This window comes from Nyctereutes procyonoides, unplaced genomic scaffold (assembly GCF_905146905.1).
Source record: "Nyctereutes procyonoides isolate TBG_1078 unplaced genomic scaffold, NYPRO_anot_genome, whole genome shotgun sequence".
In the NCBI taxonomy this organism is placed as follows: Eukaryota; Metazoa; Chordata; class Mammalia; order Carnivora; family Canidae; genus Nyctereutes; species Nyctereutes procyonoides.
In genome coordinates, this window is record NW_026575043.1 from 45,298,832 (window position 1) to 45,512,196 (window position 213,365).

Sequence of the window (213,365 nt, forward strand, 5' to 3'; positions counted from 1 at the left end):
CAAAACAGGATAACCCCCAAAGGTCCAAGGGAAGCTTGACTTGAAGCCCTGGGAAGGAAGACGCGGCTGCATCTGGCGCCATTCACAGACGCTTCCATCAAGAGCTGCATCTCTGCCCCAGAATTCGAGGTCAGCTCCAGTGGCCTCCGGAAAAGGAACTCCTCCCCACCAAATTCCTGAAAGGTGGAACTGTAGGCAGCTAGGCCACAGCTGTCTGCCAGCGAGGGTTTCTGCAGAGCCCAAAGGAAAAGGGTTGGGTCGTGCTGGAATTGCTGGGAGAACCGCCTGGTGGCTGATGCCCACCTCTCAGGACCCCAGCAAACTGGGGTGCCGCACAGGCAGCGGAGACAGAAGGCAGGACGACAGCATTTAACCCAGCCCCGCTCTAAAGGTTACACTGAGGGTGCTCCAGGCCACCCCCGTTCTCTCCTCCCCCCAGCACAGCCTCCAATTTAAAAAACAAAATTATGCTGAGTGAAGTAAGTCAATCGGAGAAGGACAAACAGTGTATGTTCTCATTCATTTGGGGATATGAATAATAGTGAAGGGGAATATAAGGGAAGGGAGAAGAAATGTGTGGGAGATATCAGAAAGGGAGACAGAACATAAAGACTTCTAACTCTGGGAAATGAACTAGGGGTGGTGGAAGGGGAGGAGGGCGGGGGGGGTGGGGGTGAATGGGTGACGGGCACGGAGGGGGACACTTGACAGGATGAGCACTGGGTGTTATTCTGTATGTTGGTAAATTGAACACCAATAAAAATTAATTTATTAAAAAAATAAAATAAAATAAAAAAAGGAAAAAAAATAAAAATAAAATAAAAAATAAAAAACAAAACACAAAAACACGGTGCTTTGTAAAGGGAGTTGAAAATACTGCGGCCACCATCTAGATTGTCCACCCTGGAGAGGAGACCTGTAGCTGTGATGTTGGCCGCTGCGTCACCAGCACCTGACACACAGGAAAATCCTTGATTATAATTTGCGAATGGTTGGTGATGCAGAATGGTCACTATGGCTGAGCAGAGCACAGCTTCTAGAGTAAAGAGCCAAGGAGGGAGCCCAGAGCCTTCACTTTTAGTAAGGATATGACCAGAATAGAGGGAGTTCCAAAATGGAACAGAGAACCACACAGACTATCTTTTCTGATGAGATAAAAAATACTGGCTTCCCCCGGAAGGAAACCAGAATCATTTTTAGTTCCCACAGAATTCTTTCTCGGAGGCTCAGCCAAGAAACATACTGTGTAACGCAGTTTTCCAAGAGGAAGAAGCTCTTGCCTTCTTGAGTGTAGCTCACAGTGGTCCACAGGCCAAAGGACAGACGCTGGGCCCTGCCCCATGTGGAGTACAAGTTGACCGGGCAGGTTTTGGAGTCAGACTGCTTGGGATTGAATCCTGGCTCTGACATTAGCTGGCTGTGTGATCCTGGACCATGTGACTTAACCTTTATGATCCTCCATTTCCCCCAGCTGTGAGGTGGGGATTATAATCATAACTACATTGTAGACATATTTTGAAGAATAGATGAGATAAGCCATGGGAGACCTCTAGCCCACTGCCTAGCCCTTGTAAGGCCTCAATAGTTGGTAGTGATAAATTCCCACTTCTTCTGGGCCTGCCTGAATTTCTGGATTCGATTGACTCATTCTTCTAAGGGTGGAGAGGTGATATACTGTAACTTTGTATTGCAAGATGGCTGGGTTACATGGGGGAGAGGGTTGGATGTGGAGCAGTGGAGAGGTAGGAAAGGATGTTTTATCCTGGCTTGATCCTAGGCCTGGCCCAATGCAAGTGATGCTGGTGAAAATGGGCCATAATCGAAACTCAGTGTTGGGTAAACAGAACTGAATATATCATCCTTGTCCTCCAGGAGCACACAGGCTTCTAGAAGCTGAGATACATGTATGTAACCAAAATGGCAGCCTTGCCTGGTTCCAACAGCCTGGGCTACCTTATAATTCGAGGTTAGAGTGTTGTTGCAATGTGTCCACCCCTATCAAAAGGTATTAGAATCAGCCTTCTGGCTAATCCTTGGGTGGAGAGTGACTTTCCAGGAGGAATGAAAATATCATTTCTCCTTTTCAGGAAGGGACTTATTTTTGTGTTCTAATCATGTGGCCTTTCCTGGGATGTCACAGCTTGCTAAAGGCATGGGTTCCTTTTCAATTCTTTCTTTATGGTATGCCATGAAAGTTTGCCACATAAAAGATATTTGAGGATGAACTGAAAGACGAATGAGCCAGGATCCAGGGCCAGGGCAGGGGGAGGAGCTGGAGGCTGGAGACTTGCAAGATTGTGTTCCATTCCCAAGATTGTCACTCTAGTGGTCTGAAGGTGGGTTAGTGCCTGGGAGGGACAGCATTTGAGCCCTAGGGGGACAAGCCTTTTGGCCCAGGGATGGCTCACCCAGCCTGGATTTCCATCATGGCCAGGGAACCAGTGCCTGCCTGGACCTCCAGAACTTTCCTGCTGACAGTCCTGCCAACAGGTAAGTGCCATCAAGGCCCTTCCTATGCTTTGTGCCCTGTTTATCTGCCCTAAAGATACTCACTATGCCTCAGAAGACCCCTAGAAACTCCAGAAATATGTGGGTACACTTGGAGGAGATCCCAAACCAGCCATTTGGGACTCAACTGAGCACTCAGGCCATCTCAAAGTGTGAACAATGGCTGTCACCCCTGTTGCATATGAAAATGTACTTCAGAAAAACCAAAGAAGGGACACCTGGGTGACTCAGCGGTTGAGCGTCTGCCTTCAGCTCACAGTGTGATCCCGGGGTCCTGGGATCGAGTACCACATCGGGCTCCCCACAGGGAGCTTGCTTCTCCCTCTGCTTATGTCTCTGCCTCTCTCTTTGTGTCTCTCATGAACGAATAAATGAATAAAAATCTTTAAAAAAGAAAAATCAAAGAAATACATGGGTTACTATAACCAAAAAGTCAGAAGGCAGACTGTGGACCAGGTAAAGCTGAATCTAGTAGCTCTACCTTGTCGCCAGCAATCTGATCCCCTGGTTTCTCCTTTCTCTGATTTCCATGTGTTGGCTTAATCTGAACACTGCCTTTCCCTTGAGTTCAAAAGAGGTCTGTTGGAGCCTTTCCTGGGGACCTGGGTTTCCTTATTCATACAGAAGGCAGCTGGAGCTTAATCCCAGGGAAAGGTGCTGGGAAATGGAGTAAAACACCCACCAAAGAACGATTCCGCAAAAAGACCAGAGAGCTGGAGTATCTTCTATATATCTGCTTGGCTCAGTTGGTCCAGGGCTGCTCCTCCAAGGTGTTAATTCCCCAGCACTTCCTGCCGCAGGCAGAACAGCCTTCTGGAATCAGGAAGGCCCCTAGGCTCTCCAGCTGTCTGCAGCACGCTGGCTTGGAAGGGCGTGGGGGACACTGGTCAGTGCAGGACTGCCCGGGCCTGTGACAGGGGCAACCTGAAGGCATCAGTAGAGTCCCTCTTCTGACCTTGGTTCAGCTGGAAGTACATAAAGTTCCTCCTGGTGGCAGTCAGTGGGGGACAGTGAGGATGTTTTGGGAGGGTGGATGGCAGAGTCAGGTGCGCCTTTCAAGACAATTACACTAGAGGCCAGCTCAAATCTCGGTGTCCGACCCCTGAGATTCCGTGTGGGAATCCTGCCTGGGTCTTGCTGTGTGTGATACTGTCATAGAGAGAGTGTGAGTCACGAGCCGGAAGACAAGGATTTGGCAGGCAGGCAGGACAAGGGTTTGCTGTGGCTTGAGCCTCTCCGTGCCCGCTGGAGCCACAGCTAACTGCAAAAAGTCTTTGGGATGCAGTCAAGTTCCCCATCTGCCTCAGACACCCCGAGCCTAAAGAGAAGGCTGCTGTCTCTGGGACCACACCTGCTGGAGGCAAACGAAACCCCCTTCCACACAGCAGGTATGTAGGCAGCCCCCGGAGTCTCTGGGAGCCTCCAGGAGAAGGCAGTCAAGGCTTCATGGGTCCAGCTTTCTTGGGTTCCATCAGGCATTGGATTGGGGGGAAGAATGGCTCTTTTTCTGTTAGGTCTAAATTCATTTCTCCCTTCCCCCACCTCCCTGTGCAAGTGCGTCTGAAAGGAAGACAAAAGGTTTCCAGCCAGCTGTCCTTCCTCTAAGGAACAAAGGGCATAGGAGCTGGGGAGGGGCGAACTAACATGAGGTCTTTATCTCCTGCCCAAAGTGACATGACTTAGGCCAGTGTCTTTGCCTCTCTGGCCTCTTCTGATCTCAAAAGCAGTGCTGTCCAGGAGAGATATTTCATGAGCCACACATGCAGGCCACATGTGTAATTTTCAATTTTCTCATAGCCACATTTAAAAAGAGGGAGAGGAGTGCCTGGCTGGCTCAGTCAGTGGAGCCTGCGACCCTTGATCTCAGGGTTGTGAGTTCAAATCCCGTGTTGGGTATAGAGATTACTTCAACATAAAATCTTTAAAGAGAGAGAGAAAAAAGCAAGTGCGATCAATTCTGATATTATAGTTTATGTAACTCAATATATAGAAAATATTATAATTTTAATATATAACCAATATAAAATATGAATAGTGTGATTTTTTACATTCTTCTTTTTCTACTGAGTCTTCAAAATCAGGCATGCATTTTACATTTACAGCACATCTCAATTTGGATTGGCCACATGTCAAGTGTCATTAGCCACTTCTGGCCAGTGGCCTCTGAATTGGGCAGCAAACATCAGGGTTGCTCAGATCTTGAATTTAGATTGTGGGATCCTTTTTTAAAAATTTTTATTTATGGGATCCCTGGGTGGCACAGTGGTTTGGCGCCTGCCTTTGGCCCAGGGCGCGATCCTGGAGACCCGAGATCGAATCCACGTCAGGATCCCGGTGCATGGAGCCTGCTTCTCCCTCTGCTTATGTCTCTGCCTCTCTCTCTCTCTCTCTCTTCTGTGTGTGACTATCATAAATCAATTAAAAAATATTACTTATGAAAAAATTTTATTTATTTTTTCATGAAAGACAGAGAGAGAGGCAGAGACATAGGCAGAGGGAGAAGCAGGACTCGATCCCAGGACCCCGGGATCATCTCAGCTAAAGGCAGATTCTCAACCACTAAGCCACCCAGGTGCCCAGATTGTGGGATTCTAAGATGGATTGTGCTTTTATTGCAGCAAGAGGGATGGAGGTTAAAAATAGGAGAGAGCTTCGTGTGTGGGTGTATGTGTGCATGTATATGCACGCGTGTATATATGTGTATGTGCATATGTATATTCTGTGCGCTTGTGAGTGTATGGGTATGCATGTGTGTATGTGTACATGTGTATATATATGCGCGTTTAAGTGTGTGCATGTCCATATGTGTGTGCGTGCACGTACGTGAGTGTATGTGAGTTGGGGTGGGACTAAAATGCAGATGCTGGATGCTGAGAAAAGCTGTAGAGTCTTTATTCCACAGAACTGGGTTCAAATCTTGGTTCTGCCACTTACTGGCTGAGAGTCTTTGGACAAGTCGGTTAACTTTCTAAGCTTGAATTTCTTTATGTGTCAGACAGTAATGACAGAATTGTAGGGTAATAATGGTGAGAAAATAAGATAATATATGTAAAGCACAGAGCCTTGTGTCTGGCACACTTTAAGTAATTATGGCAGAAATTATTATTCCATTGAGACAAAATTAAAACCAAAATTTCATGCACTGGAGAAAAAAATGTTCCCCTTTTTCTTTCTGTGTGACAAGATACTTTACAACATGGATGGAAAATTTGTGGTACTAGATAGACTCTTATTCTCCCATCATATATCTTGGCAGACATCACCAATCAATCACAGCTTCTCTCCATCTGAGCCTGGGTGGAACCTTAGAAGTCTTCTCAACACAGGCAGCCACTACCCATTGATCTGAATTGGCAAGACATGAAACATAGATGCCATCCCTGCCTTAGATCATTCACATCATCTGGTGGAAGGTGAATGTCAGATCTGGGTGTACCTTTAGTCCCAAAGTCAGGGTGACCCAACCTGTATCCGGTCTCCTGAATCTTGCATTGACTGGACCTTGGGAACCAGCCATCTCTCTGGAATGTCTTCCAGGGCCACACATCTGGGCTAGGGTGGAACCCTGGCTATTTGATCCAGGGAGGCAGGTTCATTTAGCATTCCAAGGGCCCAATTTCTCTTGTGCCAAGTTGCCGGTGGGTAACAAATGACCAGTCATTTCACCAACCGCTCTGCTTCCCCATCATCATTCTCGCTCTGGCCCCAGTCACGGTCACAGAGAGTCTCACCCAGGAGTGTTGCGGAGCCATCCATCCATCGCTGGCTGACAGAGGGAAAATCTCCCTGCACCAGCCCAGGGGCTTCTCTCACAAAGATGAGAGAACGAGAGCCAAGTTGACACTCTCTCCCCTAGGAGACAAGACAAAAGAACCAAGAGGAGGTTTGAGACAAATGAAGAAAACAGGCCCCATCCGTCTTTGTTTCTTTCTTCATTCTACAAATATTTGCAGGGACCCAGGGCGTTTTGTGGGACCTGAAAGGAGTGGTTGTAAAGATGGATGGAGCTTGACTTCTGCCCTCAGAGTCTACAGGACACGGGGGAGGCTACAGCAAGTTGATTGATAACTGGAATACCTGATAAATGTGATGAAACCTAAGGGAGGTTACGTCATATCACCCTTGCTGGAAATCCTACATAGGCTTTGGAGGCCTTTGAATAAAATCCGATGCCCTGACCTTGGCCTGGGAAACCTGATATTTGAGGTCCCACCTACTTCTTGGACCTCTTGACCCACTGCCCTGTACCCATTCTGCTGCAGGTAACAATGGCCAACCGGTCCCCAGCCACTCCCCCTGCCTGTAATGTCTTCCCCCAACTCCTCTTTGTCAGCTTCTTTTTTTTATTCAAGTCATTCTTCCAGAATTTCCAGAGCAGCCCCCTCTGATCACACTGACAGTTGCCACTCCTCAGCTTCTGTGACATTATCTTCTATCAATTGTGCTCAGGCCGCTTCTGTCCAGGGGCTAGTTCTTGTTGATTAGTGCCTGTCTCTCCTCCAAAATGGGAACCCCAGGAGAGCAAGGACTTTTCTTTTATGTTCTCAACTACGTCATGTGCATCTGGAGCCCTGCCTGGTAGACAGTCAGTAAAGAGTAGACACGTAGTAGATGGTCAGTAATTGGTAGACACCTAATGGTCAGTAAATATTTGTTTATATAATGTGTGACTAAGCTTGTAGCTGATGTTTTTGAGTACTTACCAGGCATTGTGAAGAACACTCAACATGAATTATCTCATTGTCCTCAATACTGCAGTAAAAGATAGGTGGTATTATTATTTCCATTTTCATGGTAAGGTAAGTCTTCATTTGTGAGAGATTGGCCTACTCCTCCAAGCTCTCAGCTGGTGAGTGGTAGAACTGGGATTCGAACTCAGGTTGGGTGACCTGAGAACCCAAGCTCTTAAGTGTCTTCCCAGCACTCCTCTTCATGTAGGCATTCCTCTGGCTTAGTTCTTTTTCTTTGGCATGTCATGTCCCACTTTGAGGTGGCCTGAAGTGCTCAGTTGAGTCCCAAATGGCAGGTTTGGGATCTACCCCCAGGGTACTAAAACATATCTGGAGTTTCCAGGGGCCTTGTGATGATTAGGGAATGTCTTTAGGGCAGCATTCTTACAAAGTAAATGAATAGGGCACAAAACATAGGGGGTTTCTACAGACCCATCGCCTCAGTATCTGGAGGCTCATGTTTGAGTCCTAAATCGTGGCTGTGGGATAAGAGGAGCCACATCATATCCCAAAGCCTCCCTTTTGAGATATGTAAGATGAAGGGAGTTGGATGAGGTTGGATTGTGCCACCAAGGCCATCTAGGCCTAGACAATCCTGGCCATTCAGCTCCCACACAAGAAAAGGCTCTGCTGCCAACTTACAGTAGAAACTCCTGGATAGGACAGCCCCTGGGGTTCCTTTCACATCTCACCTGCCAGCATCTGCTTGATTCCATTTTGCATTGAAACATACACGTGGAATTGCAATAACACCAATCTATAGTTTAAAGTTTAAAACAAATGTTGCTGACTTTTTGTCTCAGTTAATCCTCAAAAGAGGAGAGGCAATAGTTAAAAAATTATTTTCATGTCATTAAGGTTCCATCAAAACAAAATATTTTTCCAACACTTATAGAGTGGATCAAGATGAAGGACTTAACATGTGTATCTCCTTCCCTCTTGACCAAAATTCAATGAAAAAAAAAAAAAGCCTACAATCAGTCTACGACTTTGTGGGGGAAAAACAGGTATTGTTCATGGACCAGAAATTTAAAGTAACTTCAGACATATTTAAATTAGACTGATTAAAGTTAGGTCATAAATCTGATCTATGGAGAAGGAAGTCTGGAGAAAGCCATAATCTCTAACCCAGCTCCAAGTTCAGAATGAACACACAGGAGTAAGGGAGACTCTGTGGAGTGATGGGGGATTATTTGTGGGCCATGCTCTGCCCAGTGAGCCTGACTGAGTCCTTCACCCCCTTTACTTTGGGGGCAGTGGAAGTGTGGATACTCTAGTGCATGCTGGTCCCCAGGGAGCTACCGACCCCAAGAGGGACACCAGAGGACTAGTTGCTGACACGCCCCTCCCTGCAGCACGTGTCACCCCCATCCTCCTCAAAGGCAGGCAGCAGGAAATAGAAATATCACTCACAGGCAAGCAAACTGCATCCCAGATACAAACATGATCAGGAGCCAAGAATCTCTAAGTATTTGAAAAAAAAAAAAGAAACCACTCCTGAAAGAGAAAAATTCTATCCAAGTAAGCAGAGATAACAGAGCCAATAGAAGATGGCAAACCAGATGTGATTGATCAATTTAGAAGGGCAGGATAGGATATTGTATTCCTCAAACAAGAGTGAGGGATTCTGTGATCAATTAGAGTATGTCGATATGAAAAATAATGATAATAGTCACATGGGTTTTTTTCCCCTCATTACAAAAGAATCTCTGCAAATAGTGGAAAATATGGGGGAAAATACAGAACAACAAAGAATCCAAGTCATTCCTATCAGAGCATAGAGAGAAAACTCTTATTTTAGTGTCTTTCTTGTCAGTTTAAATATATATGTATAGACGTGAATATATACAAATCCACACATATACTATTTTTCAAATAATTTTTATACAAAAGGCACTATGCTGTTGGTAACATGTTTTATAAGAACTCCCACACCTAACAATATATTCTGAATATCTTCCCATCATTAACCACTTATCTACATATGAGTTTTAACACATGCTATAACAGTGTATAGATCCCCCCCATGATTGATTACCGCAACCCCTTATCTTTGTACAACTAGATTGGTTCCAACTTGTCACACCTGGGAATAAATGATGCTGGGAGAAGCAACCTTGAACGTGAATCTTGGCCCACCTCTGCATGTTTGAGGTGGTAGTCTTCTGAAACCCTTTTAGAGTATGAGGATCATCCTGATGAGAGTAATAGCTAACAGTCACAGAGCATGTTATGTATAGCAAGTGCCACCAAGCTAGTTGGTCTGTTTCCAGGCTCCATGTTGGTGCTTGTTCTTGGAACCCACCATTTGGAACCTGGATGGCTGGGTTTAACCACTAGTTAGCCGTGTGACCTTAAACAAATCCTCACAACTCTCTGAGCCTTAGTTATATCATCTGTAAGATGGGGCTAATAATACTACCCAATTTACAGACTAATTCTAAGGATCGAGTGAGATAGGACAGGCAAAGAGCACAATGCTTGGGACATGGGAAGAATTCCAGATAGATCCATCTGTCCACGGAGCTAATCAGGAAAGAACATTACTTCTTCCTTCGCACAGTGGGGAGTGCTCAACCAGCCAACTTGATAATCTCTTTGTCAACCACTGTGCAAGTAGGATTTTTCACTTTTGCTCTTCAAATGTATCTAGTCTGAGGGGAGAGGGGAGGGGGAATAAGAAACTCCCCAGGATTCCCTCCAGCTTCCTGCTGGCTGCAAGAATCCAACAGGAACCTGCTTCTAGAGGGGCTGGCTTCCCATCTGGCTGTAATCACCCGCCTGCCACCCAAAGTGCGAGCACCTCACAAATTAGGGAAATTAGAGGCAACCACTTCAGACAGAGCGCAGGCAGCAGGATGCCGAGTGGCAGCAGAACCACTTGCCGAAGCTAAAATTAACAAGCTTCTTGGGTTGAAGGTTTTAATTAAAAAATGCTAGAGAATTATTTCCCTAATTCAGATACTTCTTCTTAGTAATCACTTTCCTCTGTGCCGCCATGAGATTCTATCTGCTGCTCGTTTAATGGATGTTCTTGGCAGCCTGAGCTGCACAGGACCAGTCCCTGGAGTTTGGGGATGTGCTGTCAGATGTTGTGGGTGTCCTTTGGGGCTCCATCCTGGGGTCCCAGACCTCTTCATGCTGTGCATTCCCTCTGGCCCATCAGCGTCCTCTCCATCAGTGCTGGCCACATACTGTTGATCCTCCATTGGTTTCATAGCCTGGATGGTCCATGATCTCCAGAGCCACATCCCAGCTGTCTACTGGGGGCCACTATAGGTAGCAATGCATCTAAAATAATCTCCCCCTTCTCCTCCTCCTCTTCCATTTCTCAATTCAGTGCATACCAAAGTCATCTAGGTTCCTGGGACAGACACTGTGCCCCAACCATCTCTCTCATCCTGACTGTTCAGGGTACACCAAACAGATTTTATCTGTTGGCGCCTGCAATTTGTGGCCCGAAGGCTACTCTGCCACATAAACTGGGGCCCAGATGTGATGAGGAATGAGCCTACCCTCCAGAAGCAACTCTCAGCTGATACTGGCAGGAGCTGGTATATAAATACCCCAGCTCCCTTGCAGACTGAGTAGGATTCTTCTGCAGTCATGGTCTATACTATCACTAGAGCTCCCCAGCAGGATTGGGTGACTTTTGTCTTCAGTGATAGCTGACTAGATCCTTTTACTGGCTACTTTCTCTTCCGCTCTCACCTCCTGACTCTGCTACCTTCACTTCCTAAATGAGATTCTCGCTCTTGAATCCTTGAATCCTTGCCTCAGGGTTTCTTGTCATCCTGGGGACCAAACTAAGAATTCTTCTCTCTCCCTTGATTCTTCATGTCCATCCATCTTTAATGGCCTGTCTCCAATATTCTCTCTAATCTGACCTCTTCACTTCCTTCCCTTCACTTCCGCTTTAGTCCAAGCCACCAGCATCTCTGATATGGACCACTGCCCAGCCTCTCAACCTGTCATCCAGCCCCCTGTCTTGCCCCTGAAATCCATCATATGGATGCATTCAAAGGTGATCTTTGTAGAATGAAATCTGACTGTGCCATGATCCTGCTTAATCTCATCAACTAGACCAGTGTGGCAAATATATCCAGCAATGCCTGCCAACCCCATTGCTGTGACTCACCAGGCTCTTTCTGACCATAACCATCCTAGACAGATCAATATGGGTCCTTTTCACAGTGGTTGCAAAGAAAGCAACAGTAAATTCTGTCCAGGGTGGGTCACCATGCTTTAAAGGTTTGGGTAGAGGCACAGACATCTATATTGTTTCATATCCAATGTTGGCAAATCAAGTGATATTTTTGTAATGACTCTGTGTGAAAACTTCAGAGATGACTTCTTTTTTTTTATTGATCTTCTTGCCAGCTGTCATCACCCTTTAATTGTGTCCCCTCTTCCCTCCTCCCTCCTAGCCTCTCTGACAGACAGATAATAATGATCTGTAAATAAACATGAACGTGCACCAGGGGAGCAACTCTTGAAAAGCACTCTGCATGGCAGGAGGCAGACAGACAAGCAAAGCATTGGAGTCATTTACCCCAGTTAGAATCACAGCTCCGGACTTTCTACACCAGGACTATCCAAGAGAACATTCTGTGTCAATGCAATGTTCTACATCTGTGCTGTCCAGTGTAGCCACCAGCCACCCATGGCTATTGAGGACTTAAAGTGTGCTTAGCGCCACTGAGGAATTGGATCTTTAATTTATTTTAACTTTAATTAATTTAAATCTAATAGCAACACGTGGCTAGTGGCTACTGTCCTAGACAGTGCAATTTTAGAGGTCCAGTCATGTCACCCCTCTGAGCCTCTACTTCTTTCACTGTCAAATGGAAATAATTTCTTTGCCATCAGGTCAACACCATCTGCTGTAACAAACAGGTTCTGGGGCGTAGTGGCTCCAAGTTAGAAGTTTCTTTCTTGCCTGTGTAACAATCCAGGGCCATGTCTCTGCCAAGGGATATTCAGGAATTCAAGATTATGGGCTTTGCTTCCTCCAACACAGGATCACAGTTATCGCCACTCCAGCCAGCAGGAAGGGAAAAAGAGAGGACTCCAGGCTAGGGATTTTATCTTAAGCAATTGAGGTAGCAATTACACCATCATTTCTACTCTTCCAATCCTTGGCAAGAACTCACTCACATTACAACTCATACCTGCTACAGGAGCTGAAGAGTTAGTCTCCAGCTGGCCAGCTCCATTCTAGCTAAAACTTTTGCTTTGGGATAAGGAAAGAACACATTTTGGAAGACAGATTGCTATATCCATTGCACCTACTCTGGAGGGTTATTGTAAGGGTTAGATAATATTCTGTGCATAACACAGTACTTGTGTATCATTCAGCTTTTGCTGTGGGGAAAAAAAAACTTTAACACTTAGGGTCTTAGAAAACAACACTTAGATCCTAGAACAAGAACCAAGTTAGCTCACAGTTTGGGCTGGCTTCACTTGAGTGGATCTAATCTCAGATGATCTTGGCTTACTCATGCCATTCCAGTAGGTTGCTGGGTTGGGTTGTGCTGGCAGGGGAGCTGGCTGGTCTAGGATGGTCCCAGCTGGACCATCTTGTGTCTGCTCTACTTAATTTCTTATCCTCCAGCTGGTTAGTGACAGGGTTCCAAAAAAGTGAGGGAACATGCAAAGGCCTTTGGGGCTTAGGATCAGGACTGCCCCCCAATCACTTCTGACATCCTGTTGACCAAAACATGTCACAAGGCCAATCAAGATTCTTGATGGGAACAGACGCAGAGTCCCATTGCCAAGAGGTATAGATACAGGGAGGGGAATAATGAGCACCATTTTCACAAACAATCTACCCTAATTTGGTACACAATTCATTCAGTAAATGATGCCTAATAGTATATTATTAATCCATGAAGGCAAATGGATTTTTCTATATTGTCTACTCATTGGTTCATTCAGAAATTTATTGAGTATACACTATGATTCAGGCTGTATGCTAAAGATAGCAGCTGGGTTTGCTGTGTTGGGCACTGAACTGCCACCATTCTTGGTGACAAGTTAATTTTTATATCATAAAAAGGGAAAAAAATAAACTTCAGAATAAAAGCTGGTTCTCTACCGCTTGGCTCTTGACTGATGCCCAGCTTCCTCTTGTCATTTCCTGGGTACCTCTGATGAAAAGGTAGCTTGTTAATGCTGACCCCCGTTGTTTTGACTATGGTGTGGTCATCTCTCTGGGTCTGGGTGCATTACCAGTGAAGTTTGTCACCGCTTGTGGCTTTGTCTGCTGGAGGGAGGCACTAGAATAAACCTGGATAGATCCAGCATGAACTGACAGTAGCCTTTGGAAAAAGAGAATAAATAGCCCACTGATTCAGAAGGCTATATGAAAGGAATCCTTCTTGCCTCACCGTAAAACGACTTGTCTTGCCTGCAAGATGAATCAGAGGCATAAAGGGTGACGAATAGGAGTGGTTTCCAAAGCGCTGGGAAATATCATGGGCCCCACAGTGAAGTTACATCTGGTGACTGCGAGATACATCTTGTGCCTGGCGACATCCATCTCTTCTCTCAGGTAACTGTAGCCCCAGTCCCACTATCTTGCTAACAAACCCAGCATTCTTCTGCAGCTAAGCAACTGTTGGGGACATATTCTTTCAAAAACTCCCAAACAAAAAGAAAATGCAAAGACTGAATTAAATGCCCAAGGAGGGGACCCTGCAAAAGTAAGCAAGTACTCCAGACCTTTGCCTTACCTCTCTCTCTTGCTTTGGGCAACACAGTGCCTTATAAAAGAAGCACACAGGGACCTTTTGCATCAGAAAAGAATCACTCCTTGGGAAATCTTCTTCCCAATATTTTATTATGAAAAGTTTCAAACCTATGGTAGAGTTGAGAAGAAAGATGCTACCACTTAATATTTTATTTTTCTTACTTTATCACTTATCTCTCAATCAACCCAGTCTTCGTTTTTCTGATACATTGCAACCATCAGCACACTTTGGCAGAGGCTTATTAAGACCACAGATGTCAGGAACCCATATCCTGTTCCCTGAATCACTAGCTGGGGCATCTGCGTTTTTCATAAGTATTAACTCCACTTTACAAATGAGGAAATAAGGGATCCCTGGGTGGCGCACTTGTTTAGCGCCTGCCTTTGGCCCAGGGCGCGATCCTGGAGACCTGGGGTCAAATCCCACGTCGGGCTCCCGGTGCATGGAGCCTGCTTCTCCCTCTGCCTGTGTCTCTGCCTCTCTGTGTGTGTTGTGTGTGTGTGACTATCATACAAACAAACAAAAAAAAAATGAGAAAATAGGAATTCAGAAATGGGTCACGGGACTTGCTCAAGGCCTTGTGACCTTAGCAAGTAGGTTTTAATGCCGGGATTTAAACCCACTCAGGGCTGGTATGCTCTGAACCTGTGCTCTGCCCATTCCACTACAAAGTCTGTCTATGAGGTCTGCTCCTATCACTTCTCCTGGCCTAGAACTGCCCGTTGTAGCAGGAGCTCAGGGCCCCTGGCTTAGTGACTATGTCTGAATTTCCTCAGTGCTTCTGCTCAGAGCATGAGACTGGAGCCAGACCCAGGTATGGAGTCTGTGGTTGGGGCAGGGTTCCAACTTTGCTTGTAGCCCTTGAACCAAGAGTTTCTGCCTCTTGAAATCTGCAAAATGGCACAACAGTGGTTTCCAACTCTCAGATTTAGTGAAATGGTTCATGGAAATGTGTGAGTGCTAAAAAGAAATAACCTTTACGACGATATTCATGAACAAGTATAGTCTTATAAATCTCAATTTATAAACTCTGGCAGGCACAAAAACAGACTTAATGTTTTTCCTCTGTAACCAAACTTGGTTTTAATTTGGGCTCTTGTTTTACATTAGATTCCTCAAAAACATACCTTAAGGAGAGGATTCAGGTACAAGTGAAGTCATTTTGGTGGAAGTGGTCTCAGGAAAATATGATGAAGGTATAGGCAAGTGATACTCCCAAGACAGGGGAGGTCAAGCCAAGCCCCTTGGAGGACAAGCCCTGCTCAGACCTGCAAGGTGCTGGGGACAGTGATGATCACACCTTAGAATGTTCCAGACTAGAGGCACATAAGCTGAAGATTTTTTAAAAAAGATTTTATTTATATATTTGAGAGAGAGGAGAGAGAGAGCACATGTGAGTGGGGGGAGGAGTAGAGGGGTTGGGGACAGAGGGAGAAAGAATCAAGCAGACTCCTTGCTGAGCACAGATCCCAATGCAGGACTTGATCTCATGACTCTGAGATCATGACCTGAGTTGAAATCAAGAGTGGGACGCTTAACTAATTGAACCACCCATGTGCTCAAGCTGAATATTTTTATCTCCTTTTCTCTGCCTCTGTCAAGTATTAGTTAAAGACTTTCCTGGGGGATTTGAATGCAAAGGCCCTTTGGGTTATCTGGGTGGACAGGGCCTAGGGGGTTCTGGAAGCCTGAGGACAGTCCTGCCCCAAAGAGATGTAGGTGCTGGCCATAGAGAATCAAACACCTGGGGAGTGTGTGTGCATCAAAATGGTAACAGATCTGAGGGATGTAATAGGGGCACGCATAGCATGTGCTATAGACCCCATGCTGCCTCAGACAGAAATCTAGACTAGGTCTCACTGGAGTTACCTTGTGGAGAGGGGGGTGGCATACAATGTACCAAAGTGTGGCAGTGAGATAGGGATCATATCCTTCTGTTCTAGTCTGTTCCCTCTGGCAACAGCTGCAACATTCTGATCTGTGTACTCTTGGGGTATCCGCCCTTCCGAGTCATTGCTGAATTGTTGAGTCTGTGTTTCTGACCCCAGCTTAGCCCATAGGAGCTCTTCTGCTGCCTTCACATCACTCTGGGATTTAGGAAACTGTCTCCAGGACCTGCTTTAGCATCTGGGTTCTTCTTCGCTGGCACTATGCTTTAGCACAGGAACCTCAGAAGGGGGAAGGAGGTGTCAGGTTCACATGTCAGACCTATTCCATGCTGTGCACCAAGAGTTCAGTCTTACCCCTCCTGTCTGCAGGTGACACCCAAGGGAGGGGCTGATGAAGATGCCTGCTGCTCTCAGGTACCCCAACCTACATGGGGATCCTTCCTTGGTTTGGGGTTGGAGAGGGGGGTGAGGAGTAGAATCTCCTTCTCAGGGTCCTAACACTATCTGAGCTCCTTGGTTCTCCTTTACTCTCTTCTTTTTTTAATTTTTTTATTTATTTATGATAGTCACACAGAGAGAGAGAGAGGCAAAGACGCAGGCAGAGGGAGAAGCAGGCTCCATGCACTGGGAGCCTGACGTGGGATTCGATCCCGGGTCTCCAGGATCACGCCCTGGGCCAAAGGCAGGCGCCAAACCGCTGGGCCACCCAGGGATCCCTCCTTTACTCTCTTCTTTCTTGACCCCCGTGGAGCTTCTCAAAAACTAGGACATCTTGTCCTTACTAAACATTCTTCCAAATGGTTCATCGGCAGCCTAAGAGTGCTTCTCAACTTTAGCATACATTATAATCACCTGGGAAACTTAATAAAAACTGCTGCTTTGTGCAGGTCACAACTCCAGAGATTCTGAGTCAGGAGAAAGGCTTCAAAGCTCTCAAGCCAGGAGCCTGACTGCTTTATTATGTCTGTTCTTCTGTGTCAACTCTTTCTCAGGCAGAGACACCTTGCCAGCCACGTGCCGCCTGAATGTGGGGCAGGAGGTGCTGTTAAGAAATGCAGTCTGGAAAAAAACTCCAGTGAATACTCCAGGGCATGATGCTACTTCATAAGACTTTATCCCAAATCATGAAAGACTTTTAAAAAAATATTATAGGGATCCCTGGGTGGCGCAGCGGTTTAGCGCCTGCCTTTGGCCCCAGGGCGCGATCCTGGAGACCTAGGATCGAATCCCACGTCGGGCTCCCAGTGCATGGAGCCTGCTTCTCCCTCTGCCTGTGTCTCTGCCTCTCTCTCTCTCACTGTGTGCCTATCATAAATAAATAAAAATTTAAAAAAATTATTATAAACTGTTTAATCTTCCACATTGTCCTTGTACAGACATCCCATTGTGATTTTTGTAATTTGGGGTGGTCTTTTCTTTCCCTCCTGTAGTGGCTTCTTTGCCAATTCCTTCCTGCTGTTCTTTACAATAGATATGGCGTTAAAAATCCATTTGGCTGTGGGTTCTTCCAAAAACCCGTGCTCATATACAAAATAGATCGTTTGCTCCAAGGAAAGGAGGCAGCAGAGCATAGTGGTCAAGAATGTGGATTCTGGGGCTGATATCCTGTCTCTGCCACTTTTTAGCTGTGTGATTTCAGGCAAGTTCATGTCTCTGAGTCAGCTTCTTCAACTGGAAAATGAGGGTAATAATATCAACCACCACAGAGAGGGGCTGTGAGGACTTAAATGAGCACATGTAGGGAAAGTGCTTAGCGCAGGAAATGTGTGGCTGTTGCTATATCCATTATAGCAGGTGTTTCTCAATGCCTGAGGTTTGTCCTAGAAGTTCTCCATTTGGATATCCTTCATTCCCACTTGGGGGATGCAGATGGATTGGGTTTGAGAAGTCTTGGGCATTGGAGAATGCTAGTCAAAGACAGAGGGACAGAGGGACAGTGAAAGGGAGGGTTCTAAGCTATTCTAGAGAATGTCCACTTTAGATATTAGACCAGAAGTATCTTGTGGGGTCCCATTGGTTCATACTTGGATTGGTTGGAAATGACATTTGCAAAGTCCAGTATAGGCAAATGGCGAGGGTGGGCTTAAGTGGTTTTTAATTTTACATTTTTAGAGAAGTCCCCATTTGAAGTCAGGAGAAGGGGAGGGAGGTGTGGAGACCCACTTTATAGCAGCTACTATTCATTGAGGGCCAACTCTGTGCTAAGCTTCCAAGAACTTTACACACATCATCTTGTTTCATCCTGTCTCAGTCAGCTCAGGCTGTTATAACAAAGACCACAGACTGGGCAGTTTAAGCAGCAAGCATTTATGTCTCACAGTTCTGGAGGCTGGGAAGTCCAAGATCAAGGTGGCAGCAGATTTAATGCCTGTTGAGGACCTGCTCCCTATTTTAGGGACAACTGCCTTCTTGCTGTGTCCTCACATGATGGAGAGAGAAAAGGGAAACAAGCTTTCTCCTCTCTGTTCTTATAGGGGCACTAATACCTCATGAAGACGCTACTCTCATGACCTACTTACCTTCCAAAGGCCCCCATCTCCAAATACCATTTTATTGAGGATTAGGATTTCAACATATGAGTCTGGAGGTGGGGGAACACATCCAGTCTTTCACACATCATTTTATAGCACATCCCTACAACAACAACCCTATTAACGAGGTGCCATTCTGACCCCCATCTGAGAGATGAGGAGGCTTGGCTTAGGAATGGTAACTAACTTGCCCAAGTTCATGTGGCTATTTGGTGTCAGTATAGGATTTGAACCCAGGTCTGGCTTCAGATCCTGCAACCTCTTCACTGCTTTATTCTGTGCTTTCCATTGACAGGTGAACCCCTCTTCTTCCTCCAAACAACCCTCTAAAGCATATTTTTTGAGAATCCAATAAAACTCATGGATCCTCATGGATCCTAAAATGTTGTACCTCCCAAACCTGTGTCAGTTGGGAGGGCCCAGCTCAATGTCAGTTTCTTCCCATTCAGATGTCTCTCTTAGGGTGTCAGCCTTACCTTACAGTCTTGGGGTGGATAGCACAGGGATCAGAAACAAGCCAAATATACAGGTAAACATCACAGCAGGATCCTCCATCCATTCACTGGGGTTACATTGTCATGACCTTGGCCAAACCATCTGACCTCTTCAAGCCTCAATTTCCCCCTCTGTAAAATAAAATGGTAATAGTACCTATTTCTAGGTTTCATAGAGTTTTAGTGAGATATGGTATGTGAAGCTCTCACGACAGAGGCTGGGGCATCATAAGCTTTCCGATAAGTATTTGCTGTGATACTATTATTGTTGGCCCAGACACAGTAATCCCTGTTGCTTTCTCCTTTCTGTTACTCATCACGTTTTTTTGAGTATGTATCTTGCGTCAAGGCAGTGAGCTCTTGAGGGCAGCCAGACCGCTTGGGATTAGAATTCAAATGTATCCCCCTCCAGCTATGTGATCTTGGGTAAGTCTCTTCACCTTCCTGAGTCTCCGTTTCCTTTCCAGTAACAAGGGAATAATGAAAGCACCTGCCCTGCAATATTATGTGTCTTTGTGCAACATGCTAGAACAGTACCTGGAACATAGTAAGGGCTAAGTAAGTGTTAACTATTACTGTCGTTCTAGCAACTGGCATTATTGTCAGTAATACTGTCCCACTGAGAGCTGAGCTCACAGATTCTGCTCAGTAAATGCTGGTGGGATGACAGGTGCCCCTTCCAGGTCAGACAATCGAGATACTCCAGTCAGTGGGTTTCCTCTTCCTGGGAAGGAGCACAGGTATGTAATACATAAAGCAGCAGACCCAACATCCACCCTGGATGATCTAGGAACAAGAATCCTGGGCGGAAACAGACATTGAAATATGATGCTCCCGGCCCAATAAAATTGTCAGATGGGCTGCTCTGAGCAAGTGCCTGATTAAGCGAATCTAACTGCTGCCGTAGGTTACTCCTCGGCACCATTGACTAGGGGGGAATCGATCGATTGTCTGGGCTGGAAGCAGAGGCGGTGCGGGGAGGTGAGGGTGTCCAGGAAGGCCTCCACTGTCAGAAACAAATTACTTATGTCTCCAGGACTGCCTGGCAGGAGGGTCATAAATCATCATGGTAATCAATAGCTTGGGGGTAGACAATCGTGAGGCAGGCATGGGGGCTCCAGAGAAGGCGGAAAGATCCAGGTCCCAAAGGGGTTGTATCTGAACAGGTCACATAGCCCCAAACCCAGCGCTGCTCTTTCTGACTGTGTGAGCTTGAGCAAGTCACTTAACCTCATGCACCATTTCCTCATCTACAAGATGGTTCTAGTAATACCCCACTGGGCTCCTGGGAAGCTTCAGTGAATGAAGTGCAGACAGTCTACCACTGCCCTGTCCACTGTGACAGCCACCTGTGGCCGGCTGAGACCTTGGCATGCAGCAGGTCCAAATTGAGACACACCGCACATGTAAAAGAACATGCCAGATTTCGGGGCGCCTGGGTGGCTCACTGGTTGATCATCTGTCTTTGGCTCAGGGCATGTTCCTGGGGTTCTGGGATCGAGTCCCACACTGGGCTCCCTCCATGGAGTCTGTTTCTCCTCTGCTTATGTCTCTGCCTCTCTCTCTCTATCTCTCTCAAGAGTAAAAAAATTATATATATATATAATATTTATATATTATTATATTATATAATATAATCTTTATATATGTAATATATAAACACAGATTTCGAGGACTTTCCTATGATAATAGGAATGAACAATACCTCTTTAATGCTTTTTCATATCCATTGCATGCATGTTGACATAATAACATTTTAGACATATTGAGCTAAATGAAATATACCATGAAAACTAATGGCAAATGCTTCTTTTTAGTTTTTTTTTTAATGTGGCTACCAGAAAAGAACAAGTGGAAAATATCTCAATAACTTTTTATATGGGTTTTATATGGGTCTCATATAATCTGCAATATGCTGCCTTAAAATATATGATTTAAATGAATTCCACTTGTTTCTTTTTGTTTTTTTAAATGTAGTCTATAAGAAAATCTAGAGTTACATGCATGACTCTCATTATATGTCTGTTGAATGACACTGATCTAGTGCTTTCTTTCTCTTATATGTTTTTGTTTCATGAAATCTGATGAGCTCCGTGCTCCCCTGGACAAATTACCTCACTCTCTGAGTCTCAGTTTACCAGGCAGAAAGAGAGAAAAGTCAGAGTTAACATTTACTGAGCCTTTACCAGGAACTATTCTGAGTATGTTACATGCATTAGCTCAGTTACTCATCAGAATGACGCTAGGACATAGGCATCAACCCATTTCACAGTTGAGGAAATTGAGGTTCCAGCCCTCACCGAAGTAGTGTAACTGGCAAGAAGAGCCAGGACTTGAACCTAGTTCTATCGTACTCCAACACCCGTATTCTTTACTACTACACTGTACGTATTCTTACCCACTTGCTTAATTTAGGGCCAGAAGTATGTCAGGACAGAGGGGCCAGGAGGAATTTGCAAACCCAGGCAAAATTCCTTGCTCAGCCAGCTCTAAGTGCCCTGTATAGTGTCTTCTAAGAGCTGGACAAAGTCCCATTGGGTGGTATTTTGTCCCCTCTCAAGATATAAGCACTCTTAGAGCCAAATACTGAAGAGCAAGTGGCCCACCTAAGTGGCCTGAGGACCACCACCTTCCCTAGAGCTGCAGTCTCCCTATTGGCTGAGGAGAGGCTGGGTACTTCTAATCTAAGAGCCAGCCCCAAGTCTTCTCCCACTTACCTCCTACCTGAACATTTTCACAGCTTCCTGAAATTGTTACTCTTATTCCTGAAAGTGACCTTTTCAATAAATAAGCTGCTTTATTTGCCCTCTTGTCGTTGAGTAGGAGGTGCATGTGTTTGTAGTTCTATTTGGAATAATTGCATTAGGTGAGGAAAGTGACTTTTAAGATTTGTATGTATGGGGAGGATGATGGACTCTGGGCAGCCAAGGGGTGGAATGTAGTAGGCATCTCCGTGTGTGAGTGCGTGTGCACATACTTGAGCCCCATACTCCTCTCTCCTTATTCTGTAAACAGCACCATCCCCTTTCTTTAGGGAAATGTCTGTCCCTCCCTCCCCATATCTTGCCACTGAGCCCTCTCCCTCAGATGCCAGGGTAACTGGGTAACTTGGGCTAGGCCAATTAGTCTCTTTCTTGGGGATTTAAATCTTGAACACATACTCCAGAAACAGAAAGAATGAATTTATTTGTCCTTTGAGGCAGCCCACCATTCCAGCTGCTAAGATTGCTGAGACTGCCCTGGTGACTGGCCTTTCTGTGGCCTGTTGTTTATCTCATATTTCAGTTCTGTGAGCTTCCATTAAATTCCCAGTTTACCTTCCCCTTGCTTTTAAGCTGGACTCTGTATGCTTTTTTGTTTTAGAGCTGGTCATCAACAGAGAGGAAGGACCCCAACTCTCTGGACGATCTGCTTCGCTAGGAGGATTGGGGAGGATGGCATTTTGCTGGGGGAGGGTCCCAACATAATGCTAGCTCAGCAGCAGCCTGAAAAATTCAGAGCCCCCCTCAAGATTTTTGCCAATTTACAGAAGGATTAAGATTTCCACTATTCTTGCTTCCACATTTTGTGGTCCCACATCCCTCCTGACATGAAACTCAGCCTCCTGCTTGAGTTCCATTACAAAAAGAAAGAAGAAAGAAAGAAAGAAGAAAGAAAGAAAGAAAGAAAGAAAGAAAGAAAGAAAGAAAGAAGAAAGAAAGAAAGAAAGAAAGAAAGAAAGAAAGAAAGAAAGAAAGAGAAATCCAACTGCACAAATTACTTGTGAGGATAGTAGAATTTTCCACAGATTTCAGGCATGGGGTGGAAGACAGGAAAGGTCAACACTGCTTTAAGGAGAACAGCTTCCAAATGGAACATTAGGTACCAAGATTTTTCTAACGTCCCTGGATCAACACTTTTTAGGGTTGGCAGTGATGATCAGTGTGATTCAAGCCCCCTTTCCCTTGCTCAGCTCCAGCCTCTCACCATCTGCCTGGGTCTTCTCTGCCTCTCATCTCTTCAGGCTTTCCTAATCTCACTTTCCTCCCCCCTGCCCTGGAAAAAAAAAAAGCATCAGTTAGTTTTATTGCCTAGTACAGAGTCACTTCAGACTTTTCTCCAAAAGCTTTTGGAGATCCGACCCAGGCCTTTGAATCTTACCTTCTGTTCCCGACCCTATGACTTCGGTAGCCAGCTGTTAGTATAATAATATTTTCCCATTTAATTGCGATGATTATTTTTAGCTATGACCACAGGCCAGCACAGGAGCCTTTATCTTAGCGTGTCCCCCTCCTCTGCTCACTGCCTTCCCAGGGCATCACGCCTGGAAACAGGGATCTGTCTATAGTGCCAGGTGCCTGCTGAGAGCATGAGAATAGGTGATGGACATTAGACGTCACCATGGGGTGGGGAGAAGGAGCAAAGAGAGAGAGAGAGAGAGAGAGAGAGAGAGAGAGAACGGATCTGGGGTGCCCAGGTGACTCAGTCAGTTAAGTGTCAGACTCTTATTTCAGCTCAGATCATGATCTCAGGATCGTGAGATGGAGCCCCATGTCAGGCTCTGGGCTGAGCTAGGAGCCTGCTTGGGATTCTTTCCCTCTGCCCCTCCCCCCTCTCATAAAAGAATGAGAGAGAGAGAGAGAGAGAGAGAGAGAGAGAGAGAGAGAGAATGGCTTCATTTCTTTAAGGCTTACTTTGTGCCAGGCCCTGAGCTTTGCCCGCATTGCCTTTCTCAGTCTTCATGAGGACCTAGGAGGTGAGGTACCCTCTTCCCAGATGTGGAAACTGAGATTCGGAGGGGCCGGGTATATTTGGGCCTCCCCTCCCCACTACCTCACCTGTTCCCTGGCTGCAGGTAGAATAGGATGCAAGCCCCCACCTCCACCCCCATGTGGGCTGGCCTGCATTTGCCAAAGCGGCTTTTGGATCATGTTTGCCCTGCAACCGGCATGGTAATGGCGAGAGCCTAGAGTCCTGCTCTTCACGCTGCAAATTGAATTACATCCATCAGCCTGGCGCCAGCACAATTGTTCCCAGGGCCTTCCCAGCTTTAATTAGAATATTTTTATTTTCCCTGGGAGAGAGAGGACAGCAGATCTCAGCTTCAATAACCTTGCCAGGGGCCAGAATCTGGAACTGCTGGGCTGGTGGGCCATCAGATGGAGCGGCCAGCAGGAGTGGGAGCGGAGGGTGCAGAGTCTGTGTTTCCATGGGGTGGGGGTGCTCTGCCCCCCCAGCCTCGGTGAGCTGCTGTGATGCTAACAGTGGTGAGAAGGAACCCAGCAGGAAGTGACTTTGAAAAGGACACACACGCTTGCATGCATCTGAGTGCACATGTGCATACACACACACACACACACGCACACTTGCTAAGGCGTGAGGGACAAGAGAGTCCGCTCATTGGCTCACAGACTGAAGTCCAAGTGCAGCAACATCAGAAGGACCTCGTGGAGAGGCTGGTGTGGGGGGTAGGCAACCCTCATGGTTCACCCCAGGCTCCAGGAACCATGTAGCACAGTAGTTGAGGCAGCACTGCCCTGAGAAAACAACACACACTTCACAGGTAATTTAAAATTTTCTAGTAGCCCCATTTAAAAAAAGGTAAAAAGAAACAGTTGAAATTAATTTTAATAATCTCTTGTATTTAACCCAGTACATCTAAAGAGTATCATGGAATCAATACAAAACATTATTTATGAACTATTTCAAAAAAAAGTCTTCAGTATGCCGTGTGTGTTTGACAGGCCTAGCACACCTCCACTCAGACTTGACTGTTTCTGTGCTCACCAGTCATATGTGGCTGCCGTACTGTGGGGCCTGATGCTCTGGGCTCAACCCTGCCCTGGTGTTTGTTTAGGGCATTGCCTAAGTTACAAACCTCTCTTCCTCACCTCCTTTGTCTGTGGGATGTGTGATGATAATGACCTGTAACTCGGAGGTTTCTGTGAGCATTAAATGTAGTAATTCATGCAAACCTTTTAGCAGAGTCCCTGCACATGGTAGGTCCTGGTGTGTTAGCTAGTCAATAGTTCTTCCCAGAAACTAATGACAGCCACCATACGGGATGGTGTTAACCAAGCAAGGCCCTTTGCTCGTTCTCTACACTCTGCATTCTCTACACTCTGCATTCACTGTAAGCCCATCACAATGCTTTGAGGCAGAAATCATTAATATCTATATCTTACAGATGCAGAAACTGAAGCTCAGAGAAGGGCTAGCTTCTGTTGACTGCACGATGAATCCTTAAATCGGCTGATGAGGGACTTTGTGATCTGTCCCTCTCCACCTCCATGACTGGGCAGTAGAGTAAAAGCGAGAATGGAGGCTGGACCCAGCTGATCTGGGTTCAAATTCTGTTTCTACCACTTACTATCTGTGTGACACTAGGCAGGTTATTTCCCCACGCCGAGCCTCATTTTCATGATCTCTGAAGTGGAGGCAATGGACTGCATAAGGTCCTTGTGAAGATTTAATGAGTTAATATATGAAGAGTGCTTGCCACAGAGTAAGTAGCATATAAGTATAGGCACTTTTATGATTTTTTATTGATAGCATTTTTCATTATCACCTGTCCCTTCCCTAAGGAGGAGTGTTACTAAGGAGTTCTAGCCCCAGATGGACCACATTCTCTCTTTCCACACCGTGGGTTCATTGCCCAGCCTGTTCCTTACATCTGCATTGTGTCACTCCTTTCCCTTATTCCCTTCTAGCTTGTTCCCCTTTTGTCTAGAAAATCGGGACTCAGTCCCTTCCTGGGGCATCCACTCCCCCACCCCCCACGGAATGGCTGCACCTCTTCCCAGGGCAAAGGCTTCAACAGGACAGGAACTGTGACTGTCACATTGCTCTCTTTTGCCACATGCAACACTCTTGTACAACCTTGATCAATTTACACAAAAATCCCCAGCACCGGCCTGGCTCGGGGAAAAGGCTCAGAGCACCTCCGCCCTGAACAAACATCTTCCCAGTCCCTGGAAAAAAGGCAGTGGCCAACCTTTCAGTATTTGGTTCTGCCTGGCTCTTGGTTTATGGCACGACTTGGTCCCTTTTCTCCCTGTGTAACTGGACAAATCACTTTACCTCTTTATTCTTTTCCCTGGACTCTATCAAGGCATGATTTACATACAGTAAAATACACAAATCTTAAGTCTACGGCTCGCTTAATTTTGCCAAATGCAACACTCTTGTATCAACTTGATCAATTTATACAAAAATCCTTCCAGAAGCTTCTCTATGCCCCTTCCTACTCCATATTCTTCCCACAGAGGAGAGCACTCCTCTGATTCCTATCACCATCGGGAAACTCTGTCTGCCCTGGAACTTCAGGTGCACCAACTTCTACATACATACTCCACGATTTCTGTGGGATTTATCCACGCTGTTGAATGTCTGTGGTTCATTCCTTTTTATTGCTGAGTAGTATTCCGCTGTATAGACCCATAATCACCCACCTCCCCATTCTCCTATTTGGGAACATTAGGGTTGTTTCCTGTGCAAGTCTTTTTGTTTTCAATTCTCTTGAGTAAATACCTTGGAGTAGAATTGGTCCTATGATAAGAATGAGAAAACTAGGGGCACCTAGGTGGCACTTGGCACTTGGGCGTCCGCCTTTGGCTTGGGTTGTGATCCTGGAGTTCTGGGGTCGAGCCCAGCATCAGGCTCTTTGCTCAGTGGGGAGCCCACTTTTCCCTCTCTTCCCTGCTTGTGCTCTCTTGCTATCTCTGTCTATCTTTCTCAAATGAATAAATAAAATCTTAAAAAAAAAAAAAAGAATGAGGGATGCCTGGATGGCTTAGCAGTTGAGCCTCTGCCTTCAGCCCAGAGCGTGATCCCGGAGTCCCAGGATCGAGTCCCACATCAGACTCCCTGCATGGAGCCTGCTTCTCCCTCTGCCTGTGTCTTTGTCTCTCTCTCTCTCTGTCTCTCATGAATAAATGAATAAAATCTTAAAAAAAAAAGCATGAGAAGACTCTGCATGTTTTTATTGGAAACTCACGAACAGATTTCCAAAGTGGTTGTACTCCTTCATCTTCACAACTCCATTTTTTTTCCATTTGCAGTGATGTGGATGGAACTAGAGGGTATTATGCTAAGTGAAATAAGTCAATCAGAGAAAGACAAATACCATATGATCTCACTCAAAATAGATGAACACAGAGGAAGGGAAGGAAAAATAAAATAAGATGAAATCAGAGAGAGAGACAAACGATAGAGACTCTAACTCTAGGAAACAAGCCAAGGATTGCTGGAGGGGAGGTGGGTGGAGAGCTGGGGTAACTGGGTGATGGGCATTAAGGAGGGCACATGACGCAGTGAGCACTGGGTGCTACATGCAATTGATGAATCAAACTCTACCTCTGAAACTAATACACTATATGTTAACTGAATTGCATTTAAATAAAACAATTTAAAAAAAAACAGATTCCTTCCTTTCTGCTGTACCCCTCAGACATGAAGGCTTTCTAAGGAGGAAGTCAGGAACTTGCAGGCCAAGTGGTTTAGCTCCGGTCATCGTTACTCCCATTTGCTCCCCTGCGGGGTGATTTGCACCCACGGTTGGCAAGTCCCGCGGTCAGGAGGCTGCAGGCCTTGAACGTGGGCACGAAACAGGAGACGGCTTACCTCGCAGGCGCCCTTCCTCAGCGACTCCTCAGCAGGGTTTCATTATCTCCCTGCCCCGAGGCCCTCCAGATAACCGTGATTCTTTGCACATCCTCTGAACCAAGAGGACAGGAGGCAAATGGCCCTTGCAGAACAGCCTGCCACCGCCTTGGAGAGGGACCTCCGGGTGCGATCTCGCGGCTGGCGTCAACCTCCTTCCTTCCTGGTTTAACTCGGCCAGGAAGGGACATTCTTTTTTTTTTTTTTTTTTTTTGGTGGCTTGAAACAACAGAAATTTATTATTTTATAATTCTGGACGTCAGAAGTCCAAAATGGATCTTTTTTTTTCTTTTTCTCCTTATTTTTATTAACTGACATATCACATAGTATAAATTTTAGGTGTACAACACATTTGATGTATGGATATATTGCAAAATGATTACCATGGTAAGATGAATTAACATCCATCATCTCACATAGTTACGATTTTTTTCTCTATGATTAGAACTTTTAAGATATACTCTTAATAACTTTCAAGTATTCAATATGGTATTGTTAACTATAGTCATGATGCTGTACATTACATCCCCAGAGCTTATTTATCTTACCCTTGGAAGTTTGTGCCTTTTTGTTTTCATTTTTCATCATTGTTCTATTCAAATTCACGTTAGTTAACATATAGTGTATTATTAATTTCAGGGTAGAATTTAGTGATTCATCGGTTGTATATAACTCCCAGGGCTCATTACATCACATGCCCTCCTTAATGCCCATCACTCAATTACCCATCCCTCCATCCCCCTCTCCTCCAAAATGGATTATATATACATATATATGCATATATATATATTTAAGATTTTATTTATTTATTCATAAAAGACACACAGAGAGAGGCAGAGACACAGGCAGAGGGAGAAGCAGGCTCCCCGCAGGGAGCCCAATGCAGGACTCAATCACGACCTGAGCTGAAGGCAGACACTCAACTGCTGAGCCCCCAGGCATCCCCCAAAATGGATCTTAAAGGGCAAAAATCAGAGGCTGTATTCCTTCTGGAGGCTCATTCTTGACAGAATTCGCAGCTTGTTTCCTGGGCCCTGGGGAGGTGGCATTCTTTGGGCTGCTGTAATCCCGGCTCTGTCACAGTCTCAGCCAGAAACAACCATTTCCTGGGGATTTGGATTCAGTTGTCAAAGTGACTCTGGTTTGAAACTCAGCATATAAAACCCAAGCCCTGAAGCCTGTGATTTTGAAGGTGTGTCTCTGTGGGTTTCTGCTGTTTGCAGAACTTCCCATCTACATCTTTTTATATAGGTTTCAGAGGGTCCAGTGGCTCAATTAGATGGGCATTGGTTCAGCCCTGGCTCTGCCACAGACGATCTGGTGACCTCTGGCAAGCCAATGCCTCTCTCTGAGCCTCCACTTGCCCTGAATTTCAGTTCCTGGAAAGCAAAAGTACTATCAGCTCTGTGGCCAAGATCTCAAATGTCCTGTCCCCACCAGGTAGCCATTCTCCCATTTCCTTCCCTGGCGTGGAGTTGGACTCCTGGTCACCTGGAGTGAAAACTTCATTTCCCATCACTCCCCATTGTGTCACTAGAGTAATTCCAGCTGGGAAGATATAAAAACAAACGTCACACTCAACTGCCTGGAAGGACCCTAAGAGAGAGAAGTGAGCCTTTCTTTGTTCCTGTCTCCTGCCTGCTGACTGGAATGTGGTTGTGATGCAAGATCATGCAGCCATTGTGGACCAGGAGGATAAAGCCACATGCTGAGGAAGACAGAGCCTCAAGAAAGAAGGACCCATAGTCATTATTGTCCATTCTGGACCCACTGTTTCTGAACTCATTTAACATGCAGGAAAATAAGCTTTCTCCCTTAAGCCATGGTTATTTTATTTCTTGTCCTTGCAGCACATCAGAATCCTAATTGCTACCTGATGTTGAGAGGACTAAGTGAGCTCATTTCTGTGAAGATGTCAGCACAGTGCCTGGCTCATAGAAATCATCACTCCGTATGGTAGAATATTTGCATTCTTTTAAAGGCAAGAACGAGGGATCCCTGGGTGGCTCAGTGGTTTAGCGCCTGCCTTCAGCCCAGGGCGTGATCCTGGAGACCCGGGATCGAGTCCCACATCTCCCTGCATGGAGCCTGCTTCTCCCTCTGCCCACCCCCCTCTCTCTGTCTATCATGAATATATAAAATTTAAAAATCTTTAAAAAAATAAAGGCAAGAACAAAAGGGATTGGTGAATTGTGGTTGGAGAATCTGGTGTATCACTTCTGATTTGACTGAGGTGGGAAAAAATTTTTTTAAAGATTTTATTTATTTATTCATGAGAGACAAAGAGAGAGAGAGAGAGAGAGGCAGAGACACAGGCAGAGAGAGAAGCAGGCTCCAGGCGGGGAGCCCAACGTGGGACTCAATCCTGGGTTTCCAGGATCACACCCCAGGCTGCAGGTGGCACTAAACCACTGCGCCACCAGGGCTTCCCGAAAAAAGCAGTTCTAAAGAGTTCCCTGAGCTGGTGTGTGTGTGTGTGTGTGTGTGTGTGTGTGTGTCCTCAGGGACTCTCGCCAGAACCTCATAGATGTGTGTAGGGTCTACTTTGGTCTGGGTAGAGCTGACTCATATCCTCAGGCAACTCCTACTCTGTCTGCTTCTAGACTCTGGTCTCTTCATTTCTAATCACCTGGTCCAGGGCCCCAGCCTGGTAGCTGTGGGCTGTGCTATAATTCCTTAGGTTTTCCCCAAAGCACGGAATGCTCCGCTGATGAAATTGGCCCAAATGATCCTTCACTGCCTTTTTTATCCAGGAATTAAGGCTCCTGGCATAGCTCCAGAGGAGGCTGGGGAAGGACAAGAAACAAGCCACCCCAGCTCTGATGCCTTTAAAGTAAAAATCTGAAAGCAAAAGCCCTACAGTACCGGGCACAGACATACTAAGTACCTTTGTCTCCCCTGTTCCTGCCAGCTGAGGTGTTTGCTTGGCCCCCAGCCGCAATAACAAGGTTCTTACACATCCAGGAAGTGCCTGGCTTGCTCAGTCAGAAGAGCATGCAACTCTTGATCTTGGGGTCATTAGTTCATCCCACATTGGGTGTAGAGATTACTTTAAGATCTTTTTAAAAAAGGTTGTTATGTGTTGAACCCTGCTTTGTGCTAAACCCCTTCCATACACCTTCTCATTTAACCTTGATGTCATACCTGGCATCATGCCCATTTTGCAGGTGTAGAACAGAGGTTTAGTGGTCAAAGAATATGCCCAGCATCACACACTAGTCTAGAGTTAGGCTCCAAGGCGTGGGCTAACCATGACCCCTCCTTCCTAAATTTGCCTTTTCCCTCTGGATCCCTCTGTCTGGAACTGTGTTCCCTGTGGGTACTAAAGATGGTCAGACTACTTGTAAAGAGACAGGCAATCATTGCCCTGGGAGACAAGAATCTCAGACAGGGCTGGCCACAGAATCCCTCTGTTCTTTCACACTAAGCAAACATTTTCCTTCCAAACAGAAAATGCTTTATCATTCTTTTTTTATTACAACTATGTATGCTCTTTTAAGACATGCAGATGAAACATTAAGGTATAGAGAAAAGCATGTACTTCCCATCTAAAGAACCATGTACGTGAATGTGTATTAAGCCCTCCTGGGTGGGTGTGCTAAAGACAGGGGTGACCAGCAGAGACTTCACGCCTGCTCCCAGGAACTTGCTGCTAGCACCTGGACACAGATCCTTCCAGCTAGCTTTCTATGCAAAGTCACATGACACATTTTTTTTAAAAGAACGGGGCCATCCTATAGACTTGTCACAATCTTTCTTTTAATATCATCTAACAATGTCTTTTCCACTCACTTCCTGGAAAGTAGATCATGCAGAGTGTGGATTGTCCAGGGCCATCTGGAAGCAAATGGCTTTGGGTTTGGACAACCCAGGTGAAAATAAAGTTTTCACTCTAGATGATTATGAGTCCAACTCCAGTGAATACACAAGTTGTTTCCCCTCTTTCTTCCACCTTCCCTATCTATAAAACAAACAGTACTTCCCTTGCATATTCTGTTGAAGAGCGAATGGGATAACACACCCATAGCATAGCACCTGGTACATAGTAAATGTTTCAAAAATGTTGGACTCCTTCTGCTGTAATTTTATTTTGCTCATAAGCCTAATAGGGTGATTATATTTTTATTTTTTTGAAATTTTTTAAAAAGATTTATTTATTTATTCAGAGAGAGAGAGAGAGAGAGAGAGAGAGAAAGGCAGAGACACAGGCAGAGGGAAAAGCAGGCTCCATGCAGGAAGCCCGATGTGGGACTCAATCCCGGGTCTCCAGGATCACACCCCAGGCTGCAGGAGGCGCCAAACCGCTGCGCCACCGGGGCTGCCCTATTTTTTTGATTTTTTTTTAATTTTTTATTTATCTATAATAGTCACACACACACAGAGAGAGAGGCAGAGACACAGGCAGAGGGAGAAGCAGGCTCCATGCATCGGGAGCCCGACGTGGGATTCGATCCCGGGTCTCCAGGATCGCGCCCTGGGCCAAAGGCAGGCGCCAAACCGCTGCGCCACCCAGGGATCCCTATTTTTTTGAATTTTATGTGCGAGGTGGAGGCATTCATATTTCTTGGCTTATGACACATTCACATTATTGTCTGCAAGCATTTCCCATGTGTCATTCATTCATTCATTCATTCATTCATTTCCATTGATCCTCATGCCCTGTTTTCATCCACTCCTCGCATACACTCCGCATAGGCAGCCAATCTGATCCGTTTGAAGTCCTTTTATTTGTATTTTTCTAGGAAATATGTTTTGTGTGCATGTGTTTTTTATTTACCTAAATGGTACGGCGCTATGGGTTGCATCCTGTTTATTGTTTTCTTTGTGACACTGTGATTTTAAGATCTGCCCATGCTGTCATGCCTACATCTAGGACTGCCACATGGTACTCCCTGGTGTGTGTCCATCATAGTTTACTCATCCATTTATTTAGAGGCAGATACTTGGAGGGACTCAGCATGCTGCCACCACAGCACCTTGATCGGCTATCCCCACCAGCCACTCTTAGTGCTATTGATGTGAATATTGATGGTGGTTACAATAACTACAGCAGCAACAACAAAAGAGCACAACTTCATGTTCTGATCATCACTGAGTCTGTGATCATTGCAGTAGCACGACTAATGGCTTGACTGACTACATTTCATTTCTTCCCCTGCATTTCACTGTGCCACCTGGAGAAGGCAGTAGTGAGTCACAAGCCTGTGGCCTGAGGAAGAAACATTCAGAAGTTTCATTTTTTAAAAAAAAAAATCCTCTGCTGAACCTCTTTTTATGGGTTTCACACCACGAGTCCTGTATTGGATTTCTTTACTGTGTTCACCCTCACCCCTGGCCCTGTCAACATTTTAAAAAGGCTAATAAGTTAGGGACACCTGCATGGCTTAACTGCATGGTTAGGTGTACAACTCTTGATTTCAGCTCAGGTAATGATCCCAGGGTTGTGAGACTGAGCCTGCCTTGGGCTCTGTGCCCAGCAGGGAGTCTGCTTGGGATTATCTCTCTCCCTCTCTGCTCTTCCCCCACCTTCCTTTCTCTAGCTATAAATAAATAAATAAATAAATAAATAAATAAATAAATAAATAAATATTTTTTTAAAAAAAAGCCTGATAAGTTGAACAACATGTTTTCCTCCAGTGCCAGTCTTTTATTTAACCTGCTAGGTTTAGCTGGCCTGCCATTTAAATTTTAATGTAGGTGCTCAGTTTTCATTGCTGTTCATGTGGATCCTACTCTACCAGGACAGTATATCTCACTTTTATGGAGTAGATGTAAATACCTGGCTGCAAACTGGCTTTCTCTATATCATTCTCTCACTGGATTCCACTTTTTAGTATACACTTGTATTGATACAGTCAACAGATGTTTGTTGAGCACCTAGTATGGTCCTGCCACTGTATTCTCCACAAGGGAAGGCAGATATTGAACCTTTAGTCCATAGGAGAAGGCAGATATCAAACAACAAATTGCACAGATAATAAGCCAAATTAAAATGTCACAAATTTATTATATTAACTTACACTATGCTATGCTCTATTATGCAAACATATACAAACATAGACATATAGAGAAGTAAGTACCGGAAGAGATAGAGCAAAATGTGAATGTTGGTTTTCTTGGATGATGGGTATGTTGGACAGGATCCTTTCAGCCGAATGAATCCCTGAGAATAAAGCCATCTCCACAGAAGAAGGGAAAGCTAAGTCATACAGCAAGGGAGATTTCTGACATTGAGCACCTGGATTCAACTACACCTGAAACCGATATTTTAATAGAGTTTTCAGTTACTCAGGTAAGCTCTCCACAGACTAAGGCAAGGCTGGCCACTCTTGGCTTCCAGTCCTTTTGCAGCTTAAGACAAGTTAAAAAAAAAAAAAGCCACCCTCTCACTGATCGCAGGGAAATTTCTGGGCAGAACTTTAATTGGCTCCTGGTTGGGTTTGGTTAGGCTCCCTTTCATGAGCCAATCACTGTGGCCAGAGCTGGGATGCTCTGATTGGTCATTTCTGGGTCATATGCTCCTCCCTCCCACCAGCCTGGGGATGGCGTCAGCCCCTAACTACCTGCATGGAGAGTGAGGTATGTATAGTTTTAAATTTGAGCACTGATATTAGATAAAATGGGAAGAAAATGGCTGCCTCAGTGAGATTTCGATCTTTTCTTTTCTTTTCTTTTTTTTTTTTTTTTGCCTCTCTACTTTTCCTAAATTTCTACGCTGAACATGAATTAGTTGAAAAAAAATTCAAGTTATTAGAAAGAAACCCAAAGGTATTGAAAATGGAATTTGGACACAAATGTGGCCTGGCTTTATTCCAGGCCAATAATGGCTTTCTGTGTTATCCCTCCAGGTACGATTTGCATTTTAACCAGAATCAACACACCATGACTCCGAGGAGAGTGTAATGAAGGAATTTAGGGCACTGAACGAGCCCATGAGACCCCCGAGCCCATTGTCTGCCTTCGCTGGGGCCATATTGCCATGAAATCCGGTTGACCTTGAAAAGCTTTCCTAAGGATTTAATCAATGACCTCAGAGGTGAGGTTCAGCTCTAAAACTCAGTTTCCTCACCTACCAGATGGGGAGACTGACAGTCCCTTCCTTACAGGATTGCTGTGAGATTAATGAGCCAGCACCGGTAAGCACAGTCCAGAAACAATGGTCACCCCAATTCCTGCCATTCCAGAAATCTCTCTTCCCAGGTAGGCCTTGTGGGACTGAGCAAAGCTGAATTCAAAGCCAGCTAAGCCATTTACCAGCCATGTGGCCTCCCACAGGATGTGAAACCTCATGACATCTGGGTTCCCTCACCTGAAAAACTGGCATAAAATTACTCTCAGTGCAGAATTGAGAGAATCTGGCAGGGTAGCATTTTAATAAAAGAACTTGACCCATAGTGGACATTGAGTAAATGTTTGCTTTCATTCCTTTTCTGGTGTCTTTTGACCTCTTTCCCAGAGGCATCGACAGAAATCACATCCATGTACTTAGAGACTGTGTTTTATAAATGTATTTACATGTGTGATTGTGATCATTACATAAGGCAGTGAGAAGAGAGCAAATTCATGCAGAGTCAGCAAGTTCCTAGACTATGATTTTAAAGATGTTGATTTACTTTTTCTATTTTTTTTAAAAGATACATACCTAGCTATTCTAAAATGCTAAATTACCAAAGGTGTTCACTTACAAAAATTTATTAAGCATGACTTGGGCTGATATTTCACACCTTGAGTTGCCTGTCCCATCCATTCACCTTTCTTTTCCTCTTAGCTTCCTTCCCTCCTTCCTTCTCTTTCCTGACATCCTCGCCATCCTTCCACCCATCTGTCCATTCTTTAATTCATATACTCATCCAATCATTCATCCATATTTCCACTTATAAATTCATCTGTCCATCCATCCATACATCCATACATCCATACATCCACCTACCCAATCACCCACTCATTCATCCCTTTAACACATAATGGATATTGGGTGCCAAGACCTTGTTCAGGACACTGACCACACAGTGATAAATAAGACAAACATGGTTCTTGACCTTACAGAACTTACTCCAGGTTCTTGGCAAGTGGAATAGGACTAAAAAGGCTGAGACTGAGCGCTGCAATTTGGGAAGCTCAGCTTCATCTCTGGGGTCAGGGCGGTCCCTCTGTGACACCAGGCAAGCCACTCTCTGGTGTGGAATCCCCTCACTGTGGATTCAAGCCCTGCGATCCATGAAGCACCCAAGAAGGGTCCATTGTGGATGAAGACATGGATAGGGCATTTAAGAGGAAGACTTTGGATGTACCACATGCTTGGATCTTGGCCGATCAACTGGCTCCCTGATCAGTGGGGAGTCTGCTTCTCCCTCTGCTCATCACCCCACTTGTGCTCTCTCTCTTTCTCTCACTCTCTCTCTCTCTCTCTCACCCTCTCTCAAATAAATAAATAAATAAAATCTTTGAAATTAAGTATTTATTTATTTTAGAGAGAGAGAATGCACAAGTGGGGGGACAGATGGAGAGAGGGAGAGAATGCACAAGTGGGGGGACAGACAGGGAGGGAGAGAGAGAGAAAGAGAGAGAGAAAGAGAGAGAGAGAAAGAGAGAGAGAGAGAGAGAGAGAGAGAAGTAGACTCCCTGCTGAGCATAGAGCCCATCAAAAGGCTCTATCCCAGGACCCATGAGATTATAACCTGAGCTGAAATCAAGAGTTGGAGGCTTAACCACTGAGCCAGCCAGGTGCCCCCTAAGCTGGTTTTGAAGGCAAAAGTAAGGGAAGGCATTCCTGGCAGCATATACGATGTGCAGGAGCACTGAGAGAAGGACAAGGGCATTGCCTGCAGTTCTACTCAAGGATGAGATGTAGGACAAGAACGAGGTACATGTATCTGATTCCCACTCTCCCTAGGCACATCAGGCCTTTGTTAGCTGGAGAACGCAGACCAGGCCTAGCAAAATTACTCTACACAGACCCATCATGAGCTCTCCCTACCCTGGCTGTAGCTCCATGTGGTGACAGCTCTCGTGACAGCCTGGACAGGGGCCTTTTTCTGCAAACAGATTACATCATTACATCAAGAGATGCTGCATTGTGAGCATGACAGTTTTATGGCCTGTAGATCCCCACAACTGGAACCATCTGGACTTTTAAAAGCTTGGTAATGCAACATCATAAAGAAGCCACTGTATGAGTCTCACTGCATGCTGAGATTTAGAGCCAAGCGTTTGCTGTAGGGGAAGGAGCCAGGTCTGATGAGGACTCAGTCTCAGAAGGCTTTAGGCAGAGTGATTTGCTGGGTGGCCCCAGGCAGATGTCTCCCCCTCTCTGGGCTTCACTTTTCCTACTTTTTTTTTTTAATTTATTCATGAGAGACACAGAGAGAGAGAGAGGCAGGGGCATAGGCAGAGGGATAAGCAGGCTCCCTGCAAGGAGCCCAATGTGCGACTTGATCCCAGACCCCAGGATGACGTTCTGAGCCAAAGGCAGATGCTCCACTGCTGAGCCACTCAGACAACCCTTCACTTTTCCTCCTTAATAAACCTGCTTTGGGGATCCCTGGGTGGCTCAGCGGTTTAGCGCCTGCCTTCGGTCTGGGATGTGGTCCTGGAGTCCCGGGATCGAGTCCCACATTGGGCTCCCTGCATGGAGCCTGCTTATCCCTCTGCCTGTGTCTCTGCCTCTCTCTCTCTCTCATTAATAAATAAAAAATCTTAAAAAAATAAATAAACCTGCTTTACTCCATGCAAAAGGAGATTTGGAACTAGAAATGATGCACTTGGTCTTTGTTAAACCCTACTCCAAGCCGGTTCTCAAGATCCCAGGGCTTCCCAACATCATGCCACCCCCAGGTATGGACACTTTGGTTCCAAGGGGCTGGGACGTGATGTGTGTGTCCAGAGTGACAGGGCTGCTCATTGCAGAGTGATCTGCCGGAAGGGAACATAGAAGCATAGCTTCAGAAACGCTGGTACACCTTAGGCTCGTGGATGAAATATTCTCCTTAAAGGCCAAGTCTTCCCTCCATCACAGCACAGTCCTCCTTGCCTCTGGTCCAGGTTTTCAGTACCCAACCTGAAAGAGACAATGAATATACTGCTTTCAGGCTGAGCTGCTAAGTTGTCACCAGGAAAGACAGAAAGAGTCTGGAGACATTTCCAGGTATGACATGTCGGGGATTTTGGAAGTTTTCCTCTGAGCCCCAGAGCTCAGTGTAGGGGAGGAAGTCAAAGGTGAATGATGACAGGCAAGTTGATATCATGTGGCCCATGAGGTCCTGTGGCATCGTCCCACAGAGCCAGCAGATTAAAAAGAATGATAATACAAAATTATTGTCAATAATACAATTGTGGACACATGGTCACTCTCATGCCTGACTGTATAAACTGGTCCATGTAAGGAAATTTTGCAGTGTATATTGAAAACTTAGAATGTACATAGTCTTTGATTCAACTACTTCACTACTAGAGATTTATCCCAAGGCAAAAACTGGACAAGTACAAATATATATCTTTATTATAGGGTCAGTTATAACAGTGAAAGCTTGAAAATAAACCAGTGTCTGGCCAGTGAGATTGATTGAGTAAATTATACTTTTGCCCCACAGTGAAATGTATACAGCTAGTTTTTATTTGTTTGTTCGTTTTTCTATGTGTCTTATGTCCTGACATCCTTTTCTAGGCATAGAAATGATAAAACTATTTCTATTTTGAAAGGTTGGAATATTTGGAACAAAATGATGAAATGAAATGAAATCAAATCTAACCTCCATTCACAGGATTGCTCACTTTTCTCCATACCCATGTTTTTACCCTCAGAGGAGGTTCTTCCCATTCAGTTTCTTGGACATCCCCTTGCACAATGTTTCCAGATCTTCCTGGGGCTTCCAATCCCTTTTGGAACTGAAGGCTTAGTTTTCTGAACTGCTCTCCCATGTTGTGTTTCATTGTCTGCCTGGTATTAAGGTGAGCTATGCCCATGCCTTACATGCCTTCCTGAACTTGGCTAGACCTATATGTGATACACCTTTGATCCCCAGGGCATGGGTGATTGTGGGGAAGGAATAAATGATGCCTAGGGGCTCCTGGGTGGCTCGGTTAAGTGTCTTTTCTTGATTTCGGCTCAGGTCATGATCTTAAGGTTGTGAGACTGAGGCCCTGCGTGAGATTCTCTCTCTCCCTCTCCCCCTTCCCTGCTCTCTCTCTCAAAAAAATAAAATAACAATACATATAAATAAGTGATGCCTAGTAAATTCTCTAACATGAGTGTGGAGTTTATGTGAGGCACTGCAGTCCATTTCTATACCAAATGCATTAATCTCACTTGACATTCTGGATGGTGTTGCCTTGTACTAGCTCTGTGTCATCATGGTCAGCACCAGCTCCTGTTTGCTGTGATGACTGTGGGGAAGAATCTAACTGTATTGTAAATGTATGAAACAGGGACACCTGGGTGGCTCAGCAGTTGAGCATCTTCCTTCGGCTTGGGGCATGATCCTGGGGTCTCTGGATTGAGTCCAATATTGGGCTCCCTGCATGGAGCCTGCTTCTCCCTCTGCCTATGTCTCTGCCATTCTCCCTCTCTCTTATGAGAGTGTCTCTTATGTGTGACACTTATGAATAAATACAATCTCTTATGTATAAATAAGAGTCTGTGTGTGTCTCTTATAAATAAATACAATCTTTAAAAAAAAAACCCAAATATATGAAACAACCACACTAAAGGGAAAAGGTGCTGATCCAAGTAACTTTGGAAATGTGCAGTCTGTAAGACCAAAGGCAAAAGGAACAGCACATAAGCACTGTACTCTAGTTGATAAAGTTGATCTCCATGGGGGTGCAGGCTAACAATTCTTAGATCACTCTACATGTATCATGGAATTGAAGAATTATGTAATGGGTGGTACATGGTGGGAGCCAATCTTCTCATTGTTTGAGATGAGCAAGGGTAGAAGGCTGGATGATTTGTATGGTAATGGATTAGACCTGGAGAGATCAATATGACCTCATATATAGCTTAATATATGTACATATGATTACATGTAGAAATATTTATATCCATGTGTATATACATAGGTTAGTATACTAGCATACATTTCCTTGCTTTGTCCACTGAGAAGGCATAGAAGCAATGACACCCCAGTGGCAACAAGAACATCTAATGCCCAGATTTGGTTTATAACACCATTCTCCTATACAAGGAACCAGGGATCATTGGAAAAATAGTTGACTCAATGACCAGGACTGTAAACACACAAGGTGAGCCTGGAGTATCTTCTGCCAAATTGTAAGAATGTGCTCCAAACTAAAAAAAGAAAAAAGAAGGAAACTAAGAAGTTGATTGGAGTATGTCAAAGAACACAGGAACCAACTGAAAAGCTCCCAATGGCCCAAGCTGGAACAATTTGAACAAGATAAATAAAGAATTATTGGATTATAACTCAAAGTATGAAACAAATAGCCATGAGTCCATACTGATATAACTAAATGATTGAATAACTTAATAAAGGGAAGAAAAGACAAATATCCCCTGCAGAAGAATTACAAATAATTTATGTAGATACTCTGTCCTCAAGGAACTCTGCTCCTATGCATGTAACTTGCCTTTAAAGTGTACATTCTGGGGATCCCTGGGTGGCTCAGCAGTTTAGCACCTGCCTTTGGCCCAGGGCATGATCCTGGGATCCTGGGATCGAGTCCCGCATCGGGCTCCCTGCCTGGAGCCTGCTTCTCTCTCTGCCTGTGTTGTGTCTCTGCCTCTCTCTCTCTCTCTTTCTCTCTACCTGTGTTTCTGATGAATAAATAAATAAATAATCTTAAGAAAAATGAGTGTGCCTATTTATAAATAAATAAATGAATGAATGAATAAATAAATAAATAAATAAATAAATAAATAAATAAATAAATAAAGTGGACATTCTGGAAAGGGGCAAAAGAGTACCCTGACAGTGGAGAAACCTGACAGACGTTACCCCACCCAGATAGATGATCAAGACCCACATCAGGGTCATATAGCATGTTAATATTATGTATGCTTGATATCATGTGATGAAAATTGCATATTACCTCTGCAGTCTTCATCCCAGAAACCTACAACTCCTGTCAAATCATTAAAAAAAAATCAGGGGGACTTTTCAGTCAGAAAAGCATGCAACTCTCGACCGTGGGGTTGTGAGTACAAGCCCCATGTTGAGAGTAGAGATTACATCAATCAATCAATTAATCAATCAATACTTTAAAATTTTTCTGATACTAATAGAGACACTCTACAAAATACATAACCAGTACTCCTCAAAGCTGTCAAGGTCATCAAAAATGAGGAAAGTCTGTGAAACCTAAGGACACATGACAACTACACATAATGTGCTATCTTGGGTGGGATTCTGAATTCAAAAAGGAAAGTTGGGCAGCCCCGGTGGCTCAGCAGTTTAGTGCCGCCTCCAGTCCAGGGCGTGATCTTGGAGACCTGGGATCGAGTCCCACGTTGGGCTCCCTGCGTGGAGCCTGCTTCTCCCTCTGCCCGTGTCTCTGCCTCTGTGTGTGTGTGTGTGTCTCTCATGAATAAATAAATAAAATCTAAAAAAAAAAGGGGAAAGTTAGGTGAAAAGTAAGGAAATTTGAATAAAATATGAACTCTAGTTAATGATTATGTATCAGCAGTGGCTCGAATGTACCATATTAAGGTAAGATGATACTAATAGGCAAACTGACTGGGGATATATGGGAACTCTCCATACTCTCTTCTCAAATTTTCTGTCAATTTAAAACTGTTCTATGGGATGCCTAGGTGGCTCAATGGTTGAGCATTTGCCTTTGGCTCTGGTCGTAGTCCCAGAGTTCTGGGGTCAAATCCCACATCAGGCTTTCCCTGCAGGGAGCCTGCTTCTCTCTCTGCCTGTGTGTGTCTCTGCCTCTCTCTCTCTCTGTGTCTGTCATGAATAAATAAAATCTTTTAAAGAAATAAAACTGATCTAAAAAGTTAAGTCTATCTTTTAAAAAATTACCAATTAGGCATAGATAAAGAATGGTATCGGGATCCCTGGGTGGCACAGCGGTTTGGCGCCTGCCTTTGGCCCAGGGCGCAATCCTGGAGACCCGGGATCGAATCCCACGTCGGGCTCCAGGTGCATGGAGCCTGCTTCTCCCTCTGCCTCCCTCTCTCTCTCTGTGTATGACTATCATAAATAAATAAAAATTAAAAAAAAAGAATGGTATCTTGGATTTTCTTTTTTTTTAAGATTTTATTTATGTATTTATGTATTTATATTTATTTATTTATTTGACAGTGAGAGAAAGAGAGGGAGGGGGAGAGAGAGAGAGAGAGAGCACATATGGGAGAGAGAGGCAAAGGGAGAGAGAGAAACCCAAGCAGATTCCGTGCTGAGAACAGAGCTCAACGTACTCAACTGCATGAACCTGAGATCATGACCTGAGGTGAAATCAAGAATCAGGTGCTCAACTGACTGAGCCACCCAGGCACCCCTTGGGTTTTCTTTAGTTTAACCTTCTTTGTTTACTATTGCACCAAAGCTTTTTCATGTATGTGTTGGCTACTTCTATTTCTTCTTCTGTGGATTGCTGATTGTCACAGCCACCAGGGTTTTAGGGGTATTTGTTATGCAGCATTATTGTAGTGATAGCTAACAATCTCACTGAATTACTACAATCTCACTGAATTACTACAGCCCTATGAAGTATTATTTGTCAGCTTTCCATTATCCAAATATCCATTTACAGATGAAGAAATGGAGACTCAGAGAGGCTAAATAATTACCCAAATTCAGACTCAGTAAGTGTCACAGTTAAGCTTTGAACCCATATCTGTCTGACTCCAGAATTTACTAACCACTGCCCTATACTGTGAAGTAGTACCAAGTGTGATGATGACAGGGGGAGGAGAGGGAATCCTGACAACTAGCTAGGTGTCCAGTGATGATCTTTGAATTCTGTGCTTTACTATAGGGATGACAGTACTCCAAAGAGGGGCACCATGCAGCCAAACTAGAAATGACATAGGAAATCCTTGGAGCACCTGGCTGGCTCAGTCGATGGAGCATGTGACTCTTGATTTTGGGTTGTGGGTTTGAGCCCCACGTTAGGTATAAAGATTACTTAAAAATAAATTTTTTAAAAAGGAAATTCTTGAAAGGCTGCCACGGGAAATGGCTCATAAGGGCACTAAACTTCCTCTCCCAAGCAGAGAGACTAGAGTACGTCACTCTAGACTCTGATGAGAACAGCCAAATGTGCTCTCTGGAGGTATGCCTGGAAGAAATATAATTGTCAGACGCTAGCAGGCAGTACAATCTCATGTCCTACATTATCATAATTTTGTGTTGGAGCTCTGAAAACTGAAGACTGGAAGGAGGACCTCCTCTCCTCAGAATGCTTAACCAGCAGCTAAGCCATGGGGACCCCACTCCTTAGACCTGCCTTTTCAGAGCTTGACTTCAAGGAGCTGGGCTGAAATCTGAAGGCTCTGGGCTCAAGGGGCCAAGTTTGACTTCTCGCTTGGCTGATTATCCTGTGCAGCCATAGGCAAGTCAACTCACCACTCTGGTCCTTGGGTTGTTCGTCAGAAAAGTAGAACCACAGCCCTTGCCCTACTGACCTCACAGAATTTTCCAGCGGATAAATCATAGTACTGATGGCTAACAGTTACTGCACACTCTCCACACACTAGAATTTTGCTTGCATCAACTCACTGAATACTCACAGCAATCTTAATGGGCATGTGCTTATACTATCCTCATTTTTTAGATGGAAAAATGGGTCCAGAGGCAAAAAACAGATGTGTTGCTTGTCTAAGGTCACCCAGCCTGCAAAGAGTAAGTCAGAATTTAGAGCCCATCTTGTTTACCAGAGTATGTCACTCACCATAGTCCCATATGATGCTAGAGGGAAAAAATGCTTGAGGGATTTGGGACCCTTGGGGGCAGGCTGGAGAAGCTGGACAGGGTGGGCATGGCTACCAGCTGGCTGGCTTGGTCCTCATCACTGGGCGTGCACACAGCGGGTTTAGAGAAGTGGGCTTCAGAGAGAAACCAGCCTTCTCTGACAAAGCTGGCAGAGAGGGCAAGGCTGAGTTGTAGCAGCTGCCAAAAGTACCACAAATCTGGTGAAGACAGACACTGGAAGGGGAATTTTAGGAAGCTTTGCTCACAGATGAACTCTGTAATCTCCATCCTCTGCCCCTGGCTAAACCTGCAATAAAATCCCTAAGTTTTGTCAATGCCTTCAGAGGTAGATTCAGGTTCTCTTTGGATTTTGACAGCCTGAGACTGGCCATAGAAGGGCCAAGGAGACGGCCCCATCCTGAGCTCCTTGGCATGAGCCCGCTTCAGGCCCAAGACAGTCCCAGGTAGTCCACAGGCTGCAGCTTCCAGGAACTCCAGCTCTGGCTCCATCAAGAAAAACAGCATTGGGAATCCCTGGGTGGCTCAGCGGTTTAGCGCCTGCCTTTGGCCCAGGGTGCGATCCTGGAGTCCCGGGATCGAGTCCCACGTTGGGCTCCCGGCATGGAGCCTGCTTCTCCCTCCTCCTGCATCTCTGCCTCTCTCTCTCTATGTCTATTGTAAATAAATATTAAAAAAAAAAGAACAACAGCCTTTTGAGGGAGTGAGTTAGCTGTGCAGGTGTTGCATCCTAGCTGGGTCCTGGCCCAGGTGTCTTCTCTAATAGATGGGAGTCAGAGGCAGCGTCATCCTTCTCTTCCCTTTCCTTTCTACCCTTTTCTGTGTCTTTCCTTCTTCCTCTTGCTTTCCTTTTCTTCCTTTCTTTCCTCTCCCTTCCTGTCTTCTCTTCTTGCTCATCCAGCCATCCCTCCATCTTCCAATATTGATCTTTTGGCCACTGTATGCAAGACACTACGCACTGCCCAGCATGCAGGAGGAGTGGCATAGTCATCTTTTCCTCTGCCTTACATTTCTCACATCGCCTCCACCAGGCAGTGGGGTTAGGACCCAGTCGCAAATATATAGATGGATATAGTGATATCAATATATAGAGACAGAGATATATATGCATACACATCAGGCCCTGAACCAAAACCAAGAATCGGATGCTTAGCTGACTGTGCCACCCAGGTGCCCCTCCTGGGGTTATTTTCGAAGCATTTCTTCCATGTTGCTTACGCAACCTTCTTCCTTACTACTCTTCTGGCTGCATTAATGTGCCCTTAAGTACTCATTTCCATAACCGGCTCCCTATGGTTGAACATTAGGTAGTTTCTTGGTTTTGCATCCTTATAGGTGAGAGTTTTAGCTTTGCCCAGTCTGCCCTGTCTGGGGTTCGTGGGTCCAATTTAAGTCGGGGCATGGGAGGCACGAAGTAGATGGTTTGCATGGTATAGTAGTTTGCCTGGGGGTTGCTTCTTGCCCTGCCCTCACCCCCAGGGCAGCTGTGAGTATACAGCAGGTGCTTCATGCATGCTGTTTAAGGATGCCTCCCTGCCTCTCTCTATTGCCATCCCTGGCACACTGCCTCAAAGGACTCTCCCTTAAAGCGTCCTGATCCTGCCTGACCGTGACCTTCCATAGCTTTTCTATCCCTATGTCCCCAGTGCCTGGCACCAGGAAGCCACTTTGAAATGGCAGGGAAAGAAACAAAGAAAGGAGGAGGAAGTGAGAGAAAGCTTCCTTACTCTGGCCACCCCTCATTAATAGGGCCTGGGATTGCCGTGGGACATTAGTGACTGAACATGTTGACACTGTGTAATTTATTAGCCTGAACTATATAAATTATACCTTCCCCCCGGATGCCCACGACAAGAAGCTGCTTTTCATGAGTTTATCCTGGGGACTCGAATAAATAAGCAGAGAAACAAAAACCTCATGAATTTTTTAAAGACCTTATTGGAATCAAGAGAAAACCTGGTGTTCTGAGGACACAAGTACCCGATAGACCGGCGTTCGGAGTTTCTCTTTACCCTCTGAAGTCTGTTTTAATCCTCCTGCTTGCTGGTGTTAATCCATGTTTTTCCCCCCTGAAATTTCCCTCCACTTTGGATCCTCAGGAGGACAATACCCGCCCATGGAGCTTCCACCTACTTCTCCCACCACCCTGGAGGGGTCAGGGTGCCCGGCATCCGGTGAAGTTGGGCCCTGGAGCCCCAGAGATGCAGGACCCCATCCTCCGCCTGCACCTGCTGGGGTGAGATTACAGGTGTGGGATTGCCACACTGAGACCTTTGCTGTCCTCTTGATAAAAGCTTCTTGGCTATGAGTAACACCTAAGTTTATCATCCCCCAAATGTCAGCCTTGCCGAAAGTTAAGCGGTTTACAAGGTCTTGCTGAGAAATTCCATGTACTAGAAGCTAATAGAAGGTCAGCATTTTCTATTTCGATTTTTTTTTCTTTCTGCTGCCCAGGGTTTAGGTAATGCTCCCTCCGGCATTTTGAAGATGTTCCTACAAATTCTGGCAAGGTAGCTAAGCGCTTGATGGGATTTATCCTCCCCAAAGCCTGTGAAATGAAGGTTGTTACTATTTCCATTTCTAAAATAAGGAAATTGGGTGCCTGAGTGGCTCAGTAGTTGAGCGTCTGCCTTTGGGTCAGGTCGTAATCCTGGGGTCCTGGGATCGAGTCCTGCATCGGGCTCCCTGGGGGGAGCCTCTTCTAAGAGCTCTCTCTGTCTCTGCCTCTGTGTGTGTGTGTGTCACAAATAAATAAATAAAATATTTTTTAAAAATAAAGAAATTGAGGCTTGAACCAAGAGGGGTCCCTTGCCTGAAGTCACACACAGCAGATGATGAGGCTGGGTTCTGGACAAGTGTCTGTCTGAATCCAAAGCCTGTGCTTTGATGCACTGTGATTTCTTTCTCCACTTGGCAAGTCAAGAATGCCCCCTCCCCTGCCCCTCTGCAGAGTCTTCCTAGGCCATGACTCTGCAATTGATGCTAACAGCCTGGGATAGGAGTTAAAGAACTACAGCCTTAAGTACGTACAGGGGACATTCCATCTCTGACTTCCTCTAATTTCCTGTGGCCAAGGTCAGCCCTTGGTCCAAATCTGACCCACTGCCAGTTTGTGTAAATAAAGTTTTACTGGCACACACCCACGTACATTCATTTACTTATGGTCTGTGGCTGTTTTCATGCTACCAAAGCACAGATGAGTAGTGGGACAGACATTATATGGTCCACAAAACCTACTATATTTACTTTGGGGCCCTTAGAGAAAAAGTTTTCTGATTCCTAGAAGGTGCAAAAATCAACATCTGTTACCCCAAAATCTAGGGTAATAGGTGATCACATCAGTCATGTGATTAGATTGCATTTTTGGAGGGCTAACTAGGAGTCAGGCATTCTGCTAGTCTTCGGTGGATGATCTCCTGGAATCCTCCAGCAATACCATCAGGCAGGTGCTCAGAGAGGTGAGCAACTGCCCATCCTCACAGGCAAGGAGTCTGAGACCCGACCCTAGAGCTGACTGGCAGTTTGCAAATGAAAAAGTGTTCTATGGTAATAAAGGTGTTGTTTCCAAATAGACTGCCTACCCAGTGCCCAGCATCATGCTGCATCTTGGGATGGCAAGTGATAGATAATAAGCAAGGGACAGACTCCATTCTTGGAAAACCTGTGAGCTTTTGGGAAAGACAGACCTCCACCTAGATCTGCTGGTGAGATGAGCAGTTATGAAAGACACAGAGCTCCCAGGAGGAAGAAGCATCCAAGAAGGTGACCTTTGATTTACATCTTTTATAATGAACAGAAATGTGATCACTGAAATGGGTGAGAGTGTAGAGGATCCAAGGAGCAGGTGAAGCAAAGGCTTGGTTTGAAACAACCGCCAGGTGCCCGAGTCTAGGGTGAGCGAGGGGCAGAAGGAAGCAGAGGGTGGTCACAAATGACAGCAGGTCTTGTTCGAAACCAGAGGAGGAGAGGTTGGGATGAGATGCTTTGGACTTTGAAAATGTATTTCCTTCCCTTCTCTAGAAAGAGCCTTAGGTTTTACCACCCCATTTCCATATGCTAGGTAGTAGGTGCTCAATAAATGCTTCCAAGAATCAAATGTTACCCTAGCAGTAGGGAGCAAGCCCGCTCTCATCTGTTCTAGCCGGATACTCACATAAAGGCAGGCAGCAGCACCTGCCCAGGTGACAATGACTCGTGTTCCTGGGACTTCCAGGCTTCCAGAGTCTCAAGTTTGGGGTTGACTCCATTGTCTCTGGAGAGTGGCATTCAAGAAAAGAAAACGCTCCTACTTTCCCACTTATGCTCTGATGACAGAACAATGGTCTTGTGCCCTGGGGGACCTACATTTGCATCGTTGATCAAGTGCTTGGGTAGGCGGAGAGGATAGGGAGAGCCTAGCCTTTGGGGCCATCAGACTCCAGCTCTGCAGGTTTCTAGTTAAGTGACCTGGGGCCAGTTCTCTAATTTCTCAGGACTTCAGTTTCTCATCTATAAAATGGAGATAATTCCTGTGTCTTGTGGTTGCTATGATAGCAAGTAGAGCCTGTCGTGTAGTAAATGCCCAGTATTTATTATTGGCTATTATTTTTATTACGATTAATGATCAGATTTCTGAATTAGTCTTTGCTGCAATCATGCAATAACAACCTGGGATTTAGAAGAGCGTTTATCCGAACAAGGGGTGGTAGAATGGGAGGTGGGTGGGGGGTGGGGGTGACTAGGTGATGGGCACTGAGAGGGGCACTTGATGGGATGAGCACTGGGTTGTATTCTATATGTTGGCAAATTGAACACCAATAAAAAATAAAAATAAATAAATAAGAAAACTACTACATAACAAACTCATGAACAGAAAACCAAAAAGTTGCCAATAAACATTATAGGCTGGAAAAAAAAATAGAAGAGCGTTTATCTCTTTTTCGTCTCACAGTTTCATGGATCAGCTGGGGACAGCTCTGCAGGTTGGGTTTCATTTTGGGGACCAGTACCCACGTAAGACGTGGTCTTCTAAAGGCGGGAACAGAAATTTCAAGAGGCCTGAGTGAAAACTCAGGTGCCACTAAGGCTTGAACCCAGAACTGACCTGCAGTTGCTTCAAAATATCCCGTCAACCGGAGCCAGTCACTTGGTCCAGGCCAATAGCAATGGAGCAACTCTGCCCACAATGAACTACAGTAAGGGGGGAGAGGGGAAGAAGAATTGTGTCAAGACCACAACTGCCAAAACTCATAGCATAGCTGTGGGCAATATGATTCCATGACCTCCCCAACACTCCCCTCTATGTTTCTCAAGGATTAACAGGCTCCTTCCCATGGTTGTCTTCAACCACAGAAGATTCTTAGGCATTGGGAAGTGTCCATAGGGACACTGTACCTTGTATTTCAGTGGGTTTCTGATAGGTAGTTCTAGGCTGAATTTCCAGGCAAAGCCTAATTTACTGATGGAATGTGAAGGCAGCCTCCTGCCCCCTGCCCCCGAGTCAAGCATGAGGAAAAATAACAAGACAGCCCCCATGTTGGCTAATGACCACTGACATTCCAATACTCAGCGCCCAACACTGCCCATTCAATTTCCTCTGGCCGCTGAAACCGGGGGGGGGGGGTGCTGTTTATTCTGGATGCCAATGGCTGTTGTTAGCCACATTGATAAACAAGGCTTCCAAAATCCTCTCAATACCAGGGACAGTTCATTTAAAACAACAGCAGCAACAACACTGATGACAAAATGGACAAGTTGGTCGTGTGGTATCCACCCTCGCCCAGGGGAGGCTGGGGCTGAGTTGATGAGTAATTTTGGACATAGACAACAGTGGGCCTGGCCCAGATCCACTCATTTCTTCAGTAGCGCTTCCCAGAGAGTTCAAACTATTTCCTAATTTCCTCCAGATACGCCATCTTTTGTGGCTTCATTTGGGCATTGAGGGCATCAGGAGATGATTGACTTGGGCAGAAAGTAGGGGGAGGAAAGAAATTCTTCCTTTATTCCCTCCTTCACTCACTAGTTGACTGAGTGTCTGCAGGGTCCTGGGTTGGGGATTCAGAGCTGAAAGAAAGAGAAGTTCCACATGCTGGCCATTTAGCAGGGCAGATCCTCATTCAATGGATCTTTTCAGCGTAGGTATTTGGCTTCCCATCCACCACTGCACTGCAGATGATTGGCTTAAGCTAATCAATCACAGCGATAGGATTCTCTTGCTGGTAATTAGTCTAGGGGTTAGCATGTGACCCAGTTCTGCCCAATGAGAAGTGAGAGTAAGTCTGTTAGTGGCCTTTGAGAAACTTTCTCCCAGGACTGAGAAGGAGCTAGGGGAAGGGATGGAGCTCTTCTCCATCACTTATAGTATGTGTAGATGTGACACCTGCAGGTTTTTTGGTTTTTTTGTTTTGTTTTGTTTTGTTTTTGAGAGAGAGAGGTGGGGGGTACGCAGAGGGAGAGGAAGAGAAGCTCAAGAAGACTCCATACCCAGCCTGGAGCTGATTCAGGGCTCAATCTCACAACCCTGAAATCCTAACCTGAACCAAAATCAACAGTCCCACACTTAACCAACTGAGTCACCCAGGTGCCCCCACAGCTGCAGTTTTGACAGCCATCTTGCCACGTACTAGAAGGTAAGAGATGAAACAAATTCTGACAGTGGCAGAGTGGAAAGATGAGAAGAACTATATCCTCACTGATATCATTGAGCTAAGTTTTTTTTTTTTTAGCTAAGTTTTTAACTGCAAAGGCCCCCTTGAGCTTCCTGCTCTGTAGGATAATAGATTTCCTTAGTGCTTTAGCCAGGATAGGTGGGGGTTTCTGTTATTTGCATCCCAAAGCATTCTACTCAATGCAGCAGTATTTTTGTAGAACTCTGATTTATTATCTATAAAGGAGCAGGCCCGGAGAAGCCGGTTAACTTGTCAGCTGGGAGACATCTGAATTAGATCGTGAACCCAGGAGCCTCTGCCGCCAGCTGCCTGTCCACATAGGTGACCTCTAGCTGGCCTCTGAGAATAAGCAGTTGGTAAACGATAGACGTTTGACATCCACTGTGGGCAGTGCTGGATGCTAAGCAGGTAGGGAGCTTATACCCAAAGAAAGAGAAAATGGTGACGATCCTGTAAGAAGAGCACAACAGGATGGGTGGCGGTGAAGCCACTTTTCTGGTGCTGGGCTCCAGCCCCCCTCCCAACCCCTTCACTCTCCACAGCCAGCAGCTGCTTTTCCTGGAGCCATGTGGTACAGTGGAAAGCACTCCCATTTTAAATTCAGACTAGACCTGGGTTCGAATCCTATCTCTGCTACTTCCTTAGCTATGTGACATTGGGTGTGTCCTATCACCTCTGAGTCTGTTACCTTGTGCTTGTTCTGAGGGGTGGACAGATGGATGCACGTTGCTGGACACTTACAAGATGCTCAGTGAATGAGAGCTATGAGGACGATTATGGCAGGATTGTTAAGAACTTTGAAGTCACATAGCAGAACGAATGCTATTCTGATGGCAAGAAGACCCAAGTCCTAGTGCCAGCTCTGCTATGATGAGCTGTGTGACCTTGAGCCATTCCTGCCCTCTCTGGTCTGTTTAGTTGCTCCGATCTGTACAATGTTGGGGTTTAGCCTCACCAATTGTTTTCAAACTCTGCTCCATGGAGTTCGAGAGATTCACTGGCTCTGTAATGAGGAAGGGGCCCAGGAGCAGGAATGGGAACCTCCCCACCCCCAGCAAGGCTTCAAGCACAGCAGTTCTCTTGTTATTTCTTTCATGGGACTGGGTTTTCTGTAAGATGCTCTTTGAAGAGAGGCTTCTGCTGCTATAATTCAAAACAAAACAAAAACCCTCCCAAACTCTAGATTAGATCACTAAGTTTCTTCCATTTATTCAGTGGTTGACAGCATGAGCTTTGAAGTGCAACCCACCAGATTTGAATGATGACTCTGACATTAACTACCTACTACCTTCGTCAACTTGGGGAAGCAGATTATTTCCTGAGCCAGTTTCTAATCCTCTACCAGCGGTTCATGAGAGTTTCTTTTCCCCTCATCTCTGCCAGCAGGAGGTGTTATAGCTCTTTAAAATTTTTGCCAGTTCGATGGCTACAAAGTGGTATTTATTTCTTTGTTACTTAAATTTGCATTTCCCTATGCTCTAGATAATTTTTTTCAAAGATTTATTTATTTTAGAGAGAGAACATGTGCAAGAGTCAGGGGAGGGGCAGAAGGAGAGAATCTCAATCTGACTCCACTGAGTGTGGAGCTCAAACCCACCTCAGCACTTGGCTAGATGTGGGGATCCCACAACCCATGAGATCATGACCTGATTCAAAATCACGAGTCACATGCTTAACTAACTGAGCCACTCAGGTGCCCCTAACCTCCAGAGAATTTAAGCATCTTCTCCTATATTTATTTGTTGGCCACTCAGATTTTTTTCTGTGAATTCTTACCCTTTGTTCGTTTTTCTATCAGATCATTTGTCACTTGTTAATTTGTGAGAGCTCTTTACTATAGTATGGACATTACCCTAATACGGTATGGACTTTACCTCTTACCTGCATTACGGCTTTTTTCTAGAATTATCTTTTGTTCTTTTTTTTTTATCCTATAATAATGATCCCACTGCACTGTCTTGTGAGGATTAAAGCATGAGCAGAATTCCTGATATGTACTTCAATAAATTATTTCTGTTATTTACAAGCTTTGGTGTGAGCACAGAATTCTGGAGTTATCAGAATCTGTGTGTGCTAAAAGCCCACTGGTGAGAGCAAGTCACATGTTGAGGCGAGTGACAGAGGGGAAGCACTACAGTCACATGGTTAAGGACATGGGCACAGGGAAGGATAAAGAATTGGGCCACCCTTGTAATCTGCCTCAATGGTCTGGCACAGAGGTCAAGATTACAGGTTGTGCAGACAGAAAGACCTGGATTTTGGCGCCTCTCACTGTAGGGGCTTTCATACCCCCCGGGCGCCGCCTTAGGTGCCTAAACCAAAGCTGTTTTCCCACAAGCCTTTGTTCTCAGCTAGCTACCACGGCCAGAAATCTTTTTTTCAATGTTGCCTTCCAGCTGCTAATACCCTCTCTGTCTTTCAAGGATATTGCATTAAAAGATCCTTGTTGCCTTTTCTGATTACAAGGGAACACATGCTCAGTGCACAATGATCAAGCAAGACAAATAAGCGGGATCCAGCTCTATAATTCCACTCCAAGGGGAGACTTTCCACTGTTAACATATTCTTCCAGAATTCTGAGCCCATCTGAGATTTTTTTGTCAAATGTAGGCTCACACTTTACACAATGTACCTTTGCACTTAACAACAACGTGAGTGCTCTTCTGTAAAGAATGTAGTCAGCGGCTAGGGCTTCAGAATCCTCTGGAAAGGAGAATTATCAAATGCAGACTCCCACACCTCATTCCGAGGCTTTGAAGGGAAGTCCAGGAATCTATGTTTGTAACTAATGGTAGATCCATCCACAGTACAGGGGACCCTTCAGCAATGCAAGGGTTGGGGCACCCCACACAGTCAAAAATCCACATATTCAGTTTGGACTCTGCCCAGATAGAAATACTAATAGCCTGGGATCCCTGGGTGGCGCAGCGGTTTGGCGCCTGCCTTTGGCCCAGGGCGCGATCCTGGAGACCCGGGATCGAATCCCACATCGGGCTCCCGGTGCATGGAGCCTGCTTTCTCCCTCTGCCTGTGTCTCTGCCTCTCTCTCTCTCTCTCTCTCTCTCTGTGTGTGTGTGTGTGTGACTATCATAAAAAAAAAAGAAATACTAATAGCCTAACTGTTGACTGGAAGCCTTACTGATAACACAGTCAATCAACACATATTTTGTGTGTTATATACATATTATGTATTGTATTCTTATAACATAAGTTAGAAGAAAGAAAATGGTATTAAGAAAATCATAAGGAAAATACATTTACGTACTGTATTTATTGAAAAAAAATCATTGTATAAGTGGACCCACATGGTTCAAGACACCTGGTGTGCCTGCTGCTCCCCTCGGACTCTCTGGCTTTCCCCCAAGCCATCCAGTGGAGCCTGGCTCTGCTCTCAAGGGGTGGGGATGGGGGTGGAGAGGGAGGCTCTGTTTCTGGAAGACCTACTGTAATCCTAACCTGTGGTTCAAGGTCAGCTGTATTTGTATTTTAATAGGGTCTCCTTGGCTGGTGCTAATTTTGGGTGAGGGGGGAGCTGGGGTGGGGAAATACTCCATGAAAGGTAGGATTAATGGAGGTGTCCCAGGCATTGTGACAAAGAGTAGGGAAGACAACGTGGTAGTCAATGCACACACATCACCCCTACACCCTGCCGGCTCAGGAGCCCTGCCTTTCCCAGAGAGAGGATCCTACACTGGCTTTAAGCACAATTTCTTTGGCATCTGCCCAGGTATGGCTCCCTGAGTAACCATTAACCATTGCCGGAGTTCTGATACTTCTCAGCTGTGTGTCCTTGGCCAAGGGACCACCTCCCTGAGCCTTAGTCAGCTCATCTATAACATGGGAATCAGAGTGTCCAAGTGGCAGGGCTGTTGAGGGAAGAAGTGACTTCACATACATACACCCACTCCAGGGTTGGGATCACAGTAGGTCTTCCAGAAAAAGAGCCTCCCTCTCCACCCCCACCCCCACCCCATGAGAGCAGAGCGGGGCTCCATTGGACGGCTTGGGGGAAAGCCAGAGAGTCCCCAAGGGGAGCAGCAGGCACACCAGGTGTCCAGATGAGTTAATTATGGGAAATTAGGGCAAGTCAGGTTTTCCGCCTCCAGGAATCCTGACGATAGTGCAGGGTTTTACTCATTCTCCAGGGGCTGGAGACAAGAAAGGCTCTTCCTGCTGGGACAGATGATAAGTAGGGGAACCAATCAAAATATGCAAATACAGCTGAGAAAGAAGCTGGGGACACCTCCAGAGAGGGCCAAGGCCTTTTCTGGATGTTTGCTGGCTGGGGACTCTTACCCAGGTACAAACCTGATAGGGGCCTTCATAACTCATGACCTTAATTCTCTACCCTTCCCTGTATCCTCTCATTTTCCAGTGCGACTTTGCAGCTGCTGCCATGAAGGAGTGGACTCTGTTTCCCTGAAAGCCCCTGAACCTGGGCTGGCCCTCTCACTTCTTTTGGCCTACAGAATATTCTGGAAGTGACTGCAGTGGTCCCCAGCATGGGGATCAAGAGGACTAGAACACTTGGGCTCTCTGTTTTGGAATCTTGCCCAGCCATCCTGAGCACTAGCTCAAGCTAGTCTGCTAGAGGAGGAGAGACCCCCACACACACCAAAGGGGGGCCCCCAAATATGTGAGAAGGCTCAACCCAGCCCAGACAGCAGAGCCACCTACTTGACTCCAGCTGTACTCAGAGCCATCAGTGAACCCAGCCAAGGCCAGAAGAACCTCCAGCTGACCTGTAGACCATGAGCAAAATAATTGCTTATTGTTCTAGGCTAGGAGCTTTGGGGTGGTTTGTTAGGTGGCAATAGCTAACTGATACAGTGCATGTATGATGATAATTTTTTTTAATTTTTTTTTATTATTTATGATAGTCACAGAGAGAGAGAGGCAGAGACACAGGCAGAGGGAGAAGCAGGCTCCATGCACCGGAAGCCCGATGTGGGATTCGATCCCGGGTCTCCAGGATCGCGCCCTGGGCCAAAGGCAGGCGCCAAACCACTGCGCCACCCAGGGATCCCTGTGTGATGATAATTATATAAGAACAATGAGGGCAGCCCCAGTGGTGCAGCGGTTTAGCACCGCCTGCAGCTCAGGGCGTGATCCTGGAGACCCAGGATCGAGTCCCACATCGGGCTCCCTGCATGGAGCCTGCTTCTCCCTCTGCCTGTGTCTCTGCCTCTCTCTCTCTCTAGCTGTGTCTCTATGAATAAATAAATAAAATCTTAGAAAAAAAAGAACAATGAGACTGTAGTAAAAGCTATCATGTACCACTTTTTAAGGACTGTAAGTGATTAGATCTGTCTGTCTCTGTATCTGTATTTAATTGTCACAATGGCCCTTCTCATTTTATAGGGGAGGAAGCTGAGGCTTGGTAAGGTGTATTTTAATTGTCTAGCATCATTTGCTTTCATTGGAGAAGTTAGGATTGGAACTCAGCTCTATCTGACTCCAGAGTTTGCTTTGTACTGTCTCCGAAGAACACTGACCAATCTATAGAGAAGTTGCTCTCAGAGTAAGGCCAGTTCCCCAGCTGGCATGGCAGGCCCTCCATGACCTAGCCTCTGATTTCCCTTTTTGATCCTTCTCCAAAAACATCCATGCCTTTGCTCAAGCCATTCCCTCTCCCCAGGGTGACCTTTCCGTCTTTTTCACCTAGAAAGCTCTTATGCAACCTTCAAGACCCACCTCTGTATCACCCCTTAGCAGCTCTTATTGGTTCTTAGCAGCAAGTAATAAAAAGTCCCTTTATCAAAGAGGTAAGAAAATTTAATACCCTACATGAATGGAACTCTAGACATGAGGGAGGAAGGAGAGGCCTGGTTTGGTTGAGGCCACAGTACAGGGATATCCTCAAGAACCCCCATCCCTTCCATTTCTTTGCTCTGTAAGCTTCACTCATGGCAGGTTGCAAGGTAGCTGTAGGTGTAGACCTGGCATTGCATCCGGACCCTGCCACATTCAAAGAAATCAGAGGGTTTTTTTTTTTTTTAAAAAAAAACTTGTATCTCATTTTGAGAGTCAAGGAAACCCCTCTCTGCAGTCTTCAGGCAGATATCCCTAAGTCTCCTTGTCCAGGACTGAGTCACATCTCCTTCTCCGAGCCAGTCCCTGGCAGGAAGAGGACTATATCACTATCATTGGCTTTGACACATCCAATCATCTCTGATGGAGTGGGTATGGGTGGGTCAACCACTATGGCCATGATCCATGTCCCCTAGGAAGCTGCCTCTGACTTTTAAGTCTGGAGCAGGTTCTCCGAGCTTGTCAACCTTGCACATTGTAACCCAGCATGGCCACTGTGACATGGCCTCCTTCCAGCACAGCTCTGATCGCCAGGTTTTATAGTGGCTGCTTCATTGGTAAGGCTTCCCCTCCCACCTTGCTCTGTCATCCTCATCCACTGTCCCCTGAAGCACCCCAATACGCCCCATATTTAGAATGACTTACCTGGCTTCCTCCACAGAACTTAAACTTCATGATAGCAGGTACAACCACCTCACATACTGCTATATTCCCAGCTCCTCACAGAGTACCTGGTCCACTGAAGTGCCCGGTAAATATTCATTTTGCCTATGTCTGTTCTGCTAAGACTGGAACTCTGGATCAATGCAGGAGAAGGAACTGCAAGAGAAATATTGCAACGTTGCCTGCAAGGGTGCCTTTATGCAGATTTCCACTGGGAACAGCTCGAGGCTCAGCTGGATGCCCAGTAAGCTTCACCAGCTGCTCAGCACCACCATATTAATGGCTCTGAATAATGGCCAACAACTCTGGGTGTTCATGGTCCACAAAGGGTCTGCCCACGCATTAGTCCTCTGACCCTTGCAACAACTCCCAGGGTCACGTGGGAAGCTCATTTTGTAGATGACTCCTGGAGGGGTAAAAGGACACACAACTTGGTTGTCCATTGATAGGGCTGAGATTTGCATACTGAGCCTGTGTGAATTTCAAACTGATGCTTTCTTTGATTCATAAAAAACACCAGGGTCCAACTTCTTCTTCTTTTTTTTTAAGATTTTATTTACTATTCATGAGAGAAACAGAGAGAGGCAGAGACATAGGCAGAGGGAGAAGCAGGCTCCCTATGGGGAACCCGATGTGGGACTTGATCCCAGGACCCAGGATCATGCCCTGAGCCAAAGACAGATGCTCAGCTATTGAGCCACACCCCTCCAACTTCAAACTCTGTCATTATCTAGGTAGCTATCCTGGGGTCATATGTCACTGTTGGCACTGCCCATCCTGGATTTTGTGGAAGAAACGTTTTCTCTTCTTACTTATAATATTAAAGACTATTTATTTATTTAGATTTTATTTATTTATTTATGAGAGAGAGAGAGAGAGGCAGAGACACAGGCAGAGGGAGAAACAGGTTCCCTGCAAGGAGCCCAATGTGGGACTCGATCCCCGACCCCAGGATCATGCCCTGAGCCAAACGCTCAACCGCTGAGCCACCCAGGTGTCCCTTAAAGACCTCTTATTAAACATAGGGTATTCTGTACTATTATACAGCAAGTATTCACTCTCCCCTCTCTGGTCAGTGAAGAGAGTACATTTCCTCATCCCCTGGATGTGGGGCTTGGCCATGTGGATTGACTTGGCCAACAGAATGTGCACAGAAGCAATGATATCCCATTTCTAGGCAGTGGTTTCAGGCATGGCAAGTTTCTGCCAGTTCTTGCTCTTCACCTAAGAGAACAGCATTTCCAGAGAGAAGCTGATCCTTTACCCTGGGGCCCAACATGAGAAGACACTCGGAGCAGACCCAGTTCAGACCCACCTACCCTTCAGACATAGAAGTAACTTAGAACATAGAAATAACTTTGTTGGAGCCCACTGAGATTTTTGGGCAGTGTTTGTCATACAGCTTTATCATAGCAAAAGCTGACTAATACAAACATTCCGTTCCTGGATTTCTGGATTATGCAAAGCATTTTCCAAGCAGTAGCCTATGAGGGAGGCTTACGACAACCTCTCAGGGAGGTACTATTAAATCCCTGCTGATCTAGGAGCCCCTTTGCCCAGCCCCTACATCAGCAGAGCCTAAGACACTGCCTGGCACGTTGATACAGCCACAATATATATTCTTAGATGAGTTAATAAGGTGAAAGTTGGAACCATCTGGCACTTCCCTGCTTTGTGACCAACATCTGAGTAATCATAATGAATTACTATATGCCAGACATTGTTGCTTTTTATTTAATTAAGAAATTATTTCAATTGGGATGTCTGGCTGGCTCAGTCAGAGGAGTATACAACTCTTGATCTTGGGTTGTGGGTTCAAGCCCCATGTTGGGTGTAGAGATTACTAAAAATAAATAAATAAGCTTAGAAATTATCTCAACAAATACATATCAAGTATCTACTTCATCCTGGGCATTGTTCTAGGTGCTAGCAGGAAATAAAATAGACAGAACCTCTGCCCTCTTAGAGCTGAAATTCTACTCGGGTGAGATAGACAACAAACAAGATATGTAATATATATATATATATATATATATATATATATATATATATATATCTCCAAAATCAGAAGCAGGGAAGGAAGGGAAAAAGCAGGGAAGGAGATGAAGAGTGGCAAGAGTGGAGTTGTGGTTTCCAACAGGGTGGGGAGGGAGGGTCTCTTGGTGAAGGTGGTATCTGAACAAAGACTCAGAAAAGGTGACTGTGTGAGTCATCAATGTCTGAGGGAAGATCACCCAGTGGGAATAACAATTATTACTCCATTTTATGGATGACAAAATGGGCTTGGAAGGATTAAATTGCTTGCCCACTGTTAGATGGCAAGTGACAGAGCTGGGACTTGGGCCAGTTTTCTGACCCCAGGTAACCTGACCCCAGTGCCTGTGCCCTTAACTATTTTGTAGAGGGTCTTAAGGGCTCTCAGACCAGGATTGCTCTGACTTAGCTGTGGGTTGGGGAAATCTCTGCAGGATCCCAGGGCCTCCACCCTGTGCCCTGAGCTGTATCTTCATCTGAATTTCAGCCGATGACAGCGGGGAAACCACTTTGGTCCCTAATGAATTCAGCACTCTCTGAATGCTCTGTCCTATTAGCCTTGGAAATGGGCTTTGTCTGGTCCAGGAGTCATCACTTGATGACACTGAGCAGGCACTCAACCTCCCTAAGCCAAAGGTGATTTAAAAACATTGCAAGATGTTTGGGTGGTTCAGTGGTTGAGTGTCTGCCTTTGGCTCAGGACATGATCCTGGAATCCCAAGTTTGAGCCCCGTATCGGGCTCCCCGAGAGGCGCCTGCTTCTCCCTCTGCCTATGTCTCTGCCTCTCTCTGTGTCTCTCATGAATAATAAAACCCAAAACCCAAAAAGCACTGCAAGAGCCAGCCTTAGAGGAGGCTTACATAAACAATCTGTTTAATTTGTTGGTGGGGGGTGGATCTTGTGGCTCTCCCCATGGCCCTGGGTCCCTGCTGTGAGCGGCTGGTAGGTCAGCATCCACCCAGCCTCCTCTGCTGCTGGTTCATGGGACCAAAGTTAACCTGGAGAGAGGAGACAGGGTCCAGATGCCGTTACCTCTCTGCCAGGGGACAGAGGCAGAGAACAGGGCTCCAGACCTTTTTTGGAGATGTGAGTCCTGCTTCCTGCTTGTACATTTTCCAAGATTCCCTTCCTATCTTCCTTTTTCTCCTCACCTCTAAAAAGAGGCCTGACCTGATCATCACCAAGCATCTGTGAGTGGGAAGGCTTTAGTCAAATGCTGTGCTGTCCCGGAGTCAAGAGCCGTATGTATATCTATGTGGCACTTGAAACGTGACAAGTCCACATTACACATTCCAGGTTACAGTCCATGATGTGTAAGGGTAACATGCGTGCTGGATTTTGAAGACTTAGTGCAGGAAAAAAAAGTATAAAGTATCTTATTATTTTATATGATTTCCTGTAAAAATGCTAATATCTTTGATAGGGTGGTTAAGTAAAATATTTTAAAAAGTACAATATTTCGGGGCGCCTGGGTGGCTCAGTCGGGTAAGTGTCTGCCTTCAACTCAGGTCATGATCTCAGGGTCCTGGGATCAAGCCCCGCATCATACCCCCTGCTCAGCAGGGGAGTCTGCTTTTCTCTCTCTCCCTCTGCCCCTCCTCCCTGCTCATTCTCTCTCTCTCAAATAAATAAATAGAATATTTTTAAAAATTACAATATTTCACGTCACATGTATGACTTACATTTGTGGATGTTACCATATTTCTGTTGGAGAGTGCTGGCCTAGCATTTCTGTCTCATTACTCTGTATTAGTTTTTTTTTCTCCCAAGGTGCCACCCAGGATCACCATACCAGGTCGACATTTTGGCAATCAAGTAAAATGGAAAAGAGCTGATGTTCTGGGGGCATTTACTCTGTGTCTAACTCATGGCTTTGCCAACAGTGGCTCTATTGACATTCTGTTCCAAAGAATCCTCTGCTGCTGGGGGGGTGAGGATGTATAGAGGGAAGAGGTCCCCGTGCATTGTAGGATGTTAAGCAGCACCTACATGATGCCAGTATCACCCCCCACACACACACTTCCGACAACAAAAATGTCTCTAGACATTGTCAAATGTCCCAATTGGCCCCAGTTACCCCTTGAATAACTTCTCTGTGAGGTGGTATTATTATTCTACAGAGTGGTGAGGTCTCCTGCACAAAGTCACACAGCTAGTAAATGATGCAGCTGGTGCTAGGACCCATGTCTTTCTGACTCCGGAGACTATGTAATCACATGCAGGGGCTCATGCTGTACGTGTACGCGTGTACAAATACAAATTCTGGTTCAGAGCTGGGCTCTACTTCAGAGCATGGTTGGTGTGGACTGATTGGTTATCTGGGGTATACACTCCTGAAAATTAATAAAGGGAAAAACCTCACTAAAGTAGAGTGGGAGCCTGGAAGGGGGAGATGTACCACTCCATGTTAATTACAGGAAGAATCGTCAATTACAGACTCCGCAGAAGTGTCAATTACAGACCCAACAGAAGAATGGTCAAGAGGTACCATCAATTAGAGGCCCCAACAGGGGAGAGATGTGCTTGTATCTCAAAGGAGAGATCAACGATTCCTGCAACTCAGCCCATGAAAACCGTCATCGCTCTGAACTTTTTTTTTTTTTTTTGAACTCTTGATTTTCTCAGGGAACTTTATTCAAAATAACCCCTTTGGTAGTTGAACTTGCCTATGGTTTTGCTATAGCATGTCCCAAACTGTAATTCTCTGCTGTTCCTGAATAAAACGTCATTTTGTTGGTAAAATGACGGACTTTTATTTTTAAGGTTAACATACTTGAGGACTACCAGGAAACCTGACTCCACACCTTCCTCTACCCCCATGGCCCAGGGTGGGTAAGACAACAGAGAACTAGGGACACTGCCCCCTAGAAGTCCCTGCCCACATTCTCACCTCCCACCAGCTCACCACCGGACCCTTAAAGCAACAACTAGAACTACCTGCACAGCTTTTAAACATGCCAATACCCAGGCCACACCTGGATCTATCCAATCAGGATCTGGGGATGGGGTCCAGGTGCTTGCATTTTCTCTGGGAAGGCTCCCTACTGGACTTGTGGTGGGCTGACTTCCTCTGCTATGTGCTCCCCTCTGCTAAAAGTTCCCTGCAGCCTCACCCTTTGAATTGCCAGAGCCCAGCATGGTGCCTAGCACATGGTCAACACTCAGTATAGATTTCAGGGCAAACAAACTTCTGCTCAGCACAGGCTCCCAGAAGGCAAAGCAGTTGCAGCCAAAAGAAACCCAAGTGATGGATTGATTGCAAAGCCATGGACTAAAGATGTAGGAGCCAGTCACAGGTCTGCTTGCCTGCCCCATCCTACCACCTTTGTAAGTCTGGACAATTCAAACGCCTAGCCCCATAAAGAAATAGACTCCTAGGGATCCCTGGGTGGCGCAGCGGTTTGGCGCCTGCCTTTGGCCCAGGGCGCGATCCTGGAGACCCGGGATCGCATCCCACGTTGGGCTCCCGGTGCATGGAGCCTGCTTCTCCATCTGCCTGTGTCTCTGCCTCTCTCTCCTTCTCTCTCTGTGACTGTCATAAATAAATTTAAAAAAAAATTAAAAAAAAAAAAGAAATAGACTCCTAAAAAAATAAATAAATAAATAAATTAAATAAATAAATTGATAAATTAATAAATAAAAATAAAAAGAAGAGACTCCTTAGCCTACTCCTCCTTCTGGAATCTCAGATGGCTTCTAGGTTGGGTGTCCCCAGAAGAGACCCTTAGAGATGCAGCAGATCCTTGGGAACAGCAGGAGGTGAGGGGAGAGAGATGCCAGGAAGGGAAGAAAACCAGCACAACATGTGTTAATGAGCAAGTGAGTGCTGTGGGCAGCCCCACTGCGGGACCTGGGGGCAGACAGGGTATTAATGTGCACAGAGTTGTCCCACCCCAGGAACAAGCACCTAGGACATTCACCCACTTACTCTCATTTGCTAATTCCCTAGCACTCCAGCTGAGAGATCCAGGCTTGCCCAGGAAACTACTGCCCTACAAAAGGATGATGAGCGCAGGGGAATATGGGCAGGACAGCTGCAGCCACAGCAGAGGCCGAGGGTCTGCTCCCTGTGCCATGAATGCAATCTGAGTGAAAAACCGCTCTGATCTCCAGAAAAGCCCTGCCCTTAGGTTGTTCCTGGGTTCAAATCCCAGCTCTCAGGGGCTCACTGTCCACTTTCTCTGCTGCCAAAGACGCTCAAAACCCAGCAAAGGGAGATCTCAGAAAAAGGCTGAGCCTGACTGGAGGGTGTGGAGGTGGCCTGGTTATTCTTAGCAATGAGTTAGGAGAGGAAAAAGATGCTTTGGGCTGCCAGGGCTGCATAGCACCTTTCAAAAGGAGCAGTCAGACCACAATCCTTCCTGGCTTGCCAAGTTTGGTTGGAAATTCTTTCCACCCCAGGCAGTGGGGAATGTGGGGAATTCGGGGTGGGCCTGCCAGGGCCTTCAGAGCCCCTTAAATAAAATTTCTCCGCTCTGGTGTCAGAGCAGTGGTCAGACATGAAGAGGGGCCGTTCAAACAGCTGGGCTTGGCAAGCAGGACCCCTGAGGCCGGACTCTTGGCTGTCTGCAGTTTTCCTTCCTCTGTCTGAAAGCTTTGATTCACGCAGGGGCTGCCCCAAGGAGGGCGAGGGGAACTGAAAAGGTACATGTCCTCAGAACCAAGGCAGGAGGAAGGACACTGCCGCAGCCTTGCTGATGCTCCAGCTTTCGAACGTTCAGGAAGAGCTGAAAGCTACTGAGATCTGGCTTTTGGGTTCAAACCATTGTTGCCCTCCGGGAGGGGGACAGAGGCCCTTTTGTGGGGCAGCAGGATGGGTGAAAGCACGGACTCTGGACTCTGCAGAGTTCTGGGTTCCCATCCCGTGTCCATCACTGTGCAGCAGTGGACAGGTCATTTAACGTAAAAATTGATCAAAGGAAATCTCCCTAAACGAGAGTCTAGCTGGGGCCAGAGTATCACTCAAGTATCAATTATAAGATGAATTATCAATTACAGACTCCCAACAGAAGATTCAGGAAATAATCATCAATTACAAGCTCCAACAGGGAAAAGACGTATGGTGCATCCCCTACCAGGAATCAACGATCCTAGCAATCCAGCAAGTGGAAAAAAGAACCCCAAACTCTTGCTTTGTTTAAGGGACTTTCATTCAAAACAACCCCAACTTCCTCTTTCTCCATAAAATGATTCTCCCCTTTGTGTTTTTTGTGGTTGTTGTTTGTTTTTTTTATGATAGAGAGAGGCAGAGGGAGAAGCAGGCTCCATGCCGGGAACCCGACGTGGGACTCGATCCTGGGACTCGATCCTGGGACTCGATCCTGGGACTCCAGGATGGCGCCCTGGGCCAAAGGCAGATACTAAACCGCTGAGCCACCCAGGGATCCCCAACTCTCCCCTTTGTTGTACTTGCCTATGGTTTTGCTGCATTGCAATTCTCTGTTATTCCCGAATAAACCTGTATTGCTGGTGAAAGAACAGTTCTATTTTTCAGGCTGACAGATGTTAGTGTGCCTCAGTTTCCTTAAAGAATGATCCCTACATTATGGGGGGGTCGCAATATGGGTTAAGTGAACATAGGGATCTTAAGAGCAGAGCCTGGTTTACAGAAAGTACTTGATAAATAGTAACGGGTGAGCCTGGCATATGGAAAGTATTCCATAAATAGTAACCATGACAGGGACTGGCCGCTTTCCTTCCATCCATCCAGTCTGTTGTGGAGCGTTTAAGAACAACAGATGTGGGGACCCCTGGGTGGCGCAGCGGTTTGGCGCCTGCCTTTGGCCCAGAGCGCGATCCTGAAGACACAGGATTGAGTCCCACGTCAGGCTCCCGGGGCATGGAGCCTGCTTCTCCCTCTGCCTGTGTCTCTGTCTCTGCCTCTCTCTCTCTGTGTGTGACTATCATAAATAAATAAAAATTAAAAAAAAAAAGAACTACAGATGTGAAGAAGGACAGTTCTGGCCTGGAATCTCTTGATTTGCTCCTTATTAGCCATGTGGCAGGTGGTTCCGGTTCCTCACCTGTAAGATAGGAATAATCGCAGGAGCCACCGCACAGAGTTATGAGGAGGATGAAGCGAGTAACTGAATTGAAACTGCTTAGCACACCACGTGGCACACAGCGCACCATCCTTTTTGTTATTATTCGTTATTTTTGCTAGAATTACCCAACAGTCCGCATTCAGTCATTGAACCCTTCTGTTGCAGGTGTTAGCTCTGGGAGGAGAAGAATCAAAGTGCTATGATCTCAGGATCCACAGGTCCCCTCCGCAAAGGGGCTTGTTTCCAGAAGGGGAAAGAGAACAGGAAGCCAGAAGTTACAGTGCCCGCGCTGGCTCCTAGATGATCGGGTACCTTGTGAGGATGAGCTGGTACTTAAAATGGACATATTTGCGATGCCAGGAAGCAGGGCTCCTATCCCCCTTTTCCGACTGAGTCGCTAACTGTGCTGTCTGGGCAGACAGGGGCTGCAGGGTAGTCCGTGGAAGCAGTTGCATGTTCTACGGAGGGCGGAGCCTATTTCCCATCCTGTGGGCTGGGTCCCTGGCAACCTTGCAGCTGTGCTATCCAACAAGCAGCTTCTCCCCAAGCAGGCCCCGGACCACTTTCTATTGGACCATCCAGGAAAACAGGTGCACTCTGATTAAATACGCCTGGGAAACCGGTCTCCTCATTTGACACCAAAAGGGAGTTAGTGTTCGAAGGTCCTGAGAAATCCCCCATTAAGGAAGGCGCTCTTTTAATTTAACCCATAGCTCCCTTGTAACACCTACTAACCTATGTCCCTGTAACTTAATAACTTACTAATGCCAGCACAGGCCAATGCATTCGAGATCTTTGGGCCGCAGAGGAGTTTCACAGCTTGGAGAAAAAGCTCTTGTTTCCACCCCCAGCCTTTTGGAAACCCCCCTGCCTCTGTGTCTGCGTGGGCAGGGCCAAGCCTTGCAAAGCAGCTCTTGCAGCTGGTTCGGCTGAGCGGAATAAAGTGGCAACATTCAAGAAAAGTCCTGCTGCAGGCCTTTTCAAATTACCTAGACTCTCAGGAGAAACCAACCAGTGGGGTGCGTGGAAGGCGGCGGCGGGGGGGGGGGGCAGGGGGGAGAGGCCCAGAAATTGGGGGAATGTAAGCATAATAATAACCACTGGGAAAAAAAAAAACAACCGAGGAAAATAATTTGGAGAATTATTGAGTGCCAGAACCCCAAAGCTATAAACAGGATGTTTGAAAAGATTTCAAGCATAAAGGTCACAATCTGCAATTTAAATGGATAGTTTGTTGCCTTTTTTTCTTGGTTATGGTTGGGTGCCACCAATTAGTTGAAGTGTGTGTGTGTGTGTGTGTGTGTGTGTGTGTGTGTGTGTGTTAGAGGTTTTTCAAAGAGCGCTTCTCAATCAGGCTGGGTTGGTTGACAGCCTCTAAGCCCACACAGGGGTGGGCACATCCTTTATAGCATGAGAACAAGCAGAACTCATGCCACACAGCAAAGGCCTTCTTCCTCTTTCTGGAAAAAAAACCCAACAAACATAGCATAAGCCCTTGATCATTCTCCCACTCTGCAGTGGTTTTATGCTGAAGAAATGAGTCACTAATAAATCATCCCTGGGGTGGCATTGCCCCCAGGGGCCAACCTAGTCCAGCGGTCATTATTAATGTGAAACTGATTTACCACCTTGGTGAGTGCAAGGGGCACAGTTTGTTCAGCTGAAGGTGGGTGGTGGTCCTTCAAGCCTTTGCTTCGTGGACAGAAAACCCAGGAAGGTTGTTATTTTGTGGTTTGGAGAGAGGTCAGCGAGCTGACGGGCAGGCGAACCTGCATGTCCTTCTCATGATTAGAACCCTCTCTGCTGCTCATGGGAGGGTGTTTGTGACAGTGTTAGGCAGAGGAGCTAGACTCAGAGTGGCCGTCAGAACAGGGTTTCTTCAAATAATATGCCCGTGAATCCCTGGGCATCTTGGATGAGCACTTCGCTACACTACTTCAGTTTCTCTGCCTCGGCCTCTACTCTGTGTGGCCCAGTGGCCTGCAGAGGCCTTGGATTGATAGGAGCCTCTTCTATGGCCACATGCCCTAAATTAACAATCAGCCATCATAAGTAAATGTAAGTTCCCCATATGAACCCTCCGAAGGCCCTTGTGATGAACGTTGTCTCTTGCCTCCCAGGTCCATGAAGTTTACAAAAATGCCACTCTTTTTGTTTTGAACTGACCAAGCTAGCCCTAGACTGGGAACCCCAAAGCACTCTCCCCGTTGACTCTAATAAAAGCATTTGATCCTTGTACTCTGCATGGACCTGCCCTCTTGGGCCCTCAAGGTGGCTGACTGCCTCCTCCCTGACAGGTGGGTACTGAATGAACTCTGTTACAAACCTTGTTGTCTTTCTTGTTTAACTGTGGCTTAACACCCAACCCCCCCGCCCCGCCCTCTTCCCCCCCCAACAAATATTAATTTAGCAAAGTCTCAACAATCTCCTTGAAATGCAGATTCTGATTCAGTAAATCTATGATGGAATTTGAGATTCTCCATTTCGAGCAAGAATCCAAATAACTGAACTCTAAATTTAATTTTAATGATTTTAAATTTTAAATTTTAATAGCTTTAATAGATTTTAATTTTTAAATTTTAAATTTCAATAGCTTAAGAGAGGCTAGTGGCTACCGCATTGAAAGCACAAGTGAGCTCTGTATGGGCAGCGACCCTGCTTTTCTCTCCTCTTGGGTGCCCATTAGCAGAGTGCCTGGTCTACACTGGGTCTTTAATAAATATTTATTGACTACATTATTATATAATGTTGAAGAATGAGTTTTATAATTTTTTAGAAAATATTTTATTTATTTATTTATGAGAGACACACAGAGAGGCGGAGACATAGGCAGAGGGAGAAGCAGGCTCCCTGTGATGAGCCTGATGCCGGACTCTTTCCCAGGACCCCGGGATCATGACCTGAGCCAAACGCAAATGCTCAACCACTGAGCCACCCAGGTGCCCTGAAGAACAAGGGGTTTTGTTGTTGTTTTTTACATTTGTTTTTATTATTTAAGTTCTATTTGCCAACATATAACACCCAGTGCTCATCCCATCAACTGCTCCCCTCAGTGCCTGTCACCCAGTTACCCCATCCCCCCACCCACTTCCCCTTCCAGAACCCTTTGTTTTCCAGAGTTAGGAGTCTTTCATGGTTTGTCCTCCTCTCTAATTTTTCCCATTCAGTTCCCCTCCTTTCCCTTATCATATATATAAGAAATATATTTCTTATATTCCCTGTATGAGTGAAACCATATGATGATTGCCCTTCTCCGATTGACTTATTTCACTCAGCATAATACCCTCCAGTTCCATCCATGTCAAAGCAAATGGTGGGTATCTGTCCTTTCTGATGGCTGAGTAGTATTCCATCGTATATATACATAGACCACTTCTTCTTCTTCTTCTTCTTCTTTAAAGATTTATTTATTTATTTATTTATTTATTTATTTATTTATTCATTCATTCATTCATTCATTCATTCATTCATTCAGAGAGAGCAAGGAGAGAGGCAGAGACACAGGCAGAGGGAGAAGCAGGCTCCATGCAGGAAGCCCGATGTGGGACTCGATCCTGGATCTCCAGGATCACACCCCGGGCTGCAGGCGGCGTTAAACCGCTGCACCACCGGGGCTGCCCCACATCTTCTTTATCTGTTCATCTTTCGATGGACCCCGAGGCTCCTTCCACAGTTTGGCTATTGTGGACATTGCTGCCATAAACATCGGGGTACAGGTGTCCCGGCGTTTCACTGCATCTGTATCTTTGGGGTAAATCCCCAGCAGTGCAATTGCTGGGTCCTAGGGCAGATCTATTTTTAACTCTTTGAGGAACCTCCACAAACTTTTCCAGAGTGGCTGCACCAGTTCACATTCCCACCGACAGTGCAAGAGGGTTCCCTTTCTCCGCATCCTCTCCAACATTTGTGGTTTCCTGTCTTGTAATTTTCCCCATTCTCACTGGTGTGAGGTGGTATCTCATGGTGGTTTTGATTTGAATTTCCCTGATGGCAAGTGATGCAGAGCATGTTCTCATGTGCTTTTTGGCTGTGTGTGTCTTCTTTGGTGAAATTTCTGTTCATGTCTTTTGCCCGTTTCATGATCGGATTATTTATTTCTTTGCTCTTGAGTTGAATGCGTCCTTTATGGATCTTGGACACTGGCCCTTTATCTGAGAGGTCGTTTGCAAGTATCTTCTCCCAGTCTGTAGGTTGTCTTTCAGTTTTGTTGACTGTTTCTTTACCAACCTGAACATGCCCAATCTCATCTGAAGAATGAGTTTTAAACTTTGTTTGTTAGAACACTTTCATTGTTAAGTGACCAAAATCTAGCCCATGGTTTAAGACCAAAACCCATCTTGAACTTCCAAGGACTTCATGGGCTCTTATGACCCAACTGCAGAAAGATCAGGGGTGTAGCCAATCTTGGGGAGGGTTCCAGCCAGGAGCTAAGTCAGCAGCATGTTTTCTCTCTAGTCTTTTGTCGGTGTGCTGGTTCATTCCGTTCAAGCTGGTCATTGTCACTGGACTCAAACCAATATAACCGGGAGCTCTGGACAGCTAAACATAGAACCTGCTGACCACATGAAATAGGATTGTCTCCCACCAACTAGTCAGAAAACTCCCAGGGAAGTTTTCTAACTGACTGAGCTTGGGTCCTGTACCAATCTCTGGACCAGTCACTGAGGTTGGGGCCTCAGGATCCTAAGATTAGCCAAGCAAGACTCAAAGGTGTCCCTTTCTCAGTCAGGGATGGCTTCCTCCAGACACACAAGATTGGAGTGGGAAGAAGCAGTTATCACAAAGTTGGGGTGTGCTTTTCTGGGCAAATAGAACAGTGTGGGGACAAAGGTGGAGGGAAGGTTCACAGCTTCTGCAAATGGTTGTTGAGAGGCATTTCTTTGAGCTGGATCGAAGATATGGTATTGCCTTCTCTGATATGTCAAAAGGCATAAGGAAAACAAGATTCCATTGGTCCAACTGGTTTCACTTTACTCTTCTGTCCCTGTTATGTTAGTGGAGCCATGGCATTCTAGAAAGCAAGGCATCTCAAGGAAAGGCACCATTTGAAATTGAAAGATGAGCAGGACTTGGTTGGATAGAGAAGTGGAAGGAGGGAAAGAACATTCCAGGGAGGAGAAATAGCATATTCAAAGGCAAGGTGGTGAAGGAACATGCTATGTGGGGGAGGAATGAAGAGTCTGCAACAGAGGGTAGACTGGAACTGCGAGAAGGGAAGCAGGAAGTGGATTGGAGGCCTGATGGCAGAAGGCCTTGGGTGCCAAGTGAAGGAGTCTGGTCTTTCAGCTGTGGGAGCCATGAAGCCATTTGGAGGTCTTAAGCAGGGGGTGGTGTAGTCAGAGCTGTGGATGTTCTAAGAGATTGCTGTGGCTGAATTTGGAGGGTGGACAAGCTGGTGTTAGGAGGCAGGGTGCCAAGGATGAGGCTGTCCCAATATGTCTTTAAGGAACTGCTGCCTCCAGGGTGGATGGCGGCACACCAAGTTTCCAGTTCAGGCTGCTGGTGCCCTTTCTCCCCCTCTTTTGCTCAGACCTTGACCTGGCTGGATCCGGGTCTCCGTTGTGCCACCTTCCAGCACTGGGCAGGTTACCTTATTTCCTTGAGCCTGTTTGCTCATCTGGAAAACGGGGGGAGGCATACCCTCAGTGCGCAGTGGCCGGGAGTCTGGCAAGCTAAAATGGATGGGATAGGCCTCAGACCAGCAGACCCCAGACCCACACATCATGGGAGATCAGCAACTGTTGCTGTTGTTATTCATGGGTGTGACTCCTGAGTTTATTTGCATGGAAAAAGCTTGAACATGCAAGACATGGGAAAGAAAGGACATTCAAAACACTGAAGCTTCAATGGGGCACCTCTGTAACCAGGGCAGGCTGACTTCTCCTGAACTCCAAGGTCAAAATCCTTCAGCCCACAAGCTCCTGGCTCTCTCTCCTCCCAGGACACTCATGTGTCTAAGCTGGAACATCCCAGAAGAGATTGGTTTTCAAGAGCATTTCCTTGGAGGCCAGGCAGGAGTCTCTGGGGAGAATGAGGGCATTGGGCTACATTTTAGACTGCATCTTGGACTCATTTGTTTTGCCGGGCCTGACAGACACGTCCCAGTGGAAAAATCCCAGTGTAGAGCCAGGACAACCGAGGCCTGAAACCTCCAGGTTCTGCAAGTTCAGGAAAGTTGCCTCACCGTGGTGGGCCTCAGTTTCTCCATTTGGAGGGTGGGAACAGTACTGCCCACATGGGCCGTTGTGGGGGGTTAAATCTACTAGTGCATGTGGCACATGGTCACACGGATTTGCCTCCAGTTTGGGATCAGACATGTGCATTTATTGAGTCCTTATGATGTGTCAGCTCCTGGCCCAGGGCTAGCAACTTACAAATAAGATACGGATCCTGGCCCCATGGAGGTAGGCTTGGAGCACAGATAACCCAATACCCAGGCAATGATGTTATAAGATAGGTTTTGCCTCGTGCTACCCTTCTCTGTGAGACATGTGTCTATGAATGTTGAATATGATTCTTTCCATGGACGTAAAGGTCCACTCAAGATGATATTCGTGTCTCGGAGCTAAGCCATGGCCCGAGGATCTCCCTCCACAGACCTCCTTCCTTCCTCTGGACTTTCCCAGGTAGCAGACCTGCATCTAGCCCTAAGGCTCTTCCTGTCCAATCTTGCTTCCTCTCTTCCGCCTCTGCATTGATTTCCACCATCAAACCCATGCGCTCCTAATGCCATCTGCGTGTCTCCCTGGCAGAGGACCTGAACTCATCGAGCATCCCATGGTGCTGAGGCTCACAGTGATGCCCACAGGTGAGTCACTGGGGTAAGAAATGGGAAATAGCACCCCTGGTGTTCAGACCTGGGAGGCTCATTAAACCCCCTCTGCCTGTTTCCTTGGCCGAAAATGGGAGTCATGATATTCCTTCCTAGGGCTGCTAGATTAAATGAGATAAGCTTCATCCGATGGCTCAGAGCTGAGTCCGTGAGAGAGCCTAAGCACAGGACCAGAAGGGGACCTGCCTGGAGCCCCGCAGGGGCCAGATCAGCTTTACCTTGCTGGGGCCTCTGCAGACTCTCAGAGGGCTCTTACCATTCCTCTTGCAGAAATGAGACCCTGGGGTGGCACAGGCCTCTCTCCACTCTACCCACACATATGGCTCCAGGAGAAGGGTCCACCTCGTGGGTATTTGGGCTGGGATGTGTGGGTCTCCGTGGCGGTTTGACCATTATCTGGGTCATCTGATCCCAGGAAACTGCCAAATCAGATAATTTGCCTGTCTCTCTGGATCAGATGTCGTGAGTAATGGCCCTTGTCTCCACCTGGCTGGGTCCTCGGTGGACAATCCCCCTTTCAGTGAGCCTGAAATGAAAGCTGGTTTCAGCTGGTACGTTCAAGGTCGAGGCTTAGGAGAGGTTGATAATTTAGAGGCCCACAGTCGCCCTCTATATTATATGACTGCGTCCGTGATGAGCATAAGTATCAGTAACTAATAAAGGTTAAAATACTGCATTTGGCAAATTTTTTTACATTAAACAACATTTTACTTGAAATGTAATATATGACTATAAGTGTGTAAACAATACATGTATAGCTTATACATTTTCACAAAGAACACACCCTTGAAACCAAGACCCAGATCAACAGAAGGGACACCACCAGTCCCCGGAAGCCCCCCTCAGCCCGCTTCCAACCTTCACTGAAGCATAACCACTATTCTGACATCTAGCATCCTGGTTAGTTTTGTGATTGTTGAACTTTATATAAATAGCAGCAGACAGCAACTTTGGGTCTGGCTCACACTGTTTGTGACATTCATCTGTGTGGTCGTGGTGACAATAGCATGTTCACTCTCTTTACTGGATACTATCTTGTTGAATGAACGCCATGCTCTCCATTCTTCCACTGATGGACATTTGAGTTGTCTCCAGATTGGGGCTATTACAAATAGTACATTCAGGTTTGTGTATTTTTGTGAAGATCTATGCCTATGTGTGTCAGGCATCAGATTTTTTTACTATCTAAAAAATGTAAAATAGAAAGTGATGCCCTTAGAACATTATTCTTCTTGATCTCTTTCATGGTGACAAAAATAGGTCTTGGGGTCAGGAAGGGAAAGGGTAAAGCCACATTAGGTTCCATCTCGCTGCCTCTGGGTTCTGTGTCCCTGGTTTAGCAGGTGACCCATATGACTATCGCTGTTTCCCTGGAAGGAAATGAGGGTTTCTGCAGGTTTTGTGGGAAGTGCTTTGGAGCGGAAGCCCCACACAGGGCCTTACCCAGAGTGGGCCCTCCACACACCTCCCATCCTTGGTGCTACCTTCTACACACCCCACAGCCTCAGACAACGTACCCAACCTCTCTGGTCTTGGGGGTTTCATCTGTGAAGACAGGTTAGAAATGGCTGATCTTGGGGGTCCCTGGCAGGCTCAGTCAGTTATCATTTGTTGAGTGCTTCCATTGCTTTAAACAACTTATACCCATGATGTCATTTAATCTTCCAAGATTTATTATCCCTATTGTAATGTTGAGTAAATTGAAGCTCAGAGAGATTAAATCCCTTACTCGAGACACAGAGCAAATACCCAAACAGGGGTAGGAATTAGGCCTTCTGTCTCAGCTGCTACCTCAGGTTTTTTTTCTTTAATAAAATATTTCAGGCGTACAAAAAAAAAAGTTCAGAAAACCATAAAACTTATATGTATCTACCAAACTGCATCAGAAATAGATTATTAAAAACACAATTAAAGCTCTCAGGAATCTTCGAAACCACCCGCCCCCCGCCCCCCAGCAATAACCTCTCTCCTGAACTTGGTGTTCACCATTTCTATGCTTTTACTCTACATGTATGTGCTCACGAAAACATGCTGAACTGTTTTTCGTATGGTTTTAAACTTTATTAATTAGTATTATCATGTATATGTCCTTTTGCAACTAGCATATTTATTTCACAGCTAGCTTTTTAAAAAAATTTTAGGGATCCCTGGGTGGCGCAGCGGTTTGGCGCCTGCCTTTGGCCCAGGGCGCGATCCTGGAGACCCGGGATCGAATCCCACGTCGGGCTCCCGGTGCATGGAGCCTGCTTCTCCCTCTGCCTGTGTCTCTGCCTCTCTCTCTCTCTCTCTCTCTCTCTCTCTGTGACTATCATAAATAAATAAAAAAAAATTTTATGTTTTTACTCAATGCTATAATTTTTGAGATTTATCTAAGCTAATTTATAGAGTTCTAGTTCATTAATTTTCACTGCTGTGTGGTACCTTCCCTTTAAGAATACACTAGAATTGATCTCTCCGTTCTCCTGTTGTTGGGCATTCAGATTCTTTCCAGCGTCCTGCCATTAAAAATGACTGCAGTATACATTCTTCTACTTTTATGGACCTTTGCCTCTTTCACTACATTTTTAATGGGTGAATTCTCCTGGTCATACCAGGTTTTCTTTTAATCTGGACATATCTGCGGTAGTACTGGACAGTTTTATTAATTCATCAATTTTTTTTCAGAGCACCTACGCTGTAGGCCGAACGTGTCCCTCCAAAATTCATACACTGAAACCTAATCTCAAATGTGCTACTATGAGCAGGTGAGGCCTGTGGGGGGGGGTGAGTAGGTTATCCGGGTGGAGCCCTTATGAATGAGATACTTGTCCTTACAAAAGAGACCCGCAGAGGAATCCTTCGGCCCCTTCTGCATGAAGAGGACACAGCAAGAAACTGGCTGTCTGCGAACCAAGAAGTGGGCTCTCCCCAAACCCTGAGTCTCTGCTGGTGCCTTCATCTTGGATTTCCCAGCCCCCAGAACTGTGAGAAATAAACTTCTGTTGCTCATAAGACACCCAGTCTTTGGTAAGATTTTACTTATTTATTCATGAGAGACACAGAGAGAGGCAGAGACACAGGCAGGGGGAGAAGCAGGCTCCCTGTTGGGAGTGTGATGCAGGACTCAGACCTGAGCCAAAGCAGATGCTCAACCACTGAGCCACCCAGGTGCCCCCAGTCTTTGGTATTTTTGTTGTTGTTGTTTTTAAAGATTTTATTTATTTATTCACAACACAGACATAGGCAGAGGGAGAGGCAGGCTCCCCACGGGGAGCCCAATGTGGAACTCGATCCCAGGACCCCACGATCACACCCTGAGCAAAAGGCAGATGCTCAACCACTGAGCTACCCAGGTGCCCCCAGATTTGGTATTTTTGTTATGGAAGGCCAAGTGGACTAAGACAGCCTACAAGGTGCCCAGCACTGTGTTGAGTGCCAGAGATAGAGGAATCGCTGAAAGACACAGCTCTTGGACTCTGCGAGTCTGTATGGCAGGCCAGCCACCATCAGACAGGATGGAGGAATGAGGGGAACTCACAAAAGGGCTCTGAATGGAGGGGCCAGGGAGCAGAGAGAGATTCCACGCAGAAAACAGAAATGCAGGATGGTGGAGGGAGTGACCAGCCCATCCTGGGCAGCATGCCCAAACTCCTTGCAATGAAAGGACCTCCCCCACTGTGTATTAGCACCTCGTACAAAGTCACAGTGACCTTTGCGGTCCCCTTTTCTCAATCTTACTCTTTCTTCCACACATTAACAGCAATGTGTGAGTCAGTTATTCAGTGGCTTAAAAAAAAAATCAGATTCTGGGAAACCCACACAGGCTTGAATTCTGAAATTCTGTCTGGAGCCCTGAATGAGTGGCATCCATACTTTGCTGTGGATTTGTCCTCTCCATCTAGAACCCTTATAATAAGAGGTCATGGCTCATGGGAGTAATACATGTGCAGGTGGCACTGTGGTACACAGTCTTTATATGACTATCATTTAATACATGCAGATCCTCCTTAGGTTGGAACTACTGTTCTCCAGCTTTTAGAAGATGGAGGCCCAGAGAGGTTACTTAATTTACCCAAGGCCACCAAGGAGGGTGGTAGCAGGGCTGGGGCTTCATCCCAGATCTGGCCGACTCCAGCATCTTTCATTTAACCCTCTGAGCTCTGTTAGGAATTGCCTGACATTTCTGGAGGCAAGTCCCTTCCTTTCTACATTAGAAAAATAGCATGAAGGGGAAGTTACTTACCACCTGACACAGCCCGCTCACTACTCTAACACTCTCCATCTACACCTGCTACTCAGGAAATTAGAGCAAATCCTATTTTTAGACACTGTGGTTCAAGGGACAGTGATGTATTGGTTAGTGACTTGTTCTACGAACGCAGCTTGGAGGTGTTACCTGATGTTGTGCACTGAAATTCCCTTACATTACTGTTTTGGTCTTTGTAATTCATTTCAAAGATTACTTTGTCTCTTCGCTTTCCTCCATGAGTCCTGCCACAGACTTGGGCCCAAAATGGTTAGATTCTAGCTGAAATAGAAGGTGCAGAGAAAAGAAGAGGCTTTTTTCAGGAACCCGATACACAAATGATGGCCAGGCTAAAGGGTGAGCAGAGAAAGTCCTCGGCAGAAATTAGAGTTTGTCCAATGGTTGGGTCTAGAGGAAGGGGACTTGTCCCTTCCTGCCAAAATTGACTCTGTGTGTGTGTGTGTGTGTTAGACAAAAATCCTACATTTTTACTACTTACCTTTTATAGCTAATCATAATCCCTTGGTTTCAAAGGCCAGCAATGGGGCTAAAACAATGTTGGGAACGAGCCCTGACAACCCCAGGAATTAGGCAGAGGAAAAAGCAGAACCAGCTCCCCTCTACCCACATGGTGGCCCCAGGGAACAGTGAGGGGAAAGGTGCTTCTTTCAAGAAATGGTTTGTGTCAACTGGACATCATACGGGGGAGAACAAACCTGTCTCCAGAGGCCCCAGTTTTCACTGCTACAAAATGCCACGATGCTGTGTTCTCACGTGCTTGTATGATGATGCCTGCAACGATTCTGATGTTACGGTTGTGTGTTTACAGATTGTGCCACTCTCAAGGTGTTTTTCCAATCCATATTTTCCCCCAACAACCCTAGGAGTAATCAGGGAGGATGTTATTAGTCCTTTCATGGATGATGAGGTTGACTCTGAAGGGTGAGTGACCCACCCACAGCACTTGACAAGTGCTTGAATTTTAGTTGCCTGATTCCAAGCCTGGGGCTCTTCCCACTTGTCCACAAGCTCACTGCCTATTCCTGACCAGGTTTAGGGATGGGCGGGGAGAAGTGGGCTGCGGTGGAAGGGATGGGGGTAGATGGAAACCACTGGCACTGTCCTCAGACCCCCACCACCTTGCAGTGGGCTCCTTGGCCAAGTTAAGTATCAGCCCCTACATCTCTCCCAGGAGGACATTTGTCCCCCAGACAGAGCAAGAGGGTTCTGAGCTGGAGAGGGATGAGGAGGACTTAGGAAAGGTGCCAAGTCTACCATTTGCAATTGTGCTGGCAACTGGGTGGGCAGGGGCAAGACGAGCTGAGATCTAATCCAAGCTCACTCTGCCATGAGCTTGCCATGTACCCTTGGACAAAGGATTTCATCTCTCTGAGCCTCAGTTTCCTTGTCTCTAAATTCCTAATACCTACCACCCAAAGTTGTTAAGAATTCATGCACACCATGCCTGGCACTTAGCAAGAACTCAACTCAATTATTGGCAACCAGTATTAGGGTCATTCAGATCACTTCTCCTCACTGATAAAAAGCAACAGCTGCCATTAATTCAGCATTTACTTGTCTTTATCTCATGTAATCCTCACAACGACTGCAGAGGGTTGGTGTTCTTTATGCCGCATGTTATAGACGTGAAACAGAGGCTCAGAGAGGTGACAGCTGCTTGGGGCAGAGCCCAGATTTGAACCTAGATTGCCTGCACCTTTAAGATCTGGTACTGCCTTTGTCCCTCTGGGGCTGGCATGCTGGGAATGCCTTGTTCCTGATGGGTTTGGGCAGGCTGGAAAGTATGTGTGTGATATCAGTGGTCTCTGTATCCCAAGCAAAGGAATGATTTGGTTTTCTAAGAGGGAGACACAAAAACAGTGGGAGAAGGGAAAGCATCAGAGCAGGGTTTGTCCAATGATAACTGGGTGAGATGCACAGATGTGCAGCCTGGTTGGCTCTCCATTGGACCAGTGTGGTGACTGATCTGGGGTTGTTGGGGGTCTGGGGAGCTGGGGGTCCAGCCTTAGCAAGGGTGCCAGACCCTCCAAATCTCCTGATACAGAATGGTGTCCAGGAATGATTCCGTTTGTGCCAACTGCCTTTACATGTAGGTATAGAAAAAAGATTGGGGAAATTACATCAATTAATCATCATTACTTCTGGGTGATGGAAATAGAGTTGATTTGCTTTCCTTCATATGTTTCAGTATTTTCTGAAATACCTACGTTCGACAAGAGTTTTTTTTTTTTTAAGATTTTGTTTATTCAGGAGACACAGAGAAAGAGGCAGAGACATAGGCAAAGGGAGAGGCAGGCTCCCTGTGGGGAGCCCAATGTGGGACTCAATCCCAGGACCCCAGGATCAGGGGTGAACCAAAGGCAGACTCTCAACCACTGAGCCACTCGGTAAGGTGTCCCTTGGTAAGTCTTTTATAATTGGGAAAATAACGTGCTCTAAGTAAAGAAATGCAGATGTGAATTCATGTTGTTCATCCTAAAAAAAAGATCAGGCCACATTAGGGTTTCTTCTTCAGCCCCAAGCTTAACAGATACAGGTTTTGGAATCAGGTGGCCCAGGGTCTAGCTCCCATACTTTTTAGCTGTGCTAACACAGGTGAACTTCACCTCCTGGGGCCCTAAATCTCTCATCTGAAAAATTGAATTGGAACTAGCTGCCTTCTAGAGTTGTTTCCATGACTTAACGAGATGGTGTATTTGAAACTACACTGGAGGGATCCCTGGGTGTCGCAGCGGTTTGGCGCCTGCCTTTGGCCCAGGGCACCATCCTGGAGACCCGGGATCGAGTCCCACGTCGGGCTCCCGGTGCATGGAGCCTGCTTCTCCCTCTCCCTCTGCCTGTGTCTCTGCCTCTCTCTCTCTCTCTGATGACTATCATAAATAAATAAAAATCAAAAAAAAAAAAAAAAAGAAACTACACTGGATAGGTGCCTGGCATTTAGGAGACACCCTCTCTCAATGGGGGCTCTCATGAGAGCAGCTCCCTTCCCCGACGTTTGCTGGAGATCCTCTCAAGGTGGGCAATATCTATCGTCCCCACTTTACAGATGAGGATGCAGAAGTTCAAAGGGATGCTGAGATCCAAGGTCACCGAGCTCAGAAGGAATCTTCTGCAACAGGCTGCGAGAGCGGGTAAGTGACAAGCCCGAGGCTACACAGCTTAAACCTACTTCCTGTTAAAACGACAAACTCAACACCAACAAACCAAATTGCCCCCCAAAGGGGTTTGCTCTTTGCAAGGTAACGTGTGCTCAGTGTCTTGAACTCGGCAGCGGCAGCAGCGGCAGCAAATGCTCTGCCGTTTACTGGGTGCTTCCTCAGTGCCTGCGGCGTGGCACTTTGCAGAATCAGTTGGCTCCGTCAATTGTGCAAGCCACCCCCCTCCCCCGGACGCGGGTCTGCGAGCCCATTGTAGAGACGAGCAAAGCGAGGCCCGGGCGGCTGGCTGCGCGGGCGGCTGCGGGAGGGCCGGGTGGCACGCAAGGAGTTAAGCGGCGGCCGCGCTGTGGCTCCGCGCGAGGAGCGCGCCCGGTCGAGGCGCGCTGCTGGCGGCGGCGGCGGCGGCGGCGGCGGCGGCGGCGGCGGCGGCGGCGGCGGCGGCGGCGGCGGCGGCGGCGCGGGGAGCTCGGCCGGAGAGGGAGGTCGGGCGCGGAGCGAGGCGGCGCGCGGGAGGCGAGCGGGAGCGAGGCGCGGAGCCCGGCGCCCAGCGGCCGCCCGCGCCCGCGCCCCCGGGCCTCGACCTCCCCGGGCCGGGTGGCCGCGCGGGGCCTCGTCGCGGCGGCGGGGCCCCCGCAGTGCCGCCCGCCCGGGCGCCGGGCTCGCGGGAGCCGGGCTCCCCCTTGGCGCCGCCGCCCGCTCCCCGGCTCGCCGGCTGGCGTCGCCACCGCCTCCTCGGCCCGGCCGCCGCCGCGCGCTGCAGCCCGGGGCGCACACTCACTCTTGCACTTTGCCGCTGGCGGCGCGCGGGGCGCCCCCTGCACCAGCCCGGAGAGCGCGCCCCCCGGCCCGGCGGAGGCGGCTGGCGGCCAGAAGGGAAGCCCGGGCTCCGCGTCGCTGGGTGCCGCTGCAGCCCCGGCGGCCGGGGAGGCGCCCCCGGAGCCCCCGGAGCCCCCGGCGCCTGCTGGGCTCGGCGGGCGGAGTTGGCAAGTGGCCGCGGACCGCAGGTGAGCGCGGAGGCGCGGGGCCGGGCGAGGGCCGCCGGGGGGGGGGGGGGGCGCGGAGCCGCTGCCCGGCGATCGCTGCCCGACCCGGGCTCCCAGGTCCCGCCGCCTCCCCGCAGGCTGGGGGCTCGGCGCGCAGAGCCCGGTGAGGACGGAGCCCGGAGTGGGGACAGCCCAGCGCCGGGTGAATGACAAACTTTCTCTCCTCTGGCGCAGGATGGGATGTTGCGGCTCATCCAAGCGTCCTTCCTGCGGGCATCCCACTGGGTGCCCCCAGGCCGCCACTCAAGGCTCCTGAGGCTGAGCTGGGCCGGGGGCAAGGCGCTGGGCCCCTGTAATTCACGATTTCCCCTTGTTCCGCCAGGGCAGAGTTCCGGAGGAGAAGGGGCCGGTCATATTTTCGAGTTGGCTTTAGGAGGTGCTTGTTGCGGTGATCCTCGGGTGCATGCGTTGTCTGGAGGCAGCTCCCAGGGCTGCCCAGGGGACGGGCTTTGTGGGGAGCGCTTTGCAGGCTTGCTTCAGCCCATTCCCGCGTGTGTCTCTGCGTGTGTCAGGACGAGGAGAGATGACCGGAGCCGGGCCCCCACTCAGACTGCCTCTGGCCAAGCCCTTCCCACAGCCCCAAGTGTCATCACAGGAGCCGACTCACTTCTTTGGCGGAGACGGCAGCAGAGGTGGGGATCACCTCCCATCACCTGCAGCTCCTGAGATGAGCAAAAGATTTGGGGGAAGTTACCTGGGCCACTCGAGGAGATCATTCACTGGGGAGGCACAAACTTTGTGCAGAAAGAGGGGCTGGAGTGGACAGTTGGATAGAGGCTCTGGGCGTCTTGGTCTGTGGCTCAGGGTGTGGATAGTCCTCACCCATTCCAGGTCCCTAGAGGCTCTGCAGAGCCCAGCACATAGCGCATGAGTTTGACTGAATTCTTCTTCTTCCTAATGAAAAGCAGGCTCCAAAGAGCCACCTGGTCTCTGAGGAGCATTTTGGAGTCACCCCTGTGGCCACAGCCTCCTAGATAGCATCGTGCTGCCCCGGGGGGGGGGGGTTACAGCCTAGGGTTGGGGTCATCTGGATGGACTGCTTGGTCAGTAAGGCAGGCGGTGAAAGTGCTTCTGACTGTGACTTGAAGTTTGAAAATAGTGTGCTGGTCCTGCTGGGGCTGAGCATCTGCCCCTGGGGACTAGCATTGCTGTGTGGTCCTGGGCCAGTTCTTGGGGTGTGAGGGTAGGGCCATGCTAGGAGCTGCTTCCCTAGGCTGCCGAGACCTGAGGTCAGAGGCTGGTGATGTCCTGGGGAAACATCATCTCTGGGGCAGAAGACTGAGCTTTGAGACTGCTGGCAATGTGCTGTGTGAATCACTAGACCTCTCTGGGCTCTGGTGGCTGCTTCTGCAAAATGAAGAGATTTCACATGTCTTCAGAGGTCCCAGTTCAGGCACTTCTCAGACACAGTGCGATCATCACTGACGAGATCTTCAAAATCCTGTAATGTGGTGTAGTGCTTGAGAGGCGTGGGACTCAGATGTGTCTGAGGTTGACCAGTCACTTCACCCTCCAGACCTCGGTGGGCCTCCGTAAGATGGGGAACTCACAGTTCCTGGGAGGAAGAGTGTTGGGGGGTGGGTACCGACTGGGATGGTGCATGGGAAGTGCTTACCATAGAGTCCGGTGAAGACTGGGTCTCCACCGGCTTGGGCATGCAGCAGCAGGGCTGTGTTTTTGGGTGTTGTGTGTGAGCAGGTGGTGCTGTTTCCCCAGGGAAGCTCTCCCGGTCCCACCTGAGCACCAGGTGATCCTTGGGGGGGGGGCGCGGGGGCCCTTGTTCTCTCCAATCAGCTGACACCTGCAGTCCCCACCCCCTTGCTGCTTCCTCATAAAAGCTCTGCTGGGCCAGCAGCTCCTAGAGAGGAGCTCAGGGCAGTCAGGGAGGGCCTGATGCGCCCAGCTGCTGCGTCGCCATGACAACAGAAGGTGGAGGTAAGCTGTCTCCATGGCTTCAACTTTGCAGCTGTGCAGGGACCCAGGGCCCAGAAGTTCAGTATGTCTGGGCGTCAGGCGCCCAGGCTGCTGAGGCTGTTGGAACGGGCGAAGCTGTTGTTCCCTAGAGGAACAGCTGCGCTAGGGAAAGTGCCGTGTGTGTGCACACACGCGCGCCTGTGCGTGCATGCGTGCCTGGGTATATGTGTGCACGCATGAGCGTGCGTGTTTGGGGTAAGGGAGTATGGTTGCTGAGATTATGGGGAAAGGCAGCAGTTTTGGTCGGTCTTGTTTATTTCCTAGTGGTTCTGAGGCTTGGGACCTCTGTGTCCTTCCCCAAACTAGGGGTCCCCTGGGTCCATGCGGAACCCACCGGTGGGGAGGGCAGACCTCATCTTGGCTGCCACAGAGTGAGTACCTGGGCTTGCGGTAGGGACTGGGGCAGAAGCAGTAGGCCAGGTGCTGGCTCGGCCTGTGGGCTTGACTTTTAGGACTCTGAGAACATGAACAGTTTGCTTTCTTGGTGGCGTACGATGTGGACGTGTGTAGGTGCCTGTGTGTAAATGAGTGCCATCTCACGCAGGTCTGTGCCCACGTGTTCATATGTCTGACAGAACATAGAAACCTTATGTGCGTGTGTGTGTACACATGTGAAGAGTGTCGATCTGGGTGTGTACTTGTGGCATTGCTTCTCTGTGGATTTCTGAGTGTGTGTGTGTGTGCATGTCTGCAAGGGAATGTGTGCCTGTGTGAGTCACAGCAAGTGTGGGTACACATACACGCTTGCAAGTATTGAACAGTCGGATGAATATGAGTTGGATGTGTGTCTGTGACCAGGTAGGTGCATGGCTGCACTATGGCACACATGTGTCTGGTGGGGGAGGCGGTCTGGGTGGCAAAACCTGTTTGAGAGGCTGGGCAAGCCTGTCTGGGTGCCTGCATGAGCAGCCGTGTGTGCTGTCTGCATGTGTCTGGGTGTGTGTGAGTGCCTGCATGCGTGTGCAATGCTGTGAGCATGAACCTATGGTATGTGCTTACAGCCTCCACGTTTTTCAGTGTACCTTTGTGCCCACATATGTATAGCATTGCACACCTCCTTATCTCTGTGTATGTGTGTGTACATGTTTGTAACCCCTGTGAGTACCTCCACATATATGTGTGCTTCTATGGGTGTATCCCTGTGTGTATGGCAGGGTAAACTTCCTGTGCATCTCTGTATACATGCCTGTGTCTCTGAGTGTGCATTCCTGTGTGTAGCACTGCATGCTTGCTTGTGTCTCATTGTGCGTGTTTCTGAGTATGGGTATCTGGTGTGTTGGTTGCTGTGCGCGTTGGAGGGTGACTCCATGTACGTGTGTCTCTGAATGTGTGTTTGTGGGAGTTGCAGTATAACTTTTGTGCATGTCTCCTGCGCATGAGTGTGTTTCTGAGTGTGTATGTGCCTGCAGCATGTTTGCCTGTCAGTGGGGCAGTGCAACCTCTGTGCGTGTCTCGTGTGTGTGTGTGTGTGCATGTGCATTTCCACAGGTGTGTCTGTGTATCCTTAGCAGAGGTGTAAGAGCATGTGGGGTGGATGTAAGCTGAGAGCTTCCCAACAGAAAACCTCTCGGAACCTTTGAAGCCACTCTTCACCCCGCTGCTCGGGTCAGGACCGTGTTTGTGCTGTGCACACGCCAAGTGTTGCCTCGGTGATCTGTGCCAGCTCCGAATAGGTGGTGGGGATGTTGTGTGTGCATTTTTCCAAGTGCCTTTGCTCTGAAGCCCGTGTCCCCCATGGCCCGGCCCCCTGGGCTCCCACAGCACCTCCAGCCTCTCTCACCGAAAGCCTGCACGCAGGACAGTTGCTGAACAAGCTCACAGATGTTAAGAGCACAGGTATAATTTTAGGCAGAAGGTCTGAAAATAGACAGCCCAGGACGCACTGAACATCTCGACAGCAGTGCTTCTAATTAGGAGCAACTTGTTTTCCTTAAATAAACAAATCAAGTGAGGAAAGAAATTGCCCGAGATTAATGGCTCCCCGGAGCAGGTCCAGATGTTGGGAAGATGGGGATGGGGTCCCCAAGGAGTGCCATTGCTAGCACTCAGGGTCTTTTGTAGATTTGAACCACACGCTGATGAGGCAGAGGGGCTGAAGAGGAACCTGGTGAGGGGGGCAGGTCCAGTGGGGCCCCCTTTCCAAGGGTTGGCTGGTGTTTGGTGATTGTCGTGGAGACGCCACTGACCCCAGTTCCTCCCTCCTGCATGCCCCCCTGCGCTTAGCTGGGAGACTTTGCCATTTCCCTCACTCAAGGGGTGGCTGGGTTTATGCCCCTGCTCCTTCATGTTGGGTTTGGCCATGTTGACTGGCTTTGGTCTTTAGTGTGAGGTAGAAGTGATGGTGGGTTCGTTCCCAGCTTAGGTCTCGAGGGCGCCCTGTTTCTGCCATGAGTTGGGGAAGGGCTTCCCCACGGCAGCTGCCACCCACTCAGCATGGCCCCAGAATGAACATATGTCCAACTACCCTGAGCCCAAACCTCAATAAACAGCCTAGCTCAGTCAGGCTCCTGCTGGCCACAAACAGCTTAGTGAGAGAAATGCTCCTTCTTGTACGTTCCTGGGGTTTTATGGGTGTTTGTTATGCACCATTGCTGTGGTTCTAGCTAGCTGATGCAGTTACCAGCATGCGTATGTATCTCCTGCTTGGCCCAGGTGCTTGTTCAGAGCTGCATAATGAACACTTAAACTTCTCAGCCCGGATATCCCCTGTCGCTACCTTGTTTCTGCTCATCCCAACATCAGCAGGGGTGATGATAACGTATACATGTTTTTGGAGGCCTTAGCTGACTCCGTGCCCCATGCCCTCAGAGGTGGGCACCGTCTTCTGTTGTAAGCTGTAAGGCTCAGATAGGTGAGTTGGCCGGTCTCATCACACGCCCCAGAAGAGGCATACCTGGGGTTTGCACCCGGATCACCCGACTTCAGAGACCACATTTTAAATATGTTGTCATACTGCCTCCCCAGTGCCAGCAGGTGTATTTTGACAGAAATGATGGCATAACCTATATTTGACATTTTCTGCTTACCTCACCTGGAGTTTGGATAGGCAGGAAATAATCATGTCATAGAAATGGGAAGTATTTGTCCAGATTGAGGGATGGTTCACTCATTCATTCATTCATGGGCATGCTCATTCATTCAACATGAGCGATGGCTGATGATCAGTATTTGCTCAGAACCTTCTAATTATCATACCGTGTGCTGGACACTAAGGCTATTCAGGTGAGAGACCCCAATTCTGTCCTCAGGAGCTTACAGTTTGGAGAGAAAGAAGGAGGCAGATTAGACTGGGATCTAGTCCAATCTTGACCCCTTCCTGAGAGCGGCTTCACCCCTACCATCCTGGACTGTTGGAGGATCAAAGGGGGTCATGTTGACCAAGCCCTTCACACAGTGCCTGGCACATGGGAAGTCACATAGGAGCCCTTCTGCCTCCTATTTTTTTTCTTTCTCCTCTTCCTTATGGAGGAGACAGTTGAATGTCATAGCTAGACTAACACTGAGACGGGAGAAACTAGGGGTCACGGGATCCCAGATAGGGTGATAACCATTTTGTTTTGTCCGAAACTGTGAGGTTTTTCAAGATGCAGGAATTTTTACAAAAATATTTTTATTTATTCATGGGAGACACACAGAGGCAGAGACATAGGCAGACAGAGAAGCAGGTTCCCTGCGGGGAGCCCGATGTGGGACTCAATTCCAAGACCCCAGGATCACGACCTGAGCCAAATGCAGGTGCTCAACCACTGAGCCACCCAGGCGCCCCAGGTTGTAGGATTTAGTGCTAAAACCAGGAGAGTCCCATGCAAACCAGGAAAAGTTAGTTACCTTTTTCCTAGAGGAGGTGCTGGACCCCGCTGGGAATGATTTAGAACAGGGCTTGGTAAACTATGGCCCACAGACCAAGTCTAGTCCCCTGTCTGCTCTTATAAATAAAGTTTTACTGGGACATGGGGTTAGCCATTCATTCATGTATTGTCTATGACTGCTTTCCAGTTACAACTGCAGAGTTGAGTAGTTGTGACAGAGTCCATACGGCCTGCACAACCTACAATATTTGCTATCATATCCTTCACAGAAAAAAAAATTGCTGACCTCTGAGCTTAGAAAGCCCAGCCAGGGTCCTGGGCATTGGCCAAGAGTGATGAAGCGAAAAGTTAGTGCGCTTGGCTGAATCACTGGGTCAGGTGGTGCGTGAGGCTTGGATCCAGGGGGTTAGGAAGAGGGTAGCACCTCCAGAGACTCTCTGACTTGGTGAACCAGGAGAATTCTGAGATGGGGAGATGGAGACCCAGAGAAGGGAAGAGAAGAGAAGAGCCTCTGGATGGGAAGTGAGGCATCTGGGTCTCCACTCTGCCACCCATTGACTTTGTGGCCATGAGCAAGTGCCTTTCCTTCCCCACTCAGGATGGCCAGTGTGGGTCTGTGGGCGAGCCCACAGTCTGGGTGGGCATGAATGACTGCAGATAGCCAGAGAATCCCCTTCTAGGCCTGTGAACAGCAGGCAGCTCACATGGGTCTGGGGCACAAGGGCAGTGTGCACTGGGCTCTGACTTTGTGGATTCAGTCCCGGAACCTCCAGGAAGCTGGGGCCACACGACATTTGCCATGATGACCTATGGAGAAGTTTCTGGGGATGGCAGATCACTCGTGTTTCTCCTTCCCTTAGACTGTCCCCAAGGTGAGCCCCATTGGGCCAAGATGGCCCCAGTGTCTCCCTGATAAGGTGTCAGTCAACAAGCCACTGGCCTGGATTCTTTGTAGTTTGAATGCCTACCTCTTGGACAGGGAGAAAATCCAGAATTTCTGGATCAATCTGACTTGCTTTCATTTCTGTAAAGCTTTAAGCATATCACCATCGTGATTGCAGGCCTTTTGTCCTAGAACCTCAACTATACATAAAACGGAACAAAAAAGTCATCCCATGTAATTGCCACAGTGTCCATATCAGGAAAGAGTCAATATTTCTCACTCAGAGCCTATTTACTCTTAGTTTGCACACTATTCTGATAAGCTCAGGAACCTGACTTACAGCCTGGGCTTTTATAACCTACAGAATGAACAAATCAGACCTATATGGGATGGTAGAGAAAGCATGGTGACTACAGCCAGGAGCGACAGCTCACAGCCTGAGAACAAGGGTACAGATGAAGAGGTTATCAAAATAAGCACGAGGGGCACCCGGCTGGCTCACTTGGTAGAACGTGGCAACTCTTGATCTTGGGGTCATAGGTTCAAGCCCCACATTGGGGGTAGAGTTTACTTAAAAAAATAAAAGGAAAAATCTTGATAATAAGCATGAAAACAAAAGAGTCACAGCCTAGGGGGGATTTAGCACAGGGATCAAGTGCCCCCCTCATCCCATTAGCTTCTGCTCCTCTCAATATTACAGAACCATGCAACCAATTCTAGAACAGTGTGATGCAGGGTGCGGTATTAGAGGACGGCAACATTGTGGGCTCTGTGATGGTGCTAAGAACCGGTGAACCCCATTCAGTAGGCAGGGCGAAGGGTCAAGAATAATTCATTGTATAAAATATTTCCATCCCCGTGGTTAAGCTGGTCAGCGTTTCTGTGTCTGATGCCTCAGGTGTCTGAAAATTCACTTACGTAGAACTCTTGTTTCTTATGGTGTCGGGTAAATGATACCCTGCTGTACCTAGAAAAGTATCTGGCGCATGGTAGGCACTCAAGAAATAAACCTTCTTTGCAGGCAGGCAAATCTGGGTTCAGATGCCAACCACTTACCAACAGCGAGTGGTCCCCTCTCTCGCCTCGGTATTCTCATCTGTAAAATGGGGACACCCACGGAGGAGCTAAAGCGGCCGCTGAACACCAGAGCACTCTGTCCGCGCTTGGTGTCTGGGATGTTTGCTTCCCATCTTGTGGATCTCATCTGGGAGCCAGCCACCTGCAGAAACCAGGCTGGCACGAGCACTAGGACGCGGGGTCTGGCTATCGGGTGGCTAGTGCACAGGAAGGCCCGCCAGCACCGGGCGCTGGGATGGACTTGAGTGGCGAGCCAGCTTCGAAGGTGCCACAGCCTCCAAGAAGTACAGCGACATCTTCATACGTGCCCAGTGGCCTACCTGACTCCAGTCTGACTCACGAGTGGGGACCTTGGCTTGCACAGTTGAATAGGCTTGTGTTCGCACTGCAGCTCTCTCACTCACAAGCTGAGTGAGCCTCAGGAAGTTGTTTGAACTCACTGTGCCTCCATTTCCCCACCTATAAAACAGGAACAATGATGTTTGCCGTGGCAGGTTACAGGGACTCAGTGAGGAAATGCCCTGCGTATATTAAGTACACAGTGATGATCATCCAAGCCAGAAGACGTTTTCTCGAATGGGCATAACTTAGATTCCTTCCAGCATCATCAAAGTATCCATAGGCCTCTGGTCGGGACCAGGGATGAATTTGCCAATTTCTTCATCGTCCTCAAACCAGCCAGGGCATCTCTGGGCAGTTTTCTCTTTGAACTTGAGCTTTCTCTTCCATTCAGAAGTATACTTGGGTATCCATTCATTTATGCCAGCACTCCTTTATTGGGTGCCTACCTTCTACCAGAGCTTCCAGGTTCTGTGCTTGGCCCTGGAAGGAGACTCCCAACTGACAAGCCATCTAACCAGAAGAAAGAACGAGAAAGGAAAGGAAAGGAAAGGAAAAAGGAAAGGGGAAAGGAAAGGAAAGAAAAAGAAAAAAAGAAAAAAGCACATCTAGAGAGGCACAGTCTAAAGTAGCAGAGCTGGGATTTGAACATGGGTCCCACCCTAGAGCCCATACTCCGTTCTCTGCACAGCATGGTCTATTGCCTAGGGTGTCATGCACACCCAAAGGTGAATGTGCAAACAGATTTTTACACAAGCTGTGAGAGAATGGGTTGGGGCTTAGGGTGCAGTAAAGGAAGTCCAGGTGTTGAGAGAAGCCATGGCATGCTGATATTAGGCCCTCACATCCATCAAGGTTCACCCATTTGTTTGGTTAAAAAATTCTTACGAGCGCTTACTGCGTGCAAGCCCTGTGAAGACAATGGAGAAAAAAACCAAGATGCTCTCCTGCATATAATTGCAACTCAGGGTAACTGTCAGGAAGGGAAGTGTCTGACACTGGGAGGGTACAAGTTAGGGCATTTGAAAGGAAGGCTACCTTGAGACAGAGAAAAATTCAGCTGGTATTTGAAGGATAAGCAGGATTACCCAGGTGAAGAATGGGAAGACAGCAGAAGCAGCATGTGCAAAGGCCCTGGGGTGGGAAGGAGAATGGCATGAACCAAGGACATGGACACTAGGGCTTTTGGGTGGGTGGGAGGAAACTGGTATACAATGAAGATGGACGATTCCCAGGGCCTCGTGGGCCTCATATGTGTTCTGGCCTTTATCCTTCTGGCAGTAGAAAACCTTGTAAAGATTTTAAGCAAGAGAGTGAAATGATTCCATTAAACCCTGGTTGGAGCAACAAGAAAAATACCTAGCACCCCCACGTGAGATGGGAGCCCATTGAAATCCCAACAAAGAGGGAGCTGAGCAGACAGCAGTGATTTCAGGAATTCAGGCTCATTATGCAAAACACATGGTCTTCCAAGGGAGAGGTGAGCTTTGGAAAAAAGAGTCAACAAATTAGTTTTTTAATCTGCTTTAAGTTGCTGAAGTGCCCCGTCTTCCTTCCATTGTCACCTGATGGCCTGTGGGCTATTTTAACTTTTATTAGAGAATTTTTTTTAAATTAAAGGAGTTCTTTCTTTTTGAAAAACAAATCCCAGCCGTGTTTTGATAAGATAGAATTAAAAATGGCACTGGGGAAATGCCACGGAAAGCTTTGATTTTTCTCCTTATGGCATCTGAACTGATTTAAATAATAATTATATATTTCATCTCAGTGCAGCCTCCTTTCCTCCTTTCTGGCCTCCCCAGCATACTACCAGCAGCTCTGAACATGTGCTGTTCCGAAAACCCCCAACTTTTAGCTCCTACAGGCACAGGGACAGCCCATTAAGAGACCTATAAGATTTCTGACTTAACTGCTTTAGGTTTAGGGTGAATCTCAATTCATGTGCTACCGATTCACAGCTGTGTGACTTTGGGTAATTTATTTCAGTCCCCTTAGCCTCCAGTTACGTATATAAAATGGAAATTAATGACAGTATTTATATTCAACAGGATTCTTTGGATTGTAAGACACACAAAATCCACCTTAAATATCATTACACTCTTATTGTCAATGTATTGCCTCATGTAACTAGCAGTCTGGCTTCAGGAGTAGCTGGATCCAGGAGCTCGACAGTGTTCCTGCTCTCTCTTCCTTCCTCATAGCTTTTTGACTCTCCTTTTCTCTGTGTGGGCTTCCTACTCAGACTGGCTCTGGCTGTTTTCTTTCTGGGCACAGATGCCCATCAGTAGCTCCATGTCTCCATCATGCCAACTGCAAGCCCAGTTCCAGCAAGTGCTGGAATTGAGCCTTCAGGCCTCTTGGAACCAGTCATTATGGACCCAATCTAAGTCACATAATCCCTGGGGCCTTGTGACAGGTGAATACTCTCTGCAGCTTCCTGAGCCACAAGACCCACAGTGGGAGAGGGATTGGTCCTCAAAGGAAAATCAGGACCCAGTTAACTGAAGAAGGGGAAGCAAATACTGGTCAGACTAAAATGACCTCTTGGCAGGCTGTCCAGTTGGCACCAGTGCTGCGGGGCTGAAATGAGACCAGGTGTGCCAGGTGCTCAGGATGTGCTGACTCCTCAGCACTGCCATGCTGGTGATTGTTACCGGCTAATAGAAGCCAGGCTGGGGCTCTGCAAGTAGTTGGGGCGACGGGAGACACCTCTGACCAGAATGCTTAGCCTGGACATCCTGTTGCCTGCTGTGAGCCTTGGACCTATCACTTACCTTCCAGCTTTGGTTGTTGAAAGCCACTGTCCCCAAACAAGCCCCACCTCATGTGTCACCACACCAGCTTTAAAAGCTGTAATGCCTCAAAGGAGGCAGGGAGAGGTGGTATATCTGGACCCTTCCAGGGTAGTAGGTCCAATGGGAGGGAAACTGAGCAGAGGGACCTCAGTGAACCAGAGACCAGGTGCCTCGCCTATAAGGGCTCTTGCTTCTAATTCCTGGCCCCTGTCACCAGGGAGTGCTGAGTCCTGGGTACCCACATCTTTTTCGATTATTGTTTCCAATAGGATTCCAGGGTTTTATGCAAAATTCACCCCCTTATAAATGTTGGCCACCAATTCAGGTGATCTTTTTTTTTTTAAGATTTTATTTATTTATTTATTTATTTATTTATTTATTTATTTATTTATGAGAGAGAGAGAGAGAGAGAGAGAGAGAGAGAGAGAGACAGAGACACAGGAGGAGGGAGAAGCAGGCTCCATGCCGGGAGCCCGATGCGGCACTCGATCCCGGGTCTTCAGGATTGTGCCCTGAGCCAAAGGCAGGCACCAAACCGCTGAGCCACCCAGGGATTCCCTAATTCAGATGATCTTAAAACACAGGACAGACCAAGCAGGCTTGTCTGTGGGTTCGTTCAGGCCAATGTTGTAACATCAGGTGTCGCCAGGGAGGGGGATGTGGAGCTGGTTCTGGCCTCACCGAACAGAGCTCATGTTGTGGATAACCTCAGAAGACATACCAGCCCATTATTCTAGAAACCTGGGTCATGGGCAGTGTGCTTTTGGCATCGCTGTGGTTGGCCATGGAGGAACCTTTTCACTCTGAGCTGCACCATTTGTAACAGGCTCTGTGGATTGGATGGAATTTGGTGAGAGTGACAGGTTAGAAGGAATTCATTTTGCTGCCTGAGATTATTAATGTTCTCTCTGATTTCCTGCTTCACACTATTGATTTCCTGATATAAAACTTTATATGCAGAGGCTAAGAAGATAATTCAGTGGCCATTCCTCCAGGTGAGGGAGAATTCAATCCTGGCTCCCACCCTCTGCTGTGTGACTAAGGGCAGGTCACTGTACCTCTCTGAGTCTCCGTGTTCTCACTGGCAACATGGGTGTCCTCGTAGCTCCTGCCTCCTAAGGAGGTGTCGGGCACATAGTAGGTACTCAGCCAAGCTTAGCTTCTCCTGCAAAACTATAGCCCTAGCAACCTGGGGAGATGGTCATGCTCCTTATACGTACTTACTGAGTATCCACTCTGTGCCAGGGCCCCTTGGCAACATGGAGTCTAGATCTAACTCTCTTGGCCTTTTTTCCCTAGCTCTCTCTTTTTCTTTTTTTTCTTTCTTTCAAGACAGAGAATCTTTTTAAAAAAATTTTTTGTATATTTTTAAAGATTTTATTTATTTTAGAATGTGTGAGTGGGGAGAGGGATAGAGGGAAAGCAAGAGGATCTCAAGCTGACTCTGTGCTGAGCACAGAGCCTGATGCAGGGCTTGTTCTCATGACCCTGGGATTATAACCTGAGCTGAAACCACAAGAGCTGGATGCTTAACCAACTGAGCCACCCAAATGCCACAGAGAGGGAGAACCATAAGCAGACTCCACACGCATGGGGCCCTATGCGGGGCTTGATCTCATGACCCTGAGATCATGACCTGAGCCAAAAATCAAAAGTCAGATGCTTAACTGACTGAGCCATCCAGGCACCTCTTCCTAGCTCCTTGAACTCACCTTATTGCCTCTACCTCTGGGCCTTTGCACATGCTGTGCCACTTGGCCAGCATGTATTTCTCTCTCCATCTCTACCCTTCCTTCACCGGATTATTTGCAACTCCTCCTTTGTATTTTGGCTGAAGTGCCGCTTCTGAGAATTCCTCTGGAGCTCCCTTAGACCAGGTCACATCTCTCTTGCCATGAGCGCTCCAAACTCCGGATCATTTCTTCAGAGTTCATGATTTTAACTACCCTGTATTGTCCCTACCAGGCTGCCTGCTGGGGGTGGGGGTGGGGTGGGGTGGGGTCAGGGAGCTATTGAGCTCCCTTCCCGTGCTCACACTCCAAACCTGCCACATGGTGCAGCAAAAGGTTGTGATTAATAACTGAAATGTAAAAGGAGGTCTGAGGACCCTCAAGCACTGCCAGCGGGAGCATGAATTAGCACAACTGCTTTGGAAAACCATCTGGTAGTATTTACTGAAGTGGCTTAAGACCACCTCTAATCTGCTCTTCCACTCTGAGATACAGACTCAACAATAACCAAGATCTGTGTAGGTATTCTCTCTTTCTTCAACCGGTAGGACTACTATATGACTGTATGTACGTAATAATATGTGTCTACTTATATAATAACACACTAGTGAGAAAACCAAAAACTACCTGGATGTCCTTTATGATAGAATAGACAAGTAAATGGAAGTTCCAACACACCGTGGAGTAGCAGACAGCAGTAAAAAGGAACAAGCTGCAGCTACATGCTGGAGAAGGATGGATCATGCACAAAATAATGCCAAGCAAACAAAGCAGACATACAAAATCATACACTATCTAATTCTCATTAGAAAAAGCTTGAAATAGAAGCTAAACGTGAGTGTTTAGGAATGCCTACTTGCTTTAGGTCAACATGTAAAGTGAAGCAAGAGAAAAATGGTTGCAGTAGTCAGGGGGCAGCTACTTGGGGGGGGGGGCGGGAAGGGGCCTGGAAGGGGCTTGTTCTATATCCTGCCCTGAAGGTGAGCATGTGTTCATTGTAACAGTTCACCAAACTGTTCATCTTTGTTTTGTTTTCATGGGTCCCACGAGAAGATCCCCTGTGCTCTCCCTGATAATTATATCTGGGGGGGTCCCCACCTGAAATATACCCCTTTGCCCTTAATCTACAGAGGACCCCCTCTGCTATCTTCTTTTAAGCCTCCCCTTCCAGTGCAACAGATCACTTCTGGTGTGGAGTGTGCCCCCTGTGTGCTCCAGAAGCCTCTTAGAGCTCCAAATTTACAGGTGCAGGAACAGCCCAAACAACTTTTGTCTTGACACAGAGGCCACCTGGCTAGAGGACACGATTAGCCCCTTTTTTCAGAATGTGATAAGGATGGAGGGTTGATTGCCCCAGAAAAAAGTTAAAAAAAGAAAGAAAGAAAGAAAGAACGAAAGAAAGAAAATACGAAAGAAAGAGAAAAATAACACCCGAGAAGCATTTTTAAGTTTCTAGTTTTGCAGGCTACCCAAAGACAGGGAGATAAGCTGTCCTAGATGGAGGGTCAGATAACAGGGCTGGGGCAGTGTAAGAATAAGGAGCTGGGGCCCTGAGGTGGGGCAGCTGAGTGCTGCCCAGGGTGGGCTGGCCTTTCGGTCCAGAAGAATTAGGTCTTTGGACTTGCCATCCTGGCTGTTTGCCCATGGCCTTGACCTCCCTTTCTTTACAGACAGGAGGGTGGGCCTGGATCCTGATCTTGAATCTGGGCCCTTGCTAGAGAGCAGAAACACTATGAATTTTATAGGACCTTGGAGCTTGGAGCAGAATGCAATGGGGTTGAGGTCTTTCAGGGCCTTCCAGAAGTCTGGCTGATGGTTTTGGATTATTAACTCCTTGATGATGAACTTCATCCATCCATTTAGGAAACATATGTAAATCTCTTAGTCCCCATTCTATCAACAAATGAGAATTGGGCTTACTTTGGACTAGACTCTGTAAAGCCTCAAGAATACAGTTTGAGCGATCAGCTGGGTTTGGTTTGTCTGGATTTTCCAGTCTGAGCATCCTGGGGACCCCTCAGTCCCAGGCAAACCTAGATGGTTGGCCCATGGTAAGAGAGATGCTTCTCAGGCCCACTCTCACAGAGTTCATGGCCTGGTAGAGGAGGCAGGAGTTACAAACCAGGAGATCAGTGTTTCAGTGGAGGAAGTAGAGGGTGGTGTGAAAGCCCAGAGGAGGCCCCTTACCCAGCAGAGGGTGTCTAGGAAGGCTTCCTGGAGGAGGTAACATCTAAACCGAAGCCTTCAAGAGGAACAGGGTCAGGCAGGAGTGAAAGGTGGGTGGGTGGGGGAGTGAAAGATGGGATTCTTGACAGGCGAGAGAGGTGAGAGCCTGGTGTGTTGAAGAGGTAAATCAGGTGCGCTGTGGCTGGAGGGTGGAGGTGAGTAGGATTAGGGGTGAGGCAAGGGGATCTAGAGAGCTCATGACATGGTATACCTTTGGGGTCAAGGTTGGCATCCACTGGGCATCTGGGAAGTCTGGTGGGGGGAGAATAGAGAAGCGAACTGGGTGCACCAAGTTTCTATTTAAGGATTGTCCTGGGGGTGCCTGGCTGGCTCAATCAGTTAAGCATCCGACTCTTGATTTTGGCTCAGGTCCTGATTTTAGGGTCGTGAGACCTAGCCCCACGTGGGCCTCTATGCTGAGTGTGGAGCCTGCTTGGGATTCTCTCCCTCTCCCTCTGCTCTTCCTCGCTCCACCTGGCTCTTTTGCTCTCCCTCTTAGAAAGATTGTCCTGGGGCAGCCCCGGTGGCTCAGCGGTTTAGTGCTGCCTTCAGCCTAGGGCATGATCCTGGAGACCTGGGATGGAGTCCCATGTCGGGCTCCCTGCATGGAGCCTGTTTCTCCCTCTGCCTGTGTCTCTGCCTCTCTGTGTGTGTGTCTCTCATGAATGAATAAATAAATAAAATTTATTTAAAAAAAAAAGAAAGATTGTCCTGGCTGCTGTGCTGAGAAGGGAGGAGATTGGTTTGGTTGGAGAGAAGAGTTAAAAATGGGTATTAAGAGACCACCAGGTAGGACTGCTTATTAATACTTCCAGATGCTCAGGCTCAAAGCCTCATCTCTGACTCCTCACTTCCTCTCCTCACCAGCAAAAGATCTTCAGTAAATCCAGCTGCTCTCACCTCCTCCATCCCCATCCTGATCTCCCCAGCCCAGTTGAGCTCTTCCTCCATAGCCCTTCCCACCCTCCGGTCAGCCCTGTGGTTGACTTCTTTATTTTGCTTACTCTCTACTGCTTCCTTTGAGAACAGCGTTTCTCAACCTTAAGGCTATTGACCTTTCGGACCAGGTAATTCTTCATTGAAGGGAGCCGTCCTGTATGTTGTTGGATGCCAGTAGTACCCCTCCCCAGGTGCTGACAGTTGAAGACACATTTCCAGATATAGGCAGATGTCCCCAGGAGGGGAAGGGGCCGAATTTGCCCCATGGAGAACTGAGGCACTGGAATGCCAGTTCCACGTTGGGGTCCTTCACTGTTGTCTCTGCGGGGGCTGGAATGCCGAGCCTGGCATTGACAGGCGGGATAGGTGAGAGCCTGGTGTGTTGAAGAGGTAAATCAGGTGTGCTGTGGATCACTGAACAGCTATTGGATGAGTGAATGAGTGGGAGGTGGTGGCCTGAGCGAGTAGGGAAAGCAAGGATTGGGAAACAGTTAAGTAGTAGACTTGATCGATAAATAGAGCTGCCATTGTGCTTGTTACAGTGATGATCCTGGTCCTCTTCATAATCCTCTCCAGGGCTTGTACTCCTTCCATCATATAACAGAGGAGGGTCAGAGAGGTTAAGTGATGTGAGTAAAAATCTCATGGTAATGGTGATGGAATCAGGCTCAAACTTGGGTCTTAGAAACCATATTCAGAGTTTTTTTCAAGCATCAGATACCCTCATAGGGCATTAACTGCCATTATTGAGCATTTGCTATGGGCCAGCCACTATGTTTTGGATGGATCACCTTATTAATGCCTCTGACAACATCATGGATTACTGTCATCATCCTGCTCATACTGATCTGAGGATCAGAGAGGTGGAGTGAGTTGCCTGGAGTCACACAGCCAGGGTGGAGTGGACCCATGTGATTCTGGAGTCTGAGGCTGACTCTAAGCAGGGGACAAGGAGGCACAAGCCCTCCCCACCCCACTTCAGATAATAGCCTCACCCCTGAGAGTCTTTCCTTTGCCTTTTGTCTGCTGAGGACAAATGATCAAAGGGCTCCCACTGACACATTAATTATCAAGACTGCAGTTCCAAGCCTCCTGCTGGAGACCCTGTAAAATTCACCAGGCCCCCTAGCCGTGAGAAACCTCTCCCTCCTTAGCCTTGATCTCAATAAGCCCAGTGGTAGGGGTGGGGACTGGGCTGAATGGGGCTAGGGTCGCGCTACAGACCTGCAGGCGAGGTCAGGTCAGCAAACCCCTGAGCAAATAGAGGGTCTTTTATTTCTTTTTTTGGCCAAAGACAGTAGGACCCAATATTGGCTTAATTCAGTACTGGGATGGAAGAAGATGATAACAATGGCTTTGCAGGTTTTGTTTTGTTTTGTTTTTTTAATTCCCCCAGATTTTAATCTCCTTCTCTCTCCCTCTCTGTGGAAGCTTTCCCAGGGTCCTGGAGTGGAAGCATGTAAGAGGCACCCACATTGCCTGAGCTTTTGCCAGCTAGCCCCCAAGCCATGTTCACAGCCCATTTTACAGATGGGGAAGCTGAGGTCCAGCCTTCCTGAGAGACAGATGGGTGCCCAAGTATGTTGCATATCTCTTTGTATAGCCCCAGCTAGACGGTGTTTCCATTTATGTATCCTCCCCATTAGGCTGTACACTCCTTATGTGGAAATTCAGTGAACAAGTACTTATTAGTCACCTACTGTGTGCCAGGGACTGTCCTCAGTACTTACGTGGATGGTGACCTGTCCTGAGTGTGGCCAGGCCAGGCATATACTCTGAGCAGGCCTCCCTGAGCTCTGAAAGAAAAGCCCCTTTGTCGGAGCCACAAACCAGCCTTCCAGTGTAGCCGCTAGAAGTTTGCAGCGTGGCCCTCTGTCCTCGCCTTTCAAGCCCTCCTTTGACCTGTGTTCAAGGGATAGCTGTACACATAACCTAACGTTTGCCATCTGAGCCATTTTTAAGCATTTTTTAAGCCATTTTTAAGTTCAGTGGTATTAAAACAGATGACCTTGAACAATTCTGAGGTTAGGGGTACTGACCCCCTTGCAATAATTTTTTTATTTTTTTAATTTAAATTTAATTTTTTTAAGATTTTGTTTATTCATGAGAGACACACAGAGAGAAGCAGAGACATAGGCAGAGGGAGAAGCAGGCTACTTGCAGGGAGCTTGACGTGGGACTCAATCCCTGGATCCTGGGATCACGCCCTGAGCCAAAGGCAGACCCTCAACCGCTGAACCACCCAGATGTCCCTGCAATAAATTCCTTTAAAATTTTATTTATTTTAGAGAGAAAGTGTGGGGGGAGGAACAGAGGGAGAGAGACAAGCAGACTCCACACTGAGTTCAGAGCCTGATGTGGGGCTCCATCCCAAACCACCAAGACCATGACTTGAGCCAAAATTAAGAGTTGGATGCTCAGCCGACTGAGCCACCCAGGTGCCACCCAGGTGCCCTCTTACCGATTAAAAAGTCAACAGCTGGTTAGCACATACTTTGTGTGTTATGTACATCATATACGGTAATCTTCCAATAAAGTGAGCTAGAGGAAAAAATTGTTATTAATGAAATCATTGGGAAAAGAAAGTACGTGTATATATACCGTATTGTATATCGTATTGAAAAAAATTCTGTGGATTTACGAAACTGTGTTGTTCACGGGTCAACTGTACATTCGTAATGTACCATCACTGCCATCCAGCTCCAGAACTCTTTTGTGAGAGGTTCTTGCTCAAAGGTGGATGAGCCAGGATCATCTCTGTTGGGAGGGACTTGCCCAGGTATGCAGCCAGTTAGAACCAAATTCCGGGGTCACATCCAGGCCTCCCTGTGCCTGGCGGGCCCTCCTGGGTGTCTCTCCCAGACACCTCCCACAATGCCTTGCACCCCTGGGCACCATGTGCATCCCGAGTGACTGTGTGGCCTCTGGGGACTCCCCAGGACTCATCCAGTTCCCTTCTTAATCTCAGAGTTTTGGAGAGGAAAACCTACTCCATAGACTAATGGCCAGTTAACTGCTCTCTTTGGCCAGATAACACTTCTCTTTTTCTTTTTTCCTTTTTTCTTTTATAGAAATTTTGTCTGTCTCCCCTGAGGTCTGACCAGCACTTTCTGATAGTTCCCATCCCTCTGTCGCCGCCCTCCCCCTGCCCACACTGGGGCCCAACTGGGAGAGCTGCTCAGTGATAAGAGGGCCGCAGATCCCCTTTCCCGGGTGGCGCTGGCCTCCTGGACCCATCTCAAGGCGTCTGGGAGCTTTGGTTTTCCCTGACAATGAGGGCATTGAGCTGGACTCGCCCATCCTGGGATGCTCAGAGGCAGAAACCAGAGGAATAGCTGGGAGGAGAAAGAGAGGAAACAGAACCCGGCAAAACTGCCCATTCCAAAGGCCGTGTGCTGGGAGAAGGAGGCCTTGCCAGGTCAGATTTCAGAGATTTTTTTTTTTTTTTTTTAGGAAGTGCCTCTGCATGGCTTGTTTTCTCCACTGCTGGGCTGATAGGGCACAGTGCCCAAGGAGGAGCAGAGTCAGAGGCCCCATTCAGACCAGCCGAGGCAAGGGTCCAGCCCGTGCAGGGCGGCATGGGGGCCGGGGAACAAGGGCTCTGTGTTTCTGGGCACAGGGCTGGGGAGCACATGCTTCCCGGCTCCAGCCCGCACTGGATGCAATTAGAAATCCGTGGTGTGGCTGGAGGAACATGGGTTTGGGCGGCACCAGGGCTGTGTGATCTAGGTGCGCGCGAGTTTCCTCGGTGAGCTGTGTTTGGGATGAAGAGTTCTGGATGGCCAGGCCTGCCCTGGGGTAAAAATGATTCCATCTCAGGAACCTGGAGGGGGAGGAGGGGGCTTGGGCTTTCTTCCCCTGGAGACAACGAAAAGCCCAGGGAAGGGGTGGCAACTCTAATGCCCTTAGGCGCCAGGCAGGTGAGGTGAAGGCCAGTTTGTGGCAGACCTGGCAGTGCGGGGATCCTGTGCCACGTCCGATGGCTCCGTTTCCTACGGCCGATCAGAGAGCTAGGTTCAGATGCCAGCTCTTCCACCTGCTGGCTAGGCAGCCTCAGGCAAGCAGTTTAATCTTGTGCCTCAGTTTCCCTACCTCGAACTTTGGGTCAGTGCCAGCACTTGGGAGGGTTAAACCATTTAACACACAAAAGCACTTAGCACAGTGCTGGTTAATTTTCTCAAATTTTAAGATAAGCGGGGGCAAGGTCCCTGGGTGGTTCAGTCAGTTAAGCATCTGCCTTTGGCTCAGGTCATGATTCCGGGGTCCTGGGATCGAGCCCCACATTGGGCTCCCTGCTCAGTGGGAAGCCTGCTTTCCTTTCTCCCTCTGCTGCTCCCTCTGCTTGTGCGCTCTCTCTCTCTCTTTCTCTCTCTCTCTCAAATAAAGAAATAAAATCTTAAAAAACAAACAGGAATTTGGGTTTGTATTCAAGAGCTCCAGATCATTAACTGTTAGTAATGAATTCAAATAGAAAAATAGGTAGAAAAAAAGAAAGAAAGAAAGAAAAATAAGTAGATACAGTTTATTCTCTGGCTGTCTGCAGCTGACGGCCTGCGGGCCACCCTGGCAAACTGTGGCCAGGGGTTTTGGACAGACCCAGGCTCCAGCACTGGCTCTTCCCTTGCCTGGTTCTGGAGCCTGGACAAGTGACTTAATTTGTCTCTGCCATGTTTGCATTGTTTGGGGCATCAGTCACGAGCTTAGCAGAAGTGATCACTCACTCATGTTGGGCAGTGGGTGAGAGTTTAATGGGGGAGGGGGATGTGGGGAAATCACAAGGGGTGGGGCAGCACTCCAGAGTTAGTAGCAGAGGGAGCTATTCTGAGTAGTGACGGGAAGTCAGCTGTTTAGAAAGGATCACCTACGGGAGCTGGAGTCTTCAGTAGAGGGGCTCAGCCCGTCCTCGTGGCCCCACAGACAGAGAGAGAGAGATGCTGGAGGAAGGAGTGCCCTGGTCATTCGCACCCCGCCGTCTCCCCTCCTGCTCTCCTACTAATCGTAGTCGAGGGGAAGCCAAAGAACCGGAGGGCCTGTGGTTGTGGTCCATGCAGACCATGCAGATCTGCATGATCCTGGCAGAGAAGGGAGAAGACAGGTGATGTCCCTGGCAGCCTCAGTTCTGGAAGGCTTTCCTTGGCCTAGGGGAAGTGCGATGCCCAACACACGGTGGTAGCAAGAGCTTGAAGGTACTCCTGTTGTCATGAAGGAGGGAAGGCTGGTGCACTTCAGGAGGGAGCAGATGGCCCCCCCGCCCCCGGTGTTGGAAGGTATTTCCTATTGTGGCCATAACAAATTACCACCAACTCGATGCCTTAGAGCAGCATACGTTTATTCCCTTACAGTTCTGAAGGTCAGAAGGCCAAAATGGGTCTCACTAGGTTAAAATCAAGATGTTGGCAGGGCAGGTGCCTTTGGGGGGCTCTCGGGGGAGGTCATTTCCTCACCCCTTCCTGCTTCTAGAAGCTGCCCACATTCCTTAGTGCATGATCCCCTTCCATCTTGAAAACCAGTAATTGATCATGATGCTCTGTGTCTGCTTCTGTTGTCGTATCTGCATCCCTGACTCTGACTTTCATGCTTCCCTCTTCTGAGGACCTTTATGATGACATCTGCCTGCTGGATGATCTAAGATAACCTCCCTAACCTCAAGACCCTTAATTTAATCCATTGGCAATGTGCCTTTAGCCCTTGAGGTGACAGGGTCACAGGTTCTGGGGATTAAGACATCTTTGAGGGCCACTGTTCTGCCCATGACTAAAGGGTTCTAGAAGCTTCTCAAATGGAAAATATATTCCCACTGCCATGCTCAGAAATCCCAAATCCCCTCCATTAGTGTCTCTTTTTTGGACTAATGATGTCCTCAAACTCCAATACTTCTTAATCTGCCCTCAAGAATTTTCCCAGAGCTGCACATTTGTCTTTAAATGGATCTTATATCCACTCACTATTTTGCTCCGTGTCATCCTTAAGTGACAGTACATGTAAAGTCGAAGTCTGATACTCAATTCTAATTTTTCCAACAATTCCCATTAAAACAATTACATAATTCTCAGCACTTTAAGGACAGTTGATATGTGAGCCACCTAAAAGTGCCTCGTGGAGTACTATGAGTATATGTATACCGCACAGTGGGGAACTCTGGATGACCATATTAAAAGCAAATGTGTTGCCCGAATGGCAAATATACCCTGAATCCCAGCCTGCTGGCTGCACTGTGATTGCATTAGGCAGGGTTCTTCTTAGAGAGACAGAATGTGTGTGTGTGTGTGTGTGTGTGTGTGTGTATGTGTGTATATATATATCCACATATATATGTATATATATGTGTGTGTGTGTGTGTGTGTGTGTGTGTGACAGAGGTAGAAACACTGAGAAATTTATTGTAAGAAATTGGCTCACGCCATTATGGAAGCCGAGAAGTCCCCCAATTTGCGATGGGCAAGCTGGAGACCTAGGAGAGCCCACGGTGTAAGTTCCAGTCTGAGTCCGACTCTGAAGGCAGAAGGAACCAGGGGGCGAGTAAATGCACCTGTCCTCCACCTTTGTGTTCTACTGTTGCCTTCAGAGGATGGGCTGAGGCTCACCCACCCTGGGGAGGGCAATCTGTTTTCCTCCATCTACCAATTCAAGTGTTTATCTCATCCCCATAGACACCCCCAGGGTAACGTTTGACCAAATGTCTGGGCACCCTATGGCCGGGTCAAGTTGACCCGTGAAATTAGCCATCACAGGGACATTGTGAAAAGAACTCCGAGTGGGGAGTGAAGGGACCTGGGTTTGGGTTCTGGGTCTACTCTGAATCATTGGGCAAGTCTCATTCCATTCCAGGGAGTGTCCGTTTCCTCATCTGTGTGATGGGGATCATTCCTTAGGTGCTCTCTAGTTCAGACATGTAAAGCTTCTGCTGTTAGCTGCTTGGTATCTTAATTTTGAGAGAGCAGAGTGTGGGGCAGGCCAGCTTTGACCTGGACAGCTAGTGTAGAGGTTATTCAGAGGCACCGTAGGGAGCCACCCCATTCCAGGGCCAGCATGTTGTTCCTGGCCCTCAGCTCGCACCATAGGCACACATCCATCATGGCTCGTAGCAGGGAGACCCAGCTTTATTCAGCCTTGTGACCATCACACCAGCCCTGGAATAGGCAGGCAACATATTTACAACTTGTTGAAAGACCAGTTGACTGGCACGACAGTTCCAAGAGGTCAACACTGACTGGAAGCCCCCAGAAAACTCAGTGGTGAGCATGTAGCCTCTGTGAATCCGACGGACCTGGGTTCACATCCCAGAGCCACCACCGAGGAGCTGCCTGGCCTTGGGCAAGTTACTTCACCTGAGCCTCGGTGTTCTGATGTACAGTAAGGATGCCAATAGAAGCGAGTTCCTAAGTGTGTGCTGAAATTTTTTAAAAATCTATTTTATTGATTTATTTGACAGCAAGAGAGTACAAGCCAGGGGGAGGAGTGGAGGGAGAGGGAGAAGCAGGCTTCCTGTGATGCAGGGGCTCAATCCCAGGACCCCAGTATCCTGACCCGAGCTGAAGGCAGCTGCTTAACTAACTGAGCCACCCAGGCGTTCCCGTGTGCTGAGATTTACATGAGATAATCTACACAGAGCACCCAGCCCAGCACCTGGCACATAGTTCGTGCTGTAGAAATAACAACTAAAACTGCTATTATTACCCTTGCCACCCACGTTGTCTGGGGAAGATGTTGATGATCCGATGAGAGCCCGCGCCTCTCTGGGCCACACGGGGTAAGTGGGGAACTTCTGTGGAGACTCTGTATGTAAGGAGGCACGTTGGGGTCTCCGAAATGTGTGCCGACCCCCCCATCATTCTATACCAACAGCTTCTCGCTGCAGCTCAAATAGTGTTCGGATGTAATATTCTGAAACTGTATTTAAGACGGTTCTTAAATGCCTGCCAAAACTAAAAATCCCCCATGAACAAAAAATATCATTGTTAATTGGCTCTATGTTGCACGAATAGATTGGGGATGGAGAGGGAACGGAGGCAGTAGATTCAGATCGTCCCAAAGAGGAGGAAGGTGGTGTGCTGGGTACATACCTCGCTCTGCTGCTTATGACGCGGTGACTCAGGACAGCCACTTAGTGTCTCTGAACTGTTGGCCCCTCTGTGCAACGGGTCACTCCCACATTGCCCAGTTGGGCTAGCTTGGTACCTAGTAAACGCAACCAACAGTAGCTATTAGAGTGTTCAAACAATACTGGTGAAGCAGTTGGCACACAGTAGGGAGCTCCTAAGTGGGTGGCTCTGGGATTTGAACCCAGGTCTGTCTGATTCACAGAACCCATATGCTCACCGCCGAGTTTTCTCGGGGCTTCTGATCCCACGAAGGGCTTTTCTGGAAGCGTTGACCTCTTGGGACTGTCATGTCTTTTGTTCCATCAGTCAATTGGTTTTTCAATAACTGGCTGACTATTGGTTAGTTTCCCTGTAAACCGGACCCAGTAGCAGAGGGATCAGTGGATGAATTTTAGTTGGATTTGAGCAATGCCTCTCCAAGAATGGGTTGAAATCCACCCCATCTGTATATTTCAAGAACCAGCACATTTAAGAGTCAGGTTTGACAAAGCGCTGCGTTCCAATGAGGCGGACAGGTGTGGGTGGCGGGTATCAAGGAATCGGTTGAAGCCAACAAATTCAGGTTTACCAGAAATACCAACTTTCTTAAATCTCTGTTAAGCGAATTCAAGTTAGATGTGGAGTCTCTACTGACTTGCAAGGAACCTAACTTTCATCCCTGCTGGGGCTCACCCACCGAAGGTGGGTAGATATCCCCCAGGGACTTACCCTGTCCACCTGTCACCACCAAAGCATGCACTCGTCTTGCAGGTTTTCTCCAAATCTGGAAACTTGGCCAATTTCTGAGCCAGCCCTGGAGACGGGAGGGGACCTGTGCCCAGATTGGTATTTCTGGTATAGGGGTCTTCCCACTTTCCTGTGGCACTGCTGTGACTTTGCAGATGGGCAGTTGTTAAGATTGGATGAGAGCCCCCATCCCCGAGATATTTCACTTTTGCTTGCTCGGTTTGTGTGCTTATTTGCTTAATTAATAGAGTTTATGTAGGAGTAGGGATTTTTAGGCTTATAGAAAAATTGACCAGGCAGTACAGAGTTCCCGTATACCCTTTCAACCCTGCTCCCCCCACACCCCTGCCCTGGGCTTCCTCTGATAAATATCTTACATTAGTGTGCTTATTTGTTACAGCTGATGAGCCAATACTGCTACGTTGCTATTATCTAAAGTCCATAGTTTTTTTTTTAACGTCCATAGTTTATGTTAGAGTTCACTGTGTGTTGTACATCCCGTGGGTTTTGACAAGTGTGTAATGACCTGTATCCACCATTACTGTCTCATACAGAATAGCTTCATGCCCTAAAAATCCGCTGTGTTCCCTCCCTCCCCCCATCCCCTAGCAACCACCGATCTTTTTACTATCTCCATAGGCTTGCCGTTTCTGTGTTGTTTAAATTAATTAGTTTAGCTTCCAAGATGAAAAAAAAAGCGGAATAGGTTACATAAAAACCCAGATGTCCAATAGCTCGTGAAGAATTGGGGTATCCTCAGTAACTTCAGGCTGGAGCTGAATACAAGTAGCTGCCCTCTCAGAAGGGAGTGAGTGGCCCTCCCGTTCTTTCCTCTGTGTCCTCGTATGTGTGGTCCCCTCTCCTTTTGGTGGCCCATCTCGGCATTTGAGTTTGCCACCCTGCCCCCTGTGGAAGACCAGAACAGCCTCTGGTTTGTGGGTGGCTTCTGTTCTCCTGCCCTGCAAATGCATCCCTGAGGCCAGGTCTCGCAACAGCCTGGACACCTGCTTGAAATTGGGAAGAGAAGAACTAGGGAAGTAAAACACAAATTTATTCCCCTGGAAATTATCTTGTAACCTATGGGAGGCTCATCTGAAGCCATGCAAATACCCAGCTGAGGCCAGAACCAAATTGGCCAACATCCTACACTCAGCAGATTGCTGTGTTGGTTTTTTTTCTGTGTTCTGTGTACAACCTGAAACAGCTGGTTGTCTGAGGCTGTGGACTCTGGGGTGGGCTTTGCACAAAGTCCTTTAGTGGTGGCCACCACACTGGGTCAATTATTTATGCTAATGCTGCAATTCAACCTACTGACCTGCTTTCCTGGAGTGTGTCGGGGAACTGGACACCCAGAGATTAAGTTGCCCCGGGGAGTGGCAGGTGGGAGAGTGGAGGTGGTGGGTGCCTGGGGAGACTCTGGAAGCATCAAGGCCAGAGCGTCTCTGAGACACAGAGATGAAGACAGCCTTTTAACCCAGTTTTACTTTGGAGGAAAACCTGCATTTCTGAGCAGTGAAACGTGGGTTGGCATGATGGGAGTGTGTTCCCTTCTCTCCCCACAGCAAGGCCCTCTGTGATCCTTATGCTCTGAGCCTCCAGGACGGGTCGAGGAGTGGTCAGAAGAGCACTTGATGTAGAGTCCGGTGTCTGCTCCCTTTGCACTCTGTCATCTTAGCTAAATTGCTTTGTCTCTTTGAGTCTTCATATCTGTCTCTGGATGGAAAAAAAGAAGGTGGCAATACTGTGTCAGGGGAGCGTAAATGGGGTTGTCATATCTCAGGGGTTCTTCCGTCTCCTGCCGCAGGCCTGCATCCCTCCCCACAGCAGTGACATTCTGCTCCTCTCCCTCCATGTTCATTCAATCCACAGATATTTACTGAGCATGTACTGTATGCCAGGCACTGTCCTAGGCTCCAAGGACACAGTGGTGAACAAGATAGACCCTGTCCCTGGCCTTGGAGAACCAGTGTCTCATCAGTGACCTTCTCAGTGTCTTTATCCTCACTTCGAAGTACCCTGACCCGGGCCACCCCTGTTTCTTGCTTGGATTCCTGGAACATTCTCCACACTGCAGCCAGAGTTTTTCCTGAATTGCAGATCTGATGAATCCAGGGCTCCCTGCTGCCCCTAGAATAAAATGGAAACTTACAGTTTTCTTAGTCTCCTTTCTGTCCCTGAAACTGATGGATTCCCCCCCAACACCTCTGAATGTTTGCCCTTGCTGTCTCCCTCCACTTGGTTTCCTTTTTTTTTAAAAATTTATTTATGATAGTCACACACACACACACACACACACACAGAGAGAGAGAGAGAGAGAGGCAGAGACATAGGCAGAGGGAGAAGCAGGCTCCATGCACCGGGAGCCCGACGTGGGATTCGATCCCGGTCTCCAGGATTGCGCCCTGGGCCAAAGGCAGGCGCCAAACCGCTGCGCCACCCAGGGATCCCTGGTTTCCTGTTCTTAATATGATATTGTCTTCTTTTCGGGTGTCGCTCTTGGCACCTTATTGTCCAGCCAGCCCTCCTTAGCCCTCTCTGTTTACCCATCACAGCCCTGATGAGAATAATAGCCAACACACACACTGTGCTTTCTGTGTATCAGACTCTGTGTCCATTTTACAGATGAGAGAAGCAAGGTACAGAGAGGAAAATGTCTTTGCTGGGCTCCCACAATATTACAGTCACCTCTGGCCACTCTATCACGAGTCCCTTGGAGCAGAGACTCTGTCTTGCTTGTCTTTGCATCTGCAGCACACAGTAGGTGCTCAATAAACTCTTCTTATAGGATGAATGACTGTATTGATAAACAAATGAGCTCATCATGGTCAAAGCCCTACTTGAATTGCTTGGGACTGCCTGCTCTAAGGGGTTCTTATAATTCCACTTGGACTGTGAGTTGGTTCAGCCAAGGGGAGGAATCCCGTCTCCTTGCTCCAGAGAGGCCCTGGCGGCCACTGAAGCATCTCTCGCCAGGGAATGTGGGTGTGGGAGGAAGGTCCTTGCCATCATTTGTTTTCCTCAGACTATTTTGCAATATAGACTGCCTCTGGCAGGCAGTGGAGTTCAGAGATATGATATCGTTGGGGAGATCTCTGCCTACAGGGACTCCTAAGGTTTCCCCTTTGCACTGAGACACAGGGAGTTTGCTTGGCGGTGGCTCTGCTGGGGCCTAATGGGGGTATCGGACGCGGGCATGGCAGCGTAAGAGCCGCAGCTCATTACAACCTCATCGTTAATTTAGGAGCTTGCTGGACCAGGCGTGAGGGTTACTGGGTCTTTGGAGGCTGCTGAGCGTTAGGCTGTTTTCAGGACCCCTAGTGAAGATGAACCACTGCGAGTTCTGCAGGAGGATGGCTGGTAGGGCAGGCAGGGGAGAGAGGGATGTTGGAAGGACGCTCTTCAGAGCCTGAGGTCTGGCGTGCACACAATTGCTTTAAATCCTTTCCTGGTTATGCTGTAGCTAGAGATGATGTGATATGATGTGTAATACAATATTCTCCACTTTATTATTAATACTATGCTCTCTGTGCTATGCTGTCTACACTACACTGCACTATTTATGCTAAACTTTAGTATGCTGTATGCTGTCCCATCAGTGCTATCCTATCTGTGCTATACCACGTTACACTATCCTATTATATTATAATGTACTAAACTATTTATATTATACTATATACTATACTACCTGTACTGTACTATCCTATCCATACCATATACTGAACCATCTGTACTATGCAGTACGCTACCTTTACTGTACTCTCTGTGCTGTGCTCTCTATTCTATAGTGTACCGCCTATACTGTTCTGTACGACCTGTACTGTTCTTTTTATTTATTTATTTATTTATTTATTTATTTATTTATTTATTTATTTATTTATGATAGAGAGAGAGAGGCAGAGACACAGCAGGAGGGAGAAGCAGGCTCCATGCCGGAGCCCGATGCGGGACTCGATCCCGGGACTCCAGGATCGTGCCCTGGTCCAAAGGCAGGCGCTAAACTGCTGAGCCGACCTGTCCTGTTCTATGCCATCTGTGCCACACTATTGATACTAAACTCTCCATGCTATACTATATATTATACTATCTATACTCTACTGTATTATCTATTCTATACTATGCTATACTGTACTATACTGTGTGTACTATGCCATGTAATAAACCCAGGATTTTTCAAAAACAGAATGGTAAAGTGATCACACAAACTTGGGAGGTAGATGTCCGGTTTCAAATCCCAGGTCTGCCCCCTGATGAGCTGTGCGATCCTCAGCTTTGTCCCATTGCCTCTCTGAGCCTCAGTCTCCCCATCTGTAGAGTGGAAATATTATTTCCAATCTACCTTGGTAGAGCTGTTGTAGGAAAATATCGGAATGCATTTTGGGGCTGTGACAGGCTGTGTTGTGTTCTGCCCCGCCCCCCGAATTCATAAATTGAAATCCTAACCCCTCAGTAACCTCAGAATGTGACTTTATTTGGAAAAGGTTCATTGTAGATATAATCCATTAAATGAGGACGAGGTCATACTGGGGTAGGGTGGGTCCTAATCCACTATGAGTAGTGTTCATAAAAAGAGGACATTTGGACACGGACACACATACAGGCAGGACGCCATGTGGACGTGAAGGCAGAGGTTGGGGTGGTGCTTCTATACTCCAAGGAATGCTAAAGATTGCCAGCAGTCCACCAGAAGCTGGGCTTGGAACTGGCGAGAGGCATGGAAAAGATTTTCGCTCACAGCCTCAGAAGGAACTGGCCCTGATCTTGGATTTCTAGCCTCAGAACTGTGAGAGAATAAGTCCATGTTGTGGAAGCCACCCAGTCCGTGGTAATTTGTCAGCAGCCCTAGCAAATGAATCCAGGGCCCTTAGCACAGAGCCTGGCTCAGAGTGAGAGCCCACTGCAATAACGGTGCCTGCCGTTGCTACTATTACTAGTATGTTCTGCAGTGCAGTTCCTATGCAGCTCACTGCAGATCAAGGACTGGTCAGAGCTAGGAGATGGCCCCTACCAGTGAGGCTGTGTGACTTAGGTAAGTCACTTTCCCTCTCTGGGCCTCTCAGTTCCCTAACGTGTAAAGTGGATGCTCTACGTGATTAGAATAATGGGACTGCTTGCATGCAGAGTGCACTCCGGCTCTCCCTGGGCCCTGTCTTCCCAGACTCTCCAGTGACCCCTATCATTGCTGCCTTCCACATTTGATAGATGAGGACACTGATGCTTACAGAGGGAAGAAGTTACCTGCCCAAGGTCATGCTGAGGCCAAGTGGGGTCAGACACAGACTGTCCATGCTATGTCCTTTGGCCACGGAGCTCTGGTGAGGGCAGTAAAGAGAGAGGATGATCTCCGATTCCCTCCAGGGGTGAAGATGGGATTGGCCCTGTTTCTGTCATTTCCTCCTTTGGGCTTATCCCGTGTCTCCCTCGCAGCCCCCATTACTCCCCAAGCTCTTGGAGTCCTGTCCTTTCACTGGGGAAGATAAGGTGGTGGGTAGGGTGCAGGGGGAGTCACAGATCCCTCTTCAGATTCGCACATGAAATAATCACCTGGATTCACCTTGCAAAGGGAATGGGGGGAACTTCAGCCCTTCTAACCCGCTTCGCACACAGATAAGAGCCACATCCTTGGTCCCCAGGCTCACAAAGCTTTCTCATTCCAACTTTATGAACGTGCCCTGCACGTGTATGAACCAAGTTCTGCTTTTTTGGGGAAAGAAAAAGAAAAGCTATTTTGTTCTGCGCCTGGGCATCTGTGTCCCCCAAAGTACCAAGGAAATTCCACTTCTGATAAACAATAGGCACCCACCAGAAAAGCTAAGATGTGTATTCCCTGCTAGGGGAGGAATTCGGCTCAGACCCTCCCCCCAGCATTCTGAAGAACACATTCCATCCATTTTCTGGAAGGGCTGGGAGCTAGTCCTTCCCTTCCCTATCCCCAGATAAGCTCTGCCCAGACTCAGGGACTTTAGTAACATTTCTGAAGAATTCTAGAGTCAGACAGGCTGGAGAGATAAGTGCCCAGACCTTAGTAGGTGGCTTTTTTTTCATCAATACCATTCATTCATTACACAGCAAAAACCATCAACAAAATGAAAAGGCAACCTACTGAATGGGAGAATATATTTGCAAATGACCTCTCTAATAAAGGGTTAATACCTAAGATATATAAAGAACGCATCCAACTCAACACCAAAAAAACCCAAATAATCGGATTTAAAAATGGGCAGAGGAACTAAAAAGACATTCTTACAAAGAAGACAACCAGGCAGCCAACAGACATATAAAAAGATGCTCAACATCACTCATCATCAGGGAAATGCAAATCAAAACCACAATGAGATCACCTTACATCAGAATGGCTCATATCAAGAAAACAAGACATACCCAGTGTTGGCGAGGATGCAGAGAAAGAGAGACCCTTGTGCACGTTGGTGGCAATGTAAATTGGTGTAGCCACTGTGGAAAACAGTATGGAGGTTCCTTAAATAAATTGCAGCTGGAGATACCATAGAATCCAGGAATTCCACTACTGGGCATCTACCCAAAGAAAACGGAAACACCCATTTGAAAAAATATATGCACCCCTGTGTTTATTGCAGCATATTTAAAATCGCCAAGATATGAAGCAACGTAAGTGTCCATCAATAGGTGAACGGATAAAGAAAATGTGGCATGCGTGCGTGCACACACATGTGTACACACATACACGCACGCACACACCACAGTGGAATATTTTTCAGCCATTAAAAAAGACTGAGATCGTCCCATATGCAACACGGATGGACCTACAGGGTATTAGGCTAAGTGAAGTCAGTGGGAGAAAGACAAATACTATGTGATTCACTTCCATGTGAAATTTAAACTCTTTTAAAAAAAGATTTTATTTATTCATGACAGATACAGAGAGAGAGGCAGAAATATAGAGAAGCAGGCTCCCTGTGGAGAGCCTGATGTGGAACTCGACCTCAGGACCCTGGGATCATGCCCTGAGTCGAAGGCAGATGTTCAACCACTGAGCCACCCGGGCATCCCTACATGCGGAATTTAAACAACAAAACAAAATGAAAAACAGAGACACACTCATAAATATGGAGATAAGACTGGAAGTTGCCAGAGGGGGGTGGGCGGGGGGTTGAGGGAAATAGGTAAAGGGTACTAAGGCACACAAACTTGAATTATAAACGGAGTCACAGAGATGAAGAGTTACAGCACAGGAAATACAGCCTGTGAAACCATAATACCGTTGTATGGTGACAGATGGTGACTACATTTACCGCGGTTGAGTATTGAGAAAAAAAAATTCATTCATTGAACATCACTGAAGATGCACAGGCTACTTACCAGGCGCTTCCGGTGAACCGGACTCCATGCCAACTGCTTCCCTCATCACCTGTCCTCCCGGCAACCCAAGGGAAGTGTAGTCACATCCAATTGTATAGGCAGGCAGATGCCCCAAAGAACATGAAGATAGTAAGTGGTAGGACAGGCAACTGAACCCAGATGGGTCTGACCCTATTCCAAAATCTATGCTCTTAAAAAGTCTATGCTGTTCTAAGTGAAGTCAACTGAATAAGGCATGCCCCCACCCCCACCCCCACCTGCCAACCAGTCCATGTTCTGGTCTCTTGAGCCCATGAATATGCTACGTGACATGGTAAAAGGGATTTTGCAGAGGTGATTAGGTTAAGGATCTCGAGATGGGGACATTATCCCGGATTATCTGGAAGGGCCCAGTGTCCTCTTAAGGGTCCTTAGAAGAGGGGGGTGGATTGGGGGGCGGTCAAAGTCAGGGAAGGAGATGCAGTGACATTTGCCAGAGGCCAGACAGATGGCAGGAAGGGACCATGAGCCAAGGACTGCAGGTGCCCCTCTGGGGGCTGGGAAGCAAGGAAGCAAATGCTCCCCTAGAGCCTCCAGAGGAACCAGCCCTGCCGACCGATGCCTTGATTTTAGATTTCTGATCACCAGAACGCTAATAGAATAAATGTGTATTGTTTGAAGCTGCTGTTTGTTACTGCGGTCATAGGAAATGAATTCACTAAGCAGAGAGAGAGAAAAAAATAAAAGGTACTAACTACAGCATAAAGGATGTCTTGAGAGCTCGTGAATGTAGGCGCGCGGTTTCCCAGCTGTATTAGATGATTGAATGATACATGGTGACATTAATGCTGGCCTGTGGGACACCCCAGTGGGCTCACGGTCTTCTCCCAGCCCCCTGGGCCCAGTGAGGGAGCAGTTGGCATTCCCATTGTGATCTAAGTCTTTCATTTTTTTTTTTATTTATTTATTCACAAGAGACACAGAGAGAGGCAGAGGGAGAACCAGGCTCCCCAAGGGGAGCCTGAGGCAGGACTCGATCCCAGGACCCTGGGATCAAGACCTGACCTGAAGACAGACGCTCAACCACTGAGTCACCCAGGCGCCCCTCTTTCATTCTTTTAGTGTTTAACCCTTGACTTTCGGTGGGGGACAGAGGGGGGAGATTGGGAACTTCGTATGGAGGTACAACCTGCATACAGTAAAAGTAAAATGTTGTTACATGTTACAAATCTTATAGAACTGTATCACCATCACCAAGGTCAGGATGAAGAATATTCTCATCACCCAGGAAGTTCTTTGGCACCCCTTCCTAACTGATACCCTTCAGGGGTGACCCGTCTCTCTGATTTCTGTCACCAGAGATTACTTTGCCTGTCCTTGAACTTCATATAAATAGCATCACGTGGTGTCTGTTCTCTTGCACACGCTCCCTTAGCTCCACATTATGTCTGTGAGATTTACCCACGTTGTTCCATGTTATCAGCAGTTCAAGTTCGTCTGCTTTCCTGTTGAAGGACAGGTGGGGTGTTTCTCCAGCTTGGGGCCATAATGAACAGGTCCGCTAGGAATGTTCTTGCACAAGTCCTGTGGTCGATAGAAGCACTTATTTCTCTTAGGTGTGTGCCTGGCAGTGGCACTGTGGATCATAGGGCAGGTGGGTGTTTAGCTTTAGTAGATACCCTGGTTCTCAGGGGCACCTGGGTGGCTCAGTGGTTGAGCATCTGCCTTTGGCTCAGGTCATGATCCTGGAGTCCTGGGATTGAGTCCTGCATCAGGCTCCCCACAGGGAGCCTGCTTCTCCCTCTGCCTGTGCCTCTGCCTCTCTGTGTCTCTTATGAATAAGGAAATAAAATCTTAAAAAAAAATTCTCTGTCCTGGAGGGAGCCTCAGGAATGCCTTCTCTGCTCGCATCATCTTTGTTTTGAGAATATCCATTTTCTATCTCTGGAAACTGGTATTATGCTGGTAATAGGGATTATGAGACCAGGAACTAGAATTATGAGACAAGGAGGTGCAAGGGTCCCTCTCTTCCTGGCCAGAAAAGCATCATCTGACCTGGTGGTTTAGGGTAGGTAGGACATGGGTGCAAGTGGAGAGAAAGGGGGTTGGGACCACTCTCCTTTTCACTCAGGGTGATTCTTTCTTTTTTTTTTTTTTAAATTTTTTTTAATTTATTTATGATAGTCACAGAGAGAGAGAGAGGCAGAGACACAGGCAGAGGGAGAAGCAGGCTCCATGCACCGGGAGCCCGATGTGGGATTCGATCCTGGGTCTCCAGGATCGCGCCCTGGGCCAAAGGCAGGCGCCAAACCGCTGCGCCACCCAGGGATCCCAGGGTGATTCTTTCTATGTTGAAGACCTCTCTACCCCGTTTGGTGAGTTGGTAAGGCGGAAGTTTGGGGTCAGCTGAATGTGTGGTGATTCCTCCTAAAGTTACCAGCACACCACCTTTGAGATTTTTGCCACATCTGCATGCTTTTCTTTGGATTGATTTATCTTTCTTTTTCTTTCTTTTTTTTTTAAAAACTACTTATTGAAGGAGTTAACTTACCTGCAAATATGAAATCAATAGGACTTTCCCTAAGCAGAGGTTAACCACTACAAACGCTATCAAAGCAAAACAAAGTTGATCAATTCTGGGCAGATACTGTTGCCAGCCTGGGGCCACACCCCTGAGGCTTCCCTGTGTCTTCACTGCAGATTGGTGAATATCAGGGAGGCAAAGCATTAAAGAATTATTAGCATGGAAGTGAGGCTCTGTTTTTGATGTAATCAGATACATTGAAAGAAAAAAAGGAATAACTTTCTCACTTTGTGATTCAATGTTACATAGTGCTGGAATCTTCTCTCACGCCCAGGCTGAGGTCCACACTGGGCCTGGTGAACACTGGAGAAACACTGGAGTCCCGGAAAGTGGTCTCTATTTGGATCCTACACCAGCTCTGTAATATTGAATCAGTGGCTTCACCTCTCAGCTGCCTCATTTGTGCAACGGGAGCATCACGACTTCTGACTCGGAGGCCTGTGGAGTTCCCATTGAGTGACCCTGGTCTTGGTGTTATCACGATGTTGGACATCTCATGAATCTTGTGGCTGGCAGCGGGAATGAGCACCCAGGACAGCCCAGCATTACAATTCTCTTAGGGCCCTTGTGCTGAAGCAAAGTCACCTGTTCGCTTCAGCAAAGTCCTCTGCCATTCTGGGGGAGTGTTTACTGCCCTTGGGATCCTGCCAAGGTTAAGTGGAGAATACGGTCCTGGTGAAATTCACATTTGTCATTTGTTCACAGGCACAGGCATTAAATCCCATCCACTGGAGGGTAAACAGGACCTCCGCATGCACCTGCTATCAGGGAGGTTGTGATGTTGGGAGGGGGGTTCCCTATCAGACCCATCTAGGGTTCCAAGCCCAGTTCCACTGTCTACTCACTCTCTGCCTTGGGTAGCCACTTCTCTCTGGGTCTCAGTTTGCTCTTCTGCAAATGGAAATATTCACCCCTACCTCATCAAGAGATAAGAATTACCAGATTAGGGGTACCTGGGTGGCTCCGGGGTTGAGTACCTGCCTTTGGCTCATAATCCCAGGGCCCTGGGATAGAGTCCTACATCAGGCTCCCCGCAAGGAGCCTGCTTCTCTCTCTGCCTATGTCTCTGCCTCTGTCTCTCATGAATAAATAAATTAAAAAAAAAAGAATGACCAGATAAGATAATGTACAAAATATAACAGCCAGATATTTAAGAGACAAACTGCTATTATAATTATTCCTTCTCAAGGAAACCATGGGTTGCATTTAAATTCTCTGCAGAGCCTCTTCTGCCTCTTGGACTCCTGATCATCCCAAATCTTTGTTTTAGAAAGCTCTCCCTTTCTATTGTAATTCTATCCTATATTTCTGCTTCCCACAGCCTAGACCACAGATTTTCACAAACCTGGGTGGAAATTCTGCAAACAGCTCTGACTCAGGTAAGACTTTTTAATGTAGGAGTGGCAAAAACACAACTCAGATGACTTACTAAGAAAAGAGTAATTTATTTTGGCTCATAGACACCAAAATCCACAAGTATGTTTCTATGCTTCAGGTGTGGCTTGATCCAGGCTCAAAGATGATCAGATCTTAGTTTCTTTGTTTCTCTACCTTTCCCTAGTCTTTGGCTTTCCGATAGTAACAAGATGTCCTTGGGAGCCCAAGATCACTTCTCCTAGATGGCCTGAATCCACTGGAAACAGGACCTCTGCCACCCAGTCTTGTTGGTTCTAATTAGATTACTTGCCTGTTTCTGAACCAGCCAGTGGTAAAAAAAAAAAAAAAAGTGGGAGATGGGCCATGGTGATTGGCTTTAGCCAGTACAGGACCCATTTTTGGAGCTGAATCTAGAGTTAGCCCTACTCAAATGACACCGGTTGGAGGACATGTGGATTCTGTCCTCAGAAGTTGATGCTGGAAAAAGAGAGTGTGGGGTAGAAAAAGATGCTGGGATGGGTTGCAATCAGCCAGTGTCTTGACACTTTTCTGAAACAAAGCAATGAGAGATTTTCTGTTAGGGATCTAGCAATGCAGTAGGATTGAAGGAACATCTCTCTCTTCTCTCTCTGTCTCTGTCTCTCTCTCTCTCTCTCATTCCCAGTGCTGTGTGGCCTGAAAATAACAAGGTTGGAGCCAGAGTGATGAATGGGGCAAGATTGACTCGGCACTAATTTTGACTCGAAGCTGTAGCTATTTTGGGTCCCTGCTGAGCCCTGGTTTAGCTTAGCTGGTTAGAGCAGGGCTCATGAGGTCAAGGGTATAAAAAGGGAGCAAAAACATGGGACTGAAGCAGAAGTCTTGGGGCCTAATCATACTCTGGTACTTTTGACTCAGAGCCTTCAGGTCAGTGATCTACCCTCCCTGGGCTAGCATCTCCCCATCTCTTCTAGCTCTCCTTTCCTTCTGACCCCACCTCCTTCACATCTTGGGTCACTGCCAGATTTATCCCAGGACTGGGTTGGTTGCCCCTCCGTGTGCTTCCAGAACCTTAGGCTTTTGGGTGGAAGTCCCATTTCTCCCAGTTTCTCAATGAATGAGTTGGGGTAAGTCTGTCAACCGCATAGTACCTCAGTTTTCTCATCTGTCAAGTGGGGATAATGGGAGTGGTACCCATCTTGGGGTTGGTGCCGTAATGAATTTGTGTAATTTATGTAAACATATAGGAACTGGTCTCAGTAAACGCTAGTTTAAAATAGTAATGATTCTAGGGCACTTGGGTAGCTCAGTTGGTTAAGCATCCGACTCTTGATTTCAGCTCAGGTCATGATCTCAGGGTCGTGAGATTGAACCCCATGTTTGGCTCCCTGTTCAGTGGGGAGTCTGCTTAAGATTCTCCCTCTAACTCTCCCTCTGCCCCTCCCCTTGCTCACACTCACACATTCTCTCTCTCAAATAAATAAAATCTTTAAAAAATAATTTAAAAATAGAGATGATTTTGACATCCAGGGGAAATATTAAGTAAGGAAATCAAGCTTCTAGTCTCCTATTATGTAAGATACATGAAACTGGGGTTTTATATCATTCTCTCTTCTCCCTTATTACCTAGCATCCTTTCTGGCATATAGTATGTGCTCAATAAAACTTGTGGACTATAAATGCTCCAGGTTCCATATTCTAGGGAATTCCCCTAGCTTCGCTGAGAGCCCAAAATCATGCAGTTGGGTTTGTCCACAGGTCTTACCAGAAATGTCAAGCTCGAAAGGCTGGTATAAACTGAGAGCAGGAGGCTTCCCTAGAACGGTCAGAGTGGTGCTAAAATTGTTTCCCTTCTCTTACATTCCAGCCTCTGTTCTTTCCAGGCCCCACCCACCCAAAGCCTTGACTTTTAGGAAGGCTCTGCTAACACCCAAACACCTGGACATAAATCCACAGTCATCAGGGTGTCACTGACTTGAAAGAGTTAATGAGAAGAGCAGTGTGTGGTGGAGGTAGGACACTCAGCTGGTAAATTTTGCAGGGTCAGGGATGGAGGAATATGAGGGAGTCACCGAGAGGCTACCTCCCTGGCCGAGTGGAAGGTCAGCCAGAGAGGGCATCTCTGGTTCTGCCCAGAGCTTGACCTGCAGTGACTCTATATAAAGTGGGCTGGCAGCAGTGCTGATGGTAAATAAATAGAGTGCCCCAAACAAGGCCCCTTCTGTTGCACAGACCATTAAGGGCCCGAGGGAGGTTATTTCACTTGGCAGCTTACCCCCTGGTTGGCCAAGAAGCTGAAGATGGAGGCTGTGCTCCTTGAGACTTCTTGTACTGGGAAGGAAAAAAACTGCACAGGACCTGTGGTGGCTGGCTTCTTTTTCTCTCCCCCAAGGCAAGCACAGAGCTGTGTGCTGGCAGTGTTCTTTGGCCAAAGAAAATGTCCTGGGTGTGTGTGTGTGTGTGTGTGTGTGTGTGTCCGTCTGTCCGTCCATCCTAAACAGGAATCATCTTTCAGCTTTATCTTTATCTTGTGTTATTGATTGGATTCAGGTCTATTTATTACTTAGGTTAAGAAGCTTGCTCAATGTGGGCCCTGCACCTCTGTGCCCAGTGCTGCTTTGTGCTCACAGCACATATGGGGAGGCAGAGGATGAGGATTTCAGTAATAACATCAGTGGTGATGATTAGAGTGACGGTGATGATGTGAACGTCAGATGATGATGGTTCTGGGGACAATGATAATGACAATGATGGTGATGCTGACAATGGTGACGATGTTGACAGTGATGACATGACGATGGTGATGACGATGATGGTGATGACTGATGATGACGGTGACGATGACTGGTTGTGATGACAGTGATGACAATGATGGTGACAGTGATGGTGATGGCTGACAATAGTGATGTTGACATGATGACAGTGATGGTGATAATGATGATGACAATGACAATGATGACTGTGATGGTGATGGTGAGGACAATGATGTAAATGGTGATATGATGTCAATGATGATGATGGTGGTGATGGTGACAGTGATGATGGCAGGAGCAAAACCTTATTGAGCTCACTAGGTGCCAAGTTCTCTTTGAAGTGCTTTAATTTAGTATACTAATAGATTTAACCCTCACAGCCACAATATGAGCAATCCATCATCTGCTAGCTGTGTAATGCTGGGCAAGTGATTTCATCTCTCAGAGCCTCAGTTTCCCTATCCATAAAATGGCATATCTTTGGAACATGCTCAGTATTTGACATAAGTGTTGAAGAGATAAAATGATTCTTTTTTTTTTTTTAGGTTTGTCTATTTGAGACCAAGCAAGCTGGAGAAGGGGAGGGGCAGAGAGAGAGGGAGAGAGAATCTCAAGCAGATTCAGAGGCTGAAGGTGGAGCCCCATGTGGGGCTCAATCTCATGACCCTGAGATCATTACCTGAGCAGAAATCAAGACCCAGATGCTTAACCGGCTGAGCCACTCAGGCGCCCCAGATACAGGCAATTCTTAGAGTTCTTCATTGGGCCCTCCTATCAACCCTGTGAAGGAGGAGGTGTCATATGACCCCAATTTTACAGAATGGCGCAACTCTCCTAGGCAGGAGTGACTGAGCTGGGGTCTGAAGCCAGGCATGGACTGCCAGTCCCGTTGGCCTATGGAAGCAGTTTCGGTTGTCCTTGCAGGGTGCTTTCGGATCCACGGGGTGCCCACGCTAGGTGCACGTGAGCCCAGATCAGCCCCAGGGCACACTGGGCTCAGCACCCCGCAGGCCCTCAGCTGAGAGGCCTGGGGCTGCCCACAGGGTCAGAGCGGGTAACGCAGGGGAGGCTGGAGCTCTGGGGCACATGGAGTGAGTCACCTGGTACCTGGATAGTCTGGATGCCAGAGACATAGTTTCCCAGTTCCCTTGCTTCCCGCCTAAGGAGGCCATGGACTGGCAGCAGGGATGTGTCTTGATTTGGAGTCAGTCTAGATGCACATAATTTTCCCAGCTCTGCAAATCTGCAGACAGATCTCCAGATCTGCTGAGCTACACCAGCCGGTGGCCCCTCGTGCCTGTTGAGCAGTTGAGATGGGGCCAGTCTGATCCTAGGTGTGCCATAAGTGTAAAATACACACCAGATTTTGAGGTCTTCATGTGAAGAAAATGTAAAATATGTTGTTAATAATAATATTTGAATTAATTTCATCCTGGAACGGCAATATTCTAGATTTGGGGGTTACATTAAAGTATACGATTAAAGCTAATTTCTTCTGTTTTTCCTTTTTCATGTGGCGGCTTGAACATTTTAGGTTATGCATACCGCTGACGTTGTGTTTCTCTGCTCTAGAGCTTACAGTTAGCTGAGACAGTTAACAGTTTCCAAGCTGAACAGCTTACTTAAGAGAGTTTCAGACCTGAATTCAGATTTCCACCTAGCTCCTATCCTAACCAGCTGTGTGACCTTGGGTGATTCACTGCCCCTCTCAGACTTAGTTTCTTCAACTGTAAAATAAAGGTAAGAATACCTACCTCACAGGGTTGTCTTGTGGGTAAATGAGAGACAAAGTGGGCGGTAGTGAAAATAAAATCTGGCATCCAGTGAGCGATCCATAACTGGCAGCTGATGTTGTCATTTATTATGAGCTGATATGTGCTAATCCTGTTGAGCCCCTACCTCTTCAGCCCTAAGAATGTTATTATCTGTCTCTTCTGTGACCAGAAATATTTTTGTTTCTTAAACAAATTGCATGATTTTAAGTAAGAATTTTTTTCAGTAAATTAAAACCTATCAGAGATACTGCTAATTTTTTTTTAAGATTTATTTATCTTACAGAGCGAGAGAAAGAGAGCAGGGGAGGGTCAGAGGGAGAGAGGAAAGAGTTATAAGCAGACTCCATAACTGAGCATGGAGCCCATCTTGGGGTTTGATCTCATGACCCTGAGATCACGACCTGAGCTGAGACCAAGAGTCAGACTTTTGACCAACTGTGCCACCGAGGCGCCCCTACACTGATAACTCTTGGTGAGGAATTCTGCTTGTCTTGAGAAAAGATGGAGTGTAGTGCTAAGTCAATCCAATTCCAGCTCCCAAACAGAGTTGTATTATTGTTGATGGTTAATATGTAGTTTCTAGGGTCTTGGAAATCCTAAGAGGCCCCATGGGCCTCTGTGGTACCTTTAGGGATCTTTAAGAATTTGAGACTATGGGAGGGGGAGGAGGACCATGATGTCTTTTAATCTCATCAATTTAAAGACAGGGGGGCAGATGACCAGAGAGGTTAGGCAACCTATCCAAGGTCACACAGCAAGTTGGTGGCACGTCATCCGGCTTCACGGTCTTTGCTCGTGACCACTTACTGTACTGTGTCATGGCACCTAATCATCATGGCAGTCTTAAAATTCTTCCTATTTAAAGATGAGGAAACAGGATCAGAGAGGTTGAGTCACTTGCCTACCATCACCACAGCAGCAATTGGCCGAAGTGGAATTCAGTACAGCATATACTGGGTTAAACAGTGTCTCCCGAACATAAAGACTTCTAACTGGGAAATGACCTAGGGGTGGTGGAAGGGGAGGAGGGCGGGGGGTGGGGGTGAATGGTGACGGGCACAGAGGGGGACACTTGACGGGATGAGCACTGGGTGTTATTCTGTATGTTGGTAAATTGAACACCAATAAAAATTAATTTATTAAAAAAAAGAAAACAAAACAAAAAAAACAGTGTCTCCCCAAAATTCATGTCCATCAGGAACCTCAGAATTGGACCTTATGTGGAAACAGGTATAATGAGTTAAGATGAAGCCCTATTGGAATTGAGTGGGCCCCAACCCAATGACTGGTGTTCTTATAAGAAGAGGAAACAGAGACAGACACCCAGAGGGAACACACATGAAGATGGAGACAGAGGTTGGATTGATGCATCTACAAGCCAGCAAATGCCAGAGATTGCCAGAAGCCCCCAGAGGTTAGGAGGCAGGCACAGAATGGATGTTCCCTCAGAACCTCCAGAAGGAACCAGCCCTGGCCGACACCTTGATTTTGGACTTTGACCTCCAGATCTGGGAGAGGATGCATTTCTGTTGTCTTAAGCCCTCCAGTTTGGTCGTTTGTTATGGCAGCTCTAGGAAACCATTACTTGGGGGGAGGGTGGGCTTGCTGGGCCTCACGGTAAAAACCCCAGCTTGTTCTAGGGAGCTGTTGACATGGGCTCTCGTCCTGCGTCCCAGGACCCTCCCACCAGCCTGGGGCAGCTGCCCAGCCTCTGAGTGGCTCCACAGACCCCGGGCTGGGAGAAAGCCTGGCTGCGGCTACCGTTCAACTGTGCATCTCGTCTGCTGCTTGCATTGTGAGCTCTTGCAAATTACTGTTTTCAGTTGAAAAGAGGTTCCAGAGAGCTCTTCAGCTGCTCAGCGGGAGCCGTGGATGCTCTTGAATTAACGAGGAGAAGCAGAACCTTCCATGACCGATGGCCTGGAGCACCCTCCCCCCATGCCCCCACCCCTGTACACCTTTGTCCTGTCCTGTGGTCAGGCCTGGGAGGGACTGTGGCACCTCTCCATGCTCCCCAGAAGAGCTGAGAGCAGGTCCATGTCTCTGATGTTTAGTATGTCTGTTTAGGAGGGGTCAAAGGGTGCTGAATTAGGCTCCATAGTTTTCAAAGGGTCATCACCTTTCTGATGCCCATGCAGAGGGGCTGGTGTAGGCCTCTGACCCAGCTTGGCAGCCTGTCCTTGGTCAGCACACACAGTGGACCTTCATTTGGTCCAATCAAATGAGCAGGAGGCCATTGAGGAGTGGCTGGCTTCTGGCTCCCTCTGTGTGTGTGTGTGTGTGTGTGTGTGTGTGTGTGTGTGTGTGTAGGGGACTCTCTGGGATTTGAACACCCTCACCCTGCTGATTGATGTGATACACTCACTTCTACCTCTGGTACCTCTGGTTTCCACCTCAGCTAGGGCCATTCTCTTCTACGCCTATCTGCACATCCATCCAACCAGTATTCTCGTGTACAGGCTGTTTTCTGGACCCTAGGAGAGCCCTTTGTAGCATCATCTCATTTAATCATTGCAGAAACCTGAGTTGTATTATTGTCACTGCCCCCATTTTACAGATGACAGAATCAAGACTCGGTCCCTGGCCCAAGTTTATAGAGCTGGTAAATGGCTGAGTGGAGTTTGGGTGCTGGTCTGTCTTGCACCAAAGTTCACACTTCCTGACTGCAGTAATCCTGGGAGGATCTCTGCCTTTTTGACCACATTCTCTTCCCAGAGCTGGACAGTAGTTGAACAGATAAACACAGATTTTATTCAGGACTGTAGCAAGAAAGGAGAAAGAGATGCATGGATAGAACCAGCTTAACTCTGAATCCTGCAGAGGTAAATGGGAACTTAGAGCTAAAACCAGGGTGGGGGGCGGTCAGCAGGTGAAAGATAGGAAACTTCAGGCTTCTGGGTAAACCAACCCAACAGGACTTGTGCTGCACGTGGGCCGGGTGATCAGACATTACCTGAGGGCTGGCGGGAGAGAAGGAGCCCTGGGGAGGCATTGAAGGTGATCAGATATGGAGGGTGGGGCTTCTGCTAAGCTGACATGACAGGATTCTTGCTAAAATTGGACAATGCAGAGATGCCTACTTGAAGACAAGTTCAAGGAAGGCTGAGTGGAACGTCGCTAAGCAGACAGTCACTATTTATTCCCCATCTTGCCCTTAAATATTGAAGGCTTCAGTTGCCTTGAGTGGAGTTTGATGATCTGAAGAGATTGGGCTCTGGTGTCACATGTTTCTAGGCCCAAGCCCCAGCTCTGTCGCCCACTAGCCACGTGCCTCGGGTTCCTGACTTGTCACATGGGGACAGTCATGGACCTCAGTCCTGGGGCTAGGTGCGGTCATGTGGGAACCACCTGGCACATGGTTCTGATCCACACCCGGCAGCCAGAATCTGACCACTGGGTGATGACGTCCTCCAAACCAAGGCACAGCTGGTAGTGACCAAGGATGTCACTCCTGCTGTGATGGTTAGCCCGTCCCACAGATGGCTTCAAGCCTCTAAAATACGAATGTGTCACACGCTGTGGAAGGAGTTGGGGATACAGACGTGAAAAAGAAAGAGACAGTTCTCTCTCTAGGTGGGCCTTGGAAGGTAGAGGGATGCTGAGCTGAGCTTGTGTGTGAGTCTTTGTGTGTGCACAGGTGACTCTTAACTGGGGGGCGATTTTGCCGCTCCCCCTCCCAGGATACATTTGGCAACATCTAGAGACCTTTTTGATTGTCACAATTAGCAGAGGGGCGCGGGTAGGCAGAAGCCAGGATGCTGTAAACATCCTGCAATGCCTGGGACAGCCCCCCCCCCCGCCCCCCAACAGCGAAGCATCCAGCCCCAGATCTCGGTAAGAACACCAAGATTGAGAAATGCTGGTGTGTGCAGGAGGGAGCGTGGCGAGCACTTTGTCACCTCTGCGCAGAGGCCCCAAGGTGCTGTGGGACTGGGAGGAAGCTCGAGCCTGAACCACCTGCCTTCAGCCTGTGCCCTCTCCCATCAGTCAGCTGCCTGCAGCCTGATAATCAGGCCTCCCCACATTGCGTAGAATCCAGGCCGCTAAGGCAAATGTAAAAACAAAACCCTGGGCAAATGTGTTTTTATGTAAACACAGCAGGGGGTGGCTGCTGCCTGTGGAGAAAGTACCCTATGGCTGGTACTTCTCAGAGCAAAAATAACCCTGCCTGTTCCTGCTCTTGGAGCAGAGCAGGCATGAGACTAGGGTCACGTGGGCAGCCAGGTGCTCATGGGAGCTGTCCCTGCCCCTGCTGAGCCATCCCTTCCCTCCAGGTGAGCATCTCAGGGGCCTGGGATGGGAAGAGAGCAGGTGTTGATTCTCTTGGAAGCCTCCCTTCCTTCGGAGCTCAGCCAGCACAGGAAAAAGCACAGTTTTTGAGTATAATTTACCTACAGTAAAACCCACCCATGGTAGCTTATAGTTCTGCAAGTTTTCACAAATGCAATTGGCCCCGTACCCACCTCCAGAATAAAGATAGAGAGGTGTTCATCACCCTCAAAATTCCTCTGTGCCCCTTTGTAGTCAATCCATCCCCCCCATCCTAGCCCCTGGCAACCACCAATCTCTTTGCCTTTGGCCTATTCTAGAATGTCCTATAAATGGAATCATACAGCTTTTTGAGCCTGGGTTCTTCCACTCAGCATAATGCCTTGAGATTCATCAATGCCATTGTGTGTATCAGTAGTTTATCCCTTTTAATGGCCAAATAGTACTCCTGTTTGTGTAAAAGCCACAGAGTTTGTCCCTTTATCCTTGGAGGACATTTGGGTGGTTTTTATTTTCAGCAGTGACAAGCTGCTGTTGACACTGGCGTACAGGTTTCTGTGTGAGGCTGGGTTCTCCTTTCTCTTGGGTCAGTACCCAGGGGTGGGATTGCTGGGTCGTATGGTAAATGGACATTTAATTTTATAAGAAACCCGTCAGACTGCCTACCAGAGGGTCCACATTCCCTTTTGCATTGCCCTGCAGATGCATGAGCCTTCCGGTTGCTCTGTAGCCTTTCCAGCACTTGGATTGTTGGGTTGCACGCTTGAGCCCTTCTAGTGGATGTGCTGTGGTAGCTCATTGCGGTTTTAATGAAAGTGCAGTTTGTTGGGTGCCGTAGTCCTGGCGCTACCACTTAGGGGAAGCTTGCACCCCTGCCAGCTGGTGAAGTCCATGGTGAGGAGCACAAAGTTTGCAAACAGGTGTACTCCATCCTTGCTGTGCCACTGATTAGCCCTGTGACCTTGGACATGCGTTCTCAGCTGCTCTGAGTCTCTATTTTCCCTCTGTAAAAGGGGACATTGCTAATATTTACTTACTCCTGGCTGTGTTATATAGTGTATATGTGTGTATGTACGTGTATCCTATAATATAGCGTACCTGGCTTGATGGAAGTCATTGGGGTTATATTTGCTGGGCACTCACTGTGTATTATAACAGCAGTAAATACAGGAAGTGGAGCCAGACTACCTGGGTTCCCATCCTGGCTCTGCTGCTGTGTGATCTTGAGCAAGTTACAGGACCTCTCTGGGCCTCTGATTCTTCCTCTGTACCATGGAGATCATCATACCACCTTTTGCGGGGGTGTGGATTTGTATGAGGGTCAAGTGGGTTTAAATGTGAAGGGCTGGTTTCCTCCGTTCAACATTGTTCAGCTTTTATGAGGCTCAAGAACATGCCAAACTGATGTCTAGTGACAGAGCAGGCAACTGCTGCTAGAGAGATGGCACCAGGATCCTCTATGCAGTACGGGGAATGTTCTAGGTCTTGATATGGGTAGGGTCACGTGAATGCGGACATATGTGGACAAATGATTCTGGAGATTCCTGTGCAATTAAGATGTGTGGTTTCTACTGTACTGTTCGCAGATTCTCATTTGAAAAAAAGTCTGAGGTGTTCTAGTGGCTCAAACTACGGAAACGTATTGTCTCCTAGTTCTGGAGGCTGGAAATCCACAGTCAAGGTGTCAGAAGGGTTGGTTCCTTGTGAGGGCCGTGAGAGGGGAGGTTCTGTCCCAGACCTGTCTCCTTGGCTCCTGCAAAGGCTCCTTCTGCCGGTGGCTTCGCCCCGGCTTCCCTCCGTACCTGTCTGTGTGCAATGTCTTCTTTCAGGAACATGGGTCATCCTGGGTTAGGGCCTACCCTACTGACTTCATTTTAACTTGTTTACCTCTGTAAAGACCCTGTTTGCAGATAAGGTCACATTCTGAGGTGTGGGGGTTAGGACTTCAACACCCACATTTGGGGCAGGGCTGGTGGTGGTGGACGTAGTTCAACCCATCACTGTATGTAGAAAGCACTCTCTGAGGACTGTTACAGATGTCCACTCAGACATGAAGAAACTGAGGCTCAGAACAGCTTCTTGATATACCCTGTGACTCCTGGGTCCCCATGTGGGGGGTGCGATGTGAATCCAGGTCTGCTTGTCCCCAGAGTCTGTGCTCCCTGCCAGAGGATCAAATCCTGATTTGTCCCAGCCTCTTGTAATTACAAAGTACTTAGACAGGAAGTTTGTAAAGTCTGGTCTCTGGATCAGCAGCAGCAACCGCTGCCTCCCTGGGAGCTTGTTAGGAATGCACATGTGGGGGTGAATGGGTGACGAGCACTGAGGGGGACACTCGACGGGATGAGCACTGGGTGTTATTCTGTATGTTGGTAAATTGAACACCAATAAAAATTAATTTATTAAAAAAAAAAGGAATGCACATGTCGGGCACCTGGGTGGCCCAGTTGTTGAGCGTCTGACTCTTGATTTCGGCTTGGGTCATGATCTCAGGGTCCTAGAATCGAGTCCCCAAGTTGGGCCCCCTGCTCAGTGCAGAGCCTACTTGTCCCTCTCCCTCTTGCCGCCCCCCCCATTTGCTCGTTCTCTCCCTTTCTCTCAAATAAGTGAATAATAAAAACAAAATCTTTAAAAAAAGAAAAGAAAAGAAAAAGAAAGAAGGAAGGAAGGAAACGCATGTTGTCAGGCTCTCTGCCCAGGACCTGCTGAATCAGGAACTCTGGGAGCAGAGCCCAGTGCCCTCCAGAGGATTCCTGTGCTCGTTCCAGTTTGAGAACCCCTGCTTTGTACCCTGAGGATCACCTGGAAGCACTGAGTTGCCTAAGTGAATCAGATCAAAAGGCCACATCAGATCCCAGACGGAACCTAAAGCTTCAGTCCCAGGTGGCTTACAGCCTGTGGCTCTCTGGCCTTGAATGTCATCCTCTCTCTGATTCGGAAAACTTCAGGAACCAGCGTGCTGTTTGAGCAGTAGCAGAAAAGCTTTGGCTGATGGGGCTGGCTTTAGTGTTTGGGATTCCTTCAGAAGTGGTGTGTTCCAGACACTCAACCAGAACTTGCTGGAAGATTCCATGCCTCAAACTACAAATTAGCCATGGAGATGAAAAGACTCTAAGTCAGAGTCCCCAGCCCTGAGGAGTGCATGTTCCCTTTGGTGAGATAAACTTCAATCCAAGAGGCAGTAGTATCATCAAAAGCCCTTGGGAGCCACAGAGCCGTGGGCTGAAATCCTGGCTTTGCTTCTTGTGAGCTGGGTGACCCTGAGTGAATCCCTTGACCTATTCAAGCCTCAGTTTCTCATCTGTATAATGGAGAGAATAATACCTACCTTACAAAGTTATGAGCATTTGAATTTACACATTACAAGGTCTGGAAGCTAACAAAGTGTCATTGTTAGTGCTTGAAACCAACCCAGATCCCAAGATTTTATTTTATTTTTAAAAATTTTAATTCCAGTAGAGTTAACGTACAGCGTTAGTTTCAGGTGTACAATACAGTGATTTGATAATTCTATACATTACTCTGCACTCACTGGTGGTAAGTGTACTCTTCAATCCTCATCACCTATTTCACGCCTCCCCCCTACCCTGGACCCCAAGATTTTAAAAGCTGAAAAATCAAGTTGTACTCTCCCTATTGGCAGGGGCCCCATCTTCTTTGTGGGGTGGAGGGCACCACAGCACTTGGCATGTTACAGGTGTGTAATAAATGCTTGTTGAATGAAGAAATAAAATCATGTTGTGATTTTTAGGGGAGAATTTAGGGAGGTTTAGGGGAGAATATTGGGCTCCCGTGGATCAGAGCAGAGGTATTTTGAGGTGAGGAAGAAGAACCTTTCCCCAGAGATGATGCACTTGTGAAGTTCCTGCAGGAGAAGGTCTCACCATAGATAGATCCCCTGGTTTGGGTCAGGCCTGTGGGGCAAACCTTGGTTTGGCAGGTGGCTGGGGCTCAGTGAGCATTAGGTAAATCAATGAGTGAATTGTAGTTTGAATGGGAGGAGGGCAGGAAGTAGGAGCCAGAAGACATTTTAGGTGGTTTTTGTGTCTTCCAAAGGAGAAATTGAAGGCCCAGAGAGGATAATCCACTTGCCTGGAACACATAAGCATAGAAGGGGCTTGAAAAGTTGGGGAGAAGGAGGAGGATGGGGAGTGAGAGACCAGACTTGAATCTGAATCTTCACCTGGTGCCTGCACTGGGCTAGGAGCTTCAGTGCTGAGCCTCCTTCCATTTTCACAGCCACCCAGGACCAGTACACAATTGGCAGGGCCTCGTGCAAAATGCAGATGCTTCCCTGTTGGATAATTGTTAAGAATTTCAAGACGGCAGCAGCAGAGCAATAAACCAAGTACAAGGTCCCAGGGGACCGCACACCCAGGGAAAGCGCCCTGCAACCACTTGGTTTGCAGGCAAGGAAACCCCAGCTCAGACAGGCTGCAGATTTCACCCAGGACACCCCACTTGTCCTCCGGTGTCCGGATTTGAACCCCTGGACCTTAGTGGTCATCTAGTCCAGTCCTTCATTGTGCTAACCTGCCCCTGAGCTGCCCCCACCCCCTGCTGAGGCTGAGCATCTGAGTGCCCTACTTGCTTCCCAGGACTCTGGGCAGGGAGGAGAGGAGCTTCCCTGCCCCCAGGGGCCCTATTGCTGCAGGTTGAGCACCCAGCCCGCCCCCTGCCTCCCTTTTCCTCTCAGGATGTAAGGAGACAGACCTCCCTCCTTCCTTCCCGGGGCAGATTTATTCCTGGGGGTGTGTGGGCGGATGCGTGTTTGTGTGGGGGATGTTTGTCTAAATTTAAAGACATCATGACAGCAACAGCCTATTAATGTTGAGACTGGGGAGTCTCTCCTTTAGAAGAATCACGAACAAGCTGACAGAGCAGGTGCCGCCCTGGTTCTAACTTCTGCCCCAGGCCCGCCCAGCTCCAGCTCTGTGACTGCTGGGCCCCCTGGCAGCAGGGGGTAGTAATAGGCGACGGGGGGGGGGGGGGCGGGTGATGGGGAGATCACGGGTTATGGTGAGCCCTTGGTGATGTATGCAAGTGTTGAATCACCTTATCATACACCTGAAAAGTGGCCTGTTTGTGCCCCTTTTATAGGTCTTGAGTTACGAATTGACAGCTGACGTAGGGTTTCAGGGAGTCCCTTACATTCCAGAACCCCAGTACCCTCAGCCAAGCCTTGGCTGCCTGTGTTGGTTGAAACAAAGTTAGCAATAGTTTTGATTGTGCTGAGACCCAGCAATGTGCCCAGCCCTGTGCTAATAAGCATTTTATGTGTGTTACTTGGGCAAACCCTGTATTTCTTTTATTTATTTGCTTTATACAGTAGGCTCCACGCTGGGTGGAGGGCCTGAACTCACAACCCTGAGACCAAGACCTGAGCTGAGATCAAGAGTCGGATGCTTGGATTGAGCCACCCAGGTGCCCCTTGAGCAAAACCTTTAAAACAACCCATGCAAGGGTGCCTGGGTGGTTCAGTCAGGCGTCCGACTCTTGGTTTCAGCTCTGGTCATGATCTCAGGGTTGTGAGATGGAGTCCTACATCCACCTCTACACTTAGCATGGAGTCTACTTCAGATTCTCTCTCCCTCTCCCTCCTGCTCACACACACTCTCTCTTTCTTTCTCTCAAAAAAAAAAAATCTTTAAAACAACCCATGCAGCAGGGACCACCATTCATCCTGTTTTATGGATGAGGAGCCTGCAGCTTGGGGAGATAAGAGGCTTGCTTATCTTTTCAGTGCTAGTGATGAAGCCAAGATCCCAGGTCAAGTCTCACTAACCCAAAAGTCATGGGTTCTCCATCTTTCTTTCTTTCCTTTTTTTTTTTTAAAAAGATTTTATTTATTTATTCATGAGAGACACCCAGAGAGGCAGAGACATAGACAGAGGGAGAAGTGGGCTCCCTGCAGGGAACCTGATGTGGGACTCAATCCCAGGACCTCAGGATCATGCCCTGAACCAAAGGCAGACGCTCAACCATTGAGTCACTCAGAGGGTGCCCCTCCATCTCTTTCTTTAAAATTTTTTTTAAGATTTGTATTTATTTATTCATGAGAGACACAGAGAGGCAGAGACACAGGCAGAGGGAGAAGCAGGCTCCCTGCGAGGAGCCTCGATGAGGGACTCGATCCCAGATCCCGGGATCACACCCTGAGCCAAAGGCAGACACTCAACTGCTGAGCCACCCAGGCATCCCCTCCATCTCTTTCTTTAGACCACAGCCAGTCAGAGGGAAAAAAGGAAAGACAGGCAAAAATGACCAAAAAAAAAAAAATCACCTCTACACCTACCCTGCAAGAGGTCTTTATGTACATTGGTGAGTTTCCATCCAGCTGTTTTTCTCTGCCGAAGGGGACAGTCTTGCTCCAGGCAGCTGACCTTTGGCGTTCTGTAATTGCTGAGCAATTTAGAGATGCCTGGAAATATATAATTTATGTGCACATCTTTCATCCTGGTCACTGGAAGGCAGTGAGGCATGGCTGTCTCCCAGGGAGAATTTCAACCTTGACACGGGAGGAGATGGGATCTTAGGGGCTCAGAACAGAATTTCGTAATCTGAGAACCTGCCAACATTGAAGCTGACCCCAGTACCCCAGCACAGAATGCTGGGTGTCAGGGATCCTGGCGTGGAACCTTATAATCAATCTCACGACATGTGCTCGCTTCGGCAGCACATATACTAAAATCTCACGACAGACAATTTTGGGGTAAAATCCTAGAAGTAAGCTCTAGAAACAGAGACTAAACTCTATAAATCTGGAATCAGAGGGTTCAAGGGTGGTCTTCGGGTCCATATCTCTGTTCTTTTGGCAATTCCAGGGGGTAAGAAGCCATGCTTGGTCCGAATGAGAAGCTCTGGTTTCTGGCTTTAGGTGCGACCCTAAACATGTCTGGACTAATCATTACATGATGTCTGCTCTTTGTCATTTGTGAGTCAGGATGAAGGTTTCCTGCCATGTACTCTGAACGGGGGATGGAGAAACAGAGGTGGGTGCACATGTACAGGTGCTGTGAGGGGAGGCGACAGGCATGGGGATGTATGAGTTCATGCATGCGTGCGTCTCTGGTGATATGTATGCTCACATGCTACCTTCTGGATGGTGTTCAGATGGCGAACCAGGAAGCTGAGGTACTGGGCAGTTTCCAGCAGTGGTTACCCTCATGGATTGGATGTCTCTGTGTTGGGTGCCAGCAGATCTCCTTGGGCCACTAAAGACCATGGTGAAGATACCACAGGGGTCTGAGGACCCCCGTACCTTCTGTAAGCCCTCATTCCCAGCTGAGGAGCCTCAGGGGTGGCACCAGCTTGATGAGCAGACCCTCCGGAGAAAGGCCTTCTGGGCCTTCAGAATCAGCCCACTCGCCCTGCAGAGGTTGAAGCACACTGCTGTAGCCAGAGGCAATGTCACGGGGACGTTGTGATTAAGGTTCTGGAGTCAGACAGGCCCAGGGTCGAGTCTTGCTCTGCCACTCACCAGCTCTGCCTTCTGGCCAGTTGACTGGCCTCCCCAACCTTGATTGCTTCATCTGTAAAGTGAGGTTAAAGCCAACCTGCCGATAGAGCCGCTGCGGAGAATCAGTGACACGGTGTAAGCAGAAGGCCCCAGCACCTAGTAGGTGTGCAGTCAGCAGTTTATACATTGTCCTTTTTCCCTAGGAAGGGCGTCAAGGCTTTCCCCTGGGGTCCAGGAGGCCTGGGTAAGAGTCACCGGCTGACTCCACCTTCCCCTTTGGGTCAATGGGGAAAGTGGCCTGGGGATTGTGAAGGGTCTTCCCTCCAGTTCTGTTGGGCTGAGAGCCCACTTCTAGGTTCTGCCCTAAGACCGGGGTGGGTGGGGTGCTCTGGAAGGGGAGAGAGCTTGAGCATGCACAGCTGGGCTGGGGGCTCAGAGACCCTTTCCTACAACAGACACAGACGCACACCTCCATATACATTTGCACATGCATACTAGACCTCCACACCTACACACAGATACATACATACATACAAACATGCATACACCTACATAATACACACCCATGTCCCCACACAGATACAGACCTACAAACATACACGCACCTACACAGACATACACACGTACACATAGATACAGAGGTACAGTCAGACATCTATATAGATACACACACACATGTACATACACCCAGGCTACACAGACACACATGCACGCCTTCATAGACACAAGCACACACATATTCTCACACACATACACACTAGCTTGGGCAGAAGGACTGGGCTGGAGGTTTGAGGGTGGGAGCGAGGGTTCTTGCTGGGGAAACCGCTGGTGAAAACCTTTCTGTGGTCCAGCTGCTAATAGGACCTGTCACTGGTCCTAAATTAGATTTTAATCTGCCTTGGCCAGCGGGGGGGCCAGCAAGTGTCGAAGGGGTAGGATTGACTTGTGGTGAGGACGGGTCAGGGGAGGTGGCGCGGAGGTCAGGGGGCCGGCAGGGAGAGAGGCACGAGCAGGAGGAGGAAAGTTGTAGGGCAGCGGGCTTGGTTTGGGAACTGGCGCCCCACTGGCCTGGCTGTGGAACCCCGGAAAACCCTTGAACCTCTCTGAGCCTCAGCTTCCTCATCTGTCAACCCTCAGACTTGCTCTAACAGGCTTCAAAGGAGCTTTTTACTTCTACGATTCTATGGTAGCATAATAACAATAGTAATAATGATGGGAACAGCGGAAACGTACTGAACCCTTACTGGGGTCCAGGTCCACGGGAGGCGTTGCACACGGATGGGGTAGATTTCATCTGACTGTCCCTGGGCTTCAGTTTCCCCTTCTGTAAAAGGAGAGTGTTTCCCCGAGGCCAGTGATCTCTAGACTTCTTCCAGCTGTTTGTCATCTGTGCTAAGGAACTTGCTTAAAGACCAGAGTGGGGGGTCTTTGAGCTCTGAGGACTGACAGCCCTATCTATGCCTTTCCCCCTGTGATCTCCACCTCCAGCCTCCATTGCTGATAAAGGGCCAGATAGGAAATAATTTAGGCTTTGGGGGTCACATGCTGTCTGCTGCTGCTTATCCTCCTCCTCCTCCTCCTCCTCCTCCTCCTCCTCCTCCTCCTTCTTCTTCTTCTTCTTCATTTGTTTTTATTTAAGTTCAATTTGCCAACATACAGTATAACACCCAGTGCTCATCTCATCTTTGCAACCCTTTAAAAACAAAAGCCAGGGATGCCTGGGTGGCTCAGTGGTTGAGCATCTGCTTTTGGCTCTGGTCGTGATCCTGGGGTCCTGGGATCCAGTCCCACATTGGGCTCCCTGCAGGGAGCCTGCTTCTCCCTCTCCCTATGTCTCTGCCTCTTTCTCTCTCTCTGACTCCCATGAATAAATAAATAAAATCTTTTAAAAATATATATTTATGTGCCATTCTTAGCTCTAGGGCTGACAAAAGCCAAGAGACAGTTTGGCTGAGGTCACAGTTTGCTGACCCCTAATAGCGACAAATGTTCTCACTTCATCTAAGTGCTTGACGTCCCGTATGGTCAGGTCAAGACCAGAGCCTGCCCTTCTGGCCAGAGTTTTCCCCTGAGCCCCACCTAGAAAGAAGTTCTAGAGCCACCACCGATCCAATAAAGGGCCAGGACCTCAGCCTGCCCTCAGCCCTGCCAGGCAACCAACATTTCTTGACCCCAGCTCAGCCTTTGAGAGCCAGAGTCCTGGGACAGGAGGGGCTCCTTGGAGGCCTCCTCCGCACCTCCTCACTGTACATGGTAGGAAACAGGTGTGCAGTTCTGACCTGGTGGAATGGGGTGCACGCTCTCCCCAAGCAGTCCTCTGCACTCTGACCCTGCCTACCTGCTTTTGGGATGTGCTGCGGCTCTTTCCCACTTCCCACTCCACACTGTGTCCTCTCTGCCTGTGACAGATCTTCCCAGGGTCTCACCTTTCTCATTGATCGGGTTTCCACTCAAATGCCTTCTCAGTGGGTTCTCCTGCAACTGCTCTACCTGGAGTGGCTCTCCCCTGCTATTCTCCATCACTAGGGCTTTCAGATCATTTTAATGGACGTACAGCGAGAACAGCACTGTAGGTTAGGATCCAGAATGTACACGCATGCACACACACACACACACACACACACACACACACACACAGCAAAAGGTTCACAAAATAATACATCTCCTTTGCTGAACGTGAGGCAGTAACAGTTCACTGTTCCCTCCTCTCCCATCCTCTCCCCTCCCTCCCTTCCTTCCCCCTTCCTCTCTGTTCTCTGATACCCCCTGTAGGTCTGCCCCTGTGGGTAAACATTCTGCCCAGAACCACCAGAGCCATCCATTATCTCCCCCAGACAATTAGCAACCTATTAAGGAACTCTATGCAAATGCACACTAATTGACCCACGACAGAGCAGCTCCTGGAGAAGGATGACTCCAGATGGCTTAATGATAGGAATTTAGGGCCTTTCTTTAGAAGTCCCACTTGGGGAGGAAAGTGATCTGGGCTCTGAGGAGGGCTGCCAGCTGCCAGTCTGACAGGGGATGCCAGGGGATGGAGTGAGCTGCACCTTTGGGTCCCTTTCATTGAACCATTGGACGAGGGGAGCGGTCCCTTCACCTCTTAACCCTCCTCCCTGCTCTATCCCTTCTTGCCGCTACTCTAGTGGGTCTCACCTTTTTCAGGTGTAAGATTGCATTCCCTCTTTTTAATAGACTTTTTTAGAGATTTTATTTAGTTATTTGACAGAGAGAGTGCGCACAAGCAAGGGGAGTGGCAGGCAGAGGGAGGGGGAGAAAGAGACCCTCCACTGAGCAGGGAGCCCAATGTAGGGCTCAATCCCTGGACTCTGAGATCATGACCTGAGCTGAAGGCAGATGTTTGCTTCACCAGCTGAGCCACCCAGGCACCCCAGATTTTTACTTTGTAAGGCAATTTTAGGTTTACAGCAAAATTGACCAGAAAGTTACAGGATGCCTCCTGCCCTACATCTGCACGGCCTCCCTCACCATCGACATCCCACACCCACGGTAGAACATGTGTTACGATTGGTGGACCTACACCAGCATGGTCCTGTCACTTGGAGCCCATAGTTTACATTGGGGTTCACTCATGGTGGTTGGTGTACCTTCTATGAGTTTGGACAAACCCATAATGACCTGCATCCACCAAGCGGTATTACACAGAATACTTCCCTGCCCTCAGAATCCTCTGTGCTCCCCTCCATTCTTCCTTTCCCCCAACCCTTGGCAACCACTGGTCTTTTTACTGTCTCTCTGGTTTTGCCTTTTCTAGAATGTCCTGTAGTTGGAATCATACAGAACGTAGCCTCTTCAGATTGGCTTCTTCCACTTACTAAGATGCATTTAAGTAGGTTCCTCCGTGTCTTTTAATGGCTTGAGAGCACATTTCTTTTTAGCACCGAGTAATATTCCATTGTCCAGATGGACTGCAGCTTATTTACCTGTTCACGCACTGAAGGACATCTTGGCTGACTCCATATTATTACAGTGATGAACAAAGCTGCTGTAAGCATCTGTATGTAGGTTTTTGTGTGGACCTCAGGGTTCAACTCCTTTGGATGGATGCGAAGGAGCACAATTTCTTACAATGGTAAGATATGTTTAGTTTTGTATGGCTGCCCTTTGAACACTACCTCCAGCTAACTCTTACTGAGTCCCTGCTATATACCTAGCTCCATAGTTAAGAAAAGTACCCACATTTTCTCATCCGGCGCTGTCTCCAGGCCTGGGAGGCTGGCACTTAGCCCTCCGTGAGTCAGGGACCCAAAACTTTCTTGGCTCCTCTGTCTCAGTCTGTTTTCTTCTTCCTCTCTCTGCAGACTAACTTTAGCTCTTTCTTTGGCCATGTGATGACAGCTTCTAGTCCAAGTGACAGGCAGAGATTGTTCCCGTCTCAAATCCCAGCTCCACATTCTGGGGGAGAGGGGGCAAGAATTGATGGGCCAGTTTTATATCTGAGTCTACTTATGGTCACCTGCAATGCCAGTGGGCATGTTTTATGGTATAATCATGGCCGCTGGAGCCTGCCCCCATGAGCAGGGGGTTGGAAATCACTCACTAGACAGACTCACCCCCCAAATGTGTCCTCCACACCTACCTTGGGTGGTCAAGATTGATCAAAACAACTCACTGAATCTTCATCTTTTTCTGTGAAGTCTGGGCAAATGGTGTTGATCATGAGAAGTGGGGAGATGCTTTGTTGAGTTGGCCAAAGTTGGGGCAGAGTATGACCATGTACTGAGAAATTGTTATGTAACGCTCAGTGGAATGCAGGATTTGGAGCCAGGCTGCTGGAGTGTGAACTCTGCTCCACCACTTCCTAGCCGTGTAATGTTACACAGATGCCTTAGCCTCTCTAAAACCTCAGTTTTCTCATCTGTAAAATGGGGCTGACCAATTAGACCTTTCTTTTAGGATGGTTAAAAGTGCCCAACACACACAGTATAGGTGCTCAGTAAATGTAAGTACATCCTATTATACGGTGCTATGTATTTTACACACATTAGCTTGTACTTTTATACCCTTCCAGTGAGGCAGTGGAGATTGGCCATATTTTGGTAGGTGAGGAAACTGAGTCTCAAAGAGGCAGACTGCTTGCTGAAGATCACACAACCACTGTATGGCTGAAGCAGGTTCAAACCAGAAATGTCTGCCTCTCGATCGGTTCTCCCCTGCTCGTTTCTATTCACTGTGGCCCAGTAAGTTCTCCACAACAAGTGAAGATGGCCATAAAGTTTGCCCGCAGAGCAAGAGGCACTGGAGTCATTACCCAGGGAAACTAAATTTTAATATTTATTTTTAATGGGGACCATATGCTCCTTTTGATTTTTTTATTTAATTACATCATGGCAGATGGCTGGGTGTTAAAGGCCATTAAGCTAATGGCACTTTGCCTTCTCATTTATTTTCCTGAGTTTTGGGAAAGATGAATGATAATGGACGCGGATGGTGAGCTGTGGATGCTGGGTGGTGGTGGGTGAGTCTCGTCCTAGGAACAGAAGGAAGGAAGTATGGGGGCTCTGAGACTCTTCTTGGTGCCTGTGTGAGCCTGGAGCAAGGTTTTGCCCGTGGGCACAGACACAAATGTGCAGAATCTTGGACACTATAATCCCACTTCTAGGGCCCCCAAAGCAAGTCTGTATGTACCAAAGCACTCATTGCCCTTTGCACAGAGTGGCCAAAAACAGGGGAGCCAACCCAGCAGGTCCACTGTGGACACAGTGGCATCATTACACTGTGGACACCCATGAAGGAAGGATATATCCCGGGGGTGGGGGGGAAGTCCATGGACCATATAGGGGTGTGAAGTTCTTCCCCAGGGTTAGTTGGGTTAAGAGAATTCTATATTCCTAAAGACCATGAGTGGAAATCATGAGACTGGCAAATCATTTATAATGGTATATTTGGGGCTATTTCATTACTTTTTACACTTGCCAAAAGAACTTTGATTAGACTACCAGAGAATTGTTTGAGGGATGGTTTCCCGTGTCTCCAAGCTCAGGAAGGATCCTTCCATGAGGCTGAGATTCCACTGAGAGGGAATGGGTAAGGGGGGAGTTAATTGTTCTGGTGCTCTACTTGGTGTGTGCCAGTGTATCACGACACAGAGGTTTAGACAGTTGTGCACTTGAATTCATGCTCCGTGTCTTGCGAGCTGTGTGCTTGGGCCAATCACTTCATCTCTGTGAGCCTTGGCTTCCCCATCTATAAAATGGGTATAATCATAACTATGTCTACAGCATCCTGACTCTTTTCCTTCCCTGAGTGGGAAGGAAAGACAGGGAAGGGAAGAAACCAACAGGGTGTGCTGTCAAGTCAGCTATCACGGAGGGAAACTGAGGCAGAGTCCCTCCAGGGAGAGTGAGGGAGTCTCTTTAACTCAGCCTGACAGTTACCCTATCACAGGGATGAGGGAACTGGGGCATTTACACCGCAGCTCCCATCATTGCTTCCAAATGGCATTTGGGAGTTAACTCTCTGGGTCGGGCACATACGAAATCTGTTAAAGATCTCTCAGATTGGGGATCCCCGGGTGGCGCCACGGTTTGGCGCCTGCCTTTGGCCCAGGGCGCGATCCTGGAGACCCGGGATCGAATCCCACGTCGGGGTCCTGGTGCATGGAGCCTGCTTCTCCCTCTGCCTGTGTCTCTGCCTCTCTCTCTCTCACTGTGTGCCTATCATAAAAAATAAAAATAAAAAAAAAAGATCTCTCAGATTGGTGGGACTCCCTGTCTTTCCTTCCCCACTCAGTGGTTGAGCGTCTGCCTTCGTCTCAGGTCGTGATACCTCGGTCCTGCGATCGAGTCCTGCATCAGTCTCCTCACAGGGAACCTGCTTCTCCCTCTGCCTGTGTCTGCCTATGTCTGTCTCTCTCATGAATAAATAAGTAAGATCTTAAAGAAGAAAAGATCTCTGAGATTGGCAAAACTGCAAAAGGCTGACAACGTTAACTGTTGATGCCAGTTTGGAGCAACAGGAAGACCCGTACACCAACTGGGGGCGGGGGGGAATTGTCGGTATAGCCTTTTGGAAAACCAGTCAGCATTTCTTTGGGTTGTCTTGAGATGCTCACACAGTAGGCTCTAGGAATTCCACTCCTGGGTATACGTACATCCTTCATTCTTGTAGCCGGGTATTAGGAGACCACAGGTTCCAGTGTTTGCAGCAGCTGGTGAGGGGAATTTATTCTACCCCAGCCATACAAGTTAAGAATTGACAGAGAAGCTCTCTGCAGGAAAATAGGGTCCTTCTACCAGAAAAAAAAGGGCGCTGGGCAGGCAAAACCACATGTATTACCTACAAATTATTCTGATAAGCAGTAGCGGGTAGGTGACACTTGCCCACATGAACTCATTTGGTCCTCACACAAATCCTGTGAGAAAAGTACTATGATTTCTCCCATTCTACAGATGGAGAAACTGAGGTACAAAGAGGTTAATAATCACCTCAAAGGTTCTCAAAGGGATTAAATGGCCCAATGGGGATATGATGCTCAGCACAGTGCCTGGCACATAGTAAATGCTCAACAAATACTGGTGATTTCTGTCTGATGATATTCTTATCATTAGGCCAATACTAAAATTTCATCTCTGGTCTGGGCTCCCGGTTTTCTGGAGAGCCCCGAGTGTGTCTCCTACCCAGAGTGCAAAGATATCAAAACTTCACAAACCTGATTTATTGGGAGCTCTCTCTTGGCTCCCATCCAAGCTCGGATGTCAAAGGGGTCAGCTGGTTCCTGGGGCTGGTGCCCTCAAGTCAAGTTCTAAGGGCCAGAGACGGGGGGGGGGGGCACCCCTGCCCAGACTCACGGGCTTTCAGCCAGACCTACCTGCCCCCACAATCTGGAAGGACAGCTCCATGGCCCCCCCAGGGGAGAGAGCCATGGGGCAGGCTGTACCTCCTATTTTCCCTCCCTGCAGGGCAGCTCTGCCCCGCCAGTCATTTTCTTGGCAGCTCAGCACCAGCGGTTCATTCGGTGCTAAAAATAGGCTGTGTTTAGACACTCTGAGGCTCCAGCTGGAAACACGAACTGCAGTAAGTAACCAAATGCTACCATTCTTGCAAAGGGGGCCTCTAGCCCTCACCCTTGTGGAGAGACTCACGCCAGCCCTGGGAGGGAGGCAGGCTAGGGATCAGTTCATCTGCCACATTCAGTGGGGAAACTGAGCTCAGAGGATTCTTATGCAGAATGGAGAGGGATGGAGCCTGAGAGCGCATCGTGAGCACCAACTCCAGCCCCGTGGGCTGCCACTTCCGACCCTCCCAAGATCCCAAGAAGAAGACTCTCTGGTTGGCCCATTTCATAGAAATCTGCAACTCACGGAGGGGAGGGCACCTGCTGGGGTCTCACACCGGTTAGTGACAGGTGAGAATGTTGCCGGGGTTGTGGTTTCCAACACGTAATGGGCACACGGAGACGGAGAGGTGAAGGCCAGCATGTGCCCCCAGCTCAGGGATGTAGATGCGCTGTCTGTGGGCTGGGGAGAACCATCACCTGCCTCGGGGGTTGCTGGGAGGGAGGGGTTTGTGAGAATGTTCGCAAAGTCTTTGAATGCAGTGTCCAGCATGTAGTAGGTGTTCAACAAATGGCACTTGGTTTTGTTGCCCCATTCCCTTTGAGGTTAGAATTTCCGTCTGGAGAGAGAGACAGAGGGAAAGAGACAGAGTAGTCTTTGAGGGCTCCCTTGGGGAGGTGGGGCTGCAGCTGAGTGGGGAACCCTGAACCCCAGGACCACCCAGAGCTGAGAAATGGAAGCCACCATCTCCACAGAGCCCTGAACATTGTCCTCTGAGGCTGTCACCCGTGTCCTGATGTCAGGGTTTCGGTTTAAGCCCCCAGGGGAGGTCAGAGCCCTGACTCTTTTTCAAGAATTTCCGGTACCTCTTGGGGACCTACTGTACTTCAGATGCTGGGGCTCAGATGAGGAGAGAACAGACAGTGCCCCCCCCACCTCTGTGGATCCCAGGTTCCCGGGGGCTCTCCCTCTGGGCCCCTCCCTCCCGGCCCTGGCAGGGGGCCATGCATGGCTCAAGTCAGCCCTGCCCCCGGTTCCCTGGAGGACCCCCTCCTCATCGCAGCCCCTTCCCGGGTGGGGCCCCTTCACTCCCCACATCACCCATGCCTTCGTCTCTTCCTGTTCCCTGCCAGCTTCTAATGAGCTCATTATCCTCTTAAAACCCATTTGGCACCCACTTAGAGAAAAGATGTGTTGAAATAGAAAAGAACGAGAAGGGAACAACAAAAAAGGACTAGACCCAGAAATATCCTCAGAGAGACAAAAAGCCACAGGGAACGTAACAGCCAGAATCTCTGCCGTCTCCACGGCAGCAAATGTGCTGCTGAGGCAAATGCCTTTGAAGGCTGCTCACATGTGCCCTTGAGAGGAGTGGGGCGGGGGAGGGGTGTGTGTGCTTTCCTGGAGCACCTACTGTGTGCCAGGCAGTGCCTTCCTACCTTTTAAAATACAGTCCTCCCAGAAGTCATATCTTTTGGGAGGTGTCAGATTCTTATGCCCACTCTCCAGGCGAGGCACTTCGGTGGGCAAGAACAGGTGTTGACCCAGTCACATACCTGGTGGGTGGAAGAGGTAGGATCTGAACCCAGAACTGTCCACCTCCGGAGCCCATGCTCTCGGCTGTCTGCTTCTGAAAGGGCTAGTGTCCCCCTGTCTCCATCCCCATGATGGCTGCTGGTTCTTTCTCAGCCTGGCCCAGCTGCAGAAACATCTGGCAGGTGTGTAATCTGCATGGAATACGATGGGTCACCACCCACTGCCTAGCAGTTTTCAAAGCTGATAAGAAATTGAGCTTTCTAAAGTGTTGGTGTGACCATGAAACTTAAGTGGATCCACACGCATACAGTAAGAACATAGTCCAGACTCCTGAGCTTGGTGTTCAAGGCCCCCACAGCTGTGTGGCCCTGGATAGATTACCTAATCTCTCTGAGCCTCATTTCTGTCTTCTGTAAAGTGGCTAAAGATCTCCCTCATATAATTGTTTTAAGGATTAAGTCAGAGTACGTTACGTGTTCAGAGAAGTGTCTGGCACATAATAAGTGCTCAGGAAACATTAGCTATTAATATTAATTGCTGCTCTATGTCTACTACAGGATTTATCACTATCTAGTATAGTGATTCAGTATGGTGGTTGATTAAATTGCTGTCTCCCTCAGTAGACTGAATTCTCTGGAAGTAGGACCCTGGATTCTTTATTCCTGCATCCCAAGCACACACAGTAGGCAAGCATCACACAGTTTTGAATACATGGAAGAACGGGTAGAGGGATGGGTGAGGGGAGAGCTGTATGGATGAATGGGTGGGTATAGTTCAGATGGATGGAGAGGTGAATGGATGGGTTAATGAACAGATGAATGGTGGGTGGTTGGATGGATGGGTAGGCGGATTGATGGATAGATGGATTAAGGAATGGACGATGGATGGATGGATAGATTGTGACTTAATGGATGGATGAGTAGGAGGACTGATGGATGGATGAAGGAATGGACAATGGATGGATAGATTGTGGCTTAATGGATAGATGAGTAGGTGGATTGATGGATGGATTAAAGGATGATGGATGGATAGATTGTGACTTAATGGATGGATGAGTAAGAGGACTGATGGATGGATTAAAGGATGATGGATAGATAGATGGCTTGATGGATGAACAGGTGGTTTGATTCTACAAAAGCATGGATATGGGGCTATTGGATCTGTTTCAAGTGCCTAGAACAATAACTGGTGCATAGTAGGAGCTTAGTACTTCGTCCCAGAATGAACAGAGTGGCATATGGAGGACTGATGAATTCTACCTTGAACCACAGTTAAAACTCCCATGCTGCTCTGGTTGGGAGGGGCTGTTACCATTCAGGACCTCCATTGGCTGCCAGTTAATCCTGTGCCAAGATTGTCACAAGGCCCCCTGCTGGTGATAATATGAAATCACATTGGCCTGAAGGTGTATTCTGTTTCCTAATTTACATTCTGTTTTCCTCCTGGCTAATGATCCTTAATGTTTACTCATAAAGCAGTGCCCTTGGGCCTCTGAGCCCATCACCATTACCTGAGGGCACCTTGTTACACCTGTAGGTTTTCCCTTCTACCAGAAACTCTGGTTTGAGAGGTTCAGATCTCCATATGTTACCAGGCTCTCAGGTGATTTTTTTTTCCTCAGGTGATTTTGGATCAGAGGCTCCTTGGACCACACTCTGAGGGGCCCCCTGTTAAAGAGTGAGCCACTGGGTGACTGGGAGACAGTGGAGATGGGCTGCTGCTTCAGGGCCTCTCTCTGAATCCCCAGGTGATACCCAGTCCATGTGGGACAAAAGCCGAGTCACAAAGGCAGTGGTTGAGAACTGTGGTTTTTGGATTTGGACTGTCCTGGGTTGAAATCCCAACTCCACCACTCACTGGCTATGTGGCCTCAATTTCCTAATCTATGAAGTGGGGAAATTGTTACCTCCCATGGGAACACTGGGAAGAATGAATGGGTGACACGTGTAGAGGGCTTGGCACAAAGCCGGACATACTGTAGATGCTGAGTAAATGCAGAGGGAATGACCATGTTGCTAAATAATCCTGATTTCTTTTCCTTTTCTTCCTTGGATAGAAGAAAGAGGCTACAAATTTGATCTCCCCCCTTTAGAATGTGAGCCCTGTGCGGGGAGAGAACTTGATGTCTCTGGTTCACGGCTTTATCTCCAGAACTTAGCACAGCACCTGCTACATAGTAGGTACTTGCTATGTATTTGCTGTGGGGGAGAAAATGAATTTGATCTGGTTTAGAATCAGCAAGCTCCAGCAGGCAACTCTAGGAAGTACTTTTTGGACTTAAAATAATTCGCGAATTAGTGTATATTTGACACATGTGTAGGAAGTGCGGGGCATAAGAACTTGCGTTTGTCCAAGATAAAGCTTGTCTCCAAACATGGGCCCAGTAGGAGTCAAGGCCCCAAATTCCCAGTTTGGTTTAAAGAAAAAGGTGGTATGCTGGAAGACCTGGCATTGCTGGATGCTTCAGGACATTGGTTGCCTCCCTTCTCTTGGGCCTCTGCTTCCCCCTTGGGAAGGTTCAGAAACCCTTTGAGCTCTGGCCTCTGTGAGGGGGCTTCTTAAGCCTATGTCTGTGCTGTTTTGCAGGTGGCAGCTGTGAGGCTTAGGGCTTGAGCTGATGGAAGGTGGCCAGCTTCTGTTTTCATGAGGTGGACACTGAGCTTGGCCCCCAGCTTCAGAAGGAGCCAGAAAACTGCTTTGGGCGAACTCATCCAGCCCTCACGGTCCCGAGGAGCTGAGAAAAAAAGGCGAGAAGTGAGCTGCAGTCCTGGTGGCCGACCGAGTTCTCCTATGATTGCTGTGGTCAGAATTCTTCAGGAACTCTCTGATACAAAGAACAAGATGTAGGAAAATAAGACCAACTCCTGGGCGTTGGGCCCCTTTTGTGGCCCAGGGAATCTCACCTTGACCCGAGGAGGGCTTCATTCACTTGGCCTCAACCAAGTGCTAGACTTGGCCTCCTGTTCTGGTTTTGGGACGTCACCTTCACAGAGGGAAGAAGACTGCAGACCCCCAGGGGTTCCATCTCTAAAGGAAGCTTGGGAAACGCAGCCCCCTCGCTCCCCTTGTGGAACACTCCCCTCCCACTCCACCCCAACCCCGCCAGCCGAGCCCCAGTGAGCCAGTCCGGAATGATCCTGCTATGGCCAAGCTCTGGCTCAGATTCCAGCGGTACTTCCGCAGAAAGCCCGTGCGATTCTTTACCTTCCTGGTGCTCTACCTGACGGCCGGGAGCCTGGTCTTCCTGCACTCGGGCTTTGTGGGCCAGCCTGCCGTCTCCCAGGGCCAGGCCAGCCCCGCCGTGGGGGTGCCGGCCGAGGGCGCCGAGCTGCCCTTTTTGGGTGACCTGCATCTGGGCAGAGGCTTCCGGGACGCGGGCGACACCTCAAGCATCGCTCGCAGGTACGGACCCTGGTTCAAGGGCAAGGACGGGAGTGAGAGGGCCAAGCTGGGCGACTACGGTGGAGCCTGGAGCCGAGCCCTCAAGGGGAGGATCGTCCGGGAGAAGGAGGAGGAGCGAGGTAAGAGTGGTAGAAGGGACGGTGGCCAAGGAGAGTGGGGGGGCTGAGAAAAATACAGTAACAGCTCCCAGGTCTCAGTGTTTAATAGGAACCAGCTGCCATACAGCTAGAGCTACCAGCATGCCAGGGGGTTCACTGTCGCCCCCGTTGCAGAGGAGAAATTCGAAGCTCAGATTAAGTAACTTACCCAACCAAGGTCATGCAGCTTGTAAACAGCCAAGCATGGATTTGAACCCTACCTCTGTCAAGAGTTCAAAGCCTGACACTTCCTCGCAGCCTTTTTAGTCTCGTTAGATAAATACACATGAGGATGAAAGCAGCACCTTCTGAGCACTTACTATGTGCCAGGCACTTTTTTAAGCACTCTGCGTGCATTGAATTGTTACCACAATTCCGTGTGGAAGGTGCTGTGGTACCCATTTTAGGGATGAGGAAACCGAGGTACCAGGATCCCAAGGCTGCATAACTAGTAAGGGGCAGAGCTTGTGTTCTACTATGCCGCCTTTCGGTCCGGCTTGCTGGATGGCTTAGGGGATGGCACTTGGAGGGTGTCACTGCCGTGGTCACATTTCCATGCATTTTCTTACCCTTTCAGTCACAAAGCTCTTTGTGAGTGTGGTACCTTCTCTGATTTCCACTGTGCCCCATGGACTTGAGCAAGGAGTGTGATCCTATGCCCAGGTCACACCTCTGGAGACTGAGGCTTGGTGAAGGGAGACCCTTGCCCCCTGATGGTCTCCCAGAGTCCGCTGAGGTCTGGCCATCGTCTACCAGCATGTGGGGGAGGAGCCCACAACCCTGCAGTTCTTGAGATGAACACAAATGCATGTTTTGGGAATCCGGGCCAGATGGTTTGGGAAGATCCACCACGAATCAGGACAAGAGAAAAACCTCCCCAGCCTCTGTGTTCCCTGCCACATGTCACACTTCCGTGGTGATTCAACTCCTAGAAAACCCCTTCTCTTGCCTTGGAGGGAAGCAGGATTGGTGGCAGGGACTCACTCCAGGGGAGCACATTCCCCTGCTTCGGTCCCACCCTATACCTGACTCCGAGGCCATCCAGGAGATCCCACCTTTCCACCCTCGGGGATTTCCTAGAATCTGCCTCTTCAAGACCCCAGCATTCACAGGGAGGTGGAGGAGAAGGTGGGGGTAGTGCCAGAAGAGACTGGGGAACTTGGATTTATAGTCCAGTTCCATCCCTGCCAGCTGTGTGGCTAGGCAAACGGCTTTACCTTCCCATGCTTTTGTCATGGTTTTGTTTTTTGTTTTGTTTTTTTTAGATTTTATGTATTTGTGTGGGGGGGGCAGAGACACAGGCAGGGGGAGAAGCAGGCTCCCTGTGAAGAGCCCGATGCAGGACTTAATCCCAGGACCCCCAGGATCACGACCTGAGCTGAAGGTAGATGCTCAACCACTGAGTCACCCAGGTGCCTGTAGTTTTGTCATTTGTAAACTAAGGACAGCGGCCCCTCCTGTCTAGGGCTTTTCCTGAAAGCTCACTGAGACAGTGGTTATAAAAGCACTGGGCACATACTAGGTTCTTAAAGGTGATCAGGAAATTCCTGTGGATCTACCTGCAGAAGGGACCCCACTTTGTAGGCATGGATGAGGTGTGAGGTGCTGCATTGACGGAGAAGTCATGAAGTGGCTTCTCTTTCCTTCTCCACACTCCTGACTTTCCCCCACCACTCTGAACTCCTTTCAGTAATTTGCAAGCTCCAAAGTTTGTTAGAAGCCCACATCTTAGGATATACTGTAATCCCACTTAGGATAGATTCCAGAGTCTCCTATCGCGGTCACTTCTTCAACCTTATCTTGGAACACTCTCCACTGTCCCTCACCACCCCACCCTGCCCCACTGTCCTTCCTCTTCTTCACTGAATGCACCAAGCCCATTCCTAATGCAGGGTCTTTGGCCAGTTCTTTTTGTGTGGGATGCTCTTCCTCTGTATCTTTCCATGGAGCCCTTCTTCCCTTCCTTTGGATCCCCAGTCTAACCTTGCTTTTCCATAGAGGCCTTCCTAAGTAAAATGGCCCCACTTTGTATCTGGTCACAACCATATCCCCTGGTTTTATTTTTGTGACAGCACTTACCACCATCCAGAGCATCCTGTTGATATGTTTGCTTCCTTGTTTGTAGTCTGCCTCCCCCACTTTAGTCCACTACCAGCTCCATGGGGGCAGAGCCCTATTCCCCACCCCCACCCCAGGCTGTTTGTTCAGCACCTGGGACAGAGCCCGACACTGACATGGTGCTCATACTTCTTGAATGAATGGAAGATTGGATGGACCCATGAATGAATGAGCATCCCTCAGTCTGGAGTGCCTCCAAAGGTCAACTCCACTCTTTCTCCAGCTCTCATCTTTGCTCACTTCCAGGAAATTGTTCCTGATCTCCCACCAGGCTTGATCAAATGATCCAGTCCTCTCTGGTCCTTGTCAGGGTCCTTAGGTGAATCTAATTACCTGTGCTTGTCAAGGTTCTGAATAGAATATGAATTCCTTCTGGTGTAGTTGATTCAAACAACACTCACAACACCTCCCAGTTGTTGTGAGAATGAGCTCTCACTGCTACCACTACTAGCAATTACTACCATTTCTTAAATACCAGTGTCACACCAGCCCCTGTCCTGTTTGTTTTTGATGTATTAAAGATTTTAAAATTTTTTATTTATTTGAGAGAGAGAGAGTAAGTACATGAGCAGGGGGGGAGGGGGAGCGAGAGAGGGAGAAGCAGACTCCCTGTGGAGCAGGGAGCCTGACACAGGGCTCAATCCCAGGACCCTGAGATCATGACCTGAGCCAAAGACAGATGCTTAACCAACTGAGCCACCCAGGTGCCCTGTTTTTCACATGTTATTTGAGTGAAATGATATACGTGAAATGCTAATCACATCTCCTGTTTCATGATAATAGGTCACTTAATAGTTGTTGTTCCTCTCAGTAGTAGTAATAATAGCTGTCTATTGAGTGATCATTGTGGGCTAGACCATGTTGTAAATTGCCTTATTTAATTTCACCAATTTAATTTCAGCAATTCAGAATGTTAGAGACCACTGTTATTCTGTTTCACAAATGGGGAACATTTTAAACTCAGAAACCCAGGTTACACGGGGAAGTGAGAAACTAAGATTTGAAACAAGGTTCATTGAATTCCAAAGCTGGCGAGTCTTTTCCTATACCACACTAACCCCTGTGCCCCCTGGAAATCGTATATATTTTACAAAATGTAAAGAGAGAAGGAAGAGAAAATAAGAAAGAAGCCTGGAGCCTAGAGCTCACAGCAGGCAGCCTTTGGAATCAGGCAGCGTTATTAAGAAAACACAAATCCGGCCTGTCCTTGATTAACTTATTCGGAGTTCAGCGAGGAAAGACAACGTATTAGATTAACTCTAATAAAAACAAGACGCTTCTCTGACCTGACGCTGAACACATTTGGTTTTTCTCTGAAGCTGGCAAGGGCTCTGCTTGATGCAGTGATGCGGGACTTCAGCTGTAAAGGATTCAGAACCCATCACGGGGTGGGAGGGGAGGGAGGCCCTGCTCCCTGGCTGGCCTGGGGCTGGGTGAGAAGGAGAAGTCTGACTTCGTGAGTGGAGCTGGGGCCTACAGTATGCCATGTACCTTGCCGGGTCCTTTACGTAACTGCCCACCCCACCCCCCCACCCGGGAGAGCCTGAGCAGCCAAATTAGGGCCCAGCTTCCAGTTCTGCAGCTTGCTGACTGCAGCTTTGGGCAGGTCACTTCACCTCTCTGAGCCTCTGTTTTTCTTTTGGGGATGAGAAGTGCATAACAGTAGACGGCTATCAGATGATTCTAAAAGATAAATTGATTGTGTGCTAAGTGCTGGGCACTCTTCCAAGCACTTTGTACCTATTACATCACATAATCTTCACAGCAACCCAGTGAGGTGGACACTGTTACTAACTTCATCTTAGGGGGGAGGAAACTAAGGCGCAGAGAGGTTGAGTAATTTGCCCAAGGTTGTCCAGTAGGAAAAGGGAGTAAACTAGCAATTTGAACCTTGCTGGTCTGAGTCTTAACACCTGAACCTTAACCATCATAGCAGCTCACTTCTCGGTGTACAGGAAGTGCTCAGCACAGAGGCTGGCATTCAGTAAGCACTTAATACATGCCAGTTATTACTATCAATCCTGTAATTCTGCAGAAGAAAACAAAGAAGCAGAGGTGACTTGCCTCAGGTGACACAGCTAGCCATGTGCAGAGCCCATATAGAAGCCAAATCCAATTTGATTTTGAAGCCCGGGCATGGGGAGAATTGGGAGGAACAGCAGAGCACCCATTCCTCGTCGTCTTCAGCTGAAGATACAATCTCTGCAGCCTGTCGAGGGTCTAGTCTACATCAGAAACTGCATCAGAACCCTCAGCTTTATACCAGGCAGCAATTGAAGCCCCATCACAGATAAAAAAACAGAAGCTCAGAAAGGTTAAGTGACTTACTCAGTGTCACACAGCTGCTAAGAGGCAGAGGTGACTCCCAATCCAAGTCTGTCTATAGCTCTTATTCTTAACCGCTGAGCTATACATTCCCATCTCCCTCCCTCCCTCCCTCCCTCCCTCCCTCCCTCCCTCCCTCCACCCATCTACCCCTCCACCTATCCATCCCTCCATCCCGTATTTATCACATACCTCCTCAAGTAAAATGATACATTTGTATGTTTAAAAAATAGCTTTGCCCTGACTCTCAAAATCACATGTGGTTATTGTAGAAAAATCAAAATGCACAGAGAGATGAAAATAAAAATGGCCCAGAGCTTCATCTACCTGCAGCCACAGCCAACACTTGGTGTTGTATCCTACTGTCTCTTTCCTTCATGTGCAAATTTCCCAGGCACATGTTGTATTTATATAGCATTGTATCTTGCTTTTCCCCGTGCTAGCACCTTTTCCTGGTGTTAAAAATCCTTCTACGTTGCACCTCAATTACTTCTAATTTGAAAAAGTAGTGGACAGTACCTGGAGAATTGCTTAGAAAAGTGGTACGGTGGGGTGGGCCAGGGGATGTGGCATCCGAAGGGAAGGATCCTGTTCAGCCATGGGGTGTATCATGGCTGCCTTCTTGGAGGAAGAAATTGTTGAGCTGAGTCTGTAGGACTTGTAGGCTTTGACGGGAGTGAAGGATGCCTCCCTTCTACCCCATGGAAGCCTGGGTGTGAGCAGAAAATTTCATTCTCTGCACTGGGAAACCCAGACAGTGCTGGAGAAGGATGGAGAATCCAGGGTGGCAGAGAAAATGACTCTTGAGTCTCTGTTCTGTGCCAAGGCTCAGTGTACAGGTTAATCCTACTGACAATCGGTTTGAACAGTACCCGTTGTATTACTGCTCTGGGTCTATTGTAACAAAGGAGCAGGAACTGGGTGGCTTAAAGCAACAGAAATGTATTCTCTTGCAGTTCTGGAGGCCAGAACAAAATCAAGATGTCAGCAGGGGTGTGCACTCTTAAAGACACCAGCAGGGGAACCTGCCTTTCTCCTAGCTTCTGTCATCACCAGCAACCCTTAACATTCCTTGGCTTGCGTCTGCACAACTCCAGCCTCTGCCTCTCTTCACATGCCTTCTCCTTGTAGCTGTCTTCAGATGGCCATCTTTTTATAAGGACACCGGTCCTATTGGTTGCCCTGCCCCCACTCTGATAAGGCCCTCATACCTTCGAGAATCACATCGACAATGACCCTGTTTCCTTTTTTATTTTTTTATTTTTTTTAAATTTATGATAGTCACAGAGAGAGAGAGAGAGAGAGGCAGAGACACAGGCAGAGGGAGAAGCAGGCTCCATGCACCGGGAGCCCGACATGGGATTCGATCCTGGGTCTCCAGGATCGCGCCCTGGGCCAAAGGCAGGCGCAAACCGCTGCGCCACCCAGGGATCCCATGACCCTGTTTCCAAATAAGATCATGCCCTTAGGTTCTGAGCTCAGGGGCTCAGCCTTTCTTTTGGTTGGGGGTGGGACACAGTTCAGTCCATCTCACTTCTTCCTTCCCAATTTCCATGCAGGAGAACAATACCTCCAACAGCTTAAGTCCCATTGCAAGGCTACTGCGAGGTCAGGTCCAGACCCCAGATTTGGTTGACTCCAGACCTGGGCTTCTTCTAGCACATCGTAAGGCCTCCTGTTTGTGAATCGACTCATGGACAGTAAATCAGAGGAATACAGATCAGTTCATATTTAGTTATCCTTTTAACAAATTACCTTTATTGAAGAGAGCAAAATTTCTTGAAGATTAATTGAAGCCAAAGAAAAAAGGAAAGAGGGGGGAAAAATGCCAAACCACAGTCAGGAGGACTCTTTTCCAGATGCCTGCGCTCTCCCGGGTTTACCCCTCACTGGGTCCTGTGCTGGAGATGAATAGTACAGCTGGGGCAGCTCTGCCATTTCAGCAATATTTGGATAGCTACCGAGATGAGCTGATAGATTGTGTGAACTCGGCCATTTATCCCCCCTCAAGTGGCCCATGATTTTTTTAAAGATTTTATTTATTTATTCATGAGAGACACACAGAGGCAGAGGCAGAAGGAGAGGAGAAGCAGGCTCCCTGCAGGGAGCCCGATGCGGGACTCGATCCTAGGACCCGGGAATCACGCCCTGAACCAAAGGCAGACCTCAACCACCGAGCCTCCCAGGTACCCTTGGCCCGTGATTTTGTCCATTTCACATACGTCACATCCCCCTCATCTTGGAGACGTCGTGCCACCACAGCAAGATATGAAGGCAGGGCGCTGGGGAAAACACTGAAGCGGGTTGGCAGGAACCACACTGACAAGGTCAGCAGGTGGCAGGCGCTGGGTGGGTGGCTGGGGCGGGGGATGATGGTCGTGCTGGCTACAGCCTGCACGGAAGGGTCAGTGGGGAGGGATACACCAGCACTTGCCCGGGATAGGAAGGTAACTGATTCAGTGTTTGTTTCCTGACCCACAGAGCTCAGCCCGTCCATCAGGTCAGTGTAGCACGCCCATGTTTCTCCAGGGCATTTTTTAAAAAAAGATTTATTTATTCATTCATTCATTCATGATAGACGGGGCGGGGCGAAGCAGGCTCCATGCTAGGAGCCCGGCGCGGGACTCGATCTGGGGACTCCAGGGTTGCGCCCTGGGCCAAAGGCAGGTGCTAAACCACTGAGCCACCCAGGGATCCCCTCTCCAGGGCATTAATGAGGGACCATTTATCTTCTCTCCGTCCCGCTGATGAGGAAACAGAGCAACTTCTGTTCCTCTAACAAATCTCTCTGAGCATGTGCTGCAGGAGACATCGCAGCCTGATGTCTGGCCTGGTGGGAGGGACAGAGAGGAGGTGGCACAGCATTTAAAAGCCCAGGCTTTGAGGCAGATGGACCTAAGGTCAATTCCCAGCTCTCTTCTAGGGGACCCTCTTTCCCCTGCCCTTCCCTGGGTGGTCTCACTAGCAGGGACAGAGATGTCCTCCCAAGCCAAGACTCGCTGTGGTACACAGGAAGGGACAGCTTTGGGAACAGACAGGCCTGGGTATGGATTTGGTCTAGACCCTCACAGCTGGGTGGATTCATCAGCTTAGCTGGAGGACTGACATGTGACTCAGTGCTACTCTGGTGGCAGGAGACAAAAGCCCATCTCAAGCCAGCTTAAGCCAAAGAGAAAATGCATTGTGTCTTGTCACCCAACTGCGGAAGGGACTGGCATTTCAGAGGAGTGATTTGTGTCCTCTGTTTCTCTGTGACTGTCCTCTCTGGTTGCCTCTGTGTTGGCTTCATTCTCCCAAACGGGCTGACTCTGGTGCCAGGGATCCTGGCTCTTGGTGGCTCTGGGCTTACAGACTGCCAGCGCCATCACCTAAGGAAAACAGATTTCTTTGTCCTAGCTTTGATCTGTAGGAGTGGGCCATGTGCCCTTCCCTGGAGTGGTCAAGCCGTCACTGGCTGGTGGGAGGGACGATGTAATTGGCCCTGCCAAGGTTAGGGTGAGTAAGGTCGGTTAATAATAATAATTTTTTTAAAAGGTGGTGCTTTGAAGGTGCAAACAGTATCATGACAGCCCATCACTTCACTCCAAAGAGGACACGTGTACGTACATATGCATGTACACTCTCACCGTTGTTTAATTTTGTCTAGCACGATCCACTATCTCAGATATAGCCAAATGCCCCTGCCCTCACCCTTAGGTGAGACCATCCAGAGCCACAGCACATGAAACTTCAAGCCCAGCATATCGGAGCATTAGCGTTTCTCCCCATCACGTCTCAATGTGGCTCTTAATGATCCTGGGCCAAGAGGAAGAGGTCCCTCCCCACAAATAAAACGAGTGAGGACAGACCTGGGTTTAAAATTTACGAGAGAAACTTACAGGATGTAGGAACTTGGGCAGATTTCAAAGCTTCTGATTCTACTTAGAAAAGATGAAAAACAGAAGTGGTGACCAGTCAGAACATATACCAGATGCCAAAATGCACTCCCTTCTAGGGCAGGCAGGTGTAATTTTCATTAGGATCAGTTTCCTCACCTATAAAATGGGTTAATGAGAAGCATCTGAGGGTGTGAATTTAAAAAATGCTAAGCAAAGTTAGCCAGAGAAAGACCTATACATATGATTTCACTCCTACATAGAATTTCAGAAACAAAACAAAGGAAAAAAGGTGAGAAAAACCAAGAAACCAACCCTTAGCTATAGAGAACAAACTGATGGTGACCAGAGGGGATTGGGGGGGGGTGGATGGGGGAAATTGGTGATGGGGATTAAGAGTACACTCATGATGAGCACTGAGTAATGTACAGAATTGCTGAATCACTGTATTGTATACCAGAAACTAATATAACACTGTACGTTAACTATACTGGAAAATATATTTTTTAAGATTATTTATTCATGAGAGACACACAGAGAGGCAGAGACATAGGCAGAGGGAGAAGCAGGCTCCATGCAGGGAGCCCGATGTGGGACTTGATCCTGGGACTCCAGGATCACAACCTGAGCGGAAGGCAGACGCTCAACCACTGAGCCACCCAGGTGCCTCTGGACTTAAAAGTTTAAAAAGTTTTAAAAATTTAAAGAAATGGCCCATCATAGATAGCATATAGTAGGTGCTCAGTACATGCCGCCCTATGCAATCTTTTGATCTGACAACAAAGACTTCCTGCTGCCAAAATAACCTTTTCCCCCTTCCTCTCTCCCTCCTCCCACCCCCCTTTTTTTCCCCTCCTGCCCTGCTCCCTGTACAATACATCCCAGGACACTGTCCCTCAGGGAACTATCGAGGCCGAGTTGGTGTGATGCCCTTGCCAGAGGGTCTGCCTCTCCCGGCTCGGGTGCGAACTGCACCGATGCCCCTGTCATGAGGCCAGGACTCCCTCTGTGACAGGAAGGACCCGCGTTGTAGAACAAGCAGTGACAGGATGTGGGCTTCTCCAGGGCGGTCACCATGTGATGCACCTGCTCCAGGGAAGCAATCTTTCTTTTAAAGGACAGCTCTTAGTCTTATAAAAGAAACTCAGAGTGATCAGGACAAGGCCTATCTCCTGATAGGGGCTGACAGATTCTGCACTTAGTGGGCTGGCATTGGGGGGCACGATGCTTGGGAAGGAGCCTACGCTCACTTTTAGACCCTGTTCACCGCAGGCGAGGGGGGCCCAAGCCCACGGCTGAAACAGACGGCGGGTCCGCCAGGGAACGTGACCAGGTGGCCTATAGTATCTTCCTCAATTATTCTCTGCAACGGCTGGCTACACCCTCCAGATACTTCCAAGGGGAGAAATGGAAAGGGCGCTGGTTTGGGTGATCCCCTAGACCTGGGTTTAAATCTTTCTCTGCCCCCAGTGAGCCCCTGGTTTTAGGCCAGCCACTTGACCTCTGTGGGCCTGTTCGGTTATCCGAGAGCATGAACTTGCCGATGCTCCCCACTTCACTTGGTCCTTGCAAGGATCTCTGGAATCCAGAAGAAGTAAGTGGTGGTTCAGAACATTGGCTCTGCAGCCACATCACCTGGGGTCCACCCTGGCTCCCCGTGGACCAGCTGTGTTTCCTTGGGCAAGTGACTTGACGCCTCTGGGCCTCGGCTTCCTTTTCTTTATAGAGTGGGAATATTAGTACTTGTAAGGTCATTGTAAGGATTCAGTGAGACAGTATGTGCAAACTGCTTAGCAAAGCACATGTCCCAATTATAAGAACATACAGGGGGAAAAACACTTGCATAAACTGTAAAACATGGTCATCACGTGTGAGAAGTACTATTTACCATGAAGTACAGGAACATGTTTACTACTTTAAGAAAACTTTGTGTATGGTTTACAATTGTTTTTTTTTTAAAGATTTTATTTATTTATTCATGAGGGACATAGAGAGGCAGAGACACAGGCAGAGGGCGAAGCAAGCTCCATGCAGGAAGCCTGATGTGGGACTCGATCCTGGGACTCTGGGGTCATGCCCTGAGCCAAAGGCAGACGCTCAACCACTCAGCCACCCAGGCGTCCCTACAATTGTTTTTTTTTTCCTACAATTGGTTTTTATAAATAATTCAAAAATTTTTGGATGAAAGCACTCACCCTGGCCCATATATGTAGGCAAACTGTAAAGTACCTGCAGGTGCTGTGAATGGCCGGATTCAGGTTGCACTCATTTTACGTTTGTGCCAATCATGTGCAAGACGCTATGGTAGAAACATTTACACCGATCATTCCATTCTGATCTCACTGGGTTAGTGTTTTCATGCCCACTGTGAAGGACACTAAACCCTAGAGAGATAACACCGGCCCAAACTCACTAGGCCAGTGCCTAGAAGTAACCAAAGTAGGAAGAGAATCTAGCCTTTGGGGTATCCAAGACCACATGTCCAAGGAAAGGTAAGTATCTTAAGGCAGCTTGTAGAAATAACACGCTATTAGCTGTGTAAGCTCTTCAGAGCCGTCTTCATATGGGTTGCATCTGCATGGTGCTTCCTGAGTGCTCCATTGTCCCCATAGAGCCCAGGGGCTTGGCCTTAGCCTTGGCCACAGAAGGGTTCCTTCCTCCCCTGTTGGCCTCTGCTGCCCTTACGGGTCTGGGGTCTGCTAGCCCACATGACCTTCAGTCTCTCGTTTCTGCTTTGCTGTTAGAGCTGGTACCAAAAGGTCAAGGCCACACAGCCAGAGGGACACTGGTTGCCACTGGTTTGCAAACCCTTCTCTGCTTTGTCCTCAGCCAGATCTGACTTTTCTCCTCTTCCCAAAGCCAAGTACATCGGCTGCTACCTGGATGACACCCAGAGCCGAGCCCTGCGAGGCGTGTCCTTTTTCGACTACAAAAAGATGACCATCTTCCGTTGCCAGGACAACTGTGCGGAACGGTAGGGCCCTGACGTCCCACGCTCCATTCATTTCAGCCTCCTTCCTTCTGTGGTGTTCTTCCCTTTTCCACGGAAGGGCGTAGTGGAGAATGAGCACGTGGCCACAAGGAGAGGGTGAGGTAGCTGTGTGTGCGTGTGCACATGCGAGTGCAGGATGGTTCTCGAGTTGGCCTGCTGGAGTTTGTGATCGTGTCCTCATGTGACCCCTGGGCCTAGGTGTGAGTGTGTTTGTACCATGTGCAGCGTCGGCAGGTCACGTCTGTAAGCTTAATGTTCATACGTCGTAATCTTTAAATAGTGGTTGTGTGTACAGGAGACTCTGAATCTGTGTGCAAGGGTCCACACTTGGGCTCATGTGTGGGAAAGGCCTTTAGGTGTGACTCTGTGTGAGGGAGGCTTGTATGACATCCATGGGACGTCTCCCAGGGAGAAACTATCACCTGAATCTACAGTGTTTTCCAGTTGAAGGAGACAGTGATGTTCTTGATTAGAACACACGCTGGGGGAGGGAGCTGACTTTCCAATGGTGGGCGAGGCCCCAGAGGACTGGCACATGGAGACGGGACCCTCAGTTCAGGCTTGGGCCCCAGCATTGCCGCCTTGACCTGGGGTGGCTTGTGAAGGTGGCCTGCCAACATGCCCACCTTCAGGACTCTAGCTGCCTGGCTCCGAGGTCACAAACTCTGAAGACCTCAGCTGCATGGCTGTAATGGAAATGACCACGTGTGTGCCCGAGGGACTCCTCCCTCTGTCTTTAATTAGGAGAAACACCGTCCTCTTTATAAGTCTCTCCCCAAGCCCAGGGCCCTCTCCAACTTGAGAAAGACTTTGAGTCCTTGATGATATCGATTCATTAATGTACCAAACTGTGGAGAGACATAGGTGAGGTCCACAGAGTTCATGGCCCCGTGGAGTCACAGCGTTGACGAGGAGACAGACCTGTAAGCAGAAGAGGGCCTTGTAGTGGGATGAGAGTCCAGACGTAATGAATCGCAGACTGTGGAAATGCAGAAGAGGCCCCCGACCTGCCTGGGGTGTCAGGAAAGACTCAGAAGAGGGGGATAGGCAAGGTGAGCTTCAGAGGATGAGTCAGACGGACTCACGTAATCCACTTCAGCAAATATTTATTGCTGCCCACAGGGTGTCTGGGTGCTGGCGATGCAGAGATGAGTCACCCACAGCCCTGCCTTCCGGGGGCTCCCCCGCCAGCTAGGAAGACTGAGGCAGCAACAGGCTTGAGCAGTAGAAGAGCAGGAGCTTACACATGGTGGCCTTTTGCTCCCTGCCAGGCACTGTTCTCAGCACTTTGCAAATATGAACTCTTATCCCCCACAAGACCCCCAAGGGGCAGAAACGTTATGATCCACATTCCACAGATGAGGAAACCAGAGTGTAGAGACCTCAAGGATGACGGGTGCTGGGCAGAGTGTGCTGTCTAGAGTACAGGGGGCTTGTGGAGGTTGATGGAATGGAGGGCTCCAGAAGAGTTACAAAGGTGAGATCTTGAGTTGAGTTTTGAAGGGTGAATAGGAGTTTTCTGGGTAGTCAAAGGACAGAAAGAACAGCGTGTATGAAGACCAGAACTCCTGAAACATCCTCAACGCCCAGCATCTCAGGTGGGCAGGGTAGGGATGCACAGAAAGTCCAATGGGAGTTGTCGGGAGGGAGGGGAAGCTGCGGGGCTGGCTCATGCCTGCGGACACAGAGTCTTGAATGCCATCTAAAGCATCTGGACTGGCCACGGACAAGGGGGAACTGCTGGAGGGCGTTAATCAGGGGATTGGTGGACATTCATTCAACAAATACTCATTAAACACTTTTTGCCAGGTGTTGAAAGGATGAGGTAGGTTGCGGGGACCAGATAATCTAGGACAGAGGTCTTCAGCCTAGGGTGAATATCTGCGTTACCTGGAATCTTATAGATTGCTGGATTCCATTCCCCCCTTTTTTTTTCCATTCCCATTTTCTGATTGAGCAGGTTGGGGCTGTGAGAATTTGCATTTTTTGTGAGTTCCGAAACAGAGACCATACGGACTCTGTGGGTTCTGGGTGCATGGTTGGAGCGCTGCTGCTCTGATTTTCACATGCAGCTACACATTAGAATCACAGGGCCGATTAAATTAGACTCTCTGGAAGTGGGAACCAGGTGTGGCATTTAAAAAATGTTCCCCAGGTGATCCTCATAGCTGTCCATGTTCAAGAACCACTGATAGGAGGGTTTGTAGGTTGAACCAAGCCATCTGGAAGCTTCTCTGTGTGCAGTGGAAGCCCCTGGGGGCAGGGGTGGTTTAGAGAGTGGAGAGGTGTGATCTGTTTTAATTCTGGAAAGATTCTTCTGGCAAAGGCCACAGCAGGGACATCAGGATTAACAGCCCGAAGCCCTCCCAGAGACCACTGGAGACCCTAACGACAGCAAGGCTGACTCCATTTCCTATTCTGTTAAGTCATCCATCGCTGGGCAATAAATTATCCCCAAATATAGCGTCTTACACCAGCAGACATTTATCATCTCACAGTGTTTGAGTGCCAGAAACTGTGATCCGGGAGTAAGATTAGCCAGGTGATTCTGCCTCAGTGTCCCCAGGAGCTCGTGGCCAAAATACGGCAGGGACTGTAGCCATCTGAGGGTATGGACATGTCTGGAGGATCCCCTTCTGAGACAGGCACTCCCAGCTGGCACCCGTGGGTCCTCACTGAATGGACGAGTCCTTACCCCACGGATGTGTCCTCACCGCATGGACGTGTCCTCACTGCATGGATGTGTCCACAAGGCCTGCTTGTGTGTCCTCCCATGGCAGCTGTTCTCTGCCCTCCCTGCTGTGCACCATCCAAGGGAGGGAGCAAGGAGGAGGCTACCACTTTCTCTGGAACCAGAACACCCACTGGAAGGGTTTTTTTTTTTTTCTTTTCTCCTTGGGAAATGTTCCTTGTATCATGAGAGGGCCCAGGGCACCCCAGAACCCAGAATTCAGAGAGACAGGAAAACTGAGACAAGGTAGACGGAGGACAGGCTGGCCCAGCTCCAGGGTTTCAGTGGGGTTCAGGCACCCAAGATGCCCATTTAGTTTAAGCTGGTCATGCTGCATCTGCCTGGGTGAGCTTGAGCAGAGGATGGCAGGTGGCACCTGGGCTGCGGAAGTGTGTGGAGGCATGACTCTGCGCTGGTCCGTTGGTCCATCTCTCCCGTGTCCCTTGGGTGTCCAGAGTGAAGACTTGAGCTGACTGCTCCCCCTTGGGCCTGCCCTACATGGCCAGGGTTCTGCAGGCTGCTGTCCCACGGCCTTCCTGGTTCTGGAGAATGCCTCAGAGGCAAGAGGGCTGAGCCAGGCTTGTCCTAACCCCCTCCTTCTGTCCCCAGCCCCTGTAGCCAGAGCAGGCAATGTCTCATTTGTTTATAGAATAGGTGTCTACCGAGAATCCTCTTTAGGAAACAGTCCCATGGTTATGGAAAAAAAAAAGTTGAAAACCTTGCAGTGCCTGGATTTTTGTTTGTTTGTTTTGTTTTAGGGGAAGGAATTTTTTCCTTAGCTGGATGTGACCTTGGTTTTGCCATCTTCCAAGGGGATCTGAGAGTTCCTGCCTCCTCCCTTTGTTCCAGCTCTTCTCAAGGGGCATGGAGGCATCATCCCTATGGGATGTTTCCTGGAATAAAGGGGCTGGACTCTACAGATAGAGTTAGTGCGGCTCTACACTGATGGAGCAAGAGAATGGGTTAGAACAGAGGGACCCCAGGCTCCGAGGTGTGTGTGTTGTCAAGTGTGCCATGTGTTGAAGTGTATAAGGTGGGTGTCCGTAGGACACGGTGTGGCCACGTGGGTAGGTGTACGGGGATGAAGGCCGGGGGTGGTCCCTGGGGGGTCCTGAACCCCAGAGTCCTCCCACCTCCTTTGAATCTCCCAGTCCCGGGGTCTGCATGGTGGCAGCTGCCCCCGCCTGATCGCAGCCTTCCCCAGGGGTTACCTGTACGCCGGGCTGGAGTTCGGTGCCGAGTGCTACTGTGGCCACAAGATCCAGGCAACAAATGTGAGCGAGGCCGAGTGTGACATGGGGTGCAAAGGCGAGCGCGGCAGCGTGTGCGGCGGCGCCAACCGCCTCTCCGTCTACCGGCTGCAACTGGCCCAGGAGTCTGCGCGCAGGTGTACGTGAGTCTGCCCCTGCCCCCGCCCCTGCCACCCCCCTCGCGCTCCGCCGCGCCCTCTCCGCGCCCTCTCCGGTGTGCTGCTCCCTGCCCTGCACCTTCCGTGGCTCCCCAGAACCCCTGCAGCCCAGCCCCACCCCAACTTCCACCACAGCCCTTGGAGTCTTCTGCTCCAGCTACTTTGAGTGTTTCCCCCCACCCCCGCCGGTGTCCTCTCCCTCCCACTCCGAGCTGCCTCCTGTGCCAGCTACGTCCCTCCTCCTCCCGTCTTCCTCCCTGACACAGTGAGCTACAGCCTGAGCCCGAGGGCCTTCGTGATGTTCTGAAAGCATATTGCTGTAACGGTGATGCAGACAAGGATGATGACCATACTGATGGCTAGAGCAGGCACTTGGTCTTTTTTTTTTTAAGATTTTATTTATTTATTCATGAGAGACAGAGAGAGAGGCAGAGACAAAAGCAGAGGGAGAAGCAGGCTCCCCGTGGGAGGCCATGTGGGACTCCATCCCAGGACCATGGGATCAGGACCTGAGCCAAAGGTAGACACTCAACCACTGAGCCACCTAGACATCCCCACTTGGTCCTTTTTCTAAGTGCCTTATGCGGAGTAGTGCATCCTCACAGTGACCCTAGAAGTAGGCACTGTTATTCTCTTGCTCCCATTTTATAGACTGAGAAACTGAAGGTCTGTGTCACATTAGCCACAGAGGATTTAAACCAACTCCTGAGCCTACGTCTTTAATGCTCCCAGGGATGGAATTTCTTTCTTGCTTGTCAATGCTTCCGTTTTGTTGCAAAAACTCTCCAGTTTTCACATGGAGGGAGGGAGATGAGCAGGAGAGCATGAGCGCTGGCCCATCTTCTGCAGACATTGTCACACTGTCCCCCCTCCGGGTGCTTAGTAACAGTTAATGTCTGTTGAGCAAGAATCTGCCATGTGCCAGGCACTGTGCCAAGCCTGCTAGGGCCCAATTCCATATCCCTTCTCTACAGCCTCTTCAGGCGGTTATCAGTGTTAATTTTGCACTGGGGAAACTGAGGCATACCGAGTTTAAGTAAACCTGCCCAAGGTCACCTAGTCTATTGAAAGGTGACCACAAACCTATGAAAATTGCTAATGGCCTTGACAAAAGATGGAGAGCAGGGTTTCTCCCAGTTACCCTTCTCATGCAGTGCCAGGGCAGGGACAGGAACCCACAACCACATCTCTGACCCTTGGGCTAGTGCTTCCCAAATTTGAATGTGCCCCTGAACCCAGTGGAGATGTTGTTACTATGCAGATTCTGTTTCCGGGGGTCAGGGTGAGATTTTGCATTTCTGAGGAGCTCCCAGGTGATGCTAGGTGGCTGGGACCAGGGACCACGCTTTGAATAATAAGGCCTCAGACCTCAGTGGAGCTGACACGGTCTGCCCAGAATGTTCATCCACCCACACAGGCAGGGTTTGCCTGTCTGCCATGGGAGTGCCATTGTTTATAAAAATTCATTATTGGTTTGCTTGGTAATGTGTTCTGGTTTCCAAATCTTGTGCTTCGGAAGCCCTGTTCAAGGTTTGCTCTGCAGTGGGGTTGAGCGTGCTGCCAATTTGCAAAAGTGCTGATTTGCTGCAAGTGGCTGCACCGTCTACCACCCCAGAGTCATCTCAGTTTACCCGGGGCCAAAGTCCTGGCTGGCAGCAGGCACAGGTGGTGTGTGAAATCCAGGCTGGAGAATGTCCACACAGTGAGTCTCTGGTTTAGCCGTTAGCGTAATGAGGTTTTAATTTGATGGCAGATTTACCATGCTCACACAGATCCCTTTATGCCAATATTTATGTTATTTGATGGTGACTTTGACTATCTGAAGAGATGGCCTTAGAGTCATGGGTATTTAGTGAGAAAGCTGTTGCCACTACAACATCCTCATGGATGAGGATGAGCTGGATAACAAGAATTAGGCCATGTAGGTCATTAGCCAGATATTAGCCAGACCTCCTTTTGGTTAATGTTCAGATTGCCTGGATAATCTGGACATATTCCTCCCCCCAACACTGGCGCTTATGGTCTCTCTCCCTCTTTCACATACACACACACTATTGTGCTCACCTGTTATGAATGACACTGTCACAGACCATCAAAGATTTTTCTTTTTTAAACAATTTATTTATTTATTCATGATAGACATCGAGAGAGAAAGAGACAGACAGACACACACACACACAGAGAGAGAGAGAGAGAGAGAGAGAGAGGCAGAGACACAGGCAAAGGGAGAAGCAGGCTCCATACTGGGAGCCCGACACGGGACTAGATCCCGGGACTCCAGGTTCACGCCCAGGGCCAAAGGCAGGCACCAAACCGCTGAGCCACCCAGGGATCCCCAAGATTTTTCAATCAGCTGAAATATACAAGCCTCAGCACAAAAAGACCTTAGATTCTGTAAAATAGGATGTGTCTTGCCCCTGTAGCTATAGTAGGGTTGGGTGGATTGTGAGAGACAGCCCCTGAGGCTAGCACAGATGCTGCTGTACCCCTTAGCTTACCCACTTCTGCAGTAGCAAAATTACCTGGATGGTGTTTTGTTCCATGTGAGAAAGGAGTCTTTTGTATTGCTGTCCAGGAGGGGAACATAGTCCTGTCTACTGAAGGTGGAGTCGCGGATTCTCTAAGGCCACACGTTGCCCTTCTACCAGGTTTGAAGCTTGGGCACTCTCAGCTGGAGCCTCCAGAAGAAAATTGAAGCCTTATTAATCTCAAGACTGAGTCAAGAATGGAAGTGGCTTGGATAAGGAGATGGATGGTTGATGATGTGTCAGATTGACACTCCTAGTGGGCTCCCAGTTGGCAACATGGTATCTGGAGAGAGCATGGGGACCATTGTTGAACTAGAAACTTGATGAGCACCCATATGAATTAGGCATGGCGAGGCTGAGTGGAGAATGAAACACAGTCCCTGTCCTCTGGGTGTCACCATCCAGTAGAGAAACAGATCCAACACCAGTGGGATCTGTTCTAGCCTGGGGGTATGTGTTAGGGGGTTGCAGGGACTCTGTCAGCAGGAACCAGTGGAGCACCATTTGAGCTGAATCTCATTCTAAGGAGATTTCCGGGTGAAAGGGAGAGCCCTATGAACAAAAAGTACAGGGTCAGCAAAGATCATATGTTGAGTACCCTGTTGGAAGCACCTTCCTTCCTGATGTCCCATCTTACAGCTTTAGAGACTGAAGCCCAGAGAACACAAAGGCCTGAGTTGAACAGCTGTGGGGGAGGCTTCACAGATGAGAGCTGTTTGATTAGGGCCTTGAAAGATGCATAGGATTTTGCCTGGAGTAGGAGAGGATATCCAGACTCACGTTGCCAAGGGGTGGGAGAGAAATCTAGGCAGAGGGAATGAGTATGCCAAAGCCTAAATGTGAATTTGGGAAATGATCAACAAGCATGATTTTTCCGAGGCCACAATGCTTCTTAGGGACTGGGCATGGGCTGGAACCCAGCCCCTGACTCCTAGTTTGGGTGCCGTGGACACCTTGACCTCTCATATTGGATTCTGGACCTCATCTTCTCTCTTTTGGGAGAACTCTTTGTATCTAGCTTACCTCCTCCTTTCCCTGACCTCTGACCTCTCCTCCTGCTCTGTATGCTGAATCCAAGCAAAACAGAATCGCCAGCATCTTTGCTCTGACCCTGTGGCACCTTTGGCTTCCCATTTCTAGATCTGATTTATACACAAATAAATCAGAAAGGGAGGCCTTCCAAGTCACTGGCACACAACACTAGGCAGGGAAATGGGCAAACACCAGGAAACAGGTATGGTGGAAACCAGACTTAATTTGTAAAGTTATTAGTTGGTATTAACACTGTGTCCTAATTGTGTTTCCCTGAGCAGTGGCACAGAATTCTTAACAATTGGAAAGATCTAAAGGAGGCTTATCTCCAAGCACCACTCTGGTTGGGCGTATGCCTTGCGTAGGGAGGCAGCCCACGTGTTCCTCCGGTGATGGTATGCTCCTACAGTAGTGAGAGCATTAAAAGGTTGGCAGAGCAAATGTCTGCAGGCACCCCGCTATTCTTCCTTGACACAGACTCTCAGGCACATGGACTCTTTGCTCTTATTACAAAAGAACCAAGAAATGGACTTCCTTCTTGGTTGGATTACATTTTTCACAGAAGTTTGCTAAATCTGTCAGCAAGTGTAGCTCTCCTCCCAGGGGCAGAGACCTGCCAGTGATTTGAGGATATTAAGGCTTTGCAGGATGTTGCAGGAGATTTCATTTGCCTGGAAGATTCTTGCAAGATTTTGTGTTAAAGGTTTTCTTAGAACTACATTGAACCCCTGTTGGGTGGCTGTCCGTGGTGCTGACCATCCTTTATTGCTTCCTAAAACCTCCAGGACTGCAGACAGAGCAGCTTTTCCTCCTGTGTTTTGTTTTCTATCTTGGTAGAAGTATTGTGAAGTATTACAAAGTATTATTATGGTGGGTGTATTGTGTGATCATGGAAAAAATAGATCCTTGACTTACAGTTCACAATTCACATGGCATATTTTGTGTACTGTGAATTTTGGCAATTTGCTGCCTTTGAAAGTTAGAAGGGGAGTTTTGTGTAGGGCTCATGTCATGCTCTTTGATCACTCCATTCCAGCCACTTCTCTCAAGGGCAGCCACAGATGATAGTGGAAAGTCACACTGGATGGGCAGAACATCCCTCGCTCCTCCTTTGCCAGTTCTAGAGGTCTCTCCTTCCCCCTTGTTATGTGTCTTGGACTCCTGAATTTTATAATTTATATTGGTCTTCATAGTTCTGTGTAGAGTCAAGGAGATGATAGCTAGAAAAATTTTCTTTCGCATCGTGATGGAGGAGAATTGGTTTGCTCTCACCCCCTCAGCAAAGTCCACAGAGGCCATGGAGACAATGTGGGTTTTTTTTAAATTTTATTTATTTATTCATAGAGATGCAGAGAGAGAGAGAGGCAGAGTCACAGGCAGAGGGAGAATCAGGCTCCATGCAGAGAGCCTGACGTGGGACTCGATCCAGGGTCTCCAGGATCACACCCTGGGCTGCAGGCAGCGCTAAACCACTGCGCCACCGGGGCTGCCCACAATGTGGGTTTTGAAATCAGGCAGACACTGTTTCTATCCCAGCTTTGTCACTTACTTGCCGTGTTGACGTTGGCCAGGCTGCTGGCTCTCTGAGCCTCAAGTAAGCCCCATCAGTAAAATGGGGACAATTCCAACCTTTAAAGATGGCTGTGACCACCAAGTGAGAGAAAATAGAGAAAGCACCTAGCACAGTGTTGTTGAGCAGTTGTGATGCCCTTTTCTTCCTGAAATGAATACTCCTCAATGCACTCCAAGCAGCACCCAATTCATCCTATCTGAATTTGCAACAGCCCGCAGGAGCCTTTGGTGATGCCTAAAAATAGCTGGTTTGAATTCTTGGACAGTTAGGCTCTTTGTGTAATTCAATCTCTCTCTGATTATAGGTAGCCGTTAACAGCTCCCAGCTCACTGCCTTTCCTCCTTGCTGGCATCTTTAATGCAGTAGAGCCTGGCCTAATTACCCAGGGGGTGGTGGCCTCTTTCAAACCAAGGGGAACTCTTCCACGCCTGCCTTTAAGCTGACGCCTGGTGACATTTACCTCGTTTTTGTGAAGCCCCAGAACAAAGAGATGATAGGACTTCAGAGATACTTGCAGCGGTTCCGGGCTGTTCTTCATCTGCCCCCAGCAAAGAGAGTTGCTGAACAGTTGCTCTGCTCACCTCTTGCTAGTAAAAGCTTCAAGCTGCCGAGGTCACGCACCATCCCAGCTGGCCTGGCAATGAAGAGCTGACATTATCAGAATGTGGGGCATGGGGTCTTGTGATGCCTGGACCCCTACTATGGGGCATGAGAGGGTTTCTGGGAAATTCAGGGGGCTGGCGTGGGATCCCTGGAGCCCCCAGCCATGTGAGAATTGGGCAGGCCTCCTGCAGAATGGCAGAGGGGTGGGAAACCAAGATGAGAGGTCAAGCAGGATTGGGGTCACATCCCAGCTCTGCTCCTCACTAGCTGTGTGCCCTGGAAAAGCAACTGGATCTCAGGGTCCCCATCTACAAAACAGGGTAAGAGTATGGTCCACCTCACAGGTGGCTGTGAGGATTAATTGGGAGGCAACATGTGTAACACAACACTAGTGACGTAGAGCAAACAGCTGATGTCCTTACCATCATCATGTTGGTCATGAGGAAGACCCTACCTGGGGTCACTGCCATTGTCAAGGGGCTGGATATTCACAACACTTAGACCCCCATTCTCACAGACTGTAAGCTGGGAAGAGCAACAGCCCTCAACTCCATATGGGATTTCCCTTGTGGATTAAAAATGCTCCAAGATCCAAAGATATTTTAAGTTGGGTTTCCCGAGAGGCAAGGATGTGAACCTTGGTTTGTTTGGGAAGCCAGCCCAGGATGTGCCGGGAGAGGAATGAAGAAGTGAGATGAGAAACAGAGGAAGCCCTTACAAAGTCCTTTACAAAGCAAGACACCACTGAGGACAGCTAAAGCTTAATCCCAGGGGGAGCTCTGGGAGATGGTGGCAAATGTGTTTCAGAGGTATCCCAGCAGAAGAGCAGGAAGCCACCGTATTGACCCCCCCACACTTCCCCACAGGTTGAGGGTGGCTCCATGGGGAGATGGCAGGTCCAGCCCGTTCCTTCTAGGCCCTAAGACAGAATCCTGAGTGTTTATTTTAAGTCATCGTCTGTCTGTACCGGGATGGGGAGTACCAAAGGCTCGTTAATGGGGCACTGACAGTGTCTGCTACATGGGGTCTAGCCACCCTTCACATATCATGGTCAGGCGAAGGAGAAAGGAGCAGGGAAGGACACTGAGTCCTGGTTGGATCTCAGGCACTGTAAATACCATTGCATGGACTTCCACTCTCATGGTGCAGTGCAGATACGATCCCTGCTTACAGATAGGGAAAAACTGAGGCTCAGGAGGTGAAGACCCCTGCCCAAAGACACACAGCTTAGTCAGTATGTAACCCAGGTCTATCTGAACTTAAAACTGGTTCCCTTTCTGCTGGAGACCAGAGCTTTTTTGTTTTAAGATTATTTATTTAAATGCAACCGAGTGAGACAGCATGAGCAGGCAGAGGGTGCAGAGGCAGGCGGAGAAGCAGACTCTGTGCTGAGCAGGGAGCCCAATGCAGGCTCCATCCCAGGACCGGGATCATGACCTGAGCTGAAGACAGACACTTAACTGACTGAGCCACCCAGGCGCCCTGCACCAGAGCTTTTTGCAAACAGGAAGACATCTACCCACTGCTGTGGAAGTGAAAAATTCTTTCCATCACAGCAGAGTGAGGACCTTCCCTTAAAATGTCAAGGGGAAAAAAAAAGAAGAAGAAGAAGGTCAAGGGACCCAGGCTGGTGGCTTCTCCTTCATTTGCAGACATATGAGTAGTGGGAGGGCCTCTTATCACTGATGGGGAGAACCAGGTGGCCCATTTTATAGATGGAGGAAATGAGAGTAGCAGGAAAGTTAAATGTCTTGGCCACCATGCATATTCTCCATGTTCCAATCACTAAGCCACTATGGAGAGCAACCTGCAGAGAGAAGTGGCCTCCAAAGCATTTCCCAGATCCCTGGGAGCCCCACCTTTCTGCCGGACATCACGAAACCCTCCGTGACCATGTGGTTTTCCCAGAAAGCAGAATGGGCAGGACTGTTGGAAGACCCCTCATCCAACAGATCAGCTGCTCCTGGAAGCGCCTTCCCACCCCTAGTCCCCTCCTCACCCCACCCCTAGCACACACTTTGCCCAAAGAGAGACTCACAGCAGTGCCTCCTGATCTCATGCTGGCTCCATGCCTCCTCTGAAAACCTCACCTTATTTGCTATTCAGGGCATTCAGCTCAGCCCTCCTCTCTAAACTGGGCGGGTCAGGGACTCATTAGCAGATGCTTAAATGTCAAAGGGCGACAACCTCAGTGGAGCTGGGCTGACAGTCTTCCTTACCCTTCCCACCCTCAGGGTCTGGCTGCTTGAAGAAGACCTGGCATCTCAGCATCCAGGCCAGCGGGAGGAAGTCACACGGAGAGGTGGCAGGGAAGAGATTCAACTACTCCCCCTGCCTTTCCATTTAAGTCTAAGGGCAAACTACAAAGAGACAGGTCCACAGAGTTTTGCTGCCCCTCCTGCCCTACTTCCAGCTCCCCAGACTCCTGCATCTCTGTCTCTATGCAAAATCCACCCTGTATCCGTGCCTCCACTTTAATTGTTTTTTTTTTTTAATTTTTATTTACTTATGATAGTCACAGAGAGAGAGAGAGAGAGAGAGAGAGGCAGAGACACAGGCAGAGGGAGAAGCAGGCTCCATGCACTGGGAGCCCGATGTGGGATTCGATCCGGGGTCTCCAGGATCGCACCCTGGGCCAAAGGCAGGCGCCAAACCGCCGCGCCACCCAGGGATCCCCGTGCCTCCACTTTAGAGATGAAAACATCGAGGCTCCAGAAGGAGGGGAAACTTGCCCGAGGACAAACATCAAGGAAGGGCAGAGCTGCCTGTATGATAGGTGAAGACTCTGAGGTCCAGGGAAGAGAAGCAAAATGAGCACTAGAGCTCATGTCTGGGCACCGAGCTGACCGCTAGGTTTCCGCTCCTTGGCCAGGCAGATCATCCCGAACCTTTCACTCCCAGGGAAGTACTGTGGCTTTCGACTGTGGTGCTAGCCTGGACAACCTATTCTGGAGCCCCTGGGTCAGGGCCAAGCCCCTCAAGGCCACCTGTAGATGCATGCTGATGATGTGGACTCATTAGCAGTTGGAGCCCCAGACACAGGCACCAGGCCGGAGGTGGTGGAGGGCAGGGCATTCGGCCAGCTAGGTCCAGATGCTGTGCAGGCTCAAGGACCCTGAGTGATGCCCTGGCAACCTCAATTACTCAAGGTCATGTTTGCAAGAGGATGCAGGGGTGACTCCTAGCAGTGGTGACCCCAAAGACCACCTTGGGTGGACTCCAGCTCTCACATGTCCACGGGCAAACACACACTGCTGTCCAGAGACTGGCATGTCAGGTCCAGTGATACACAGGACCCCAGACAGATAACCAGCAGTGCCCCCTCTCTGTGAGCTCCAGGCTTGCGGGTCCCTCTGCTCTCAGCATCCTAGAGAGAGACTAGTCTGGGCTTGGCTCCAGTAGAGGGACCGGCCCCCTCCTATTCCTCTCTCTTGCATGGTGCAAGCAGTGGCCTTCCACTGGGGGCACAAACATCTCTGCTGGAACCTAGGTGCTGACTGTTCTGGGGATTTTTGAGAAATGTCCAACCCCTGGTGGCACTGAGCCTGTCTGGTGGGAGGTTGGCTGAGGCTCAGCTGGGCCCTCTGCTAGGAGAGAGGGAGCCTTCCTCTCAGCTATGTGGTTGCCAGGCAACCCAGAGAGATCACATAGGGTTATTTCTCCGCCCCATGGTAGAGGTCCCACGCACAGCCACATGGTCACATACAGGTGCCCACTGTCAAGAGACAGCCTGCACACACACGGCCCTACATTCCCACAAACACAGACCCACGTGCCCGCAGTGCCCATGTTCGCAGCCTCGGCACTGAGCATCCAAATGCCCGAACAGGAAGATCTGCACTCACATTGCCACAGTCACACATACACACACACTGTCTCCTTGTCACACGCATTATGCACACCTGTTCCACCTCTCAGACACACCTTCACTGCAACTAGGCCCATGGCTAACCTTCTCTTGCCCCACTGATGTTCAGACAGGTGCCACTCACCCCACAGGTGCCCTGACACCCTTGACCCCATCTAACAACTCTGTCTTCCTGTTCATGGTCTCAAGGGAGGGGTAGAGGCATTCAGGAAGGAAGCACCTGGAGGGGAAGAGGTGGTGGGCTTCAGATCTCTCCAGTATCCCCAGGCCTGCCCCAGTCCCAAAGGGACCTCAGCCCCCAGATCATTTCCCATAGCAGCCCTCCCAGCCTCAGCCATGACCCAGGGGGATTATAGGATGATCTTTTGTCTAGGATCCTGCTTGGAAAGAGGAAGGTTAACAATTTGAATATGGTTTTGGAAACTCAGGGTCAAGATCTGGGCGTTCTTTGGTACTTAAAGAAAATCTGACTCTAGCGTCGAGATATCCTAGAGTGACAGCCTTGACTTTGTGAATGACAAGAGGTCAAAGTAGAGTGAGTGCGAAGGGCAGGAGAGGCAAAATGAGTGTCACAGTGTTTTTTGAAAATGTTAATATGAGGCCCCATGGTGGCTTCTTAAAGAGGCACGGCCCAGAAAGCGTGAGACCTCTGAGCTCAGACATTCCTGGATCTGAATCCAGAAGCTGCTACTTGTCAGCTGGGTGGCCTTGGGCGAGTCACGCTCTCCCTCTGAGCCTCAGTGTCCCCATCTGTATAATGGGAAGAGTGAGGCCTTCCTGGTAGGGAACAGGGGGTAAGGTATGTCAGGTGTTTACACAGTGGCCGGCATCCAGAGAGCAGCCGATCATACCATCCAGAGGGGAGGAGGTGTCTCACTTAGATTGCAGACTCAGCTCTCCGTCTCTGCGCTGGCTGACTTGGTCAGGTGGTTTCAGCCCTCTGAACCTTGTGTCTGTATCCGTAAAAACGCGGCTGCTCCTACCACCAAGGTGATGCGCCTGTTCCACAAGGCCACGTGTGGGAGCGGCTCAGCCTCGTTCCTGGCAGATAGCACGTGACTGGGATGCGGGAGCCACAGTGATACCAGCCATACCCCGATACCCCTCTAAGCACCTAATTCATAACAGCATCATTCTAATGGACCTGGAAAAAGCATGGACTTGGGAGACAGAGCAACGTGGTGTCATCTCACTGTCATTGGACTGCTTCGTGGCACTGGAAGGCAGAGAGACCCCTTAAGTCTTTGACTCTCTGTCTGTAGAATGGGAGGAGCCATCTACTGTGATGGCTGGTGGCTGCTGTGAAGAGGAAGGGGATGGCCAGGCACCCAGCATGGAGCCTGGCATTGGCAGGGGCTCAATCACCGGTAGCAAGAGTTGAAGAGGGAAGGCGAGCTCCCTTCTTTCTGGAAGCAAGGCAGACCTGAGCGGGCTGCCAGCTAACAGTTTTCTGGTTAAGTGGGGGTCTGCACACCTGCTTTGGGCCTCCCACCTCGTTGCTGAGTCTTTAGGTCAAATGCCTGACTCCCCTCCCTGGCCTCACTGTGGATGGCACATCCTCTGAGCATCATTGCATCTTCCTCGGGGTGACTGATCAGTTCGTGGGGCTTCCCTCTGAGGATTCTGGGTCACGGGTTGGGACTCGAGTGGCGTTTGGGGTGTGACAGTTCCTCACTCGGGGGGTGGAGTGCCATCCTTTACGGGAGAGAATTTGTGTGGTCTGTGGCCTGGAGGACCACAGAGTGGGTCTGCAGCACCCTGAGCACCCCCAGCTACTACAGCCACCGCCAACTCCCTCACCAGCCTGGAGCAGTGGCCGAGGAAAGCAGGGAAGACAGGATGGGATGGTGCAAGCCTGCGGCGTGCTCTGGAAATGAGCTGTTTACCCAGATTCCAGATGTCTTCTCAGTTTGCTGGATTGCCTCCGCCAGGAACGACTCTGGGCTACTGGGTGCCAGGTGGTAGAAATAATCACTAGGGTGACAGCTGACATTTAGAGCGATCGCTCCCCAACTCCGTCCCACCCACCCTCCCTCGCTCTCCTCCACCACCCTCCCACTCGGGGAGCAGTTCTGTGTCTTCTCCCCTGCACATAAGCATCAACATATGTGGCTATGCCACCAGGGTGGTTTGACACTCCAGACAGACATGGAGACAGACCTAGATGGAGGTATATGGTTTTTGCGACTTGCTTCCCTTTTTGCCAAGGGCTGACATTCTGTTTCAGAGATGATCCACAGTAACATTTTGCCAGTGATGGGCACTTAACCTAAGTCCCGCTACTCTCAGCTGCAGAGCGAGAGTTTACTCCAGACCTTGGAGAGCTTTCCAGAAGGTGCAATGAGATGATGTTAGTAAAGTTCCCAGCAGAGTAGATCACACGTGGTGGGCTCTCAGTAAATGACACCTATTTCTGTGCTCCGGGTTTTGATCTGCACCATATGAACGGTGTCCTTGGTTTTCCGTGACAGCTGTGTTCTGGAAAGGTTCATGCAACTCAAATTTGAGAACAGCTGACCTCAATTTTAAATGGGCATCATGAGCCTTTTGATAAGTTTGACAGGGGCATTTAAAAAAAATTTTTTTAAAGATTTATTTATTTCAGAGAGAGAGAGCAAGAGAGAGCAAGCAGCATGTGTGCGGAGGGGGAGGGCTAGAGGGGAAGGGATAGAGAGAAGCCCAAGCGGACTCCGTCCTGCGTGCGGAGCCCCGTGCCAGGTTTGCTCTCACGACCCTGAGATCACGACCTGCGTGGAAATCAAGAGTCCAACACTCAACTGACTGAGCCACCCAGGTGCCCCTAAGATTTTTTTTACATTTGTTTTAACTGTATTAAAAATATATATTCACTGTAGAAAAAGCTAGGAAAGGTTTTAAAAAGATGGAAAGAAAAATTGCCTAGAATGCTGCTCCATTAGTCAGCGTTCTCCAGAGAAACAGAATTTGTAGGAGATATATATATATATATGTTAGGGGATTTATTTAAGGAATTGGCTCATGGAGTTGTGGAAGCTGGCAGGCCTGAAATTTGTAGGGCAGACCAGCAGGCTGGGAACTCAGATAGCAGTTAATGCTGCAGCCTTGAGGCAGAATGCGGCCTTCTCTGGGAAACCTCACGTGTTGCTCTGGAGGCCTTCAACTGATTGGATCAGGCCCACCCACGTCCCCGAGGGTCATCTCCCGTAAGTCTCCCTAAAGTCCACTACTTAATAAATCGTCGTCACATCTACAAAATACCTTCACAGCCACACCTAGAGATATGTTTGACCAAACAGCGGGCGCCGTAGCCTAGGCACGTTGACGTATGATGGCCATTATGCTTGCTCTTCAGAGATGACAGTGGGTATCGACGTGTCAGTACAGGTCCTTCTAGAGATGAATACTGAGAGAGAATTTTTATATAAAACTGCTATTTTATCATATGTGGAGTTTCGTCGTCTCAGTTTATATTTAACCTCTTGAACACATGTTCATCTGTCTAAAGTAACCCTGAATACCACTTACGATTGCTGGGGGCACAGAAGCCCGTTGTCTTGTCGTTGTGTACTTTGTCTAGTGCTTTATCGTTGGACTCCTAGGCTGTTCCCAGACTTTCATGTGTTACTTTAAATAAATGCTATGGCGAACATCCTTATTCCTAAATCTTTGTGTACACCCATGGTGGGTGCCACAGGCTCCCACCCCAACCCCATTTACCTGCTGTGACGTTAGCAGCCGCGGTTCTCACCTGTCCCTTTTTGTGAAAATGCCCCCTGGCCTGAGAGGAGCAGGCTCCTGACAAAGAATGGGGAATGATGTGGCCCCAGAAGAACGTCTCTGTGACCTGGGCTGTTGACAGTGATCCCGGGGTTCAGGAGGACACTCTGAATTATTTAGCTGATTAGTTTCCACTTTGGTTCACTCTGTGATCTTGGGCAAGACTCTTGCCTTCTCTGGGCTTTAATTTGAAAGTGCTTTCTCCAGAAGGTGGCTCTCCGGCCGAGATCTGACCACTGCTTTTTCCTCTGTCCCTGCAGATGGAAGTGCCGTGTTCCGAGGCTGCTTCCGCAGGCCCGACAACCTCTCCTTGGCCCTGCCCGTGACAGCTGCCATGCCGAACATGTCCGTGGACAAGTGCGTGGACCTCTGCACCGAGAAGGTGAGCGCAGGGTCCTGTTCACAGGACTCTGAGGAGGGGCAGTGTGGAGCAACTGCAGGAACGGGTCTTGGCTGGAGAGGCAGTGGCCCAGCCTGGAGAAGGAGGGGGTCACTTTTGTGATCTGTGACACGGGAGAGGGACATGATGGTTTCATGTACATCTAAGGGGTAGAAGTGACATGGGGTCGATTTCTTGAGGAGGTGGGTTTGTTCTAATCATCAGGAATGCTCAGGAATGAGAGTGATGTTCTTAAATGGGCCCATAAGCATGAGTTGCAGATTGTCAGGGAAAGGCAAGGGCAGCCCCACTTTGTGACAGAGTGAGCTCCCCATCACTGGAGACGTGCAAGTAGAGTCAGGGTAGGCATGGCATCCAGAACTTTGGGCGTTGGATTGAAGTTGGACTAGATGACCTGTGGGTTCTTTCTCAGCCTGAGATCCTGAGATCCTTCCTCCCTAACCAGGCAGTGAATGCCACAATAATAGGGACTGTGCCTTGAACATTGGTGCCTTCTCAATACCCAGAGCAAGACTAGGTATATCATTGGCACTCAGTGATGTCGGAGGAGCTCCATCCTTTTTTTTTTTTTTTAAAGATTGTATTTGTTTATTCGTGAGAGACACACCAAGAGAGGCACAGACATAGGCAGAGGGAGAAGCAGGCTCCCTGCAGGCAACCTGTTGTGGGACTTGATCCCAGGACCCCAGGATCACGCCTGAGCCGAAGGCAGACACTCACCACTGAGCCACCCAGGCACCCCTCCATCCTTCTTTTAAGGTGAACTCTTTACATGAGGGGCCAAAGAACCACCGCTTCCCCACCACACAAAGGTGGTTGCCCATTTTATTCATTTGCTTGGCTGATAGCTGCCGAGAAGCTTCTTTGTGCCAGGCCTCTGTGCTCAGTGCTGGGAATGCAGAATCCACAGATGTGGTGTCTCTCCTCAAAGATGCTGGCATTTGCTAAGGGCCTGCTTGTGGCTCCTGCTGGGTGCTCAACCCTGCACCCCAACTCCCGAATGCCCTGCCCGCTCTGAATTGTCCTGCTTGACTCAACCCTCAGTGAGCCTTCTGATCTATGGAGCACCTCGCAGGTCCTCCATGCAGCCCTCTGCACCACGGGCCTCAGTTTACCTCTCACACGGAGGCTTGGGGTTGAGGAATTTCACCCTCATCTCCCAGATGACAAAACCAAGACCCAGACAGGTGAAGTCATTTGCTCACGGTACAAGAGAATAGGGCTGACACCTGGGCCTGACTCCACATCTGTGCTCTGAATTTCTGAGCCGCCCCAGAGAAGATTCCAGAGCCATTCATGGGCAGCCAGGCAACCTCAAGTCACCGAGCATCTCCTGAGTGCTTGCTCTGCTCCGAAGGGGCATCCTGGAAGGTCAAGGGTGACATTTGTAAGATGAGGAGGTTTGACCAGCTTTCTCTCTTGGGCAGGAGTGCCCCTCCCCCATGGTGTCTCCTCTAGGTGGACACTCCTCAGTCCCTGAGGGCGCCGGAAGCTGCAGGTCAGCTGCAGGTGGCACACAAACATGTGAGATGACCAGGTCACGGGCAAAGCAGCGTAACAAAGGGGCAGACTGTATGCAGGACCGGAGAGAAACAAGGATGTGTGGGTGGACAGGAAGGCCCCTCTGCAAGCCTCCTTCCAGTTTTCTCTCCTCTCCTTAGGGGGTCACAGGAGAAAAATTGAAGGGAATATGTGGGCGGGGTGTAGCGCTGCCTGTGCCTCGGGGTGGAGGGTGTAAGAGACTCAGGAGCTCAGCGGAGGCTCGATATGTATCACCTGTTAGAAATGCCATCAGTCAGGGCCCACGCAGACCCACCTGCGTACCGGCATCTCTCCTCCCTCCCTCCCTTTCTGTCTCTGCTCTTCGGCTAAGAGGTGAAGTTCCTATTTAATGCATGTTAGGAAGAAACCAAACCTATTGTGGAAAGTTCGCTGGATTGGCCACAGACGCGTGATTTTGCTTTATTACTAGAGTATTCCTCTCAGGGAGGATTCCGGAGCAGAGGTGAATGGGACAAAGGACAGCCCCCTGCACCCCTGAACCCGAGTCCCCCCTGGCTCCGGCTTAGCTGCTCCGCAGAACAGTTAAGGCAACCGGGGGCAGCTGTCCCCACGAAGATCAAAGATCGTAGCTACACCTGGGGACCCGCAGCCTCCTTGGCTTGAAGGAACCGGCTCAGACAGCTTTTCCCAAAGTACGGCTTCGTGTCGCTCTGAGGCCTGGGGGTTTCCAGTGCCAGGGCGCGGGACAGTGAGAAAAGCATTTTCTTCTCCGTTTTCTTTCCAGTCCTCCGGGGGAAAGCTCCTTCTCCACTTCTGTGTGCTCAGGTGTCTGTGACACCTCTCAACCCTCCACTAATCTCCCCTCTGCAGGAAAAGCTAGAGCCCACTGGGGCTCTGAGTCTTGGCAGGCGCAGCGCCTCCTGAGAAAGTAATTACATTGTTTTCTTTCTGTGCTACTTGCCTCTGCGGCCGAAATGTAGCGGCGCGAAATGTACGAAGGGCCACTTTTTGTCAATTACACCTTAATTACGCAGGAAAGAAACGAGAGGGTGAGAGGGTACGAGGTCCGAGGTCCGCAAGTGGGGCCAAACTCGGAAAAGCGAAGTTTGAGGAGTGTCAGGTCGGGGAGGGTGGTGGAGCTGGACGTTTGGAAGTCCAGCCCTGCTCTCCCCGGGGAGTCTGGGCAGCCCTGGGCGAGGCGGGGGGGAGGGGGCCAGCGGCTGTTTCTCTCTGCCCCCCCTCCAGGAGTACCCGCTGGCAGCCCTGGCGGGCACCGCCTGCCACTGCGGCTTCCCCACCACGCGGTTCCCCCTCCACGAGCGGGAGGATGAGCAGCTCTGTGCCCAGAAGTGCAGCGCAGAGGAGTTTGAGAGCTGCGGGACTCCCCGTTACTTCATCGTGTACCAGACCCAGGTCCAAGGTAGGCCTGGGCTCCTCCAGCAGACCCCCGGTGGCTTCCCTCCCAGAGGTGCCCCTGGCCAGCTGCTTCCATACTGCACACGGGACACAAGGGCAGGGTTGGGAAACTTGGCCAGCTCAGCGATCCCAAGGGGCCACAGAGCCAGGGCCACCAGGCAAGGGGTGTGGGGCTCTGGAGACCCTCCTCTCTGTTCCTCCTAGGGGGCCCCACCTTGGTGGTGATTCTCCTGTAATGGAGGCAGTGAGATTGAGTATGAAGTCACCTGGGCTGGGAGTGGGGGACACTGAGGGAACCAGCACGGAGCTGCAGCAGGATCCTGGGCAAGCCCCTTCCTCTTCTGGGCCTCGGTTTCTCCATCTGCAATATGAAGCTGTAGAGTGCTGACCTCCAAGAGCCCCCTCCCTTTTTTTAAGATTTTATTCATGAGACACAGAGAGGCAAAGACATAGAGGGAGAAGCAGGCTCCATGCAGGGAGCCCGATGTGGGACTCGATCCCAGGTCCCCGGGATCACGCCCTCAGCCCAAGGCAGATGCTTAGCCACTGAGCCACTTAGGCGTCCCTCCAAGAGCCCTTTCAATTCTAGAGTTCTGTCCATTTATTTATAAAACCTTCTTTTTCTCCATCTCACACTTTTCGCTTCTGTTCCCCTCCCAGTGCTTTCTGCTTGGCTCCTGTTCCGTTCTTGGGGCCACCAGTCTGTGGTGGTGGCAGTGCTGAGGGTCTCTCGAGGACGGTCTTGGTGCCAGAGTCCGTGTGGAGTTCTTCCTTAAACTTTCTCACTGAATCCCCTCTGCTTTCCCAGGAGGTGGGAATAGTTATGTCCACTTTACAGAGAGGGAAACTGATGCTCCGAACGGTTCAGGGCCTTGCCTGAGGTCACACCACTTGTAAAATTTCTAGCTGAGAGCCATTTCCCCTGACCCAGGCATCATGAAGGGTGGGCGGTGCTTACAAGGGTGCCGTGCACAGTCCAAAGGAAACCCTTCAAGGATTACCCCAATTTCAGAATATACTGACCACCTACCATGCATTGGTCACATGCCAAGCCTTAGCTCATTGAATGATGTAAAACCCACAGCCTCTGATCGGGCAACATCATTCCTGTTTTCCAGGTGGGAGAAGAAGACTCTGGGGTTGGGAACTGGCCATGGTTGCACGTCTATGAGAGTAACTTGGTTTCAGGTCTCAGACTCCAAAGCCCTTGCTAGAAAACTCTGTTCACAAGGCAGAGAACATTCTCCATACCCTCTGAAGCCTGGAGACCCTATTAAACACTATTGGGCTAGACCTCCTTTTCATCGCCCAGGAACCAGGCATCCATGTACGGTTGGGCAGGTTGGGCACTGTACAGTCATGACCTGTAGGAAAAGTAGTGCCTAAAAGCCAGGCCTTGCTCTGCACTCTGGATAGCAGTGCCTCTGCCCAGAGGGAGGAGAGGGTGCCTTTTTCTGATGGGCACCAAGGTGCAGAGAGAGCTTGTGGCAGCCCCATGAAGAGCTTGTCCCCTCTTTGGCCTGATGAAGGTACTGATGGTAGTCACCTGCGGCTCCTTCCATGGCTCTGAAATCCTGCTAAGAGCCCGGTGAGTGGGAATCTAGTAATTGTGGCTGTTGGCCTTGTTTACAGTCCAGTGAGGAGGGACAAACATTTGTTAGCTTTTAGGAAGTGGTGGTTAGTGTGTGCAGAACCATGTTGTCCTAGCCTAAGGGAGAGTCATGCACAGATTCCATGACCGTGACTGGCTTTGATGTGGACAGAACACATTGGAGCCTTTTCAATAGCAGATAAAGAGCCCCTAATTGATGACTTTGCTCATTCCCTGGGCTGCGTCCCGAGGCCATTATTGTTCTTCAGTTTTTTCCACATCAGGCTTCCAGTCCCTCACACTGGCGAGGTTTGAGAGGCCTGTGACTTACTAGGTGGCCGAGAGCCTGGTGCATCATGGCTCCCATTTATTGTGCATTTGCCGTGTGCTAAACCCTAACATTCCTACCATGAACAAAACTATTTAACACCTACTATGTGCCAGGTACCGCGTAAGCCCTTTAGGCCGAATTAACTCCTTCAATCCTCACAATGACAAGGCTGCTAATACTACTGTACAAACAAGGCAGCTTGGCACAGGGAGGTTGGGTAGCTTGGCCAGAGTCACACAGCTAGGACAGGGCAGATCTGGGGTTCAGACCCAGGCGGTCTGGATCCTGGGCTGCACTCTGAGCCGCAGCATTCTCAGGATATGTTGAAAATGCTTCACGGGGCGCCTGGGTGGCTCATTGGTTGAGCATCTGCCTTTAGCTCAGGTCATGATCCCAGGGTACCGGGATCAAGTCCCGCATCAGGCTCCCCACAGGAAGCCTGTTTCTCCCTCTGCCTATGTCTCTGCCTCTCTTTGTGTCTCCCATGAACAAATAAAATATTAAAAAAAAAAAAAGTTAAGTGTGGATTTTCAACTGTGCCAGGGGATCATCACAACCCCTACACCCTGTGCCATTCAAGAGTCAACTGTACTTTGAAATGCATGAAAAAAATAGGATCGAGGGGGGCAAAACGAAGAGGTATAAGAGGATCAAGTCAACATAACAATGTTGACAAATGTAAAATTTTCCATGAATTATGAATGTTCACGGTGTGATTCCATTTTTTTCTGGAGGCCTGACATTGTTCCCCCCCATCATGAAATGTTTGGGTGGGGGGGAACCTGGCCCTTCAATTTCTCCAGAAAACCGCATTCTCCATTCAAACGCTGCCTGAGAGGCCAAGACCCACTCCCGAGGTAAAGGCTGTTGTTCTCAGCCCTAAAAAGAAAGTTTATTTGGTGTCTAAGCTCTGTAAATCAAATCAGGTGCTGGAGGCAATACTGCATGCAGAGCTTTAGAACCAGACAGAGCTGGGTCTTAAGGCCAGGGCTGTCATGGCCTAGCTGTGTGAGCAAGGTTCTTGCCCACCACTCTCCCCCCTCCCAGCCTGTTTCCTCCCATAACATGGGGCTAATAACCTTACAGGATTAAATGGAGAATACGTGTGAAGCATGTGTGAAGCTCAACCACCAAGCCACTCAGGTGCCCCCATATTTAACTTTTTTTACAAGTTTATTTTTAAGTAATCTCTATGCCCAGCATGAGGCTTGAACTCACAAGCTGGAGACTGAGTTGCATGCTCTTCTGACTGAGCCAGCTGGGTGCCCCTACATTTAAGTTTCTGTGGAGTTCAAAGTTAACTCCTAACAGGCTGCTGTTGATTGGAAACCATGCAGGTAACGTCAACAGTTAACCTATACTTTGTATGCTACATATATAATACACTGTATCACAGTAAGCTAAGGAAAAGAAAATACTATTAAGAAAACTTTAAGGAGGGATCCCTGGGTGGCGCAGCGGTTTAGCCCCTGCCTTTGGCCCAGGGCGCGATCCTGGAGACCCGGGATCGAATCCCACGTCAGGCTCTCGGTGCATGGAGCCTGCTTCTCCCTCTGCCTATGTCTCTGCCTCTCTCTCTCTCTGACTATCATAAATAAATAAATAAATAAAATAAAAATTAAAAAAAAAATAAAAAAAAAAAGAAAACTTTAAGGAAAATCATTTATTAAGGTAGTGTACTGTATTTATAAAAACCTGCATGGAGTAGAACTGCACAGTTCAAATCCATGTTGTTTGAGGGTCAACTGTAAGTTGCAAACATTGTTACACTTCATTAATTATAATTCAGTATTTACTGAATGATTTTTAATTCAGTATTTACTAATGATTTTAAGTGACATTTTACATAGTGTGAAATGCACAGATTTTAAGGGTGCTATTCAAAGATAACTGGATAATCCATACTCCTATCAAAATAGACCTGGACAAGAAAGGTACACACCTAAGCTTTTTTTTTTTTTTTTGCACGGTGTATTTCCAGGAAAACCGTTCCTAGACACCTAGTTGGCTTCAGCAAAGAGACCAGATTTATTTTTTCTAAAGTCTGTTCTGAACAGATTGAACCTGGCAGGGTGGGAGAAGAGAGCTGGCTCCCTGGCCGGAAGCCCCAACATGTTGAGGGGCATTTGCTTGGTACTCCTAGTGCATGAGCCCTTTGTTAACACACGCTCCCCCATGTCACCCTTGTGAGAGCACCATGTGGTCAGTAGTCCCATTTTATAGGTGAGGAAACTGAGGCTCAGATCCATCATTTTTCCCAGGGCACCCAGCAAATAGGTGGCAGATTGGAATCTCAGTTGAGGACTTCAGCGCTTTCCCTTGATGGGCTATTAGGAGACCTCACTGTGGCTCATAGTAAGATCTTGGTACTGACTGGTCCTGCAGGATAGGAAAGACCACGTGAAACCCTGAAAGGAATTCTGTGCGGGGGGTGGGATGGTGGGTGGTGCCAGACTGCGTGGAGTGCTGGGTGGCCACCTGTGCCTCCAGCGGGACTGGTTTTATGCAGGAGCTGGGTGGAGCCCAGAGGGGCCTGGCTGGGAGCAAGCAGGAGGAGAAGGTGGGATGGGGAGTGTGGCCAAGCTCTGCCAGAAGTGGGATGGGAATGGGGTGAGGACAGAGCATGGTTCCTCGAAAAAGATTTTTGTAATGATGGAGTGATTTGTTTTTGTGTGAATGCTGATGTGATGGAGCCAGCTGGGTGAGTGGAGGGGGGGAGGATGGGGGAGGAGGGAGGAGATGAGACCCAGGAACGGGAGCACAGGCAGCCCTTCTCCACCCGAGGAGAAGGAGGGACAGGGAGTGTGGGATGCAGAGCAGTCTGGTGAGCTCAGGGGCAGGGGAACCGTGGCTGGGTGAAGACAGGGTTGTCTGCTGTCCCTTTGTGGTAACTAAGGATGGAGGTCGTTGGCCCAGAGTGAGGAAGTAGGGCTAGAACCCCACCAACCTAGGATCCTCCCCTTTCTCTTCCGCTGCAGAGGCCCCCATGCCAGGCCTTCTCTCAGCTTCTCTTGCATCTCTAGGGATCAAAAGAAATCAGGGGGGTGCCTTCTTAGCTCTGGGGGGTGGGCTGCTGTTGGGAGGTGTTGGGGCTCTGAAAACAGTGGCATCCTGAGGACTCTGTAAAGCCAGAGAATCTAGAGAATTAGAATGGTACCCACCTGTCCCCACCCATTTACACATGAGAAAGTCAAAGGCTAAAAAAAATCTCCCCTTTGAGCACTGAAGCATATTAACATATTACGTGTATAATGACAATCCTTATGAGATCCCTGCCACGTAATACCATTGTTCCTCATCCGTCCCGTCTACCCACCACTGTATCCATCCTTCCACCCACCCAGCCATCCACATAATCTGTCCAGGCATCCATTCAGGATGTTTGGATTATCCCTACTATGTGCCAGATGATATGGAAAGTGCAGGGGAATCTGCAAAATAGCATTATAAGCAAATAATCCTTTAAGTACCAACTGAGTTGAGTGACTAGGAGGGGATGGAGCATGTTTTCCAACCATAGCCCAGAGAGTAGGGAAGGTGAGCAGTGCTGATTCAGCAGAGTGCAGGGAGAGAAGCCTTCTGCCTGGCAAAGGGGTGAAGGCTCCTGCTACCCAAGGTGCTGCTGGGTCAGGAAGGAGCAGAGCATGGATAGGAAATGAAGGGACCCCAGAGGCTGGCAGGTGCATGGGAGGGATGGGCCTGGGAGATGGCAAGAGCCAGGCCACACATGGGCTCGGAGGCCAGAGTCAGAACCCTGGACTAGATGCCGTGCAGGTAGATGCCATTTGAGGGATTTCATCTAGTCCCCCACGTCCAGGTACTCTTCATGATGGGAAATGCACATCGACAATGAGCGCACAAAAGACAAAAAGCCCTGCCATGAGAAGTTCACATTCAAAAGATGTAATTGATAAGTACGTTGCCAGATCTGTTGTGTTAGAGTGTTGAAATTTAAGGAGCTAAAGGAGTAAAGATAGGAAAATGGATAGAGGCAAGGAAGGTGGGTGTGGGGTGGTAAGATGAGCGAGTGATTCTCTATGCCAGGAAGAAACTGAGGCGGAGAGAAGACTCTTCCTCCTAGCTGACGTTCACAGAATCCCTACTGTGTGACCATCCCTTCTCATCTGTGATCTCATATAACCTTCATGTCAACCCCTGTGACGGGGATGTGGGCCCAGAAGGACTTCCATCACAGGCCCTGGGCTGCATGGTTGGAAAGTGGTGGGGGTGGGTCTCTGTCCACCCTCGCCCCTGACTGCGTCCTGCCTTTTGCAGACAACCGCTGCATGGACAGACGGTTCCTCCCAGCCAAGTCCAAGCAGCTCATCGCGCTGGCCAGCTTCCCAGGCGCAGGCAACACGTGGGCTCGCCATCTCATCGAGCTGGCCACGGGCTTCTATACTGGCAGCTACTACTTTGATGGTTCTCTCTACAACAAAGGTGAGGAGGCGGAGGGGAGTGGAGAGGACCCCCTGGGGGAGGGCATGGGAATACCCTTCCTGAGTACCTAGTATGTGCCTCTCAGCTCACCAGGGCACGTTTGTGAAGACCTACTGTGTGCTTGATACCCTGCCCTCGCTTATACCCCACAAACCTTGCCTGAGCGGCATCTGTTCAGTAATGGACACTTACCTAGTGCCTACTATGTGCGTAGGCCCTCTCCAGCAAGTCTATGCCATATACAGAGGGACAAAACTAGGTTCATTTGGGGGACATTTATTGAGCACCTTCTATGCATCAGGTGTCTTAGCTGCCCTGAAGACAATGATATCTGTTGTGTGGGTGCTTTATTTTCATCTTATTCATAGATGTTTACTGAGCACTGCTATGCTCTGGATGTACTTCCAAGCTTGGTTTCCCAGCAGGCATTTATGCAGTGCTGACTGTGTGCCAGGCACTTCATGTAGGTTCAGATGGCCACGGACAAACTTCTTGGCCTCCTGCTAGGTGCTACATTTTTATTTAGCCCTGCACAATAGACCTGGGACATAGGATGTGGTACCATTTCCCAGATGCAAACACTGAGGCTTGGAGAGAAGTAAATTACTCCAGGTCACACAGATTGTTTTCAAAGGGCTGTTGAGGGTTTACACCCTAGTGTGTCCCAGTTTCAAAGCCTGCGTTCTGACTTCCATCTTTGGCAAAAAAGTCCAGGGGGCTCTTACTGGGGAGCTGAAAATCATGGGTGAAATCCCCATTGGGTGTGAAGCCCCCTCCCAGGCATGGTGGGGGTTATCAGGGAAGCAGCTCTGTTTGGGAGAGGTTTTGTCCATATGTGGGGAGCCCGTGGCTGTGGGTCTTCGTGTCTGCCAACCAGATGAAGACCCCTTCCTGGCTGTGTGACATTGAACAAGTGTCTGCTGCTCTCTGATCCTGTGTCATCATGCACGAATCAGAGATCACAGTATGTACTTTGTGGGGTCATTGTGAAAGTTAACGAGTTGTGACGTGTAATACGCTTAGCATAGAATAAGTGTGCAATAAATGTAGGCTGTGAATACTATGGTCCGGGGGCCAGGCACTGGCCAGGCACAGCGTGGTGTTGACAGAGAGCCATCCCTGAATCCCAGCTCAGGGAGAGCCAGGGGGTATCTATCTGAGGGTAAGAAGTGGGAGGGAGGAAGGTCAAAAAGGATGAAGAGGGACAGGTTGGAGGACGGAGTTAGCAAGAATTACAACTTCTATATATTGTTTAATTTTTAGTTTTGGTTTAAGCGATCATTTATCAAGCGCAAAATATGCACAAGGCTCCCAGCTGGGGGTTTTGCATGCTTTTCTACCAGGATTTGAACCCAGGCCTGGCTGTCGATGGTATCTGCGCGCTTAACCATTGTGTTGTGCAGCCTTTATGGGCGTTCCTGGAGAAGCCCAGGCACGGTCTGGAATCTCTCTGGCTTGTCCTGGAGAGTGGCAGGGAAAAGCAGACTCGGGAAGCATTCCATGGCTGGCCCACATCCTAACCTTCCTGGGGCTGGGGCAGCAACCCTATTTAGGGAATTCTAGAATTTACAAATACAGGGATCCTCAGGATTGTTAGTCCAGGGATGCAAAGTGGTTTCATCTCATGTGTCTGTTCCAGTGAATTCCTGTTTTAGGATGAGGTCTTAAGGAGGATTCTGAGGTTCTCTTGTCTTTCAGAAACAAAGTGCCTTAATCTAGTAGTGATGCCTGGTTGAGGGTATAAAGGGGGAATGGTGAGCTATGTGCCAGATATTTACCACTTCTGCTCTAACTCAACCTCCTAACTTCAAACAGAGGGAAACTGAATCTTAAGATGGAGTCGGGGGGACACCTGGGTGGCTCAGCGGTTGAGCGTCTGTCTGCCTTTGGCTCAGGGCATGATCCCTGGGGTCAGGGGATCCAGTCCCACATCAGGTTCTCTGCAGGGAGCCTGCTTCTCCCACTGCCTGTGTCCCTGCCTGTCTCCGTGTGTCTCTCATGAATAAATAAATAAAATCTTTAAAAAGAAAAAACAAAAGGTGAAGTCAGGGGATTGAATCTTTAGACTGACCTGTTTGCTTATCAGGTATGGGACCTTGGGCAAGATTTATTCCTCTGAGTTTCCGTTTCCTCATTTATAGTACAGAGATGTCAATACTGAACTCAATGGCAGCTTTGAAAATATATAATAAGACCATGTGTATGAGGCTATAGTGTTAAAATATACATTATTTTTAATGATCTGAAAGGGGGACAATCAGCTATTAGGCAAAGTCAAAGGCGGGGGGTTGGTCTTTGACTACACAGTAGAATTACCTGCGGAGCTTTTTTTTTTTTTTTTTTTTTTTTTTTTTTTAAGATTTTGTTTGCTCATGAAAGACCCATGGAGAGAGGCAGAGACATAGGCAAAGGGAGAAGCCCACTCCCTCTGGGGAGCCCAATCCAGGACTTAATCCCAGGGCCCCAGCATCACGCCATGAGCTGAAGGCAGAGCTCAACCACTAAGCCACCCAGGCATTCTACCTGGGGAACTTTTAAAGTCTTGATGCCCAGGTTGCACCTGCAACCATTTCCATCACGATCCTGGGAGGGAGCTGTGACATCCTTTTTTTTTTTTTTTTTTAAACCTCCCCAGGTCGGGGATCCCTGGGTGGCGCAGCGGTTTGGCGCCTGCCTTTGGCCCAGGGCGCGATCCTGGAGACCCGGGATCGAATCCCACGTCGGGCTCCCGGTGCATGGAGCCTGCTTCTCCCTCTGCCTATGTCTCTGCCTCTCTCTCTCTCTCTCCCTGTGTGACTGTCATAAATAAATAAAGAAATTTAAAAAAATTTTAAAAAAAATAAATAAACCTCCTCAGGTGATTCCAGGGCAGATTCCCAGTATTCCAGAGACTACTGGGTTCCCTTGACTAGGAAGTCCGTATTCTCACCTCCAGCCCCACCACATTCAGAGACTATGAGATGTATTTTTATAAAAAAATTTATTTATTCATGAGAGACACACACAGAGAGAGGCAGAGACACAGGCAGAGGGAGAAGCAGGCTCCATGCAGGGAGCCTCATGTGGGACTCGATCCGGTGACTCCAGGATCATGACCTGAGCCGAAGGCAGACAGTTAACCCCTGAGCCACCCAGGTGTCCCTGCTAGATATATTTTGACTCGAGTCTTGTGGGGGTGGATATCAAGAGTTGATCATTAATGGGGTGAGGCATATACTAGAATTTTAAAAAGGAAAAGAGAGAGAGAATATCAACTGTCCGTGGCAGTTCCTCTGGCTCACACTGTAGAAAGGTTTCCTTCAGTGCATCTGAGAAAGGGAGCAGATTGTGGCCTGTCACAGGCAGTGGAAGCCTTTGGAGTGGCTCCACCTTCATGAGGGGCTTAAAAACCTGCTTCCTGTGTGCTGAGCCCCAGCGGAGCAATGGTGGGTTGGCCCTGGGAGTTAGGGCCTGGCAGTGTGGTGCAGACACGTGGGTGACCCCCCTGCCATAGCATTAGTCAGCTCTGCTAACCTCGAATTGCTCCCAACATCACCTCTGCAGCCGAGAGACACTACAGGAAGTTCCCAAACCCTGCTGGGTCCTGGGTTCGAGAACAGGCTAGCCCTGTGCCCATGGGTTTCATCTCCCTGGGAGGTCAGGATCCTCCCCTATCCCATCCCATCTGCCTGGAAACCTGCTCCCCAGGCCGCGGGCCACACCCCCTCCGCTGCGTCCCTGGCAGAATCACGTGTCCTCCTGCTTTGTCTTCCTTGTACCCAGGGCATTCCTGCGTCATGGCCCTTGTTATAAATATATCGTTGTCACAGTTAGCAATGCTAAGCATCGTGGGTGTCTTATTGAATGTCTGCAATGGGATCATGAGTCCAGGGATGCAACGGGGTGGGTACTTTATATATTCTGTGATTTGGTTTGGGGCAGGGGTGTGCAAAAGTGGACAGGACTCACCCGAAGGGCGTGGAGGGAGCCCCAGGCAGAGGCGGAGATGTGACGAGCAGCAGGAGGAAACAGAGCAGTTGGTCAACAACAGGGTTTGGTGGCAGCGTGTTGGACCGTGGGAGGGGTGAGGGCTGTGGCAGTGATGCAGGAAGGAGCAGCCTGAGCTGGGTAGGCAAAGGCCCTGAACCCCATTATCCTGAGGCCATGGGCCAGGCAGGGAAATACTCCTCTGGCCGCAGAACTTCAGATGGATTTCAGCTGCAGGGACAGGGGTGGGGAGTAGGGGACGGGGGCGGGGGGACAACGACATCAAGAGCCCGCTGACTGGAGGTGAGGGGCCTCAATGATGGCCCAGAGAGGGTGGTTTCTGTAGGATGAGCCCATGCTCCAGGTACTCCTGCTGCTTGGAGTATTTTAGGGTTTCTTCCCTCATCCCTGCCACTAACTAGCTGGATAAGTGGGGGTGCATCCTCCCCCACCCCACCCCCAGCTTGAAAGGATTTCCTCCTCTGTAACAAGCTGGTGTTGGGTGGGTGACCCCCAGGGCCCTCCTAGGTCTGATGGACTGCCTGGCACTTCCTCTGCAACCTTCTCTCCTTGCACCTGAGCAGGCTGCCCCTCCAAGGGACTGCTAAGGGAGGGAGGGAGGGGGGAAGGAGAGGGCATGTCTGGATGGGTGGCTTCTCCCTTCCCGCAGGCCAAGCGTCTGTACCACTTGAGCTCTGCCTGCCGCTTACCCAGAGACGATGGCCCTTTGTAAAACGTGACTTGGGTCTTTGTCCATCTATCTGTCTGTCTCTTTCTTGGTCTTGCTGGCTCGTCTCCTGCTTTTTCCTTCCTTGTGCCTCTGGTCTTTTTCTCCTTATTTTGTTTCTGTGTCTACTTCTCTCGGGATCCCCTTCTTCTCTCACCCTGTCCCCCTCCCCATCTCAGGGACCCCACTGCCCCGAGTGCAGGCTCCAGCTCTGTGGCAGGAGGGGCTGGGTTGACTTCCTGGAGTTGACCAAAGCCCTGCTAGGCTCCTGGGGGCCCTGGATGCCCCAGGACATTGATGAGGCAGCCTCTCGGCCCCACTGATACAGGACAAGGATTTCTGAGGACGGCCCCCAAATCAACCCCATTACCCCTGGAGGACCACCAGCCTGCAGAGTGTCCATGTGCAGAACCAGGAGCAGGCCGTTCCTGCCCAGTAGACACCAGGGCATGCAGAAATGTGGGGTTTTTGCCCCTGCCCTTTTCCATGCTGGCTTCCTTAGCTGCAAAGTGCACTGACAACTGTCATATGGAGGATGAGGGGGAAGGAGAATGTATATCTTATTCCTCTTGTGGCCCTGAATCCACAAGTTCGTTTCTCCAAAGCCTGGGACTGTTGTCCAGCTCCTGAGAGTTTCTGAAGCTCACATGGGTGCCCCAGATAAACTGCTAGTGTGATGATCCCTCAAAGTAATGGGATTTAAATTCTCCCCCTTGATGCAATGGAGGAGCTGGGTCCTGGTTTCAGGAGGAGGGGAGGGGGGCCCCCTGGCAGTGGAAGCCAGCAATTCCGCTCTGGCCCTGTGCTTGCATCCCTGATGGCTGTGTAATCACCTAGATGGCCCTCCCTGGAGGATCTTCCAGCCACCATTCCCAGTTCCACAGGCAGGTGGATCCCAGGTGGCTTAAAGGCTTCTTCCTAGACATAGAACTCCTCTCCCTGGGAGGCATTGTTCTAAATCTTCTCCACCTCCCTACTTCTCCAGCAGACCCTACAAACTAACTTCTTAGGTGACCCAAATCTGGAATCTAGAGCAGGTCTTTTCTTATGTGCATTGTTTTTGTATCTTGATAAACACCGTGCTAGGCTGACTCCATCACGTAACAGAGAGAAATGTGACCTGAGAGCTGACTTAGACTAGTTTGACCACTCTGCCAGGTTTCTGTTTCTGTTTATTTTTCTTCTCTGAGAACCTGTATGCATTCTTTGTAACCCCCACATGTGTTTTTCTGTTGCTATGCTCGTGGCGAAATGCATTTTGACAAAGATAAAACACAATCCTAGATGGGAAGTTCCTTGTCTGCGTCATGAGGAGCTTTGCCGATGGAATGCATGATTGCATGCCATGAAATCGTATCCAGTGCCACCTTGTGGGTAAACATCTGTGTCCCAGGCTTGTTCTCAAGCTTCCAGACCCCATCCCTCATTGTCGCATGACACTGCATGGTCCATGGGCCTCAAAGGCAGTGGGTTAATATTTCCTTGTGGGCATGGGCCGGGGCTAGACTGGTTCCTGCAGCTTCACTTGGCAAGTGCCAGGATGGAATCTGGCTCTGGAAATGACAGTCCATTCCTGGCTCTTCTACCTTGTGACCCTGGTGGGGTGGGTGTGGGGGGTGCTATACCTGTCTGAAACCTGATCTCCAGGGACAGGAGTAGGTACCATATTGGCCTCATTTTAATCCACCTTAAAAGCCAAAGTGTAGAGCCTCAGAAACCTTTGTGCAGGGGTAAGGCGAGAAAAAGTGAGCACGTTGGCTTCTTGGTCCACAATGTCACCCCAAGACTTGTTCTGGTTGAGCAGCCATTGATCTAAGTCCTCCTAGGTGCCTCACTGACTTTTCAAACAGCCCTGTGAAGTAAAAGCAGCATGGTCCCATTTTATAGAGGAGGAAACTGAGACCCAAAGAAATAACAGTGAGTTGAAACACAGCCAGTATCTTGAAGGCCCAGTCCCAGAACATTTCTACTTGGCTTTCAAGATGCCATCCAAGTGCCTTAGCTCCTGTGAGAGCGAGAAGCTCAAGAACTCAGTCTCAGGAGCCTGGGTAGCTTGGTTTGAATTTTGGCTCTGCCTCTCACTCACTCTGTAACTTGGGCAAAATCTTTGATCTGTGCCTCAGTTTCCTTATCCATAAAATCTCTGAGGATCACTGAAAGCGTGGAGTTGCCTAATTACATAAAAGGCTCAGGCCAGTGTCCAGCACACAACTGGCACCAGAGAAACATTCTGCGGCCACCCACAATTTCTCTCAGTTCCTCAGCTGTTGAAATGAAAATCCGATCATGTCCCGCTTTCTTTTGCTTAAATCCTTTTCAGGGCTGCCTAATCTTTGTGGTCTGAACACTCCATCACAACTGCTAAAATCTGATCCAGCTTTACACTCCCTTCTTTCTGCTCTCAGCTGTCACACACATAACATATTTCTTCTGACCCACCCCAGGACCTTTGCATCTGTTGTTCCCAGCACCCTTTCCTTCCTCTCTGGGACTAGCAAATTCCTCATCCTTCACAAGTCAGCTTAAGCACCTCTTCCTCCAGGAAACCTTTCTGGATGACGCTGAGCAGATCAGTGATCTTGGCTTGGCTGGCTGGGCTGCTCAGCACCAGCCTGCCTGTGGCATCAATGTCTGTTCCACAAGTCACCATCTGGGACCAACAGCCTTCTAGCGCATGTCCTTCTCACAGTGATGGCAGGCGCACACAAGAACAAACATGATGCACCTTGGGTCTTTAATAGAGACCTGCTTCTGTCCTCATTCCACTGGCCAAAGTGAGTCATGCAGCCATGCCCAGGGGTGTAGACTCCGTGCAAAGAGGACTCTTCCAGTGCATCACTGTCAGGTGCCTCTTGGGGCACCTGAGCAAGAAATCTATGCCTCTTCTGCAGCACTAGGGGTTTGTTATGTTCATTTATGTCATGATCTGCATAATCTGGCTCCCAAAGACAGCAAGAGCCATGGATATTCTTGCAGATTTTTATCGCCACCTCTCAGCACAGTGCCTGGCACACAGTAGGTGCTCCGCACATCTGGGGGGAAATGCATGAACGTGGGAGGATTCCTGGGTGGCCCAGGGAAGTGCCCTGGACTCCGGACCTCCTTGCGCTGACGTCCCGTACCCCTCCCCCCCCCACTTTGGGAAGGCTTCAAAGGCGAGCGGGACCACTGGCGCAGCGGCAGGACCATCTGCATCAAGACGCACGAGAGCGGCCAGAAGGAGATTGAGGCCTTCGATGCGGCCATCCTACTCATCCGTAACCCCTACAAGGCACTCATGGCAGAGTTCAACCGCAAGTACGGCGGCCACGTGGGCTTTGCGGCGCATGCCCACTGGAAGGGCAAAGGTAGGGGGAGGGGCGGGCCCGGGTGCAGGGGAGGTGGGGGAGCAGCCAGTGCTGTCTGCTGCCAGGGATCCAGAAGGGCCCCCTGCCGTGGCACGCCACCCCACAAGCTGCACCTGCTGGGAGCCTGGGTGATGCCATAGCGCAGCCATCCAGGGCACGGGCTCAAGGGCAAGACTCCCTGGGTTCAAACCCCAGCCCCACCACTACCTTCCTGAACTTAGGCTTGTCCCATCTATAAAACGGGAGCAATAATTATGGGGCTCTGAGAATTTTTAACCCTTTACAAACAAATCCAGTAAATGTGACTCCTTATGGAGATGGAGACCCTCACATAATTGATATGGGATGAATGGAAACAGTTTCTAGAGCCCTCTCCTGAGAATCAGGAGACCTGAATCCAACCCACAGTCAGGGGCTGATGGCCAGGTCACTCAGGAGCTCCTAAGAACTCGCAGAGCATCATTTCCATGCACCATCCCTAACAACTCTGGTTCAGTGACTTGTGCTAGGTTCCACACCTGGGAAGTGACAGTGTTGGCTAACAAGCTGCATTTTTTTTTTTTAAGCAGCGAATCTTATACGATTGGGGTTTGAGACTCATTTCCAGCACTTAGTAGATGACAGCCTTGGGGATGAATGTCTCACTCCAGAGCGGTGGCCCATGATAATGGTGAGAGCTCTGGAGTCAGACCCAACTTCTATCAGCTTGAGTATCTTTGACCCCTCTGGCTCTCAGAACCCCATATCTATTATCCACATCTCCACCACTGTAATGAGAGTCTTTAAACCCCATAATGAACCTTGTTTTATAGATGGGACAAGCTAGATTCAGGGAGGTGAAGAGGCTTTTCCAAAAGGAGGTGGTGGACCTGGGGTTTGTCCCCAGACAGTCTTGCTCCTGCCCTTAACCACAGCCCTATGATAACAAATCGGACAAAATGTTGATGGATCAGTAAGATCACCCAGTCCCGTAAGTGCTCTGTACGTGTGAGCTCTCTTCACCTTAGCCTCTGGGAGCCAGGCTGCTTCAGGCTCAGCCTTGAGGGGTGCTTTCCACTTTACCCCTCCTAAAACTGCTTTGAAGCCCTGGCCCCACCCCAGAGAGGTCTGGAGCTTGACAGCATGGTGTTAATGCAGCAGTCCAGTACTTAATGACCTCATTCATCACAACCCTTGTGCCTCTTTGGCCAGCTGTGCCCTGGGCTCCTAGTTCAGTCAAGGGGGTCCTCTGTTTCTCCCCTTGCTTTACTCCCCTCTCAGAGGGTAGAAGCTTAGGTGGTGACATTTATTCCCAGAAGATTTGTAGTTGAAAATGACCACTGCTCAGGGCCAGGCTGAGAAGTCTACAGGTGCATGTGGCAGAGGCCTGCCCAGAGCAGAGACTTCTCTGGCCCAGTTGGAAAGGACCTGGGGGTGACCAACTGCAGTGGTCCTCAGTCCCAACTACGTATCAGCATCCCCAGAGGGGCGTGGGGAAATCCCACCGGACCAGGACCATTGGTGCAGTGGAACCTGGGCATCGGTATTTTTCTAAAGCTCCTCACTGCTTCTAGGGTGCAGGTAGGACCAAGAACCACTGATTAATCCTCTATGGATTAATGGGGAAACTCAGGCCCAGAGAGAGGCAGGGAACCTTCCCAGGTCATTTGGGCACATGGTGGCAGGAGTAGAATCGGGCTCTCTGCCTCCCAGGCCTCCTGCTGCCCCCGGAGAAAAGGGAAGGGAAATCACTTGGGAAGCTCCTAGCTCTGTGCATTCATGAGGACATTTAAACCTTCTAAGTCCCTGGGGAGATGAGAAAGGGTGCCAGTCCTGGTGGCATTCCATTGCACAGGTGAGAAAACCATCCCAGGAAGGGAGCAATTATGTGGCTAAGCTGCCCCCCTGCCCCCACCCTCCGCCAGGCTTCACCCAACTGGGATTGAACCCAGGCATTAGCTACCAGGCTGTCTCTTAGCTTGGGGATGTCCCTGACTTTGTGATGAATTCACAGCTTCTCTCCTGGCTTAGCATCTGGTCTCAGGTTCAGGTAGTTCTAATTCCCAGGAGCTACCTTGCCTCTTTTTCCTTACTCAAGGCAGCTGGGAGCTTTAAAATCAAAGATCAGGAAGGTGTTGGGACAGGCTGTACCATGAGGCTGCAAGGGACGGGAGAGAGGAGGTTCCAGCACCCGCATCTCCTAGCAGGGGCCCCGGGGGCCCCACAGTAGTCTGGGATGGGGAGCCTTCTCCCTGCATCCCCTCCCAGGCCTGACCCAGGTCTGAAGGATCCTGGGAGCCTTCCCCAAAAAAATCCATTTCTCTGTTTGCCTTGTAGACACTGGAGTTTGAGCCCCTTGCTTTAGATTGCCCGCACCAGCCACGGCCACAGCAGTATCACTTGGGAACTGGTTAGAAATGCAAATCCTCTGGCCGTACCCCAGACCCTGCAGAAACTCTGGGAGGGCGGCCGGGCCATCTGCGTTTTACCAATCCCTCCAGATGTTTCTGACGCATGCTCCAGTTTAAGAACCACTGCTTTCAACCCCTGCTGCTTGCACCGCTCACAGAGCAGGGCCTGTGTAGCAGTGGCTTCCACATCAGCTGGAAGATTTTTTAGAAAAGCACATCTCTGCCCTCGGGCTCTCTGAACAGGAATCTGCATTTGAACAAGATTCTCAGAGAAGTGAAGCCTCATGTGCGCTTTGCCTTAGTGTGTGAAGGTCACCCCCTAAAAAGAGTTCCCCTAGCAGTTGAGTGCCTCCACCCCCCCACCCCCACCTGTGCCCTCTTTCCATTTAGAGCTGGGGCACTGCTCTTGTAATCCTCCCCCCCCCCTTTTTGGTTCTTTAACGTTAATTTTACAATCTCCCTGGAGTGGGGCCAAAGCAAAGTTTTATGTGATCTGATTACACAAGGTGAATTGTCCTGGATCTGTTTAATGAAACAGACGGTGTTTAATGATTCTGTGGGGAATTAAGCGCAGTTAAGCTATTAATCAGGCCCTGGTTCCTCTGGACAAGAAGAGGGAGCATGAAGACTGGGGGGTGCCCTGCGGGGCGCACCTGTGTGACCCTTCCGGTGGAACCGGTGCTCGTGCTCTGTGGTCTGTGGCTTGGCTTCTTTATGACCCAGTTTGAAGGCAGCGATCAGTGACCAGGAATCCTGTGCTAATCAGGACTTCTGAGGGTTTCTTTTTTTTTTTTTTTTCCTCCTTCTTTTCCGCGAAGTTCAGGAGCTTCCAGGGAGGGATCGGTGGGGTAGGTGAACAGCTGCTGCCAAAGCAGCCTGGGGAGCTCTGATCCCAGTGATAATGGGGTAGGGCTGGGTTTGGTGGGGGTGGGCATCTTTGTGACACCAGGGTGCCACCATCAGGAATCCTCGTGACAGCAGCTGGCATTTAGTGAGCACCACCTGGGTCCCAGGGGCCGCCTGCCACAGTCCTTGCCCCTCTGCTTCCATTCTATCTGCATGGCCAGGATGTAGGTCTTAGTACATTTTGCCAGTGGATAAACTGAGTCTCGAGACAGACTGGAGTTCCCAAGCTGCCACAGCTAATGGAGACAGGAAGGGGGTTGTGAATGCGGACAGTCTGTACCTACCCTCTGTAGGACCCAAAGTCAGCCATGAACAGATCCTGAGTTGTAGACTAACACCCAAAGCGAGCAGTGCTCAACTAGGAGCTGGAGCTGATCGGAACAGGAGCTCTGGAAGGGCTTGCCAGGAGGCAGGAGCCAGGCTCAGTCTGGATAAACTGGGTTGGAATCCTGTCTTGGGCAAGCACAGTGTGGCCTGGAACAACTGGCTTCAGGTCTCCCAGCCTCCTTTATCCATACCCCCCGCCCTGTGTGTAAAATGGCTGGTAATCCCCACTCTCCAAGCTTCTTGGGAGCACAGTTCCTGCTTGGGAGCAGAAAATGTGAAGTGACTCAGGCACCGTACACTCCCATCCCAGGGCAGTGTGCAGTCAGCAAGGGGGCTGTGCCCTCTGCAGCCCATCTGCACCCAAGGCTAGGGCTACCCTCTGTAGGACCCTGACTGCCACGCAGACGGGTTCTTCCTCTTCCATTATGACCTCCAAGCTGCAACCCTCACCCCTCCAGCAAATATCTGAGGTTGGTCAGAAATGGCCAAGCTTAAAAATACAATCCGTGTGCTACCAGGCGACTCAGTACCACCTTCATCCGCCTGGGCTTCTGCTAGAAAGGCAACAGGTGTCCTGAGCCATCAGGAATGCGTTGAGGTGACACAGAGATTCTGAAAAAAAAAATTACAACAGAACATATACATGCTATATGTTCCAATCACTCAGATACATCTGGTCTTAACCCATTACAACAGTGTGGGCCCAATTAGCCAGATACCATTGTAAATCATCTACCGTAAGCATGAAGGATCTCCTTGTCACCCACATCAATGTTTCCCAAGGAGCAGTGGTGGTCTGGGGGCGCACAGGGAAGCAGGAGCCTCACCATGGGGTCTGATGTGTTCTGCAAAGAAAGAGGAGCCCTTTATCATGTCACAGTTTGGCGGTGGGGGATTCCAATTTAGTTCAACCACCATTTATTGAGCCCCTGCTGGGGGTAAGACAGTGGGATGTAGGGGGGTGAGGCTGCTGCTGCCAGGAAAAGATCAGGACCTGGAATCAGGTCTGATCTGGATGCTGCTGCCTGGCTGTGTGACCTTGGGCCAGTCACCTTACCTCTCTGAGCCTCCCATTTCCTCACTGGTGATATAGGGTCAACAGCAGCCCTTTCCTTTCAGGGTAGTCTTTAGAATTAGAGATCTTGGGTACCCATCACCAGCAAAGGAGGAGGATTTGGTTATTAACCAGCTGGGACCCCCTAACCCGGCTTGGGAGACTCACAGACCCTCCTTCAATAAGCACATCCCTCTGGACGGTGCAGGGTGGGGTTGCTTCTGTGAGAAGCAGTGGGTCTGGCTTCAGGATTTCAGAACACCTGCCCTGTGACTGTCCAGCAGGGGCTCAGAATCCCTTTCTCCCTTCCCGTCGTCATCAGTGATCACCCCACCTCCCCATCCACTGCAGCTCCCCAGCTCCCCGTTCTGTCCATTTCAGCAGCTCCAGGGCTGGCTGGTGTCTCTTTGAGGTTCTCTCTGGGGTCCCCTAAGCAATCACCCACATTCTTTTGTAGCCTGCCTTTCAAGTCAGAGCATCCCAACACACCTTCTCAATGTTGGTGATGATTCCCCTGCCAGTTTACCATGGTAAGGTAATAAACTGCAAAAATATAAATACACATGATAAAAAGTAGAACAGTAAGGCAAAGATGACAGTCTAGATAATCTAACTTAAACTGTACCCCCAGCCCAGTCTACTGGAGAGACCTTCAACAGACATGAGGGGGCTTAGAGGGGGAACGCTGAAGCCCAAAGATTGGCCTCCTGCCTGAGTCTGGGAAAACGATGTCCTGTCTCAGAACAGAGTAATGGCAGGAATAACAATTGGCAACGTTTGCTGAGCCCCTACTGGGTACGGGGTGCCATGCTAAAACCCTTCTAGGATTTTGTTTGTTCCTGGGCAAGTCACTATTTTTTAAATTTAAATTCAAGTTAGCACAGTATATTATTCGTTTCAGGGTAGAATTTAATGAGTCATCAGTTGCATATGACTTACATCAGGTACGTGCATTTAATGCCCATCGCTCAGTTACCCCGTCCCCCCACCCAAACCTCCTGTGCTTTTATCCACTTCTCTATACAAATGTCCTATTACCATCCTGTGCATAGATCCCATTACCAAGCAGGATAACTATTACTGCACAGAGTAGCTTGATAGTCTGAAGCCAGACTGCTCAATTTCTAATCCTGGCTCTGCCCCTGAGTAGCTGTGTGACCTGGAGCAAATTACTTGACCTCTCTGTGCCTCACTTTTTCTGTTAAGTGAAGAAAATGATGATACCGGTCATGAGAAGTGACTTACTAGGTTAGTATTATTACTTGGTTAATATAAATGTATATAAAATACAGTAATATGCATTTTTGGAGAAGTCTGGGACATGCATGCAGTAAGCACCCGACAAGTGTTAACTGTTCTCCCTGAAGAGAAGGCAAGGCTCAGAATGTTCCAGATAGAAGCAGCAGCCAGGAGGTGGGGAGGAATCGGGCCAGGCCAGGGCCGCCAGGGCCTCGAAGGAGTGAAGGCTGTTGCCAGTCACTGACTTCTGTGTGCCCACCACCATCTGACCCTGGTCCCTTGAGTGCCTCCCCTCTCTGACTGGGCCCTGCCTCTTCTCTGCAGAGTGGCCTGAGTTTGTGAGGAACTACGCCCCGTGGTGGGCCACGCACACGCTGGACTGGCTCAGGTTTGGTAAGAAGGTGCTGGTGGTTCACTTTGAAGACCTGAAGCAGGACCTGTTTGTGCAGCTGGGCCGCATGGTCAGCCTGCTGGGCGTGGCCGTCAGGGAGGACCGGCTGCTGTGCGTGGAGAGCCAGAAGGACGGCAACTTCAAGCGCTCCGGCCTCCGCAAGCTCGAGTACGACCCCTACACGGCCGACATGCAGAAGGTCATCTCTGCCTACATCAAGGTGGTGGACGCGGCCCTCAAGGGGAGGAACCTGACGGGCGTCCCTGATGACTACTACCCCAGATGATGCGTCGGGGGGGGGGGGGCGGGGGGGAGGGGCCGGGGACCCCCACCCCTCTGTCCTCTCCACTTTGAGGACAGTCCCCCAGCTGCTGTGGGCCTTCAGTGAGTTTCCTGCATGACAGAGGAAGCTCCAGGGAGAGACTGCCTGCCTGGGCCCTCCCCACCCCACTCACGGCCCCCCTTGGAGATGGAGGGGGCCTTTGCTTTGGGGTGTTGCAACCACATGGACCCTTCTCTGTCTCCCGTGTCCCTACCCACCCCCGCCCTGTGGGAGGGAGGGCTCATGGCATCCCCAAGACCAGGCAGCCCCACTGCTGGGGTCGAGGATCTTGATTCGAGAGCTAGGGGGACTGTTGCAGAAGGAAATGGACCCCGACTGTGTCCCCTCCTGGGCTGAGCGTCCACAGCCTGCCCTTCTCTCCTCTGCCCTGGGGAGGCACTGGCACCAACGTGGACTCAGGACACTTCTGTCTGAAGAAAGGCTTCTGACGTTCTGGGTGGGGTGCGGAGGCACTGGTGCTCCCAGTGTGCTGACTGGCACCACCATGGGTCACACTGCTCCTGAGAAACCATCTGGTTGCCTGACCACCTCGAGGGCCAGAATTCTGTGCTCTTCTTCCCCCGCTGCAGCCATGAGGGGACCTTGGCATCTTCGATCCCACTTCCAGGGGTTCCTCAAGCGCCAATGGTTAACTCCAGGATGGCCAGCCACATGCCAAATCCTAAGATTGACAGCCCCAGTGACCTCTCTCCATGGTGGGGCCCGATGCATTGATCTTACACTGCCCTCTGACCCCTACCAATGGGTCCTTTGCTGTCCGGGTGAGAGAGAAGGGGTGCTCCACATCAGGTTGGACCATGACCAAAAGAGACCCCCACTACCTTCCTGGACCATTCCCTTGGTCATAGTCCAGTGGGGCCAGCTTCCCTTGGGATGGTTCTTTAAGGAAGAGAATGGTTATTCCATTTCCACACAAAACCTGCTCCCTTGGTGGTAAGACCTCAAACCAAAGGATTCTCAAGGACCTTGGTCGCTAATCCTCTGTCTTAGAAAGCACTGATTGGGGATCACATCTTTGCCCACCCCACCCCCACCTTGGATACCAGTGGCTTCGCATCCGGCCCACACCTGCACCTTTGCCACCATGTAGATGCAAAAGCCATAGGTCACAGATCTTTGCTATTCTGTCTGGAGCAGCCCCCCAGTAGGCTTGGGTGCAGGTAAATGCTCGTTTCCAAATACCCAAGAGACTACGGAGAAGGCGAGTGTAAAGAGATATATTTTTTTAAGAGGAATATAACTAGTACATTCTGCCCTTTGGCGCCTGGCCACGCAGAGGGAAGGGCTTAGGGCCTGCGCCTGTGGCTCTCTTCCCTGATCCCCTCAGCTGTGGGATTTAGGCCACCCCCAGGGCCCAGCCAGGGGCTGCTGAATGTATTTTGTACCATGTTTCTTTCCCCCCAGGCTAATTTCTAGTCTTTTGAGAAGCAGTACAGGGCGTGGCCTCCCCTCCTACTTCGAGGTCTGTCCCCCGGAGACTCCAGGTCCACCACCTGGGCCAGTTCTGTTAGTGGTCACCTCAGGCCACAGGCCTCTGTCTGAAGATTCCTCAGGTCAACACCGTCATTAAAAAGAGACTTTGTTTATTCTAGCACATGGTAGAGCGTTGTGTGAGTGTAAGAGAATTGCTCTGGGGGGAGGTAGTTGTGTTTGTGTCTGGGAAGTACAACGTGCCTGTGTGTGTGAAAGAGGAGGAAAGGGCTCGAGGAAGGCGCCTGTTGTGGAGGGGTGTCTCCTGCCTATGCCTTGTCCTTGGCAAGTGTGCGTCTGTGCGGGGGTGTGGTGTAAACGCCCCTGTGTGGGTGTGTGCTTGTATGGAGGGGGTTCCCTTCTGTGTGCGTGTGCAAGGGACATCCCTGGGTGTGGGGCGCTGTGCATTTGTGCAGAAGGGAAGCCAGTAAGCGCACGAGGGAGAAGAGAAGGCTTCTTTGTCTCCCGGGAGGGACCAGCGTTTCCATACTGCCTTGTGGAGTATGGAGGGGGAGGAAGAGGATAAGCCAAGTGCAGACAGGCAGAGGAAGGGGAGGGAGAGACTTCTCCCCATCCTGGGGGATTGCTCAGGATGGGTGGGTGAGGACACCTCCCCACCCCCCGCACCCCAGTCCTGGGTTCTCTGAAGTAGGGAGGGCGAAAGAAGAGCTCAGAAAGCGGGAAGAGCAGGAGGCTGCTCCAGGACCAAAGGCAGGGTCTTTCTCCTCTGGGATTTTGTGTTGGCTTCAGAAATCTAGGAGGTCTCACCAGTCCCCTGCCAAAGTCTCAAGCCAAGTCTGACCTGGTCACAGATGGAGCCTCAATCCTGGAGTCTTGATCCTGGGTGACAGTGGAGCCCTGATTCTAAACACCTGCTGATCCATGATCCTGGTCTCCTACAGATTCCCACATCGATTCCATCCCCACATCGAACCTCGGCCCCACATGTACCAAGTCTTGACCCAAGTCACTGATGGCACTCCAGCCTGGGTCGTAGGCGAAACTCAGACCTGCCCCCAAACAAATGCTGATCCTGTGTGTGGACTGTGCCTGAATCTGCCACAGCTCTGATTCTGGTTGGAAACTGAGCTCCAGTCCTGGCCCTGGAGGAGTCTTTTCCTTGGTCTCTGGGCTCTCATCTGACCTTAGGTCGAGCCTTGTCTCTGGTCTCAAGTTGAGTCCTAAAGCCCTATACTAATTTCTTTTACCTTTTCCATGATCTCTTCCTCCCTGACCAGAAGCGAGGGAAGCCAGGGCGCATCCAGCACCACACTCCCTAGACACTGCCGCTCAGATCTCACGGATCCTGTGCCGCGTCCTTCTCCCCATCACAGATGATGGTGGGGAGGAAGGGAGAGATTTTTTCCAGCCCTTTAGGCTGAGGGTAGGGGTGGGGGGGGAGCAAGATGAACAGTTTAGCAACCTCTTCTCTGCCCATCTTTACCGCACTTCAACCGTCTCAAATCACACCTGTGTTGCAGGCCCAGAAGGAACCAAGGTAGCATCCCCTCATTCCTTCAGCAAATACTGGGCATCTACTATGTACTCGGCACTATTCTAGCTTCTAGAGACTTAAAGAGGAACACAACAGACAAAAATCCCTGTTTCTGCACAGCTGATACTTTTACCAAGTACTGAGTACATACCCATAAGTGGTCAGAAAGCTTCTGAGGATGCGATGGCAGGGCAGAGGGCAGGGGCCCACGGTGGGTCCTGGCCGACCCTGGGAGGTTGTCAGCAACCCCAACAGACAGGAGCATGGCCCACCGATGCCCAAGATTAGCCGGAACTGGCTCAAGCCCCACCGAGGTCACAGCAGAACCGGGCCAGTCAGGGACTTCTCCAGAAAGTCTCTCCGCATGCAGAGGGACAGCACCTGTGCATCTGCAGAGGAGGGAAAGCTGGGGAACAGTGGTCGCCCGGTGCAGGGCATGGTACCTGGCGGGCAGCAGGGACACCTGGCTCATCCTGCTGTCGTCCCTAGAGGGGAACAGGCCGCGCTGGGCATCTGCTGAAGGCTGGGATTGTTCTGGTAATCGGGGGAGACTGCCACAGACATGTCCCTGGTGGGCAGTGTGGGAGGGGGAGAAGGATGGGGAGGCAGAGGGGTTGCCAGGGGGCACGTCCCAAGGGGACCCATCTCCTAGGAGCCAAGACCCCTTTTCTCTTGCTTTGGTTCTTCCCCATTTTTCTTCATATGCCTCCCAGGTTGCATCTTCCTCTTTCTGCTTTTATTTCCTCCAGCTGCTCATTAAACCTCTTCTCTCTTGTCCTCACCCCCCTCATCCCCCCTATTCATCTTTCTCTCTTTCTTGATTTCTGCTGTCTGTGCCAGCGTCTCTCCATCTCTTCATCTCTGTCTCTCTGCCTGTCTCTTGCTTACTCCCTACCGCCTTCCTCCCCACCCCTGTTTGTCCTCTCTTGCCTCCTCCTCCTCTTCCCAGAGAGTGGGGGCGACTCCGCGGGATGCAGACTCAGGGAGACAAATGCTACCCAGGCCGGTAACCAAGGAAGTGGTTTCCTTAGCAACCGAACTGCAGGCACGTGCTCCACTGCCCTGTCCCTTAGCTGTTCCAGTAAGTCCTCAGAGGGGGAAGGGGGCGCCAAGCCTGGAGACAGGAGTCTGTAAAGACTCTGCTGTAGTGACCCTGAGAGGGGACTGTGGCCAGAGACTGGCTCAGTGCCTGCCACTTTGGGGACACTCAAAAATAGGAGGGGGGGGGACAGAGAGAAGCATGTAGAGGAATCCACAGGACTGGGTGACGGACTGGATGTGGTGGGGGAGGGAGGCCACCAAGGCTCTGCCTGGGTAGCTGGGGGGGGGGAGGGTGACAGATGGAGAACTGGAGCTGAGGAGCAGGTGAGGGCAGGAGAGAAGATGGCAAGCTGACACAGCTCCCTGTCCCCAAGCCTTCCCTGTCTAGTTGGGGTGAGACTGGGGGAGGGAAGGTGAAGACAGACACAGAAATATCTCATGCAATTGTCCCTGTACATTGGCAACAAGGAACAGAGAAGGTCAGTAAACTGCCCGGGTGACACAAAAATTGGGTGGCAACATGTAGATTTGAACCTGGGCACGATCCAGAGCCTGTCCGGAAAGTGGAAGACGGAGAGGCTAGAATATGGAAAGAAAGGCAGAGAAAGAGACAGAGAGACAGCAACAGAAGAACAGAGAGATTTAAATCACTGATTTGCCACTTTTTCCCCTACCAGGAAAACAAAAATATGTTCCATTTTTGAGAATTGAGGACGGGGAGGGAGTAGACAACAGTGCCCAGCAGAAGGATCGTGGTTGTAGCTATAAATAACTGTCCCCAAAGAAAACACCTGTCAAGATGCATTCCCTTCCTGGGAGAGAAATTGTGTCCCTGGTCCAGGTTGATATTTCAGTGACTCGGGGGGGGGGGGGGGGGTGACAGGGGCAAAGGGCAGAAAGTTGATCAATGTAACACGGAAACCTCGCCCAGCTTTTCCCCAAATGCAATAAAACGTGCAGGCAAGGAGAGCTATAAATCTGGATGATAATATCCGTCCTCGCAAAAGCAACATGTTTATTTATCATGTTTGCACGTTTACTATTTCCCCTCAAATTTACAGTCTGCAATCTGCCGGCGTGCAGGAGGAGAAACATGGAAATGAGAACTAGCAGAACATTGAGGAGGAAGAAATGATAAACTATTTATCCCCCGACTCCACCCCCACGCCCTGGCACCTTAAATCCAATTTCAAACAAAGGTGGGCACTGATTGGAACGGGCCTGCACATCTCTGCTCTGGGCCTCTGCCGGCTAATTGAAATGAACAGTCCTCACGGAATGGGATGATTTTTGTGTCTTCTGGAGTCATTTGCCAAACAATTACAGGAAACAGTCAACCACAAGTGAGAGGGTCCATTTCAATGGGGACCAAACTGGGATCCTCTGTGCTTGCCGGGAGGCAAAGGTGTGTTTATGGTTGTCTTACTGATGACCACTGGCCCAGGTCTGGGCATCACTACAGCAGAAGCGTGCAAAAGATTGTTGGTATCATCCACGCATCCCAGCTCTTCGCGCATTATGATCTCAGTGACCCCTAGAACTGGCTCAGGACCTGGCACATAGCAGGTGCTAAGCAAATGTATGTGGATTTTTCTGAATATGTGGATTCAGGAATACTAAAGGATATTTAGAAAAGTCACAAGTCATCAGCCAACACAGACCCAAGTTACTATTCCCCTTGTTGCCCTGAATTTTATCTGCAGTAATACTGAATTAATTACTGACTGCCCCCTCCCTTTTCTTGCATCCCCAAAGCCAATAATGCAGCACAGCCCACTCATACTGGCTCTTGAGAACCAGTTATGTGCATCTCTACTCAAATTCACCTTCAGTGATGCTGTGCCGATAGCCTGATAGGCTGTGGTGAGAATATTTACACCATGGAAATTGGCATATCAGGCAGATTTGTCTTTCATGGGGGATGGGGGATAGCCAGTCAAGCATTTACAAGCACGCTGCTGCCCAAAGCACACAGGCACAGGCTGTGCTAGTGCTTGTCTCGTATTCATACCACCCCCTCCTCCTGGAAAGGCTTTATCTGGTTAATGTCTTCCCCCTCCCTAGGACTTGGCTCAGGCTCTTCCTCTTCCAGGCAGCCTCCCTGGATTATGAAGACCACATTCAGTAACTCTTCTAACCTTGATCATAGCTTTGGATGTGGCTTTTTTTTTTTTCTATCACTTGAGTAATTTGGAATCTCTCTCTCACCAGGACATGAGCTCTATTAGGGCAGAACCACATCTTCACCTCTGTATTTCCATGGCCCCCAGCACAGACTAGGTAATAAGCAAATACTCAGCCAATGAAAGAATTAATCACATTTAACACCATCCACCAACATCAGGGCTACAAACTTTGCAGTGAATGAATAGCAGGATCCACCTGCCCAAACAATGGCCAATAAGGGAAATAGGAAACTACTCATGAGATGAGAGTAGCTAATATTTACTGAGGAGAAATTATATGCTGGGCTGCTTTTATTATATATAAAATTATATGGAGCCAGGAGCCTGAATCACCAGGACCCTGGCAGGCAGAGGACTCAGTCTTCCCATTTTACAATCAGGTAATGGAGGCTCAGGGAAAGTCAGTAATTTGCCCAAGGTCCCACAGCTAGGAAATGATGGAACTGGACTTTGAACTCAGGCAGTCTAGCTTCAGAGTCCATATATTTAGCAGCTACACTGCATCCTAGGAGGACAGATGAGCCCCAAGCCAAGAAGGAAGGGGCAGGTCTGGCAAGGCATCAGGGAGAAGGCAGGCTGTAGCACAGGAGACAGCGGAGGAAAATAAACTATGTGAAGGGTTGGCCTTTCTGGGGCCAAGGACCTGCGGGGTAGGGCGGGGAAGTGAGGCTGCCCCCTCGGAAAGCAAGCAGGGAGGTGGTGTGCCAGGCGTCTCTGGGTTCTAAGCAGCGAGGCTGATTTATAGATCCCCATGGCAACTGCTAAGCAATAATCTCTTACTCCACAGCTCAGTGCTTCTCTAGAAATTCTTTCCTCCTCCCTTCACTGCCACTCCCCCTAGCCCACGGAGGCAAGGTGACAGCTTCTTCCCCAGGAGAAACTGTGCTGGAGAAGAAAGGATGGGCCCAGGAGAAGGGACACTGGAGCGGAGCGGCGGGGGAGGCATAAGAAAAGAGAAGGAGGGGCTTAAGACCCCAAAGGTCCAATCATCAGATTGGAAAAGGATTGCAGAAGGGGGGTTTTCAGACCACCATAAAAATCTCATGAAAACCATGAATTACTTCCCTCGAAAAATGTGACCATGCACATATATCCACACATACAGAGTTTTGTGTAGTTTCAGGGAGTGTGTAAATCCCTTGGGACCTAAAGTAGAAAATTAAAAAAAAAAAACATCTAATCTGGTGGCTTCCAAATTAGGGCAATGGAATCCTATCTTTAATCAAGGCCAAATGTGATGCCTCTAATAGTGGGTTCCCATCAGGGGCAATCTTGCACCCCAGGGGGCGTTTAGCAATGTCTGGAGATATTTTTGGTTGTCACAACTGGGGGGAGGGAGAGGTTCTACTGGCACCTACTGGGTAGAGACAGGGGATGCTGCTCAACATCCTACACAGCACAGAACAGCTCCCACCATGATACGAAAGGATTTGACCAAAAAGGTTAGTAGTGCCAAGGTTGATAAACCTTGGTGTAAAAAAAAAAAAAAAAAAAAACAAACCTTGGTGTAATATCGAAAAAGGGGAGCTATTCATTCATTCATTCATTCATTCAGTGAAGTGGATGAGGAGTGGGGGTATGGAGCTCCTCTGGCATCAGACAAACCTGACTCCCATTTGGACTCAGCTGTGACCTGGGGCCAACTGTTAAACATCTCTGAGCTTTAGTTTCTTCATCTCTAAAATGAAGGTTATCATGAAATATAACCATGAGGCTTGCTATACTGAGCACAAGACCATATGCACCCGGGAAGCAAAGAACAAGGGTGTTGTACTCTTTATTGTCATATTATTAATGGTGTTGTGGAAGTTTCACAAGTGAGGGATCCAATCTGTAATAACTCAGAGAAGCATCTCTCCCTGGCTAATGTGAGGGACCAGGGATTGCTAGGGACTCAATGTGTCCTCCCACAGTGTATCATTGTAATCCCCAGTGTGATGGTATCAGGGTGTGGGGCCTTTGGAGGTAATCAGGATTAGATTAAGTCACGATGGTATTAATGCCCTTATAAAAAAAGGAAAAGACACAAGATCAAGATCACTCCACTACTCTCCCTCCCTCTACTACGTGTGAGGGCCCAGCAAGAAGGCAGGAAGAGGATCCTACCCAGCCTCCAGAACCATGAGAAATAAATGTCTTCTTTAAGCCCCTGTGATGTACTGTTATAGCAGCATACACAGACATGTTTAAGCCAAGAGGGGTCTTGTTGAACTGAAAACCTAGCACAACAGTGTGACCATGGAACTGTATTCCCCTGTGTAGTTTATAAACTAGCCCCAAAATATATGAACGTCTCTCATCAATGTCAAATGTGACACTTGTCACAAGGACTGCCTTAAGACACACATCCCCTTGTGGGCATGTCTGGTCTGGCAGTTTATAGAAAGCTCCACCTTATAATTGCCTACCTCTACTTCCTACATTCACCGATTAGAATCCCAACATCCATCTTTGGGATGATTTTAATTTAAGAAATCTGTATTGCCTGCCTTTGCTTGGAAGTCTCCTAAAAGCAGAGCCTGGGACAAGGATTTGTGTGCAGGCCATTTAATCAAGAGGGAACACATGGGAGCAGGAAAAAGGAGATAAGAAAAGGCCAATGTTAGTTCTCTTATGAAGGTCTCAGTGGTAAGCCATGGTGGGGAAGGAAAGGGGCGACTCCACCACTCCTGAAGAGTATACAGAATGCCTCCCAGACTATGCACTGAGAGGAGCATCTGCCCATCTTCTCTCCACCTTCTCTGGTCAAGGGTTGTCAGTGGGGCTTTGAACTCTCTTGTATAGGCCCACATGAGATGCAGCAGGAGTTCATGGCACTGGAGAGGCCCAGGACCACAAGTAAGGTGTGTGGTGCACACTTGAGGCAAGGTAGGAAGAGGATGTGAATGGGGGTCCCCTACACAGAACTGTCCACACCAGCCACAACTGAAATCTGAAGTGAGCTAACAAGGGTATGGCACCATGGACATAAGATCCCCTTTCTGGGCTCAAGTCTCACCTCTGCCAATGATGAAACTCTTGAGTGTCGGGGTTCTCTTCTGTAAGGTACGAATAATAGTACCTATCTCATAGAGCTGCTGGGGGAGTGGACAGAGCTTATGTTTTTGTTTTGTTTTTTTAAGATTTTATCCATTTACTTGAGAGAGAGAGAGAGAGAGAGAGAGAGAGAGAGAGAGAGCGCATGAGCAAAGGGGTGGGGGCGGGCAGAGGGAGCCTGACATAGGACTCGATCCCAGGACCCCAGAATCATGACCTGAGCCAAAGGCAGATGCTTAACCTACTGAGCCACCCAGGTGCCCCTGAGCTTATGTTTTTTTAAAGCATACAGTAGGTGCTCAGGAAACAGGAACAGTCACCTTTCTGCCTGTGCAGCAGCCCCAACCTGAAAGCAGTTTTTCTTGGCTGTGCAATCTGCCTCACTTTTGTGAACCTGTCTGACATGATTTATGCCACAGAATGAATTCCTAGGAAGCAAAATTGGGAGATTCTGAGGGACTCTGAGACAAAGGGTGAAATGGAAGACAGGTTGGCAGGGAGGGGTTGGGAGTGAGTCACAAGGAGGCTCTTTGGGGATTAATGCCACCATAATGGTCTTCACTGAGGAGCTCATTTGACACATCCCCAATCCTTTTCTGTGGCTCACTTCTGGAACAGGTTCAGCTAGAATGGATGAAAATCTTCCTTTTTCCACTCTTCCAAATAGAAAAACCACAAGACCAGCTTCAGTAGAAGGTCTCAAATTCAGATGCCTAGGGGAGCCAGCTGAATGCCATAAATGAGTTAAGTGTGCAGTAAGTACACATACTGAATACAAAAGAATATTCTTTTTCCATAAAGAATTATATTCTCCTTTTATTTTCTTGAAACATAGGGCTCTCATATCCCTTCTTTAATTTTCACACTTTTACTAGAGACATGTCCAGAGAAAGCATTCTCTACTGTAAGAAAAATACACCAGTGCATTATTACATAGCAGCCAACTCGGCATTGGTGTTGGGGAAGTAATAGGGAGGGGAGGATGGGAATTCTATATCCCACTGGTGTCACAGAAAATCATGGAGTAAGCCACTCAAAGAATCACCCTTCACTGAAACCACCATTAACTTGCAAAGACTGAGAAAATAAACTCTGGACAAAATCAAAGCTTTGAAACCTAATCCAAGACTTCTGGCAACCAGGGCAATGCTTAATGAAGAAAACAATTTAAGGACTGAATTTCTGCATTTTAAGGAAATGACAGGACTTGGGTTTCTGCCTATGGGGATAACAAAGGAGACACTTTGACCACACATGACAAGGAATACCATCTTTACAGGGTGGGGCAAAGTGGGGTGGTATGAAAAAAATCACTAAACAGACAGTTGCAGCCCCCAACCATCAATAAGTTTAAACCTTAGAGGGGGGGGAAGAATCTGATTTCCAGAGTTACTACACTATAATACTCAAAATGCTGCCCGTAAAGAATTACAAGGCATGTAAAGAAACAGGAAAGTATGGTCCATCACCCATCCATTCCTTTATTTGCTTGTTTACCCACTCCTCGGAAATTCATTGGCTTACAAACTACTCATCACCACATCCTCACTCACCAGTGAATTCTATTTATCCAACATACTCCACAAACAAGTTCAACCCTCCCTCAGATCCAGGCTATCCCACAAGGACTGAACCACAGAGTGGCTTTTTCAGTGACTCCTCCTTCATTCTAAATCAATTCATTCCACTCTCCCTCATCATGGAACTAAAGAAAGGTGGTCAGAAAGACCACCTAAACAAGGCTCTCCCTTCTCCAGGTCTCAGTCTCCCCCTCTGCAAAACCAGTGGGCTGAAGTGGGCAATCCCCTAAGGATTTAGTCATCCTGGTAGTGAGAAGACTAGGGGCATATGCAGGACTTGGCATCACACACACTGACCCACTGGGGGAACAAGGCCCAGAGAAGGAAAGGGCCTTTTCCAAGGGTACACCATATTTCATACCTACTTTCCCTGATGTCAAAGCTATGAATCAGAGAGCTATCACCCACTATGTGCCCCTTCTCTGCACATTGATGGGCTGAATGAACTAATGCCACTATTTCCTGATGAAAAGATGACCTGGAGGATACCATACCCACTTCCTTGCCTCAGTTGGCTCTCCTGGACAGCCAGCCATGCTATCCTTCTCTTGCCTCCTAGGGCTGTGTAAAGTGTTTAATTAATAAACACACCTTTAAAGCAAGCTAATGTTAAACAGCAATGTTTAAGTGCTAATTATTGTTATCATAGGCCACTTTCCACCTCATTAAATGCATGGATTTGGTAATTGTTAGCTAATTCCCAAGAAGAAACCAGGAACCCCTCAAGTGTTAGGGTTGCTTCTTTCCCCAGAAATTCACCCACTTTCCAAGCCACAGGACGGCAAGCTGGTTCGTCTGAAAGCTCAAATGAGGGCTCCTGTGGAAAGTGTGTAGGCTCTGCCTTTATCCTTGCAGGTTAAAGTCTCAGCCTTGACATTTACTCCCCTGATGTGTGTCATTAGGAATGTTACTCCATGTCTTTGAGCATCTGCTTCCTAGTCTAGAAAAGGAGACAAATGTATGTGGATCATTTGATCCGCTAAAGGGATTTGATTATCAATATTAATATTTCTTTTACCATTAGCTCAGTGTTTGCTTTTTGGTTGGCTTTATTGAAATATATTTACATATGACAAAAGTTGCCAATTTCAGGTATAATGAGTTGATGAATTTTAATACTCATGATATAATAATATGACTACCATCAGTATGATGCTATAGAACATAACCATTTCCTCAAAAAAGTTCTTTCAAGCCATTTGCAGTTAATTTCCTCTTTCCACTGCATTCTCTCCCCTTGGCCCATGGCAACCACTGGTTTGCTTTCTATCATGATAATTTTCCAGAATTTCATATAAATGGAATTTATATGAAAAATAAAATTTTCCAGAATTTCATATAAATACAAGTCTCTCTTCTTTCACCTAACTAATGCTTTTGTGATTTATCCAAAATGTTGCATGATCTGTATCAGTAGTTCATTATTTTTCATTGCTGAGTAGTATGCCATTTATGGACATACTACATCATTTTTTTTAACCCATTCACCAACTGAGAGCAATTTGGCTTCTTTCCAGTATGGAGTTATTATCAGAAAAGTTGGTATAAATGGCATATGAGTTTTTGTACAGACATAAGTTTTCATTTTCTTGAATAAATACCTAAGAATGGAATTGCTGTTGGATCACAAATGGATGTTTAACTTTATTTAAAAAAATAAACAAACCCGCCAAACCATTTTCCAAAAGGGCTGCCTCATTTTGGATTTCCACTAGCAGTGTATGAGAGTTCAATTGCTCACATCCTCACCAACTCTTGGTATTGCCTTTTTGCTTTGAGATATTCTAGTACCTGTGAGTGGTGTCTCACTGTGGTTTGAATTTGCATCTCTCTAATGGTGAATGGTGTTGCACATCTTTTCATGTACTTATTAGTTCTATAGTTTCTTTGAAGGGTCTATTAAATACTCTGCTCTTTTTTCTTCAGGACATCTATCTCATAAAACTACTACTTTCAAAAGAAGGACACATAGCTGACTTTCCTAACACATAAAAACAGACACAGACAGTTGGACAAAATGAAGAGACAGGTACAAGTCCCAAATGAAAGAATGGGACAAAAGTCACAGCAGTAGAGCTAAATCAAACAGAGATAAGCAATATGCCTGATAGAGAATATAAAGTAATGATCCTAAAGATACCCAATGGACTTGAGAGTGGAGGATCCTAGGGCAACCCTCAACAAAAAGATAAGATATATAACAAAGAATCAGAGATTAAAATAGTAACTGAAATTAAAAATACACTAGAGGGACTAAAGAGTAGAGAAGAGAAAGCAGAAGAACAGAGCAGTGAGCCGCAAGACAGTAATGGAAAGCAACCAAGCTGAAAAGAAAAAAAAGGGGGGGGGGTAAAAAATAAAAAATAGGTTAAGAGAATTCAGTGACACCATTAAGTGTAATTATCATTCGTATTATATCCCAGAGGGAGAAGAGAGAGAAAAGGGGACAGAAAATTTATTCAAATACAAAGTGACTGAAAAATTCCCAAATCTGAGGCAGGAAGCAGACATCCAGATCAAGGAGGCACAAAGAACTCCCAAAAAAAATCAATCCAAGGAAGTCCACTCCAAGACATAATTAAAATAGCAAAAATAGTAGTGATGGAGATTTTTTTCCTTTTTTTTAATTGGAGTTCAATTTGCCAACATATAGCATAACACCCAGTGCTCATCCCATCAAGTGCCCCCCTCAGTGCCCGTCACCCAGTCACCCCCACCCCCCACCCATCTCCCTTTCCATCACTCCTTGTTCGTTTCCCAGAGTTGGGAGTCACTCATATTCTGTCTCCCTTTCTGATATTTCCCACTCATTTTTTTTCTCCTTTCCCCTTTATTCCCTTCCACTATTTTTTATATTCCCCAAATGAATGAGACCATATAATGTTTGTCCTTCTCAGTGATGGAGAATTTTAAAGACAGCCAGAGAAAAGTAAATAGTTACATATAAAGAGAGACCCATAAGGCTATCAGCCACTTTCTCAGCAGAAACTTTGCAGGCCAGAAGGGCCTGGCATGATATATTAAAAGTGCTAAGAGGAAAAACAACCCCACAACCAAGAATACTCTATCTAGCTACACTATCATACAGAATAGGAGAAAGAGTTTCCCCAAACAAAAATGAAAGGAATTCATCACCACTAAATCAGCCTTACAATAAATGTTAAGGGGAACTCTCTGAGTGGGAAGACCAAAAGCAGGAATAAGAAAAGTAGGAAGCACAACATCAGGAAAATTAAATATAGCTATAAAAATCTGTCAAGAGATTCACCAAAAAAAGGATGTAAAATATGGTACCATATACATAAAACGTGTGCTGTGAGGACAGGAGGGAGAAGAGTTAAAACTTAGTGATTTGAGAATGGGTTCAAACCTAAGTGACCATCAATTTAATGTAGATTCCTATATACATAGGATATTACATATAAACCTAATGGTAACCAAATTAAAAACCTGCAATAGATATAAAAAAATAAAAAGAATCTAAGCATATTACTAAAGAGAACCATCAAAGCACAAAAGAGCAAGAGAGGAAACAGAAGAACTATAGAAACAACCATAAAACAAATAACAAGATGGTAACAAGTACATACGCATCAATAATTACTTTGAATGTTAATGGACTAAACACTCCAATAAAAAGAGGTAGGGTGGTGGAATGGATAAAAAAAGAAGCCCAATCTCTACGCTACTTACAAAAGACTCATATCAGACTAAAGATACATGCAGATTGAAATTGAGAGAATGGAAAAACATTGATCATGCAAATGGAAGTGAAAAGAAAGCTGGGGTAGCAACACTTTTATCAGACAAAATGGACTTTATTGTTTTTTAAAGATTTATTTGTTTATTTTGGGGGGTAAGGGCAGAGGGTGAGGGAGAGAGAGCCCTAAGCAGACTCCACACTAAGCAGGAAACCCAATGCAGGGCTTGATCTCACCACTCTTAGATCACAACATGAGACGAAACCAAGAGTGGATGCTCAACTGACTGCACCACCCAGGGGCCCCAGACAAAACAGACTTTAAAACAAAGACTGTAGCAAGGAAGGACATTACATACTCATAAAGTGAAAAATCTGATGAAAAGATATAACAATTGTAAATATTTATGCACTCGACATGGGAGCACCCAAAACATAACACAGCTATTAACAAACATAAAGGAAGAAACTCATAGGGATATTATAATAGTAGGGGACTTTGACATCCCACTTACACCAATAGATAGATAATCCAAACAGAAAAATCAACAAACA

At 48.5% G+C, this 213,365-nt stretch overlaps 1 protein-coding gene across 1 annotated transcript; it reads left to right on the plus strand.

Moving 5' to 3' along the window:
- Positions 1 to 79,613: 79,613 nt before the first annotated feature.
- On the plus strand, positions 79,614 to 198,288 carry WSCD2 (WSC domain containing 2). The gene is made up of 9 exons (XM_055322692.1): positions 79,614 to 79,880; positions 144,170 to 145,104; positions 156,300 to 156,414; positions 160,368 to 160,552; positions 174,192 to 174,313; positions 177,080 to 177,254; positions 183,448 to 183,612; positions 191,452 to 191,652; positions 197,893 to 198,288. Exons 2-9 carry the CDS (start codon positions 144,726 to 144,728, stop codon positions 198,243 to 198,245), a joined length of 1,695 nt encoding a protein of 564 aa, XP_055178667.1. The 5' UTR covers positions 79,614 to 79,880; positions 144,170 to 144,725; the 3' UTR covers positions 198,246 to 198,288.
- Positions 198,289 to 213,365: the final 15,077 nt, after the last annotated feature.

Excerpts from the sequence above, each read along its gene's own strand:
- WSCD2 (XM_055322692.1), top strand. The coding sequence starts at position 144,726 with ATGGCCAAGCTCTGGCTCAGATTCCAGCGGTACTTCCGCAGAAAGCCC. Across the intron at positions 177,255-183,447 it reads GTACCAGACCCAGGTCCAAG|ACAACCGCTGCATGGACAGA; the intron begins GTAGGCCTGGGC and ends TGCCTTTTGCAG. Across the intron at positions 183,613-191,451 it reads TGGTTCTCTCTACAACAAAG|GCTTCAAAGGCGAGCGGGAC; the intron begins GTGAGGAGGCGG and ends CACTTTGGGAAG.